The 209,081-nt window shown below is 38.0% G+C and overlaps 4 protein-coding genes across 53 annotated transcripts; 3 read left to right on the forward strand and 1 right to left on the reverse strand.

The window, feature by feature from the left end:
- Positions 1-8,716: 8,716 nt before the first annotated feature.
- On the reverse strand, positions 8,717-65,026 carry EAF2 (ELL associated factor 2). Of its 3 annotated transcripts, XM_086403829.1 has the most exons (6): positions 64,296-65,026; positions 51,228-51,322; positions 41,225-41,361; positions 39,040-39,185; positions 29,401-29,658; positions 8,717-9,144 (listed from the first exon to the last, which is right to left on the reverse strand). In XM_086403829.1, exons 1-6 carry the CDS (start codon positions 64,399-64,401, stop codon positions 9,098-9,100), a joined length of 789 nt encoding a protein of 262 aa, XP_086259955.1. In that variant the 5' UTR covers positions 64,402-65,026; the 3' UTR covers positions 8,717-9,097. The 3 variants fall into 3 exon arrangements, with proteins under 3 accessions (XP_086259955.1, XP_086259963.1, XP_086259970.1); XM_086403837.1 differs by lacking the exon at positions 51,228-51,322 and having other exon boundaries at positions 64,296-64,520; XM_086403844.1 differs by lacking the exons at positions 41,225-41,361; positions 51,228-51,322 and having other exon boundaries at positions 64,296-64,525.
- Positions 64,623-109,804, forward strand: IQCB1 (IQ motif containing B1). Of its 40 annotated transcripts, none has more exons than XR_015164814.1 (16): positions 64,623-64,714; positions 65,331-65,429; positions 69,923-70,034; positions 70,260-70,422; positions 72,796-72,925; positions 76,497-76,590; positions 81,144-81,243; positions 87,349-87,527; positions 90,245-90,354; positions 90,952-91,061; positions 94,699-94,902; positions 95,273-95,415; positions 97,027-97,175; positions 106,670-106,805; positions 108,228-108,384; positions 109,221-109,804. XR_015164814.1 is itself a non-coding variant. In XM_086403619.1 (15 exons), the coding sequence occupies exons 3-15, from the start codon at positions 69,935-69,937 to the stop codon at positions 109,448-109,450; spliced, it is 1,797 nt and encodes a 598-aa protein (XP_086259745.1). In that variant the 5' UTR covers positions 64,623-64,714; positions 65,196-65,429; positions 69,923-69,934; the 3' UTR covers positions 109,451-109,804. The 40 variants fall into 40 exon arrangements, 36 of the variants coding, with proteins under 36 accessions (XP_086259745.1, XP_086259779.1, XP_086259756.1 ...); XR_015164812.1 differs by having other exon boundaries at positions 106,670-106,801; XR_015164816.1 differs by lacking the exon at positions 65,331-65,429.
- PIR (pirin) lies at positions 99,324-102,558 on the forward strand (the record flags this gene model as incomplete). Its single annotated transcript, XM_086403858.1, is given in 2 exon segments — positions 99,324-99,759; positions 99,762-102,558. Coding segments are annotated over 2 exon segments (639 nt in total), but the record flags the coding sequence as incomplete, so codon positions are not given.
- Positions 109,805-128,162: 18,358 nt separating the features above from the next.
- Positions 128,163-204,449, forward strand: GOLGB1 (golgin B1). 9 transcript variants are annotated; one of them, XM_086403875.1, is made up of 23 exons: positions 128,163-128,274; positions 128,547-128,890; positions 139,746-139,840; positions 141,245-141,397; positions 141,596-141,748; positions 143,734-143,862; positions 146,604-146,729; positions 149,410-149,532; positions 150,639-150,752; positions 151,802-152,204; positions 153,254-153,369; positions 164,185-164,299; positions 166,876-166,949; positions 169,949-175,146; positions 175,998-177,909; positions 185,091-185,269; positions 195,165-195,330; positions 195,518-195,655; positions 198,125-198,280; positions 199,175-199,272; positions 199,718-199,852; positions 202,682-202,787; positions 203,047-204,449. In XM_086403875.1, the coding sequence occupies exons 3-23, from the start codon at positions 139,748-139,750 to the stop codon at positions 203,179-203,181; spliced, it is 9,822 nt and encodes a 3,273-aa protein (XP_086260001.1). In that variant the 5' UTR covers positions 128,163-128,274; positions 128,547-128,890; positions 139,746-139,747; the 3' UTR covers positions 203,182-204,449. The 9 variants fall into 9 exon arrangements, with proteins under 9 accessions (XP_086260001.1, XP_086260019.1, XP_086260032.1 ...); XM_086403893.1 differs by having other exon boundaries at positions 149,428-149,532; XM_086403906.1 differs by lacking the exon at positions 149,410-149,532.
- The last annotated feature ends 4,632 nt before the right edge of the window (positions 204,450-209,081 follow it).

Here is a 209,081-nt window from a genome sequence, read left to right on the forward strand (position 1 = left end):
CTTTTGATTTCTCCTTCATACTTGAATGAAATCCTTGCTGGGTACAATAATCTGGGCTGTAGGTTATTTTCTTTCATCATTTTAAGTATGTCTTGCCATTCCCTCCTGGCTTGAAGAGTTTCTGTTGAAAGATCAGCTGTTATCCTTATGGGAATTCCCTTGTGTGTTATTTGTTGTTTTTCCCTTGCTGCTTTTAATATTTGTTCTTTGTGTTTGATCTTTGTTAATTTGATTAATATGTGTCTTGGGGTGTTTCTCCTTGGGTTTATCCTGTTTGGGACTCTCTGGGTTTCTTGTACTTGGGTGATTATTTCCTTCCCCATTTTAGGGAAGTTTTCCACTATTATCTCTTCAAGTATTTTCTCATGGTCTTTCTTTTTGTCTTCTTCTTCTGGAACCCCTATGATTCAAATGTTGTAGCATTTAATATTGTCCTGGAGGTCTCTGAGATTGTCCTCATTTCTTTTAATTCGTTTTTCTTTTATCCTCTCTGATTCATTTATTTCTACCATTCTATCTTCTAATTCACTAATCCTGTCTTCTGCCTCTGTTATTCTACTATTTGTTGCCTCCAGAGTGTTTTTAATTTCACTTATTGCATTATTCATTATATATTGACTCTTTTTTATTTCTTCTAGGTCCTTGTTAAACCTTTCTTGCATCTTCTCAATCCTTGTCTCCAGGCTATTTATCTGTGATTCCATTTTAGTTTCAAGATTTTGGATCAATTTCACTATCATTATTCGGAATTCTTTATCAGGTAGATTTCCTATCTCTTCCTCTTTTGTTTGGTTTGGTGGGCATTTATCCTATTCCTTTATCTGCTGAGTATTCCTCTGTCTCTTCATCTTGTTTAAATTGCTGAGTTTGGGGTGTCCTTTCTGTATTCTGTCAGTTTGTGGAGTTCTCTTTATTGTGGCGTTTCCTCACTTTGTGTGGGTTTGCACAGGTGGCTTGTCAAGGTTTCCTGGTTAGGGAAGCTTGTGTCGGTGTTCTGGTGGGTGGAGCTGTATTTCTTCTCTCTGGAGTGCAATGAAATGTCCAGTAATGAGTTATGAGATGTCTATAGTTTTGGGGTGACTTTGGGCAGCCTGTATCTTGAAGCTCAGGGCTGTGTTCCTTTGTTGCTGGAGAATTTGCTTGGTATGTCTTGCCCTGGAACTTATTGGCCCTTGTGTGGTGCTTGGTTTCAGTGTCGGTATGGAGGCATTTGATGAGCTCCTGTCAATTAATGTTCCTTGGAGTCAGGAGTTCCCTGGAGTCAGGGTTTGGACTTAAGTCTCCTGCTTCCGGTTATCGGTCTTATTTTTACAGTAGTTTCAAAACTTCTCCTTCTATACAGCACCATTGATAAAACATCTACATTAAAGATGAAAAGTTTCTCTACAGTGAGGGTCACTCAGAGAGGTTCACAGGGTTACATGGAGAAGAGAAGAGGGAGGAGGGAGTTAGAGGTGACTCAAATGAGATGAGGTGAATCAATAGTGGAGAGAGTGGGCTAGCCAGTAGTCACTTCCTTATGTGCACTCCACAACTGGACCACTCAGAGATTTTCACAGGGTTATACAGAGAAGAGAAGAAGGAGGAAGGTAACAGAGGTGGCCAGAAGGATAAAAGGGGGGAATGAAAAGGAGGGAGACAGATCCAGCCAGTAATCAGTTCCCTAAGTGTTCTCTACCGTCCGGAACATACAGAAATTCACAGAGTTGGGTAGAGTAGAGAGGGGTTATGGAGGAGACACAGGCGACCTGGTGGAGAAAAAGGAGAGTCCAAAGGGAGAGAGAGCAGTCAAGCCAGTAATCTCACTCCCTAGTGAAAAATGGGTCCTGAAGATTGGGTCCTTAAAGGTACAAAATTGGTAACAAATACATAAAAGCAAAAATTAAAAATCTAGAGTAGAGTTTGGAATTTCAAAAATACGATGTTAAGGAAAAGAAGAAGGAAAAGAAAGAGAGAAAAAACGAACAAAAACAAACAAGGTCGCGAAAATTATAAAGAAAGTACAGGTACAAAATTGATAACTAATACCATAAAGCAAAAATTAAAAATCTAGAGTAGAGTTTGGAATTTCAAAAATACGATGTTAAAGAAAAGAAGAAGGAAAAGAAAGAGAGAAAAAAATGAACAAACAAAAACAAACAAGGTCGTGAAAATTATAAAGAAAGTACAGGTACAAAATTGATAACTAATACCAGAAAGCATAAATTAAAAATCTAGAGTAGAGTTTGGAATTTCAAAAATACAATGTTAAAAAAAAAAAAAAGAAGAAGAAGAAAAATAAAGAGAGAAAACAAACAAACAAATACGGACAATGTCACAAAAATTATACAGAAAATACAGGTACAAAATTGATATCAAATACCAAAAAGCATAAATTAAAAATCTAGAGTAAAGTTTGGAATTTCAGATATACAATGTTATATAAAAGAAGAAGAGAAAGAAACAGAGAAGAAGAAAAAAAAAAAAGTCACAGAAATTATATAAAAAAAAACTATAGGTACAAAATTGATAACATATACCAAAAAGCGAAAATTAAAAATCTAGAGTAGAGTTTGAAATTTCAAAAATACAATGTTAAAGAAAAGAAGAAAAAAACAAAACAACAACAAAAAAAAAGGTCAAAAAATTATAAAATATATATATATGAAGTTTGCTGAAGAAGAAAAAAATAGGGTCTTTTTTTTTTGTAAAGTAATAGGTTATAAAAGTGAAAATTAAAGGAACAATAGAGGACTTAAAAAAATTTTTTTTAATTAAAAAAAAATAAAGAATGATCGTAAAAATTATAAAAATATATCTAGGACTTTTTTGTTTTTTTTTTTTGTGGGTGTTGTGGGTTCAGTTCATTTTTGGCTAGTTCCTTGGTCAGATTTATATTTCTCAAGATCTATAGGCCCCTTCCTATGTAGTCCGTAGTAACCACAGGGTTTTGATCTATTGCCTGTAGCTTCCAAGGCGTTTCCCTCTGTTATATCTTCTTCTGTTTGCTAGTCTCTTCAGTATCTGGTTTCCGCCCTGACACAAAGGGCACGGCGGAGGACACTTTTTTTTTTTTTTTTAAGGCTTACTTGTTCAGTCGCACTGTGGGGAGGGAGGGAGGGATGTTGCAAACAAATAACACTGGCGTGGGCTCGCAGTGCCTCAGCCACCCTGGGTCTGCCCCCGCTCACGGCGCGTGTAGCCTCCCTGTCCACACTGCTCGGACTCTAGGTTGTTCCGCCGGGAACAATCCGAGGCTCGCCCTGGGCTGCATGCACCTCCCAGGTCCAAGCCGCTCAGCTTCAGGCACTCGGGTAGTCCTCAGAGGCGCAGACTCAGTTGGGCCTGCGTTTTGTGCTCTTCCCAGGTCCGAGCAGCTCAGGTGATGAGGTGTTTGGCGAGCGCCAATGCTGCGACTTATCGCCTCCCCACCACTCGGTTATCTGGGTGTAAAACCGGCGCACCTTCTCAGGCAGATGTTGACCGTCCAGACCCCCAAGAAGTTTTAGTTAGCAAAGAAGCCTGCTTACAGTTTTATAGATAATGTCTCTCTGGGGCTGCGATTGCCCCCTTCCGGCTCTGGCTGCCTGTCACCGGAGGGGGAAGATCTGCAGCCGGCTATCTCTGTTCAGTCCTTTGTTCCGTGCGCGGGCCTGGCGGTCTTAGGTTAGGGCTGGCTTTTCGCGTGGTAGATATCCCACAGTCTGGTTTGCTAGCCCAAATTATTTCGCTCAGATAGCGCTCAGGGTATTCAGGCCAGATTCTCTCAGCGATGCAGCCCACGCCGCGCCTCCCTGCCCAGCCCCGGCTTGCTAATGGCGGATGCAGGCGTCTGCGCTGCTTCTCCGCTGGGGGAGTTACCGTAGGGCTCGCAATCTGCGAGTTTTAATTGTTTATTTATTTTTTCTCCCTGTTATGTTGCCCTCTGTGCTTCCAAAGCTCGGCACAGATTTGGCAGTGAGAAGGTTTCCTGGTGTTTGGAACCTTCTCTCTTTTTAAGATTCCCTTCCCGGGACGGAACTCCGTCCCTCCCTCTTTTGTCTCTTTTTTTTTTGTTTTTAATATTTTTTCCTACCTCCTTTCGAAGAGTTGGGTTGCTTTTCTGGGTGCCTGATGTCCTCTGCCGGCATTCAGAAGTTGTTTTGTGGAATTTACTAGATGTTTAAATGCTCTTTTGATGAATTTGTGGGGGAGAAAGTGTTCTCCCCGTCCTACTCATCCGCCATCTTGGCTCCTCCCTCTAAGATTCTTTTAAATAAGACATATAGCAACCATAAGCGATTAATATATGGTATAGCATTAAAATTGATAACTTTTGTTCACCAAAAGATACCATTAAGAGTAAAAAGACAACTCACAAAGTAGTAGAAAACAGTCATACTACATATATTGGCAAAGGATTTGTATCCAAACTACATAAATCACTTCAAAAATCAATGACAAAAAGACTCATATTCAGATTGTAAGTCTTTTGCAATATAAATAATATGGCAGTAATAACCTTGCAAATTAGTCAAATGTATCTGTAGAATGAATTTCTGGAAGTAATATTTCTGTGACAAAAAGTGTTTCATAATTTTTAGAACTGCCGATTCATTTCCCTGTTTTCTATTGAGTTGTTTGTCCTCTTCTTATAAGCTTATAAGATCTACTTTTATATCATTTATATTAATTCTCTTCTGCCCTCTACGTTGCTAATAGTTTTTTACTGATTTTGTTTGTGGACTTTTAAAATGTAACTTAAAAGGCACAAATCTTAAGTTTAAGACTGTAGTATTTTCTACATATGTATAACTCACACAACCACCACCCAGATAAGATTATATATATATTTTTAATAAATATTTACTTACTTATATATAATACATTACATACATTATATATTATACTACGACTATGAATTGATGATAAGGTGATGGAATTCTAGTTGAGCTATTTCAAATCCTAAAAGATAATGCTGTGAAAGTGCTGCACTCAACATGCCAGCAAATTTGGGAAACTCAGCAGTGGCCACAGGACTGGAAAAGGTCAGTTTTCATTCCAATCCCAAAGAAAGGGAATGCCAAAGAATGCTCAAACTACCACACAACTGCACTCATCTCACACGCTAGTAAAGTAATGCTCAAAATTCTCCAAGCCAGGCTTCAGCAAGACGTGAACTGTGAACTTCCAGATGTTCATTCTGGTTTTAGAAAAGGCAGCGGAACCAGAGATCAAATTGTCAACATCCACTGGATCATGGAAAAAGCAAGAGAGTTCCAGAAAAACATCTATTTCTGCTTTATTGATTATGCCAAAGCCTTTGACTGTGTGGATCACAATAAACTGTGGAAAATTCTGAAGGAGATGGGAATACCAGACCACCTGACCTGCCTCTTGAGAAACCTGTAAGCAGGTCAGGAAGCAACAGTTAGACGTGGAACAACACGTTGGTTCCAAATAGGAAAAGGAGTACATCAAGGCTGTATATTGTCACCATGCTTATTTAACTTCTATGCAGAGTACATCATGAGAAATGCCAGGCTGGAAGAAGCACAAGCTGGAATCAAGATTGCCGGGAGAAATATCAATAACCTCAGATATGCAGATGACACCACCCTTATGGCAGAAAGTGAAGAAGAACTAAAGAGCCTCTTGATTAAAGTGAAATTGGAGAGTGAACAAGTTGGCTTAAAGCTCAACATTCAGAAAACGAAGATCATGGCATCCGGTCCCATCACTTCATGGCAAATAGATGGAGAAACAGTAGAAACAGTGTCAGACTTTATTTTTGGGGGCTCCAAAATCACTACAGATGGTGATTGCAGCCATGAAATTAAAAGACGCTTACTCCTTGGAAGGAAAGTTATGACCAACCTAGACAGCATATTAAAAAGCAGAGACATTACTTTGTCAACAAAGGTCCATCTAGTCAAGGCTATGGTTTTTCCAGTAGTCATGTATGGATATGAGAGTTGGACTGTGAAGAAAGCTGAGTGCCATGAATTGATGCTTTTGAACTGTGGTGTTGGAGAAGACTCTTGAGAGTCCCTTGGACTGCAAGGAGATCCAACCAGTCCATCCTAAAGGAGATCAGTCCTGGGTGTTCTTTGGAAGGACTGATGTTGAAGCTGACACTCCAATACTTTGGCCACCTGATGTGAAGAGCTGACTCACTGGAAAAGACCCTGATGCTGGGAAAGATTGAGGGCAGGAGGAGAAGGGGATGACAGAGGATAAGATGGTTGGATGGCATCACCGATTCAATGGACATGAGTTTGGGTGGACTCCGGGAGTTGGTGATGGACAGGAGGCCTGGTGTGCTGCGGTTCATGGGGTTGCAAAAAGTCGGACATGACTGAGTGACTCAACTGAACTATGAATTTTGCCAGTCCCTTTGAAGAAGCTGCCAACCTTTTTAGAATATATTTTTATAATATTTTTTTCCATTCTTGAGTTGCTAATTTTGATTCATCTTAACACATTGAAAATTATTAATCTAAATTTTACATCAATGGTATGTAAATAATATAATTACTGAATTCTGACATGTCTAAGAATGCCGTCTTACCAAACCGTGGATGATAATACTTGATGAATATGTAATTCATAGGTCACACTCATACCCTTGTACAGATGCAATTTTACTAACTTTAGAGTTTCAGTGTAGTGTTCTGGAATCCTTCAAAGCCACTGATTTTTGTTCCTTTGTAGCCAATTTACTTTCACTACTTTGATACTTTTATTATCAGTTTCATCAAACCACTCAGAAAGGTCAAACTAAAAGAATAATGAGATTATGTTAACTAACTTTAATAATCATTTCATATAAACACATATCAAATCATCACACTATACAGCTTAAAATTATACAATGTTATATGTCAATTATTTCTCTATAAAGCTGGGAGAAAAAAGGTATGTGCTTAGAATCATGTGAAGATTGTTCTGGCAGAGAATGTCATATCTGAGAACTTGTCTCATCCACAGCTCCCTATATTTTAATGTCTGAAAATGAATCAAATAAGGAGATAACTGAAGCAAAGAAGATATTATCTCATTCCTCTCTAAGCTACTCATATTTAAATGAGTGGGGTATAGAGAATGATATACTATGTATTCAATCCATCAAAATGATCTTTAAGAACATGTTTAATTTATGTGGGAAATAATAAAAGGGGGAAGAGATGAGTTATGGAATTCAGAATGGCAGTGGCTAAAAGACAAGGAAGGGAAAAGCCTGTGAAAATAGAACAAAGGAAGGTCTGAGGACCAGAGTGAGGGCCTCAGGTAGAAAAAATAGCACTCCTGGCTAGCCCAATTTACATAGGGCAGGCCCGGGGGGAGGAAAAAACATAAAAATAGGAGCCAAAGGGCCGGAGGCCTCCCTTTCACCTCTCCCACACACGTGCTCATTCTCTCTCTCTCTCTCTCGTCCCTCTCTCTTCTCTTCATGTCTTTGGGTCAGCATGCCCTCATCCCTCGAGGATGTATTTTCCTGCTATTTTCTAAATAAAATTGAGCTGTAACACAAAGCTGTAACACTGATCTGTCTAAGAGCTATAACACGGTCTGTCCAAGACCCGAGATCTATAACATGGTCTGTCTGAGAGCTGTGATGCCCTGAGGGCTTTAACATCCGTTGATTCAAATTTTTGTTGAGAGGAGACAGAACTGAGGAGAATACACTCGCCTGACATCTATCAGTTCAGTTCGTGTGTATATATATATACACACACACATACATGTATGTATATTTATACATACATATACTTATATACATATATATATAGCTAGAAAACTTCCTATGATAAGAGGTAATGTTTAATAAAATTTTTTTTCATAATTTCCAAAACTTGGAAGTAACCAAGATTCCTTCAGTAAGTTAGTGGATACATAACATTACATCTACATAATATAATATTATTTGCACTAAAAAGAAATGAATAAGACATGGAGGAAACTTAGGTGCATACCAAGCCATGAACAAGACATCAAGGAAACTTTAAGTACGTAGGTGAAAGAACCAATCTGAAAAGGCTGCATAATGTCTGATTCCAATTATAAGATATTCTGGTAAAGGCAAAACTGAGACAGTCAAAAGATCAGTGATTGACAGGGGTTGGGATGTGGAGGAATGAACTGGCAGAGCATAGGATTTTTAGGGCAGTGAAACCACCCTGTATGATACTACAATGGTGGACAAAGGTGCAATCATACATTTGGTAACACCCATAGAATATACAACACAAAGAGTGAACTCTAATGTAAAATACGGACTTTAGATGATGATGTGTGAATGTAGGTTCATCAATTATTTAAAAAGGGACCAATCTGGTGCAGGATGTTCATAGTAGGGGAGATTATGCATGTATGGGAAGAGGAAGTATATGAGAAGTCTCTGTACTTTCTGCTCAATTTTGCTGTGAAACTAAAACTGTTCTTCAAAATAAAGTTTATTAATTAAATAAAAAACTTGCTGTTCATTAGTGACTCTCCATCTGGTGTTTATATTTCCCTCAAATTCAAAAATGTTACAGGTATAAAGATTAAGTATTTATCTCATTAACATAACTGCTTATTTTTATCTTAAAAGCAAAATAAAAGGATTAAACAATATCAAAGAGATGAGAAAATGATAAAATATGTGAGCAATAACAATTTCATTAAAACAACTACTTAGCTTCATCTTAACCCTCAATTTTAGCTTAATTTTCAACCAAAATTTAAGGAATATCAGAAAGGCTCAGAGACATAATTAAAACCAGGACGTTTATTACAAATCAAGTTTTGACATTTCACAATTGAAGACAGGAGTGTGGTAAAACAGAACAGTGAACTTGAACTTTAGAACACCTGATCTGCCACTGGTTAACTAACAATACATGGGCAAGTAACTTAAACTCTGAGTTTGTTTTCTCATCTGTAAAACTTCATGAGAGTTTTGTTAAGATTAAATAAAAACACATGAAAATGCTGGTACCCATAAAAGGTAAAAAATGTAACATCAACTGAAAATTCTGAATCAGATTAAATTTATTATCAAAGTTAGGATACATTTTCCTCAGTCTTAGAAATTTTTATTCCTAAGATAAATTATCACATCTTGCAAATTTTACACTTATAGCTGAATATTTTTTCAGTCATCACTGTCACTTCCTGATTCACTCAGCTGCAAATCATTTCCTAAAATAAAAAAAAGCAAAACTCTAGTAATCAAATATTTAATATTTTAATGTTTTTTGATAACACAGATATTTTGCAATATATAACCCCAAGGTGATCCTGTTTAGTCAGCATTATATTCTTAAATTATAGAATAAGCAATCTGATTATTAGTCACATCAGTAGTAACTAATTAATAATGCCTGTAAAGAAAAGACAAACCATTAATCTTCAGCACAGTTTTAGTATCACTTGGTGTCTATTTTAGTCTTCTTTCACACACCAACATCACCCTTCTTTTATACCACTGACTTAATTACATAAGAAATGAGAAAATGTAGTTTAGTATAGGGGTTGCCAATGGCCAGGGCCAAGAACAGGTTTTGGTCTGTGGCCCGTTAAGAGCTGGCCACACAGCAGGAGGTGAGTGGCGAGTGAGGGAGTGAGCGAAGCTTTATTTCTGCAGCCACTCCCCACCTTCACATTCCCTCCTGAGTTCTGCCTCTTGTCAGATCAGCGGTGGCAAAATAACTCTAATGTGTTGTGCTTGAATCATCCCAAACCATTCCCCCCACCCCTGACACTGACTGTGGAAAAACTGTCTTCCACAAAACTTGTCCCTAGTGCCAAAAAGGTTGGGGACCATTGGTTTAGAAGATCAGACTATTTCGAAGAGTGAAAGAGAGTTGTGTAATTATTTCAAATTCAGTCAGTCATTAAATAGTATATGTTAAGAGTAACTCATCATTGAATCTTTCGTAATTTATCCACGTGCTTACAGCATGGAACTTATATTCCAGTGGAGGAGACAAACAATAAACACGTATATTATGTAATATTTATCCTAAGTAGAGATAAATATTATGCAATTTAGATGGGTATGGAAAGAGGGTGGGAGGTAATATTTTAGATAGGGGAGTTAGGAAAGCCTCCTCAGGGTGGGACATTAGAGATCCAAATGTAGGGAGAGACGCATGAAAATACATGAGTATGGAGGAAACTGTCCAGGATCAGGAAAAAGCAAATATAAATGCCCCAAGGCGGAAGCATGCTTTTTGTATTCTCAGACAGCAAGAATACCACTCTGGCTAGACTAGAAAGAATGAGGAAAAGAATGTTAGGAAATAGGTCATAAAGATATCCAGAAGACCACAGGAGAAGGACTGGTAACTCACCAGCATTCTTGCTGGGAAATCCCATGGACAGAAGGGTCTGGTGGACTACAGTTCATGGGGTCGCAAAAGAGTTGGACACGACTTAGTGACTTAACAACAAATAGTGTGTAGGTCATGGTAGAACCTTTGAATTTTGTTTGAAATATAATGGGGACTCAATTCATTGTAGCTCAAGCTGGTAAAGAATCCTCCTGCAATGCAGGAGATCCTGGTTCAATTCCTGGGTCGGGAAGATCTGCTGGAGAAGGGATAAGCTACCCCCTTCAGTATTATTGGGTTTCCCTGGTGGCTCAGCTGGTAAAGAATCTGCCTGTGAAGAGGGAGACCTGGGTTCGAGCCCTGATTTGGGAAGATCCCCTGGAGAAGGAAAAGGCTACCCACTCCAGTATTTTGGCCTGGAGAATTCCATGGGCTGTATATAGTCCATGGGGTCTCAAAGAGTCAGACACGACTAAGCGACTTTCACTTTCAATTCATTAGAAAATTTAAAAAAGGCAACTGACTTAAACACTGTATATCAGTGAACAGACTATAATGGTGTGGAAGAAATATGGAATCAGGGAGGACATTTAGTTATGAGTCTATACAGTTTCTCATGTAAGATATAATATTGTCTTTGAGAAAGACAAATACTGTATGATTTCATTTATATGTAGAATCTAAAGAACAAAACAAATGAACAAATATACAGAGAAACAGAGTGACAAATACTGAAACAGGTGCCAAAGTGGAGGTGGGTAGAGTGAGGAGAGAAAAAGGTGAAGGAGAGCAAGTTGTATAAACTCTCAGTTATAAAACATATGTTACAAGTTTGAAATTTACAGTAGGAAGAATATAGTCAACAACTATGTTACATCTTTCTATGGTGATAGATGACAACTAGACTTTTCAATGTGATCACATTTAAATATATAGATGTAACATATATATTTAATAAATATATTGAAACTCATAGAAAAAATCAGGTTTGTGGCTACTGAAAGTAGGGGGTGGAGGATGAGGGAATTAGCTAAAAGGCAATCAAAAGGTACAAACTTCCAGCTATAAGATAAATACTAGGGATGTAATGCATAACATGATAAAAATAATTAACACTATTGTGTGTTATAAAAGAAAACTGTTAAGAGAGTAAATCCTAAGAGTTCTCATCACAAAGAAAAAAAGTTTTTTTTCCTATTTCTTTGATGTTTTATCTATATGTGATGATGGATATTCACTAAAACTATTGTGGTAATCATTTCGGGATGTATGTAGTCAAACAGTTGTATACTTTAAAATTATACAGTGCTGTATGTCAATTACATCTCAATAAAACTGGGAAAGAAGAAATAATATTGGTTTTAGACTCAGGTGATTCAGGTGAAGGTGGTGATCAGTGGTCAGATTTATAATTTGCTCTGAAGATAGAGCTTACAGGCCTATCAACAGTATTAGACTTAGTGCATAAGAGAAAGAGAAAAGTGAAGAATGACCCTCAAGTCTTCTGGTCTTACCAACTGGATAAATTGTGGTATCATTTACTGAGATGAGAAGCAGCAGATTACAAGACTATGTAAGAAAAATCACAAGTTCAATTTTTAAAATGTACATTTTCAATACCTAGTAAATATTCAAGTATATATGGTATATACAATTGTATATATAAATCTGAAGCTCAAGGTAAGGCTAGACCTGAAAACTATCTGGGAGTCATTGATTATAGGGGGTTTATTTGGAGCTATAGGATTGGATAAATCTTTTGGGTAGTAAATTTAAATGGTTAAAATTTTTTTCTATTTTTAAACTACTCCACAATCAACAAAAGCTGATATATTCTAAAATTAATATCCAAATTAATAGGAATAGTTTTTAGGCTCTATATAACTTGTAAGACAACTTAGCCCATTGCATGTACTCCAGAACTAATTATGTGATTTGATAAAGAAACCTGCTAAAGGTCTCACAGGACCATTTTGTCATTTTCAAGGCTCAAGTTTCTACTTATTATGCAATTATTGTATGGCATAAGAATGTTCAACTTTATGTGATATCGGTACAATGAGATTCTCAAGTGACAGAAACCCAAATGTCCTGAGTTCCACTTTTCTTAATAGACTTCATTCTACGGAGGTTATAAGCACAGTATTACAAATGCTGTTGGTTGAAATGTTCAGTTATGTAGATATGAGATTAGCCTTTGAATATGAGATGCTTAGTAAAGAAAATAGGTTTTCAATTAAAATGGTAATTACAACTTGGGAAAAAGAGTTTACCCATAGCAAATGCATTCTGATACCTAAACCAATGTTTCTCAATGAGAGCAATACTGCTCCTTTAGTAGATGTTACAGAAATGTATGTGAGAGATTGCTTGTCCCAGTGACTTGCAGACTGCTTCATAGATTGCTAGTGGCACACTGTGGAAGGGGAATTTTGGAAGCTTAAATATCTACCAAAGCAAGAACTGCCATGCACAATAAAGAACTCTTCTATATTCTGCAAAACTTTTGAAAGTCCAGTTGGATGTTCATGTACTTGTAAGATCTGGTTGTAATTTTAAGGCCAGGACTAATTGCATTCTTAGACACTAAAAGTATTCTTTTGTATAGATTTAAAATTCTCTAAAATTTACAAGGGCTTCTCTGGTGGCTCAGACTGTAAAGAATCTGCCTGCAATACAGACCAGGGTTCAGTCCCTGGGTCAGGAAGATCCCCTGGAGAAGGCAATGGCAACTCACTCCAGTATTCTGGCCTACAGAATTCCTAGACAGAGAGCCCTGGTGAGCTATATAGTCCATGGGGTCACAAAGAGTTGGACATGACTGAGTGACTAACACAGACACACAAAATTTATAAGGCTGTAACTATCATCCTTGATAGATAAACTGAAAGAAAACTTTATTTTTTTTCAGAATCTTACAAAGATTTTTTAAAACTGTTTTTGAAAACACAGCAATTATCTATGCTGCTCAATGTCTGTGGGTCAGCAATACTGCCCTTCAAAATGTGTCTGTGTATGCAATTCTATGAATATAATGTATATACTTTCCCACTCCTTATTTTAACAAGTTAAATAAGAAATATTACGAACATATGAGTTGAATATTGTCTTGCTTCTCTTAATCCCACATATAATCATTAAAAGTAAGGGCAAACATATAGCACTTTGTTGCATCTTCTGGCCATGCCTGAACAAAATAGAATATATATTACCTTACTATAAATGTTTGTCTTAATATTATATTAATCATTTTCAAAGATGTATATCTTTTAGATGATATCAAACTATTAAATTCATTTCATGTTAGTAAAAGGGATTTAAATTATGTTATGAAAAAGGGTGTTGAGTCTGCTAAGGTTGAAATTGGATGACTATAGTAACAGTAAAAAAGGGTTTATTTCCTCTTATTAGGAAACCTACAGTTTGGATAAATTATATCAAGAAAAGAAATTCACTATTTTTTTAAATTCCAATTTGTTATTACTGGTATAACAAAATAGCTGCTGATCTCTCCATAACATTTTTATATCCAAAATATTTCTAAATTCTTTTATTATTTCTATAGCTTGTTGATTCCTTTGGATTTCCTATGTAGACAATTATATTGTCTACAAATAAGGATTATTTTATTTCTTGTTTCCAATTCTTACTTTCATTTCCTTTACTTGTTTTATTGTATTTTTCCAGAACCTTCAGTACAACATTGAATAGACACGGGGTGGTCCTAAGATGGTGGAGGAATAGGATGGGGAGACCACTTTCTCCCCCAAATATTCATCGGAAGAACATTTGAACGCTGAGCAAATTCCACAAAACAACTTCTGAATGCTGGCAGAGGACATCAGGCACCCAGAAAGGCAGCCCATTGTCTTCGAAAGGAGGTAGGACAAAATATAGAAGATAAAAAGAGAGACAAAAGAGGTAGGGATGGAGATTCGTCTCGGGCACAGCACTGTTTATAATAGCCAGGACATGGAAGCAACCTAGATGTCCATCAGCAGATGAATGGATAAGAAAGCTATGGTACATATACACAATGGAGTATTAACTCAGCCATTAAAAAGAATACATTTGAATCAGTTCTAATGAGGTGGATGAAACTGGAGCCTATTATACAGAGTGAAGTAAGCCAGAAGGAAAAACACCAATACAGTATACTAACGCATATATATGGAATTTAGAAAGATGGTAACAATAACCCTGTGTATGAGACAGCAAAAGAGACACTGATGTATAGAACAGTCTTATGGACTCTGTGGGAGAGGGAGAGGGTGGGAAGATTTGGGAGAATGGCATTGAAACATGTAAAATATCATGTATGAAATGAGATGCCAGTCCAGGTTCGATGCACGATACTGGATGTTTGGGGCTAGTGCACTGGGACGACCCAGAAGGATGGTATGGGGAGGGTTCAGGATGGGGAATACATGTATACCTGTGGCGGATTCATTTTGATATTTGGCAAAACTAATACAATTATGTAAAGTTTAAAAATAAAATAAAATAAAAAGAGAGAAGTTTCCAAACACCAGGAAACCCTCTCACAGGCGGGTCTGTGGGGAGTTTTGGAATCTCAGAGGGCAACATAACTGGGAGGAAGAATAAATAAATAAATAATTAAAGCCCACAGATTACGTGCCTAACAGCAGCTCCCAGTGGAGAAGCAGCCCAGACACTAGCATCCGCCACTAGTAAGTGGGGGCTGGACAGGGAGGCGGGGGCTGCATTGCTTAGGGTAAGGATCAGGCCTGAATGCCCCGAGGGCAATCTGAGGGAACTAACTTGAGATAGGAACCCAGACTGTGGGATAGCCAGAGAGAGAGAGAGAAGAAAAAAAAAGGAGAGAGAGAGAGAGAGGAAAAAAAAAAAAAAAAACTATCCCGGGAAAAGCCCTAACCTAAGACACCGCCAGGCCCGCTCACAGAACAAAGGACTGAACAGAGCTAGACAGCGGCGGACTGGCCCATCCCCTGCCGGAGACAGGCAGGCAGGCGAGGGCAGCCAGAGCTGGAAGGGGGCAATCGCAGCCCCAGACAGGCATCCTCTACCAAACTGTAAGCAGGTTTCATTGCTGACCAAGAATTCTTGGGATTTTGGACGGTTGACATCCGCCAGGATGGTCACAGCCAGAGATTAGCTCCCCAGAAGAGACACATGGCACACCTGAGAAGGCGTGCCCATCGTACACCCAGAAAACTGAGCGGCTGGGACAGGGGAGGTGATAAGATGCACCCCCGCACCTGGGGGTGACTGTTCTCGCCAAGCACCTGGCCACCTCAGCTGCTCGGACCTGGGAAGGGCACAAAACGCAGGCCCAACCAAGTCTGCACCTTTGTGGAGTACCTGAGAACCTGAACCTGAGTGGCTTAGACCTGGGAAGTGTATGCAACCCAGGGTCCGCCTCAGACAGTTCCCAGCAGAGCAACCTATAGCCTGAAAACTGTAGACCATGAAAGCACACACACCGTGAGCAAACCCAGTGTGGCTAAAACACTGCAAGCACTCCCCACACACGCCACTGATATTTGTTTGCAGTGTTCCTCCCTCCCCAAAGCACGACTGAACAAGTGAGCCTAAAAAAGTGACCACCATCGCCCCCTTGTGTCAGGGTAGAAATTAGACACCGAAGAGACCAGCAAACAGAAGCTAAAATAAACAGAGGGAACCGCTTTGGAAGTGACACGTGCAACAGATTAAAACCCTGTAGTTAGCACCGACTAACTACACCGACTAACATAGGAAGGGGCCTATAGATCTTGAGAAGTATAAGCCAGAGAGCCAAACTATCTGAAAATGAACTGACCCCACACTGTCTGCAACAGCTCCAGAGAAAGTCCTAGATATATTTTTACTATTATCATTTTTTGAATTAAAAAAATTTTTTTTTACTTTTTAAGTCCTCTATTAATCCTTTAATTTTTGTTTTTATAATCTATTGATGGTGTCATAACTCACGTAGAGCCAGACATCCCGGAATGTGAAGTCAAGTGGGCCTTAGCATCACTATGAACAAAGCTAGTAGAGGTGATGGAATTCCAGTTGAGTTATTTCAAATCCTGAAAGATGATGCTGTGAAAGTGATGGACTCAATATGCCAGCAAATTTGGAAAACTCAGCAGTGGCCACAGGACTGGAAAAGGTCACTTTTCATTTCAATCCCAAAGAAAGGCAATGCCAAAGAATACTCAAACTACCGCACAATTGCACTCATCTCACACGCTAGTAAAGTAATGCTCAAAATTCTCCAAGCCAGGCTTCAGCAATACATGAACTGTGAACTTCCAGATGTTCAACCTGGTTTTAGAAAAGGCAGAGGAACCACACATCAAATTGCCAACATCTGCAGGATCATAGAAAAGGAAGAGAGTTCCAGAAAAACATCTATTTCTGCTTTGACTATGCCAAAGCCTCTGACTGCATGGATCACAATAAACTGTGGAAAATTCTGAAAGACATGAGAATACCAGACCACCTGACCTGCCTTTTGAGAAACCTGTAAGCAGGTCAGGAAGCAACAGTTAGAACTGGACATGGAACAACAGACTGGCTCAAAATAGGAAAAGGAGTAAGTCAAGGCTGTATATTGTCACCCTGCTTATTTTACTTATATGCAAAGTACATCGTGAGAAACGCTGGGCTGGAAGAAGCACAAGCTGGAATCAAGATTTCCAGGAGAGATATCAATAACCTCAGATTTGCGGATGACAGCACCCTTATGGCAGAAAGTGAAGAGGAACTAAAAAGCCTCTTGATGAAAGTGAAAGAGGAAAGTGAAAAAGTTGGCTTAAAGCTCAACATTCAGAAAATGAAGATCATGGCGTCTGGTCCCATCACTTCATGGTTAAATAGATGGGGAAACAGTGTCAGACTTTATTTTTGGGGGCTCCAAAATCATTGCAGATGGTGACTGCAGCCATGAAATTAAAAGACACTTACTCCTTGGAAGGAAAGTTACAACCAAGCTAGATAGCATATTCAAAAGCAGAGACATTACTTTGCCTACAAAGGTCCATCTAGTCAAGGCTATGGTTTTTCCAGTGGTTCATGTATGGATGTGAGAGTTGGGCTGTGAAGAAAGCTGAGCGCTGAAGAATTGATGCTTTTGAGCTGTGGTGTTGGAAAAGACTTTTGAGAGTCCCTTGGACTGCAAGGAGATCCAACCAGTCCATTCTAAAGGGGATCAGTCCTGGGTGTTCTTTGGAAGGAATGATGCTGAAGCTGAAACTCCAATACTTTGGTCACTTCATGCGAAGAGTTGACTCACTGGGAAAGACTCTGATGCTGGGAGGGATTGGGGGCAGGAGGAGAAGGGGACGACAGAGGATGAGATGGCTGGATGGCATCACTGACTCGATGGACATGAGTTTGAGTGAACTCCAGGAGTTAGTGATGGACAGGGAGGCCTGGCGTGCTGCGATTCACTGAACTGAACTGAACTGATTACCTTGCAAAAAAAAAAAAAAAGACCCTATTTTTAAAGCAAACTTCCTATATAAATTTATAATTTTTGTGACTTTTTTTTTTTAATATTGTATTTCTGAAAATCTAACCTCTACTCTAGATTTTTAATCTCTGCTTTTTGGTATTTGTTATCAATTTTGTACCTTTAAGAACCCAATCTTCAGTACCCATTTTTGTTTGGGAGTGAGATTACTGGCTTGATTGCTCTCTCCCCCTTTGGACTCTCCTTTTTCTCCACCAGGTTGCCTCCATCACCTCCCTCCCCCTACTCTTCCCTACCCAACTCTGTGAATTTGTGTGTGTGTTCTGGGCTGTGGAGAACACTTAGGGAACTGATTACTGCCTGGATCTGTCTTGCTCCTTTTGATTCCCCCTTTTCTCCTCCTGGCCATCTCTGTCTCCTTCCTCCCTCTTCTCTTCTCTGTGTAACTCTGTGAATATCTCTGAGGGGTCCAGACTCTGGACAGCACATAGGGAAGTGATTACTGGCTAGCTTGCTCTCTCCCCTTTTGATTCCCCCTCTTCTCCTCCTGGTCACTTCTATCTCCCTCCTTCCTCTTGTCTTCTCCATGTAATTCTGAGTGAACCTCTCAGGGTGTCCCTCACTGTGGAGAAACTTTTCATCATTAACCTAGATGTTTCATCATTGGTGCTGTATAGATGGAAAAGTCTTGAGGCTACTGTAAGAATAAGACTGAAAACCAGAGGCAGGAGGCTTAAGTCCAAAACCTGAGAATACCAGAGAACTTCTGACTCCAGGGAACATTAATTGATAAGAGCTCATCAAAAGCCTCCATACCTACATTGAAACCAAACACCATCCAAGAGCCAACAAGTCCCAGAGCAAGACATACCACACAAATTCTCCAGCAACACAGGAACATAGCTCTGAGCTTCAATATATAGGCTGCCCAAAGTCACACCAAACCCACTGACATCTCAAAACTCACTACTGGACACTTCATTGCAGAAGCGCCAGCTCCACCCACCAGAACACCTGACACAAGCTTCCCTAACCAGGAAACCTTGACAAGCCACCTGTCCAACCCTACCCACAGCAAGGAACCTCCACAATAAAGAAGAACCTCAAACTGCCAGAATGTGGAAAGGCCACCCCAAACACAGCAATATAAACAAGATGAAAAGGCAGAGACCTACCCAGCAGGTAAAGGAACAGGATAAATGCCCACCAAACCAAACAAAAGAGGAAGAGATAGAGAATCTACTGATAAAGAATTCCAAATAATGATAGTGAAAATGATCCAAAATCTTGAAAACAAAATGGAGTTACAGATAAATAGCCTGAAGACAAGGATTGAGAAGATGCAAGAAATGTTTAACAAGGACCTAGAAGAAATAAAAAAGAGTCAATATATAATGAATAATGCAATAAATGAGATCAAAAACACTCTGGAGGGAACCAACAGTAGAATAATGGAGGTAGAAGATAGGATAAGTGAGGTAGAAGATAGAATGGTAGAAATAAATGAAGCAGAGAGGAAAAAAGAAAAAAAGAATTAAATGAGGACAACTTCAGAGACCTCTGGAACAATGTTAAACATCCCAACATTTGAATCATAGGAGTCCCAGAGGAAGAAGACAAAAAGAAAGACCATGAGAAAATACTTGAAGAGATAATAGTTGAAAACTTCCCTAAAATGGGGAAGGAAATAGTCACACAAGTCCAAGAAACCCAGAGAGTCCCAAACAGCATAAACCCAAGGCAAAACAGCCCAAGACACATATTAATCAAATTGATAAAGATCGAACACAAAGAACAAATATTAAAAGCAGCAAGGAAAAAACAACAAATTAGACACAAGGGGATTCCCATAAGGATAACAGCTGATCTTTCAATAGAAACCCTTCAGGCCAGAAGGGAATGGTAGGACATACTTAAAGTTATGAAAGAGAGAAACCTACAACCCAAATTACTGTACCCAGCAAGGATCTCATTCAAATATGAAGGAGAAATCAAAATCTTTACAGACAAGCAAAAGCTGAGAGAATTCAGCACCACCAAACCAGCTCTCCAACAAACGATAAAGGATCTTCTCTAGACAGGAAACACAGAAAGGGTATATAAACTTGAACCCAAAACAACAAAGTAAATGGCAATGGGATCATACTTATCAATAATTACCTTAAATGTAAATGGGCTGAATGCCCCAACCAAAAGACAAAAGACTGGCTGAATGGATACAAAAACAGACCCCTATATATGCTGTCCACAAGAGACCCACCTCAAAACAAGGGACACATACAGACTGAAAGTGAAGGGCTGGAAAAAGATATTCCATGCAAATAGAGACCAAAAGAAAGCAGGAGTAGCAATACTCAATTCAGATAAAATAGACTTTAAAATAAAGGCTGTGAAAAGAGACAAAGAAGGACACTATATAATGATCAAAGGGTCAATCCAAGAAGAAGATATAACAATTATAAATATATATGCACCCAACATAGGAGCACTGTGATATGTAAGGCAAATGCTAACAAGTATGAAAGGGGAAATTAACAATAACACAATAATAGTAGGAGACTTTAATACCCCACTCACACCTATGGATAGATCAACTAAACAGAAAATTAACAAGGAAACACAAACTTTAAATGATACAATAGACCTGCTGTTAAGTCGCTTCAGTCGTGTCTGACTCTGTGCGACCCCAGAGACGGCAGCGCACCAGGCTCCCCCGTCCCTGGGATTCTCCAGGCAAGAACACTGGAGTGGGTTGCCATTGCCTGCTCCAATGCATGAAAGTGAAAAGTGAAAGGGAAGTCGCTCAGTCATGTCCAACTCTTAGTGACCCCATGGACTGCAACCTACCAGGCTCCTCTGTCCATGGGATTTTCCAGGCGAGAGTACTGGAGTGGGGTGCCATTGCCTTCTCCAGATACTATAGACCAGGTAGACCTAATTGATATCTACAGGACATTTCACCCCAAAACAATGAATTTCACCTTTTCCTCAAGTGCACATGGAACCTTCTCCAGGATAGATCACAGCCTGGGCCACAAATCTAGCCTTGGTAAATTCAAAAAAACTGTAATCATGCCGATCATCTTTTCTGACCACAATGCAGTAAGATTACATGTCAGTTATGAATTGCACTCATCTCACATGCTAGTCACTAAGAGTCGGACTCGACTGAGCGACTTCACTTTCACTTTCATGCACTGGAGAAGGAAATGGCAACCCACTCCAGTATTCTTGCCTGGAGAATCCCAGGAATGGGGGAGCCTGGTGGGCTGCCTTCTATGGGGTTGCAGAGTCAGACTGAAGCGAGTTAGCAGCAGCAGCAGCACATGCTAGTAAGGTACTGCTCAAAATTCTCCAAGCCAGGCTTCAGCAATACGTGAACACTGAACTTCCAGATGTTAAAGCTTGTTTTAGAAAAAGGCAGAGGAACCACAGATCAAATTGCCAACATCCACTGGATCATGGAAAAAGCAAGAGAGCTCCAGAAAAACATCTATTTCTGCTTTATTGACTATGCCAAAGCCCTTGACTGTGTGGACCACAATAAACTATAAAAAATTACCTTCAAGAGATGGGAATACCAGACAACCTGACCTGCCTCTTGAGAAACCTATATACAGGTCAGGAAGCAACAGTTAGAACTAGACATAGAACATTAGACTGGTTCCAAATAGGAAAAGGAGTACGTCAAGGCTGTATATTGTCACCCTGCTTATTTAACTTATATGCAGAGTACATCATGAGAAATGCTGGGCTGGAAGAAGCACAAGCTGGAATCAAGATTGCCAGGAGAAATATCAATAACCTCAGATATGTAGATGACACCACCCTTATGGCAGAAAGTGAAGAGGAACTAAAAAGCCTCTTGATGAAAGTAAAAGAGGAGAATTAAAAAGTTGGCTTAATGTTCAACATTCAGAAAACAAAGATCATGGCATCTGGTCCCATCACTTCATGAGAAATAGATGGGGAAACAGTGGAAACAGTGTCAGACTTTATTTTTTTGGGCTCCAGAATCACTGCAGATGGTGACTGCAGCCATGAAATTAAAAGACACATTCCTTGGAAGAAAAGTTATGACCAACCTAGATAGCATATTCAAAAGCAGAGACATTACTTTGCCAACAAAGGTCCATCTAGTCAATGCTATGGTTTTTCCAGTGGTCACGGATGGATGTGAGAGTTGGACTGTGAAGAAAGCTGAGCGCCACAGAATTGATGCTTTTGAACTGTGGAAAAGACTCTCGAGAGTCCCTTGGACTACAAGGAGATCCAACCAGTCCATTATAAAGGTGATCAGCCCTGGGTGTTCTTTGGAAAGAATGATGCTAAAGCTGAAACTCCAGTACTTTGGCCATCTCATGCGAAGAGTTGACTCATTGGAAAAGACTCTGATGCTGGGAGGGATTGGGGGCAGGAGGAATTGGGGACGACAGAGGATGAGATGGCTAGATGGCATCACTGACTCGATGGACGTGAGTTTGAGTGAACTCCGGAAGTTGGTGATGGACAGGGAGGCCTGGCGTGCTGCAATTCATGGGGTTGCAAAGAGTTGGACACGACTGAGCGACTGAACTGAACTGAACAAGAGAAAAACTATTAAAAATTCCAACATATGGAGGCTGAACAACATGCTGCTGAATAACCAACAAATTACAGAAGAAATAAAAAAACAAATCAAAATATGCATATAAATGAATGAAAATGAAAATACAACAACCCAAAACCTATGGGACACTGTAAGCAGTGCTAAGGGGAAGGTTCATAGCAATACAGGTTTACCTCAAGAAACAAGAAAAAAAGTCAAATAAATAACCTAACTCTACACCTAAAGCAACTAGAAAAGGAAGAAATGAAGAAACCCAGGGTTAGTAAAAGGAAAGAAATCTTTAACATTAGGGCAGAAATAAATGCAAAAGAAACAAAAGAGACCATAGCAAAAATCAACAAAGCTAAAAGCTGGTTCTTTGAGAAGATAAATAAAATTGACAAACCATTAGCCAGACTCATCAAGAAACAAAGGGAGAAGAATCAAGTCAACAAAATTAGAAATGAAAATGGAGAAATCACAACAGATAACACAAAAATACAAAGGATCATAAGAGACTACTATCAGCAACTATATGCCAATAAAATGGACAACTTGGAAGAAATGGACAAATTCTTAGAAAAGTACAACTTTCCAAAACTGAACCAGGAAGAAATAGAAAATCTTAACAGACCCTTCACAAGCACAGAAATTGAAAGTGTAATCAAAAATCTTCCAGCAAACAAAAGCCCAGGACCAGATGGCTTCACAGCTAAATTCTACCAAAAATTTAGAGAAGGGCTAACACCTAACCTACTCAAACTCTTCCCTGAAAATTGCAGAGGAAGGTAAACTTCCAAATTCATTCTATAAGGCCACCATCACCCTAATACCAAAACCAGAGAGAGATGCCACAAAAAAAGAAAACTACAGGCCAATATCACTGAAGAACACAGATGCAAAAATTCTTAACAAAATTCTAGCAAACAGAATCCAACAACATATTAAAAAGATCATACATCATGACCAAGTGGGCTTTATCCCAGGGATGCAAGGATTCTTCCATATCCACAAATCAATCAACGTAATACACCACATTAACAAATTGAAAGATAAAAACCATATGATTATCTCAATAGATGCAGAGAAAGCCTTTGACAAAATTCAACACCCATTTATAATAAAAACCCTCCAGAAAGCAGGCATAGAGGAACCATACCTCAACATAATAAAAGTCATAAATGACAAACCGACAGCAAACATTATCCTCAATGGTGAAAAATTGAAAGCATTTCCCCTAAAGTCAGGAACAAGACAAGGGTGCCCACTCTTGCCACTACTATTCAACATAGTTTTGGAAGTTTTGGCCACAGCAATCAGAGCAGAAAAAGAAATAAAAGGAATCCAGATTGGAAAAGAAGAAGTAAAACTCTCAGTGTTTGCAGATGACATGATCCTCTACATAGAAAACCCTGAAGACTCCACCAGAAAATTACTAGAACTAATCAATGAATGTCGTAAAGTTGCAGGATATAAAATTAACACACAGAAATCCCTTGCATTCCTATACACTAATAATGAGAAAACAAAAGGAGAAATTAAGTAAACAATTCCATTCACCACTGCAACAAAAAGAATAAAATACTTAGGAATATATCTACCTAAAGAAACAGAAGACTTATATATAGAAAACTATTAAACACTGATGAAAGAAATCAAAGAGGAAGCAAACAGATGGAGAAATATACCATGTTCATGGACTGGAAGACTCAGTATAGTGAAAATCAGTATACTACCCAAAGCAATCTATAGATTCAATCCAATCCCTATCAAGCTACCAACAGTATTTTTCACAGAACTAGAACAAATACTTTCACAATTTGTACGGAAATACAAAAAAAACTCAAATAGCCAAAACAATCTTGAGAACTGGAGGAATCAACCTGCCTGACTTCAGGCTCTACTACAAAGCTACAGTCATAAAGACAGCATGGTACTGGCACAAGGACAGAAATATAGATCAATGGAACAAAATAGAAAGCCCAGAGATAAATCCACGCACTTATGGACACCTTATCTTTGACAAAGGAGGCAAGAATATACAATGGAGAAAACACAATCTCTTTAACAAGTGGTGCTGGGAAAACTGGTCAACCACTTGTAAAAGAATGAAACTAGAACACTTTCTAACACCATACGCAAAAATAAACTCAAAATGGATTAAAGACCTAAATGTAAGACCAGAAACTATAAAACTCCTAGAGGAAAACATAGGCAAAACACTCTCCGAGATAAATCACAGCAGGATCCTCTATGACCCACCTCCCAGAGTAATGGAAATAAAAGCAAAAATAAACAAATGGGACCTAATTAAACTTAAAAGCTTTTGCACAATGAAGGAAACGAAAATACAGCCTTCAGAATGGGAGAAAATAATAGCAAACGAAGCAACTGACAAAGAATTAATCTTAAAAATATACAAGTAACTCCTTCAGCTCAATTCCAGAAAAATAAACGACCCAATCAAAATATGGGCCAAACAACTAAACAGACATTTCTCCAAAGAAGACATACAGATGGTTAACAAACACATGAAAAGATGCTCAACATCACTCATTATCAGAGAAATGCAAATCAAAACCACTATGAGGTACCATTTCATGCCAGTCAGAATGGCTGCTATCCAAAAGTCTACAAGCAACAAATGCTGGCGAGGGTGTGGAGAAAAGGGAACTCTCTTACACTGTTGGTGGAAATGCAAACTAATACAGCCACTATGGAAAACAGTGTGGAGATTCCTTAAAGAGATTCCTCTTACACTGTTGGTGGGAATGCAGACTAGTACAGTGTGGAGAACAGTGTGGAGATTCCTTAAAAAACTGGAAATAGAACTGCCATATGACCCAGCAATCCCACTGCTGGGCATACACACCGAGTAAACCAGAATTGAAAGAGACACATGTACCCCAATGTTCATCGCAGCACTGTTTATAATAGCCAAGACATGGAAGCAACCTAGATGTCCATCGGCAGACAAGTAGATTAGAACACTGTGGTACATATACACAATGCAATATTACTCAGCCATTAAAAAGAATACATTTGAATCAGTTCTAATGAGGTGGATGAAACTGGAGCCTATTATACAGAGTGAAGTAAGCCAGAAAGAAAAAAAACACCAATATAGTATATTAACACATATATATGGAATTTAGAAAGATGGTAATGATGACCCTATAGTGAGACAGCAAAAGAGACACAGATGTATAGAAGGGTCTTTTGGACTCTGTGGGAGAGGCTAAGGGTGAGATGATTTGGGAGAATGGCATTGAAACATGTATATTATCCTATTTGAAATGGATCAGCAGTCCAGGTTCGATGCATGAGACAGGGTGCTTGGGGCTGGTGCACTGGGATGACCCAGAGGGATGGGGAGGGAGGTGGGAGGGGGGTTCAGGATGGGGAACACATGTACACCCACAGTGGATTCATGTCAATGGATGGCAAAATCACTATAATATTGTAAAGTAATTTAGCCTCCAATTAAAATAAATAAATTTATATTTAAAAAAAACATTGAATAGACATAATGATATTAGTCCTCTTTACCTTCTTCCTGATTTTAATGGAAATGTTTCTGGAGTCTGTATAATATTGGCAGTAGTTTTGCTTTTTGTAATGAACTTTTATAATATTAAGGAAATTTCCTTACAATCTTAAGTAAAAGTTTTAAAATTAATAAATATTGGCTTTTGTCAAAATCAAATTTGTTGAAATGATCATATGGCTTTATTCCTATAATCTAGTAATATGGTAAACTATTATTGATATTATTTCAGATATTGAACATATATTACATTTCTGTGATGAGCTTTATTGGTTTGTGATTTTAGCATGCTTGTTTTAATATCTTAGTAATTTTAGATTCATGTTAAGTGAAATTGGTCTATAATGCTTTTTGTCTTGTTTCTGTTCAGTTTTGGTATTGAGATTATCCTAAAATTATAAAAGAATTGAATTGCTTCTCCCAGTATTCTACTCTCTGAAATAGTTTGTAGAAGAATTGTTTGCTCTTTGAAGATTTGTTAAAATTCATCTGTAAAATTATCTTCAGTTTTCTAGCATCTTGGGGATATGGAAATAGGGTTAAGGAGAAAGAGTCATTAATTGTTAATGGTTTCCTCAGATTTTCCACTCCTTTTTGAGTCATATTGGCTAAATTTTATTTTTCTTCCTAGAAAATCATCCATATGTGTGTTAGTTACTCAGTCATGTTCTACTCTTTGCAACCGCATGGACTGAAGCCCGCCAGGCTCCTCTGTCTATGGAATTCTCCATGCAAGAATACTGAAGTGGGTTGCCATTTCCTCCTCCAGGGGATCTTCCTGACCCAGGGATTGAACCAGGGTCTCGTGCACTGCAGGCAGATTCTTAACCATCAGAGTCACCAGAGAAGCCAAAATCATTTGTGTTTATGCCAAATTTACTGAGATAAATTTTTTGTAAAGTTCGGAAAAGGCAATGGCACCCCACTCCAGTACTCTTGCCTGGAAAATCCCATGGATGGAGCCTGGTAGGCTGCAGTCCATGGGGTCACTAAGAGTCAGACATGACTGAGAGACTTCCCTTTCACTTTTCACTTTCATGCATTGGAGCAGGCAATGGCAACCCACTCCAGTGTTCTTGCCTGGAGAATCCCAGGGACGGGGGAGCCTGGTGGGCTTCCATCTATGGGGTCGCACAGAGTCAGACACGACTGGAGCGACTTAGCAGCAGCAGCATAATTTTAAAAATAAAATATATAATTTTAACCACTTTTTCATTCCTAATATTGTGTTTTTTTCTTTTTCTTTCTTCATCCACCTTAGAAGTTGGTCTTTTTTTAGTTTTCAAAGAAGTAACTTCTAGCCTTGTTGATCTTCTAATGTTTCTTTGTTATCTATTACACTAATTTCAATTCTAATATACAATATTTTCTTTCCCTGCTTTAAGATACTATTGTTTTTCTAGTTCCTCAAGGTGAAACTCTCACTCATTTATTTTTAATTTTTTAAAAAAAGAACATTTTGAAACTATAAAGTTCCCTATAAGTACCTTTTAGGTGGTACCCCAAAACTGCTGAGATATTCTTGACATTACTTAATTACAAATATTTTTTAATTTCATTGTAATTTCCTTTTAACACATAAATCACTAGATATGTGCTCCAAAGTTTCTAAGCATGTATTTTGAACTATTTTTTGTTATTTATTTATATTCTCATTGTCTATAGTCATATGATGATTAATAAAATATGATTTCTTTTAAATGTGTTCATTTGTCCTAGTAGAAATTAATTTCATAAATGTTTTACATTCATATTCTTGAAAGTATACCTGCTTTTTATTTTTATATTGTAAGATTCTACATATTTACTATTAGAACAGGCATATTCAGTCTTTCAAGGCAATAGAAATAAAACAAAAATAAACAAATGGGATGTAATCAAACTTTAAAGTTTTTGCACAGCAAAGGAAACCATAAACCAAATGAAAAGACAACCTATAGAATGGGAGAAAATATTCACAAATGATGCAACTGACAGGGCTTAATTTCCAATATATTAGTATTCTTAATGTTCCAAACCAAAGAACCCAATTGAAAAATGGGCAGACGATCTAGAGACATTTCTCCAAAGAAGAAATACAAATAGCCAATAGATACATTAAAAGATGCTAAACAAAGCTAATTATTAGAAAAATGCAAATCACCTCACATTAAACAGCCATCATTAAATGGTCTACAAATAAGAAATGCTGGAGAGGGTGTGGAGAAAAAGGGACCCTTCTACACTGCTTGTAAGAATGTAAGTTGGTGCAACCACTGTGGAAACCTGTATGGAGGTTTTTTCAGAAAACTAAAGACAGAATTACAATATGATCCAGCAACCCCACTCCTGGGCATATATCCAGAGGAAAACCATAATTCAAAAAGATATATGCACCCCTATGTTCACAGAAAGCATTATTCAAAATTGCCAAGTCATGGAAACAATCTAAATGTCCATCAAGAGATCAATGGATAAAGAAGATATGGTACATATTTACAATGGAATACTACTCAGTCATGAAAAAGAACAAAATAATGCCATTTGCAACAACACAGATGCAACTAGAGATTATCATACTAATTGAAATAAGTCAGAATAAAAGAGACAAATACCATACAATATCACTTACATGTGGAATCTAAAAGATGACACGAATCGACCTATCTAAGAAACAGAAACAGGTACTTTGTCAGTGCTAGTATTATGTGATAAGCAAAATAAACAAGATCACAGCCCTCTTGGAGCTTATAAGATAATAAATCAAACAACATATAAATTTGTAAATGACAACTGATATAAAGAAGATACTGCTCTGAAGGTCTATAACAAGGGGGATTTGATCTTGTCAGAAGAGTCAAGAAAGACTTTCTTGACCAAGTAAATCCTGGAATATAATCTAGAGAATAAATTATCTACATGAAAAGAAAGATATATTTCTAGCTGAATAGAGAGTTAGTGTAAGTCCCTGAGGTAGGCAGGTAGGTAGGACTTCTGTGTCTAGAGCTGAGAGGTGTGGGTGAGAGATGCAAATTTACAAGTTATATGTATACAAGTATTGATTGCAAGAGAAATATAGAACTTATCTGAGGAAAGATTATAGAATAAAAAGAAAAAATGACCTAGAATTAAGCTTTGAGAAACTTCAGCTGTAATAACTGAGTAGAAGATTATAAGCCAGCAAAGAAAAGACAGAAAAGTGTCTTGAAAGAAAGGAGAAAAGCCAGTAAGGCATTATGTCACAGAATCAAAAGAAAATGAATAACTTAATAAGAAGGTGATTTCTGTTAAATTATGGTGATTTGTGTTAAATAACGGTGTTATTTAACACAAATAAATTTTTATATTTTGTTATTTAACACAAATAAATTTTTAAATTTTTATTTATTATAAATAAATAATGGTGTTATTTAACACAAATAATTTGTGTTAAATAATTTATGTTAAATAATGGTGATTTCTGTTAATAAAAAAGAAACAATTCTATTTAAATTTTAGGTCGTAATCAGTGTGGTTCCATTGTGAATTCTTACTTTTCCAATTACTCATGCTTATGTATACTTACTTAAAGTATTCATCAGAAGACCATTGTTGTCATGATGTTTATTCTGACCAGCCACTATCTCAGGAATCCTGCACTGTGGCATGATAGACATGGTAGGATGTTCTGAGATATAGTTCCCTGGATCAGGAGAGGATTTGCACTCTTCATCTTCTGAATCACTGGAACTGTCCTCACTGCTTGAAGATGATGAGCTTTTGGAATCTGATGAACTATCACAACTACTCATCTGGTCCATTAGACTAGCTTCTGCTTTCAGTTCTGAAAATTAAACAGAATTTAACAGTTAGGTCAAAATAATGTTAACTATATATTTAAATATATAGTTAATAAATAATGTTAACTATAAATATTAAATAAACATAATAAAATTTGAACGTGTCAGTTTCTAATAAACTTGATGAGGAATAAATAATGTATACATTCACAGCATTTTATGATTTTATTTAAAAAGCTCCTCTACTAGTACAAAATGAAAAGTAAAACCCCACTTCCTACCCCATCCTCAAGTTCTTTTAATCCTACTCTCCAGGAATAATCACTCCTAACAGTTTCTTGTCACCATATATGTTTTAAAATTCTGCTTGGAAAATGGCATTTTAGATTTTGACACCCAATTCACCTGTCGTTAGAGCTTGAGTGTGGTCTTTGTTATCACCCAACCAAGAGTTTTCTGAAGGGGTAGGTTATAAGATATCCTGACTATGCTATTCCTCCTCTCGTCCTTTCTGAGGTCTCTAACCAGATTACCTTCCTCTTTTCATCTTTCAGAGTTCTCCTTTGGTTGTCTTTTGCATTGTTTCCTGGGTGTATAGTTTTACTTTGTGGGAAGAAGCAGAAACAGATAAGTCTATGTCATCTTGTCCCACAATACATTTTAAAAGACTGAATTTATACAGAGTGTGTTTTCTACCAAAACAAAATAAAATTTAAAAGTTATAAATGGAACCTAGATAATCTTAAAATATTTGAGAAGTAAATGCTCTTCTGAAAAACCCATGGATCAAGGAAGAAATAAAAAAGATTTTAGAAAATACTTCTAATTAAAAGAAAATGAAACTACAATTTATCAAAATCTGTGGAATAAAAATTAAGTACATTTTGGAAAAAAATTTAAAACATTAAATGATTATGTTGGGGGAAAAAGACGTTTCAATTAAGTGAACGAAGCTGTACGTAAGAAGCTAGAGAAAGAAGAGCAAAATTAAACAAGCAGAAGGAAAAAAAATTAAGAGCAAAAAACAAGAAAGAACCAAAAGAGTGAAAACATATGAAACGAAAATTGATTGCTTTTAGATAAATAATGTTGATAAAACTCAGCTGGGTTTATCAAGAAAAAAGACACTAAACATGAATTAGAGAAGGAAATGGCAACCTACTCCAGTATTCTCGGTTGAAGAATCTCATGGACAGAGGAGCCTGGCAGGCAACAGTCCATAGCGTCGCAAGAGTCAGACATGGCTTAGTGACTAAACCACCATCACCAAACATGAATTACTAATATAAGGAGTCAAAGAGGTGACAGCACTACAGATCTTACAGCATTAAAAGAATAGGAAGGAAGATTGTGAACTACTTTATGCCCATAAACATAGTAAATTAGATGAAATGGATCAATTCCTTGAAAGGCACAAACTACTAAGGTTCACTCAAGAAGAAACAGCCTAAATATCCCTAAAAATTAGGTTGTAGTTATAACCTTCCCCACACCCTGCACACAAATCTCCAGTGACAGAAGACTTCACTAGTGAATTATACTGGTTATTTAAGGGAGAAATAATACGAGCTTGATGCAAATTCTTCTGTATAATTAAGAAGGAAGGAATACTTTCCATTTCATTCCATAGGGCCAGAATTACTGATACAGAAATTCAATAGAGACATTACCAAACCAAACCAAACCAAACACCCAATGTCCTTTATGAACCTGGTCACAAAACTTTTAAGCAAAATTTTAGTAAATCAAATTTAATAATATATACCAGTGGTTTTCAACCAGCTACAATTTTCTCACCTAGGAAGACATCTGGGAATGTTTGAAAACATTTTTGGTTGCCACAATGGGGGGCAAGTGGTGATACCAGCATCTACTGGGTAGAAGCTAGAGAGGCTGCTAAGTACTTTACAATACATAAGTCAACGCCTGACCAAGCACCATCCAATTCCAAATGCCAATATTGCTGAGGCTGAGAAGTGCTAATATTTAAAAGGACAATATATAATGACTAAGTGGGATTTTCCAAGGAATACAAACTTTTAAAAATCAATCCATATAGTTCACTTTGTTAAAACCTGAAAAATAAAAGCCATCTCAAAACAGCAGAAATTTCAACAGTAGTTCTTGACAAAAAAAAAAAAGGAAAAAAACTTTCAGCATCATAGAAATAGAAGTTAACCTGATGAAGGACATCTAGAAAGAACTTATTGCTGAAATCATACATAATTGTAAAGAACTGAAATCATATGTAACTCTAAAGGACTGAATATATTCTATCGTCAGAAATGAGGTTTTCCACTTTGACCACCTCTAGTCAATGCTGAATTGAAGGTTCTACTTGGTACAATAAGTTGTGAAAAAGAAATAAGTATCAATAGATTGGAAAGGGAGAGGTAAAATTGTCATTATTTACAGATAACATGACTATAAATGTAGAAAATCTTAAGTTACCTTCAAAAAAAGTTCAAGAATAATGAGTTTAGCAAGGTTAAATATAACAAGGACAATATACAAAAATCAGTTTCATTCCAATCCCAAAGAAAGGCATGCCAAAGAATGTTTAAACTACCACAGAATTGCCCTCATTTCACATGCTAGCAAAGTAATGCTCAAAATTCTCCAAGCTAGGCTTCAACAGTACATGAACCAAGAACTTCCAGATATTCAAGCTGGATTTAGAAAAGGCAGAGGAACCAGAGACCAAACTTCCAACATTTGTTGGATCATAGAAAAAGCAACAGAATTCCAGAAAAATATCTACTTCTGTTTCACTGACTACGCTAAAGCCTTTGAATGTGTGGAACATGACAAACTGATGAAAATTCTTCAAGAGATGAGAATACCAGGCCACTTTACCTGCCACCTAAGGAACCTGTTTGCAGGTCAAGAAGCAACAGTTAGAACTGGAAATAGAACAACAGACTGGTTCCAAATTGGGAAAGGAGTATGTCAAGGCAGTATATTGTCACCTTGCTTATTTAACTTATATGCAGAGTACATCATGCAAAATGCTGGGCTGGATGAAGAAGCTGGCCTCAAGACTGCAGGGAGAAATATAAATAACCTCAAATATGCAGATGACACTACCCATGGCAGAAAGCAAAGAGGCACTAAAGAGCCTCTTGATGAAATTGAAACAGGAGAGTGAAAAAGCTGGCTTAAAGCTCAACATTCAGAAAACTAAGATCATGGCATCTGGTCCCATCATTTCATGGCAAATAGATGGGGAAACAATGTAAACAGTGAGAGACTTTATTTTGGGGGGCTCCAAAATCACTGCAGATGGTGACTGCAGCCATGAAATTAAAAGACAGTTGCTCCTTGGAAGAAAAGCTATGAAAAACCTAGACAGCATATTAAAAAGCAGAGACATTACTTTGCCAACAAAGGTCCATCTAGTCAAAGGTATGATTTTTCCAGTAGTCATGTATGGATGTGAGTGTTGGACCATAAATAAGGCTGAGTGTTGACGAATTGATGCTTTTGAACCATCAAAAGGAGAAGACTGTTAAGAAGACTTCTTGGAAGTCTTCTTCTTAGAAGACTATTGGAGAAGACTCTTGAGAGTCTCTTGGACTGCAAGGAGATCAAACCAGCCCATCCTAAAGGAAATCAATCCTGAATATTCATTGGGAAGACTGGTGCTGAAGCTGAAACTCCAATACTTTGGCCACCTAGTGTGAAAAGCCAACTCATTAGAAAAGACCCTGATGCTGGGAAAGATTAAAGGCAGGAGAAGGGGACAACAGAGGACGAGATGGTTGGATGGCATTGTCAACTCAATGGACATGAGTTTGTGCAAGCTCCAGGAGATGGTGAAAGACAGGAAAGCCTGGAGTGCTGTCGCATGGGGTCGCAGTCAGACATGACTGAGTGACTGCACAACAACATAGATAATTTTGACAAAATATTTGAAGGACCTGTATGCTGAAAACCATAAAGCATTTCTAAAAGAAATTAAATATTTAAATAAATGGAGAGAGATACTGTGAGGAAAAAAAAAAACTGTCCATATATACGTGGGTCTATTTCTGAACTTTTATCTAACACATAGATCTATTTGTTTATATTTATGCCAACACCATATTGTCTTGTTAGCTTTATAATAATTTTGAAATCAGGAAGTTTTACATCTTACATCTTTGTTCTTTTCTTACAAAGTTCTTTTGGGTATTCTAGGACTCTTCCATTTTCACAAGAATTTTAGAATTAGCGTCTCAATTTCTTACAAAGCTTGTTGAAATTTTTATTGGGATTGCACTGAATTGTTTGCCATTTCCTTCTCCAGGGAGTCTTCCCAATCCAGGGATCAAACCCACGTCTCTACATTGACCGGTGGACTTTTACCACTGAGCCACTAGGCTCAATAATATATCTATATATTATATGTATACATCATGCATATTATCTAAATATATATATTATATATACATGTACACACATACATTATATATTATATAGATAATGATATGTATATATCTATATGTATATTATACATCTATATATAGATAGATATGTATATATATAATGGAATACTGCTCATCTATAAAAAAAGAATGAAATAATGCCATTTGCAGCAATATGGATGGACCTAGTGAATTAAGTTAGAAAGAAAAAGACAAATACCAAGAAATTTGTATGCAGGTCAGGAAGCAACAGTTAGAACTGGACGTGGAACAACAGACTGGTTCCAAATAGGAAAAGGAGTTCGTCAAGGCTGTATATTGTCACCCTGTTTATTTAACTTATATGCAGAGTACATCATGAGAAATGCTGGACTGGAAGAAACACAAGCTGGAATCAAGATTGCCAGGAGAAATATCAATAACCTCAGATATGCAGATGACACCACCCTTATGGCAGAAAGTGAAGAGGAACTCAAAAGCCTCTTGATGAAAGTGAAAGTGGAGAGTGAAAAAGTTGGCTTAAAGCTCAACATTCAGAAAACAAAGATCATGGCATCCGGTCCCACCACTTCATGGGAAATAGATGGAGAAACAGTGGAAACAGTGTCAGACTTTATTCTTCTGGTCTCCAAAATCACCACAGATGGTGACTGCAGCCATGAAATTAAAAGACGCTTACTCCTTGGAAGGAAAGTTATGACCCACCTAGATAGCATATTCAAAAGCAGGGACATTACTTTGCCAACAAAGGTCCATCTAGTCAAGGCTATGGTTTTTCCTGTGGTCATGTATGGATGTGAGAGTTGGACTGTGAAGAAGGCTGAGCGCTGAAGAATTGATGCTTTTGAACTGTGGTGTTGGAGAAGACTCTTGAGAGTCCCTTGAACTGCAAGGAGATCCAACCAGTCCATTCTGAAGGAGATCAGCCCTGGGATTTCTTTGGAAGGAATGATGCTAAAGCTGAAACTCCAGTACTTTGGCCACCTCATGTGAAGAGTTGATTCATTGGAAAAGACTCTGATGCTGGGAGGGATTGGGGGCAGGAGGAGAAGGGGACGACAGAGGATGAGATGGCTGGATGGCATCACTGACTCGATGGATGTGAGTCTGAGTGAACTCCGGGAGTTGGTGATGGACAAGGAGGCCTCGCGTGCTGCGACTCATGGGGTCGCAAAGAGTCAGACATGACTGAGTGACTGATCTGATCTGATATTATATCATTACACATGGAATATAAAATATGAATACAAATGAGCTTACCTATAAAACAGATACAGATTCATAGAGAACAGACTTGTTGTTGCCAAGGTGGAGTGTGGGAGAGGGATGGATTGGGAGTTTGGGATTACCAAATGCAAACTATTATATATTATATATATATGTGTAACTGAATTGCTTTGCTGTATACCAGAAACTAACACAACACTGTAAATCAATTATATTTCAATCAAATAAATTTTTTAAAAAGACCCAATGAGATACCACTACGCATCTTATTAAAATGAATCCAAGCTTTGATATACATTAGAAAAATGTAAAATCATACAACCACTTTGGAAAACAATTTGGCAGTTGCTTAAAGAGTTAAATATACACCTACCATATGATCCAGCTATTTCACTTGTTGTTGTTGTTGTTGTTCAGTCGCCCAGTCGTGTCCGACTCTTTGCAACCCCATGAACTGCAACATGCCAGACCTCACTGTTCCTCACCATTTCCTGAAGTTTGCCTAAGTTCACGTCCATTGCATTGGTGACACTTACCAGCGACGTCATTCTTTGAAGCCCTCTTCTCCTTCCCCTCAATTTTTCCCAGTATCAGGGACTTCTCCAATGAATCAGCTGTTCATATCAGATGACCAAAATACTGGAGTTTCCGCTTCAGCATCAGTCCTTCCAATGAGTATTCAGGGCTGATTTCCCTCAAGATTGACTGCTTTGATATCCTTGCAATCCAAGGGACTCTCAGGAGTCTTCTCTAGCACCATAGTTTGAAGGCATCAATTCTTTGGCATTCTGCCTTCTTTACAGTCCAAATCTCACAACTGTACATACCACTGAGAAGATCATAGCCTTAACTATACAGACCTTCGGTGGCAGAGTAATGTCTCTGCTTTTCAACACACTATCTAGGTTTGTCATAGTCTTCTAGCCAAGAAGAAACTGTCCTCTGATTTAATGGCTGCAGTCACCATCCACAGTGATTTTAAAGCCCAAGAGGAGGAAATCCGTCGTGCTATATCCACCTTTTCCACTTCCATTTGCCATGAAGTAATGGGGTCAGATGCCATGATCTTACTTTTTTTTAATACTTAGTTTTAAGCCGGCTCTGTCACTCTCCTCCTTCACCCTCATCAACAGGCTCTTTAGTTCCTCTTTGCTTTCTGCCATTAGAGTGGTATCATCTGCGTATCTGAAGTTGTTGATGTTTCTCCCACCTATCTTGATTCCAGCTTGTAACTCATCCAGCCTAGATGTTGTGCTCAGTGTAGAGGTTAAACGAACAGGTGACAGCAGACAGCCCTGTTGTACTCCTTTCTCAATCTTGAATCAATCATTTGTTCCATACAGGGTTCTAACTGTTGCTTCTTGACCCACATATAGGTTTCTTAGGAGACAGGTAAGATGGTCTGGTATTCCCATCTCTTTAAGAGCTTTCCATAGCTTTTAATGATCCACACAGTCAAAGGATTTAGCATAGTCCATGAAACAGAGATAGATGTCTTTCTGGAATCCCCTTGCTTTCTCTATGACCCAGCAAATGTTGGCAATTTGATCTCTGGTTCCTCTGCCTTTTCTAAACCCAGCTTGGACATCTGGAAGTTCTTGGTTCATGTAATTCTGAAGCATAGCATGCAAGACTTTAAGCATGACCTTACCAGCATGGGAGATGAGTGCAACTATCCACTGGTTAGCACATTCTTTAGTACTACCCTTCTTGGGAATTGGAATGAGGACTGACCTTTTCCAGTCCTGTGGCCACTGTGGGGTCTTCCAGATTTACTGACATATTGGATGCAACACCCTGATGGCATCATCCTTTAGGGTTTTAAATAGCTCTACTGGAATTCCATCGCACCCACTAGCTTTATTAACAGTAGTGCTTCCTAAGGTTCTGACTTTGCACTCTAGAATGTCTGGCTCTGGGTGACTGACCACACAATCGTAGTAATCGGTTCTTTAAGATATTTTTTGTACAGTTCTTCATGTATTCTATCTCTTCTTGATCTCTTCAGTGTCAACTAGCTTTCTACCATCTGTCCTTACTATGCCCATAAGGCCTTCTTATCTCTCCATGCTATTCTTCGGAACTCTGTATTTAGTTGGATGTACCTCTTCCTTTTCCCTTTGCTTTTTGCTTCTCTTATTTCTTCAGCTATTTGTAAAGATATCCTCAGATAACCACTTTGCCTTCTTGCTTTTCTTTTTCTTTAGAATAGTTTTGTTTGCTGCCTCCTGTACAATATTACAGACCTCTGTCCATAGTTCTTCAGGCGTAGTTAACTAAATTGAATCCCTTGAATCTATTCATTACTTCCAGTGCATATTTCACTTCTACATATTTACTCAAGATAAAATATTTGTCTTTTCAAAAATTTATATGTGATGTTCATAACAGTTTTATTTGTAAAAACCAAAAACTGGAAGCAACTCAAATGTCCATCTTCAAGTTGAGCAGATAAGCAAATTGTTGTCTATCCATAAAGAAGACCACTACTCAGCAGTAAAAAAGGATTGAACTATTGATAAATGCTTCAATAATGGATGATTATCAAAATAATTATGCTTAGTGCAAAAATCTAGACATAAAAAAAGAGGACATACTATATGATTCCACTGATATAAATGTCTAAAATAAACAAACCAATGATAGTGACATAAAGCAGATCAGTACTTACCTAGGAATGGATGGGGTGGGGAGGACTGGCATAGCGGTATTACAAATGACCAGGCAGAAACTTTTTAGAGTGATAAATAAGTTCACTGTCTTGGTTGTGGTTGTAACTTCGGGATGTACAAATATCAAAACCTAACAGACTGTAGTTTAAATACCTGAAGATTTTGTGTCAGATATACCTCAATAAAGCTGTTAAAACATGTACAAACACATGCACAAGTGATACTACATGGCTTCTGAGCCTGTGTAATTAAAAAAATAAAGATTTCACCTCCACACTTCCTTTCTCCTTTCACTCTCTCTCAACACTTATTCTTGGAACCTAGCCACTAGGTTGTGAGGAAACCTAGGCCACCTGGAAGGGCTATGTGTACTCTAACCATTATAGCAACAAGAGTTCTGAGATTTTATTTTCCTTATTGTTTGTAAAGTGAACACTAAAATATTAGGGATCTAATACTATACTGGGCTTAGGAGGGGGCAAGAGGAAACAGTGATATATAAGTTATGAAGGCTAAGTGTAGAAGCAAATAAACTTTGGTGATCAGGATCTTGCTCCTACCACATTTAATTACAATAACACAAACACCCAAACTGCAGCTAGAAAAGAAATAGATATATAAGTTTCCTTACTTTCAAAGGGACTGTACTTCCCTAGAAACACCTTCCTGCTGAGAAGTGAGCATCAATTCAGAAGAACTTGCCTGCTGCTTTGGCTTCCTACATTTCCTCACTTCACTATTGGTTTGGCGACATCTTAGACATCTATAGTCTGGCTATACATAAAAAAACTTCAACAGGAAGATGCTGTGAAGACCTGAATTTGAATCATCATAACTGTCAAAGAGAAGAAAACTCCAATTACATGTATTTGAACTTGTTCCTCTGAATAATAAATAATAAATACTTGTTCCTCTGAATAATAAAAAATGTAAATTCTGTTATACGTAGGCTCATGTACATAAAATCATTAAACTATGTTCTTCCCCTAGAAAAATCCATAATTAAAAACATGTTTTTAGAATTCTATGGTTAGTTTGCTTGTCAATTAAAATGAAAGATTTCACTTAACATTTATTAATAATTTCTTATAAAGGGACATTGCATACACATATATTTTACCTCTTTCAATATCATCCATCGGAGATGCTGGGGACATCTTGTCTTCGGATGGAGAATGTTTTATAAGATTAGGAGTCCTAGCTGAATTTCGCATTTGTTGCTGCTGCTGTTCTATTCGATACTGAATTTTACTGCTTCCTTCAAACCTGCCATTAAGAATAGCAAAAGGTCAAAACCAGTATGATGATTGCAATATAACAACAATTTCAACTTACAAAGCTGCTAAAACTGACAGCTTGTTCTTTATTCTGCTGCTGCTGCTAAGTCACTTCAGTCGTGTCCGACTCTGTGAGACCCCATAGATGGCAGCCCACCAGGCTCCCTCGTCCCTGGGATTCTCCAGGCAAGAACACTGGAGTGGGTTGCCATTTCCTTCTCCAATGCATGAAAGTGAAAAGTGAAAGTGAAGTCGCTCAGTCGTGTCCAACTCTTCGCGACCCCATGGAGTGCAGCCTACCAGGCTCCTCCGTCCATGGGATTTTCCAGGCAAGAGTACTGGAGTGGGGTGCCATCGCCTTCTCCGTGTTCTTTATTCTAGAGATCTTTAAAATGACATTCAAAGATTAAAGTATTAATTTAATTCATTATATAACAAATGTTTATTGAGCCCGGCTATATACATGGCATACACACAGGTTCATTGAAGGATACAAATGTGAATAAAAACAAAACCACTGCTCCAAATCGAAGAGATAAGACATACACAAATGACTGAAATAAAATGAAATTATACATAAGTATACAAGAGGTACAATATATTCCATAAATTTTGAAACTTTCATCCTGTTAAAATTAAATCACTCCCACATTTTTCATTTTCATTTAAAACATTAAGACATGTTACTAAAGAAGATTTGTATACTCTCCTTTCAAAACTTTTAAGAAAAGAGTATGTATAAATAATACAGTTATGCTTTGACTTTGTTGCTCCCATTTCCAGTCACCAAATCCTGCTAGTTCTTCCTTCACGAAGTATTTAGAACTTCACTTTTCTCTTCATTCCTACTCTCAAGAATCATGGTTTATGCATTTTTCTGTTTCCCACATGGTTTCATTTAAATCGATTTGCTTGGGATATTTACATTGCAAAACAAGAATGTAAGCATGTCGATCCCTGCTTAAAAGAACTTTAATACAGTATATAACCACCGCCAATAAGACACTGTACTAATTTCATAGTTAATATTGAAAGCATTAGCTCACCTAACTCTAGCTTCTTCCAGCCTCATTCCCCATTTCTAATATTGGTACACAAGCAAAGAAACAAATTTCTGCTCTATTCAAGTAAGTCTTATTCATAGGTTCCAAATAATTCAGATAAATTCCTACCTTGATTATGTCCTCATGTTCTCTCTGATAATTAAATCAGTATCTTCTAAACTTTTCTACCAATAAAAATCATCTGAGAGGAGAGGATAATTAAAAAAAAAAAAAAAAAGCTTCCTAGGCCTCTTCCCTGATCAGTTGAGTTTGGGAACTCATATGTTTAACAAACACACAAAGGTAATTCTTATCACCAAATATGTTTGGGGAAAACAGTCCTAAATTTTATCCTCCTCTTAAGGTACATCAATAAGAGCTCCCTTAATGCTCTGGTGAACCATAACTTCTCCCTTCTTTTAATTCCTAGAACAAGTTTTGTCTATACTATTAATATTTTTATGGCTTTTAGAGCATAGCCCTTTATGCTACATGTTAATTAATCTACTGCCTATCCCCACCCCACCCTCCAAAATCTGAGTTTTTTTAATGCAATTATATGTTAACCCAATTAAAATGTAGACGTTTTGAGGTTACTATTTGTATTGGAAATTCTCCCTTTTCTTGCTTCACGTTTTCTAGGTGCTTGATAAAATTTTACTAACAATAATGATATTATTTGGAGAGTGCATAATGACTCCTTTCAGTCCAGTTCTACAAACATATCTACAATAGAATAAAGATATAACTAAATATAAGAAAACATTTAGAAACAAAAGAAGCTTTTATATATCATAGGGAGAAATGGTAAAAACTTCTGGCTAAAGGATCTTCATCAAATTTAAACTTGCAAAAAAATCAAAACACCTTGCACCACATAGAAAAATCCTTATATAATAATGTGACTTAATCCAATAACTTTTTTCATTGACATTTTCTTAGCAATTTATGTGTTGATAAAATATTTCTTTCATTAACCACATACCTTGTTTTTTTTACAGTGATGTTGCTGCTGAGTTTTTCTAGACGACATTCCCCAGTATCATGGTTAATAATCAAAATGCATTCTTTTAAGTAAGGTTTCTTTGAACCTTTGAAAACAGTTACTGGTGCAGTTGAACCCTGTTTAAAAAGTTTATTATTATTGAAATTTTTCATAGAAATTCAGTTAAAAGAGACTGAGATCTTCACTTCCCTGGTACCTCAGCTGGCAAAGAATCCGCCTACAATGTGGAAGACCTGGGTTTGATTCCTGGGTTGGGAAGATCCCCTGGAAAAGGGAACAGCCCCACTCCAGTATTCTGGCCTGGAGAATTCCATGGACTGTATAGTCCATGGGGTTGCAGAGTCAGACACGACTGAGCGACTTTCACTTGAGACCTTCTGTCTTTTTCAATCTATATTGTACTTCAAGTCACCTAAGTTAATTACCTTAATTTACTACTCTAGCAATAAGGATTATAGTAAAAAACACAGATGAAGAGAGACTGAGATCTCAAAATCGCTGTCTTGAGGAAAGAGACTAGAGGAAGTAGTTGCACTAAGCCAGTAAAGATTTGTTTCATAAATCTTTGTAGATTTGGTCTACAACAGGCAATTGGGATTCAATTCTAATACAGCCAATATACTTTACAATAAGGGGACAAAAGTTCTGAATTATATTCCCTACCCCTCTTCTTCCTTCTTTAATTTGTCAAATCTGAAATCTTATTAAAGGGGTGCTCCCCTATGCAGATTAAGTAAAATCAATGTATCAAGAAACATGTTGCATTAAACCAACTGATTAATTTTAGCACCCTTAAAAGTGGGCCAAGTAGACATTATATGCCTCATGATGTAATACAAAAGAAAGTACAAGGCACCATCTACAAAGCATTCTTGCCTGAGAAAAAAAAAACAACAACTTACAAAGAATCTAATTCTCATCAAGCCTTTAAAAATAATTACCAGCTTATAGGAAACATGAGGAGAGAGAAACAAGTTACATAATACCAGACAGAAGTTATTTGAAATCCAGAATGTGGGTATATCCTCTAGAACAACTAATCTGGCTTCTCCAGCAAACTGATGTCATAATAGAGGTCAGGGAATTTTACAGAATAAAAGAGATAAGAAACATAATATCAGAATGCAATATAGGAATATAAAATAGGTAAACATGAAATTGGATTAATTAGTCTTAATAAGGAGCCATATCCATTAAAGTCCTGATTTCAGTTTCTTGCAAATGGAGACATTTAAAACCTTAAGTGAGATCTTGGTCATATTTTATCTTCAAGATTATGAAAATTACTGATAAAACATGTGCAGAAGTCCACATGGTTTAAAATATGAAAATCTTATTTATTTATAAAGAGATATCAGTACTAGCCACAATAAAAAGAAAGAGAGAGAGACTCTAGTACAAAAAGCAGCAGCTGAAAACTGGCAGTTGATAAGAGGTCTTAATCATGGGATTTCTCAGGGTTTGTATCTAGTTTAAAGATATCATCCTTCCTCTATAATTTTCATTAAAACAAATGTGCATAGAAGTCTTACACATAAAATTTACCTTAGGAAACCAGAAAACTAAGAACAACAAATCATGGTCATTTTGTTTTGTATAGAAGATGTTAACTTTCTTGTAATACTTTATGTAAAAATTCATTGGAATACTTTTTAATACCTGTCAGAAGTGCATTACCTCCTAGGAGTAAAATAAAAATGCATTTATAATCGAATGGAACAAAGTCCTATAACAGGACTTTTACTGCAGCAACTTACTACTGTGCATTAATTTGCACTAAATTTCAATCCAGATAAGAAAACATGTAAAAACCTATGCATGGCCCATTGTCTCCCAGAGGTGAACACAGGTCTTTATTTTGTGTAACAGTATGAAATATTTGAAACTCAAAAACCTGTGTTTTATTTCAACTTTAGTGAAATAAGGTATAGTATTTACAAGTGTAAACTCAGTAATCTGTTTTAACATTGTACTTTGATAAAGCAGCTCTTCTCTAACTTCATTTTAAAATACGCAGATGCTCTTCCATCTTCCATCCCAGTGTATCTATCAAGCCAGATAAATCACTATTAGCTACTGTCTGTAGGCAATACACTAAGAGAGCATAGGACATCCTGCAGGCTCACCATGTGCTGTGGTTTGTGTTGGACACTTGCTATTCCATTCTCATAGCAATCTTAGGTGGTGGGTATAATTATTGCAGTTTTACAGATAAGAAAACAAACTCAGGACTGTTAAATAATGAACTCAGGATAGCATGGCTGGTGAGCGAAAGGAATGCTTTTTGTGTGTGGTTCTGAAAGTTCTTATGAATTTTAAAAAATTACTGAGTATTTTACTATAGTTTATTTTTGTTATCTATTTAGGAGAAATACTGCTGCTTCTTTGCTTTACTGTTTTTATCCCATATGACTCACTCTACCTATATTCGCATTAATCTCTTCTACTTGCCTACAGCATATTTTATGTAGACTGTGCACACTGACGGCAGAGTGTACTTAATAAAGGACTTTCCTATGTGCCCCTATATCAGTCTATAACCACTGTCTCCAGGGCAGATACAATGCTTTAGACAAATCTCTTTTGAAGCAAAGACTACAATTTTTAAGATGCCTACTAAATAAAAATAAAATTTAATTATGTCACCAGATAAAGCATTAGGCCAAGATTTCTGTATTTAGCATTTACTGTAGTTTAAATGTGCCTGAACTAGAGTTTTACTCTCAAAATAAAATATTTTATGATTCTCACAAAAAAAAATAAAATAAAATAGGTAAACAATAAGGATCTACTCTACAGCAAAGGGAAATATGCTCAATATCTTATAATAACTTATAATGGAAAATAATCTGAAAATATAGATGGATATGTATAATTGAATCACTTTGATATATACTTGAACTAACACAACCTTGTAAATTAACGATACCTCAATACAAAATAAATGAATACATAAATATGCTATATAAGGATTTTATATGGATTTCTAGGGAGAAAAGTTGAAAAAAGACATTTTTGAAAGCATCATGAAAACATAAATATGGACCAGGTCTTATAATTAATTTCATGGTAAGTGATGGTTAGCATGGTCCTTAAGTGAAAGTAAAAATATCCTTATCAGTTAAGGATATATACATAAGCATTTGTGAATATCTGGGATTGCTTTTAAAATATGACAGGAAAAAGAAGTGGTAGGAGACTATATTAAAAACAGCAAAATGGTGATAATTCTTGAAACTCAGTAAGTACATAGGAGTTCATTATACTATTCTATTTTCCATAATAAAAGGTTAAAGAACCCTGGCTCACTCCTAATAACCCACATTTACTGACATGCTCCTCTTCTATCCTTTGTTCCTACTTTCCTCAACCCTGAAGGAATTTTATGTTTCTCATTCTCTTATTTTATCCCACATATGCATATCCCTAAACAATATATTGTTATAATTGCTTGGTTTTGAACTTTATAGAAGTGCATTTAATTTTTACAGCACTAATTATAATAATTTTGTCAAACACAATAGTAATGTTAAATCAAGTTAGAACAAGGTGACTTCTAAAAATCTGCAGCCCCATGGACTGTAGCCCACCAGGCTCCTCTGTCTATGGAATTTTCCAGGCAAGAATACTGGAGCAGGTTGCCATTTTCTACTCCAGGGGATCTTCTCCACCCAGGGATTGAACTCCTGCATTGTAGGCAGATTCTTTACCACTAGTTGCATTGTAGGTGGATTCTTTACCACCAGAGCCACCTGGAAGACCCCCATAAAAGACTAAAGTGAAGTGCTGCTCAGTCCTGTCAGACTCTTAGGGACCCCACGGACTGTAGCCCGCCATCTCCTCTGGAGAATGGGATTCTCCAGGCAAGAATACTGGAGCCATTCCCTTCTCCAAGGGACCTTTCTGACCTAGGGATCAAACTCAGGTCTGCTGCATGCAGGCAGACTCCTTACCATCTGAGCCACCAGAAAGGTTAAAAGGGCATATCATATTTTAAAAGTTAACAATTATTAGAGAAGGCAATGGCACCCCACTCCAGTACTCTTGCCTGGAAAATCCCATGGACGGAGGAGCCTGGTAGGCTGCACTCCATGGGGTCGAGAAGAGTCGGACACGACTGAGTGACTTCACTTTCACTTTTCACTTTCATGCATTGGAGAAGGAAATGGAAACCCACTCCAGTGTTCTTGCTTGCCTGGAGAATCCCAGGGACGGTGGAGCCTGGTGGGCTGCCGTCTATGGGGTTGCACAGAGTCGGATACGACTGAAGCGACTTAGCAGCAGCAGCAGCAGAGATTGTACACATGACCACAAGGAGGAGTATGAGATAAATTTTGTAATTGAGGCTGCCATACAAAAGGGATAGATTAGAGACTTCTGAGAGGTTGTGAGAAAACATGATGAAGCCAAAAGAAAGAAACAAAATTTTCTAAGACAAAACTATAGGAAGTTAAGCAGGCACAGCACATAGAAGAGGACACATCTGGAGTGGCCTACAAGAAAGAGTGAGATGTGGATCACTCAGGAGAAGCCCTGGTAAGGTACAGAGCCAGAAGCATGATCTTAACAAATATACCTACTTGGCTGGTAAATATATTTTTTAGATGTCTTCACTGAAAACAAGTGAGTAAGATATCCCCAAATAGCAACCCAAGGGCTCCATGTAACATTTAAGAGATTCACATAATATATTCTCCTTAAAAATATCTGTATTCTTAGAATAGAAAACATTTTAAAATGCAATACTTTATTGTTACTCTGAGTTTCTGAAGAAGGAAGACTGAATAGAATTTTTTTGTTATTGCTCCAAGCATTTACTCTACAGTACCAAGATCTGCACAGATACTCAATGAATGTTCATATGAGTAATATGAACATTTTTTATTATAAATAAAAGTTAAACAGGTTGTTCACAATCCCTATGCCTGCCTTCTATACTCTGAACAATTTTTAAAAAATATTTATTTATTTGGCTGTGTTGGGCCTTAGTCATGGCATGCAGGTTCAGTTACCCAGTAACATCTAGGATCCTAGATCCCCAACCACAGATCAAACCCATGTCCCCTGCATTGCAAGGCAGATTCTCAACCATCAGATCACCAGGAAGATTGCAAATAAAGTTTTTTAATTAAACTTTTTTGCTCATTAAATTGAGCACCACTCTTATTTTCAACTTCAATTTCTGACCTTACTTCAGGTCTGAAGAAAGGGGTATTAAACTACTAAGGTGCCAGGAAACTCCTAAGCATATGAACTCTCTTTGCTTCTGAATAACTGCTGAACACTTCAGAACGCAATTATCAGCTCACCTAGATTATTGCTACCCTCCTTCCTTCTTTCCTTCTAGTTTTGTTTTCCATCTCCTGACAGGCAAATCTGAGCACTTTGGATGGTGAATAACAGGAAAGGAAAGGAATCAGTAATAGAGTGGAAGAGCACAATAGTACTCCCAAAGTAACATGAGGGAAAACAAAGAGAAAAAGAAAAAAGAAGAGATGCTTCATAAACATCTTATTGAGATCTTATTCTCTTATTAACAAAAAGAGAAAACAAATTAAAACTTGGCTTAAAGCTCAACATTCAGAAAACTAAGATCATGGCACCCAGTCCCATCACTTCGTGGGAAATAAATGGGGAAACAATGGAAACAGTGTCAGACTTTATTTTTGGGGGCTCCAAAATCACTGCAGATGGTGACTGCAGCCATGAAATTAAAAGATGTTTACTCCTTGGAAGGAAAGTTATGACCAACCTAGATAGCATATTCAAAAGCAGAGACATTACTTTGCCTACAAAGGTCTGTCTAGTCAAGGCTATGGTTTTTCCAGTGGTCATGTGTGGATGTGAGAGCTGGACTGTGAAGAAAGCTGAGTGCCGAAGAACTGATGCTTTTGAACTGTGGTGTTAGAGAAGACTCTTGAGAGTCCCTTGGACTGCAAGGAGATACAACCAGTCCATTCTAAAGGAGATCAGTCCTGGGTGTTCTTTGGAAGGACTGATGCTGAAGCTGAAACTCCAATACTTCGGCTACCTCATGCGAAGAGTTGACTCACTGGAAAAGACCTTGATGCTGGGAGGATTGGGGGCAGGAGGAGAAGGGGACGACAAGAGGATGAGATGGCTGGATGGCATCACAGACTCAATGGACCTGAGTCTGAGTGAACTCCAGGAGTTCACTCAGATAGGGAACCTGGCGTGCTGCGATTCATGGGGTCTCAAAGAGTTGGACACGACTGAGTGACTGAACTGAACTGAACTGAATATATATACATATATATATATATACTATAACATAACAGAAATAAAAATCAAGTATATCAACTTTGAACTAAATGTGGATAGAATTCTCCTAATAAAAATAGAAAGTGCAAATTAGGTATAAAACTGAAACACAGAATATTCCATTAATAAAAGGTATACTTAAAAATGTAAGTAAATAAAAGTAAAAGACACTAAGATTCCATGAACATGCAAATAAAAAGAATGCAAAGGTGGCAAAATTAATATTAAACAAGGTGATATTTAAGCTTAAAATCACAAAAACAAGGTAAAAAAGGTTTATTATACAATGATAAAAGATATACTTCATTTAAAAGTATAATTGTAATAGGACATTAAAATAGGGCTCTAGTCCTAAAATAAGCTAAAGTTCCAAGAATGTGGTGGGCTACTTTCCCAAGTGAGCTATGTAAACTTAAAGCAAAGAATCAGACTATATTCATCTTGGAAGGGACTTTGACCAACAGAGTCAAAGGCATGTAGCCATCAGACATAATGAACTCTCACATGTCCAGGGTGTGAGAGCTAGAGTTGTTGAGCAACCACTAGACATACATTCATTGCATAATATGACGTGTACCTGGAAGTTTCCTGTGGGCTATTTCACTGAAGCCCACAAAAGTACCTCACAAGATAACACTAAACATATCCCAGACTTGGACAGCACCAGTGACAAATCATTAGTAGTCAAGTATCTTTTTTCCTTTCAAAATTCAACATTTTGAAATTTTATAGCAGTCAAACATAGAGAGTTTTTTGTAAAAATGAGAGACTTGTAAATGCCCAATGCTGACTCCCTTAAGAGTGTTAATTTTTATTCAAACTATCAAAGAAAACCTAGAGAAATGAAAATGAGAAAATTTACCCTATCAAAGAACCACCAGAATCTTAAGGTATTCTTAAAAGAATAATAAAAGTTCTATTTTATGGAATGCCTCCAAGCTTCTAGGCATTTTCACCAAGATGATGAAAATAAGTTGATAAAGAAAACAGGAGAATCTAAATGCCTCAAATTAATAATCAATACATTTCTACAAACACCCACAAAATTAAGAAAAGTGAAGGAATGTAAAGCTCCTACCTAAAGTTCTTTAATGAAGGAGGAAAGTGAAAGGAATCTGTGTCCAACTCTTTGTGACCCCATAGACTATACAGTCCATGGAATTCTCCAGGCCAGAATACTGGAATAGGTAGCCTTTCCCTTCTCCAGGGGATCTTCCCAAACGAGGAATTGAACTGGGGTCTCCTGCATTGCAGGCAGATTCTTTACCAACTGAGCTATCAGGGAAGCCAAATGAAGGAGGAAAACGCCACAAAATTTGAGAATATAGTTTCCAGTCTTATTCACAATTGTTTACAGACTGTATGCCCTGGAGAAAAAAAAAAAAAAAACTGCTCTTAGCAAACAGTAATTTTAACAATTCTTTTCCATTTCAGCTATGTGAGAGTCACAGTACAGGATAAAATTCAAATTCTTTTGCATTACACAATAGGCCCTTCTTTATCTGATTCCTAAATATCTTTCCATCTCCCACTATGTCCTTATAGGCACCCTTTCTTACCTAGCCATAGTGGCCTATATGTAGTTCTTCAAATGTAACAGACTTTTTTGTTGCTTTGTTGTAGCCCATATCTTTCTTTTCTCTGCCTAAGAAGTCCTTCTCTCTTTCTTTCACCTGGGTAATTTCAACTCATCCTCCAAGACAGCATTCCCAATGTCTCCTTTCCCTCTCCAGGCTGAATGACCCCTTCTTTGTAATCCCATAATATTCTGTGTATACCTTTATGATAGTTCCTTACATTATGAAACTTTAATCAATTATCTCCTATCTTTCTCATTAAACGGTAATATTTTTTAGGACACCTACCACATCTAGTCTACCTCTGTTTTTTGTTTTTGTTTTGTTTTGTTTTTGCTGTGCTGTATATTATGTGGGAAAAACCACCTGATGTTTTTCAATACATTTTAAATTTAGGTTTTTCTTTAATAAACCTCACAAAGCAAAAAAAGCCTTAGATTACTGGGTACTTAATTTCCTAACTATTTTAGAGACACCAGAATCTGAACACTTTTTAATAACAGAGTAATGCAAAGGCTTACTTATCTACACTGTTTCACACTGAAATCTATTTTTAATTTCCTTCAGTTTCTAAGGGAGCATATGAGAAACATACAATAAAATGCCCCTATGAATTTAATTAACATTAGGGAAAACTTCACAGGCACCAACTGATACAGTCTGACATAAAAGTGAGGTCTCAATACATAGTGTTGGCTGCTAAAAAGAAAAAGATGGAAGGCTAGATAGAGGATAGAGAGCTTACTGGCTATATCTCTAACCATGACAAGCCATCTCATAAATGTATATAAGAGAATGTGGATGAACTAGCACAAAACCATTCCTATTACAAAAATTAAACAAGACAAAGGAAAAAAAATCTCAGAAAGTCTGGTGTTTTCTATGTTAAACTATCAATTTACAATCTTGGTTTTCTTTGAGAATAGATCAAATGAGTATAAAAGAAACAAGATGCATGCTGAGAAATTTCTAACTCAAGGATTGAGAAAACTAGAGCATACAATGTAAACAATATTTGATAACATCTGAAGATTTTTGAAATGGGCAAAACTTTTGGTTAAGGCCCCCTGACCTAGTCTCTCTCTTTACCAACCCATTCCCTAAGTAAGTTATTGCTACATTCACTCCTAAAGCACAAATCTAACCATGTTATTTCTCTGCTTAAAAACCTCTGAAAGTGAAGTGTTAGTCGCTCAGTCATGACTAACTCATGCTCAATCTCTTTGCAACCCATGCTCTGTCCATGGAATTTCCCAGGCAAGAATACTGGAGAGGGTTGCCATTCCCTTCTCCAAGGGATCTTCCTGATCCAGGAACTGAACCCTTGTCTCCTGTGACTTCTGATTTGCAGGCATATTCTTTACCCACTGAGCCATCAGGGGAACTCTAAAAACCTCTAATGGTTCTCTAATAGCTATGGGATAAACTTCAAATTCTATATTACAAATAAAAGATTCTTTATAATCTGATCCCAATTATACCTTTCCAGTCTCATATCAATCATTTCTCATCATTCTGTAATTTACTACATGCATTCATTTAGTCACAAAATTCTAGTCCTTTCTCCATAGAAACCTTTCACATATTGTTCCTTTTGCCTAGAATATTCTATTCCTCTTATAACTGGTGAAATTCCACCTGTCCTTTAAGTCTTGGCCCAAATAGCATCTGCTTTGTGAAGCCTTTCAAGATTCCACCAGGCAGAGCATTTAATTATGTTCACATGCTTAAACAGAATTTTATCAGCGCTCTAATCTATAGCACTAGATGTTCATGTGCCTGTCTGCTATAACAAATTAGGACTAGGTGGCAGAGGATATGTTATTATTCCTAATTTGTAGTACAAAATCTGGTTCATAATACTGATTTAATAAATATGTTTAGATCTCTAATTGTTTCACATCATTTAATAAGATAGTTCTTGAAAATTACAAAGTAAAGTTTAAGGTTTCAAGCATTTTAATATTGTTTTATTTAAGATAGATTAAGATTTTTTGCTTTGCTGTATTTATTAATTACTTTAACTGATCATCACTATATTAACTGTGCAATTATTTTCATTTAAATTTAGTAAAAATTCTATTAAAAATCTCTTCAGTTTAAATATTAATATATATACTCACTTCTATATTTGGTAAAGTAATTGTCACCTGTTCACCTTTGCCAACTTCAAGCTCTCCTTCACAAGAAGTGTCAATAGAGGCAGGTTTGAAGTCATCTAAAAATACATACAGATACAGTTTTTTATAAGATGGAATAATACCTGAAATATGTGGATATCAAAAAATGAGCATGTTTCAGAGTGATAAATCTTTTTCCGGCAGCCAGTAATTAAAATGGATTAGAAGAGTCTTATTATTAAAAATAAACAAATAGAATACAATCCAGTTTTTCTGTATATATAATTCTGAGAAAAAAAAAGAAATAACTACACTCTAAAACAGTATTCCTCAACATCATGATCCCTTAGAATCTGTTTATATCAAGATCATCCAAACTAAGATGTTCCACTGCTAAAAATCAAATAATGTCAGTGTCTTCACAATTTGCTAAAATCAATTGTCAGTAGAACATTTTCAACTTTCAGGTTTTTGTGGTTGTTCAGTTGCACAGTCGTGTCTGACTCTTTGTAACGCCATGGACTGCAACATGCCAGCTTTCCCTGTCCCTCACCATATCCCAAAGTTTGCCCAAGTTCATGTCCATTGCACTGGTGATGCTTACCAGCCACGTCATCCTCTGAAGCCCTCTTCTTCCCCTCAATTTTTCCCAGTATCAGGGACTTCTCCAGTGAGTCGGCTGTTCATATCAGATGACCAAAATACTGGAGTTTCTGCTTCAGCATCAGTCCTTCCAATGAGTATTCAGGACTGATTTCCCTCAAGATTGACTGCTTTGATATCCTTGCAATCCAAGGGGCTCTCAGGAGTCTTCTCTAGCACCACAGTGTGAAGGCATCAATTCTTTGACATTCTGCCTTCTTTACGGTACAAATCTCACAACTGTACATGACCACTGGGAAGACCACAGCTTTGACTATACGGACCTTCATTGGCAGAGTAATGTCTCTGCTTTTCAACACACTATCTAGGTTTGTCATAGCCTTCCAGCCAAGAAGAAACTGTCTTCTGATTTAATGGCCGCAGTCACCATCCACAGTGATTTTAGAGCCCAAGAGGAGGAAATCTGTCACGATACATCCACCTATTCCACTTCTATTTGCCATGAAGTAATGGGGCCAGATGCCACGATCTTACTTTTTTTAATATTTAATTTTAAGCCAGCTCTTTCACTCTCCTCCTTCACCCTCATCAAGAGGCTCTTTAGTTCCTCTTTGCTTTCTGCCATTAGAGTGGTATTATCCACATATCTGGGTTATTGATGTTTCTCCCACCTATCTTGATTCCAGCTTGTAATTCATCCAGCCTGGCCTTTTTCATGATGTGCTCAGTGTATAGGTTAAACAAACAGACTGACAGCAGACAGCCCTTTTGTACTCCTTTCTCAATCTGGAACTAGTCAGTTGTTCCATGCAGGGTTCTAACTGTTGCTTCTTGACCTGCATACAGGTTTCTCAGGAGACAAGTCAGATGGTCTGGTATTTCCATCTCTGAACAAAGCTAGGAGGTGATGGAATTACAGTTGAGCTATTTCAAATCCTGAAAGATGATGCTGTGAAAGTGCTGCACTCAATATGCAAGCAAATTTGGAAAACTCAGCAGTGGCCACAGGATTGGAAAAGATTAGTTTTCATTCCAATCCAAAGAAAGGCAATGCCAAAGAATGCTCAAACTACCACACAACTGCACTCATCTCACACGCTAGTAAAGTAATGCTCAAAATTCTCCAAGTCAGGCTTCAGCAATACGTGAACCGTGAACTTCCAGATGTTCATGCTGGTTTTAGAAAAGGCAGAGGAACCACAGATCAAATTGCCAACATCCACTGGATCATCGAAAAAGCAAGAGAGTTCCAGAAAAACATCAATTTCTCCTTTATTGACTATTCCAAAGCCTTTGACTGTGTGGATCACAATAAACTGCGGAAAATTCTGAAAGAGATGGGAATACCAGACCACCTGACCTGCCTCTTGAGAAACCTATACGCAGGTCACGAAGCAACAGTTAGAACCAAACATGGAAAACAGACTGGTTCCAAATAGGAAAAGGAATATGTCAAGGCTGTATATTGTCACCCTGCTTATTTAACTTATGTGCAGAGTACATCATGAGAAACGTTGGGCTGGAAGAAGCACAAGCTGGAATCAAGATTGCTGGGAGAAATATCAATAACTTCAGATATGCAGATGACACCACCCTTATGGCAGAAAGCGAAGAGGAACTAAAAAGCCTCTTGTGAAAGTATAAGTGGAGAGTGAAAAAGTTGGCTTAAAGCTCAACATTCAGAAAACGATCATGGCATCTGGTCCCATCACGTCATGGGAAATCAGATGGGGAAACAGTGGAAACAGTGTCAGACTTTATTTTTCTGGGCTCCAAAATCACTGCAGATGGTGACTGCAGCCATGAAATTAAGATGCTTACTCCTTGGAAGGAAAGTTATGACTAACCTAGATAGCATATTCAAAAGCAGAGACATTGTCAACAAAGGTCCATCTAGTCAAGGCTATTGTTTTTCCAATGGTCATGTATGGATGTGAAAGTTGGACTGTGAAGAAAGCTGAGTGCTGAAGAATTGATGCTTTTGAACTGTGGTGTTGGAGAAGACTCTTGAGAGTCCCTTGGACTGCAAGGAGATCCAACCATTCCATTCTAAAGGAGATCAGGTCTTTGGAAGGAATGATGCTAAAGCTGAAGCTCCAGTACTTTAGCCACCTCATGCGAAGAGTTGACTCATTGGAAAAGACTCTGATGCTGGGAGGGATTTGGGGCAGGAGGAAAAGGGGACGACAGAGGATGAGATGGCTGGATGGCATCACCGACTCGATGGACATGGGTTTGGGTGAACTCTGGGAGTTGGTGATAGACAGGGAGGTCTGGCGTGCTGCAATTCATGGAATCACAAAGAGTTGGACACGACTGAGTGACTGAACTGAACTGAAGAGCTTTCCACAGTTTGTTATGTTCAGGTTGTTGTTTTCCCCTAAATTCTTCTTAAACCACCTTGATCTCCTACTACCACTTGTCTGCTGTCCTGTGGAAAAGTGAGAGAGTTAGTCGCTCAGTCGTGTCCGACTCTTTGCGATCCATGGACTGTAGCCCACCAGGCTCCTGTGTCCATAGAATTCTCTAGGCAAGAATACTGGAGTGGGTAGCCATCTCCTTCTCCAGGGGATCTTCCTAACCCAGGGAACGAACCCTGGTCTCCAGCATTGCAGGTAGATTCTTTACCTTCTGAGCCAACAGGGAACCAAGCAATTCTGCTATGCTAGCAGAATATGAAATGAATGAAAATACAGCAAACACATATTCATGGGGAAACTTTAAAGAAAGCTTATTTATTTTAACAGCTTGAGTTTCTCATGGATATATAAACCACTAAAAGATGTGTAAATTTAACCAAATCTGCCACTTCATAAGAAATTAAAATAAGCTTTCATTTTGGATTAAAGTATGTCATTAAAATATATCACCTACATGAACTTAGGATGCTGAGATATAAGTATTTCACATACTAAACAAGCTTAGAAACCTCAAAGAACACAAAGAGAAACTCCAACTAGATTAAAGATCTAAACATTAAGACGAAAAACTATAAAACTCTTAGAGGAAAATATAGGCAGAGAACACTTTGACATAAATCACAGCAGATCCTCTATGACCCACCTTCTAGAGTATTGGAAATAAAAACTAGAATAAACAAGTGTGACCTAATTAAACTGAAAAGCTTTTGCACAGCAAAGGAAATGATAAAAAAAGGTGAAAAGACAGTCCTCAGAATGAGAGAAAATAATAGCAAATGAAACAACTGACAAAGGATATTCAAAATACACAAGCAGCTCATGTAGCTCAAGAACAGAAAAACAAACCACCCAATCAAAAAGTTGAAACAGACATTTCTCCAAAGAAGACATACAGATGGCTAATACACACATGAAAACATGCTTAATATTGCTTATCAGTAGAGAAATGCACATCAAAACTACAATGAGGTTATCACTTCACGCCAGACAGAATGGCCATCATCAAAAAATCTAAAACTAATAAATATTGGATAGAGTGTGGAGAAAAGGGAACCCTCCTGAATTATTTGTGGGAGTGTAAATTGATGTAGCCACTATGAAGAACACTATGGAGATTCCTTAAAAAACTAGGAATAGAAATACCACATGACCCAGCAATCCCACTCCTGCACATACACTCTGAGAAAACCATAATTGAAAAAGATATACGTACCCCAATGTTCATTGCGGAGAAGGCAATGGCACCCCACTCCAGTACTCTTGCCTGGAAAATCCCATGGATGGAGGAGCCTGGTAGGCTGCAGTCCATGGGGTCGCTAAGAGTCAGACACAACTGAGCGACTTCACTTTCACTTTTCACTTTCATGCATTGGAGAAGGAAATGGAAACCCACTCCAGTGTTCTTGCCTTGAGAATCCCAGGGACAGGGGAGCCTGGTGGGCTGCCGTCTATAGGATCACATAGAGTCGGACACGACTGAAGCGACTAGCAGCAGCAGCAATGTTCACTGCAGCGCTATTTACAATAGCTAGGACATGGAAGGAACCTAGATGTCCATGGACAGATGAATGGACTGTGATATATATATATATATATATATATATATATATACACATACACACACACACATACACACAAGGGAATTTACTTAGCCATAAAAAGGAATGCATTTGAGATTTGAGTCAGTTCTAATGAGGTAGATGAACCTAGAGCCTGTTATACAGAGTGAAATAAGTCAAAAAGAGAAAAACAAATATTGTATACTAACACATATACATGGAATCTAGAAAAGTGATGCTGATGAACCTATTTGCACAGTGGCAACAGAGACACAGACATGGAGAACAGACTTGTGGACAAAGTGGGGGAAGGAGAGGGCTGGACAAATTGGGAGAGGAGCATGGAAACATATATATTACCATATGTAAAACAGAGAGCCAGTGGGAATTTGCTGTATGAGGCAGAGAACTCAAACCCGGTGCTTTGTGACAACCTAGAGGGTTGAGATGGGATGGGAGGTAGGAGAGAGGTTGAAGAGGGAGGAGACATATGTATACCTATGGCTGGTTCATGTTGATGTATGGCAGAAACCAACACAACATTGTAAAGCAGTTATCCTTCAATTAAAAATAAATAAGTTTAAAAAACTAAGATATGAAAATCACTTAAAACTAATTCACATCAGTATACATCAATGTTTGATAATAATTCTGATATAGAATTCCTTCACTGTTGTCATCTTCTGATTTTTTCAAAAGAGAAGCTGGTGTTAGGTACGAAGTTGGGCACGAGCAATGAGGGGTGGCCTATCCAAAAAGGATGCAAGCTGACCTCTAAAACAAAAATGTGGAACAATGGACTAAAGGGTTTAAAACAACAGACAAGTTACAGCTCAGTTCCACTCAAACAGACAGATTTTCTATTAGACAGACACTCCCAAGACATGGGAGCAGGCTGATCCCAAAGCGGCTGTCTTCCTCATCCCTGTTGGCTTCCTCTTTTTATACTTCCTGTCTCCTCCTTTTGGTTGTGCCCAGTGCAAAATAGGGCTTGTACCTACCACCAGTCAAGGAAAGGAAATACAAATGGGCATACACTCAAGGCCAACTGGCAACTGCAAGTTATATAACAACAGACTCTGTTGTGTATGTCTTCTCACAATTTCATCTGTTATGATCAGATATATGTATGTGTAGAATATTTACGAACCCTTAAAGGGCTCCTAGCTGCCTAAGGTTACTTGGAGATGTGCCTGTGGTTAGTTTGTATCCACTATGTGCCAAGGGTGCTGTGTGCAGGAGTTGGAATAGTCTCTGTGGTTATTTTTGTAGCATATCTGTGAGCTCTCCTGGGTGTGTCTGGAATGGGGTTTAGTCCCTTGTTTCCAATTTTTGTTGTGATGAGATAAAAACCAAGGAAGAGAAATAAACCAACTTGGCATTCGTAATCCATATTTTTGTATAAAGGATCTTGATTTTTAGGATTTACAACTAATTCATGTTAAAACAACATCTGTGGGGGTCAAACAAAACATCTGTAAAGTCAAAATCTGCCAGTAGGCTATAAATCTATAATCTCTATTTTAGTGTTTAAAAACTGATTCTTTTTCTTTATATCATTACTTTCGATCTTCACAACAACATTTTGATTTTAATATTCTCACCCAAATTTTACTGATGGTGAACTCCTCTAAGTAATGAAGCCAGTAAAAGATAACTCAGGATCTTAAGCCACTATTCTTGTTCAGTCGCTAAGTTGTGTTCAACTTTTTGTGACCCCTGCAGCACGCAGCACGCCAGGCCCTTCTGTCCCCTGCTGTCTCCTAGAACTTGCTCAGATTCATAACCACTGAGTTGGTGATGCTATGTAATTATCTGTCCTCTGTCTCCCCCTTCTCCTTTTGCATTCCATCTTTCTCAGCATCAGGTGGCTGTTTGAATCAAGTTTAAGTATTGGACTTTCACCTTCAGCATCAGTTTTCCAGTGAACATTCAGGGTTGATTTCTTTTAGGATTGACTGGTTTGATCTTCTTGGCAATCCAAAAGAGTCTCAAGAGTCTTCTCTGGCACCACAATTCAAAAGCATCCATTTTTCAGTGCTCAGCCTTCCTTATTATCCAACACTCACATGCATACATGACTACTGGAAAAACCATAGCTTTGACAATATGGACTTTTGGGGCAAAGTTATGTCTCTTCTTTTTAATACTCTATCTAGGTTTGGCAGTTTTCCTTCCACAGAGCAAGTGTCTTTTAATTTCATGGCTGCAGTTACCATCTGTAGTGATTTGGGAGCCCAAGAAAATAAAATCTGTCACTGTTTTCACTTTTTCCTCTTCTATTTGCCATGAAGTGATAAAACCAGATGCCATGATCTTAATTTTTTTTTAAATGTTGAGTCTCAAGCCAGCTTTTACACTTTCCTCTTTTACCCTCAACAGACTCTTCAGTTTCTCTTCAGTTTCTGCCATTAGTCTGGCATTTATTCATAGGCTTTTAAGGGCTATGAATCTGGCCCAGTCTGTCATTTTGCATGATGTACTCTGTATATAAGTTAAATAAGCAGGGTGACAATATACAGCCTTGATGTATTCCTTTCTCAATTTAGAACCAATTAGTTATTCCATGTCTAGTTCTAACTGTTGCTTCTTGACCTGCATACAGGTTTCTCAAGAGAGAGATAAGGTGGTTTGGTATTCTGATCTCTTTAAGAATTTTCCACAGTTTGCTGTGATCCACACAGTCAAAGGCTTTAGCATAATCAAAGCAGCAGATGTTTTTCTGAAATTCCCTTGTTTTCTCTATGATCCAACAAATGTTAGCTCTTCTTCCTTTTCTAAATCTAGCTTGTACATCTGGAAGTTCTCAGTTCATGTACTGCTGAAGACTAGATTGAAGGATTTTGAGCATATTCTTACTAGTATGTGAAATAAGTGCAATTGTATGGTAGTTTGAACATTCTTTGGCATTGCCCTTCTTTGGGACTGGAATGAAAACTGACCTTTTCCAGTCCTGTGGCCACTGCTGAGTTTTCCAAATTTCCTGGCATATTGAGTGCAGCACTTTAATAACATCATCATTTAGGATTTGAAATAGCTCAGCTGGAATTCCATCACCTCCACTAACTTTGTTTGTAGTAATGCTTTCTAAGTCCACTTGACTTCACACTCCAGGATGTCTAGCTCTAGGTGAGTGACCACACCGTTCTATATTATACTCTACCCTTCTATCTTCTTTGCTTTAGATCCACAGCTCTGAACTTTTGTATATATGTGTGTGTCTCGGGGTTGGTGATAGGAGATGAGCAATAGTCGTAAGTCCCTTTGGGAATCTGATGAAAATTATAGACCAGCTATAGATCCTGTTTGCATAAAAATGCATTTATGAAAAAAACATATCAAATACTATATAATTTCAGGGGATTCACAAGCCCTTAAAAGTCTATGAATAAATGCCTATAGTATATGAGATACACATAACATACATAAATGTACTCAACACACCTGTAGCTTTGCTTAATGATAAGCTGGAATTTATAATCAATAAGTCTATCAACACTATTCTGAACTATTCTGAATCTACATTTCTAATGATTACTGTTGGAATTAATAAATTCCACTTTTTACTTGTTTATATTAAATAGTATTATCTTTTATTTACCTCACACAATAAATTTCTTTTAAAGTATGCAACTTTTGTGTTTCAAGGGGTTAAATAGAGCTCTAAAATTACAGAATTTATTGAATAATCTCATGTCATACTTTGCATATGCTTTCTAATGTTTAAGTTGCTATGATTCCAGACTAAGAAGTTTATTTCTTTCAGTTTTTCTTGGTTTGGAAACCCCACTACTAATTTTATCATTTGTTTATTTTCTCTGGATTTCCTTCACCTGTATTATTTTCTTCAAGTTTACAACACAATTACTTATACCACATTAAGAGTAGAAAACCATTTCCTGTTTTGTTTTCAATACTTTTCTGTTACTTTTTGACTGTTTTGGCTGTAGCATCACACAATGTCAGTATCTTCACAAAGGAGCCCACAATTAGTATCATAAATTTATTTCCTGAGAGTTGAACTAATTCAACTAACTCCAAAATACATACCCTTTCCGTTATACTACACTAATCAGAAGAACATTACTGTGAATATAATTTCAATCGTATGTTCATTACTGTACTCTCTAATATTTTCTCACACCAAAGCTTAACAACCACTTTTTTAGGAATGGCTCCACTTGGTGCCTCACAGTCTTCCTGCAGTCACTGTCCATGAGCTCATCATTTTACGACAGCAAAAAATGGTGTCATTTACAAACTTAGGAATTTCAATCTTTATTCACTTATCTGGATATAAATTGCAAAACTAGTGCTAGCCCAAATTCAGCACTTGTTCTAGGGAGTCCTATTACTTAAACGCTTCTACCCAGTGAGGCATCTGCAGTTAAGCATTTGGTTTATCATTTATAGAGCACCCCACATCTTCCCTACCACATGCCAGCTATCTTTTGATAGGTTTTACTGCCAAGCCCTGATAAATGCTTTCTGAAAGTCTAAATAAATTACATTTACTGGCACTCCTCATACACATTTGAATATAACCTTCGAGAATAACGGTGACTACTATTTATACTCTACCATGTACCAAACACCATGCTAGGTTGTTTATACTATCTTATTTAATTCTGAAATTCTGAAATGTAAATGCTATTACTATCATTTTACATCTAAAAAACTGAGACTGAAAACTCAGAGAATGTTCCAAAGTTATATTACATACATAGGTGGTGAAGGTCAGAATTCACATCCAGGTTTTTCCAAAACCTAAGTGTATTGAATAGGCATAATTACCCAATTACCTAAAAACAGATACTTTGCCAACAAAAGTCTGTTTAATCAAGGTTATGGTTTTTCCAGTGGTTGTGTATGCATGTGAGAGTTGGACTGTGAAGAAAGCCAAGCGCTGAAGAATTGATGCTTTTGAACTGTGGTGTTGGAGAAGACTCTTGAGAGTACCTTGGACTGCAAGGAGATCCAACCATCCTAAAGGACATCAGTCCTGGGTGTTCATTGGAAGGACTGATGCTGAAGCTGAAACTCCAATACTTTGGCCACCTCATGTGAAGAGTTGACTCATTGGAAAAGACCCTGATGCTGGGAGGGATTGTGGGCCGGAGAAGAAGGGGACGACAGAGGATGAGATGGCTGGATGGCATCACCGATTTGATGGACATGAGTTTGGGTAAACTCCGGGAGTTGGTGATGGACAGGGAGGCCTGGTGTGCTGAGATTCATGGGATCACAAAGAGTCGGACATGACTGAGTGACTGAACTGAGTGAACTGACTGACTGTCTTCCAAGTCACACTGATTTGAGTGTTTGTTATAAATTAGGCCCACCCAGAAGGGGATTAAGAGGTACAAACCTCCAGTTACATAATAAACAAGTATTGAGGATATAACAAGTATTGAGGATATAATACACAGCATAAGGAACATGGTCAATAATATTATTATAACTTTGTATGGGGACAAATGGTTACTAGATTTATGGTGGTGATCATTTCATAATGTATGCAAATATAAAGTCATTATATAGGACACCTGAAACTAACATATATCAGCTTTGTTTCAATAAAAACCTTTTAAATAAATAAAAACTTTTATTTTTTAAAAAATGCTAATATATATTCTTAAAAATTATGATACTTTTAATATGTATTTCACAACCTTACCTGTTAAAATCCTTAGAAGATTATAAAGATATTTACATTTAGGGGATAAATGAAAGCTTTGAGCATTATGTAAAACTGATACTGAAAATATTTTTCAGTATTTTTCACATATCTATCAATTTAAGAATATTTCATAATTATAATAAAAAAATTAGAGAATGCTGAATTTATTGCTTCATTCTATAGATAAGATAAGCTCAGCAATTTAAAGTGAATTTTCTAAATTACATAGTTAATAGAAAAGTTGAAATTAATATATTATGTGTGTATTTCTGTTCTACTTCATTACTGAGCCTAAACATGAATATATTTTTTTAAAAATAGAAACAGTTCTCCATCAATCTCCTTCAGAAAAAAATATCTTTATGCATAGTAGTGATAATTAAAAATAATAAACATTTTTGTTTTCCAGAAAGAAAATGCATACTCTTTTAAAATAAACAAATGATGTCCACTTGCCTGTAAGAAAGTCTATAGTTTTCATCACTTACTCTGAATCTTTAATGGGGTAAGAATCACATGGGAAATGAACCAGTCCTCAAGGATAATGACTAGTTTTATTTTAATAAATCTAGAAAGGTTCTGTCTGCTTCAACAAGAAAAAAACTAAGGGATGAACACCTTTCTAATGTCTTCCACAGGATTAAAAGTATATTCAAACACCTCGGTTTATTGTGGTTACTACCATTGCTGTTCTGTTTATTTTCATTCTTGTAACTGGATCATCCAATACCTGATTCTGAAGACACAATTCCAGCATCCTGAGAACTTTTATAAACAAAAGACTTTAAGGCATATGCAAAGCACTTTTCGAAGTCTATTTCTTTTTCACTTAATTTGGGTTTTATGCCCTTAAAAAGATATACCCAAGTGTCATGAAAATCAAGTCTTCAGCAAATTTGTATAATCTTAAAACATAATTTTAAAAATTAATACTATGATGACTGGAAACCTGAGAAAGAAGAGGAAAGGAGAAGGAAGATATTATTTGAGAGAAAGGCGTGGAGAAACCAGATAAAACTCTACCAGACTTTTGGAAAATGGAACTGAAGGAGAGAAACTGCACAGCCAGCACTAGCTCTCTCTAGACAAAATGTGGTAAAGAAGGGTCAGTGTTGAAGATCTGTTTGCAAATATTCCCCCATTTATTCTATCAACTGGATATTAATTTTGCTTAATAAAACCCTTTCATAAAATGTAAAAATATATCCTTGGAGAGTTAAACCTGTAGGCTCTTGATATCTTCACTGTGAGTTACGATAATCAGATTGTGTACAACTAAGCAAACCTAAGGAGAATGTGAGTTTTAACAAAGCATGAAACACTTCAGAGCAAAAACTATAAAGATCTCTAAAACAGTCTTACGACAGAATGACTGAGAAGGGTGGAATGATGAGACACTAAGGAAGGATACTGTAGTAAGAGGAAGTGAAAAAAATACCTACTTTACGATTTTGCCACAGAAAAATAAGAGGTTATGACTCAATGATCTCAAAGTTTCCTTCCCACTCTATAATTCCATGAGGGTTATTATGCAAAGAATGAATGTTTTACATACCAAATCATAATATATTATAATTTCCTTCCTGGAATCTACACCATCCAACTGTTAAAGCAAAAGAGTTTTATTTCCTATCTCAACAACATAAAAGAGGAAAATGTATCAAAAGTAGTTCCAGAGGACAAAAGAGCTTTCTAATAAATTAATAGTGCACCCTTCAATACTGTGATCATCAGTATTTGATAAATGACTCAATGAAATCAGGGGTCCAAAACAGATACAGATATTAGAATGATCCAAAAACCTTTCCCCAGAAATATACTAAATAAGAACCCCCATCAGTCAGAGACACCAAAACTGAAGACAGGAAAGAATATTTCCCTACCAACCTAAAGGCATTCTCCTTGCCATTTCCCTTTGCCCCCCATCCACTTGTTACCTTACTACAGTTGTTCCTTGAGTAACACGCACGGGGCTGAGATTCACAGGTCCACTTACATGCTGAATTTTTCCCGACTAAATAGAGTACCTGTATTTTCATCTTACAGATCTTTAAATTAATGAAGAATGGGAGAAGTATGTGTTCCATTAGAGGTCACACACATGGAATCAAAACACTAGAGTCTGAGTCTGATTCTACCCAACGGTTTCCGCTTCTGGACCTCGGGTGAGTCGTGTATCGACTCCCTCGTTTCTGAGGCACAGACAGCAATAAGTGGATTTTCCACTGCGCGAGATCGACACCCCTAACCCCTACGTGGTTCAAGGGTCAACTGTACCTTCCTTTCCACCTCTGAATCGGCCACCAGTCAGCTCTGACTCCATCCATAGTCGCCTCTGCAGACCTATCCCACATAGCGTCCCTTTCTATCTGCTGTCGTGCGTAGTCGCTCAGTCGTGTCCAACTCTGCGACTCCATGGACTGTAGTCTGCCAGGCTTCTCTGTCCATAGGGATTTTCCAGGCAAGAATACTGGAGTGGGTTGCCATTTCCTCCTCCAGGGATCTTCCCAACCTAGGGATGGAACCCAGGTCTCCCGCTTTGCAGGCCGATTCCTTACCGTCTCAGCCACCAGGGAAGCCCTGCTAGTCTCCCTTAAATCACTCCACTCAGAATTATCCACACCTGCGGCTTCCATCTGCCTGCTTCCACCAACTCCCTAGCACTTTCCGGCTAAAGCAGCGGGTCGCGCAGGGCACCCCATTCTCCCACAGAATAAGAGGATCTGTTCGAACACGACTTGGAGAGGGTTGTGCTTCTGCACCCCCAAAACCAGAACTCCTCCCTTTCCCCTCGGGCGTCCTCACTCACAGCGCACAGTGTGGAAGGCGCAGCGAGGCTGCTTCTCAAAACTGCCCCCTAACTTGAGAACTCGCTCGCGGCTGTCAATATGCGAAGGTCCAGCTGCTCCATTCATCCTTCTCCTGCGGCTCTGACTTTGCCTCTGCCGCTAGCGCCGACTACCAGTTGCCACCTCAGCCTGTTCGAACCAGCTGCGCTTGCTGCTGCTAGAGCAGCCACCACAGACTCCGCCCCGCGCCAGCCTAGCGCCGTCCCACTGGGCGCTGATTGGCTTCCTGGAGAAGGGCGCCCCGCCCCTTGGCCGCGAGGCTCCTGGTCCCTGCGCCAACTTCACGCGTTGCGACGCACGCAGCGCCCGGGAGGCCGCGCTTCTGAGGTACACCCTGGGAGTCGAGTTTTCTGGTGGAGCGACGCGAGGCGGGAATGAGGTAGCCGACTTGAAGTGGCGCCTGGGGAAGGAGGCGGCCCCGGGATACCCAGAGGGCAGGATCACAGGCTTCTGGACCAAGTGACCGGGCTTTTAGGAGCTATTAGCGGGAGAACCGGCCTTTTTGAGGAGATGTGGTGTGGAAACAGGAGGGGGAGGGCCGGAGCGTGGGCGCGAGGCCTGATGTCTTGTCTGAGGCCTGGTAGCGCCAAAGCCGGGTCTAGAATCCGGAGTAAAGGAGCCCGTGGCCTTAGAGCGCAGTCCGTGGACCTGACTGGGGGCAACGCTGTTACCTCAGCAGTTATTTCGCCTTATGTTCCTAAGGAAGTTCCAGGTGGTATTAGTGCCGGGATGGGGGAGGGGTTGAGGGGAGGGTGTTAAGAAGCGGGGATAAAGATTCAGAGTTAGGAACTGCAGGTATTTAGGATCAGTTGCAGCTAGGTTGCATTGGGTTGCTGTCTTCATTTGTTTTCTTCACAAAGATCCTTGGCGTTAAGGGCACGGCCTGGAAAAAGAGATTCCCAGAAGATCAAGGCCAGAGAGCTTTTGCTCTGGCAACTGGGTAATAGCATTAATTATTGAAAAATAATGTCTTTTGTTTTTTTCCGTCTAAAAAGTTGATGACTCTAAGAGTAAAGATGACAGATGTGCTGTATTAGAGAAGCACCCAAGAGAAAGTTCATGAATGGTTGCCGTAGCAGCGGTGGCTTTTCAAGGTGATTGAAAGCTCCTTTTCTTAACTGCTACCTTCTCCAAATTGTCATGTATTCTTCCAGGCAAGAACGTGAACGTGGCAGCCTTAGCCTATCTGCTTGTCTAAATTCTGCTCTTTTAAAGTGTACTGAGACTGTTTCCTGTGGTAGTTAAGCACTCAGGTTCTGGAGCCAGAATCTTTGGGTTTGAACCCCAGTTTCATACTCCACAGAGTGACTTGTGTGAACCAAAGTTAGGTATGCTCATCAGTAAAATTTTGGGAAAAAAAATAATGGTCCTTATAACTTACACTTTTTCAGAGGATTAAATGAGGTAGTACAAGAAAGCATTTAAAACAATGTCATAAAGTAAAAGCTCTCTGAATGGTTATTATTTCTCAGATTTGACTGTTATGTAACATTTTAGGGCCATCTTTGGTGGCTGCCTTCTTTTCCAAATTTTAAATTATTCTAAGAGGTAGGAATTATTATTTTGTTTACAGGTTAGAAAGCTTGTTCATGGAAGCCCAGTCTTCGGACTCTATATGTTTTTCATCCTTATCTATATTATGTATTTGGCATTTAAATATTTTATAGAATATTTTATTTTACATATGTATATGTATGAGTATGTGGACACTTTTCTTTCCTAATCTGAATGTGAGCCGGGAATCTGTCCTATATAAAATCTTGGTGACCCTTACCTTTGTCATAGAGCCGTGTGCTTGTTTGGTGATGACGGTAATGTTTCAGTAATGTTTTACTATGTTAACCAGAGATCAAGAACAGTGTTATAAGCCTGTCTTACTTTTAAAAAGGCTTTACAGCAGAAATCAAAAGTTTCCATCATATAACAAGGGTAAAAGTAGAATCTCAAGAAACTGAAGTTTTGGAATACCCAAGATTTGTGTGTTTATTCATTCTTTCAATCTACATAAATATTAAGATATTAAGTACCTACCACCCACCAAGTACCAGTCTATCCTCTGGGAATATACCAGTGAATCAAAGAGATAAGAAGGCAGCCACCAAGAATGGTATGAGTTTTGCCCTTGTGAAGCTTACCTTCTAATGTGAATTTTCTCTAAACATATATTTAAATAAACTATATTGTACTAGCTAGCCCAGGAAGAAATAGATTAATGAACTAAATAGAATCCAAAAATATATTGAGGTGACATTTCAGGTTGCTTCTCTTGTATCCATTCATGATAAATTACCTCAGGAGTTTATGAAAGCTAGGTGCATTTGTTCTTTTTTCACCAATCTGTAACTTCATCTAACTTTATAGCTTCCTATCATATACCATTCAGAAAACTAACTTACATATGTTTTGAAGGTTAAGTTGTAAGTAAATGAAGATACAAATAAAACAAAATCATAAAAAATGTAGAAAAATTTAGAAGATTATATTTTAGCTATTAGGATAGGAAGGACCTTTGTAAGCATGACACCAAAGGTAGAAGTCATAGAGGGAAAGATTGTTATACTTGACTACATGAAAATTGTAAATCTCTGGTAAAACGTAATTAAACTTTAAAAGATAAATGGCCAACAAGGATAAAGTGTTTATGAAAGTGAAAGTGTTAGTCCCTCAGTCCTGTCCAACTCTGCGACCCCATGGACTGTAACCTGCCAGACTCTGTCCATGGAATTCTCCAGGCAAGAATACTGGAGTGAGTTGCCATGCCCTTCTCCAGGAGATCTTCCCAACCCAGAGATCACACCCATGTTTCCTGCATTACAGGCAGATTCTTTACCTTTTGAGCTACCCAGGAAGCCAAAATGTGTTTACAGCCAATGTAAAAGATAAAGGGTGTCTAATCCATGTATAAAAAGCTTAAAGCTTCTACAAAGGAATAAGACAAGCTAATAGAAAAATTAAGGGGTATAAATAGAAAATATGTAAAAAAAAGAAATGACCAGTAAACGTGAAACATGTTGAACCTCCCTAATAATCAAAGAAACAGAAATTAAAATAAGATGATACCATTTTTCACCTAGCAAATTGACAAAAATGCAAAATATAACATTATTTACTATTAACGGCTTAGTAAAATGAGCACCTTCAAACATTGTTGCTGGAAATGTAAATTGGAACATCCACTTTGGAGGAAAGTTTATTGTCTAATGAAAAAATTTAAAAATATGTATCTTGCCATCCAGCCGTATGACTTGAAGGGGAAAATTCATCCCACAAAGAACTATCATGAGTACATAAGACATGTACTTTGATATTCATTGCAGCATTCCTTATAATGGCATACACTCTGAATGACTTCCAATAGAGGAGATGCTTAAATATATTTTGATGCACTATTATGAAGGAAGCATAGCGTAATACAGCCATTGGAAAGAATGAGATTAACTCTGTCTACTTTCTTGGAAAGTTGTATGCCTTCTGTGTGCCAAGAGTTGTGCTGGGCTTTTTAAAAAAATATTTCCAGAAAACTTGTTTTTTTTTAATAATTTTATATTTTACCTAATAAAGAATGCTTTCTGGATGCCTGTATTATGACCAAAAATGTGAACTGTGGTGCCATTTATGAAGATCAATAGCATAAAAAGTGTTAGAAATAGGTTTTTGGAAATATGTTTCGTGTTTTTTACTCTTTTATGTGGGAAGGGATATAATGAACATTGAAATGGAAATTTGAGTCATATTGATACTTACTCTACCACATAGAGGAGGGATGGTGGAACGATGAAGGTTTCTTCTTCAAACTTTACTTTTTTTTAATCTGTAAAGTGGAGATGATTAAAGGCTCTGCCTCATAGTCCTGTTGTAAGGATTAAGTGAGATAATGCTTATGAAAGCACTTCACACGGCGCTTAATTCAAAGTAAACAATGTTATGTTGCTGCTGCTGCTGCTAAGTCACTTCAGTCGTGTCCGACTCTGTGCGACCCCATAGACGGCAGCCCACCAGGCTCTGTTGCTGCTGCTAAGTTGCTTCAGTCGTGTCTGACTCTGTGCGACCCCATAGACAGCAGCCCACCAGGCCCCGCCGTCCCTGGGATTCTCCAGACAAGAACACTGGAGTGGGTTGCCATTTCCTTCTCCAATGCATGAAAGTGAAAAGTGAAAGTGAAGTCGCTCAGTCGTGTCCGACTCTTAGCAACCCCATGGACTGCAACCTACCAGGCTCCTCCGTCCATGGGATTTTCCAAGCAAGAGTACTAGAGTGGGGTGCCATTGCTTTCTCCCCAGGCTCCGTTAGCCTTTATTAATTATAAATAAATAACATCTATACTTTTTATGGTTTCTTTGAGCTTTGAATGCCTTAAAACTTTTTTTAAAGAAAAGGTTTAGCAACAAATTAGGATATGGATTTTTTTAAGATAATTGATTTTGTTTACTATACTATTTATAAACAAGCTTTGGTTATTTTATAATAAAATTTATGAATTATGTGTTGGGAATCCCCAAGACTAACTTCAGGTTCAGTGATTTGCTAGGAGGGCTCATAGTTCTCAAGATATAATTATATTCATAGCTATGATTTATTATACTACGAGGACACAAAATAAAGTCAGCAAAGGGAGAAGGCACATGGGGTGAAGTTCAGAGGAAAACATGTACTCTCTACCAAGAGACCCCTATCCCAAAGGAGTCACATAGGATAGTGCTTAATTCTTCCTGCAATTAATTGTGATAATGTGTTGAAGTGTAGTCTACCAGGGAAGCTCACTAGCAACTCAGTGACCAGAGTCTTTATTGGAGGATGGTCATGTAGGTGTCCTCTGCTACCATATACCAGAATTCCAGACTTCAGGAAGGAAAGCAGGTGTTCAACATAAACCACATTGTTTTTACAAACAGTTTAGGCCCAGTGAACCACACTAATATTAAGAAATTGGTGGAAACCTCCTGAAATCCAAGTTCTTAGACACCAGCCAAGAGCCAACCTTATAAGGAGACCTTTAAAAATGATAGTAGTCTTAGGCCTGTATTGGGCTTCCCCGGTGACCCAATGCTAAAGAATCTGCCTGCCAGTACAGGAGATGCAAGAGATGTGGGTTCAAACCCTGAGTTGGGAAGATCCCCTGGAGCAGGAAATGGCAACCCAATAGCAACTCCAGAATTCTTGCCTGGAAAATTCCATGGACAGAGGAGTCTGGTAGGCTACACACAGATCTCAAAAAGTTGGACACGACTAAGCACACACGCACACACAGGCTTGGATTAGCTCTTTTCTGCACACTTTCTCTTTCATGATAAAAGAAAATGAACTCCTAACCTAGGATTGTTGTGCAGATTAGAGTGAGTGTGAAACACCAAGCACAGTTTCGGACTTAGTGCACAATAAGCAGTACCTACTGTAGCTGTTACACTAAGATATAAGAATCTCTAACTTTAGAAATCCATGTTTCTTCCTTTAAGGAAGAAATGAGATAAATCTATCTTTCACTTTTCAAACCAAGCCAAGCTATTGCCATTTATGTTTCATACGTTATTTAGGGGGTGACCTAACTAAGGACTGTTGACCTTTATCTTTCTGATTCTGTTAAATATAGGTGGTATGAGAAATGAAGCCAACAGGTACAGACCCGAGAATCTTATCTCTGGCTGCTGAAGTTGCAAAAAGTCCTGAGCAGAATGTCCCTGTTATACTGTTGAAGTTAAAAGGTAAGAAAATCTTTTTTGTGATTGGCTAATTTGTTTAAGTAACAAAACAAATTCCATCATATTAGCATTTGTTTTTAATTTGTTCAGTGAAATCTTAACATTGTGATAAAGCAGTGATTTCTTCCTTTTTAATGTGTTTTTAGTTTTTATTCAGCCTATAGAAATACAAATAGCTCTTGGATTTATTGAGCATAAATAAGTATATCTTATTTCCTTTTGCCTTAGAAATAATAAACAACACACCTTTAGGAAGCTCAGAGTTGAAGAAAATCAAACAAGATATATATTGTTATGATCTCATTCAGTATTGCCTCTTGGTCCTCAGTCAAGATTGTTCTCGTATCCAGGGTGGTTGGACTACAGTTTCCCAGCTAACACAGATATTAAGGTAAAATGAAGCAATAAGTCAGCTTTTTGTTGAGGGATATAGTAGTAGATTCTTATTTTCAAATTTGTTTTCTTTTCTTAAAATCTTGCTAACAAACATTGACAGCTGCTTCCATGGTATGTTATGGATGTATATTGTTCCTAACTGTACTTGTGAATATTTCACTGTCTAAAATTTCACTCCATAAGCTCTGAGAAGATGGTGATCTTGTTTCATTCTCACCACTGAATCCCAAGGACCTTATAAACTCTTTACTGACTAAAGAATATTGAAGAAACAAAGAGATTAAGACACTGGCTCTACACTGGAAAAACTTAATGGTAGAGATGGGATGATAGTCATGTGGATTTATCATACAAGGCAGAATGAAAGAGGTGCTGAAATGAAAGGCATTTCAGGAGAGATACAGAAACTATTCATTTCACAGTATATTGATTTAGCTATCTCAAATTTATATTTCATTAGTAACCCAAATCATGCCAATAAATTTAGAAGTGGCATTTACTTATCTACTGCCATGCTAGAAATTAAGAGAAAAAGAGATCAAAATCTTTTTTTATATAGGCAGCAGTAAAATAAGCCAGATGTTCTCAGTGTCTAAGCCGCTTCCTAATTAACTGAAAATGTGCAGTACTAATTGGATCTTAGTTTTTGAAACTGATTGCTCATAATTAAAGATAGATAAAGGCCAGATTCAAGGTATACCATTAGGTATACCTTAACAACTGTATGTAATATTTTTATACCTTAATTTTCAAGATTATTTCCTGAAGTAAATAAGGCCTTATGTCTTTGTTTTGTTAGATATGTTAGCTCATGGAAATATTGATTGAGCTAGACTCTTAGAAGTAGACTCCAAGTCTCAAGAAATCCACATTTGTGAATGTACAAAAATGTATTTCATTTATTAACATTTTCAGTAAAAATAGTACTTTTAATTAACTTTAGAAACAAAAGGGAAAAGAGAAACTGATGCATGTGGGTATAAGTCTCTTGACCTTCAGAACCAATATGCAAAAGAAAGGATGTATTAAGTTTTTAGTATACACATATGTAGTAACTGTTACACAAGCCTCAGGCATCAGTACTTACTCATTAGAGTACAAACATAGAGACTGTTCTTGGATTGGGGACTTTTTTTGGTATTAGTTTGCAGAAATACTTTTTATTATTGAACCTTTTAAATATACTCATTTCATACCTACGGAGTGACTTTATGTATGGTTTCAAGAGGACCCACCATTTCTCTAAATGACCTTTCATTGTATGCTGTGGAATGTGTCTACTAGAGTTTTTGCTGTTTGTCCTTTTGATGTAGGGAGTATGCAATCAGATATTTTGCAGGTTTTAGGAAAGGAGATCTCTTGGAAAGAATTGGTATAAAATTAGAGTGTTCCATTTCCTAATCTGTCCCTTGTAGACTAATACTATCCTAGCTATTTTTCAGCTGTCTGATGTCTAAAATGTATCAGTTAACACATATGTTGCTGCTGCTGCTGCTGCTGCTAAGTCACTTCAGTCGTGTCCGACTCTGTGCGACCCCATAGACGGCAGCCCACCAGGCTCCCCCATCCCTGGGATTCTCCAGGCAAGAACACTGGAGTGGGTTGCCATTTCCTTCTCCAACGCATGAAAGTGAAGAGTGAAAGTGAAGTCACTCAGTCGTGTCTGACTCTTAGCGACCCCTTGGACTGCAGCCTACCAGGCTCCTCTGTCCATGGGATTTTCCAGGCAAGAGTACTGAAGTGGTTCTCAAGGTATTCTATTGCTTTTAGAGTGTGTGTAGCCCATTCACCGAAAACTTGGCCTCTCTCTTTATTGTGAGTCAAGTGTATTTTGTTTCCTGAAGAACTGACAAGTAAGTTTTTAGAAAATAGATGTCCTAGCTCTAAATATTGGAGAAGGCAATGGCACCCGACTCCAGTACTCTTGCCTGGAAAATCCCATGGACGGAGGAGCCTGGTAGGCTGCAGTCCATGAGGTTGCTAAGAGTCGGACACGACTGAGCGACTTCACTTTCACTTTTCACTTTCATGCATTGGAGAAGGAAATGGCAACACACTCCAGTGTTCTTGCCCCGAGAATCCCAGGGACGGGGAAGCCTGATTGGGCTGCCATCTATGACCCGCACAGAGTCGGACACGACTGAAGCGACTTAGCAGCAGCAGCTCTAAATACAGGCAAAATTCATACCACTGTTTACTTATTAACAAAGTTGTTACACTAACTGTCCATTAAAAATTCTTTACTGGCTTGACAACAAAAGAAAGATACTAAAAATTCTCATTAAGACACAGTGTCTAGAAGCCTTAGCATTTGTCTAAAATTTGTAATTGGTGCAAACTGAGTCACAAACTTATGCTCTTATTTCAGCCATTGCTGTGTGGGCTTGGAACCAGGAGAAGATGCAGAAGAATTTTACAATGAATTACTTCCATCGGCTGCAGAAAATTTTCTGGTTTTGGGGAGGCGATTACAAACATGTTTTATCAACGCAGCTAAGGTATGTTTGTTTACTTAGGGATTTGTGTTTTGTAGCCAAAACTGTTTAATTCTTGAGATGATATTCCACATTGTTTTTCAGGTGTGCAATATTTGGCTGAAAGTACAATTAGAGTGGCTTCCAAGGTAGCTCAGTGATAAATGATCCACCTGCCAGGCAGGAGACGTGGGTTTAATCCCTGGGTCAGGAAGATCCCCTAGAGAAGGAAATGGCAACACATTCCATACTTCTTTCTTGAGAAATCCCATGGACATAGGAGCCTGGTGGGCTATAGTCCATGGAGTCACAAAAGAGTCTGACATGACTTAGTGATTAAACAACAACTAGAGTATTGGATTTAAACATTTTAGCTACAAAAAAAACCTTTACAGTTGAAAATTTTACAGTGCTGACTGAAGCATATTGTATGACACTATGCTTTTTGAAGTATCTGCTTTACTACTCAGTTTTGAGCAACACCCATAGATATTTATTTCCATAGCATAATTTCTACTGTAATTAATAGTAGAGGAAAGTATTGTTCTCTAAGCCCAAGGCTTTTCTTTGTTAACTCCAATGGTAAAGAAGAATAAAGGTGAACTTTCTGTTGCTCATTCAGATCCTCTCTGGTCAAAATATTTCAGCCAAAACATTTGGGTTCATATCAGTCCAACAAATATTTCTTAAGTGAATTATGCTGAATACTATATGTACTTTTTTTTTTGACCCATGGATTATTTTGAAGCATGTTGCTTAGTTTCCAGATAGTTGAGGATTTTCTTCATATTTTATTGTTATCAGTTTCTAATTTAATTCTGTCATAGTCAGATAACATACTGTGTCATTTCAGTCCTATGTCTCCTGCATTGGCAGGCAGATTCTTTACCACTGAGCCACCAGGAAAGCCCTGGATCTGATTTCTTTTTCTGGCTGTGCCAAAAACTAACTCTGGATTCTTACACAAATCACTTGGTTTCATTCTTCCTCCGTTTCCTCCTTTGTAAAATGAATTTCCATCTCATGAAGAGCTCAGACCATTATGAAAGCTTTATGTTTTCATCAAAGCACTTTTATTTAATATTCCCCATTTAAAAGCAGTAATAATTATATTATTTTCATTCATATTGTCCTTCAATACTTTCCATAATACTTTCCTATTTGTTACTATGGTGTTTGTATAGAGATAAAAATTTTTTTAGTATATCCATCAAAGGGAGTAAATCAGCTACAAAAAAAAAAAAAAGAGGGCCCCTTGACCACAGAAGAAATTAAAATTGGTGGATAAAAAACATGATGACAAGAGAAAGAGGATTCAGTGCACAGGCCCAGAAGGGCACAGAAGTAGTGTCCATAATCCAGGCAGGAAGCTACTGTCTGAGTCTATGACTCAGGTGCCAGTGGAGCAGGTGCTGGTGTGATGGACAGGCTGGTTGAGCAGGAGGATTGGCTCTCTTTGACTTCAAGGCCCAGCCTCTGCCTCTGAGCCCATCTAGGTCCTCCTGTAGCACTTGTTTGTTGATGGGTTATCATGGCATCAGCAGCACAGACTAAAACAAAACAGTTTGGACTTTGGTTTAAAATTAATTAAAATTCTGTTTCTGCTGTCAAAAAAGAATAAAAAGAAAACTGAGCTTATGTATTAATTCTGTCTACCTAGTTGTTTGTCAGTCATAGTTCAGTTCAGTTCAGTCCAGTTGGTCAGTCGTGTCCAACTCTTTGCGACCCCATGAATCGCAGCAAGCCAAGCCTCCCTGTCCATCACCAACTCCTGGAGTTCACTCAGACTCACGTCCATCAAGTCAGTGATAACCATCCAGCCATCTCATCCTCTGTCGTCCCTTCTTCTCCTGCCCCCAATCCCTCCCAGCATCAGAGTCTTTTCCAGTGAGTCAACTCTTCACATGAGGTGGCCGAAGCACTGGAGTTTCAGCTTTAGCATCATTCCTTCCAAAGAAATCCCAGGGCTGATCTTCAGAATGGACTGGTTGGATCTCCTTGCAGTCCAAGGTACTCTCAAGAGTCTTCTCCAACACCACAATTCAAAAGCATCAATTCTTCGGCGTTCAGCCTTCTTCACAGTCCAACTCTCACATCCATACATGACTACTGGAAAAACCATAGCCTTGACTAGACGGACCTTTGTTGGCAAAGTAGTACCTCTGCTTTTGAATGTGCTATCTAGGTTGGACATAACTTTCCTTCCAAGTCATATATATATATATTTTTAAATTAGTTGGTATGTTGGTAGTGGAGTACATAGTAGGACATACATAGGATTTTATGGCCTAAACTGAAAACTTGTTAAAATATACATACATACAGGCATACATACATATGTGTATACACACACACACATACATACTAACATATATTCTATGTTTAAGAATAGAAAAGCACCTATGCCAGAATTTTGAAGTGACTTAGGGATAAATTTTGTTAACCGGTCTCAGAGGCCATGAATTTAAGGTTGACATTATCTGATGGGCTTTTAAAAGAAAGTACTAATTTTAGGAACCCAGCAGTATTCTTTGAGATTGGTAGCAGTGAAGATTATGTGCCCTTTCTTTCAGTGAAACTCGCTAAGGCAGTTTATTGGACTAAAGGGATTCTTGATCTAATGTGGCACTTCTTTCTTTTTTGATTATTGTTATATTTGTTAGTACATGTCTGTTTAAGCACCTATCTAACCCTGAACTAGAATAATAGAAAGAAAATGCTTTCATTATTATAAAGAGTAACCATAGCAATCGTATTTTTGCTGTTATTACTTTTATGCCATAGTACATTCAGAACGTGGATGAGATTAATGGCCTTGATATTAACTTTGCAGTAAAATTACATGGCCAGGGAAAGACAGAACTGTGAATGTATTGTTTCTTATTTCCTACTTTGACACATACTCTAATCTAGAATAATTCCTCACTCTGCTTTCCAGAAGGAAAGAAGCAGAAAAAAATTGTCATTTATTTATTGGATAAATATTGATTTAACTGTGTGTTTGAACTGTTTTAGACACTGGGTGTATAGTATGTAATGGGTGTATAGTGGAGAGCTAAATAACATGGTCTCATGCTCTCATGGAGTCATAGAGTAGAAGCTGCAGCTGAAATACACTGAATGCTTTATATATTGACATCTATATGTGCATATTGCAGTGATGTTCAACCCTGGCCGCATACCCAAGTCACCCACTTAATTGTGTAAAAAGTAGATGTCTAGACTTTTAACTTTGGAGATTCACATTTCAGTATGTTTGGACTAAAACCTGTACATAGGTATATTTTTAAAACTCCATAGATGATACTTATGAATGACTGGTATCAAAAAATCCCTAGTGTATCAACTTACAGTTCTTATGCTTCTTATATTGTCCCATTTGACCTCTGAATAGCAACCACTTCTGTTATATATTACTAGCCTTAACCGCAGTTTTATAAATTAAGAAAATAAAAGCTTCAAGATTGTATACCTCATAAATAACTAAGATCCAAAAACCTGGTCCTAAGACTCTCCGGAGAGAAGTCTATCTTTTTTATTAATTAAAACAATTACAGTGAAGTCAATTCTTGTGTGTGTGTGTGTGTGTGTTAAGGGTGAAGAAAAAGATGCATTACTACACTTTTTTGAAGTTGTGACTGATTCTCTCTTCTGGCTATTGGGAGGCCATGTTCAACTCATCCAAAATGGTAAGAGAAAAGATTTTTAATGTAACTGATAGTCATTGTAGAGTCACCTGCTATCAGTTTGATTTTTTTTTTCTAAAAACAAATACTTCATTAAATACAGATAAGTAAATACAGTTAAATAAAATTAAATACAGTTAAATAAAAGCACATTGAAATAACCCCATACACAAAAAGTAAAGGCAAATTTGGATGTTCCAGCTTTATTTTATTTTATTTTTTTTTGGATGTTCCAGCTTTAAACAGACAACATTAACAATAATATTACATTAAGGGGAATATTGCTAAAATAAAACTTTCTCCTTAGTTTTTTCTATGTAGCAAATTTAAGATAAGGCTTAATAATTTTAACAGTTTATTCTAGGGGAAAAGTTTTTTATGTTTGTTTCAAAGATTACAGTTGTGTTTTAGACTTAGTGTGACAGAAATCCTTATGTAAAGAGTATAGATATGATTTAACTCACAGCCTAACTATTGAGGTAAGATTAAGCTTTTATATGGTGACATTTTACTAAACTGGAAAGTTACTTTATAGGCTATTTCTATACTTACATTGAAAAATATAAATATATGTTAGTTTTATGTTTCCTTAAGACTAGAAAGTAATTTTTAATAATAAGCGTGACAATGTTCCTACCTTCTTGAAAGATTTACTCTAAGAAAAATGTAATGTATAGGAATAATATAAGAACATTGATATTTTTAGAAAATAAAAATTGAGCTGAATATTAATATTTTATTTTTTGCTTTCAGAATTATGCATGTACATAATTTACAGAGTCAGTTCCATAAGGATTATTTAAAACACAGTCCTTGGCCCTCATACCTCTCTCCATTTCCCATTTTCCAAAGGCAATTACTTTCATGCTCAAATACTTCCTTTAAAAAAAAAAAAGCATTATCTGTTCATTTCCCTTTATGAAAAAAATATTATAAACTTCCCTACTATAAGAACTATTTTACCAAAATGTAAAGAGCTTAGCTACAGTATGGTGTAATACTAAAACCTAGTTAAAAGAGAGACAGCAGGAGACAGAATATGTGAAAAAAGTTTTAAATATGCCATATTCCTTTTCAAAATAATAACTATAACAAAAGTGACAGTATTTCTCAGGTCAATCTGTCAGTTTAAAACACCAATAAAATAGGTATTAAATAGGATGTCCAGTAAGTTTTTCTCTCAAAAGAACCACTTCCTTGGAGAAATGGCTGACTGTATATAGGTATGAGATAGAAAATACGCAAGGTAAGCCAGAGGTATCTTGAATACTAGATAGGAAGGAACCAGTCAAAGTCTGGTTTTACAACCTTTAGTTTTACAACCTTTAGTGAATTAATTATCCATCACTGTCAACATCTCAAAAGGAGAGACAATCAGATATGAAGTGCCTCATTGTAATGTCTCATTATAACCTCACATATGACATGTATATAACAAAAATTCAAACATGAATCATTTTGAACCTGGAGCTCCAACTACCAATTTGTAGAAGGTCAGAGAAACATTAAATTATACCAGAGGAATGCAGTAAGCAAAAGTAAACTGTGGGAAGCTCAAAGGACAGTTGACATAATTTTGTAAACAAATGAACTTCAAAGGGAAAAAGGGTAGAGTAGAAACCCATAAGTTAAAAGAAATTTGAAAGATAACTAGTTACATTGTATGGCTCCTGTTTGGATCCCAGTTAAAGTAAACTTCTGAAAATTCACCAAAAAAATGGCAATGGGAGCAGTGACTGGATATTTGATAAAATCAGGTAATCATAATTATTTAGGTTAGATAATAGCTATATTTTATTTTTTAATAATTCATACATAATATTTTGGGAATATGTATAGAAATATTTCTGGGTAAAATTATTTGATGTCTTGGATTTGCTTTCAGATAAAATGGGAGGCAGGAAATAGATGGGGTAGGTGAAACAAGACTGGCCATGAGTTGATCATTGTTTAAGTTGAGTGACTAATAAATGCAGGGTCATATATACTACTCTTACACATGTTCTAAACTTTAATTTAAAAAAATTGGCAAATATCAGTTTTTGTTGGGAGACCAAATAGTTATCTATACTTGAAAACAATATACTGCTGCTGCTGCTAAGTCTCTTCAGTCATGTCCGATTCTGTGCAACCCCATAGACGGCAGCCCACCAGGCTCCGCCGTCCCTGGGATTCTTCAGGCAAGAACACTGGAGTGGGTTGCCATTTCCTTCTCCAGTGCATGAAAGTGAAAAGTGAAAGTGAAGTTGCTCAGTCATGTCCGACTCTTCGGGACCCCAAGGACTGCAGCCTACCAGGCTCCTCCGTCCATGGGATTTTCCAGGCAAGAGTACTGGAGTGGGTTGCCATTGCCTTCTCCAAAAATAAATCTTATAATAAAATAAGATAAATGTTATTAAAGTAGAATAACTTCAACAAATTATTTTATCATATTTTTTCCAAAATAGAGAAAAGATATATAAACATTGCATACTACATGATTTCAGTGAATTCAGAATTAAAGAGTTATTAATAAACATCTTTGCTGCTGCTAAGTCACTTTAGTCGTGTCCTACTCTGTGCGACCCCATAGACGGCAGCCCACCAGGCTCCTCCGTCCATGGGATTTTCCAGACAAGAGTAGTGGAGTGGGTTGCCATTGCCTTCTCCGATAAACATCATTAGGTAGACAAAAATAGAAATATACACTTATCCCAGCTACAGAGAATTTTTCTGCTATTGAAAAATAGAAAATAAAAAACCATAAAAATACTTAATAATATCAGAAGTTTTTTGAAGTTGTTAGATTTTTTAAAATGGTAACTAGTGAAATATTGGATTATGTAAACAGAAATGAAGAACAGTAGTAAGTATGTGAAAGAAATCAAATATGTCCCCTCAGGAGACTGAAAGAGGAAAAAATGTGTAGAAGCTAGGATAGTGTTCACAGAGCTGCCTTGCCAGCATAGCTGATCTCACTTTAATTAAAATTCTAGTCAGTTAATGAACAAAGGACTATTAACTGAAATTTAATGGGAACCTACGCTATTTCTAGACAAACCTAGATAGTGTGTTTTCATCCTGCTTATTTAACTTCTAAGCAGAGTACACCATGTAAAATTCTGGGCTGGATGAAGCACAAACTAGAAATCAAGACTGCTGGGAGAAATATCAATAACCTCATATATGCAGATGACACCACCCTTACGACAGAAAGTGAAGAGGAACTAACGAACCTCTGGATTAAGGTGAAAGAGGAAAACTGGCTTAAAACTCAACATTCAGAAAACTAAGATCATGGCACCTGGTCCCATCATTTCATGGCAAATAGATGGGGAAATAATGGAAACAGTGACAGACTTTATTTTCTTGGGCTCCAAAATCACTGCAGATGGTGACTGCAGCCATGAAATTAAAAGACGCTTGCTCCTTGGAAGAAAGGCTGTGACAAACCTAGACAGCATATTAAAAAGCAGAGACATCACTTGGCCGACAAAGGTCCGTTTAGGCAAAGCTATGGTTTTTCCAGTAGTCCTGTACAGATGTGAGAGTTAAACCATAAAAGAAGGCTGAGGGCCAAAGAATTGATGCTTTGAAACTGTGATGTTGGAGAAGACTCTTGGGAGTCCCTTAGACTGCAAGATCAAACCAGTCAGTCCTGAAAGAAATCAACCCTGAATATTCACCGAAAGGACTGATGCTGAAGCTGAAGCACCAGTACTTCGGCTACCTGATGTGAAGAGCCAATTCATTGAAAAAGATCCTGATGCTGGGAAAGATTGAGGGCAGGAGGAGAAGGGGATGACAGAGGACAAGATCGCTGGATACATCACTAAGTTAATGGACTTAAGTTTGAGCAAACTCTAGGAGATAGTGAAGGACAGGGAAGCCTGGCGTGCTTCAGTCCATAGCATCACAAGGAGTCTGACATGACTTAGCAATTGAACATAACAACAACCCTGTTCTAGGACATTTTACAGTAGTCTGTGAGAGAATTGTTAGTTTTCACTTTACAGGGGAAGAACATTTTCTGAGAGGTTAAGTGACTTACATAAGCATATAGTGCCAGGTCTTCATAACTGGCTATTCAGAGCCTAAAAATTACAAACCAAATATTCCTCTGGGTAGTTAGTGATTTTATTATTATTTAAGACAAGGTATTAGCAAATATGGTACATTATATAACAATTAAATTTTTAAGTACATGAGCTGCTGATTATAATCATCTGAACTATTGCTATTCCTTCATATTCTTTTTTTCACAGAAAATGTGATTGTCTTCAATGAAATCACTGTTAGAAAAGGAGACTCAGTTTTAGGATATGTTATATTTTATTTTTAATTTAAGGGAAGATAATGATACATTCTTAGCTTACTGTTTATTTGTAATTGTCCATAAAAATGGAATAACTGCCTTATTATGGTTATGGAAAAAACAAGTATAACTTTATTGCAAAGTATATCAAGGCAGGAAGTTTAGCAGAAATGATTATGCTTTGATCTGGTTTTGAAAAGACAAGTAAATCCCAGTTGTATCATCATAGAATCGTAATCTTTCTTTTTTTCTCTTTTTTTAGTACTGAAAAGTGATCATTTCTTGCGCTTACTGCAAACTGATAATGTTCAAATAGGATCTATGGTCATGACTCTGCTACAGAACATACTGCAGATCAATAGGTGACTTGGCTTTATAAAATATATAGAATTTTTTTGTTTTTGATGAGAAGCATTGCCAGTTTTACTAAAATCAGTTGTATATGACTTGTATATAACATTTAAGAAGCTTTGTTATTACCATTATATTTTTTTAATGAATATAAAAATATAAAATACTGTAAAAGAAAGTTTATTACTGAATTTATATCTTATTTCAGAACTTAAGATTTTAGCCCTATCTCAGTCTTAGAGAAGAAAAATTACTGTGATATCTGAAGGAGAATATTGGGATCACGATAATAAATAACTAATCAAATAGCATCACTGACTCAATGGACATGAATCTGAGCAAACTTCAGGAGATAGTGAAGGACAGGGAAGCCTGGCATGCTGCAGTTTATGGGGTTACAGAGAGTCAGACACGACTTAGTGACTGAACAATCATGTACTTATTTAGCAGACTGCAAGCTCAGTATTTGCCAAGTGCTATGCCCTTCTAGAGTATAAAAGAAGTTATAGACAAATTTTCCCAGGTTAAAATAGAAAGGCAGAGTAAACACTGTTGAAATCATTGATTTTTTTCAGCTCAATATGGATTTGTTAAGTATCTAGTATATGTGCCAAGTATTGTCTATCATTGGATTTATAAAATCGATTAAGATATGAACCTTATCTTCAAATAGCTTACAGTATAGTGGAAGAGACTAATACATAAATACAACTATATTACAGGGTAATAAGGTACAATGTTAATTAAGTATTAAGAGGCGCTCCTAAACCAAACTGAGGTGGGGGATACTTCCAGGAGAATGTAACACCTGAGATGAAACTGAGATAAATAGATGAGGAGAATGTAATACTGAGATGAAGGATGAGAAATTAACCAGTGAGGAGAAGAGAAAACAATATTCTAGGCAGAGGTAACAACCTAAGCAAATGCACAGAAATAAGAAACAACATACAGAACGTGAAAAGTAGGCTAGAGTTCATAAGACAAGATATCATGGAAGAGAGAGCTGCACAAAGAACCCCAGAGATCTGCAGAATCCCCTTCAAGTTTTCAGTAGAGTATTGATCAGCACATGCATTTGAGGAAACTGCTCGATGTCTTGGAAACAGTAATCCAGAAGGATTAAAAGGAGCAGTACCAGAAACTCAAACAGAGCTAGAATGCTGCCTGATCCAGCTGCACAACTGGAAAACTTCATGAAAAATGGAGCATTAGGTAGAGTACTCAGGATAGTTTCATCTTGGTAGTGGGGAATAATAGCACTAGACTGAGCACTACTGTAGATCATCTAAACAATAAAAGCAAGATCTGAAAGGATCAAATTATTCCCAGTCAGTTTCACTTCATGTGGTTATTGAAACTGCCTACATCTTAAAATAGTGTACAAAGGCAGGAAGTTTAGCAGAAATGGTCATACTTTGATTTGGCATTAATAAGATGAGAAAATCAAACTTGGGCCATCATAGAATCTCTGTTTTGATTTCTTTTCCCCCCCCTCTCTTCCTTTAGTAATAAAAAGTAATCATTTCTTGCAGGAATCATTTCTGCAAACTGATGATGTTCAGATAGGATCTATAGTCATAACTGTATAAAATTCTAGAAAAGGTAAACTAATTTATAGTGACAGAGGTGTAAATAAGGTGCCAGGGAGGGTAAGTGGAGAAGGAGTACAGTGAAACAAAAGGAAACTTTAAGGGGTGATGGATATATTCATTATCTTTATTGCGATGGGGGAATGTCAAAACTTACCAAATTATACATTTAAATATGTGCAGTTTGCTGTATATCAGTTATACTTTAATAAAGCTGGTCAAAATAAAAAAATCATCATGTCTTGATGAACATTTTGATATGGAATGAAATAAAAGATGAATTCAGGTATGATACCAAGTTTTCTGTATTGAATAGTAGACAGTGGTATCAGTTCAGTTGCTCAGTCGTGTCTGACCCTCTGCGACCCCATGGACTGCAGCACACAGGCTTCCCAGTCTATCACCAGATCCCAGAACTTACTCAAACTCATGTCCATCAAGTCAGTGATGCCATCCAACCATTTCACCCTCTGTTCTTCCTTTGTCCTCCCGCCTCCGTTCTTTCCCGGCATCAGGGTCTTTTCTGAGTCAGTTCTTTTCATCAGGTGGCCAAAGTACTGGAGTTTCAGCTTCAGCATCAGTCCTTCCAATGAATATTCAGGACAGATTTCCTTTGCAATTGACTGATTTGATCTCCTTGCAGTCCAAAGGACTCTGAAGAGTCTTCTCCAACACCACAGTTCCAAAGCATCAATTCTTGGGCACTCAGCGTTTTTTATAGTCCAACTCTCACAACCATACATGACTACTGGAAAAACCATAGCTTTGAGTTGGCAGACCTTCGTTGGCAAAGTAACGTCTCTGCTTTTTAATATGCCTTCTACGTTTGTCACAGCTTTTTTTCCCAAGGAGCAAGCATCTTTTAATTTCATGGCTGCAGTCATCTGCAGTGATTCTGGAGCCCCAAAAAATAGTCTGTCACTGTTTCCATTATTTCCCCATCTATTTGCCCTGAAATGATGGGACCAGGTGCCATGATCTTAGTTTTCTGAATGTTGAGTTTTAAGCCAACTTTTTCACTCTCCTCTTTGACTTTCTTCAAGAGGCTCTTTAGTTCCTCTTCGCTTTCTGCCATAAGGGTGGTGTCATCTGAATTTCTGAGGTTATTGATATTTCTCCCAGAAATCTTGATTTCAGCTTGTGCTTCATCCAGTCTGGCATTTTGCATGGTGTACTCTGCATAGACGTTAAATAAGCAGGGTGACAATATACAGCCTTGATGTACACCTTTTCCTATTTGGAACCAGTCTGTTGTTCCATGTCCAGTTCTAACTTGCTTCTTGACCTGCATACAGATTTCTCAGGAGGCAGGTCAGATGGTCTGGTATTCCCATCTCTTGAAGAATTTTCCACAGTTTGTTGTGATCCACACAGTCAAAGGCTTTGGTATAGTCAGTAAAGCAGAAGTAGATATTTTTCTGGAACTCTCTTGCTTTTTCTATGATCCAATGGATGTTGGCAATTTGATCTCTGGTTCCTCTTCACATACTGTTGAAGCCTGACTTGGAGAATTTTAACCATTACTTTGCTAGCATGTGAGATGAGTGCAATTGTGCAGTAGTTTGAGCATTCTTTGGCATTGCCTTTCTTTGGATTGGAATGAAAACTGACCTTTTCCAGTGCTGTGGCCACTGCTGAGTTTTCCAAATTTGCTGGCATATTGAGTGCATCACTTTCACATCTAAATCACATCAAATCCTAAAATCATCTTTTAGGATTTGAAATAGCTCAACTGGAATTCCATCACCTCCACTAGCATTCGTAGTGATGCTTCCTAAGGCCCACTTGACTTCTCATTCCAGGATGTCTGGCTCTAGGTGGGTGATCACACTATCATGATTATCTGGGTCATGAAGATCTTTTTTATATAGTTCTTCTGTGTATTCTTGCCACCTCTTCTTAGCCAAAACAGATTCAATATTGGTTTGTCCAACATAGACAGATATGTTCAGCAGGTAGAGAAACAAGAGTGCCTGCAAAGATTTGTGCACACAAATGTTTATAGCAGCTTTATCTGTAATAGTCAAAGACAAGACAACTCAAATGTCCACTGACAGTGAATAGGACTTGTGGAAGAGATCTGGACTAGAATTATGGACTTACGAATTATCAGGCTAAAAAGTATAGTTAAAAACATGAGAGAAGAGCTCAGTGAAAAATATGAATTGAGTAAGAAAAGAAATTGGCCCAAAATGGAATTCTAGGGAGTAACCTTTTAGGGGTGTACTGGAAAGCCTACAAAGAAAACAACAACAAAAAATAAGGTCAAAAATCTGTAAACAGAGGATGGAAGAAGACCAGAATAACCTTTTTCCACAAAAGCTGAATAGTGGAAAATATCAGTTATAAACATTCATGGTTATTTTTTCTAACTGGACAAAAGTTTATTTATATTTTTGAGTAAGAGTCTGTTTGCATTGCTCTCAGATAGGAATCCTTGCCATTATTTGCTTTCTACAAGCCAACATCTGGTTTTTTTTTTTTCTTTTTTAAATTGGTAGAAAATTGCTTTACAGTACAGTGTTGGTTTCTGTCATATAACAACATGAATCAGTCATAATTATATATATCCCCTCCCTCCTGAACCTTCCTCCTGTCCCCACAGGTCACTTCTCTAGGTCATCACAGAGTGCCAGGCTGGGGTCCCTTTGTTATATAGCAAATTCCCAGTGACTATCTGTTTTACACATGATAGTTGTAAATATGTCAATACTACTTTCTCAGTTCGTTCCACCCTCAACTTGCACCACTGTGTCCACAAGTCATTCACTGCTAAGTTCATCAGTACCATTTTTCTAGATTCCATATATATGCATTAATATATAATACTTGTTTTTCTCTTTCTGACTTGTTTCACTGTGTATAAGAGGCTTTAGGTTCATCCACTTCACTACAACTGACTCAAATTCATTCCTTTTTATGGCTGAGTAATATTCTATTGTTTATACATATTCTTTTTTATTACATCTTTTTTAATAATTAAATTTATTTCATTTTAATTGAAGGATAATTGCTCTACAATATTGTTTTGGTTTCTGCCAAACATCAGCATGAATTAGCCATAGGTATACCTATGTCCTCTCTCTTGAACCTCCCTCCCGCCTCTGTCCCTATCCCACCCTCTAGGTTGTTACAGAGCCCCAGTTTGAGTTCCCTGAGTCACACAGCAAATCCCATTGGCTATCTGTTTTACATATGGTAATATATATATATGTTTTGTGTTACTCTCTCCATACATCCCATCCTCTCCTTCCTCCCTACCCCACTGCCCTATGTCTATAAGTCTGTTCTCTTATGTCCTGTCTGCATTGCTACCCTGCAAATAGGTTCAACCGTACCATCTTTCTAGATTCCATATATATGCGTTGATATACAACATTTGTTTTTCTCTTTCTGACCTAGTTCACTTTGTATAATATGCTGTATGTTCATCCACCTCATTAGAACTGACTCAAGTGTGTTCCTTTTTATGGCTGAGTAATATTCCGTTGTATATATATTACCACAGCTTCCTTACCCATTCATCTGTCAGTGGACACCTAGGCTGCTTCCATGTCCTAGCTATTATAAATACTGCTGCAGTGAACATTGGGATACATGTGTCTTTTAGAATTGCAGTTTTCTCGGGGACTATGCCCAGGACTGGGATTGCTAGGTCATACTGTAGATTTATTCCTAGTTTTTTAAGGAATCTCCATACTGTTTTCCATAATGGTTGTGTCAGTTTACATTCCCACCAACAGTGCAGGAGGGTTCCCTTTTCTCCACATCCTCTCCAGCATTATTGTTTTGTAGATTTTTTGGTGATAGCCATTCTGACTGGTGTGCGGTGATACCTCATTGTAGTTTTGATTTGTATTTCTGTAATAATCAGCAGTGTTGAGCATCTTTTTATGCAATAGCTACTTTTACAGAATTGTAAAATATCCTAATCAGTAGTAAATGGATAATCAAAGGAACATACCCCTAGAAAATCATATACTGCTTGGTGGGGTGAGTAAAAGGACGCCTAGTAATTCCTTTTGACTGTTTATGAGTTTCAGATAATTTTTCATGACATCAGTAATGCAACATGAAGTTGTTGTGTAATGACGGAATACTAAAAGAAAAATTTCCTCCTGAGTATATGATAATTGATTTTCTATAACATGTTTGTCTTCATCCATCATTAAGCAATGAACCATGTACTTACTGTCCTGTGATTTTCCTTTTATTATTGCTTGAAACTTTTGAACCATCTGTTTACTATTTTGCACATTAATCTTTCTCCAATAATTGATTGCAGGTTTCTTTGACTACTTTGTATTCACTGTTTTACTTGGCATGGTGCCTTACATACAATAAGAATTCAATTAGTTGATATAATGTGATATATTCTTGAAACTAAGCTAGCCACTTAAAATATTGGTTAATTTCCTGGATCAGTCCATAGATATTAAGTTGCTGCACCTTTTTTGTTTAATTTGTTGTGATACTGATCCATCATTTAGTAATGGTACATTTTTTATTCTTTTATTCTATTAGTGGTGATTTACTCAGAATAGAAGGGAAAATCCTGCATTCAATTTTAGATGAAGTTGTTTTCAAACTTTTATCAACTCCTAGTCCAGTCATAAGAGGTACTGCTACAAAGCTACTACTGTTGATGGCTGAATCCCATCAGGAAATTTTGATTTTACTGAGACTAAGTGCCTGCTACAAAGGTAATACATATATTCTTTCTTTTCTTGAGATTTTTAAAAAGAACATTTTTATTGATGGTATATGGAAAACAAAATACCTGTGTTGTGAAAAAGTCATTAAAGCATACAGATAAAAACTCTGTCACAACAGGTAACAATTCAGGGGAAAAACTATATAATCCAGCCATCTTCATATCTCAACAGATGGCATATGATACTTTATCGATGAGGTTACAGTGAATAATTTGCTCCCTTCCTCACAAAAGATTGTGTGTTAAATATGCCATGTAGTGTAGTAACATAATGACCGAAAAGATCAGTGATCTTTCCTAACTTTATTGAGAAAATAGAGCTTTGCTTGAGAGCTTGACAGCCTTTTAATCTTTACATCATTTATTAATTACTCTTTACCTCCTATACTGCCTTTCCTCAAAGACAAAAAAAATCCCCATCACCCCCAAAATCATGTGAATAAAAATTCAGAAACTTGAGAAGGAAAGGGTTCAGTGTATTACCGTTACCTTATGATAGCTTTTCTTTAATTGAGCATTTACTATAAGTCAGATACTATTCTGCATACCTTATGTGTATTAGAATATTTAATATTCATAACAACCCTGTGAGATGTTTGCTATCCTCATTATATAGCAGTGGAAACAAAAGTGTGGAACATGTAGGTAATTTATCCAAAATCACTCAGTTGTTTTTTTTTTCCAACTGCTAAGCAAAGTTTAATGTGAGCTTTTATTTCTTTGTTAGGCAGAGTCATGAATTTATTACAATATATTTTCTTATTCAGTATGGTCAAGAAATAGGTTTCTAGTTCATTAAGTATCTTATTAATATAGAGTTATATATTAATAATAATAATTTATATTATATATTGGAGAAGGAAATGACAACCTACTCCAGTATTCTTGCCTGGAGAATCCCTTGCACAGAGGAGCCTAGCCAGGCTGTAGCCCATGGGGTCGCAAAGAGTCGGACAAGACTGAGCAACTAACTATATTGTATATAAAATTTCAAGAATTAGAATACAATGTGATATATTTAATGGACTTCCTAGGTAGTGGTGGTAAAGAATCCACCTGCCAATGCAGGAGACACAAGAGATGCAAGTTCAGTCCTTGGTTGGGAACATCCCCTGGAGGAGGGCATGGCAATCCACTCAAGTATTGTTCCCTGGAAAATGCTATGGACAGAGGAGTCTAGCAGGCTACAGTCATAGGGTTTCAAAGAGTCTGTCGGACATGACTGAAGGGACTTAATACACACAGATGTGAGTGACATACCTTACTTGAGTCATTACTGTGAACTTTGTGAGAGAGAAGTCCCAGTAATAAAACTCTAGATGATACTATGCTGCTGCTGCTGCTAAGTCGCTTCAGTCGTGTCCGACTCTGTGCAACCCCATAGATGGCAGCCCACCAGGCTCCCCCATCCCTGGGATTCTCCAGGCAAGAACACTGGAGTGGGTTGCCATTTCCTTTTGCAATGCATGAAAGTGAAAAGTGAAAGTGAAGTCGCTCAGTCGTGTCCTACTCTTAGCGACCTCATGGACTGCAGCCTACCAGCCTCCTCCATCCATGGGATTTTCCAGGCAAGAGTACTGGAGTGGGTTGCCATTGCCTTCTCCAGGTACTATGCTAGATACATATTCTTTCTGTAATTTTATTTCTTCTATAGAAATGTGAATGCCCAACAGAGTTCATTATAAAGGAATTCTATCTTAATCTGTCTCCCTTTCTTTCTCAACAGTAGAACTTATTCAGTTTCCTCAAGATATTTTACAGTTATTAATACTGTTGAGAACTTGAGTCTTAAAGTAGAAGACATGGAAAGACCCATATATTGCTATGGTGTGCTTAGATACTCAGTCGTGTCCAACTCTTTGCAACTCCCTGGACTGAGCCCTCCAGGCTCCTCTGTCCATGGGTATTCTCCAGGCAAGAATACTGGAGTAAGTTGCCATTTCCTCCTCCAGGGGATCTTCCCAATCTAGGGATCCCAGGTCTCCTGCATTGCAGGAGGATTCTTCAGCATCTGAGCCCCCAAGGGGAAGCCCAGTTGTACACTCCAAGCCCATTCTCTTGCTTATGTATATTGCACACATGCATTATAATAATCATTCCTCCATGCCTTAGAAATAGTACTTATTTTGTAACTTACATTACTACTCAGTTTTAATTTGGGATGGAAGTGCAGTATTTTAATGTTATAACACTTCTATAATAAATGCTCAGGAGCCTATTAATTAACCCCATATCACATACATTGTTGATATTTTTATTTAATAATAACTTCCTTTAATTAATAGTAACTAATAGCCAGCTTCAGTACTTCCACAGGATAGGCATTTACTCAGTATATATTCAATATCTTTTAAAAATGTTCTCGTGTAAGGTATTTATGTTGGAACAGGAAAAAATATATATATAACTTTACCCTTTGACTTAGCATAATGATTCCACTCTCCTCCCTGTTTTTTCTAATTAAAGAGATTGACTAAGCAGATTTTGCATCAGATCTCACAAGTAAATACCTCAGAACTGTTAGGACAGTAGAATATCTTAAAGACCTCTATCTAGAAGTTTTTGAGAAAAAGAAAAAGAAAAATCATGTGATTAATCTTGTTATTTTCATTTGTTTCTAAACTATACATTTTAACCTCAAATTCTGATTAGATAACAAAATCATATTTTATTATTAATAGCTATGCCTTTGTTATTCCATTTCAGGACTTAGAAGTCTACTAAATAAACAAGAACCTGGGACAGAGTTTAGTCAAGAACTTGGACAGCTCATTGGTCTTTTAAGCCCTAAGGCCTGTCAGGAAGTAAAAGACCAGGTATTGAATTATAAAAATAATTTGCATATTTACTAAAATTTCAGTAAACAATTTAGTTTGAAAATACTGGCTAGTAGTAGTCTCCTGAATCTTTTATTTGCTTTCTCTTCCCCTTCCTTTACTTATTCTCCTCTAAAATCCAGAGCAGCTATTGTTTGATGAGAGAAGTTGTTTTATGTTCTAAATTTTTAACCCTAGAGCCTTTTTTTTTAATCTATACAGAGTCCTTCATACCCTTGTATCTTTGAATAAGTGAAGCTAAGCATCAGAATGGAAGCAAAGATGTTAAAGCATTAAATAAGCAAAATTGTGAAATCCCTGTAATGAGAATGGAAGTGATATTAATTAGGGAGAATTTGAAGCTGACCAGACTGCATCTTGAATACCTTTTAGATATTGCCTAACTGAGCCTCCTTTGGGAGATGAGGTTTAATATTCTTAGGCTGTTCCTGTCCTGGGTTTATACAAATGTTGCCTTCTGCTCAACTTATTAAAGATGGAGATTAATACTTGCCCAGGCTGATATTTTAAGAAGTAAACTTCTAAAAACAACTTGCCTAGGGATATCTTTAAATTAATTCTGGCCTTTAATTTCAGAAACAACATAAAGCAGCTTGCTTGATTCAAGCTTATTGGAAGGGTTTCCAGACTAGAAAGAGATTGAAGAAGCTTCCATCTGCTGTGATTACTTTGCAGAGGAGTTTCAGGTAAAAAATTTGGGTGAGAGGATTGATGATCTGAGAGGGCTGCTGCTGCTGCTAAGTCGCTTCCGTCGTGTCCGACTCTGTGTGACCCCATAGACGGCAGCCCACCAGGCTCCCCCGTCCCTGGAATTCTCCAGGCAAGAACACTGGAGTGGGTTGCTATTTCTTTCTCCGGTGCATGAAAGTGAAAAGTGAAAGTGAAGTTGCTCAGTCATGTCTGACTCTTTAGCGACCCCATGGACTGCAGCCCACCAGGCTCCTCCGTCCATGGGATTTTCCAAGCAAGAGTACTGGAGTGGGGTGCTGTTGCCTTCTCCCTGAAAGGGCTAGATATATCTTATTAGAGTATAGCTGAGTGAAAACTTAGAGTTTTTTTTTTTTTCTTTTTCAATATTCTAGTGTATTTCTTTCATTCTTGCTTCATACATTTCTGAGTGCCAGCACTTCATTAACCTTATTATACTTTCAAAAACAGAGGACATAACATAAAACAGGAATCTAATGTAACAAATACCTAATCCTATTCACTTAAGACTTTTGTGAGCCAGGTCTACAGAGGGAGCCAATAATGGTCAATATCTCATTAAACCCTTAAAACCAAAAGTTGCCATAATTGTTCAAATGTAATTATGGTAAAAATGTGTATGAATATTAAAAAGCTTAAGTATATTAACCTGATTTTGCTCAGTAAATATGTCATGGATAGATTTGGCCATTGACGTATGACATAGTTTGACATTTATCTCTATTTCAAGTAGACTAAAAATGAAATAATGAAGTCATGGCCCAGTTTTTACATGACTACATCTAGATTCTTAGAGGCAATAAAAAGAACATACACACATGCCACACACATATGAGTTAGCTCCTAGGTCATTGTTGATAAATTGGAGCCATCTCAGAGATGTTTTCATGTAACCTAACTTAAAGCTAAATTTGGTTCACTGAAGTGTCACTTGCATATTCCAGAAGTCAGTGTTTTTTTTTTTTTAAGAAAACTGAAACTATTTTAATAACTGCAGCTGTGTTTCTCAGTTACAAACATGTTTTAAAATAGTGAACTAAAATAGGCTGCATGAAGAAACACCTGTGAGATGGCCCTGCTTTATCATTAATGACGTTAGGAGCTAAGTTGTTTGTATCTGTGTTTTCTTTCAGTTGCCTCTAAGAACCTGTGTGGATTAGTGGTAGGTATTGAAGCCACTCTGGCTGTGTCCCCTAATGGACATTCTTTTCATTGGTAAAAGTTCCTTCAGAGAAGACTTAAAAAGTTAACTGATATCATTGGGCATGAATTTCATTGGTAGCAAAAAAGCTACCAATGGAATTTTTAAACATGTAATTTTTTAAACATGTTTCAAGTGCCTAATATATTCCAGAGCCTATCCTAGGTATTGGGAGAATTAAACAGACTTGAGTTTGTATCCCTCCTCAGCAACTTATGGGCTGAATGATCTTGGACAAGTTTCCCTACCTCCCTTAGCCTCACATTTCCCATCTATAAGGTGGGATAATTGTGTAACTCACAAGATTAAAATAATAGAAAATTTTTTTAGCATGTTACTGGGCACTGAGAATGTGGTAGGGAGGAAAATGCACATTTTTTGCCCTTGAAGATTTACATATCTAATTAGGCAGACAGATCTATTAAATAAATAGTACACATGAGAGGCAAGTATAATCCATTCAGGCATTGCTCAAGGTTTATTGTATATCTTACCTGCTGTTTCTTTAAAAGTATTAATTATTTCTTTGGTGAAATAAATTTGGGAAATGATGGATATTTTGAGAGTCACAATATATTGTTTACAAGAATCTGAGATGTTCTTGGTATAGCTTTACCTTTGTAGTGAACTCAGGTAGAATAGTTACCACTCGTGAATTCTACCTACTATCATTTTCCGCTGTACATCCTCTTAAACAGTTAAAGGTGCCCCTGTGCCATGGATTCAGACCTTTAATGTTTAGTAGTTGCCAAATTTGCCAGTCTATTTTCCTTTGCAATATTAAAAAATCTATTTAAAAGTATCCTAGAATTACAGATTTTGTCCACTTAGAAATGTATCTATGGAATCTAATTAATAGTCCACTGTTTAAAATAGAAATTCCATTTCTTTATGTAGCAAGACCAGAGTGGTTATAAATATATCTCTTAAAAGGCATTTTCCATGAGGCCAAAATTGCTTAAATCTCACATTATAATGTTTTTAATTTTTTAAACTCCAGTTTGCTCCAGGCTTGAGCACCTTTCCTCTTCTATTAGTTGCAACAGTTTATGCAAATTTCTTTTGCTTCCTTTGTAGCTGGGCTTTCTGCAAAGGTTATTTCTGTCTCTTTGTGGTCAGGTCATTATCTCAGAGTAATTTCCCTCCCCCATGTTTTTTTGGGGGAGGGACTGCCCACCACTCATTATCATGGACCTAGATTCATCAGAGCTTTGGATTAAACAAGAGATATTCTGGTATAGTCACACTCTTTTTAAAGCACTTTCTTGGGGCTTTCTTTTTTATTTTATCATTTTTCATGGTCAGAAACTTCATTTTCTGTTAAAATTTCATTTTCTGCCCTTTTCCTCAGCAAGGTTTTCTGAAGCAGCTAACAGCCGTCTCAGTTACTCTCAGGAAAGCTCACAATTTGCCTACCTCTAACATGGTGCTGGTATTTAAGTTATCTTATTTGTTTTACTTGTAGGGGAAGAAAACAGTTTTTTTCCCTCTATCTATTTAGGTTCATTGGTTGGAGTCATGAAGACTATACTGACAGAAACAAAAACAGATTAACAAAAGAAAAACAATTTCTTAACATGTGAAGCACACATCACATGGAAGAAACCTGACATGATGCATAACTTAAGGGGTGGTTAGAACTGGGGTTTATATAGTTCTTGCTTTCTGAGATGGCCCACACTCTGTCAGTGGAATGTGTTTCTCCCAGGGTTGTTCTAGCCTTTTGAGACAGACCGCGTTCTGTCTACGTAATGTGTATCTCTCTAAATAAATCCACTTCTTACCTAAAAAAAAGAAAAGAACTTGGGCTTAATTTTATATATATAATATATATATTGTATGTATGTATATATATATAAAGAATAATTTATAGAGAAGTGACAGGTGAAAAGAAAAGGTTTTTAGGCTTCTAAGGACAGTGAACTGTGGGAAGGTAAGTATATTGGGGAAAGTAAATATGTTGGGGAACTAACTAATGAAAGATATGTGTTATTTGTGCAGGTTCGTCTTAGCATAACTTTCCATCTTCATGGCCAAACCTTGGGAGGAAAAGTTTGTGACAGTCCTCATTTCTCAGATGTTTCTGCTTTTAGTCAGTTAAAAGACACTCTGGGAAGACTTCTTTCTGTGCTTCGTCATTCTCTTTTGCCCCCAGCTCAAAACAGTCTTTATGCCAAAGTGGCATATTCCACTACCTTTCAACTTCCCCTTGAAATTGATCTCAAAGGCATAACTGTGTCTCTTTGTTTGCCTTAGGGACAGTGATTATAGGCAGCAGTCACTCAGATAAATGTTGATTGAGTTAAATGAACAAAATCCTTTAAATGCTTCTTTGAAATTTTTATTTTTTCATAGTTTATAGAATTCCATCCAGTGAATGAACCAGAATTTATTTATATAACTCACTGTTGTAGGATATGTGCTTCCCTCGTGTCTCAATGGTAAAGAATCCACCTGCCAGTGCAGGAGATGCAGGTTCAATCCCTGGGTCAGGAAGATCCCCTGGAGTAAGAAATGGCAACCCACTTCGGTGTTCTTGTTTGGGAAGTCCTATGGACAGAGGAGCCTGGTGGGCTATGACTTAACGACTAAACAGCAACAACATTGTAGGACATACGGTTTGTTTTCAACTTGTTACTATTGTAATGCTGTGGAGAAAATCCTTGAACATAAATATTGACATATGTATCAGATTTTTCCTTAAGGAGTATTAGAAATGGAATTAATTGGTTATGATTTTTAAGGTGTTTGATACATATTTTAAATATTTCTCCAGAAAAAAATTTGATGCATATATCCAAATATTTCTTCAGAAATGTTGTACACGCAGCACATGAAAACTTATTTCATCATATTCTAACTACACTTTAAAAATTTTTTTGCTCTCTGTACTTATATGATTACTATCAAGGTTAAGCCTTTTTTCATATACTTCTTGAGTAGATATATGATTATGAAAATTATGTGTACTTAATGTTTCTGTCATAGATCTAAACGAACAAAGATGTTAATGAAGCTAAGTAGACAGAAGGAAGAAGAGGACCACAGATTACAGCTGCAAATTCAAAGGCAGAGAGCCATGAGACTTTCCCGAGAAATACGGCTGAATATGCTTGAAATAGTTCATCCAGGTGTGTGGCATTATCAGTTTATAAGCATAAGATTGATAGGGTAGCTTTTGATAAACCAAATTTCCTAGCTACCTGATGAGTTAATTTTTAAATGTGGACCTTTACCCCTGTTTCAGCTTTTTCAGGTAAATCTTAATAAATCTCTTCAGTCAAAAAAAAAGTCTTATTTTTTTCTGATTAGACTTACTAGTTGATGATGAGCAATCTCTCCACTAATTTTTCTTAATTTTCAGATAAATCAGTGAAACAAAATTTTATGCTTAAGGATAGATGTCTTTGACATAAAGAAAGAACCCCTTGAACTTAAGTAAGGTGTTAGAATATTGCTACATTCTGCTCTCAGAACTTAACTCATGCCTCAGTATAAACCTGGTGACACCTTCTTGCCATCTTTGACACACAAAGCTGAAATTAATATTAAAGTGTAGCCTGGGAAATCTGAGTCATTTCAAGATTCCTTTTTTATTCTCCTTCCCCTTCCTACTACTTATTCCTAGTATCCCTCAATAGCCTCTTACTTGTCTTCCTTTGCCTTAAATACAGATCTTTCCCAGGGTTCCTTCTTTACCCCATTATTCTCATATTGCTCTTCCTGGGGTATCCCATCCATAACTGTAGTTTCAATTACCAAATGAGTGCTTAGCATTCTTAAGTCTTGTCTGCATCCTCACCCTTTTTCCTAAGATCTAGATCAGCCCTACCCAACAGAACTTTCTACAAAATGAAATGTTCTTTGTCTACACTGTTCAGTAAAGTGTCAGTGATAGAGATAGCTGTTGACTTGAAATGTGGCTAGTGCACTTGAGGGCCTTAAATTTTATTTTATTGTCTTTAAGTAGCCATTTGTGACTAGTGCTTACTACATTGGACAGCTCAGCTCTGTAGCCAGGTGCTTATTGATTAGCTTTACTTAGATAGCCACAAGCATCCCCAAAGCTAGTCATTATCTGTCCCCACAGATTTCCACTTCCTGTATTTCTAATCTCTCAGGTAATTGCACCAGCAGTCTACTCAATGTACCATCTGTGAGACATCCTGGAATTTTTTCCCCTCCTTCCACATGTAGTTCACTACTAAGTCCTATGAATTTTGGCACTATCTCAAATATATCCCTTTTAATTTTTAAAATTAAAATTTTTTTAAATTAAAATTTTTTAATTTAAAAATTAAATTAGCTACTGTGAACCCTAGGATATATGCTGACCAATTGCTAGAAACTAAAAAGAAAATTATCTGTAGAACCAAATGAGTGACTAAAGAGAAATTTAGAACCATACAGAGTAGGTAACGTATATGCACAATGTGCCCTTTCCTTTTGGTGGTACTGAATGACTTTCTATTTACTTATGATTCTTTTTTTCTAAATATTCTTGCTATTGGATTTTTAGTCCTTTCTCATTCCTGGGATTCAAAATAATTATGTGAGTCTTTTTTCTAAAGAAGATGCATAAACTGAGAAGGCTTTTGGAGCTCTTGTAAAGTAATAGAATTGGGAAAATCATATTGAAAATAATTAAAGGACTACAAGATTGTTACTTTGATTGTCCTGATTCTAGAATTTGAGAAAGCATAGAAGTGAGTATGTTGTAATAGTGTCTGTCATCTTTTTAGGTCAGGTGGAAAAACATAATCGGGAAATAGAAGAGAAATCAGCATTGATTATCCAGAAACATTGGAAAGGGTACAGGGAAAGGAAAAATTTTCGCCAACAGAGGCCATCTCTTACAGAATATAAAGCCGCTGTCATACTTCAGAGAGCAGTAAGTCTGATGTAGTAAAAAGAGTACTGGATTAGTAGGCAGAGACATGGGTTCAAACTTGACTTTTGCTGTTTACCTGCTGTAAAGTCTTGGTTAAGTCTTTTAACTTAGCTTTTTCTAAGCCTTTGTTTCTTCCTCTGTCAGAACCTCCTTAGGGCCAAAATGATTTAGATATTCAGTCCTTATTAATTTGATAGAACCTTGTGCATCATTTACCAAAATTCAGTGTTGTTATTTGTTAATTTTTTTTGTTTTTACTTGAACTATGAGTCTCTCAAGGATAAGTCACTAAGTCTTATTTATTGTCAACTTCTCCCATATGCTTGATACATGAATGAATGTCTACCCTGTGTTTTTCACTCAGTTGTTCTGTGGATCAGATGACCTAATATATGGGAAAGTATTTTGTCAATTGTAAAGTCCTGTTTAAGTGCAGCATATCATATTGGATGTTTTCAATGTATAGATAATATATTAGGTATAATAGGATCATTATAATTCTTGAATTATAGAATGGCATTCTTCAGTGATTTTCCTGGGGTTTATCTGGAGCATAGTAATATTTTATAGCACAACTCTATTTCACTTAATATCTAGTTTTCCTAATATGTAGTTATTTACTTACACATGGTTAATGTTCATATTAGGATTTCAGTCAAAGCATTTAGATTTATAACCCCTTATTGTAAAATTTTAGATCAGTTTCAGTTTTTCACAGTCATAGATTTTAAACAATCTCTTTGTTGATTTCTCTGGTTAAGCTTTTACAAAGTCTTTTTCAAACCATTCAAAAAACAGAGTCATACTCTACTCTAGGAGAAAGAGAAAGAGTCTGCTGCCTTCATCTTTCTCATTCAGGCCAAGTCTGCAACAGATGGTCCTGTTCTGTCACTGAATCACATCCATGCATGCTGTTTACCTTCTGCTAAGCAAGGCCGTCTAAGGATTAACCCATAGATACCAGTGTTAGCCCTGGAGGAGGGCATGGCAACCCACTCCAGTATTCCTGCTTGGAGAATCTCCATGGACAGAGGAACCTTGCAGGTTACAGTCCATGGGATCACAAAGAGTTGGACACAACTGAGTGACTAAGCATAGCACAGCACTAGTGTTAGAGACTGATGGTGAAAGGAGGAACCTCTGGATCCTTTCTAATACCTTCACCTCATGACTACCTCCTTTTTTTTTTCCCCCCCTGTGCTGCTTGTCATATGGGATCTTAGTTCCCTGACCAAGGATCAAACCCATGCCCACTGCAGTGGTGCAGCAGAAGTGCAGAGTCTTAACCACTGGACTACTAGGGAAGTCCCAATTTTTTTATTTTGATTACATGTTGAAATGTTAATATTTTACTTATATTGAGTTATGCTTATGTAACTCAGTACATGCAAAATACTAACTTCACCTCTTTTTACCTTTTACCCTGTGTAAACCAACTAATTTCAAATTACACATCCTTACTCATGTAGACAACTTAGGGTTTTCTGTAGTAGTATAGTATTGGAATTAAATTTGAAGAATTAGCTGCCTTTACCCTTTTAATGCTCCAGGATTTTCTTTTCTTGCTTTTACACCTCTTAAGAAACTCAAAGGGGGCCCCCAAGAGCATGGGAGTACCAGGCATCAATAGGACCAAGCAGGGTCTGTGCTGGTGGTCAGTTAGCAGAACACTGCCCTCCTTGGCTGGCTTTAGACTCCCAGGAGAGTCTCTGAGAGAGATGGCCAGAGATGCTTAACTGGTCCTCTGCAATTTGGTGCAAATGGCAGACAACTTTTCTTTTGCCGAGCACTGTGATCTGCTAAGCCTACAAATGCTCTCTTTTTATCCTTCAACATTGTGTCCTCTAAAGTTACCCTGTTAGTGCTCAGCCAGGAGCAGTCAGAGGGGTTGAAGCATGGGTCTGCAGGAGTATTGGCAGACCTGAGTTTTAAAATCTGGCTCCATTTTTACTGTTTGATGAATTTAAAGGTAGTAGACCAGGTGGAGAAGGCAATGGCAACCCACTCCAGTGTTCTTGCCTGGAGAACCCCAGGGACTGGGGAGCCTGGTGGGCTGCCGTCTATGGGGTCGCACAGAGTTGGACACGACTGAAGCGACTTAGCAGCAGCAGCAGCAGCAGGCCAGGCGGATTTCTTGATCACCCGCACTGAGGTTTTGAAACAATATCTTATCTCCTGGAAGGAGGGTGTAGCATAGCCCAGGAAGACTGCCATGGACATGTTGGTCAGTTGAACTCAGGAGGCCTGTACTGGATGATCTCAGGCTGGGGCATTGTGTATGAGGAGACGCCTTGCTCAGAGGAGCCAGTCCATGACCATCCACTCTGGGTTAATTTGAGGACCTCACAGAAGATATTAGAGCCTTGCTACCAGGAACTGAAAAGCAGTGAAATCCCTAAACCCAGTAAGGATAATGTGACCATTGCTGTCATTTCTGGAGAAGCCCTGGGAGTCAAGTCAAAGATTTACATCTGCACACCAACCTTATATTTGGACTTCAAATTGGACAAAGGAGCAAAGCATTCCCAGCCTATTCCTAAAGGATGGACAAGCTCCCTTTGTACCATATCTGGAAATGTGTATACTGTACAGATAATATGCAACAAAAAACAGAACCTCATCACACAGCTGTGTTATGGGAAGGTGACAGTGTCCAGGTGGAGAATAAAGATCCTGAGAGAAGCCACTCCATCCTAATTCTTGAGGAGCCATTAAGAGAACCAGCTGTTCAGCATGGAAAAGTATACTTACCCTTAGAGAATCCAAAATGTGATGCTTTCTTGACTTGAAATTTTTGTAATCTTCTATTTATTGTCAGTGAGGTGCTGCTAATTTTCAAACATAACTTAGACCTTCATGAAAGGACACAGCCTCATATACTGCAGAGATATCAAAACTATGATGAGATTTTTTTTTATCAAGTCAGTTCAGTTCTTGACATTAGCCAATGCTATTTAATTGACAACTACAGTAAATCTTTAAAGTTCTTACCACAAGAATTCTGTAACTGGTATGGCGACAGATGTTAACTATACCTACTGTGACAGCCATTTCTGAATATGCACAAATATCAACATTATGTTGGACACCTGAAATTAATATAATATTGTATGTCAATAATATTGTACCTCAATTTTAAAAAATAAAGAAGATAAAAAGAACTAAAACTTCAAAAATGGTTGTGAAAGAGCCAAGCCTAAGAATATTTTGAATAAAGAGATTGTCATTCCTGATGACAGCTTGCAATGGGTGAGGGAGATATAATTGCATTCGTTTATCTGAAATTTGGTCTTTATAAATCATTCACAATCCTAGTTTAAAAACTTGTTTTATACTCCTTGGGAATCAGATGCTGGGAAAATAACTGTTTGCTGTTTACATGTGCCTGAGTTTGTTTGAAACTAAGAACTACAGAACGCATACCATTTTAGTGGTAGAGATTTCTCAGACCATTCTTGATTTCAGAAATGTGGAAAATGACTTTGAAAGAGCCAAAACCTGAAAATCAAATATTGGAAACGAGTGACAAGCACAAGGGCAGGTCTGACTGCCTTCTAGAATTTTCCATTTGTGGGATCCACCTGTTCATATTCAGTGCATCCAGTTTCCAAAGCTGACTTTGCCAGTGCTTCTAAAGAATTCCACACTGATAAACATGGTTTTTACAGCAATGAATGTGAGATATTTCCTGGCACCAGCAAATAAACCTAATTATTGGTTCTTTTACAAAAAATAAGAAGCTCAGAAAGAAGGTGATGTTTGCTTGCATCTCCTCTCTAGAGCCAGAATGATAGCTAATTCTTGCTACCTGATTATAGAAGAAAAGTTCCATGTATACATATCCATTGAAGACCAACTGCAAAAGCACTTACTGAAACAAACCATTGGCAGTTGAAAAAAATAAACATTTGGAGATAGATATAATCTCAGAGAGTCCTAAAATAACAAAGAATGAAGAAGAGACAGAGAAAGAGATGTCAAGGTGAACTTTGTCTGATCTAAGGGCAAAAATTCCCCTGTTCTGGAAACTTTACTTTTGAGTTCCCAGCATAGCATCATAAACCTGACTTGGTACTAAAAACAAGAGGCAGAGGAAGGATAGGAAATACAAGGAAGAAAAATCAAGAAAAGGGAAGAACAGAAGAAAAGGAGAAAAATCTCTCAAGAGGAGAATGAAAACACAGCTGAAGACTTGAGTACTATAGTAAAAACATAAGGAAAGTTTATATACTGATGTGAAAACCTCCAGCCCCTTTTTACTTCTCAGCTCTCAGTGCTGTTACCCTGGCTTAAATCCTGTTGAAAACATTTTCTTGAGGAAATCTGAACAGTCCAAGAGAATAGTTAAACTCACTTTGAGGTGCTCCAATGAAACAGCCCAGTTCCGTAGCCCTAAAAAGAAGTACATAGTAGATTAACCCTACCCTCCTGCTCAGCATTTCTAAACAGCTGAAAGTATCACTGGACATCTGAGGAAAGCTAATGCCAAACAAACAGAATACTACTACTCGGTGGAAACAGCTATTGCAGGCATAAGAAAACATTTTAAATGTATTATTTTCTCAGAGAGCTAAAAGAAAATAATACATGAAACAAAATCAAGATGCTGTATAACAGGGAACAAATATAATAAAATTTGCCAGAAAAAATAATACAAGATATAATAAAAGGGATAGGAAAGAAGGATTGGGAAATCTAGAGAGCAGGGCAAAAAGAAAAGAGAACCAGTCTAAGAGGTCAAATATCCAAACATGTGAAACAGAGAAGAAAAAAAAAACTGGAGGAGAGAAAATAAAATAGTTTGATTTCCCAAAACCAAATACCATGTGGTTCAGTTCAAAAGGACTGAGCAACTGTCCAATACAATGACAGAAATACACTCACATTTATTTCACATTACTGTGAAATACACTGGGAACAAAAGTACTCTTCAACAACATAATTGGAAGCTAAAAGGTATTAGAGTTAGGCTGACACATGTTTGAGGGAAAATGACTTCCAATTAGAATTCTGCATCCAACCAAACCATCAGTTAAAAATAAAGATAGACTATAAAGATATATTTATGCATCATAAATCTCTGAAACAAAGGAATAACTCAAGAAAGGAATCCAGAAAACACAAAGGAAAAATGAGAAGAGTCACCAAGATGGGATATCAGGATGACAGCTATACACCAAGCATAGAGAATGATTGATCCAGATTGGAGCAGGTCAAAAAGCTCCAGAATATATATCCAAGAAAATTAATTTGGTAGATTGCCTGATATGTTTTACTGTATGGTCAATTAGGGCAGAAGTTGTTATATATAATCAGTGATAAATACATATAAAAATAATCAATAACAGAATTATTCATTCCTTATTTTTCTAATGTATTAAAATATGCAAGGAAGAAAAAAGTAATCACATACTATATGATCATAAAATAAATAGCCTTTATGTAGGCATAATGTCAGAGAAGGCAATGGCACCCCACTCCAGTACTCTTGCCTGAAAAATCCCATGGATGGAGGAGGCTGGTAGGCTGCAGTCCATGGGGTTACGAAGAGTTGGACACGACTGAGCGACTTCACTTTCACTTCTCACTTTCATGCATTGGAGAAGGAAATGGCAACCCACTCCAGTGTTCTTGCCTGGAGAATCCCAGGGACGGGGGAGCCTGGTGGGCTGCCGTCTATGGGGTCGCACAGAGTCGGACACGACTGAAGCGACTTAGCAGCAGGCATAATGTAAACACTGAACATTAACATAACTAAAATTATGATTTAATAATATTGAATATTTAGAGATATAGAAAGTATGTGTGAAAGAGAGCTAAGTCCTTACCTTTCATATAAGAAAGTCAATAGATAATACCGATTACTGAAAAAAATCACAAAAATATAGATAGAAATAAATATCAGAAGAAAAACCTGAAAGAACTAAAGTTGAAACATAGTTTTGGCCACAGCAGTCAGAGCAGAAAAAGAAATAAAAGGAATCCAAATTGGAAAAGAAGTAAAACTCTCACTGTTTGCAGATGACATGATCCTCTACATAGAAAACCCTAAAGGCTCCACCAGAAAATTATTAGAACTAACCAATGATTATAGTAAAGTTGCAGGATATAAAATCAACACACAGAAATCCCTTGTGTTCCTATACACTAATAATGAGAAAACAGAAAGAGAAATTAAGGAAACAATTCCATTCACCATTGCAACAAAAAGAATAAAATACTTAGGAATATATCTACCTACAGACACTAAAGACCTATATATGAAAAACTATAAAACACTGGTGAAAGAAATCAAAGAGGACACTAACAGATGGAGAAATATACCATGTTCATGGATTGGAAGAATCAGTATAGTGAAAATGAGTATACTACCCAAAACAATTTATAGATTCAATGCAATCCCTATCAAGCTACCAACGGTATTCTTCACAGAGCTAGAACAAATAATTTCACAATTTGTATGGAAATAGAAAAAACCTTGAATAGCCAAAGCTATCTTGAGAAAGAAGAATGGAACTGGAGGAATCACCCTGCCTGACTTCAGGCTCTACTACAAAGCCGCAGTCATCAAGACAGTATGGTACTGGCACAAAGACAGAAATATAGATCAATGGAACAAAATAGAAAGCCCAGAGATAAGTCAACACACATATGGACATCTTATCTTTGACAAAGAGTCAAGAATATACAATGGAGAAAAGACAATCTCTTTAACAAGTGGTGCTGGGAAAACTGGTCAACCACTTGTAAAAGAATGAAACTAGAACACTTTCTAACACCGTACACAAAAATAAACTCAAAATGGATTAAAGATCTAAATGTAAGACCAGAAACTATAAAACTCCTAGAGGAGAACATAGGCAAAACACTCTCTGACATACATCACAGCAGGATCCTCTATGACCCACCTCCCAGAATATTGGAAATAAAAGCAAAAATAAACAAATGGGACCTAATTAAACTTAAAAGCTTCTGCACAACAAAGGAAACTATAAGCAAGGTGAAAAGACAGCCTTCAGAATGAGAGAAAATAATAGCCAATGAAGCAACTGACAAACAACTAATCTCAGAAATATACAAGCATTGAAACATGTGAAATGTCATGTATGAAACGAGATGCCAGTCCAGGTTCAATGCACGATGCTGGATGCTTGGGGCTGGTGCACTGGGACGACCCAGAGGGATGGTGTGGGGAGGGAGGAGGGAGGAGGGTTCAGGATAAATTTTAAGAAAAATTATTAAAAGTAAAAAAATAAATAAATAAATAAAATAAAATAAAATAAATATATACAAGCAACTCCTACAGCTCAATTCCAGAAAAATAAATGACCCAATCAAAAAATGGGCCAAAGAACTAAATAGACATTTCTCCAAAGACATACAGATGGCTAACAAACACATGAAAAGATGCTCAACATCACTCATTATCAGAGAAATGCAAATCAAAACCACTATGAGGTACCATTTCACGCCAGTCAGAATGGCTGCAATCCAGAAGTCTACAAGTAATAAATGCTGGAGAGGATGTGGAGAAAAGGGAACCCTCTTACACTGTTGGTGGGAATGCAAACTAGTACAGCCACTATGGAGAACAGTGTGGAGATTCCTTAAAAAACTGGAAATAGAACTGCCTTATGACCCAGCAATCCCACTGCTGGGCATACACACCGAGGAACCAGAATTGAAAGAGATACGTGTACCCCAATGTTCATCGCAGCACTATTTATAATAGCCAGGACATGGAAGCAACCTAGATGTCCATCAGCAGACGAATGGATAAGAAAGCTGTGGTACATATACACAATGGAGTATTACTCAGCCATTAAAAAGAATACATTTGAATCAGTTCTAATGAGGTGGATGAAACTGGAGCCGATTATACAGAGTGAAGTAAGCCAGAAAGAAAAACACCAATACAGTATACTAACGCATATATGTGGAATTTAGAAAGATGGTAACGATAACCCTGTATATGAGACAGCAAAAGAGACACTGATGTATAGAACAGTCTTTTGGACTCTGTGGGAGAGGGAGAGGGTGGGATGATTTGGGAGAATGCCATTGAAATATGTATAATATATATGAAACGAGTCGCCAGTCCAGATTCGATGCACAATACTGGATGCTTGGGGCTGGGGCACTGGGACGACCCAGAGGGATGGTATGGGGAGGGAGGAGGGAGGAGGGTTCAGGATGGGGAACACATGTATGCCTGTGGCGGATTCATTTCGATACATGGCAGAACCAATACAATATTGTAAAGTTTAAAAAAAAACAAAAACTAAAGTTGATGTCTTTGAGCAGAGAGGACAGGATAACTGGGCAGAGAGCTGTAAATTTTTAACAGTTCTTCTAAAACTGATACTTTAAACAATAGAGTTACATCAACAAATTTTTGGAAAACATCAAATTGTAAAATATATTAGGTTGCAGGTCATGCAGTTTTCTTGCAGCTCTTCAACTCTATAGTTGAAGCACAAAAGAAATTGACAGGATGGAAACAAATGAGCATGATTGTGTTTCAGTAAACATTTGTAGACACTGAATTTTGAATTTCCCTTAATTTTCACATGTCATAAAATAATTCTTTTCCTTTTGAACTTCATAATCATATAAAATGTAAAAGGGCTTCTCTGGTGACTCAAACAGTAAAGAATCTGCCTGCAGTGCAGGTGACCTTGGTTCGATCCCTGGGTCAGAAAGATCCCCTGGAGAAGGGAATAGGTACCCATTCCAGTATTCTTGCCTGGAGAATTCCATGGACAGAGGAGCCTGGCAGGCTACAGTCTATGGGATCGCAAAGAATCGGACACAACTGAGCAACTAACACTTGCACTTCACTTTCAAAATGTAAAAAAATCATTCTTCTCCACCTACTCAAAAACAGATAGCAGCTGGATTTGATCTGTGGGCCATAATTTTCCAACTTTTGCCTTTAATAATGTGAACATAGAACAAAGGAGAAGAGTGAAAAAAATTGGACAAAATAATTTGTCTCCAAATCTTGCCTGTTACAAGATTTCTTATCTGGAGTTCATTCTGAAGAACAAAAGGAAGCACATTTGTTTACCAAACTTTTTCTAATACAGTGTCTCCTTGATCTTTACTATCTTTTGGCTAAGTAGAATTGGGGGTCCTTGTTTTCTGTAGACATAGAACCTGTCTTATGGAGATTGAGTGACTTGCCCAAAATCAAACAGGTTTATAAGGGACTAGAACTTAGACTAGAACTCAGAGCTGGTTCCCCGTTTATTTCTGTTTATTGCCTTCTGTAAAAATAATACATGAATATATCCTTATAAAATATTAAAACACTACAAAAGATTAAAAAGTTATTGTCCTCTGTCACATCTGTCATCTCTCCCTCTATACACACTATGAGTTAACAACTATTACAGTGTTGTCCCTACTATATATTGTTGTAGAAAGAAAATAGTTCTATCAGTCAGGGAAGAAAAATCACAAGTTTTTGTTTTTTTTTTCCGCCCCCCCAGACTCTTAAATTCCTAGCAAAATGCCGTAAGAAAAAGAAGCTATTGGCTCCTTGGCCTGGACTCAGAGAAGTCACTGATGCACGCAGAATTGAACTGAAACAACAAGTGGATGACTATATCAGAAGACATCCAGTGTGTAGGCTTTTGTGTTACATTTTTGCAGTGTGTGATACTCACCAACAAATAAGCGTCTCAGTTGTATGTGTACATTTATTATTGGCATAAGGTAATGTAATGGCTTTATTGTAGCCTTACCATGGCATTACCTTGACTTTACTATGGCTTTGGAGTCTTATAATTGCGTGGACCATAAAGGTAAAGTCAATAGTAAAGGACACTTCACTTCAACTTAGTGGTTTTCCATACTGCATCAGCAAGACTGTTGGTACATCCTTATCAACATTAATTATTTTCACATCCTAATGAACGTGAAGTGGTATTGTGATTTGGGTTTATTTACATTCTCTAATAATTAGTGATTTTTAACATCTCTTTTGTGTTTATTGCTTATTTGTATATCCTTTTTTAGAGAAATTTCCATTGAAGTCCTTTACCCATTTTTAATCAGGTTTTTTTTTTTTTTTTTAGTGTTGAGTTTTAGGAATTCTCTGTATATTCTGGATATTAATTCCTTATCAGATATATGATTTGCAGATATTTTCTTCCATTCTGTGGGCTGCCTTTTTACTCTATTGATAGTGTCCTTTGATGCACAAAACTTTTTCATTTTGATGAAGTACAATTTGTCTAATTTTTGTTGTTGTCTATACCTTCACAGTGTCATATTAAAGAAATCATTGCCAAATCTAATATCATAAAGCTTTTCCTCTATCTTGTCTTCTAAGAGTTTTGTAATTTTAGCCCTTATTGTTTAGGGCTTTAATCTCTATTTTTTATTAATGCACTGTGCATGATTCTGATGCATTCTTCTATTTAAAAAAGAACTACTGCTTTAGCCATGCTCTAGTACAGCTGTTACTCTGTGCCTGACAAGTAAGATGTTGGTTAGAACAAGGCAGCATCCATGATCCAGGAACTGGAATACCTGAGAAAACTGTAGTGTTAGAAACTTTATCAGTTTCAGTGTTGAGGCTATGTCATCCGTGTTCTAAATATTAATAATTAGGTCAGTTCCCTTTAAAGTAGCTAACTAGCCAGAAGAATATGATCCTTTGAATGATTCTGTCCCTTGTTCTGTGAAATTAGAAGCTATATTATGGCTTAGGTAAGTTTGAGAGAAGGAATAAGATAAGAAGTAAGGCAGTTTCTCAGGTGGGGTTCAGAACAAAGGGATTGGTCCTGTTACTCCTCCAGGCCAGTGTCTTTACCAAATTATTTGTAATTGTTACTGTGATTCCTCAATCTTACCTCTTCTCCCAGAATATTACACTATGTGAAGAAGTGAGGTGTAGGAGTATATAAAAAAGAATCTTGCCCACTTGCATGTTCAATGAAATCTGCTTTTAACTGAACCCACATGCAGCAACTACTGAAAGTGAAACATACTTTGATACATGTGTCCTTTGTGTGACAATTTTCTTCTGTCCTTTGTTCCCAGGGCTCTCAGATATCAGATGTGACCAGCAGGGAGCTCCATTCCCAAGCACAAGAACGACTGCAACGCTACTTCATGGGCAGGGCTCTAGAAGAGAGATCTCAACAGCACAGGGAGGCACTGATGGCTCAGATCAGCACCAACATTGAACAGTTGATGAGTATGTGCTCATTCCATTTTTGTTTCCTAAAAGGAACACCCTATGCAAGATTTTGGTGACAGCCATAATCTTCAGAAGGAAAGTAGCATTTAGTGGTCTATTAGCCCATTTCCTATATTTCTACTTCTGGATCATATCAGCACACAATGTTTTCAACTGATGCATATCCCGTAACCTTCCTGACTGCTTCCCCTCAGTCTTTATATCATTCATATGTACCAACTCAGACAAAGTTATTAATTTCAAAGATGCTGAGCCCTACTAGCCAGACTCTGTTATAGAGTAAGAAAAGCTTCTTAAGCCTACTTTAAAAGTAGATAATGACAGTATTTTATGGTGCCATTTTATATTTTTAATGAATTGTTTTCACAAAAATTAATTCACCTGCTTCTCACAACTGCTGGTGCATTAAATGAGAGATCCCATCCATGAAGCCAGTGTTTCAGACAAGTTCTGAAACACTTTTATTACTTGTGGAGCAGAAAGGGTCAGGATCCTCTGTTCAGTGCCATTTACTTGTAAATTCTGTATTTTTGAATGGATGGGTGTCCAGAACTGAGCCTCTCATCTGTAAGAATTCTGCTATTTGTTTTTAAGTTCCTACTCTTAAATAAACCATCTAAAAAAATCTACCTCTTTATTCTTTCCCTATAAACACAGAAGGATGGGCTACATCTTGTGAATAGTCACATGCCAACTACAGCTGGCAAGAATAGACTCAGAGTTAGAATCTAGTTTCTGCTGCTGTTGTAGAGTTCCAGCTCTGCAGTTTCTGAGTTTCCCTTTGTTTGGTGCAGAACTCTTCCACTCACCTGTTACATTTTTTGTTACTACAGAAGCACCAAGTCTGAAGGAGGCAGAAGGAAAAGATCCTGAACTCTTCCTGAGTAGATCCAGGCCCGTGGCAGCCAAAGCCAAGCAGGCCCACCTTACCACCCTGAAACATATACAAGCACCCTGGTGGAAGAAGCTTGGGGAAGAAGCAGGAGATGATATTGACATCCCAAAGGATGAACTTAGTGTAGAATTAGGAACTTTATTCATTGGTGGAACAAAACCACCTTAAAAGAGTTACCTGGAGGAATGATATATCTATATTTAAAGAGATTATATTGGTTCTACCTCTTACATGCTAGTAGACTAGTGTTATCCTCAACTCATGGCTTTCCAGAGGTTCTTCTCAAGCAGGACTTGAAGGAAATAGGCAAAGAGTTATTTTCTACCTCAATTTCAATTCTTTTTCCACACCTCCATCCTTGGTCACACATACAAATTGGTATGGCTTTTATTATGAAACTAAACTCAGCATTGTATTCTGTTATTAATATATATTTGAAATGTGATATTTCTTTTTTTGTTTCTGTTTTTTCCAACTAAAGGTGTTTTCTCAATAAATATTTTCAACAATTGTTCTGAAAAACTTGTCAGGTTTACTTCAACTTTTCACATTTATTGATTTTTCTATTAAATAGGCTTCCCAGATAGTGCAGTGGTAAAGAATCTGCCTGCAATATAGGAGACACTGGAGGCACAGGTTCAATCCCTGGGTCAGGAAGATCCCCTAGAGGAGGAAATGGCAACCCACTCCACTTTTCTTGCCTGGAAAATCCCATTAACAGAGGAGCTTAGAGGGCTGTAGTCCATGGGATCTCAAAGAAGCAGACATGACTTAGCAAATGTGCATGCACTCACAGGAAACGTACTCTTGGAATTTATTAAGCTGAGAGAAAGAAATGGTCAATAGAAAAACAATTAACTATTTTCTACCAGTGTTTGAATTCAGCTTCTTTCTTCTTATTTCTAAAAGTGTATGTGAAGTCTCTCAGTCGTGTCTGACTCTTTGTGACCCCATGGACTGTAGCACGCCAGGCTCCTCTGTCCATGGGATTCTCTAGGCAAGAATACTGGAGTGGGTTGCCATTTCCTTCTCCAGGGGATCTTCCCAACCCAGGGATCCAACCCGGGTCTCCTGCATTGCAGGCAGACGCTTTATCCTCTGAGCCACCAGGGAAGCCATTTCTAAAAGTAACTACATTTAAATGTAATTTCTAAAAGTAACTACATTTAAAAAGTCCACTTGGGATTCAATGCCAGAAAAATTTCTGCTAATAAAACTGCATTCTTTCTATTAAACTAAGAGAACAATATAACTTACTATTTCCACTTTGGTCTTGTCTCCTAGGAGTCTCAAAACTAAAATAGTGTTTAATTTCTGCTATGATTCTTAATGTCTACATGATTATTAGGTTCTAGCCTAATAATTTTAAATTTTGCTATTATCTCTGTGTTTTAATACCAAAAGCCACCTCTATTTGTGTTTTGATAATACAGAATTTACGTTAAAATCAATTAAATCATTGACTCCATATCATAAGGAACCTGGAGTGTGCTTTTTCTATAAATGAGTAGAAATACCAGTACTATAATGTAAATCCCTCTGAAGTTTAGTAAAATTCTAGTCAAAAATCTAATGTAACTTTTATTCATAATTTAGAAAATGAGTAAAATTCATTTGTAACAATAAGCAGATGAGAGTTCTGATTTCACTTAGAATATAAAAAGTTCCATGAGAACATTTCTTCCATCTTAACAACAAAAAATTGCAAAGTAATCTATGAAAATCATTTTTCTTGAGCCTATCAGATAGTTGAGGCCTCAAGATAAATCAATGGGACTCAGTATCTATGAAATAAACCATTTTATCTTTGAGAGCACAAGAGACAAAAGTGGCTGGACAAAACTAAAATTTTAACAGATTCTTAAAGGTGAAGTATGAGTTGCATGTCAGAATATCTAGGAACTTTAGAAGTTAGAGCTCTACCAAATACAAGAAAGTTTGGGAGCAGGGCAGGAGACCTGAAGAGATACCTTTGTGTCATAGGCAAACAGGAGATGACAGACTGCTACTGGGTGACATGCCCAAAGCCTCACCTGCTTTCCCAGACCCTTTTCTTAAAGGTCTTAGGCTGCTAAAGCAGGGGCAGCAAGCCCTCTTACATCTAAGGCTCAGACAAAATTCCATTGCATCTAAGGAAGAAACAGAAAACCTAGCTATCTGTGCTGGGGACGGGGTGATAGGAAATAGTCTACCATGATACAGGTGAGTCCAGTGTTACTAAGGGAAGTATGGAAATAAAAACCCTATCTTCTGGGAGGGAGGCAGAAAATGACATTGGGCCCAGAAATCCTACATCCACACAAAGCAGATGTCTGGTAAGCTAATGAAAAGGAGCAAACTCCTGCTAAAAATCAACCACAGATATGAAGCAGTTTGACTACCATGGCATAAGAAAGCCCTATCTCCAACCCCAGGAAGAAGAAACTTGGCCTAAAATTTAGGAAGACCACCCAAGTCTCAACAACTAGCCTAGCACCAAGCAATAAGCAGCAGTATTAACCACTGGGGTAGGGAAGCATGTAGAGACACCCCTTCCCCGCACTCCCCCACCCCACCCTGTGGCAAAGGCAAACAGGGATGCTTGAAGATGGAAGTAAAGCAGGAACATAGAAAAAACTTAGCTTTTCAGACCCTACTATAAGCATAAGGTAACAGCAGCTAAAAAATACAGGCACTTGAAGCCTATAGTACATTGGAAATGAAAAGCCAGACCTGACTAAACTCCTGAAGTTTAACTTAGCCTCCCTGCAACACTGCAGTATAATTCATTTTTTTCTTTTAATTTCTGACTTAAGGCTGTCTCACTTTCTGACTTAAAACGCTGCTATGTTTACTATAACAAAACTAGTTCAGTATTACTCAGATAAATGGAAAATAAGACATTTTAAAAAGTGATACTGTCAATTATTTGATCATCAACATTTGTCACAATTTAACTTTATTGGCTCCTTATTGTGAAATTCGGACTTAAATTGAAGAAAGTAAGGAAAACCACTAGGGCATTCAGGTATGACCTAAATCAAATCCCTTATTATTATACAGTGGACTTAACAAATAAATTCAAGGGATTAGATCTGATAGAATGCCTGAAGAACTATGGACAGAGGTTCGTAACATTGTACAGGAAGTGGTGGCCAAAACCATCCCCAAGAAAATGCAAGAAGGCAAAATGGTTGTCTGAGGAGGCCTTAAAATAGCTGAGAAAAGAAGAAAAGTGAAAGGCAAAGGAAAAAGGGAAAGATATACCCAACTGAATAAAGAGTTCCAAAGAATAGCAAGGAGAGAGAAGAAATTAAGTGAACAGTGCAAAGAAATAGAGGAAAACAATAGAATGGGAAAGACTAGAGATCTCTTAAAGAAAATTAAGAGCTACCAAGGGAACATTTCATGCAAAGATGGGCACAATAAAGGACAGAAATGCTAAGGACCTAATAGAAGCAGAAGAGAGTGAAAGAGGTGGCAAGAATACACAGAAGAACTGTACAAAAATGGTCTTTAAAAAAAAAAAAAAGGTCTTAAACACCCGGAAAACCATGGTTGTGTGGTCACTTGCCTAGAGTCAGATATCCTGGAATGTGAAGTCAAGTGGGCCTTAGAAAGCATTACTACAAACAAAACTAGTGGAGGTGATGGAATTCCAGCTGAGCTATTTCAAATCCTAAAAGATGATGTTAAAGTGTTGCACTCAGTATGCCAGCCAAATTGGAAAACTCAGCAATGGCCACAGGGCTAGAAAAGGTCTGTTTTCATTCCAATCACAAAGAAGGGCAGTGCCAAAGAGTGTTCAGACTACCATACAGTTGTGCTAATTTCACAAACTAGCAAGGTAATGCTCAAAATCCTTCAACGTAGTCTTCAACAGTATGTGAACCAAGAACTTCCAGATGTACCAGCTGGATTTAGAAAAGGCAGAGGAACCAGAGATCAAATTGCCAACATCTGTTCAGTTCAGTTGAGTTCATTTCAGTTGTTCAGTCATGTCCGACTCCTTGTGACCCTATGGACTGCAGCATGCCAGGCTTGCCTGTCCATCACCAAATCCCAGAGCTTACTCAAACACATGTCCATCAAGTCGGTGATGCCATCCAACCATTTCATCCTCTGTTGTCCCCTTCTCCTCCCGCCTTCAATCTTTCCCAGCATCAGGGTCTTTTCCGATGAGTCAGTTCTTTGCATCAGGTGGCCAAAGTATTGGAGTCTCAGCTTCAGCATCAGTTCTTCCAATGAATATTGAGGACTGATTTCCTTTAGGATGGACTGGTTGGATCATAGAAAAGCAAGAGAAAAAAAAAAAAATCTTCCTTGACCTACTCTAAAGCCTTTGACTGTGTGTGTGGATTACAACAAACTGTGGAAAATTCTTAGAGACGGGACTATCAGACCACCTTAACTGCCTCCTGAGGAATCTGTATGCAGGTTCAGAAGCAACAATTTAAACCAGACATGGAACAATAGACTGGGTTCAAAATTGGGAAAGAAGTATGTCAAGGCTATATAATGTCACCCTACTTATTTAACTTCTATGCAGAATACATCATGAGAAATGCCGAGCTAGATGAATCAGAAGCTGGAATCAAGATTGAGGGGAGAAATATCAATAGCCTCAGATATGCAGATGATACCACCCAAATGGCAGAAAGCAAAGAGGAACTAAAGAGCCTCTTGATGAAGGTAAAAGAACAGAGTGAAAAAGTTAGCTTAAAACTCAACATTCAAAAACCTAAGATCATGGCATCCAGTCCCATCACTTCATGGCAAATAGATGGGGGGAAAATGGAAACAGTGAGTGGCAGACTTTCTTTTCTTGAGCTCCAAAATCACTGTGGATGGTGACTGCAACTGTGAAATAAAACATGTATGCTCCTTGGAAGAAAACCTATGAGAAACCTAAACAGTGTACTAAAAAACAGAGACATTACTTTGCTGACAAAGTATATATGCTGACTTTCCATATTCAAAGGTATGGTTTTTCCAGTAGTCATATATGGAGTGAGAATTGGACAATAAAAAAAGCTGAGCACCAAAGAATCGATGCCTTTGAACTGTGTTGCTGGAGAAGACTTGAGAGTCCCTTGGAGAGCAAGATCAAACCAGTCAATCCTTAAGGAAATCAACCCTGAATATTCACTGGAAAGACTGATGCTGAAGCTGAAGCTCTAATACTTTGGTCACCTGATACAAAGAGCCTACTCATTAGAAAAGACCCTGATGCTGGGAAAGACTGAGGGCAGGAGAAGAAGGGGTGACAGAGGATGAGATGGTTGAATGGCATCACTGACTCGATGGACATGAGTTTAAGCAAACTCAGGGAAGCCTGGTGTGCTGCAGTCCACGGGGTCACAAGGAGTTGGACATGACGGAGCAACTGAACAGCAACAACTTTATTGGATGTCTTGCTCACATCATAGCTCATTTTCTATACAGAATAGAGTACTAGAGTGGGTATAATACAAATAGAGACCCAAAACATAACATTTATTTTTATAAACATAGAGTGAGTGTCTAGAAATAGAAATTTCTGCTAGTTAATAGAAATTCCATAGAAAAGCTATTCTGCATCCTGTTTTTCATTTTCGGAATATTCATATCTGTTTAAGTCATTTTCAAATTATGACAAAATAGAATCCAAAGGCATGATTGCTATTATAATGATTAAATTTTAAAGATTTTATTCACCTTATAACTGAAAGTTTGTTTGCGTTGACCAGCATCTCACTATTTCTCTCACCTTCTAGGCCTTGGTAACCACCATTCTACCTTCTGAGTGTGACTTTTTTTTTTTTTTTAGATTCCACATACAAGTAAAATCACACAGTTTTTCTCTCTCTGGCTTATTTCACTTAGCACAGTATCCTCCAGGTTCATCTTTGTTGTCACAAATGCAGGATTTCCTCCCTTCTTGTGACCAAATAATATCATATTTATATTTTCTCACATCTTCTTTATCCATTCATCCATTAACACCTAGGTTTTTTTACAACCTGTTGATGATTATGAATAAGGCTGCAATGATGTCTCTGAGATACTGATTTCATTTTCTTCAGATATATACCCAAAATGGGAATTTCTGAGTTACATGGTAGTTCTATTTGGGGAATGGGAGCGCTGAGGAATCTCTATACTATTTTCCATAATGGTTAAATGAATTCACATTCCAACTATGTACAAAGGTTTCCTTTTCTCCATATTTTCTCAACACTTGTTACCTCATTGTCTTTTTTCTTTAATACAAAAGCCATCTTAACAGGTATGAGGTGTTATCTCATTGTACTTTTGATTTGCATTTCCCTGATGGTTATTGATATTGAGCACATTTTCATGTATTTTTTGGCCATTTGTGCCAAGAAGTTATTTAGGCACATAATGCTATCCACTGGAATTAATTCAAACTCCACAAGTTGAGGTCATCTCCAACAAAACTTCCCTCACTTCAGATGCCATAAATTCAGGTGTACCCAGGCTGCCCACACTTCTGATCAACTGACCACAAATTTGGGAGTTGATGCAAACCTATCAGGTTTCATAATTCACTAGAACAAACCAGAGAACTCAGGAAATTTTATACTTTTGAATAGTTTTGCTGTAATGATACAAATAAGATTCAGCCAAGTAAAGAATTTGTTGGGCAAGAGTTTGGAGGATCTCAAACATAGAGCTTCCATGCCCTCTCCCCATGGAATCAGGATGCATTACCCTCTCTCCATAGCACACTGAAGTGCTCACCAATCAGGATGTTCAACTGAGCCTTAATGTTCAGAGTTCTCACTGGAGTTTCATTACATAAGCATGATTAATTGTACTATTTGCCATGTGATTTAAATCAATCTTCAGCCCTGCCACCTCTCCAATGGTCAGGAAGTCAAGCTGATATATGGCTCAAAGCCTTAACACCTTAGTCCCTTTACACCCACCACAAATAATAAACACACTCCTGTCTTTTGGGAAATTTCAAGGGTTTAGAAGCCCCATCTCAGGAACTCAAGGCAAAGAACATATCCTTTTCTATGAAACACCCACATATTAACTGTCTGATATAAAGAGAGATGTACCCATATCTGGGCATAAGCTGTATCTACCTTATTCTTTTCTGTTCTATACTGTATGCTGCTGCTGCTGCTGCTGCTGTTAAGTTGCTTCAGTTGTGACCGACTCTGTGTGACCCCATACATGGCAACCCAACAGGCTCCCCCGTCCCTGGGATTCTCCAGGCAAGAACACTGGAGTGGGTTGCCATTTCCTTCTCCAATGCATGAAAGTGAAAAGTGAAAGTGAAGTTGCTCAGTTGTGTCCGACTCTTCGCGACCCCATGGACTGCAGCCTACCAGGCTCCCCCGTCCCTGGGATTCTCCAGGCAAGAGTACTGGAGTGGGATGCCATCGCCTTCTCCTATGATGTTTAGTCTGAGACACACAAAAAAGCTAGGGAAAGAAACCAACTTTCATCAAGAGATAAAACCATATTCAGAGATGACTCAGATATTGGAACACACACACAAAAAGATGTTAATAACTGTGATTAATAAAATAAAAATGTAAAAGTTGACAACATGCATAAAGAAATGGGGACTTTCAGAGATATAAGTTTAAAAATAGATTAGTAGAAATGCTAGGAAAAGTACAATATCAGAAGTTAAGTTCATTAGCAGTGCTTTGACAAGTTCATTAGCAGACTAGAATTGAATTAAAAAAATATATGAATTTGTCAACACATTAGTAGAAATGTTCCAAACAGAAACACCAAAAGAAAAAAAAAAAGATGAGGGGTGGAGAAGTAGGGAGAATAGAGCCTCCAAGAGCTATGAAACATACTAGCAGTATAACATGCAAGTAACTGGAGTTCCAAAAGTAGAAGAAAGAGAAATGAGGTAGAAGAAGGTAAAGGAAAATGGCCAACGACTTTTGAAAATTAATGAAATGTAGATCCAGTAATCCCAGAGAATCTCAGCAGTATAAATTACATTTATGTTAAAAATGTAAAAGCACACCTAAATACATGATAGTTACATTGTTTCAAATCAAATATAAACAGAAAATCATGAGAGCAGAGGAAAAAGAAAAATCATATACCAAGGAACAAATAGAGTTTTGCTAGATTTCTCATCAGAAACTATACAAGCCTGAAGACAATGGAAATGACATCTTTAGAATGCTAAACAAAAATTATCAACTCAGAATTCCATATACAGCAATAATATCTACCAGAAAATGAAAGTAAAGATTTTTCCAGAAAAACAAAGCTGATCATAAAGGAATAACTTCAAAAAATGAAGATCGTGGCATCCAGTCCCATCACTTCATGATAAATAGATGGGGAAACAATAGAAATTGTGACAGACTTTATTTTCTTGGGCTCCAAAATCACTGTGGACGGTGATTGCAGTCATGAAATTAAAGATGCTTGCTCCTTAGAAGAAAGGTAATGACAAACCTAAAAGCAGAGACATTACTTTGCCAACAAAGGTCCATCTAGTCAAAGCTATATCCGTATGGTATACGGATGTGAGAGCTGGACAATAAAAAAGGCTGGGTGCCAAGGAATTGATGCCTTCAAACTGTGTTGCTGGAGAAGACTTGAGAGTCCCTTGGCAAGCAAGATCAAACCAGTCAATCTTAAAGGAAATCAACCCTAAATATTCATTGGAAGGACTGATACTGAAGTTGAAGCTCCAATACTTTCACCACCTGATGAGAAGAGCCGACCCATTGGAAAAGACCCTGATGCTGGGAAAGATTCAAGGCAGGAGAAGAAGGGGATGACAGAGGATGAGATGGTTGGATGGCATCACTGACTCAACGGACATGAGTTTGAGCAAACTCCAGGAGATGGTCAAGGACAGGGAAGCCTGACGTGCTGCTGTCCATGGTATCGCAAAGAGCTGGACACAACTGAGTGACTGAACAACAACAAAGATTTTTTAGACAGAAGAAACAAGATAGAGATGAGATCTACACAAAGAAAAAAGTGAGGGAAATTGTAAAAATTAAATATAAAAGAATTTTTCTTATTTTTAATCAATTTAAAAGTTAATTTACTGTCAAAAGTAGAGAATCTTAAAAGCAGCAAAAGAGAAGTGACTTTTCATGTACAAAAGATCCTCAAAAAAATATCAGCAGAATTTTCATCAGAAATTTTACAGGCCAAAAAGCAGTGGGCCAATATATTTAAAGTGCTAAAAGAAAATACCTGTCAATGGAGAATCCTTTATCTGACAAAACTGTAATTCAGGAGTGTGAGAGAAATTAAGACATTCACAGATAAACAAAGCTGAGGAAGTTGATTATCACTAGACCTGCCCTGCAAGAAATGTTTAAGAGAGTCCTGGAGGGTGAAATGAAAGGACATTAGATAGTCAAAGCTGGTATAAAGAAACAAATATCTCTATGAAGGAATCTGGGTGATGGCAGGCATCTGATTGAAGACAACAGCATCTAAGAAAATAGAAACCCTACCATTTGGATGATTCGGTGTACATACCATGGATTCATGGCTGTGGTTTTTCCATAGACTCTTAGTCATTTCCTATTTAGGACTGTTGCAAAATAATTCATATATGTAAGCAATATGTAAAGTCTCAAAGGATGCCAGAGAGGTTATACATTTAAAATATGATCTACGGGAGAAAAAAGCATTTATAGGAATCACTCTCACGGGTCACATTTAATTTTAAAATAAAAGCAACGATGTGGAAACATTAGGCCTGTGCATGTGTGCTCAATCACTTTGTTGTATCCGATTCTTTTGTGACCCCATGGACTGTAGGCCACCAGGCCCCTTTATCCATGGGATTTCCCAGGCATGAATATTGGACTGAGAGGCCATTTCCTCCTCCTGGGGATCTTCTCCATCCAGGGATCGAGCCCATGTTTGTTGCATCTCTTGCATCTGCTGCATTGGAAGGCAGATTCTTTACAACTGCACAACCTAGGAATCCCAATATTGGTCCAGTTTGTTTTAAAATGTCTATTTCTGACTTATAAATGTATTTTCTTGAGTTTGAAAATGTTTCAAATAAATGAGGGAAACATGATGTTCTCATAGACCTTACTTATTCTTTGCCAAAGTGTCAAGGGCATTCATGGCAACATAGCTGTATTTCCATAGCTACTCACTCATGAATTAAAGGGCTTAAAAATTATACTTCAAAACATTGTTTGCTATTTCTTAATAAAATTTTTAACATTCTACTTCAATTTTTAAATGAGTTTTTTGAAGAGAGGTTCTATAGTTTCTTTGTCAGCCAAAGAGAGGAACTGACTGAAGAGTTGTGTTCTGTAGGCAAAAGTTAACTGACACATACCTCATGTCTGTAAGACTAAAAATTGTTTGGAGAGTTGTAAATCTGTATGAAGTAGTTGGATTAACGAGTTTCAAATTATATAACTCAGGCAACATAACTTTTCTTTAAAATTAACATCAATCTTTTCCCTTTGGGCTTCCCTGGTGGCTCAAGATGGTAAAGAATCTGCCTGCAGTGTAGGAGACCTGGGTTCAATACCTGGGTCGGGAAGATCCCCTGGAGACAGGAATGGCAACCCGCTCCAGTATTCTTGCCCGGAGAATCCCATGGACCGAGGAATCTGGCAGGCTACAGTCCATGGGTTGCAAAGAGTCAGACATGATTGGGCGAATAACACTTTTCCCTTCAGGAGTCTACAGTATAAAACAACAATTTTCAATGTGTTTGTTGCCCATGGACCCCTGTAAGAGGTGGTCCTGAGACCCCTTCAGTCACCAAAGGGTCAAAACTATTTTCATAATAATACTAAGATGTTATTTGCCTTTTATACTGTGTTGATATTTACACTGATAGTACAGAAGCAATGGTGGTGAGACTGCTGGCACAAATCAAGGCAGAGGAACCTGACTGCTGCAATAACCATTGCATTCTTCATAGCGATGCATTCATAGTATTGGAAACAAAATATGAGACCTTCACTTAAGAATGTTCTTAATAAAGGAGTAAAAATTAATTTTATTTAACTTCAACTTTAATATATTAATATGAATTCACATTTGAATACATATCAATGTTAATTAAAAATAAAATTACATAAACTGACAATTCAGTAAATCATATTTGAAAATATTATATCTATTGTATCTGTATGTAGGAAATACTATTTTTGTGTGTGCTTTTCATCATTTCTGCACATTTGGTGATGATGTATTAGTAGATTGAACTCAGTCATGGTGGGTTTGCCTACACCACAGAAATCAGTAAATGGTACCCCTGAAGAAATATTTTCCCCAGATGTTAAACATTTACAAGCACATCACTGGATATAACTGACTCACTGGAAAAGACCCTGATGCTGGGAAAGATTGAAGGCAGGAGGAGAAGGGGATGACAGAGGATGAGATAGTTGGATGGCATCACCGACTCAATGGACATGAGTTTGAGCAAGCTCTGGGAGTTGGTGATGGACAGGGAAGCCTGGCGTGCTGCAGTCCATGAGGTCACAAAGAGTCATACACGACTGAGCAACTGAACTAAACTGAACTGAAACAAAAGTTCAGTGGCATATGTGATTTTATGTGTCAACTTGATTGGGCTAAAGGATACCCAGACAGCTGGTAAAACAATATTTCTGGGTGTGTGTGAGAGCATTTCTGAAAGAGATTAGCATTTGAATCAATAGACTGAATAAAGAAAATCTGCCCTCACCAATGTGGCAGGCATCATCCATCTGCTGAGGGCCCAAACAGAAGAAAAAAGGTGAAAGAAGGGCAAATTCTTATTGTCTCTTTCTGAGCTAGGATGGAAGGCATAGTAGCTTCTGGTTCTCAGGCATTTCAGACTCTGGGACTTAACGCCAGCAGTCTCCAAGTTCTCAAGCCCTTGGCATCGTACTGGGAGTTATACCATTGACTCCCATAGTATTCAGGCCTTTGGACTGGGACTAAATTATACCTCTGACTTTCCTGGTTCTCTAGTTTGCAGAAGCCAGCTTGTGGGAATTCTCATCCTTTATAACCAATAATTGAGCCAATTTCTATACTCAGTCTCAGTTCAGTCACTCAGTCGTGTCTGACTCTTTGCGACCCCATGAACCGCAGCACACCAGGCCTCCCTGTCCATCACCATCTCCCGGAGTCCACCCAAACCCACGTCCATTGAGTCGGTGATGCCATCCAGCCATCTCATCCTCTGTCGTCCCCTTCTCCTCCTGCCCTCAATCTTTCCCAGCATCAGGGGCTTTTCCAATGAGTCAGCTCTTCGTATCAGGTGGCCAAAGTATTGCAGTTTCAGCTTCAACATCAGTCCTTCCAATGAATACCCAGGACTGATCTCCTTTAGGATGGACTGGTTGGATCTCCTTGCAGTCCAAGGGACTCTCAAAAGTCTTCTCCAACACCACAGTTCAAAAGCATCAATTCTTCGGTGCTCAGCTTTCTTTATAGTCCAACTCTCACATCCATACATGACCACTGCAGAAACCATAGCCTTAACTAGATGGACCTTTGTTGACAAAGTAATGTCTCTGCTTTTTAATAAGCTATCTAGGTTGGTCATAACTTTCCTTCCAAGGAGTAAGCATCTTTTAATTTCATGGCTGCAATAACCATCTGCAGTGACTTTGAAGCCCAGAAAAATAAAGTCAGCCACTGTTTTCACTGTTTCCCCATCTATTTGCCATGAAGTGATGGGACCAGATGCCATGATCTTTGTTTTCTGAATGTTGAGCTTTAAGCCAACTTTTTCACTCTCCTCTTTCACTTTCATCAAGAGTCTCTTTAGTTCTTCACTTTCTGCCATAAGGGTGGTGTCATCTGCATATCTGAGGTTATTGATATTTCTCCCGGCAATCTTGATTCCAGCCTGTGCTTCTTCCATCCCAGCGTTTCTTATGATGTACTCTGCATATAAGTTAAATAAGCAGGGTGACAATATACAGCCTTGACATACTCCTTTTCCTATTTGGAACCAGTCTGTTGTTCCATGTCCAGTTCTAACTGTTGCTTCCTGACCTGCATACAGATTTCACAACAGGCAGGTCTGTGGTCTGGTATTCCCATCTCTTTCAGAATTTTCCACAGTTTATTGTGATCCACACAGTCAAAAGGCGTTGGCATAGACAATAAAACAGAAATAGGTGTTTTTCTGGAACTGTCTTGCTTTTTCGATGATCCAGCAGATGTTGGCAATTTGATCTCTGGTTCCTCTGCCTTTTCTAAAATCAGCTTGAACATCTGGAAGTTCACGGTTCACATATTGATGAAGCCTGGCTTGGAGAATTTTAAGCATCATTTTACTAGCATGTGAGATGAGTGCATATATAACTATTTATCTATTAGAAAAGACATAAGTTTCTCTTTTTCTGGAGAACCCTAATTCTGAGTCCTAACTAATATTTAAGTATATTAGGCAGTCCTGAAACCTAAAGGTTTTTTTTTTTTTTGAAACCTAAAGGTTTAAGAACTCTTGATCTAACATAATCATTGCAGCATTAGTCTTTAGCAGTTGGTCCCTTCCCTAGTCTATTTGAGAATGTAAGGATACGCTATTCATGGACCCGTCATCAAATCATCCTGCCTTGCCTCTTTTCAGGAACCCAATTATACTACTACTGCTGCTGCTAAATAGTAAACGTTTATTGTGTGATATATGCCTGACTCTGGTAAGTATTTTATAATCATCTCATTTATTCCTTACAACAAGCCTACAAGATAGGAACATTTATAATTTTCATTTTATAGATGTGAAAACTGAAGCTGTGAGACATTGACTAATTTGCCCAAGTTTAAAGCCAGGTCTAAACAATTCTAAAATGAACCCCTTATTCATTTCAGTTAATCATTTCCTCACTCACTCACTCTTTGGTACTTGAGATTTTTGTAGATATTTAATTAGTTGTGTGAAAATGTCCCATTTGTTTTACAGAACACTTCTTAAGAGTCGGGATGGTGTGCTATAATTTTTTTAGTCCCTTCAGTGTTACTGCAATGTGCTTAGTTGCTTAGTAGTGTTTGACTCTTTGCAACCCCCTGGACTGCAGCCCACCAGGCTTCTCTGTCCGTGGGATTCTCCTGGCAGGAACACTGGATTGGGTAGCCGTTCCCTTCTCCAGGGGATCTTCCCGACCCAGTAATTCAACTGGGGTCTCCTGTATTGCAGGAGGATTCTTTACCAGCTGAGGTACCAAAGAAGCCCATTTTATATATATTATTGCAATACTTATGCACTTTGAGGTGTTCAGTTAATCATTAAAGACTGAGTTCTCAGTACTTGACAAAGTGTCTATTATATCAGAGATTTTAAACTAGCATACTATTCATTTAGTGAATACCTAATAAGCATTTATGATGTAAAAAATCCTGTGCTAGATGCAGAAGGCAGATACAGTTTCTGCTAATGGAGCTTATGTTCCAAAAGAAGAGATAAACATTTAACAAAGAAATTGTTTAATGTGTGATGACTATTATTTTGCAGGAAATAATGTGTACCTAAGAGTCACTTAATCTGGGAGATGGTGAGAAGAAGCCACTCAAAGAAGTGAAACAAAAAATGAACTGATCAGCTCAAGGAGTAAAAGAAGAGTGTTTCATGGAGAGAGAATGAAAAAATACTATATTTATTCAACCAATGTATTATGAAGAAGGTACTTGGTAGTTATTTGTTGAGTGTGGATTTGGCTAGCACACATGAAAAAGTGGTCTTGCCCTTCATTAAGAGACCAAGCAATTTTAAGTGCTTTGACTTATCATGTAATACACTTAAAAAAAAAAAAGCAGAATAGAAAGATTAAGTAAATCAAGTTAAAATAATAAATATGAAAGGAATAAACTGGCTTCATAGAATGCCCATATGACATGCAGAAGACAAGAGAGTGGAGGCGAGGTCCTAGATGGCTATCTCTAGAATATGCAACCCTCCACAATACACAAGTGTAAAGAAGTCACATAGCTTGATGAGAAAGAGTCTCCCAGGGAGAGGAGACTCAACACATGTCCCTTCAGGAGTCCTATAAGGTGTCTTATTCCTGGATCTATAAATTATGCAGCCAAATCTTTCATTCATATTAACCAGTCTTTCCTATGTCTGTCAACTCAATTAAAATGTGTGTAAGGAAAGGAAATGAGCTTGGTTATCTTGAAGGCTGAGACGAATAAAGCAGGAGAGAAAGGCTAGGGCTGCACTTACTTCAGGAATCAGAAGACAGGTTGTTAACTGCTGGTTATATAAAACCTATTAATAACTTAGTTTTGACTCTTGGTTGAATATACTTTCCTAAACAGCATGCTTAGAACTATAAAGTAGTAAACGCAGAAAATATCTTAATTGTTAAAAAAAGCTTCTAATAAAGATTAAGCAGAGTTCATTGAGCAGGACACACCTGGGACAATTTAAAGATGTATAGGAGGTCTATAGACTTTCCCACAATATCTTCTCTAAGTGCAAATTATCCAATTTATTATATCAGTGATGGTGAAGTGACTTTTTTCATCTTGGTGATGTTCTTAACTAGGAATATTGATGAGGGTAGGCTTTAGTGATACAGTCCTTGAAAGTACCTATGAAGCATATCAGAGATGTCTTTTTGATGTGTAACTTGAGTTCTAGTGGCCTCTTTGTGCCAGTGTATTCTCATTAAATACAGTTGTCTCCTGAAGGACTTTTAGAGTACTCTCCAAAAGAGGGGCCTGCCACATTCCCTAAGATACATGATAAGAACATTCTTAAAATGAAGGGCTAGAAAAGTCTCCATCACAAAGCTTGCTTAAAGGCCTGAGATTTATTCTTAGATTCCAGGTGAAAAAATAAACCACATCAGTGCCTGACACATGGTTGGTGCTTAGTATTTGTTGAATCAGTGAAGAATGAGAGGAATTTTCTGAATGATTAGGAATTTTCTCTTTGATTTCAGATTCCTCATGCTCTTGGCTGTAAGTGCCTCAGGATAAGAAAGTCACCATTGCTCCTCATATGACTTCTTCATATATTGGAAATGCTCAGTAACAATTCATACAGAAACAGTAGCTGAGTTCCTATGGCATGAATGTTTTTTCTCCTCTACAAAATGCCACAGAGCAGCTCCTAGAAAGACCATGCCTGGGAGACAACTCTTGTCACCTCCCAGGCAAGGAAGCCTGGCCTCTTCAGCTCTCCTCTTCTCCCATGTGCTAGGGCTACTGCTTGGCCCTGCCCCGCTTTGGGCAAAATTACTGCTTGAGGATGCTCAGAAAGAACTGAAAACTAGTATCAAGACAGGAGCATAAGTTGGCAAGTATCTGTATCCCTCAGGCATCTCTGATGCCTCTGAGAAGCCTGTACCAGAACATCCACTCTGCACTTAAAACCCTCTCAAGAAACAATCTGCCATCCCTGTTCCCCATCCCAAATTTCATCCAGCAGGAGGTAAGGAGACACCTGCAGCTTCACAGATAGAAGAGGCCTTCAGATCCCAACCTCTTCCATCCTCAAAGATAGAACTATCCATAGGGATCCAGGGAGAGCAAAAACTGGAGCTGAGTTGGGAAATACACATCAAGTGCTGCTGTACCTTCCAAGTTTCAAGGAGACAAGAAGCTGAAACAAAAGTCATCAGGCCTGGTCTCAGTTTTCCTAAAGTCAGATCGGTCTCTCCATGGGTCTAGTGCTAATCAGGAGTGCTAACATTCCCATGAGGAAAAGTTCAAGAAAGCTCAAAAAAAGACAAAAGTTCCAGTTCCTGTAGACAGCCTCCTCTGACATCAGATCTAGGAGTTAATTAACATGAAGGATGACTACTAATACCAACATGGAGACAAATGGCCTGAAATCTAGCTGATGTCATATTGGCCTCCTTGGGACACCAGAGCAAGGCCCAAGTAGTTCACAGAGCAGCGGTCCCTCTGGTTTCATCACAGGTGGGACACCAGTTCCCATCTGCTGTGGCTGCATTCTGCAAGCAGCCCCTAGTCAAGAGATGGGCACCGAAGTATGCAGAGGTATCTCTGCACTTCCAGAGGAACACCCCTGACTCATTATTTCTGAGAACCAGGGGTTTCAGAAGAAAAATATTTTCTTAAACTTTGAGTATTGGATATTTGGTACATTCTGGATCCTTCTGGGATTTTTGCTGATGTAGAGGAATATAGCCGATAAAGACCCAGACCTCTGTAGGCAAGTATACACAGATATTTTCATACAAAGTCCAGATCTCATAATTTAGGCTTCTTCATCCCCTCTGGAATCCTAATTCCTAAGGATTTTATTTGATGCCTGTATTTAAATATAACTCACAGAGACCAGATACTTGAGAGGCCTGCAAATTATCAGGGGGAAATTTCAGCTGTCGATACAGTCAGCTGGGTGCCTTAACCCTGAACAGCTGCAGTTGATAATCAGCAACATTCCCCTGTTCACTGACCTCAAATAAAATCTTTGGGAGAGCCTGCAGAATAAGCCCTGGCTCACCTTGGCCCTGGAAGGGCTGCCCTCTATGTTCCAAGTTTCAAGAAGTACAAGAGAAACAAAAGCCAGCATGCCTTGTCTCGGTTTTTCTAAAGCTGCAATCCCTTGAACCCACTATACCCCTTCTCTGCTTATTTTTCCCTAGACATTTTGCCATCTACCATATTAAGGTTGATCCTTGAACAGTGTGGGAATTATGGGGAGGGACCCTCTGCAATCCTAAACCCCAGAATAAATCACAGTTGGTTCTCCCTATACCTGTTTCTTCCTTACAGGTGGTTCTGTATTCACAGGTTGAACCAACCACAGGCCAAACAGTGTAATATTTATTATTTTTTTAAAAAAAATTAGTGTACAAGTGTATATAGTGTATAAGTGCAACACACACCTGTGTTGTTGAAGGGCCAACTGTTTTTCTCTCTCTTTGCTTTGTTATTTTCAAAAGGTCAGTAACTTTTCTTTCTTGACTGCAGCTATATGTACAGGTCCAAGAAAAGTACACAGTAATTAAAGGCGATTACAATTCTAAATGGGTAGTGAACAGAGGCCTTACTGAACCTCAAAGGGTTATGTAAGGATTAGGGTGAGGATGCATATAGTGGGCTCAGTGCCTGGTGCACAGTAAGACTCAACAATTCAAATAATACTCATCGTCAAGACAGTGCCTGAAATCACAGGAACTGGCTACTTCCCCTCTTTCCTTGGGGGCTTAAGGAGAGAATGACGTTTCCTGGGCTGTTACCGGAGGGCGTCACTGACTCCTGTTCCAGGAACCGAACCCTCAGCCTCTGCGTAAGAGCCAATTTAAGCTCCACTTCTTAAAAGGAATTTCCTAGTATTCACGGTTCTCTCTCTCAGTCATGTCCTTAGAAACACCTCTGACATACAGACGCCAGGTTCTAGCCCGAGTTTCATTAATAAGTCACTGTCTTTGGGCGAGTCACTTTAACCTGATTCTCATTTTTCATCAGTAAAGGGAAAAGGTCATATTAGACAACCTACTTTCCGGCTGTAATATTTTATGACTCCACGAGCAAAACTCATATCCCCACTCCCTTCTTACGTCTCATTCAACAATCCTAATGGCAGCTGATTTCTGCTGTGCAGTGTCTCTGCTAAAACCCAAGCCGTAATCTAAGTCAGGCACGGTCAACCTAGCGGAGGAATTAGAAGAAATCGCCCGACCCACCTCACTTTGGAAACACCTGACCCTAAACAGAACGCCCGCCCTCCCAGCATTTCCGGCTCTTCCACAGATTTTCTTCCGGAACACTTGCTCGCGTTTGACTCCGCCCTTGCCCCGCTTTTCAGAGTTCATTGGCTATTTCTTTGAGGAAGCGGAGCATTTGCCGACATCCATTGGTCTCTTGCATTGTTGATGGGTTAGTTACAAACAAGGCGTGCCTGGTCTCCCTGGTAACGTCCTGCCACCGTCTTGATTGGTCCATATCCTAATCCTATCTTCCGTCCCAACTGCGAGTGGCTGAGTCCCTTGGCGGGGCGCGGCGGTGGTAGGTGTCGCGTACGGGATTCCTGAGCTGACGTGGCTTAAATTTGGGAGGGGGCAGCTGGAGCCTCCGGCGACAGCCTCTTCCAGGTGAGTGGGGGACATTCCCCAACTCTTCGCCTTTTTGAGTCTTGTAACGGTCACCCCCGCCACAGGGCCCGCGGGGCTGCCGAAGCAGCTACACTCAGTCCTCTCCCCGTCCCGCCTCTCCTGATTCAGCCCAGGATCTGGCCCTTCTATCCGCCTCCCTTCACCTACCAGGCCTAGTTGTAATCGTCCACACGCCTGCTGGCCCCGCCGATGGCTTCGGGGTCGCCCTATGCGGCCTCTAGACACATATCCACTGTCTGTCCCCTTCCCAGGAAGTTTCTCCTCCGGGAGCGATGGAGAAAGGCGTTCCGGACAGTCCTCTCCTCACGGCCTTGTTCCCTGAGCGGCCTTCTCAGGCTGACCTGCGTACGCAGCAGCCGGCGTCGGAGAGAACCTGCCCCGGCCCTGCGCTTCGGCCCTAAACAAACTTAGTTTCGGGAAGGAGAGGCGGGACCCAAACAAATCGAAAGTCTTGAGAGCAGAGATCGCAGAAACGTTGGGGATAATAATGCCAAAGAGGGCCTATAGAACGATCCCGCTAATGAGTTGCTGGAGAGATTCAGAGAAGGGGACTAATCGTGCGATCCCATCAACACTAAAATCCCAGGAATCAGAGGTGGGCAGGCTGTAAGAGGAAAGGGAATCCTGAAGAGAGTTGGGGGTGTGTGTGTCGGGGCGGGGTGGGGGGGGGGGTGGGGGCTTGATCTGGATTTGCTGGTGTGGATTGTGTTTATTCTGCATAACAGGAGTGACGTGTAGGAGTGTGAAAGGCAGGATGAGCCGATGGACAACTGAGGAATTTTTGTCTGACTTAAAGAGTTCCAGTTGGTCTGTAGGGAGAAGACAATTTAAGAGGGCCAGAGATATTTAAAAATCACTGGATAAGTACTTTCACTTTTGGAAATAGTTGGAAGTTTTCTGAGCTTTTAAAGATCTCAATATATACACACTGCTATTTTTAAAATGGATACCCACCAAGGATCTACTGTATTATAGCACAGGGAACTCTGTTTAATGTTATGTTGCAGCTTGGATGGAAGGGGAGTTTGGGGGAGAATGGATACATGTATATGTATAGGTAAGTCCCTCTCCCTGCACTTGAAACTGTCACATTATTAATCAGGTATATTCCAATAGAAAATGAAGTTTTTAAAAAAAGAATCTCACAGTTCTGAACAAGCTGGCAGTGAAGAACTCCATACAGATAGTCTGGAGGCCTTTTCAAAAGAATGAAGGAATTAAATTGGGATGGTCAGAATGATTATGAATGGTCAGAATAAGGAAATGTTCTTTGGGGAAGTGGCAGGATATGGTCATGGATTGATACCGGAAAAAACTGAAGAGAATTCAAAAACTTCAGACATTGTACACTGTTACACAGCTTTTAATTTTTATCCTTTGACCATGAAAGGATCATTTATGCTTTCCTCTTAACCATGTTAAATTTGTTGGACTATATCAGTAGTTTCCAAACATTTTTGACTGTTTTCTCTATTAGTAAAACATATTTGAGCAACCATCCTCTAAATACTGTATGCTGCTGCTGCTGCTGCTGCTGCTAAGTTGCTTCAGTCGTGTCTGACTCTGTGTGACCCCATAGACGGCAGCCCACCAGGCTCCCCCCTCCCTGGGATTCTCCAGCCAAGAACACTGGAGTGGGTTGCCATTGCCCTCTCCAATGCAGGAAAGTGAAAAGTGAAAGTGAAGTCTCTGAGTCTTGTCTGACTCTTAGCGACCCCATGGACTGCGGCCCACCAGGCTCCTCCATCCACGGGATTTTCCAGGCAAGAGTACTGGAGTGGGGTGCCACTGCCTTCTCCAAATACTGTATACTTAATTATAAATAGTATATTAATAGCACTGTAAATATATTATTTATAAACTATACAAAAACATAATAAAAAGGAAGAAAAATTCCTTCTCATTTTCTGGGACACTCCCAACCCAATCTAGAGATTACATAAAGGTGTTTCCTTACTTTTTGCAAAGTGTTTGCATCCCTAAGGACTTCCAGATGGGGAGAATCCTTTTTTATTTTTTGAGGACCTCCATTCCTCTGAGATGCAGCCTTTCTTAAAATTAATCATCTTTAGGATGCAATTCTTTTTTTTTTTTCCTTCTGTTTGAATCTTAAAAGTGTCTTTCTTTCCTCTTTGTATTATTGGATTAAATAGAGATGCTGATTTTATTCTTGTTGATAAAAAATAAATAATTCATAAACTTCTCTAGCTTAACAACTATTAGAAATTAATTATTTGGGACACATCTCCCCACTGATCATTACATACCGGCCTATTGTTAGGAACCACTATTTGAAAAGATATTAGGATCTGTAATACTCCATTTTTAATTCAGCTAATAAAAAATCAGCAATACGTGCTTTTGGTAAAAGTAAACTCACTACAAAAGGATATCAAACACACATCTCTTTCTGTGCTATATACTGATCCTTTTCCCCATTCTCTACTTCCCAGAAGTACGCACTGTAAATAATTTCTTTATTGTTAAGAAATTTTCTAATCATATTCAAGCACGTTTGTATTAAACATCTCTCTCCTTTTCTCTCTCACACAAGTTGAATAATAATGTAACTGTTACTTTACACTTTTTTTGTCTCTTTTAATACTAAAAGGTGGTTTTTCCTTATCCATAAGTATAAAAGTACTCTGTTTTCTTAAAAGGCTGTTCAGCTTTGCCTTGTAGAAATATCAAGATGTATTTAGCCTGTCCCCTACTGATGGACATGGAGACTTTTCAGTCATTAGCCATCCCAAATACCGCTGTAGTGAATAGCATGTACATATATCCTTTGTGCCGTTGCATGAACCCATCTATGGTATAAGTAATAAGGAATTTTCTGGGGCCCTACCACTCTGAGTCATTTCACTTTACTACTGTTGGGAAAAAAAAAAACAAGTGGTTATGTAACTGTAAGTATATATAAGCATATGGGTGCCCTCATGCCTGCCAAGCCCTATTTTCAGCCCTAATAATGTTGGGTGATGAGTTTGCTTAGAAAATAGGTTATCATCTGTGTCTCTACCAGTCAAGAAGCTTTGTTGAGCTATGTGACTGGGAAAATAGCCTGCCTATGCTGTAGTTTATTCACATTAATACTGGGAATATCCAAAGAACCTCCTTGGAGTTGTTTTAATAATAAAATAAGTAAAATGATGAGGATAAATAATTATAAGTAAAGTGATTGGAGTAATACTTAGTGTATAGTACTGTGTATATAGATTATATTACTACCATTTATTTCTAAATTTCTTGAATGAAAACAGTATTTTTTTCATATCATGAAAAATAGTTTTTCATTTTCTAATTCTAAAATTATATCATAATATTGCATATGATTTTCCCAGCTATATATCACCATTCCTATTAGTTTCTCAAACTGGTTGAGGATCACCTAGAATTAAGGAAAACAACTGAGGGGCAATTAAACATGCATTGAATAAGTTTGAGGAGTGACCTGAAACTATAACCATTTTCTGTGTTGTTGTTTCAGTGGGAAATGTGATTAAATTCCAGAGCAAATGGTGTGTATGCATGTAGTCACAGACATACACCCACTGTCTTCAGTTAGTTTATTTTCCCATGCATTTTGTACTGGTTTCTCTCTGGTTAGGGACATGCCATATATTTCTTTTTATATTTTTGTGATTCGTAGCATAATACTCCACACAGAGTGGATATTTTAAAAATTATTATTAGCAGCGAAGACTGAAAAAAGAAGACTCATTGAATTCTAAATGCCACCTCAACACAAAAGTGTTGAGATCCTGTGGCAGAGTTTGTAGAAGGTGTGGCCAGCACTGACGTTGGCAGATTGTTTTATTTGCCTGAATGTTTTATTGAACTCCAGCCTTGGCATAAAGTTTTTTATTTTATTCTTTTCCCAGGTTGCTATTTGTGATTTTGGTGCTTTATATAATAACAGCAAGAGCGCCGATTGTCCCGTAGTCACAGATATTCCTTAAATGAATTTATTACTAAATATTTCCCCCTTTACTAATTTTTATATGTGCATTTACCCATTTCTGTCCCACAGTGAGCCTATCAGAGGCAGAGATCCATCTTTCTTCATTTAACTTAAGCATGGCTACTTGAGGCTCTCTTGCCCTCATGGCCCCAGCCTCTGAGCTGCCTAAAGCACTTAACTGTAGGTGCCCAGGATGGCCTTCATTTTATACTGCTATGAATTCCTTTAATGTCACCAGCTATAGAAATCACTCTTGCGTCATGGAGTCATAATACTGGGCATTAGGATGCTCCTTGTTAATCTTATTCATTTTAAGATGTGGAAACTGGCAAGTGACTTACTAGTATAATACAACGTTATGCTGGAGGCAGGACTGAAAGCTCAGTGCCTGGCTCCCAGTTTTTTGCTCTTCCTACTGTGCCATCTACTCAGGACCTCTCAGGATTGTTGAATCAGTCTTTGAGAAATTCCTTTTACTTTGGCCTGAAGTAATTCTTCCCTGGTACTGATCTTTCCCTTCAAATATAAAAATTTTTAAACAGTTGTGAGAGAACACATTTTCCACTGAATGAGCATTTATCTTATTCAATAATGCTTATTTAGCTGAGGGATCTTAAAAAGTTTTAGTTTCTCTGAGTGTCAGCTTTTTCATCTATAAAAGATGAGGATGATGATAATACCTATTTTGCAGATTTAATGATTAGGAAAAAATTGTTTATAGAGTGTTTGATACAGATGTTCAGTAATTGTTACCATTAATATTATCATTATCCTATGTTCATCTGGATGTGTTGTTCATGTGCGATAATTCATAGGATGCTGACCCTTCTAGACGTCAAAATCTCATGTGTTGTAATGGTGGATTGGGGGCAGTGTTCACTTTGAGAAATATTGAGGATTTTAATTTTATATTTGGAAAATGAAAAAAATTCATATTTTCACAGTAGAAATTACATGTCAATCACATTCTGCGTGGCTAATGATGATATGTAAAAAATTTGATCTAGGCATACCATCCTGGGTGTTTTTCAGTTTCTGTTGAAGAACCGAGGCCTTTTCCCCACGGTGTGGGAATTGCACTTTCATGGAGCAGTTCAGCGTATTCCTCTGTCCTCTGCATTTCCTGGAATGCAGATCCTGGCAGCTGGATCCAGAGACTTTACCAGACTGAGATTCAATCCCTTTGGGAAGTCTATAGGTGGTGGTGTGTTGTTTCATCAAATGGCACATGATGTCTGGTTTTGCTCTTCTTTGAGGGTAGCAGCTCTTGATGTTCAAAGTCTAGATCCATGAATTCATTAGAGTTGCAAAATATTAGACTAGATATTCCAGTTCTACCATTGTTTTCATTGTTACCTGGAATAACTTTATAAGTAGAGATGTGTCCCTTCATCTACTATTTGCTTCCTTAAGTGGTAAAGTCCAAATAGAAAAGACAAGAGAATCCTTGTACTTAACCTAGTTTTCACAATTCTTAGTTCAGATGATGACCAGTTTATTATTATGAACTTGTGGATTTTAATATTTTGGTGGATTTAAGTATCTTTTGCAATTTAATTCATATTCTTATTAGAAACTCAGTTGTTCCTTTGTCCTGTGGGAACCTCTTCAGTTTGTTTCTTGGGCCCCTTTAACAGGACTCTACATTAGTCTTTGATAGTTTCCTTGCTGTTTTGTGTGATAAGATGTTTCAGGCTCATTTTGTGCCATTTCCTGCTTCAGAACTGAAATCAGTCATTTTCTCTATGAAGCCCTCCTATTTTATTTTTAAAGTTACTTCTGTCTTTCTATTTTTTTAAATGGGAAATAGTGTTTTAAGACTCCAGTCTAGGCACTAGAGATACTTATTGCTTTTCAGTTTGTCATTGTTTTTTCGATGGACAGAGCTAGGAAAATATATTTACTAAGGTAAAACACCCAGTAGGTTCATAGTAACACTTTTGCTTGAAATTCAAGATTAGTTTTTACTTGGGGGTTCTTAATTTCTTTTGTATTATATGTTTGTCTCCTTTTTCCCTAATGAGTATATAATAGAATTACTATGCCCATAATTACTTTAAGTCCACAGGAAGCATGATAGTCAAGAAATAATAATACTGATCACCACCAATTTTGATTTTTTTTAATTTTATTGTTTCTTTTACATATGCTATTCATATTTTCCCCAGTTTTTAAAATTGGAGGCCTATGTGTTCTCAGAGCATAGAATCATTAAATACTATTCTCTCTCCATCCTGGCCTTAGTTCTATGAGTAACATATTTAGTGCTTATCACCAGTCCTTATGATGATGTTTCTTTAGTCATTTTGGTTTCTCAAGCTCTCTTTCTTAACAGATGCCTTAGGAAAGGCTCCTGGGAAAATTTATCATCAATTTTCTTGCAAGTTCATAACATTCTATCTGTGCTTCTTACATATGCAGGTCATTTTTGCTAAAAATAAAATCTTTAACTCGCCTTTTCTTTCCTTAAATATCTCAAATCTGTAACTCCATTTTTTTTTTTTTTCTGGCAAAAATATTACTGTTGAAAAGTCTGAGAGTCTTTTTGTTGTTGCTGTTGTTGGCTTATAAGTCACATGATATTTCAGCCTAAATCTCAAAGGATTTTAAAAAATTTTTACTAGAATGTCTTGCCGGTCGTTTTAGGTTGATATTCTCAGGTACCTAATGGCTTCTTTCAATATGTTACTTCAAATCTTTAAAAAATTTTTAGATAAGTGCTCTTGGACTTTGTTTTTTTGTGTGTGTGTTCGGTACCTTTGCTTTGGTTTTCTTTTTCAGGGAATCCTACTATCCTCATTGCCTACCTTCAGTATTTATCACTTCTCTTGATTCCTTCTTTACTATTTATTTCTTTGAATTTTTTAAAGAAACAAATTATTAGGAATAATTTTAAATTTATCATAGAAAGTATACAAAGATAATTCAGAGTTTACTGTCCCCCTCACGCAGTAGTCTCTAATGTTAACACGTTACATTAGTAAAAGGCATGTGTCAAAACTAGAAAACCAACACTGGTGCACTACTAAATTCCATTCTTTGGATTTCACTCCTTTCTCCATTGATGTCCTTTTTGCTGGTATAGGATCTTGCCTGGATGTTCATGGCTGCTGACTGATCAGAGTGGTAGTTGCTAAAAGTTAGAATGGTTGTGGCAATTTTTAAAAATAAGGCAGCAATGAACTTTGCTGTATCAATTAACTCTCCTTTCATGAACAAATTCTCCATAACATGCAGTGCTGTTTGATAGCATTTTACACACAGTAGAAATTCTTTGAAAATTGGAGCAGATCCTCTCACACCCTGCTACTACTTTATCAACTGAGTTTATGTAATATTCTAAATTGTTGTCATTTCAACAGCCTTTATAGTTTGTTCACCAGTAGTAGATTCCATCTCATGAAACCACTTCTTTGCTCATCTAGAAGCAGCAACTCCTTATCTGTAAAAGATTTATCTTGAGATTGCAGCGATTCGGTCACATTTTCAGCCTCTACTTTTAATTCTATTGATAGTTCTCTTACTGTTTCCATCACAGTTGCACTTAACTTCTTCCACAAAAATCTTGAGCCCCTTAAAGGTCATCAGTGAAGGTTGGACTTGACTTCTCCCAAACTCATGTTAATGTTTGTGAAAATGAGACAAGACAAGGAGGTCGTTAATCACAGACCAGTAGGGAGATAAGGGTTAATTTATAAGATTTGGCATTATAAATTCTTTTGGCCTCAGCTCCCTTCCCTGGAGATAACAGTATTATTTTCTTCATGGTATAGAGAGAACATCTTTCATGTGAGTGTTTTAGCTCTTCCTTTTAGGAAGAAAAGGGGAGATCAGCACACTCTACCTGTACCTGCTGTTTTCTAGCTGTCTTTAGCTCAAAAAATAATCCTTATGCCAAGTGGCATATTTTGGAATGAGTGGAACATTCTGCTACCCTTTGGTTCCCCCTTCTTCCTTGGATGACTATGAATCTTGTGGCTTGGATATTTTTTCTATATCCATGTTTACTCTGGAGTTTGTGGGAAACTGTGTCTCATTATTTGTTGCTTGTTTGTTTTGGTAAAGACTGTCTATGGGTTTTTAAAATTTTGTTATCTAGTTGTTTTATCTATTTTTATATGGGAATTTAGGAAGATCCAAAAGGTCTACTGTCTGCTACTGCCATCTTCTCAGAGTCCCATCAGTTGGTTGTATTTTTTTTTTTCCTGCTATTATTCTTAACAGAGTCTGAAAAATCTGAAGATAAAGTGATTATGTTTGGTAAGTTAGGTTCTATTGTGACTCTTCAGATCAGATCAGATCAGTTGCTCAGTCGTGTCCTACTCTTTGCTACCCCATAAATCGCAGCACACCAGGCCTCCCTGTCCATCACCAACTCCCAGAGTTCACTCAGACTCATGTCCATCGAGTCGGTGATGCCATCCAGCCATCTCATCCTCTGTTGTCCCCTTCTCCTCCTGCCCCCAATCCCTCCCAGCATCAGAGTCTTTTCCAGTGAGTGAGGTGGCCAAAGTACTGGAGTTTCAGCTTTAGCATCTTTCCTTCCAAAGAAATCCCAGGGCTGATCTCCTTCAGAATGGACTGGTTGGATCTCCTTGCAGTCCAAGGGACTCTCAAGAGTCTTCTCCAACACCACAGTTCAAAAGCATCAATTCTTCGGCCCTCAGCTTTTTATAGTCCAACTCTCACATCCATACATGACTGCTGGAAAAACCATAGCATTGACTAGACGGACCTTTGTTGACAGAGGAATATCTCTGCTTTTAATATGCTGTCTAGGTTGGTTATAGCTTTTCTTCCAGGGAGCAAGTATCTTTTAATTTCATGACTGCAGTCACCATCTGCAGTGATTTTGGAGCCCAAGAAAATAAAGTCTCTCACTGTTTGCATTGTTTCCCCATCTATTTGCCATGAAGTGATGGGACCATGATCTTCTTTTCTGAATGTTGTTTTAAGCCAGCATTTTCACTCTCCTGTTTCACTTTCATCAAGAGGCTCTTTAGTTCTTCTTTGCTTTCTGCCATAAGGGTGGTGTTATCTGCATATCTGACGTTATTGATATTTCTCCCAGCAATCTTGATTCCAGCTTGTGCTTTATCCAGCCCCACATTTTGCATGATGTACTCTGCATAGACGTTAAATAAGCAGGGTGACAATATACAGCCTTGACGTACTCCTTTCCTGACTTAGAACCAATCTGTTGTTCCATGTCCAGTTCTAACTGTTACTTCTTGACCTGCGTATAGATTTCTCAGGAGGCAGGTTAGGTGGTCTGGTATTCCCATCTCTAAGAATTTTCCAGTTTGTTGTGATCCACACAAAGGCTTTGGCATAGCCAATAAAGAAGAAGTAGATATTTTTCTGGAACTCTCTTGCTTTTTCGATGATCCAGCAGATGTTGGCAATTTGATCTCTGGTTCCTCTGCCTTTTCTAAATCCAGCTTGAACATCTGGAAGTTCACAGTTCACATACTGTTGAAGCCTAGCTTGGAGAATTTTGAGCATTACTTTGCTAGTGTGTGAGATGAGTGCAATTGTGCTATAGTTTGAGCATTCTTTGGCATTGCTTTTCTTTGAGATAGGAATGAAAACTGACCTTTTCCAGTCCTGTGGCCACTGCTGAGTTTTCCAAATTTGCTGGCATATTGAGTGTAACACTTTCACAGCATCATCTTTGAGGATTTGAAATAGTTCAACTGGAATTCCATCACCTCCACTAGCTTTGTTCGTAGTGATGCTTCCTAAGGCCCACTTGACTTCTCATTCCAGGATGTCTGCCTCTAGGTGAGTGATCACACCATCGTGGTTATCAGGGTCATGAAGATCTTTTTTGTATAGTTCTTCTGTGTATTCTTGCCACCTCTTCTTAATATCTTCTGCTTCTGTTAGGTCCATACCATTTCTGTCCTTTATTGTGCCCATCTTTGCATGAAATTATGTTCCTCAGCACTTGTATATGACTCTTACATTGCCATTTCAGTAGTTAGTTATATATGGTCCTATGTTGCCCTCCTAGGAGTGATTCTCTCCTCCTTTCCTGTTGTACGCATCTTTTCAAAATGCCATATACTGCTTATCTTAGTAACCTGTTACAGAAACAAAGAGCTTCCCTGGTAGCTCAGCTGGTGAAGAATTGGCCTTCTATGCAGGAGATCCTGGTTCTATTCCTGGGTTGTGAAGATCCCCTGGAGAAGGGACAGTCTACACTCTCCACTATAGTTTGGCTTCCCTGGTGGCTCAGACGGTAAAGAATCTGCCTGCAGTGTGGGAGACCTGAGTTTGGAAGATCTCAACCCACTCCAGTATTTCTGTCTGGAGAATCCCCATGGACAGAAGAGCTTGGCAGGCTACAGTCCATGGAGTCGCAAAAAGTTGGATATGACTGAGCGACTAAGCATAGCATAGAAACAAATGTCTTGTCATTTCTTAATTAGGGACCGTGGCTGCCCTAAACACTATTAATACTCTAAGTAAAAGAAAATGATAGCAGTCTAGCTTTATTCAAGTGCCTGTTTTGTGCTATAGCTTTTACATTTCTGTTTCTTCCTGCTGAGGATTTTAAAACCCAAATAATATTTTGTTAGCATAAAATTTACCATAATTGCATATGATAATGCTATGCACGGTCCAGCTTATTTTTATTTTTCCTATCAGAACATTAATATTCTCACTTTTAAGGGCATTATGGACTGGCAAGTGATACTGATCTAAATGAATTAATGATTAAATAAATAAGGAAGAAAAGAGAAAGAGTATGTGTGGGGGGCTGGTTTTCAGGTTCTGTTTCTTCTTAAGTGAGATTTGGTGGCTTGTTATCTTTCAAGGCCTACTTCATCTATGTTGATGAATTTATAGGCATAGAGTTATTTATAGTTTTCCTTAGGTCAGTAGTAATGTTTCTTTCCTCTCTCATATCTGATGTTAATAATTTGTGTCTTCTCCCTTTTTTTGTTGTCAGCCTAACTGAGCTTTGTGTATTTTATTTATTCATTTCTTCGAAGAATCAACTTTTGGTTTTATTCATTTTCTCTATTTTTCTATTTTCAGTTTTATTAATTTCTGCAGGTAAAAAGAAAAACATTTGTTGAATGATGGAGTGTATTTGACAAATTAGAAGTGGACAGTAGTCTGACAAGGGAAAGAACAGTTAGAGTTCCATGTTTGCCCATGAAATTGTGATTAAAGGAAACCTGTAAGCTTTAAAGATAACCTTAGGGATATTATTTTGCACTAACCATTATGTATTTGTATTTCATTTAAAAAATATTAGTGATGGCGCTTAAAAATCTCTGTGTAGATATCACTGAAAAGAACAGTGTGTTACTACACTGTACATACTCAGAAGCCTGTTTAAAGCCGTCATGCTGTGTAATCTATGTGTGTGTATCACCTGCAGTTTTCTTATTTCACTTATAGATGATACAGTTACCATCATAGGAGAAACGTGTGTCCATTTGACTGATTCTTATGTTTTATTTTCTTGCAGAAATGCTGAGTCGACTGTCAGGATTAGCAAATGTTGTTTTACATGAATTATCAGGAGATGACACTGATGAGAATATGAGGGCTTCCTTAGAACCTGTGAGTAGCTCTGTTCTGATTAAGCTGATGAGATGTATATTCCCTGTCCTTCTGATGACAAGAATTTAAGATGAAAGAGTGTGAGCAGCCTCCCTCATGCTAGGTGGAAGAGAAGATTAAGAAAAATATTGAGACTTTGTAAATGATCCTTTTCCTGTACGGTTGTAGCCTATAAGGCCCAGTAATGGACTTCCCTGGTGGCTCAGGTGGTAGAGCGTCTGTCTACAATGCGGGAGACCTGGGTTTGATCCCTGGGTCCGGAAGATTCCCTGGAGAAGGAAATGGCAACCCACTCCAGTACTCTTGCCTAGAAAATCCCATGGACGGAGGAGCCTGGTGCAGGCCACTGTCCATGGGGTCACAAAGAGTCGGACACAACTGAGCGACTTCACTTTTCAATGGAAATCAAGTCCTGGATAAGATTAGAAAGAGTGTCTTCATTTGTTCCCCTGGGGTTTGTTTAGCACTAGATTGTTTTAACTCAGGTATGTTCTCTTGTTTCACAGGAAACGTCTGAAACAAGAAATGGAGTAACTTTCTGGTTTCAGACTGTTTGCCATTATAAACTCATCTAGCCCTTCTCTTATAGTTTGTATTGTAGTTTTTGAAGGTCACATAGGAATCAAAGTCCTTTCACTTTCTGAAAAGACAAGCAGTGTTCCCTGATGGTTAAGAGAATTTTATTCAACTACTCTCTTAATTTTAAATTTTGGCCTCTTTCACTTAATGTTATGTGATCTTTGCTTGCCTTTATTTTTCTCTTTAGTAAAATTAGTATGATGAGACTGTAAATGAGATAATGATTGTAAATGGTTAACATTTGCAAAGTAACATGTATTGCAATGGTTCTGATAATAATTATTGGATAATAATAATATTGGGTAATTATTATTGAAAAGGTGTCTTTTTAAAATTAAACCATTTTTTAAATTTTTATTTCCCCTGCCAGGTAAGTATGAGTATGTCTCTGTCCACCCCCACACAGCATTAAGTGCCTTATAGTGTACATGCACACTCACTTCACTCCCCCTCCCTACCCACCCTCCTCCTCCTCCACCCTCAGCCATCCTCTACACCCCCTCCTTTTTTGCAACTCTGATCCATTCCAAACAGCTCTTCTAATAAAACCCAAGCACTATCTCTGGAGGGTTTTCCCCAGCCTAAGGAATTCAGTCCCAGAGAATTATACCACTAGACTGCAAGATTTACATAAGCCAAGCCCCATTCTTGACACCTAAGGCCCCTTCTTTCCTCCAGCCCATACTCTGCCCTTGAACCCCCATCTCCTTGGAAAGATTTCTTAAGTAAGGACAAGAGATAAGATGAAGTTGGAATGAAGAAACTCCTGTTGGGAAGTTTATACCTTTTCATTTGTAAATTTGCAACTTTTTGTCTAAATACCAGGAATTACCCCAAGAATCTGACATGGAATTTAATGATAGAACACAAGAGGATGTTCTGGAGCGCCTGGCTTATGTAGAACAGTTGGTGGTGGAACTAAAAGAAATCATTAGACAGAAGGATGCTGAATTGCAGCAGAAGGATGAAGTTCTACAGGTACCATTGTCCTTTCTTGCCAAGCATTTGATAAAAGACAGACATAAGAGTAACTTCAGTTTTTCTCTTCACTTAGATTATTAGAGAATCTGATTTCCCTAGTACCGTAAGATGATGCTTACTGAGAATAACTTTTGTTATATACTGGATAAGTGATGAATAAACATTTTTGTATTTACCATCATTGTTCTCTGACAGGAAGAAAGAAAAGCTGCTGATAACAAAATAAAAAAGCTAAAACTTCACGCTAAGGCCAAATTAACTTCTTTGAATAAACACATAGAAGAGATGAAGGCACAAGGAGGGACTGTTCTGTCCACCGAACCGCAGTCAGAGGAGCAACTCTCCAAGGTATAGTGACTGGGTATAATATACACTTCCTCAGGAGCAAAAGCCTCTCATTGTAGCAGATCTTCACTAATCACAAAAATTTATGAAGCTGAAGTAACACAGCACTAAATGCTATCCTTTTATTGAGCTCGCAGCCTAACTGGGCTATAGGCCAAGCACAGAATAAAAGGCCAACAAAAAACATGGAAGTTAAATATCAGTTGTAACCTACACTTGCAGAGAATTAAAAAGGCTAACAAGAAGAAGTAAATATTGAAGTGAGGCATTTAGCTTTTGAATCCTTGGTTAGAAGAGTAAACTAAGTGTTCTCTAAGGTTTCTCCCAGCTCTGAAATTCTTTAATTTAGTGACAGAATATGCTTTGTCTTCATGTGGCCACATAATAGTACTTTGAATAGTTTCATGCATTGTGGGCTTAATCAGCTGGATTATCTTGGGCTCCAGTAAGGGATGCCCTCTATCTAGGTTTATGACTGCCACCAACAAACAGTTTAAGGTAGAAGATAAGAGAAAGGAGTAAGCCAAGTGTTGGCTTTTGAGAAATTGAGCATTGTTCTAGTACTTGTTCTTACTGTCTTTCCCAAATATTCACATTCAGTCAGCTAGTTAGAGAACAAGAAACTTTTGACAAATTTGGTATAGAATAAAGAGAGACCAGCCCCATCAGATGTACAATTACAGTTGGCTTAGATGTCACTCTACATAAGAGATCTTTTAATTTGTTTTAGCTTACACCGTGTTTTATTTTTTGACTCGCTAGTATTCTTATCCACAATGATTTTAGTTCTTGGGAAATGAGACTTAAATCAATTCTTTAGGCATAACCCTGGGGTTGCTAGTACCCTGGTTAGTCTTTCCTTCCTGGGTCTAATGCTCAGAAGATATGACTTTTCCTGCATTGATAGATAGCCTTATTTAGCTTCTCAAAGCTGATTTTAGAAGCTTCTCTTATTCTTCTCAAATAATGCCTTCATCTGGATTCTTCTTTTCTTACTTACTGGTTTTTTCCTCTCATTATTCTTTCTTCCCCCTGGCTGTGGTAGCACCAACCTGTCTCTCCCCATGTGACTTTGTTTCTTCTAACTTTTCCCTCTGCTATGTTGTTATATTTTTAAGTTATCCATTTTATACCTGCCCCCTCTTTTTTAAAGCTCTGAGACCTTAAACAAATCAGCATCATGTAGCTTCATTTCCTTCCTCTGTTAAATAGAAGGGTTAGATTAAATGATTTCTAAGTTTCAGCAGCTAGTCACAGCAGCTCTTTAACTATTGTTTACCCATGACAGAGCTTGATAGTCTCTGGAAAGTGTAGTTGAAGAAATGATGGCAATCCTCAGATACTTGACAGACTGTTATGTGAAAGAAAGTGTAAAATTATTCTGTGTGGTTCCAATAAGCAGAATAGGTTCATTTTGGAGGGCAAGGAGTGGTGGTGAATTCAGTTGGGAGGCATCTGGTTCAGTCGAAAGAAGAGCTTTTGGGGGAAAAAAAAAAGACTGTTGAAATATGTTAATTCCTCCCCTCCTTCTGTCTCTTTTATGATTTTTTTGTCCTTCACTTAGCAGCTGTGTTTTCCTGAATTCTGCCCTCTAGTTCTTCAAGGCAGTGGGATTATGAGTTTTATGTTAAGTTTTAGTCCTGTATGGCACTGACTGATTTTGCCCTCAGACTAAAAACTATAAAAATAGGAAATTTGGTGTCATTTCTCCCAGGTATCAACTCCCTTCTGGTATCCTCCTGCTTCTGGTTGCTCTCCATCGTTTTCAGATAGCTATTTGTCTATCTTGTCCAGTTTATAGTGAGAAAGAATGGGTCTGACAGGAACTTCTTGGCTGTACTCAAACTCGAAAACTCTAAGATTGCTTCCTTGTTGTTAGGTCAAGTGTTATTTTTTGCTCCCATTTATTGGATAACACTATAATCAAGGAGCTGTATAGGGCAAATTAGAGTCTTTTAAATAAATAACTTTATTTCCTGCGTTTTCAGCATGACAAGAGTTCTACAGAGGAAGAGATAGAAGTAGAAAAGATAAAACATAAACTCCAGGAGAAAGAGGAACTAATTACCAGTTTGCAAGCCCAACTTACCCAGGCACAGGCAAACCAAGCTACACAGGTAGGGGTGTAAGTTACCTCATAATCATTAAGTTAACAAATCTCTATCAACTCCTTCCTTGCTTGGTCCCTTCCCTTTTCTTTCCTCTTGTCTTTCCTTCTCCACTAAGTCTAGTAATTCTACTAGACTGTGCATTGGTGTTTATCATGCATGGTTGATATTTGTAGATAGCCAGATATCTTTTTCAATACATGGTTTCACACATTTTATTTCAGAAGAGTTTTCTTGAATCATATAGCTTCTAGTATTTGGTCTGTTTTCTTCTTTAGGGACTTCTATTACCCATATGTTTCACCTTTGATTATCTTCCATATTTGTCACTTTCAGTTCCTTTTTATCTCTTCATTTTCAAAAGTTTCTTCTTTTTTTTTCTTCTTTAAGGCATTCTATTTCGTGTTTATTTACTTTTGTAAATTGTTTTGTGTTCAAAATAAATTGTTTTGTGTTTTGTGTTCTTGTTTGTGTTCTTTTCAGGACTCGTTTTGATTCAAAAGAATCAAATTTTTCCTGAATTTTGTCACCTCATTTCTGAATTTTTCTAATTCTGATTTTAAAACTGTTCTTTTGTGTCTTATATAATTTTCTTATTTTTTAAAAACACCTTTGAAATATATTGCAATTTTGACTTTGAGCTTGCCTATGGTATGCTTTTCTCACCTGCTTGGTTTTCTTCTTCTTTTTTTTTTTAATGATAACTTTGGATGGGATTTGACCTTGATCCTTTTTATGTTTCTTATTTTTGTGTGAAATTAATTTTCCTAAACTTATTGAAGGAGGCCTGATTCAGGAAAATGTTTTTTATTTAACAGACTTCTCTTTTTTGTTATTTTTGTGTTGTGTTCAAAGATAAGACAGGTGGATTTCTGAGGTTTCCTGGCCTTCCCCCTGCCCTTGTCTCTGATCTATACCAACATTGCTCAATAGTAATATAATGTGAGTCACATGCATAATTTTAAATTTTTTAGCAGCTATATTGCAAAAGATAAAGAAGAAACAGGTAAAATCAATTTTAACAATTATTTCATTTAGCCCAGTATATTAAAAATATACTTTTCAGATTAATATAAAAATTATTTTTATGTTAATTTACATTCTTTTTTCTGCACCAAGTCTTACATTTAGTATGTATTTTATATTTATATCTCAACTTGGATGCTAAATTTTCATTGGAAATACTTCATATGTGTTTAGATTTCATAAAATTTCCAGTTGAGAAAATAGACTCATGTACTTAAATTGTTCCATACTTATTTAGAAACTTCCCTGTCACTGAACTGAGGGCCAAACATCATTTTCCTTCAATATTTGCATCCATATTTAGAAACTGGCTAATTATTTAGGATAGTTAATTTGAAAAAAAATCAACTTTAAAGCAACATGTGTGAGAAATGAAAGCACATGTTCACAAAAGGACTTGTATATGCATGTGCATAGCAGCTTTACTTGTGAAACCAAAAGCTAGAAATAACTTATCTGTCAGCAGGAGAATATTTAAATACACAATGGGATGCTACTTAGAAATAAAAGGTATGATCTATGCATCAGTAGTGTATCTTTATTTTAAATTTAAAAGTATGTCTCTATTTTTGAACTAGAAAAATAATAAAAATAAATATATTTTAATTAATTAAGTATATTATGGTTTAATCATAATTATTTACATAGATGTCAACTATTATTCATACTCTCTTCATTAAGTATTCAGGTAAGCACATCACATAGGTGTATAGGAAAAAAATCATTTAAATTGCATCAATCCATTGACACTGGCTGGATAGCTGATGTGTTGATTGTAACACTAGGAGCAGCGTGCACACTTATTACTTGCACAGCGGTTCAACAGTATGTTGCATAATGCAGCAGGTAAAGTGTAATCATACAAAGTATAATCATACAAAAACATAATTGTATTTAGTGGAAAATAATTCTTAAATTAATTAAAATGAACTAATATTAATAATTTAATTTCTCACTTATATTGGGCATATTTCAAGCCCTTGATAGCCACATATGGCTAGTCGATGATGAATTGTATAGCACATGTGTAGCCCTTCTTGGTCTTCTATTTCTGTTATCCCTATTCTGCTTAATTTCTATTTCACACCTGGAAGTTTCTTCTTGGTGCAGTTTGTATTTTGGGTGGCCGTCCTAATGAGTTAGTTTTCAAACTTCAGGTGGACCAGATTGTTCTGGCCTTTTTGTCCTTTTTACTGTGGACCCCTTTACTTGGCCAGAATCAGAGAATGGAAAAGCTTTGCCAACTCAAGCTGTTGTCCTAAGATTGGCCAACTGTGCTTCCCAGTAAGAATTTATTGACCATTTGGGGGTTTTCCTGTTCTCAAGGCAATCAGATGTTGCTCTGATGCTGCCTTCTGCTACTGCATACCAGACTCTCTGATACCAGAGTCTTTTGGTAGTTTGTCCCTACCTACATGTATTTTAACGTTTGTAGTACTGCCTTCCTAATTTTACTGTAAATATTGTCCATGGGTTTTCTAGTTGTACTGTCTGTTTCTGTGTGAGGAGTCAGAGAAATTGAAAAACCAAACCCTTGTTTTGGTTTCCCTCTGACAAGTAATTTTGGTAATTTTTTAAAAAACCACAGTTCATTCAATTCCCTTCAGTGTTAAATGGAAATTAGAAGGATATTGGTAGGTATTTAGGGCAAATGAAAAGGGAGGTCAGAGAATTAAGAGTGCCAGTTCTTTTGCTTAAATATTTGTTTCCTTCTATGTCTTCAGTCTGCTAAGAGTTCAACAGAGATGGAAGAATTTTTAATGATGAAGAAGCAGCTCCAAGAGAAGGAGGAACTCATTAGCACTTTGCAAACCCAGCTCAGCCAGACACAGGCAGAGCAAGCTGCTCAGGTAGGGTGGGAGGTACCTCAGATTCATTAGAGTAAAGAATCATGAAAGTTTAAAATTAGGGTGGGAGAGGGAGGGGGAATATTTATACTTGTATTGTTGTACAGCAGAAACAGAACATTGTAAAGCAATTTTCCTCCAATAAAAAATAAAAAAAAGAAAAAATAATGTAGCTCATGAAATATATGACTAAATGGAAAAAAAAAGCTCAAGATTATTACATAACAAATCAATTCAGTCTATTTTTAAAACTTTAGTAGTACAAGTATAGTAGCTAGAATGTTACAGTAGAAAGTAGAAGGGTGTGGTAGAAGAAGAAATTAGAAGTGTTATTACCTTGATGAATACACCATAGCCTAATTTATGGCTGTTTAGTTCTGTAGGCCCAGAAACTTGGTTTTAATAGTATACAAAGATTCAGTCTTTTAGAAAGGAATGAGCTTATGCTGAGTTCCAAAGAGACTGTTAGATAAACCAAAAGAAATACAAATGACTAAGTCCATTCTTCATAGTAAAATCTTAATGAGAATTTAAATTATAATCAAAGTATTATGTAATGAGAAGGTGGTATAAGTTATGTGGTTCAATGTTAAAAGGCGCCGGTACGTGACTTTCTTCTTTATAGTTGTTTCTGCTATAACCAGAAATTATTCTGCTACCAGGACCAGTAGTTATTTTCTGCTACTGTTTGAACTGCCATTCTCAATTCTTTCTATTTTTCTGAATTTCCCATTTGACCACTCACTCTTATATTTTTCCTTTGATAATGCTCGAATGACTCAAGAAACGTTTTTTTCCCCTCAAGTGCCCTTGCACAATAAGTGCGTTATCCACTGGGTGTTTGGTGTTTATTGATAACTTGTAGTATTAGTGGCACTGTCTATGGATGACCTGCTGCTGCTGCTAAGTCTCTTCAGTCGTGCCTGACTCTGTGCGACCCCATAGACGGCAGCCCACCAGGCTCCCCCGTCCCTGGGATTCTCCAGGCAAGAACACTGGAGTGGGTTGCCATTTCCTTCTCCATTGCATGAAAATGAAAAGTGAAAGTGAAGTCGCTCAGTCTCGTCTGACTCGTAGCGACCCCATGGACTACAGCCTACCAGGCTCCTCCATCCATGGGATTTTCCAGGCAAGAGTACTGGAGTGGGGTGCCATTGCCTTCTCTGATGGATGACCTACTACTGTGTATAAATTTAAAATTGGATATTCTAAGATCTTAAGTTTTGTGTATTAGCTTTTATCATGTCCTTTTTTGTATACATTATATGATGTATGATGGGGAAATACAGAATATTTTTACCGAGTGGCTTACTACATGGAAAGCCAAGGTGTATGGGTATACACACACACACACACACACAAATGTATTAACTGATCCATCATAATATAAGCCATTCAGAATGTTCAGAGCAAGCAGCAATACAAAGTATTTTGTGAGGTGAAAGAGGGTACTGTGCATATGACAACCAAGGAATCTTACATGGAAGACTCAGGATTTAAGTAAAACAATGATGGATAGATAATATAGTTTCAACAGGGTGGGGAAAGGGTATTCCAATTGTGGGGAATGGTGTGAGCAAAGTCTCAGGAAAAAGAACATGGTACATTTATAGGAAAGGCTGTGTAGATATGTTTGGCTAATGAAGGACTCCAGTGCCTATATATTTGAAACACAGGATTTCAAATTTATAGTGACATCAAAATTCAGATAATGGTGGAAACCAACAAAATTCTGTAAAGCAATTATCCTTCAATTAAAAAATAAATAAATAAAAGATACAGTAGAGGAAAAAAAACATATGAAGATTTTTTTTCTTCCTGCCTTAGAAGGAGAGCCAAGTTTCGTTCAAAGTGTCACAAATCGAACAGTCAACAGTAATTGAAGGACCAGTGCAAAATGGGCAAGTGAAGAGCTGGTTGACATGCTCAGCCACAGATCTTAAGGAAGTGAATAAGCGTGTGCGCACACACACAGACACAGACAAACACACACACAAAACCTAAGAATGAAACAAAAACACTGATACCGAGCAACTCACAACCAGTCAGTTTATTTCCATTTCATTCAGTCACAAATGAGGCTAATCTAAAATCCTGCAAGTAATGACAGTTGAAAATAGCTGTCTGGAGAGGCAGTGTGGATTGGATGGAAGTATACCAAGTTCTTTGGTAGAAGCAATTCTCTGAAAATAAGACCTGAAAGAAAAATTTGTATTTCCAGTTGTAGAGAATCTTGAGTAGAAGATAACATTATTTTGAGGTTTATAGGGCATGAGAATTTCATTGAAAGTTTTTGACCACAAGTGTGATATTCAATGAATTGTCTAGGGCTTAACAGGAATCTAACTTTGTATGTTTAATATTCTAACCTCCTTAGATCTTTTAGAAATGTACCTCTTGTATATTTAAACACTGTCTTAACCATGCAAATACAGTTTTTATTCAAAATTTATATTTAAGCTGACTTCTGAATTTAATGGCAGGCTTTCTCTCACATTTTGAAGTTACCGTCAGGCCTAGCTCTCTTCCAAAAATCTCATCCTTTGACATTCAAAATTTAATCTGAAATATCTATTGTCCTATCAGTTCTCAGTGTCTGTGTTTGGAGAATAGTCTGTGAGTTTTGTTTGTGTGATAATTCTGGGAGTGTAACTTGTATAGTTTCTCTGGTGTGTGTCTTCAGTTGAGTTCCATGCAGCAGGTGGTCCGAGAGAAAGATGCCCGCTTTGAGACTCAGGTTCGTCTTCATGAAGATGAGCTTCTTCAGTTAGTAACCCAGGCAGATGTGGAAACAGAGATGCAACAGGTGTGTTGCTAAAACCTAGTAGAATGTTGTTTTGGTTAACATTTAATTAAGTTATCACAGCCACTGTTCCATCCTTGCCCACTGCTCTTCACTTGGTGTGGGTTTGCTCATTAATTGCCTTCTTTTTGATATTCTTCTCTTCTGTTGCATATTAATTATTTATTTTCCTTTACCTTTTCTCTTACCCCTCTAATCAGATTGTCAGTACTCAAAAGCTGAGTTTAACTGGCAAATGTGTGTGGTAGTCAGAAATTGGTTTCTCTTCTGTTTGCTCATTGTAGCTACCTTTGTACATTAGAAACCTGATCCAAAGCTTCAAATCAATGAAGTCAGTTTTAAACTTTAGAAAATTTAAAGAAAAAAAAGGAGTGATTTTGAAACCATAAAGCCTTTTATTAAATTGTTCTTTTTTTAAAAAAAATCATTGAGTAATTTCTGAAAATTGGCTTCATTGTTTTTAAGTTTGTCATCTACTAACTCAAAAGTATTTGTTTCTGTTTAATGTGTAAGGCAGTGTAGTACTCAGAAGCACTCCAGTGGTATTCTTCATGGTCGATCCACTTAATTGATTTTGAGTGAAAACTTCTTCCGTGTTCTAGACAGTCCTTCAGAGTACATCACTAAATAAAGTTTCAGAATACAGCACTTTTTAAAGTTGATTATTAATATATACATGTATTATTGACTTATTCATTCAACAAATGTTTATCAAGTGCATGTCCCATGCATGAAACTAGAAGAGAAATGGTTCTTGCCTGTAGAAGATGTTCTCATAGGTGAGTAGGATATATGTGTACCTACATTATTTAGGTACAGGATCTTGATTATATAATTTAAAAGTGGATATGTGTAATAAATATCTAATTATTAAAAAGGCTCCCTAATTCGGGGACTTGCTTGTGTCAGTTTGGTTGTTGGTGCTCTGGAGAAGACATTTTGGAGATTCTTTGTTGCTGCTGGTTGGGGAGAATGGCAATGTCTGATTCTTTAACTTGTCATCCCTAACATCTAAAAATCTCAGGACACAAGTCTACCTGACATTTTGAAAGTAATCAGGTAATGATGCTCATGTGTTAGCACATTGTATCTGAATGTTTCCTTCTCAGAAATTAAGGGTGCTACAGAGGAAGCTTGAGGAGCATGAAGAAGCCTTGCTGGGCCGCACTCAGGTTGTGGACCTGCTGCAGCAGGAGCTGACCGCTGCTGAACAGAGAAACCAGGTACTGCCTTGTGATCTCTGTTGCCTGCCTCGGGAGCATTCATTTCCAATTTAGTTTGCCAGGGAGCAGGCATAAAATCCTATTAGAAGCCTTCAGAGAATTAATGCCATTTATTCATTCTATCAACAAATTCCCTGTGCGTAATTGGTGGTGATACTATGATGAGCAAAATACTCAGCAAAATACAGTTCTTTCCCTCATGAAACTTATATTTTAAATCTTTTATTGTTGCTCTTTTCCTTTGTGATTTTAGGTCTAGGATCCTAGTTCCTTTAGAATGTATTGTTTTCCTTTGAAAGTCCATATTCTGTGCGTGTTCATCTGGGTCCTGCATGCTGCTGGAGAAAGTCATCTCCTTTCTTCTTTTCAACTCTCTTTGAGAACGACTGTCTTTGTTGCATAGAAACATGTTCTCGTATCTCCAGTCCTAACAACCCCTGACCTTGAGTCCCCTCCCTGGCTATCATCACACAATCTGGTTCAAATCCCAGTTGTGCTACTTATTAGATAGGTACTGTAGAAATATTAACATATGTGTGACTTTATGGTAAATTTCCCTTGTCTGTTTCTTTTAATACCTTGTAAGTATCTCTTTTGGCCTCTAATATTTTGTATTATACTGATCTGTTTAAGTGTGATGCTCCCACTAAACGCTGAGTTCCTTGAGGGCATGGACTGGATCCATTTATTCATTCATTTATTCAGTATTTATTGAGTACCAGGTACTTAGTATGCCATATATTATGCTAGGTGCTGGAGAACAATGATAAAACAGGCAAAGTCCATTCACTTATTGAACTAATTTTGTATTGGGAGATATGCATGTGAAAAAATAATGACACTGTATATAGATACATACACACACACACACACACACACACACACACACACACTATTGTCAAAAGTATCAAGAAGCAACAGAGGACTTTTATGCAATTGGAAGTTTGGTCCTGAATGTCTAGGCCCAGGCTTCACCTAGAAAGGGCTCTTCACTATGCTTATTGAAATGCAAGAATGAATTTATGGTTCATGAGGCTTTTTTTCCTTAGATTCTCTGTCAGCAATTACAACAGATGGAAGCTGAGCTGAGCACTTTAAGGAACACTATAGAAACAGAAAGACAAGAGTCCAAGGTTCTGATGGAAAAGATGGAACTAGAAGTGGCAGAGAGAAAACTATCTTTCCATAACCTGCAGGAAGAAATGCATCATCTTCTGGAACAGCTTGAACAAGCAGGTCAAGCCCAGGCTGAACTGCAGTCCCGGCACAGTGCTTTGGAACAGAAGCATAATGCAGAAATGGAAGAGAAGACCTCTCACATTTTGAGCCTTCGAAAATCTGAGCAAGAGCTGCAGTCTGCCTGTGATGCCCTCAAGGATCAAAATTCAAAACTTCTGCAAGATAAAAATGAACAGGCAGCTCATTCAGCCCAGGTCATTCAGCAGCTGGAAGGTCAGTATCTGAGTGCTTTTGAAGCCCACTTGTGTAGCACCTCAGTAGCTCCTACTTTAAAATTTCAGATATCTCTTAATGACATCATTTGCTTGTTAAACCAAGGAATCTATAGAAGGATTAAGAAAGGTGTCTCTTCTGAACCCTTTGTTGCATTTCTCCCATCTCTAACTGAAGTTATAACCTGACCTAATATTATAATTATCATTATAGTACTAAAAACTATTGATAGTAATGTGTCAAATTTTAAAATATGCTATGTGATGCATAACTGTGGCCTAAAGGGTTCATTAACTGAAATGAGTAGGATTTGAATTAGTTTGTGAAAAACTCAAGCCAAATCTAGTTGCAAAGGTAGGGAGACTAAATTATATGGAGTCAGCCTTACTTCTAAAGATGGATCTGAATGCTTTTCTTATAGGTGAAAATTTCTTTTTAAAGAAAATTTTTATCCTTTAAGGAGATTTAAGGAAAACTTATTTTTTAAATATGTTATTATTAAAGTATTAATAATACATGATTCTGATTTAGTTTAATTCTAATAGATTGGCATACAGGAAAGATTTTAGAAAACATTAAATTGAAGATCTGTGTTGAAGAAAGCTGAACATTAACCAAAAAGCCTTGCAGGGCATTATGTGGGGACAGTGTGTTACCTGAGCATGCTGTTCTCTTAACTGAACCATGCTGATGTTCAAAACTGTGCGATAGAATCTCAGTAGGATTTTTAATGCTTATGTGGAGACTAAAAAAAATAAAAAACATGTAGGGCATTTTCAAGGGAGAAAGGAAAAATGACTTTTTAAAAATATACCTAGACCTGTTTTATTTTGCCTATGAAGGAGGCTTACTGAGCTGTCCTTTGGTCCTTGAGAGTAATTAAACAGTTTATAAAAATGTTGTCACGTGAAATATGCTGGCATTATATTTTAATTAAGATAATTGAACCAGAATAAACAGCATATGGTCTACCCTTGGAAGACAATAACTCATTAAGTTTTGGATGTAAGCCAAAGATCATTTCAACCTACTGATTTTCTTTTCTGTAGATCAACTCCAGCAAAAATCTGAAGAAATTAACCAATTTCTAAATAAGCCAACGTTGCTAAAACATGAAATAGCATCTCAGACTTGTTCGCCAGATGTTTCTCATGAGGGCACACAGGTAATTACATGTGTACTTTTTATGAATAAGATCTGTTTGTCTTTGCTGTATGTGTACTTGGGTGTTCTAATAGAATTTATTCCAGAAAGCAGTATAAGCCTTCTGTCTTTTCTGCCTGATAAAATCCTTTTTTTTTGGAGGTAATTCCATTTGAAAGGAATCCTGAAAAGTGTCCCAAAATGAATAATGAGGAAAAAATAGTGAACACCATGACCTCAGAAGATTTTCTAATTTTAAAGTCTTAATATGTTGTATTAGAGATAAGTCATTAATTTTAATCTTATAATCAGTTTTCCCAGTCAGGAGTACAATTTTGCTTTTGGTAGGCTGAGATTTGATCAGTTTTTCAGTATACAATTTAGTCCAACCAAACTTAAGTCTTTGGTAAAAATCATAATGCTCACATTAATCAGCCAATGGTAAAAAGTTTAATTGCCTATTTAAACTGCCTTCTTTAAAAATCTCTGGGAAGCTATGTTTTAATTGCCAGAAGCTGCTTATTAAGCTTGAATATCAGAGCAAGGAAAGTTAGTTTTATGACTTAGTTAGCTAGTGTCAAGCTGGGATAACTAGCTTAATTCATCTCCATTATAAGATTATACCCTTCCAAACTGACAGATACAATGGTCAGCAGAGTACCGCAGTCCCTGGGCAGTACTTTACACTGACAAAAATGTTTGTTTCCTGGTTTTTGCCATCTAGGCTTTCCAGTCTCTTCTATTCTCCCATTCTCAACTTTTTGCTCTTATGTTTTGTTAAGACATTTTTCAGCAACTCTAAAACATTCAAAGAATTTTATAGTGAACACTTGCATACCTACCACATAGATTTTATCAATATTTACTATATTTGCATTTATTCATCTGCCAATTCATCTGAATTTTTTATGTTTCACAGTAAGTTGTAGACATTAGTATATTTTTCTCTAAATATTTCAGCACTTTGAGTAGATTTTAATATTTATGTATAGTTCTTTTTCTTTGAAGCATGATTTATAAAACACAAAATGTACAAGTATTAAATGTGCCATTCATTGAGTTCTTTCAAATGCATTACTCAAATCCCTATCAAGACATATCACCTTAAACAGTACCCTTTTGCAATCAACCCCATTACTCTCCTCCAGAGATGAACCAGTGTTCTGTTTTTTCACCTTAGATTAATTTTCCATGTTTTATAGCCTATTAATATAATCATATATTTGTATTCTTTTGTATAAAGCTTCTTTCACTCAGCATATTTTGAGATTCATTTATGTTATTGCATATATCATAATTGATTCTTTGCTGAGAAGTATTTCATTTTATGAACGTAGCATTTTCTTTTTGCATGATTGTGCTATAATTTCCTTTTGATAGATACTTGGCTTTGGCTGTTATGAATTAAGCTGCTGTAGACATTCTTGTACAAGTATTTGTGTGGACATATGTTTTCATTCATCTTCGTCAAGTGGTAGTTGAGGAATCTCTGGGCCATAGAGTAGGAATGCATTTAGCTTTATAGGGAAATGCTGGATCTTTTGCCAAAGTGATTATAATATTTATGTGTGTGCTCAGTTGTGTCCAACTCTGCGATCCCATGGACTGTAGCCTGCTCAGCTAGGCTCTTCTGTCCATGGGGTTTTTCCCAGCAAAAATGCTGGTGTGGTTTGCTGTTTCTTCTTCGAGGGAATCTTCCCAACCCAGGAATCGAACCCGTGTCTCCTGCATTGGCAGGTGAATTCGTTACCACTGAGAACCTTCTTGCCTAATATATATGAGAGTTCCAATGGCTCTACATCTTCTCTAAGATTTTGTATTGTCAATTTAAAAATTTTAGTCATTCTAATGGGTATGTATTGGTAGGTCGTTGGAATTTCAATTTGCTTTTCTCTGATGACAAATGATGTTGAACATGTTCTTCTGAGATTCTTGGACATTTGTATTTCTTGTTTTGGTGAAGTATCTTTTCAAGTTATTTCCTCATTTTGAAAATTGAGATTTTTTTTTTTACCTATTTGTCAAGTTGTAGTAATTCTTTATGCACCCTAAATGCCAATTTATTATCAGGCATGTTTGGTGAATATTTTCTCCCATGCTGTGGCTTGCTTTTTACTTGTTTTCTTCATGATGCCCTTTAATTAGCAGTCATTTGCAATTTTGATAAAGTCTATTATTTATCAGTTTTTTTTCTTCTAGTTATAATTTTCTATGTCCTGTCTGTGAAATCTTTGCTTAACTGTAAGTTATGAACATACTTATTTATGTCTGAACATACTCTCTTATATTTTCTTCCACAAGCCATATAGTTCTAGCTTTCAGAGTTAAGTCTCTGAACCTCAAATTTTGTATGTGGTGTAAGATAAAGAATCGAGGTTGATTTTTTTTCCTATATGGATATCCAGTTGTTTCAGCACCATTTCTTAGAAATACTTTACTTTCCCCATTAGATTGCTTTGGTAACTTTGTTGAAAGCAAATTTATGAGCTTTCTGTTCTATTGATCTGTCATTTCTTATGCCTGTATCACATTGTTTTCATTACTGTAATTTTGAATCAAGTAGTATAAATCTTCTGACTTTGTTCTTCTTTTTAAGATTGCTTTGATTATTCCAGGTGCTTTACAGTTCCACAGAAATTGTACAGTCAACTTTCTCAAATTCTATTTGAAAAAAAACTGGATGGGATTTTGAATTAGCATTGTGTCAAATCTATAAATCAGTTTAGAGAGAACTGACATCTTAATACTACTGAACTTTTCAATCCAGGAGTATAGTATCTCTCTTCACTTACTAAGATCTTTTTTTTTTTTAATTTAAATTTTATTTTTAATTGTTGAATATTTACAATGTTGTGATTGTTTTTGCCATTTAGCAACATTAATCAGCCATAGGTATACATCTGTTCCCTCCCTTTTGTAGCCCTCTCCCACCTCTCTGCCCTTCCCACCCCTCTAGGTTTTCACAGAACACCGGCTTTGGGTTCCCTGCATCATACAGCAAACTCCCACTGGCTGCTTTACATATGGTGATGTGTATGTTTCAATGCCATTCTCTCAAATCATGCCGCCCTCTCCTTCCTCCACTGTGTCCAAAAGTCTGTTCTAGATGTGTGTGTCTCCTTTGCTGCCCTGCAAGTAGGCTTATCAGTACTGTCCTTCTAGATTCTATATATCTGCGTTAATATACAGTATTTGTCTTTTTCTTTGACTTACTACACTCTTTATAATAGGCTGTAGGTTCATCCACCTCATTAGAACTGACTCAAACGTGTTCCTTTTTATAGCAGACTAATAATATTCCATTGTGTATATGTACCACAACTTCCTTATCCATTCATCTGTCTATGGACATCTAGGTTGCTTTCATGTCCTAGCTATTGTAACTAGTACTGCTATGAACATAGGGGTATGTGTCTTTTTCAGTTATGGTTTCCTCAGAATATAATCTCAGTCATGGGACTGCTGGGTCATCTGGTAGTTTTACTCCTAGTTTTTTAAGGACTCTCCATACTGTTCTCCATAGTGGCTATATCAATTTGCATTCCCACAAACAGTGTAAGTGGGTTCCCTTCTCTCTGCACCCTCTCCAGCATTTATTGTTTGTAGACTTTGATGATTGCCATTCTGACCACTGTGAGATGATACCTCATTGTAGTTTTGATTTGCATTTCTCTAATAATGTATGCTATTGAGCATCTTTAATGTCTCTCAGCACTGGTTTGGAGGAGTTATGCATGTTTTAGAATTTATTCTGAAATAGTTCATATTTTTTAATGGTGTTGTAGATGAAATTTATTCTCTTTTCATTTTCCAATTGTTTGTTGCTTGTATGTAAGTATACAATTGAATTTTGCTTATGTGAACTTGGTATTTATTGTATTAGTTCTGGACTCTTTGTAGATTCCTTAGGATTTCCTGCATAAACAGTCATGTCATCTGCAAATTAAGACAAGTTTACCCCTTTCTAATCTTTATGCCTTTATTTCTTTTTCATTCAATGGCTAGGACATTCACAACATTGTTTAATAAAAGTGGTAATATTGGGCCTTCTGGCATTTTTCCTGATCTTAGGGGAAAGTATCCCATATCTTACCATCAGCTGTGGTGCTAGCCTTAAGTCTTCCATGAATGTTCTTTATCAGATTGAGGTTGTTCCCCTCAATTCCTAGTTTGGTAAAAATTGATATTAGATTTTGCCAAATGCCTTATCTGCATTTATTGAAATGACCACATGGGTTTTCTTCTTTATTCTGTTAATGTAGTATAGTACTTTAATTTTTGAATATTAAACCAACCTAGTATTGTTAGGATAAACCTGACTTGGTCATAAAATATTACACTTTTTATTTATTACTGAATTTGATTTAATACTATTTTGTGGAGCATTTTTCTATATGTACTTATAAAGGGTTTTAGTCATGAAGGTTTTCCTCTGTTTTGTAGTGCTTTGTCAGATTTTGGTATTAGAGTTAATATGGCATCAAAAACACAGGTTGGCAAATGTTCCCTTCTATTTTCTGGGAGTTTTTGTAAAATGGGTATTATTTCTCAAGAGTTTGAAAGAATTCACCATGGAAACCATCTGGGTCTGGAATTGACAATGAATTTCTTCTGCAGATATGAGACTAATAAGATTTTCTTTTTCATCTTGTACCAGTTGGATTTTTGTTTTGTTTTTATCTATTTCATTGAAAATGTCAAATTTTTGTTATAATGTTGGTTGCAGTATTCTCTTTTTATCTTTTTAATGCTTGTATACCCTCTGTAGTGATACCCACCTCTACCCCAATCCCTATTACTGTTTTTTTAGATTAAGATATAATTAACATATAACATTGTAGAAATTTAAGGTATCCAACTTGTTGATTTGATACATGTATATCTTTCAACAGAGATATATCTTTCACCATAGCATTAGTGAATACCTCCACCATGATACATAATTATCAGTTCTTTTCTGTGGTGAGAACATTTAAGATCTAGTCTCTTAGCAACTTTGAAATGTGTAACACATTATTGTTAATTATAATCAGAATGCTGGGCATTAGATCTTCGAAACTTGTTCATCTTCTAACTGCAAATTTCTACTGTTTGATTTGTGCTTCATTTTCTTGATCAGACTAAACTAGAAACTGACTTTTTAAAACAATATTGTCAAAGAACCAACTTTTTTTTTTTTCCAAAGAACCAACTTTTAACCTTGTTATGTTTCTTTGTTACTGGTCTGTTTTCACTTTTATTGTTTTTTGATCCTTGGTATTTCTTTCTGTTTATTTGGTTTTACTTTTCTTTTTCTACCTTCTTAAGGTATAACTTTATATCAAACACTTCAGATCTTTTCTCATTTAAACATTTAAAGGATACAGTTCCCTTTTAAGCACATGGTTTGATATGTTGTGTTTGTATCATTCAGTTTTTGAAGCATTTTCGAATTCTCCTTGTGATTTCATCTTTGATCATGGATTATTTAGAAGTGTGTTGTTTAATTATCCAGATATTTGGTTTTATTTATAGATATCTTATTGTTATTATTATTGCTTTCTAATTTAATTTCATTATGATCAGATAACATGTTCTATATTATTTCAGTTCTTTGAAATTTATAGAGACTTGTTTTCTGACACTGCATATGGTCTGTCTTGGTGAATATAGCTTGTGTGTGTTTGTATGTGTTCCAAGTCACTTCAGTCATGTCTGACTCTGCGATCCCATAGACTGCAGCCTGCCAGGCTCCTCTGTTCATGGGATTTTCCAGGCAAGAACACTGGAGTGGGTTGCCATTCCCTTCTGGGGATCTTCTCAACCCAAAGATTGATGCTGAGTCTCCTGCATTGCAGGCAGATTCTTTACCATCAGAGCTACCAGGGAAGCTATACAATATAATATTGTATAAACATCATTTAAATCATAGTATTATTTAGGTTATCTTTGTTTTGACTGATTTTTGTCTAGTTGTTAAAACTAGACTAATTTTTTTAACATTTGACAAAATTTAATATCTGTTCTGAATAAGTTCTTAACAAATTAAACATAGACAAATGTATCTCAATGTAATAAAGGCCATATATGACAAGTCCAGAGCTAACAATCAGGTTCAATGGTGAAAGGCTGAAAGATTTTCCTCTTAGATCAGAAACAAGACAAAGGTGCCTACTCTTACCACTACTCTTCGACATAGTAATTCAACATAGTAACGGAAGTCCTTGGAAGATCTGGAATGGCCAAGGATTCCAGAGAAAGAACAAAGAAGGAGGCATAAAATTCTGGAGTTCTTTTCAATTCTGTGTTTCAGAGATTTGGAGAGGGAATGAATGATGGAGATGGCTATTTTCTCTGCAAAGTCTGGAGCCTTCTATGGGGAAAACTACCTGGAGGCTTTTTCAACTCAATTCTGGAGCCAGGAGTAGGATGACTTGAGTTGGCTGACAAAGTCACATGCCCTTCTCTTGTGGCTTGGCTGGTATTTTGATTTCTATTTCTTGATTGAAATGATTGTATTTCTTCAGAAGAAATGGTTATTTCTTCTTGTATACAGAAGGTTATGAGATTCCTTAAGTTCAAGAGATCGGAAATCCAAAATCAGTTTCACTGGCCAGAAATCACAATGTCGGTTGGGCTGCAAAGGAGGCTTTAGGGAAGAATTAATGTACTTACTTTTTCCAGTGACTAGGGCTGTATTTCTTACATCCCATGGTTTCTGGTTGTTCTTCCATCTTTAACACCAGAAGTCTAGCATCTCATCTCAGTTATCAGGTTACCTTCCAACCCTCTCATCCTCAGCATATAATATATTGTTAAGTTTTGCTTTTTTGCTTCTTCCCATAAGCTTTGCTTTGTCATTGGAGTGTTGAGTTGATTCAGTATAATTACTGATATGAATGATTTGTCTTTCATTTATGCCATCTTGGGCTTTTTTTTCCTTCTGTTTTCTATTCCTGTCTTCTTCTATTTGATAAAGTTTTTTGAATTTTATTTTTACTTATATATTGACTTACTTTCCTTTTAAACAGCTGTATTATAGGTATAATTGACATATGATAATCTGCATACTTTTAAAGTGTAAAACTTAATAAGTGTTGATGTATGCATGAAGCCATCACACTATTAAGAAAATGAACATATTCATCACCCCCAAAGTTTCTCATGATCCCTTTTAATTTTTCTCTTACATCTCCCACCAATCAAGTAACCACTGATCTTCTTTCTGTCATTTTAGTTTGTATTTTTTAGAATTTTTAATACATTTTATGTGCTTTTTTTTTCTTGACTCCTCACTCAGCATACTTATTCTGGTATTTATCCTATTGTATGCACCAAGAGTTCATTCCTTTGTATTGTTGAGAATATTGTATATATCACAGTTTGGTTATCTGTTTACTTGTTGATGGGCAGATTTGGATTACTGAAAGTTTTGGACTGTTACAAATAAAGCTTCTATGGATATTCTTTTATAAATCTTTGTTTGGACCTGTGCTTTCTTTACTCTCAGTAAATACCTAGAAGTGAAGTGTCTGTATCATATGAGAGATTTTAAGACAGACATTGCCAGACAGTTTTCCAAAGTGGTTATTACCATTTTCTATCCCTATCAGCAGTGTTTGAGAGTTCTGGGTATAAATCTCACCTGGTAGTTATGTATTATCCTTATACTTTCTTGGATTCAGTTGCTAAAATTTTGCTTTAAAGTTTTACATCTGTGTTTATGATGAATATTTGTCTGTCTGTAATTTTCTGTAATATCTTTTCCTGGGTTTGCTCTATGTGTAAACCTGGCCTTTTAGAATAAATTGGGAAGTCTTCTTTCCTTTTCACTTCTTTGGAATGATTTTGTATAGACTTGGTGTTATTTTTTCCTTAAATGTTTTGTGAAAATTCATCAATGAAGCTGTCTAGTCTTGAAGTTTTCTTTGTGGAAGCATTTGTCTGTATAGATTCTGTTTGTTTCATAACTATTTGGCTATTTAGGTTATCTATTTGTTCTGGAGTGAGCTTTGGTATTTTAATATCTTTGAGGAGATTTGTCCATATTAAGTGTCAAATTTATAGGCAAAAAGTTATTCATAGTAGTCTCTAATTATTCTTTTAGCATATATAGAATCTGTAGTGACATTACCTCTTCCATTTCTGATATTAGTAATTTGTGTTTTCTTTCTTACACAGGTAAGACTGTCCAGAGGTTTATTAATTTTTAGTAATCTCAAAACCAGCTTTAACTTCATTGATTCTGTCTTGTTCTCTATTTTCTGTTTTATTGATTTCTCCTTTGATCTTCATTATTTCCTTTCTTCTGTTTACTTTAGACTTGATTTCTGCATTTCTTAGCTTCTTAAGGTGAAAGCCAAGGCCATTACTTTGAGACCTTTCTTATTTCTAATATAGGCATTTTGCATTAAAAATTCCCCCCTAAAATCTACTGTAGTAGCATCCCACAAATTTGGTTGTATTTTCATCTTCACTCAGTCAAAGATACTAATTTCCCTTTTAATTTCTTCTTTGCCCCCTGGGTTACTTAGTTTCTAAATATTTGGGAGTGATACATCTAGAGGTCTTTCTGTTATTGATTTTTATTTTAATTCTATTGTGGTCAGAGCACATACTTTATATGACTTGACTCTTAGAATTGATTGAGACTTGTTTTATGGCCCAGAATATTGTTTATTTTGGTTAATGTTGCATATGTACTTGAAAATAGTCTGCTGTTGTTGGCTTGAATGTTTTATAAATGTCGATCATGTGAAGTTAGTACTATATTTTTGCTGCTTTTCTGCCTGTTTGTTTTCCCAATTATTGAAAGGAGTATTGAAATCTCATAGTTGTGGATTTCTTTACAGTTCTATCAATGTTTGCATCATATATTTTCAAGCTGTGTTATTGGGGGCGTAAACATTTAGGATGTTTATGTCTTCTTGATTATCAAGTGACCCATCGATATTATGAAATGATCTTCTTTATCCTTGGTAACATTCTTTGCTGTGAAATGTACTTTTGTCTGATATTAATATAGTTATTCTACTTTTTTGAGGAATATTAGCATGGTGTATCTTTTTTCACTCTTTAACTTATTTTTGTCTTTATATTTAAAGCTTATATGAAGCGTAGAGTTTGAATCTACTTCTTATCCAATCTGTCAACCTCTGCCCTTTACTTGGAGTGTTCAGACCATTTTCTTTAATGTTGCCATTGATACCATTTTAAGTCTCTCACCTTGCTATCTGTTTTCCATTTTTCCAACTTTTTGCCTTTTACTTTTTTACTTTTCCTTCCTTTAAAAAAATTGATTGAATATTTTTTACGATTCTGTTTTTCTCACTTTTCAGCTTATTAGCTATAATTCTTTATTTTGTTATAATAGTGACTGCATTAGGGATTATGCTGCTATTGCTTAGTCGCTTCAGTCATGTCCAACTCTTTGTGACTCTACAGTCTGTAGCCCTCCAGGCTCCTCTGTCTATGGGATTCTCTAGGCAAGAGTACTAGAGTGGATTGCTATGACCTCCTCCAGGGGATCTTCCCAACCCAAGGATTGAACCCACATCTCTTATGTCTACCTGCATTGGCAGGCAGGTTCTTTATAACCTGGGAAGCCCATTAGGGATTATAGTTGCATTTTAATCACAGTTAACCTGCATATAATATTGTGCTGCTTCATGTATAGAATAAAAACCTTACAATTGTATACTTGTATTTCTTCATTTTGGGGACTTAGTTATTATTTTACTTATGCATATGTTATAAACAAAAAAACAAAAACAAAAAAATATAACATGTTATAAACAAAAATTTTTATTTTTGTTTAGTCAGTTATCTTTCAGGAGATTCAAATGATAAGAAAATAAATTTTAATTACCATTACAGTTACCATTTCTGGTGCTTTTCTTTAGGGTAGATCCAGAATTGGCAGTCTCTGTAAGGAGTCAAATGATAAATATTGTAGGCCTTTAGGCCATAACTTTATTTGCAGAAACAGGTAGAAGGCTCTAAACTTTGCCAAACTCTGGTGTAGTTTCTTATTTCCATCTTGTGTCATTTTCCTTCTGCCCAAAGGACTTCCTTTACTGTGTGTGTGTGCCCTCTTGAGCACACAAGTCTGCTGGTAAGGGCTTCTTATAGCTCTTGTGTATTTGAAGAAATCTTTATCACTCTGTTGTTTTTAATCTAAAAGCTAACTGTAGAATTTTATATTGATAGGTTTTTTTCTTTTGATACTTTAAGGCTATTACTGCACTCTTTTTTCTTGCATTTTGTTTCTTGGTAAGAAATCTACTGTCATTTTTGTCTCTTTTTTTTATTTCCAGATTGCTTTTAGGATTTTATCACTGTTTTTGAACACTTTGGTTATAATGTGCCTTCACATAGTTTTCTTCACGTTTCTTGTGCTTGGAATTTGCCTTTTAAATCTGTGTTTATAGTTTGCTTCAATCTGGAAATTTTTCTGCCATTAATTAGTCCAATATTTTTTCTGACCTCTCTCTTCCTTTGAAGACTCCATTTACACACATACTAGATTACTTGAAGTTTTTCCAGAACTCATAATGTGCTTTTAATTTTTTGAATTCTGAAAATTTTCTTTCGTGTGTAATAGACTTGGAAAATCCAGGCTTTGGTCTTAAATTCAGAAGCCAGTGAACTAGAAATTTGTGTGAAAGGTTTCATCTTTCTATCTTCAGATGAAAAGCATTGCTTTAAAGATTACCTAGGCAGATAAGTAGATGCTATTTTTAAAGTATTTTCAAGGCTGGAGAACTTTTAGAACACAAAAATGCCAGAGGCTGTCTGGACATTAGTATGAGAGTTTTGCACTGGAGAATCATTAATTTGTTGTCTTTCTACAATTTAGGCAGTCACTGAAGAGAGTATTGCCTTTTTGCAGAAGAGAGTGGTAGAACTAGAGAATGAAAAGGGAGCCTTGCTCCTTAATTCTGTAGAGCTGGAGGAGCTGAAAGCTGAGAATGGTACGTATAAATGAAAACCATAATTCTCTGACCTCTTAACCAACAACTTTTATCACTGTATATGTATAACATGTAGATTCAATGATATTAAAGATCTTAGCACAGCTGATAGTTATTGAAGTTAGGATGAATACACATTAAACAATTTGAACACAATACCAGTGTTTACATAAGTATAACATTTTGCAGTATGGGCTTTAAATGCTGCAGGAGATCTGTATTATATTCATTTTGGAGTGGCCAAGGAATCGTCTCAGATGTATGGCTCGAATAGGACCTTAATAAGACAATGACTTTTTAAATAGGTAAAATAGAGAAAGAACTTTTCCAGTAACAAATTTGTGGGATGAGGTAACAGAGATCAGTATAAGTAAAGATTTAGAGGTAGAAACCATTTTGTTTTTTGCTCATGCTATAGACTGCTTAGAACCTTATCCTTTTTCTCTAGCCTGGCTATTTCTTGAACTCATCTTTCAGGCCTCAATGAGGGCATTAACTTTTTGAGAAGTTGGTCCTAATCTCCCAAAGTTGGATTAATGCATTTTTGTGCTTCTAAAATTCATTTTCAAGGGCAGGGGTCATTTTTTTTTTTTCATCTTTTGCTTTACCCTTTACCAGAAACTAGAATAGTACCTAGCAAATGAGTGACTGCTGAATAAAGTTTTGTTGGATTGAACTAAATTTAGCGCTTTATTCTATTGAACTATGTGTGAACAGTTAGTAAGAATGAAGATATACTTCCTTCCTTTTGTCACCTGCTTCACAAGGACCTTATAGCTTTAGTAACTTGTAGTTAATAATGCTTCACTTATCTAATTTATCCTGGAGTAACTGACTACTGTGCTTTAAGAGTGAGAATGAATACCAAGTAAAGTTCGTACAATTTCCTAAAGTCTATACCAAAATTTCCAACTTAACCATTGTACAGTTCCACTTAGCTATAAACTAAGGTATATAGGGATCATATACCTTTATTAGACTAGTCCTACCATTGCTGATAAAGAATACCACAAATTCAACTCATTATTCAACCCACTTAACCCACTTCTCTGAGGCCTTATCCATGATGTTTATTTTGCAGTTTTGCAAGCAGTCTCTGTCACTTTCATGTGGCTCATTATGGTTTAGAGGTTACATGAGTTCTGTTCTCTTTGCTCTTTACTGCAGGGGTCGCTGGCCCTAAGGTTTTCTGTATTAGTTTTCATGTCTGGTTACCCTTGTTTTATGAGTCATGTTCTATTAATAGTAAACTCACCTTTTGTGCTTCCATTTCTACCACTGTGCTCCTTCCTCAAATACTTGTGAAATGTCTGAACATATTATATACAGTCTTGAATTCATTTGTTTCATGAATGTTCATTTATTCATTCAGCGAATATCTGTGGTGCCTTTCCTATGTACTGGGGACTACTCTAGTTGCTGAGGATACTGCTCCGAACATATTAGAAGACAAGACAGGCCATAAACATGTATATACATAAGAAAATTTCAGAGAGTGACAAATACTAGGATGAAAATAGAACAGGCTACTGCACATGTGTCTGGGGGAAGGAGAAAGTAGTGTCCGAGTGGTCAGGGTAGGCCTCTCTGATCACTGGTTCCTGAATGATGAAAAGGGGAGAGCCACACAAAAGAGACTGAACACATCTCATTCCAAGCAGGGAAGAGCAGTGTAAACACCCTGAGGTATGAATAAACTTGATATGTTTTCAGATAGAAGCAAGCCCAGTGTTCTTGGAAGTAGAATGAGCAAAAGGGGAGCAGTATAGAGTTTGTAGAATAAGTGGGGTCAAATCATGTGGGTCATATTAAAACACTTGGATGTAGTGTAAAAAATAAGCTTTTTTGTTTGTAATAAGCTTTTTTGTTTGTTTCGTATACTTGTCTTAGCTTCTCAGAAAGAGTATAAACTTCTTGGGGGCTTACTAACACTCAATATTTTTATCCTCCAAGGTACTACTACCCTTTTTAGATATCCACATTGTAATAAGACATGGGGGCAAACTCAGAAGACTGAATTCTGATCCTAGCTGTATGAACTAGCTGTAGGACATGTCATTTCTTTGTTTCCTCATATGGTCATTGAAGAGATTGGATAGCTCCTTTTTATGCTAAAATTTGATGTCCTTATGAACATATGTGAAAGAATGTAGAAGACATTTTAAGTGCTATATTAATGCATGATGTATAATATGAACACAGAAAAGTTATAGATAAGTTACATTTATTTCCCTAGAATTCCCAAATTATGCTGTAGAAATAGCTGCTTTTCATCATGTGCTCTGGCTTTTTTTTTTTCCCCCTTTAAAGCCTTCCACTATGTATTATACTTCACTCAGGTTAATCATTAACACCCACTACCCTTCTATCTTATATCTCATCTTTTCATCTTCTTTTGCCACTTCTTTATTTTAATAAAATAAGGGTTTTATCTCCCCCAAACTAGTCTGTTCTTTCCTCTTGGCTATTTCATGCATCTCAAATAGCCTCACACACAATCATACCTCTGTTTTGTTTTTTTTTTTCCAAACACTTCTACATTTACCTTCTAAGGCTATTTATTTTGTGACTTTCAGAAAAACTATCCTCTCAGATTACTCTCCTGGAGTCTCAGAAGAGAACTGGAGAGGTAGATAGAGAAGTCCATGAGGTAAGTGATGCATTCTTAAAATAATGAGAATATGAGCTCGATCAGGGAGGTGGTTTCAGGCCTAAGCTTTTGTACAGTTTTCTAATGTCAACAGAGAATTACATTACCTAGAAAGTGAGATTTAAGAGAGTTGTAATGGTTATTATTTCTCATTTACTCTCATTTGTTTATAAATATTTGGACATTTTATTTGTGTTGAACCAATGCAAGTACAGTAGCATTTATTTGGTATTTGATATTCTATTTTGCATGCTGGGTTATCATTTATCTCAACTTCTTTGCCCATCTCAGAAAGTTTCTCAGTAAAGAAATTAGGTGAAAATCTCCAGTCTCGCCCCACCACCCCCTTCTCATTTGGCACAGTTTCACTTAGGATTATATTCAAAAGGTATCCTTAAAGAATGGTGCTTTTTATAACCTGAAAATCATTATAAGAAATGTGTGATTGCTCAATATTCTGCTAATTTAAGATGATTGTTGGCTGTATTGTGTTTAATTGTCCTTCCATTTAGGAAGTCAGTGATGGGGAATTTCCTGGTGGTCCAGTGGTTAGGACTCCATGCTTTCACTGCCAAGGGCCTGGGTTTGATCCCTGATTAGGGAACTAAGATCACACAAGCCATGTGGCATGGCCAGAAAAAAAATGAAAAAGAAGAAGTGAGTGATAGACTCATAAATGGCCTTGAGGAATAATGTAACTTCTTTACAATAGTGTCTGCTTACTTATTGTATTAGAGTTCTCTAGAGAAACAGAATTAATAGGAAGTGCAATATATATAAACAGGCTTTATTTTAAGGAATTGGCTCATGTAATTGTGGAGGCTGACAAATTCAAAATTGCAGGGTAGGCTAGCACACTGGAGACCCAGAGAAGTTGCAGTTTGAATCTGAAGGTAGTCTGCAGGCAGAATTTCTTCTTTTTGGAGGAGGGCCATCTTTTTTTGGTTATGGCCTTTAACCAATTAGTGAAGCCCATCCACGTTATGGAGAGCAGCCAGCTTTACTCAGAGTCTGCTGGTTTAAATCTTCACTTTATCTAAAAATACCTCAACAGAAACATTTGGAGTAATGTTTGACCAATTATCTCAGTATTGTGGGCTAACCAAATTTGAGGCATAAAGTTAACCTCCACATTTACATTCAATTATGTTTTCATATGATGTTCTGTTCACAAAATTGTGAAAAGTGGACTAAATTTTGAAAATAATTTTAACATTATATGGTTACTGACAAATTATGAGAGTTTAGTAGTGAAAAATGAATCTTGTTTAGCCAAGGAGATGCTTAATGTTTTAAGATGCTTAGCAATTAATGTCTAGTGAAAACAAATGCAAGAGCAGATAAGAAATATGGGAATCTATTAAGAAAAACAAAATATCCAGAAGGGAGAACAAACAGGAAACAGTGGAAAAGTAAGGGGAAAAAAGCTCCACAGAAATTGTAAAAGCAAGGGTGACTAAGATAATTCCTTGGGATAAGAGAGAGTGAATAGAAAGGGTCCATAGAAAATGTAAGCACAGTCTAAAGGGGAAGACTAATACCAGAAGGAAAAGTGAGAGTGGCTAGAAAGAGCAAAGTTATCCACTTTCTGCTCTCTGATGTATAACATTGACTTTAAAAAAAAATCAAGCCAAAGTTAATTGAACTCTATAGATAGGATAGGGAGCAGCAGAGAATGAGACTAGGGAAGGAAGAGAGTGAGTGAAATGGCATGATAGATAGTTAGTAAAGAGGAAATAAGAATACTTAGGATATGAGACCAGGAAAAGGAGTTAGTTGTATTTCCATCTTCTGGCAAAAGTGATGCCTTGACTATATTAGATTTTTCATGTATGTAGGAATGGATAAATAGTAATGTGACATGAGGAAATTATAAAGGAAATTTTCCTCTGCTAAAAGTGTGTCCAGTTTTGGTTTCTAGAAATGTGAGTATAAGTAATACAGAGAGTGAAGAATTTTAAACAGTTAAAAGTGCTAATGAAAAATGATGAGATAATAACTTTCTGTAAAATAATATATAGTTCTGAAGTAATGATTTCTTTTCTTTTACTCAATGGCTGAAAATGATACCAAGATAATAGGTAATATTCATTGAGGGCTTACTGTGTGCCAGCTTCTGCTAGTGAATGGCAGAGATGTGAACTCTGGCAGCTGGACTGCAGAGCTTGTGTGCTTGGCCACCACATTGTTTGACAATCCCCTAGTTTGTTTGTTTTTTTTTCCTTCGTATCAAGTTGGAATTTTTTGGGGGGTGGGGAGAAAAGCTGCTGTTGACAAAGATGGATATTTTATTATGTATATGGTTCCCAAACTCATTTAATAAAATACTAAATTTACCATGAAATTCACTGGTTTTGTCCCAGGAAGACAATTATGGAAATAATTTATATGGATTGAGCAGTCTAATACAGTAAGCTTTGTAATAGTAACTTGGTTAATATTTTGTCACATGGGTCCGTAATTTCTTCCCAAGCTCCAGCAGAACTCTTCTTTGATTATTTTATCCTGGTACTTTATCTTAATCAACTTGTCTGATAATCTGTTTGTCTGTTAATAGCTATCTTATCTAATACTTCCTATTCCAATAAATAGTTTAGGAAAAGGAATCCTGTAACTTATTTCTTGGCATGAGATGAAACAAAAATTTATTTCTTGCTTTGCTTTTTATTTGTAAGTAGTTCTTAGGAGAAATAAGCAGTTTTAATCTGAAGAAAAAGTTTCCCAAGTGAGGAATATTTAGAAAATGAGTCCCAGGTTTCCTTAGGTCTTATGAATATGACTTGACTTCAGTGCGGGATTGACAGGATGCCCTCAGAGGTCCAAGTTGGGAAATAAAAACTGATTTTAAAAGTATTTAGCAGTTTTGCGGTAGGAAAGTTTGGATGGAAAGTTTTCGGTTTTGTAAAATGCACAAAATACCAGTTTTTAGTTAGGCTCTTTCCTATAAAACATTTGATTGAGGTGCTTTCTTTTTTTTTTTTTAAAAAAAAAAACAACAGGTGAGCATGGTTGATATTACCAGGCTCAACAAAAGCAGTTTTTCTGCTGAGGAAAGTGGACAAGATGCCCTGGAGAACACATTTACTCAGAAGCATAAAGAACTATCTGTTTTATTGCTGGAAATGAAAGAAGCTCAAGAGGAGATTGCATTTCTTAAGCTGCAGCTTCAAGGCAAAAGGGCAGAAGGAGACCCTGAGTTCCTTGATCAGAAAGAAATGAAACAGATAGAGAGTGAAGGAATACCTCCAGTTAAAATGACAGTGTTGCTTGAAGATACAGGGCAGCATTTTCCACCGACACCAGATAAAGAGAGCAGCCGCACAACAACTGAGAAAGGAGAGCAGATGAGCCCCGAACACCAGCATAGACCATCTGAGGAAATATCTTTAACTTACACCGGAGTGGAATTAAAATCAGCCGAGCAGGACAATGATGATAAACCCTCTTCTGCTGCCCCAGGTATTTGTCAGTGTCACCAGGATGAATTAGAAAGACTAAAAGGTCAAGTTTTGGAGCTTGAGGTAAACCTTCATAAAGCAGAAGAAATCTATGAGAAAAATTTAGATGAGAAAGCGAAGGAAATAAGCATGCTAACCCAGCTGATAGAAGAGTTTAAGAAAAATGCTGAAAACACCAACAATGCCTTTACTGCTTTGTCTGAAGAAAGAGACCAGCTTCTTGCTCAGGTGAAGGAACTTTGTGTGGTAACGGACCTGAGGGCTCAGGTACAGCAACTAGAAGTGAGCCTTGCAGAAGCAGAAAGGCAAAGAAGACTTGACTATGAAAGTCAGACTGCTCATCACGACTTGCTCACTGAACAGATCCACAGCCTCACCATAGAAGCCAAATCTAAAGATGTGAAGATTGAAGTTTTACAGAATGAACTAGATGGTGTGCAGGTTCAGTTTTCTGAGCAAAGTACTTTGATCAAAAGCCTGCAGAGCCAGCTGCAGAAGAAGGAGAGTGAAGTGCTTGAGGGGGCAGAACGTGAGAGGGAGGTCTCAAATAAGGTGGAAGAACTTTCACAGGCTCTTTCACAGAAGGAACTTGAAATAGCAAAAATGGATCAACTCTTACTAGAAAAAAAGAAAGATGTGGAAATACTCCAACAGACCATTGAGGAGAAGGATCAGCAAGTGACAGAACTCAGCTTTAGTATGACGGAGAAAATGGTTCAGCTTAATGAAGAGAAATTTTCTCTTGGGGTTGAAATAAAGACTCTTAAAGAACAGCTGAATTTATTATCCAGAGCTGAAGAGACCAAAAAAGAGCAGATGGAAGAAGATAAAGAAATTGTTTCCAGCATTAAACAGAATTATGATGAGTTGAGCCCAGCAGGACTAATAAGTAAAGAAGAACTTCAACGTGAATTAGACCTTGTAAAGAAAGAAAGTGAGCAGAGAAAGAGAAAGCTCCAGGCTGCTCTTATTAATAGAAAGGAACTTCTACAGAAAGTCAGTAGATTAGAAGAGGAATTGGCCAAAGTGAAAGATGAACCCAGCAAAGAGATCCTGCTCCATGAGAGTGAGAGGAGGGAAGTGGAGGAAGATAAAGAAAGCAAAGAAGACTTAGAAAAACGTGTGACTTCTAAGTGCCAAGAAATAGAAATGTCTTTAAAACAGATAATATCTGAGAAGGAAATGGAACTAGAGCACATTAGGAAGGATTTGGAAGAAAAGGCAGCAATAGAAGAACAGTTACAGGCTGTGGTCAAACAGATGAATCAGAATTTGCAGGAGAAGACAAACCAGATAGATCTGCTCCAAGCAGAAGTTGTTGAAAACCAAGCAATTATCCAAAAGTTAACCACAGGTAACAAGGATGCAGGTGATGGAGACTCAGCAGCACCTGTAAAAGAAGCAGTGGCCATCAGTCCACTTGGTGCCGGCAGTGGAGAACACTGGAAACCAGAACTGGAAGAAAAAATAGTCGACCTTGAAAAAGAAAAGGAGCAACTTCAAAAGAAGCTACAGGAAGTATTAACCTCTCGCAAGGTGATTCTAAAAAAGGCACAGGAGAAAGAAAGACATCTTAGGGAGGAGCTAAAGCAACAGAAGGATGACTATAATCGCTTGCAAGAACAGTTTGATGAGCAAAGCAAGGAAAATGAGAACATTGGGGACCAACTAAAACAACTGCAGATTCAAGTACAGGAATCTATGGACAGAAAACTCCCAGGCAGTGGCCAGCAGGAACCAGGCGCTCCCACTCAAGGTTTAGAAGAACCTTTATTCAAAACCACCAAACAGCAGCCTGTTCAATCTGTTTCAGAGTCTGACTTGCACCCAGACTGGCCTTCTCATCTTGGAGATACAGATGCTCTGCAGGGCAATGCTGCTATTGCCCAGATTAAGACCCAGCTGAAAGAAATAGAGGCTGAGAAAGAAGAGTTAGAGTTAAAGGTTAACTCTACAATAAATGAGCTGACTAAAAAATCAGAAGAAGTATTTCAGTTACAAGAGCAGATAAATAAACAGGATTTAGAAATCCAAAGTCTGAAGGCAGAGTCCTGTGAAGCTGAAGCCCACGCAGAAACCCTGAGGCAAAAACTGGAAAGCAGTCAACTAGAGATTGCTGGATTAGAGCAGTTAAGAGACTTGAAGCCTGAACTAGATGAACTGCAAAAACTCATAAGCAAAAAGGAAGAAGAAGTTAGATACCTTTCTGGACTGCTTAGTGAAAAGGAAACAGCCCTTACTAAAGTACAAACGGAGATAACAGAACAAGAGGATTTAGTAAAGGCACTGCGTACACAGCTGGAAATGCAAGCCAAAGAACATGATGAGAAGATAAAGCAGTTCCAGGTGGAGCTTTGCGAACTGAAGCAGAAACCAGAAGAGACTGGAGAAGAAAGTAAAGCAAAACAGCAAATACAGAGGAAGCTGCAAGCTGCCCTCATTTCCCGAAAGGAAGCACTAAAGGAAAACAAAGGTCTCCAGGAGGAGTTGTCTTTGGCCAGAGACACCATTGAGCATCTCACTAAGTCTCTGGCAGATGTGGAAAACCAAGTTTCTGCTCAAAATAGGGAAAAAGATGTATTCTTAGGAAAGTTAGCTCTTCTTCAGGAAGAAAGAGATAAACTCATTGCAGAAGTGGACAGATCTTTAATGGAAAATCAAAGTCTCAGTGGTTCTTGTGAAAGTCTGAAATTAGCACTGGAGGGTCTTACTGAAGACAAGGAAAACTTAATGAAGGAAATTGAATCTTTGAAATGTTCCAAGATTGCAGAAAGCACTGAGTGGCAAGAGAAACACCAAGAATTGCAAAAGGAATATGAAATTCTTCTGCAGTCCTATGAGAATGTTAGTAATGAGGCAGAAAGAATTCAGCATGTCGTAGAAACTGTGAGGCAGGAGAAGCAGGAACTTTATGGCAAGTTACGAAGCACAGAAGCAAACAAGAAAGAAACAGAAAAGCAGTTGCAGGAAGCTGAACAGGAAATGGAGGAGATGAAAGAAAAGATGAGAAAGTTTGCTAAATCTAAACAGCAGAAAATCCTAGAGTTGGAAGAAGAGAATGAGCGGCTTAGGGCAGAGGTACATCCTGCAGGAGATACATCTAAAGACAGTATGGAGGCACTTCTTTCTTCCAATTCCAACATGAAGGAGGAGCTGGAAAGGGTCAAAACAGAATATAAAACCCTTTCTGAGGAGTTTAAGGCCTTAAAGGCAGAGAAGGACTCTTTAAGTGAAGAGGTTCAACATTTAAAGCATCAGATAGAAGATAATGTGTCCAAACAAGCGAGCCTGGAGCCCACTGAGAAGCATGACAACCAGATGGCTGTCACTGAAGAGGCGACCCCGTCTGCTCCAGGTGAGGCTGATGAGCAAGATTCCCCAGGGATGAACACAAGGCCTGAAAATTTAGAATCCACTCTATCAGAGAACAATGCCAAGCCTGACATATGTGAGAATGTCAGCTTACATGATGAAATTAATAACTACCTTCAGCAGATTGATCAGCTCAAAGAAAGAATCACTGAATTAGAGGAAGGCAGGCAGAAAGACAAGGACTTTAGCCAGAATTTAGAAAACGAGAGAGATGCTTTATTGAGTCAAATAGCGGCAAAGGATGGTGAACTAAAAATGCTTCAGGAAGAAGTAACCAAAATAAACCTATTAAATCAGCAAACCCAAGAAGAACTTGCCAGAGTTACCAAGTTAAAGGAGACAGCAGAAGAAGAGAAAGATGATTTGGAAGAGAGGCTTATGAATCAGTTAGCAGAACTTAATGGAAGCATTGGGAATTATTATCAGGATGTTACAGATGCCCAGATCAAAAACGAGCTACTAGAATCCGAAATGCAGAACCTTAAAAAGTGTGTGAGTGAATTGGAAGAAGAAAAGCAACAGTTAGTCAAGGAGAAAACTAAGGTGGAATCAGAAATACGAAAGGAATATATGGAGAAAATACAAGGCGCTCAGAAAGGACCTGGCAATAAAAGCCATGCGAAGGAACTGCAGGAGCTGCTAAAAGAAAAACAGCAAGAAGTAAAGCAGCTGCAGACGGATTGTATTAGGTACCAAGAGAAAATCAGCGCTCTGGAGAGAACTGTTAAGGCTCTAGAATTTGTTCAGACTGAGTCCCAAAAAGATTTGGAAATAACCAAAGAAAATCTGGCTCAAGCCAATGAACACCGCAAGAAGGCAGAATTGGAATTAGCTAGCTTCAAAGTACTGCTAGATGATACTCAAAGTGAAGCAGCAAGGGTCCTAGCAGACAATCTCAAGTTGAAAAAGGAGCTTCAGTCAAATAAAGAATCCATTAAAAGCCAAATGAAACAAAAGGATGAAGATCTTGAGCGAAGACTGGAGCAAGTAGAGGAGAAACACCTGAAAGAGAAGAAGAATATGCAAGAGAAACTGGATGCTTTGCGTAGAGAAAAAGTCCACTTGGAAGAGACATTTGGAGAGGTTCAGGTCACCTTGAACAAGAAAGACAAGGAAGTTAAGCAACTTCAGGAAAACCTGGATAGTACTGTGGCCCAGCTGGCAGCTTTCACTAAGAGCATGTCTTCCCTCCAGGATGATCGGGACAGGGTGATAGATGAAGCCAAAAAGTGGGAGAGGAAGTTCAGTGATGCTATTCAGACCAAAGAAGAAGAAATTAGACTTAAAGAGGAGAATTGCAGCGTTCTAAAGGATCAGCTTAGGCAGATGTCCATCCATATGGAGGAACTGAAGATCCACATTTCCAGGTAAATGAATAATAACTCTTTTAGCTCTTCCAAACGAAATTGAAGGCAAAGGAAGTCATAAACTATTTCCATTCCCTTTAATATTATGGGACTAATTTTGGTGTAAATTTCCCCCCAGAAAATGTATTCCCTCTCCCTTCCATCTCACTGTCTGTCTGTTTTTTGCAAATGACTTTCTGCTACAACTTGTCTTGGCATGAAAAATTAATTTACTTCTCTACCCATTTTTCTGTTGAGAGATCTCTTAGACTTTTTCCTTTCTTTTTATTTTCATTTCTACTGTCCTTGCCCATCTCTGAATTTTTACCATAGTGTAAATTTCTATACTCTCAAATTACTGTCTTAGCCTTTGAAATTATCTCCTCTTTTCTCTTCCCCATATTCCACATCCATTTATATTGCATATGCCTGCTGGAGTTATTTTCCTCAAACTCCAGTTTTATATCACTTTAGTTCAGGAACTAACAGCGTCCCCACACTATACTCTTTCATTTTTAGTAGAATCCCTCTGCTCAGAGACAGGTTTCCTCATTTGCCTCTCATACCAAGGTTATTTCATTCAGGGGCCAGACAACAGCTTATCTAGAACCAAGTACAAATTGGGGGCACTCTTCAGAGTATCCAAACTCATGTCACTAAATTAACAACAGACTTTGGAGTTTATTTTTATATAAATTCTTAGATGCAATATACCTTTAATACAGAACATTCATAGAACTGATACCTCTTTATTAAAAACACCTTCAATTATGAATGTTTATTCATTTATAGATCTGAGTACCTGTTGTGTTTCTTAGGCATCAAGTACTTTTCCATTGAAATCTGTAATTAATGACCTTCTTTTTTTCTAGGCTTGAGCATGACAAACAGATGTGGGAGTCCAAAGCTCAGACAGAGGTCCAGATTCAGCAGAAGGTCTGTGATACTCTGCAAGGAGAAAACAAAGAACTTTTGTCCCAGCTCGAAGAGACTCAAAATCTATACCGTAGTTCTCAGGATGATTTAGCTAAGTTGGAATCAGAACTGAAGATTCTCAGAGACCAGTCAACTGATTTAAATAACTCTCTAGAAAAATTTAAGGAAAATAAAGAAAATTTGGAAGGGATCATAAAGCAGAAAGAAGCTGATATCCAGAATTGTAAGTTCAGTTATGAGCAGCTGGAGACTGATCTTCAGGCCTCCAGGCAACTGACCAGTAGGCTGCATGAAGAAATAAACATGAAGGAGCAGAAGATTATAAGCCTGCTTTCTGCCAAGGAACAGGCAGTCCAAGTGGCCGTGGCTGAACTGCATCGGCAGCATGATAAAGAAATTAAAGAACTGGAAAATCTGCTGTCCCAGGAGGAAGAGGAGAACACTGTCTTAGAAGAGGAGAACAAAAAAGTTGTTGACAGAACCAATCAGCTTATGGAAGCACTGAAAAACATAAAAAAGGAGAATATGCAGCAGAAGGCGCAGTTGAATTCCTTCGTTAAATCCATGTCTTCCCTCCAGGATGACCGAGACCGCATAGTCAGTGACTACCAACAGCTGGAAGAACGACATCTCTCCGTGATCTTGGAAAAAGACCAACTCATTCAAGATGCTGCCACTGAGAATAATAAGCTGAAGGAAGAAATCCGATGCTTGAGAAGTCATATGGATGACCTTAATTCTGAGAATGCCAAGCTCAATGCAGAGCTTATCCAGTATAGAGAAGACCTGAACCAAGTGTTATCAAAGAAAGACTGTCAGCAAAAGCAGCTCCTTGAAGCTCAGCTTCAGCAGGTCAAGGAGGTGAAAGGTGAATATGCTAAATTAGAAGCAAAGCTCAAGGAGTCTGAAGAAGCAAGGGAGGAGCTGCAGAGGTCCTCTCTTGCCCTCCAGGAGGAGAAACAAGATTTAGCTAAAGAGACTGAGAGCTTGAAAGTCTCTCTATCGCAATTAAAGAAACAGTTGACAGCCTTGCAAGAAGAAGGTACTCTAGGAATATTTCAGGCCCAATTAAAAGCCAAAGAAGAAGAGGTACAGAAGTTAAGTACTGTCTTTTCTTCCTCTCAGAAGAGAGTTATGGAACTGGAAGAGGAATTGGTTAATGTTCAGAAGGAAGCTGCCAAGAAGGTAGGTGAAATTGAAGACAAACTGAAGAAAGAATTAAAGCATCTTCATCACGATGCAGGGATAATGCGCAATGAAACTGAGACAGCAGAAGAGAGGGTGGCGGAGCTAGCAAGAGATCTGGTGGAGATGGAACAGAAGTTACTCATGGTCACCAAAGAAAATAAAGATCTCACAGCACAAATCCAGTCTTTTGGAAGGTCAATGAGTTCCCTACAAAACAGTAGAGATCAGGCGCATGAGGAACTTGAGGAACTGAAAAGGAAATATGAGGCCAGTCTGAAGGAGTTGGCACAGCTGAGAGAACAGGGCCTCATAAGCAGGGAGAGAGATGTTCTTGTTTCTAAAGCAGCATTTCCAGTGATTTCCACTGAGGATAACAGCTTGCCCCACCTTGAGAAACTTAACCAGCAGCTTCTGTCCAAAGATGAGCAACTGCTTCACTTGTCCTCACAACTGGAAGATTCTTACAACCAAGTGCAGTCCTTTTCCAAGGCTATGGCCAGCCTGCAGAATGAGAGAGATCGCCTATTGAGTGAACTGGAGAAATTACGCAAGTCAGAGGACGGGAGGCAGAGGTCCCCAGCCCCACCTGCAACCAGCCCTGCTGAAGTACAGAGTTTAAAAAAAGCTATGTCGTCACTCCAGAATGACCGCGACCGACTAGTGAGTGTTTAGTTTTTTCTTTCCGGTCTTCTTCTGAGAGTTTTTGAAACTTTCTTTAAATTGATTTTCATTTTTACAGAAAATGGTAAAAATTTTTATTCATTTTAACTTGGTATTCTGGGATGATCTCATATGCCCCACAGATTGTTTTTGGTCTTAGAGAAACATTATTTAAATTACTTTAAATCTTCCATTGCTGTTTTAAAAAAATTACAGATTTCCTTTGCAAGAACTCACCATGGATCACGAAAGGACTAAGAGATGGAGAGCTATTTTATATATTTTATACACACACACACGCACGCACACACACACGTGTTTCTGGAATTTGTCATAGTTTAATTGAATGAAAGTATTGGGATCACTTAAGTGCTTTTTCACACTGATAGTTTAGTAAAATCTGGTAGAATTAAGGGTAAAGAGGAGTCGGCTTATTTTTGTACTTATCTAAACACAACCCTACTTTGTCAAAAAAAAAAAAAGTTAAATGTAAAAGGGATTAATTTAAATAATTTTACATGACTATTTAGTAAAGCTTTATTTGCAGACTGAATCATTTTCCCACTTTGCTTTATATATCCAACTTTTTTTTTTTTAATCTTAGAGAAAGATAAGGAAGATCTCCAGTGTTAAATTTTTACTGCTTTTAAGAGGATCCCATAGTTTAATCCAGGTCTTTTTTTTTTTTTTTTCCCCTGAAAACTTGCATATTATCAAAATTTAGAGGCAAAACTAGAACTGTATGAGCCCAGCCAGGCTGTGAGGATTCTACTTTGTGACATTATTCTTTTCACTTTCATGACAGTTTCTTAACTCTGTCTAGGCCATATACTCAAATGGGCAATAAATTGAGCTTCAAAAGGCTAAATTTTCTATTTTTAAATCCAGAATATGAAAATTCTAGTTTTTAAGATTGAAAGTGAAAGTGAAGTCGCTCAGTCATGTCCGACTCTGTGACCCCATGGACTGTAGCCTACCAGGCTCCTCCGTCCATGGGATTTTCCAGGCAAGAGTACTGGAGTGGGGTGCCATTTCTTTCTCCAGGGGATCTTTCCAACCCTGGGATCGAACCCAGGTCTCCTGCATTGCAGGCAGACGCTTTACCGTCTTAAGCCACCATTATTAGCCCAGGGGAAAAAATTAATTTCTCCTAAACTGTAAAGTCTTATGCAGATTTTTTTTTTCTTGGTAGATAATATGTTCATTCATATTACATTTAATACTGAATATTTATAGACAATCTTTTTTCCCTTTTGTAATCTGAACAAAACCTCCCTTTTCAGCTACAATTTTGACATTAATACAACTTAGGCATATTTATTTTTATTTTTAAAATAGTTTCAGTTTAGCTGACTTTGTTCTAGGAGCTTAAGCTTTTGTCATTGTTTTCAGAATGCAAATGCAAAAAGTTTTCTTCAGGACCATATATACCTCACATATAGTTTATAGCAGAGGTCCCCAGCCTCCAGGCGCAGACTGGTATCTCCTTCAGATAGCAGTGGCGTGAGACTAGAAATAAAGTGCACAATGAATGAAACGTGCTTGAATCATCCCCAAACCATCCCCATTCCACCCGCCCCCGGTCGCGGAAAACTGTCTTCCGTGAAACTGGTCCCTGGTGCCAAAAAGGTTGGGGACTGCTGACTTATCCAGGTGTTGATTATCTTCTAGGTCAAAATCTTTTTCCTGAAAGCTGGTAGGATAGAGTCTGAATTAGCTATGTTTTATTCAATGAGTTGCTTTACTATTTTTAGCTATTGTAAATACTAGGGACTAAACTTTCCATCTCTTAACCCCTGTTCTATTAATACCTTTTTGTCTGCTGGATATTTACAAGCCAAAGCATTTTTTATTTATTTGATTTTTTTCTTAATATATATATTTATTGAAGTACAGTTGACTTACAATGTTTTAGGTACACAGCAAGGTGATTTAGTTATACATATACACATATATTATTTTTGAAATTATTTTCAAAATACTGACTATAGTTACCTATGCTATAAAGCCAGCCTTTTTTAATTTCCATATAACTCATAGAAATGTTCTTCTGTTTCCTAAGGCTCTAACTGTCTATGATTTTATTTCATTTAATCATCAAAGTCTGTCATTTCTTTTTTAAAATTTTTGTACAATTCTTAAAGGTTACTTTTGATTTACAGTTATTACAAAATATTGGCTGTATTCCTGCATTGAGCCTATCTAGGGTCTATCATTTCTTTATTCATAGTGTGCCTCAAATATTTCTTTTTTCCTTTCCATCATCAACACCTTAGGATAAATTTTTAACACTTTACCCTTAAATGGTTATAATGTTGGTGCTCCCAGTTGTTACCCCTCCATTGCTGAATACATTTTTCTGAAACTACTCTCTTATTACTGCATTGTTCAGTAACCTTTAAAAAGTATTCTATCTCTAAAATATGCTTAGGATTCAAACCTCTTGGTCTGGTTTTAAGACCCCATGGTTTGTATCTGCCTGTCTTTCCAGCGTCCCCTTCCCTACTCTTTCTCTTATTGTCAGCCATCTGATCTGCTCACCCACAAACTGGTCTACTTACCCACATTACCATCCTCTGAACAAAAATGTCCTCTCCATTTTCCTTTTTTGGGCAAATATTCCTACTCTTTAAAGGTTGTTCCAGAACTTAGATCCTCTGGTCACATTTCCAGATCACTTGATTGTCTATTACCTTCTGTCTGTACTTTCCTCGTGCTTCTCTTTTCCTTTGTCCCATGTTGTCTTGATATATATGGGTGTGTGTGTTTGTGTGTGTAAAATTTCTATACCTTTGTATTTTTTTATTGCACCATTTAAATTTCAAACTCCTGGTAAATGTCATATCTTATACGTGTTTGTATTTCACATGGTTTTTAGCAGAAAGGTAGTTAATCATATGGTAGATAATCAGCAATTGTGGTGGATATTCTCTATCAGTGTGGTTGTTACTGAAAACACTGTTTTCTCTATTTTGTGAAATTGGTGTGTAGGGAGATTATAGGAACTTTTGAGACTGAGGCTTTTACATCTGCCATGACTGAATCATAAAGCCTAATTGCTACTGCTACTGCTGCTAAGTCACTTCAGTCGTGTCCGACTCTGTGCGACCCCATAGACGGCAGCCTATCAGGCTCCCCCATCCCTGGGATTCTCCAGGCAAGGACACTGGAGTGGGTTGCCATTTCCTTCTCCAATGCATGAAAGTGAAAAGTGAAAGTGAAGTTGCTCAGTCGTGTCCGACTCTTCGCGACCCCACGGACTGCAGCCTACCAGGCTCCTCCATCCATGGGATTTTCCAGGCAAGAGTACTGGAGTGGGGTGCCTAAGCAGGGTTATAAATCACATGAAGGCCTGACAGTCTGACTCAGTGATATTGCATACAGGCCCTGCCAGTCTGCTGAGGCCCTTCTGCATACTTACTGAATGTATTATTAACTCCATCGACTCTTCTTTTCCATGCATCTTGTTCTCACTCTGTCTCATGAGCATTGAAATTTCTAGTCTCTCAGCCACTGGCTGCATGTATGATAACATTTCAATCACTGTCAGTTTAAATATTCAGCCCAGGCCAGCAAATTATCACCTCTGCCTAGACTAGGCTTCCTTTCTCTCAGGACCACCTAAGGGAGGAGCTCAGTTTGAAAGGAGCTCAGGTTACTTTGGTCCTCTTCTTTCCATAGTTAAAGGGAAGTTTCCCAAATAAAGTCTGAGGGTCTAAGTGGCAAGGAGTTAATAACCCAGGGGATTCTACTAGGGCGTAACTGACAACTCTGGAAACATTTTGGAGTTTTCATCACCCAAACTTCCTTAGGACTTTCCCATAATCAAAGGAAGCACTTGGACAGTTCCTGTCTAAAGGATGGGGTGCAAATCTCTAGAGGTGCCTTTTCGTTTGTATGTGCACTTCAGTCTGAAAGTGATTTGAGGTAGCGTTTAAAGATATGAGGGGCTTCCCATCTGGGTCAGTGGTAGAGAATCCACCTGCCAATTCAAGAGAAGCAGGAATCTGAGGGACTTCCCCAGTGGCTCAGTGGGTAAAGAATCTGCCTGCAATGCAGGAGACATGGTTTTGATCCCTGGGTTGGGAAGATCCTCTGGAGAAGAAAAAACCCACTCCAGTGTTCAGGTTGCAAAATGGAGTTGCAGAGAGTCTGACACAGTTGGGCGCAAGCACCTCCGGACCTATGTATTACTTTTATTTTCCTTGTCTCCTTTGTTTTTCCTGGAATGAGTAACTGTGTTTTTGTTGTTACTGAGTTTTCTTTGTACTTATCAATGTAATTTAACCCTAGATGTACTGTCATTTATCCACATTTTTCAAGATGTTTATTTTCCTATATGTTTTGTCTTCAGGAAGAAAATTCTCTTGAACTCTCTTTTTTGCTCTTATATGAATCAGTTGCCCTATATTATTCCTAGGACATAATTTTCTTTCTAGAATATCTCCCTCCTGTTCTTTCCTGTGTTAGATCTCCTGTTTCTTATATTCTCTGTTTTCCTCATCTTGGTTTTGTGCCATCATTTTGTTGGAATAAATCAGTAACTCTCCAAGAAAAGATACAGGGGAGGTAAATGTCTAATCATTTCCGGTGGTTTGGTGGAGCACAGAATTCTAGGCTGAAAACGATTTCTCTTCAAAACTGTGAAGACATTGTTCTATTCCCTTTTAGCTTACATTGTGGTTCAGGAGTCCAAAGATTCTGATCCTTCATCCTTTTTATGTGATCTAGTTCTCTCTCTGTTTATCTAGTTCTCTCTCTTATCTTTCTCTCCCTCCCTCATGTCCCTCTCTCTCTCTCTGGAAATACAGTTGGACCTTGAACAATATGGCTTTAAAATGCATGGATTCACTTATACATGGGTTTTCTACAGTAATAAATACTACAGTACTCTAGGATTAGCAGTTGATTGACTCTGTGGATGTGGAACAGCAGATATAGAAGAACCACATATACGAGGGGCTGACAATAAAGTACACATGGATTTTCAACTCACTCTTGTGTTGTTCAGTGGTCAACTGTATATAGAATCTTTCAGTCCAGTATGTTCTGATGTTTCACAATAATGTGTTTTGGCGTGAGTCTATTTTTATTCATCACTCTGTCTAGTCCTTTGAATCTAAGAATTCATGTTCATCAATTTTGAGAAATTCCTTTGAATTCTGTTTTACTACTTTCCCTTGGCCTTTTTTTCCCCTGTGAAAATCCTGTTATTTAGATGTAGGGCCTTCTGGCTTGGTTCTATAATTTTCTTACCTTTTCTATTCTTTTTGTTTTATTTTGGGAAGGTTTTTCTCACCTCTGTCTTATGAATCCTGTATTGAAGTTTTCATATTTGTTATCATGTTTCTGATTTCTAAGGATTTTTTTTTTTTTTTTGGTCTCATGGATAGATGTTCTTAATTTATCTCTCCAAGTAGATTAGGGGCAATTTTGTTCTTTGAAATTTTCTCTTGAGTTTTTCTTTATAGTTTTAAAATTTCTGCTGTAATGCTTCTGATTTCCAATATTCTCTTAAATCTTTGAGTACATGACATGCTTTCCTCTGTTAATGTCTTCTGAATTACTTTTCTTTCAGTTTCTTTTTATCCCTGCCTAATGTTAGCTGTTCTTCAGGGAAGGGTTAATCAGTGGTTTATTCTTCATGTTCAAAGGTGGAGTCTAAAAAATGCTTGTGGGTGGGACTTCCCAACTGTGAGTTTCAGCTCATGGTTATCTTGCTGAGCTTTTTGAGGGCAGTCCCCATGTTGATATCTTTAGTTCCTCTTGGGTTAGTCAGGTTTTCCAAAGAAGACCTCTCCATTTCCTGCATGGATGGTTAAGGCCTCTGTGTCAGAACTCTTCAAGCTGAGTATGGGAAAGTCTTCTAATATTCAGAAAGCATACATTCACTTGATCACTCTGGTGCTGGAGCAGTACCTTTACCTTCAACTGTTCCATAGTCCAGAGACACTCCTTCAACCTTCTCTAAAGGATAAAATTCTAGTTGTCTGTCAGAGTAACAAAAAGTGTGAAATTGGGAGTGTTTTTAGGGATGTTGTTGTTCTTAAGCATCTTTCATCTGATCCTGCTTATTTCAGCTATCACCTCCTCACTACTCCCATCACCATCTTTTCCAAAAAGTACCTAGTGCTCTTAATTCCTAAGCCTTTTGAAGAGTCTGCCAAGTAAGTTCTGTTGGTTCTTGACTTTCCCTACTGCCATCTTAAGACTTGCCATTCCCAGATCTGTTAAGTCAGTTACCATTTATACATCTACTTTTTAGCTTCCAAAATTATTTTCGTTGCTACTGACTCCTCTCTTGTTGTTCTTGTTCATGTGTTTTATGCTTATAAAATATCTTTATTGTAGCTTTAGTGATATTTCCAGATGGGTGAAAGAGATATGTGTTTAGGGCCCCCCTCTTTGCCCTGACATCCTCACATTATTTCTTACTGCCAAGCTTTTAATGAACATTGGGGGTAAAGAGTTAGAAGATATATCTGCAATGTAATAGATAGGCAGGTTTGTTAATTAAAGGCAAGTTCATCATCATCAACACCGCCACTGACTTTTATATGTTAATTTTCTTGTCAAATTCTCATAATCTTTATAAGAGGTACTGTAATTATCTTCATTTTATAGGTGAAGGAAATTAAGGCTTAAAGAGTATGTGAAACATGCCCACTATGTGGGCAGGATAGCTGACTCCAAATTCTAACTGTTCTTAAGCACTGGGCCTGGGCATCACTGCCTTCTTTATAATCAACATCATCTATGGTAGAATTAAGGTTGATATTCATGAACCAGTGTTTAGAAGCCTAGCCAGGGCACATGGTTAAATAGAAAGCCAGTCTATCTTTATACTTTTTATCTTAGGGAGTTACCACCCCCAAGCAGCTGTAAGTCCATTGTCTATCCCATCTCCAGAGTTTTAAATCTAGAATCAGCTTAGGACCTCAGGGCCAGGGGACTGGGAAGTTGCAGTAGTTGTTGGGCTTTGCTGCCTTCATGGCCACTCCATGGGGAGATTCCCACCAGCCTGGCTGCGTGCATTTCACTACATTAGGGATTCATGCTGCAATTATGTCAGTGGATTGTTAGGTATTAGTAGTCTATTGTGATGTTGACTGACTTAACAGGGAGCTAGCTATGTTCATGAAATGTGATAAATCACCCTTTCACTTTCCTTTTGGTTAAAGCTGAAGGAGTTGAAGAATCTGCAGCAGCAATATTTACAGATTAACCAAGAAATCACTGAGTTACGTCCACTGAAGGCTCAACTTCAGGAATATCAAGATAAGACAAAAACATTTCAGATTTTGCAAGAAGAGCTAAAACAGGAAAACCTCTCCTGGCAGCATGAGCTGCATCAGCTCAGGTATAGTAATCTCTGCTTTTTAACCCTTTCTGTTGTTGTTCATTGTTGTTCAGTTGGGAAGTCATATCTGACTCTTTGTGACCCCGTGGACTGTAGCATGCCAGGCTTCTCTGTCCACTATCTCCCAGACTTTGCTCAAACTCATGTCCATTGAGTTGGTAATGCCATCTAACTATCTCATCTTTCGCTGCCCTCTTCTCCTGCCCTTAGTCTTTCCCAGCCTTAGGATCTTTTCCAGTGAGTTGGCTCTTCACATCAGGTGGCCAAATTACTGGAGCTTCAGCTTCAGCATCAGGCCTTCCAATGAATACTCAGGACTGATTTCCTTTAGGATTGACTGGTTTGATCTCCTTGCCATCCAAGGGACTCTCAGGAGTCTTCTCCAGCACCACGATTTAAAAGCATCATTCTTTGGCACTCAGCTTTCTTTATGGTCCAGCTCTCACAGGACTACTGGAAAAGCCATAGCTTTGACGATATAGCCCTTTGTTGACAAAGTGATATCTCTGCTTTTGAATACACTTTCTAGGTTACCTGTCATAGCTTTCCTTCTAAGGAGCAAGTGTCTTTTAATTTCATTGCTACAGTCACCATCTACAGTGATTTTGGAGCCCAAGAAAAGAAAATCTGTCACTGTTTCCACTTCTCCCCCTTCTGTTTGCCATGAAGTGATGGGACCGATGCCATGATCTTAGCTTTTTGAATGTTGAGCTTTAAGCCAGCTTTTTTGCTCTCCTCTTTCATCCTTATCTAGAGACTCCTTAGTTCCTCTTCACTTTCTGCCAGTAGAGTGGTATCATCAGCATATCTGAGATTGCTGATATTTTCCCCAGCAATCTTGATTCCAGCTTGTGATTCATCCTACAGCCTAGCATTTTAAATGATGTACTCTGCATATAAGTTAAATAAACAGGGTGACAGTATATAGCCTTGTGATACTCCTTTCCCAATTTTGAACTAGTCTCTTGTTCCATGTCCAGTTCTGTTGCTTCTTGACCTGCATACAGGTTTTTTAAGAGAAAGGTAAGGTGGTCTACTATTCCCATCTTTTTAAGAATTTTCCACAGTTTGCTGTGATCCTTTTAGTTTTTTCTTTTATTATTATGAAATAATTATAGATTTGTAGAGAGTTACAAAAAAAATAGTACAAAGAGCTTTCATGTACTCTTCATCCAGTTTCCTCCAGTGGTAATATCTTATATCACTATAGTTCGATTTCAAAACCAGGAAATAGTCATTGGTACGATTCAAAGACCTTATGCAGATTTGACCAATTAGACTTTCACTCAAGTATGTGTATAGTTCTGTGCAGCTTTATGATATGTGTGGAGTCATGTAGCCGCCACTGCAACAAGATGCACAACTGGCCTGTCATCACGGATACGTCCCTTGTGCTACTAGTTTATGGTCACTCTTCCTCTCCCTCCATCTCCATGTCCGTAACTTCTGGCAACCACTCATCTGTTTCTCCATCTTTATAATTTTGTCTCATTCTGAGAATTTTTTAGTATGTAACCTTTTGAAATTAGCTTTACTTATGTATAATGCCCTTGACATCTGTAACATCTTTGCATGTATCGATACTTCATTCTTTTTATTGATGAACAGTATTTCATGGTATGAATGTACTGCTTCAACCATTCATCCATTGAAGGTCATGTGTTGTTTCTAATTTTTAGCTACTGTAAATAAAGCTGCTGTAAACACTTGTGTATAGACTTTCATGTGGACAGTAAGTTTTAATTTCTCTGAGATAACTGCCCAGGAGTGCAAATTCTAGGTCATATAATAAATATGTTTCATTTTTAAAGAAGCTACAAAACTATATTCCAGAATGACTGTATTATTTTACAACAATATATGAGTGATCCAGTTTCAATATCAAATGCTGCATCTTCATCAGGATTTGATATTGTAGCTGTATTTTAGTTTTTAATAGGTATGTAATGCTGTTCCATTGTGGTTTGAATTTGCATAAGGGCTACTAATGTTGAACATTTTTTATGTGCTTATCTGACATCTATATATCCTTTTTGATGAAATATTTGTGTTTTTTCTGTTTTCTAGTTGTGTCATTAATTTTTACTGTTGAGTTTTGAGAGCCTTTTTGTTTGTTTTTTACTCCAGATACAAGTGTTTTGTCAGATATGTGACTTGCAAATATTTTCTTCCAGTCTGCAGTTCATTTTTTTCTTCTTTCCATTGAGACGGTCTTTTTAATTTTGATGAAACCAGTTTGTTGCTTATCTTTCAGATGCAATAATTGTTATTGCAATTATTATTATTGCAATATTATTGTAATTGTTATTGTTAATATTATTGTTATTGTTCTATCTTCAGGTTCACTGATATTTTTTTCCTTCATCGCTTTTTGAGTCCATTGAGTTAGCTTTTTATTTTGGATATTTTGATATTTTTTCATTCTAAAATTTCCGTTTAGGTCTTCTTTATATCTTCTGTTTCTTTGTTGAGGCTTTCTCTGTTTTCATTTATTTCCAGTGTGTTAGTTATTACTTTTTGAAGCATTTATATGATGGCCACTTTAAAATCCTTCTTTAATTCTGTATATATGTTTCCAACATCTGTGTCATCTTGGGTCTTGTAATCTGTTAATTTTGTTTTCTCAATCAAATTGTGATTTCCCTGTTTTTTTAGTATGATGAGTGATTTTAAGTTGTTCCTGAACATTTTGGAGTCTTGTAAGTTTTAATGATCAATCTTCTTTAAATCTTTAGTAGGCTTCCACTAACACCATGCTGAGAGGGAAAGGGAGACACTACCAATTTACTGCTGGAGGAGTGGGAGAAATGTGGGCTTTCCCAGGTGGAGTGGTGGTAAACAATCCACCTGCTAATGTAGGAGATGCAAGAGACTCGGGTTTAATTTCCAGGTCAGGAAGTACCCTGGAGCAGGAAATGGCTACCCACTCTAGTATTCTTGCCTGGAAAATCCCAGGGAAAGAGGAACCTGGTGTGCTACAGTCCATGGGGTCAGAAAGAGTCAGACACGACTGAGCATACATGTACACAGTGGGAGGAATAAGGAAAAATGCATCTACTCCATCTTGTCTTGCCCTTTTCTTTTAAAGATGAATAACAATGCTATATGTTCTATTAGAGGAAAAAAAGATATGATAGGAACTGATATTTTTGATGGTTCATTTAATTCAGTGTCTCAGATTTGATCCAAAAAGTAAAGGTAAAGAGTAAGTGCTTAACAGTATATAGACAGGTCCTGTTCTTGCAGCCTCCTTGTTGGGACTTTGTTACTGTTCGGTAAGACGGTGCAATGCACCTTAGTAAAACCAAACCTTTCAAGATTTGGTACTGAAAGGAGAATCTGTATGTTGGAAAGTGCTGCTGACCAAGCACCACCTGCTTTGCCTTACCTGCTGCTACAGGGCCAGCACAGGCAAGAGAATACAGAGAATATGAGGTGGAGTGTAGAGTCTGATCCAGCTTACACAGGGGCTACCCTGATGACAGTATAATAAAAGTATCAGTATATCAGTATAATAAAAATAATTATTGTAACATCCCTAGGAGAGCTCTTTAGCATTTTTTAAATTAATTACTAATTAGGCTGCATCAGGTTCTTTGCCTTTTAGCATATGGGATCTTAGTTCCCCAGCCAGGGATCAAACCTGTTTCCCGTGCATCGCAAGGTGGATTCTTAACCACTGCACCATGAGGGATGTCCTCCTAAGAGAGCTCTTAATGTGTAAATATGAGAGATTTGTTCCTTCACAGATCCTAGATGCTTTACTAACATGATATGTCAAAATAAACCTTAAGCAAAGTTTATGGAACAAAACACTTTTTCGAATTGGGTCATTTAAGTTTTATGGAGTGACATTACATCCAAAAAATTTTCAATTCAACATATTTACAGACTTTCTCATAAGTGAAAAAACTGAATTTCTCCTGTTTCTTCATTCTGTAATTGAACCTCCAGAAGGAAGGTGAATTAATCCATTTCAACCTCATGCCTTTTTTCCGGCAGGGAATAGCTGCCCCAGCTTATTCCCTATAATCTCAGTTCATCATCAAGAAACCATCTTCCTTCAGATGCACATTAAGGCCGAGCACTGAATTTAGGGCCCTCTGAAGGTGATTGGGAGCACAAGGGAGCATCACCTTGATGTCACCCATATAGTATCCAAATTAAGCACAAGCTGGAATCAAGATTGCTGGGAGAAATATCAATAACCTCAGATATGCAGATGACACCACCCTTATGGCAGAAAGTGAAGAGGAACTAAAGAGCTTCTTAATGAAAGTGAAAGTGGAGAGTGAAAAAGTTGGCTTAAAGCTCAACATTCAGAAAACTAAGATCATGGCATCTGGTCCCATCACTTCATGGGAAATAGATGGGGAAACAGTGTCAGACTTTATTTTTTGGGGCTCCAAAATCCCTGCAGATGGTGATTGCAGCCATGAAATTAAAAGACGCTTACTCCTTAGAAGGAAAATTATGACCAACCTAGATAGCATATTAAAAAGCAGAGATATTACTTTGCCAACAAAGGTCCATCTAGTCAAGGCTATGGTTTTCCTGTGGTCATGTATGGATGTGAGAGTTGGACTGTGAAGAAAGCTGAGCACCAAAGAATTGATGCTTTTGAACTGTGGTGTTGGAGAAGACTCTTGCGAGTCCCTTGGACTGCAAGGAGGTCCAACCAGTCCATCCTGAAGGAGATCAGTCCTGGGTATTCATTGGAAGGAGTGATGTTAAAGCTGAAACTCCAGTACTTTGGCCACCTCATGTGACGAGTTGACTCCTTGGAAAAGACTCTGATGCTGGGAGGGATTGGGGGCAGGAGGAGAAGGGGATGACAGAGGATGAGATGGCTGGATGGCATCACCAACTCGATGAACATGAGTTTGAATGAACTCCGGGAGTTGGTGATGGACAGGGAGGCCTGGCGTGCTGCAATTCATGGGGTCACAAAGAGTTGGACACAACTGAGCAACTGAACTGAACTGAACTGAAAAGGAATCAGTGAACTAAAATGGACTGGAATGGGTGAATTTAACTCAGATGACCATTTTATCTATTACTGTGGGCAGGAATCCCTTAGAAGAAATGGAGTAGCCATCATAGTCGACAAAAGAGTCCAAAATGCAGTACTTGGATGCAATCTCAAAAACGACAGAATGTTCTCTGTTCGTTTCCAAGGCAAACCATTCAATATCACAGTAATCCAAGTCTATGCCCCAACCAGTAACACTGAAGAAGCTGAACGGTTCTACGAAGACCTACAAGACCTTTTAGCAGTAACACCCAAAAAAGATGCCCTTTTCATTATAGGGGACTGGAATGCAAAAATAGGAAGTCAAGAAACACCTGGAGTAACAGGCAAATTTGGCCTTGGAGTACAGAATGAAGCAGGGCAAAGGCTAATAGAGTTTTGCCAAGAGAACACACTGGTCATAGCAAACACGCTCTTCCAACAACACAAGAGAAGAAGACTCTACACATCGACATTACCAGATGGCCAACACCGAAATCAGATTGATTAATTCTTTGTAGCCAAAGATGGAGAGCTCTGTACAGTCAGCAAAAACAAGACCGGGAGGTGACTGTGGCTCAGATCATGAACTCATTGCCAAATTCAGGCTTAAATTGAAGAAAGTGGGGAAAACCACTAAACCATTCAGGTATGACCTAAATCAAATCCCTTATGATTATACAGTGGAAGTGAGAAATAGATTTAAGGGACTAGATCTGATAGAGTGCCTGATGAACTCTGGACAGAGGTTCGTGACATTGTACAGGAGATAGGGATCAAGACCATCCCCAGGAAAAAGAAATGCAAAAAAGTAAAATGGCTGTCTGAGGAGGCCTAACAAATAGTTGTGAAAAGAAGAAAAGCGGAAAGCAAAGGAGAAAAGGAAAGATAAACCCATTGGAATGCAGAGTTCCAAAGAATAGCAAGGAGAGATACGAAAGCCTTTCTCAGCAATCAGTGCAAAGAAATAGAGGAAAACAATAGTTGGGAAGGACTAGAGATCTCTTCAAGAAAATTAGAGATACCAAGGGAACATTTCATGCAAAGATGGGCTCAATAAAGGAGAGAAGTGGTATGGACCTGACAAAAGCAGAAGATATAAGAAGAGGTGGCAAGAAAACACAGAACTGTACAAAAAAGATCTTCACAACCCAGTTAATCATAATGGTGTAATCACTCAACTAGAGCCAGACATCCTGGAATGTGAAGTTAAGTGAGCCTTAGGAAGCATTACTACAAACAAAACTAGTGGAGGTAATGGAATTCCAGTTGAGCTCTTTCAAATCCTGAAAGATGATGCTGTGAAAGTGCTGCACTCAGTATGCCAGCAAATTTGGAAAACTCAGCAATGGCCACAGGACTGGAAAAGGTCAGTTTTCATTCCAATCCCAAAGAAAAGCAATGCCAAAGAATGCTCAAACTACTCCACAGTTGCACTCATCTCACACGCTAGTAAAGTAATGCTCAAAATTCTCCAAGCCAGGCTTCAGCAAGACGTGAACCATGAACTTCCAGATGTTCAAGCTGGTTTTAGAAAAGGCAGAGGAACCAGAGATCAAATTGCCAACATCTGCTGGATCATCGAAAAAGCAAGACAGTTCCAGAAAACATCTATTTCTGCTTTATTGACTATGCCAAAGCCTTTGACTGTGGATCACAATAAACTGTGGAAAATTCTGAAAGAGGTGGGAATACCAGACCACCTGACCTGCCTCTTGAGAAACCTATATGCATGCAGGTCAGGAAGCAACAGTTAGAACTGGACATGGAACAGACTGGTTCCAAATAGGAAAAGGAGTACATCAAGGCTGTATATTGTCACCCTGCTTATTTAACTTATATGCAGAGTACATCATGAGAAATGCTGGGCTGGAAGAAGCATAAGCTGGAATCAAGATTGCCAGGAGAAATATCAATAACCTCAGATATGCAGATGATACCACCGTTATGGCAGAAAGTGAAGAGGAGCTAAAGAGCCTCTTGATGAAAGTGAAAGAGGAGAGTGAAAAAGTTGGCTTAAAGCTCAACATTCGGAAAACTAAGATCATGGCATCTGGTCCCATCACTTCATGGGAAATAGATGGGGAAACAGTGGAAACAGTGACTTTTATTTTTGGGGGCTCCAAAATCACTACAGATGATGATTGCAGCCATGAAATTAGATGCTTACTCCTTGGAAGGAAAATTATGACCAACCTAGACAGCATATTAAAAAGCAGAGACATTACTTTGCTGACAAAGGTCCGTCTAGTCAAGGCTATTATTTTTTCCAGTAGTCATGTATGGATGTGAGAGTTGGACTATAATGAAAGCTGAGTGCTGAAGAATTGATGCTTTTGAACTGTGGTGTTGGAGAAGACTCTTGAGAGTCCCTTGGACTGCAAGGAGATCCAACCAGTCCATCCTAAAGAAGATCAGTCCTGGGTGTTCATTGGAACGTCTGATGTTGAAGCTGAAACTCCAGTACTTTGGCCACCTGATGGGAAGAGCTGACTCATTTGAAAAAACCCTGATGCTGGAAAAGATTGAGGGCAGGAGGAGAAGGGGATGACAGAGGATGAGGTGGTTGGATGGCATCACCAGCTCAATGGACATGAGTTTGGGTGGGCTCCTGGAGTTGGTGTTGGATAGGGAGGCCTGGCGTGCTGCTGCTCATGGGGTGCAAAGAGTTACACGACTGAGCGACTGAACTGAGCTGAACTAAAAGAATATTGTGTCAAGTTGCTATTATAAACGAAAGAAGAGGTGCACAGTTTTAAAGGCTTGTTTTTTGAAGCCGCTTGTTCCTCTCGAAACTTCATGACAGAGATTCTGAAAGAAGACTTTCCTGATAAAGTTGACCCTTAGGGAAGAGAAAAAGAGGGAGAAAAAAATGATTTCTTGTCTATTGATTTTTTGTTTTCCTTAATTTTCTCCTTTTTCACCATTCTTTTAGCCTTTCTCTCTTTACCTTCCACATTTAAGCAGTTTTGAAGGAAAGAAAAATTATATATCAAGTGGCTGTGAGTAAATTATAAGAAGGAAAGGAAGACATTTTACTTCACCTTTAGAAGGAAGAAGACATGAAGACACAGATTTGATTCACTGGCTTTAGGACCAGTTTCTTTGCTGAATATCTTTTTAAAATAGGATCCCTGTCTTGCTCTTGAAATACTTTCAAGAAATGAGCTTTCCAAATATGAAAAAGCTGGAACATCTCATTCAGGTTTCTATGGCACTGGGGTTGGCTCATCAGAAGAGTATGGATTTATGCAATAACCTTTCTCTTCTACTTCAACTACTGGTTTGCTTATTCTGCTCTGGTTCCTGTGCTCTCTTACTTAAGGGGTAATGAGGTATAGCCCTTTTATGGCTGTTCTCTTAAGTAATCAGGCTTGTTCCTTAGCTCCTATTCTCCATTGAGGGTCTCTCCAGATTGTAACTACTTGTCCATCTTTCAAAAAAAAAAAGGCTATTTGAAGCTTTGTAAAAGATCTGTGATCTTTTTTGTGCATTCTCACTCTTAAACTCCTCCTTTCTTATTCTCTCTCATTTTTCACAGACAAATATTGGAGAAAGTGTATTAGAGGATTTTCTGTGCCTTTTCCATATAGTGGCCTTGTAATAAAAATTTATTTTAGTTTCTAAGTTTTATTGTTCTGCCTTTTTGAAAAAAAAATCTGACTGTAATGCAGGTCACCTTTTGACACAGCAGGATTCTTTCATAATAGGTTTATGTCCTTTAGAAAAGAAAGGACCATTTTACCTTGCTTCTAGAGAAAAAGACAGAAAAGTCTGATGTAGTTCAAACACAGCCTTGTATTATTGGGAAAAATAGAGACTAGTCAAAGTAAAGAGATGCTGCAGAAATTTGATTACAGCCCCTTTTTTTTTCAGGCATAGTGTAGCGAGAAGTAGAACTAAAGAATTTGGCACAGAGGCAGTTTTGCTAGTTCTTCAGAAAATTAGCTGGAATCAAATAGAAGCTTCCCTCTTGGTCAAATGCAGGGCATAAATAAATAGCAGCAGTTTATATTTAAATCCTTCCCTCCAGAAACCCTGCCCCCCTCACAGGAAGTCATCAGATGGTTTGCCTAATAGAGGCAGATGGACATGTAGCTTCAGGAAGCTGATGCTTCCTGGGTAGTGGTTACCTCTGAGCAGCAATCAGCGTTGGAATTACTCACCTGTGTTTGGTACGTGACATATGGTATCTCATTAAATCATCACAATAATTCTAAGGAGTAGATCATTTATTCCCATTTCATCAATGAGGCTTAGAGAGATTAAGTAACTTTTACTCAGGGTCTCATGCCTAGTGTAGAACAGAGCCAGCATTTGAACTCAGCTCCTTCAGACTCTACAGTGGCACCCTCATAACCCTGATGTTGTTCTAAAGAATTACAGTGGTTTGCCATTCAGACACAACTGAAGTGACTTAGCATCAGCAGCCATTGCTTACAGAGTAAGTTTTATTCAGTATGGTGTTCAGTGCCCCACAGGATCTGACTTCTTTCCTCTTCACCTTCATTCCCTGCTCTATCCACTCACCACACTATGTGCTACAACAATTCCAAAAATCACTGTGTATATTCATTCATTCTTGTACTTTTGTTCTATTCTCCACCTGGAATGCTTTTCCCATTATGGAAACCTGACTCATTGTTCAGGGTTCAGATCAAATACCTGTTTTCTGTGAAATCTTCCCCAGTCCTGCCAGTTACAGTTCTCTTTTAAGTTCCTCTTCATCATCTTGCTGCACAATTCTATTTATAACATAAATTTCGCTCTGGTTATGTATTTTCAACTATATCTCTACATCCCATTACATGTTTCGAATACATAGTTATTCGTCTTTGTCTCACAAGTATATTTTTGCCTATGCCTATTTCATATTTTCTCTAGGATAGAGAAGAATTCCTGGGAAATGCAAGAGAGGAGAATGAAGGAGCAGTACTTTATGGCTATCGCAGATAAAGATCAGCAGCTCAGCCATCTGCAGAACCTTGTGAGGGAATTGAGATCTTCTTCCTCACAGACTGAGACCCACAAAGTGCAGTACCAAAGACAGGTGAGTAATTCCAATGCTGATTGCTGGTTGGAGGAAACGTTTAGTTTCCTGCAAGCCAAGTGCTCATCTGCCACTATTAGGCAAGCCATCTGATGACTTCCTGTGAGGTGGGCAGGGTTTCTGGAGGGAAGGATTTAAGTATGCACAATGTTAGGAGAGAGTTTTATCAGTGTTTATATCCTGGCAGGCATCCCCAGAGACATCAGTTTCCTTCAATGGATCACAAAACCTAGTTTATGAGACAGAGCATCTTAGGACTCAGCTCAATGACAGCTTAAAAGAAATTCACCAAAAGGAGTTAAGAATTCAGCAACTGAACAGCAAGGTATGTGTTCTCTGCTAGCCTGAAGTTCAATTTCTTGTTTCCATGACTAGAAGCAAAAAGGTAAGTAGAAGCTGTTTAAGCTTAGGCTCTAGCTCTATTAGAAAACAAAAGTTTTACCTTTCTCAGAGCTGGATCCCTCACCCTAAAGCACCAGACACAGGGCCATTTCTTTTTCCTCGCCTTTGCAGAGCCCTTGGGAGTGATTTGGAGAAGTCCATTCAATAAGAATGATAAAAGCAAACTCCTTTAGGAAGACATCCTACCCAACATCATCTTCCCATAACTTCTCACAAATCCTCCAGCAAGCTCCCCGGTATTTCTCACTAGTGTGTGGCAGGGAAGAGTCTCAGGAAGGAGGCTTGCATATGTGATTAGACAGAGCGATAGAGGTGAGGGGTCTGCTTTTCATTCTACTCCATTTGTAAGCTTCCTCACTGTGTATCTAATGTTGTGGAATTAAAGAAGCCAATTTGGTTTTTCCTGAACCCCAGGCTGGCCACTCTAGACACTCTAGGAAGCATGCTGGAGTAGATGGACCTCTTTCTATGGGAAGAGCTGCTTTGCCATCTGGTCCCTAGAGCAAAGGGCAAGGCAGGAAAAAAGAAAATTATTCTCAGTGCCTTCTCATATCTGTCTTGTCCCCTCATCCATTCTTTGGCTTCTCTTCCTTCATCACCTGCTTCCCTCCCCTCACCATGTTATGAATCTTTATACTCCTGTTGTGTCTGACTAGTCAGATTATTCTCTGGCAGCACCTCACCCAGTTCTGCCTTCTTCAGAGGAACCCAGCTAGGTAGTTTATGTTAGTGCCAGGAGGAATTTGAGTGATCATTTAGACTCTGGGATCCAAAAATTAGCTTTCAGGAGGGCTATCAATATAAATGTCCAAAAATTATATACAAAATGATGTGTTTGTGTGTGTAAGTTTCTCATCACAAAAACTCAGGCATTCACCAAGGGATCTGTGATCCAAAAATGGTAAAGATCAATAGGCTGTACACAGATGAGGAAATTAAGGCCCAGAGATATTAAGTACTTTGCCCCAAATGTTAGCAGCAGGTCAGTCTGGGATGAAGATGGTAATGTACATGGAAAACACAGTGCCTGGTTTGTGTAGAAAGAAAGAAGAAAGAAAGTGAAGTAGCTCAGTCGTGTCTGACTCTTTGCAACCCCATGGACTGTAGCCTACCACACTCCTCTGTCCATGGAATTTTCTAGGCAAGAATACTGGAGGGGGTTGCCATTTCCTTCTCCAGGGGATCTTCCTGACCCAGGGATCAAACCCGGGTCTCCCACATTGTAGGCAGATGCTTTACCGTCTGAGTCACCAGGGAAGCCCCTGGTTTGTGTAGAAGGCACTCATTAAATGTTGTTAAATTCAACTAACATTGAAGTATCAGAGACTGATAACACTGTTAACTTTGGCAGAGTTAAAAAAAATTTGCATTTAAAATTTGCGTTTTTTAAAGTAGGTTAGTTGGTTACAGTGAATTGGTAAAATTACAGACCCTTTGTTGGGGGTGTTTTCTGGGAGTTTTCAGGGGGTGCTATGGTGGGGAGACTCCATAGCAGATCCTACCCAGTTCCTCTTTCAGCCTACTCAGTTGTTTCCAAAAAGTTCTGCCCTTCATAGCTCTTAACACCTCCTCTTTCTACAAAGTAGATCCCATCTCAACCTTGTTATATTTGCTTTCCTGAAGATTAGACTGTGAGTTACTCTGGGCATTTGTCTTTCTAGGATGGTACTTGAAACTGCAGTGAATAGCCAGTGAAACATTTTTCATGTAAATATTTTAGTGGGGTAAAACACCAAAAAGGCACACAAATCACAAATACAGTCTGGTATATTTTCACGAAGTGAGGACACCTGTATAAGCAGCACCTAGATCAAGAATGAGAACATCTCCATCCCTAGGGTTGATCATTCACTTATTCATCATTCAGCAAACAAATAACTATTATCTACCTTCTGTGAGCCTAGCCATATGCTGGGTATTGAGGATACACAGTGATCCCTCATGGAGTTCATAGTTTGGGGATATTAAAGCTTCCACTAACTGGGTCCCAGCTAACTAGGAGCACTGCTTCTTGGGCTCTAGTATGGGTAGTAGCAGATGGGCTCTCAGCATAGAATGTCTCCTTTCCAAGCCGCCACCCTAATTCTTTCCATGGATGCTCAGACTTTGTTTATATCTCTACCTGATCGTGGGCCTTCCCAGGTGGTTCAGTGGTAAAGAGTCTTCCTGCCAGTGCAGGATGCAGGAAATGCAGATTCGATCCCTGGATCAGGAAGATCCCCTGGAGGAGGAAATGGCAACCTGCTCCAGTATTCTTGCCTGAAAAATCCCACGGACAGGGAGCCTGGTGGACTACAGAGTTGTAAAGAGTCAGACATGACTGAGCATGCACACTGCCTGCTCCTGGTGAAACAGTCCTGTGGGCTAGTGCTTATCGTCTCTCCTATTTCAGTTCTCTCAACTGCTGGAAGAGAAAAATACCCTTTCTATTCAGCTCTGTGACACCAGTCAGAGTCTCCGTGAGAACCAGCAGCACTACAGTGACCTTTTCAATCACTGTGCAGTCCTGGAGAAGCAGGTTCAAGAGCTGCAAGCTGTGAGTGAGAAGGTGAGGGGCTGGGGAAAGTGTTGGGAAATTGAGCACGGATGATAAAGCATAAAGCAAAGCATCGAAAAGGCTGATGTCTGCAGGCTGAAGATTAAATAGGTGTGATAGAAACAGTGAGGAGAGGAGTGAAGGAATAAGGTCCAAGAAAAGCTGAAGAGTGAACGGATTAGAAGGAAAAAGATCATCAGTGAGGTTCAGTTCAGTTCAGTCGCTCAGTTGTGTCCGACTCTTTGTGACCCCATGGACTGCAGCACACCAGGCTTCCCTGTTCCTCACCAACTCCTGGAGCTTACTCGAACTCATGTCCATTGAGTGAGGTGGTGGAAGAGAAATAAAAAAGTGAGTGGTAAACAGTGATGACTGAGGCTTTTGGAAGGCTTTTTGCTTCAGGTAATAGGAAAGCGGTAGGAAGATTTGGACCTGAGAAACAAAGTTGGCAGCGTTGTTGACACCAGTGGAGAGGAGAGGTTGTTGAAGTCGATGAAGACTGGGAATGAGTGGAGGGGAATAGGACATGGCAGGAAGAGGAGAGGGGAGGGGAGGAGTGGCTGAATCAGGCAGGGACCAGAGTGGCTTCTGGAAAGTAGATGAGTCTCCAGTAGAAGAAAGTGGGATTCAGTGACAAGCCTTGAAACTTTTGAGAGGAGAGATTCAAGAATGAGAATCTGGAGGAAAATCTAATGATGAGTTTTATGTAGGAGATTATTAGAGCAGAAGATTCTTACTTCTAAATCTGAACTTGAAGAGAGTGATAACACAGGTATTCCTCTCCAAGATTTCTTTTTTCTCCAGTGCCTAAGCAAGTTCTCATTCTGCCTTAAGCAAGTTCTCATTTTGCCTAAGCACAGTTTCTTGAGTGGTTTCATCACTGAATTACTAAACTTATTCTTCCAGGGGCCACTAAATATAGATGTTGCTCCAGGAGCTCCCCAGGAAAAGAATGGTGGTCACAGGAAAGGAGATGCTGAAGAACTGAGCGAGCCACAGCTAAGGTGGGGGAGCAGCTCTCAACCCTGGAGTGTGTGCTGTGTAGGCAGCACTTGGGTGGTCATCTAGTTAGAATGGGAGTCCATTGTATGGATTTAATGTGTCGTCTTTTCTTACTGGCCTCACAGGATTAATGTGAGGATTATAAAGTAACAATTATAATAACAAATTGTGTGTGAGTAGTGTGTGAAACAGACCCTTCCTACTCACACATATTTTACTAAGATTATGATATTCAGATGAGAGATATTCAGAAGTCCTTAAAATCTCTTACGGCATTTCCTGCAGCTTTATTTAATCCTTAGACAGGCGTTCTTTTAAAATACTCATTGTGTTTGTACAGCCTTCTATAAATGTCCATGCTTTATAACCTTGGGAAGACTTCGAATCCCTGTATCAACAACTCTGTCCTGCATCTAGTGATGCTGTTGTTTTCCTTTTGTCCTGAAGCTTTTCTGAGGCCCAGAAGCAGCTCTGCAACACTAAACAGGAGATGAACGAATTGAGAAAACTGTTGGAAGAAGAACGAGACCAAAGAGCGGCTGCTGAAGCTGCCCTCTCCATGGCCGAGGAGCAGATCAGGCGGTAAAGGACTGAAGGACACAGCCTTTCTTCATTTCTGACCCTTTCTGATTCTCTGTGTGTGTGTGCTTAGTCGCTCAGTCATGTCTGACTCTTTGTGACCCTGTGGACTGTAGCCCACCGGGCTTCTCTGTCCATGGGGATTCTCCAGGCAAGAATACTAGAGTGGATTGCCATGCCTTCCTCCAGGGGATCTTCCCAACCCAGGGATCAAACCCAGTTCTCCCACATATGCAGGTGGATTATTTACTGTCTGAACCACCAGGGAAGCCCAAGAATACTGGAGTGGGTAGCCTATCCCTTCTTTAGGGGATCTTCCCAACCCAAGGGTCGAACTAGGGTCTCCTGCATTGCAGGTGGATTCTTTCAGCTGAGCTACCAGAGAAGCCCTTTTTGATTGTACTTGTGTGCATTTCATGGCCAGACTTGGGAATAAAAAGGATCTAGTTCTCATCCTGAGATGGGTGCTATAGCAAGAGTGGGATCAAGGCAAGCCATGGTAATCCAAGCTCAGCCCATCCACAATTCCCTCTTTGGCCCTGATGCAGAATGGAAACCGAGGCAGCTAATCGAGCGCTGCCTCCCCAGACCTGGCACTGCTGTTGTCCTGTTAGCACCCGACACACTCCACAATGCCAATGGAGCTCAGTGGGCTTACCGTTTAAAAGCAGCTCACCAATGCTTACAAACCTCTCAGCCTTACTCAGCCTGGCCTACAGACCGTGACAGACTGACCTGCATGGTGCCAGACCATGCTGTCTGCATCAAGGCTGCCCCTAGAAAGCTTATCTTATGGAGGAACAGACACAGAAGGGGTCCTTTGCAGCCAATCGGGCTCTCATGAGGAGAACAGGCAGGGTGGAGCTAGGCTGGGCACATTAAGTTTCTCTTTCCAGGCTCACAAATCAGATTAAAGTGTTCCTTCACTCCTGAGAAAAGTGTGGGCCCTGTAAAGACAGTGCAGGAGTTTTAGGCTAATCAACATCCCTTCATGTGGAGGAAACATCAGGAGTAGAGTTCCAGCCTCCCCACACAATTAAGTGCATCCCTCTAGGCAAATGCTTGATCAAGTGTGTGCTGTGTTACTTGCAGCCCCTTGATACAATTCTCATGGGTTTTTGTTTGTTTTTGTGTTTTTTTGAAGGATAATTGCTTTACAGAATTTTGCTGTTTTCTGTCAAACCTCGACATGAATCAGCCATACGTATACATATATCCCCTCCCTTTGAAACTCCCTCCCATTTCCTCCCCATCACACCCCTCTAGGTTGATAGAGAGCCCCTATTTGAGTTTCCTGAGCCATACAGCAAATTCCAGTTGGCTATCTATTTTATATATGGCAATCTGAGTTTCCATGTCCCTCTTTCCACACATCTCACCCTCTCCTGCCCTCTCCCCATGTCCATAAGTCTATTCTCTATGTCTGTTTCTCCACTGTTGCCCTGTAAATAAATTCTTCAGTACCATTTTTCTAGACCCCATATATATATGTTAGAATATGGTATTTATCTTTCTCTTTCTGACTCACTTCACTCTGTATAATAGGTTCTGGGTATCTACCTCATAAGAACTAACTCAAATGCGTTCCTTTTTATGGCTGAGTCATATTCCATTGTGTATATGTACCACAACTTCTTTATCCATTCATCTGTCAATGGACATCTAGGTTGCTTCCATGTTCTAGCTATTGTAAATAGTGCTGCAGTGTACAATGGGATACATGTTTCTCTATTAATTTTGGTTTCCTTGGGGTATATGCCTAGGAGTGGGATTGCTGGGTCCTATGGTGATTTTATACCTAATTTTTTAAGGGATCTCCATACAGTCTTCCATAGTGGCTGTATCAATTTACATTCCCCACCAACAGTGCAGGAGCATTCCCTTTTCTCCACACCCTCTCCAGCATTTATTGGTTGTAGACTTTTTGATGAGGGCCATTCTGACCAGTGTGAGATGATATTTCATTGTAGTTTTGATTTGAATTTCTCTAATAATGAGTGATGTTGAGCATCTTTTCATGTGTTTATTTCCCATCTGTATGTCTTCTTTGGAGTCTGTTTATGTCTTTTCCCCACTTTTTGATTAGGTTGTTTGTTTTTCTGATATTGAGTTGTATGAGCTGCTTATATATTTTGGAAATTAATCCTTTGTCAGATGTTTCATTTGCTATTATTTTCTCCCATTCTGAGGGTCAATTCTTGTTTTTAAGAGAAACCATTGAGTGGATAAAAACAGCTTCTTCATTAAATGGAGAAGTTCCAGTATTAAATAAATAAGCAAGTTAAGCAAAAAATGAAACAGAAAGCAATAGAGGCTGTAGTTCAGTTTAATTGTAAAAACCCCACAAAAATCTTTCTTGAATTCTTTTGCCTATTAGATTTTAATAAACAGGGAAAAATATTAAAAGAGTTCCTCTGAGCCAGGTGTGGCGTAGCAGGAAAAAAAGAGCATGGGGTTTAGAGACACAGCTGGGTTTTGAATTCTGGCTTTACATCTTACTGGATGTACCATTGTGGACAAGTACTTTTTCCCTCTTTAAGTCTTACTTTGAAGATAATAACACCAACATTAAACCTGAGGATTAAATGTATGTAAAGCACCTGATCCAGCATCTGATACACAGTAGGCAGTCAGTTCTTGGTAATTATTACCATCTCTGCTGCTGCTACTGAAAGAAACCTGTCTACGCTTTCACTCCTTGCATGGGGACGGAGCCATGGGAGCTGCAAGTCCCTTACACTGCATCCCATGGCAAGATGTTCAGGGTGATTTCACCTGATCAGCCTCTCATGCCATGAACCAATGCCTCTTTTTTTTTTTCCCTCAATTCAGGTTGGAGCATGGTGAATGGGACTCTCCCCGGTCTCCTATCATTGGCTCCTGCGGCTCCCAGGAGCAGGCGCTGTTAATAGATCTTACGAGCAGCAGTTGTCGGAGGGTAAGAAGGGAGAAGGCTGAAGAGAGGGCACTGTGCTATCAGACGGGCTGGCTGTGTTGAGGGCAAGGGGTCAAGGAGAAGGAACATGGGCCTGATACTGGAAGGGTATGGAAGGCTGAAGGAAACTATTGGGATGTACCACACTGCTGGCCCCAAGGAGCTTTCCTTTCAGGATGCCTCTTCTCTGCAGTGGTTGGAGAAGGAAACAGGGCAGATCTCTCTAGGGTGAAACTCTCTGACGTCCACATTTTCTTTTCAGACCCGGAGTGGTGCTGGATGGAAGCGGGTCCTGCGTTCGCTCTGTCACTCCCGGACGAGGGTGCCCCTGCTGGCAGCTGTCTACTTTCTGATGGTTCATGTCCTACTCGTTCTATGTCTCACAGGCCATCTCTAAACCTAGTTCTCACCTTCTGGACCACTCCCCCCAGAACTTGGAATTCCCTCACCTCTAACATCAAAACCATCAATTCCAGTGGAACAGTCTTCCCACTTACAGGTCCTCTTCTCCAATTCTCCACAGAAAGTGCCTGTAAAAACAGAGGTGGATATGAGCACAGGTTAGAGCTGCAGGGGCCAGTGATTCTGCTTTCTCCTACTGCCCAGGGCCTGACACTTCTGCAATGGTTATTGAGCCCAATGTTTGTTCAGGTTTTGCAGGGCTCTGATATTTTATGGTCCTGTGAAAGATGCTGAGGAATGTCTTTCAGCCAGGAGGATGGTTCCAATAAACCTAATAATCGGAAGTCCAGTATCATTCTGATTGATACTTTCTTTCCCTCGTGTATCTTATATTTTCTCCCACTTCAGAGAGGATGTGGACCTGCCATAAACATGACAGGGGGAATGTTCCAGGGAATATTACCTCACAGGAGTATCTAATTAGGTCTCTGGCAAAATAGAGTCAGAGTGGAAGGACTCCCCAGGGGTGTTAGCTGTTGGATCACAGAGGAGGACAGCATCTCCTTCCCTGTCTGTTCAGACATACTTGGAGTGAGACTTATGGTCCTGGACTGTACGGTGAGGATCCCACTGCTTATCCCTTGATCATCACATGTGTACTGAGGTATGAAGTGGCCTGTGCCTTTCCTTTCACTGAAAGGCAAGAGGAGCTGGCTATGGATGGTGGAATTCAATACTTATCATTCCTGTGTTATCTGGATAAGCCTCCAATGTGGGCTCTACACTGGTAACCCCTAAGACAGTACACTAGGAACCAGCCCTAGGTGAGGCACTGAATCCTAGCCAGGGAGATCAGACTGGTGTGACAACCACCCCTAGCCTCCTGAAGTCCAAAGCTGCTTTGTAGTTGGTGACACTCAACTCCAGCTTCTCTGCATTTCATCTACCCTCTGTGGTAACAGGGAGCTGAATAAAATAGAGGGAGACTATAGAGAAGACAAAATATTTAAATCCAAGCCTGAGAATGACAGCCAGGTTTGAATTCCGTTTGTGCCTATTCCCCAGCCCCAATCCTTACCGATTGGTTATTTTCTCCTTTTGCACATGTCCCCTGCCTGCTCTCAATACCCAAAGAGGAGAGAGAACTGGTGGACACACTGATCTGCTCTAATCCTTTGTTCTGTGATGACCAAATCACGGTCACAGCAACCCAGGAACTTTCCTGAACAACTGTAAAATAATAAAATTATTTTCAGAATGAAATACTGTGGTGGTGTGTGAATGTATGTATACACAGGAGGTTACATATATGTGTTTGCTTGCTGAGGGGAGGAAGGGACATAGAGGAAGTAGGGATGGGGTAGCCAGGAGTTAATATAAAGGTAGAGAGCTGTGCATATCCAGGCTTCCTTCTCACTGGCCAGCATCTGGCTGCATGCATCTTTCTAGGCTTAACTATATCTCAGGTGGTAAAATGGAGTGAGGAGATGCCATCCTAATACTGAACCAAACAAAGCTGAGCCTTTGGGCATGAGATTCATGTAGGTTTTTGCCTGAGCCTGGAAGAACTATCTGGTGCATATTGAAAATACTTGATCCCTAGGGATCCCTCTGGGTAGGAGTAGAGTAGGGAAGGTAAGTCTCATAGGGGAAAAGCAGAATGGGCAGTATTATTTATATCAAGTCCAGAAGCTCCAATACTTTGACCACCTGATGCGAAGAGCTGACTCATTGGAAAAGACCCCGATGCTGGGAAAGATTGAGGGCAAAAGGAGAAGGGGGCGACAGAAGATGAGATGGTTGGATGAAATCACTGACTCAATGGACATGAGTTTGCGCAAACTCTGGGAGAGAGTGAAACCTGGCCCACTGCAGCCCACAGGGTCACAAAGAGCAAGTGAACAAAACATCAGGTCAGTGCTTGAGAAAAACTAACTCACTTTCTCGAGGTACAATAAGTAAGTTTTGAACCACGTCTGTCTGACTTTAAAGCCCATGCTTGCTGTGTTTTACTGCCTCATTAGGAGTGAACTTGGGACATTTGCTAAAGAGAGATGGACTTGCTTTTTTTTTTTTTTTTAATTGTATTGAAGTCTAGTTCATTTACAGTGTTGTGTAATTTCTGCTATACAGCAAAGTGATTCAGTTATACATATTTTTCATATTTTCCATTATTATCACGGGATATTAAATACAGTTCTCTGTGCTATACATTAGGAACTTATCATTTATTCATTCTTTACATAATAGTTTGCAGTTACTAACCTCAAACTCCCAACCCATCCCTCTCCCATCCACCCCTCCCCCTTGGCAACCGGTCTGTTCTCTGTGACTCTGAGTCTGTCTCTTTTTTGTAGGTAAGTTCATTTGTGCCGTATTGTAGATTCCACATATAAGTGATATCGTATGGTATTTGTCTTTCTCTTTCTGACTTAGTATAATAATCTCTAGATCTGTCTATGTTGCTGCAAATGGCATTACTTCATTTCTATGACCGGGTATTATTCCATTGTATATATGTACCATATCTTCTTTATCCAACATAGGCTTTCTTGTCGTCACTGATTAAATACTTTGATTTCTCTAAACAACTGTACCTGGAAGGTGTGTCACAATATCTGGTCTGTTTCTATTTTTGATGCAAATTTAGGATTCAAAATGGACTAGAAAATTTTCCCCCTTCTACAAATTTACTCTTCCTTATAATAACTTTGGTGCTGCCATAATAAATAGGTTATCAGGTAGGAAAAGTAGTTAATCTCCACATTAGGTATAGAATCCTTAGATTGCCCTCCTCTGTATTTTGGACAAACATCCAGGCCCTGTTTGAATCTACTGGGGAGCTCACGACTGAGCAAGTCAGGTCAGAACTCCATGTCAATCAAGATTAGGAGAGGCTTGGTCAGATACGGTGACAAATACTCCCAAATTCTCAGTAGCTAAAACAGCAGTTATTCTTTAGGATTCTCTTTTAGTCAGATTCCAAGTCCCTCACACAATGAGTGGGGCTCTACTTGTGTTGTCATTTTCAGTTGGGGACCGTCACCCAGGGCCCTAGGCTGCCAGAGGAGCGACTCCAGGGAGCTGCAGGTTGTCTTGTGTCAATTGGAGGGAAAAAAGCACAACCTAAAAGTTGAGAATTCTGTTTTATTTGGCAGACAAAACTGAGAACTTAAACCCAGGCTGCAGCCTTCCAGATAGTTCTCTGGAACTGCTACAAAAAGGTAACGGAGAAGCCAGGATATATAGGAGTAAAGACCGTGCAGATGATACCACCCTTATGGCAGAAAGTGAAAAGGAACTAAAAAGCCTCTTGATGAAAGTGAAAGAGGAGAGTGAAAAAGTTGGTTTAAAGCTCAACATTCAGAAAACAGATCATGGCATGTGGTCCCATCACTTCATGGGAACTAGATGGGGAAACAGTGGAAACAGTGTCAGACTTTATTTTTTTGGACTCCAAAATCACTGCAGATGGTGATTGCAGCCATGAAATTAAAGACGCTTACTCCTTGGAAGGAAAGTTATGACCCACCTAGATAACATATTCAAAAGCAGAGACATTACTTTGCCAACAAAGGTCTGTCTAGTCAAGGCAATGGTTTTTCCAGTGATCATGTATGGATGTGAGAGTTGGACTGTGAAGAAGGCTGAGTGCCGAAGAATTGATGCTTTTGAACTGCAGTGTTGGAGAAGACTCTTGAGAGTCACTTGGATGGCAAGGAGATCCAACCAGTCCATCCTAAAGGAGAGCAGTCCTGGTTGTTCTTTGGAAGGAATGATGCTAAAGCTGAAACTCCAGTACTTTGGCCACCTCATGCGAAGAGTTGACTCCTTGGAAAAGACTCTGATGCTGGGAGGGATTGGGGGCAGGAGGAAAAGGGGACGACGGAGGATGAGATGGCTAGATGGCATCACCGACTCTATGGACGTGAGTTTGAGTGAATTCCAGGAGTTGGTGATGGACAGGGAGGCCTGGCGTGCTGCGATTCATGGGGTCGCAAAGAGTCGGACACAACTGAGCGACTGAACTGAGCTGAAAGACCCTGCAGACAGTTGAAACTACAAAAGATTACTGTTAACTAAAGAAAACCAAATTACTGTTTATTAAAGAAAAGCTATGACAAACCTAGATGGTATTAAAAAGCAGAGAATTACTTGCCGACAAAGGTCCATCTAGTCAAAGCTATGGTTTTTCTAGTAGGCATGTATGGATGTGAGAGTTGGACCATAAAGAAGGCTGAACACCAAGGAACTGATGCTTTTGAGCTGTGGTGTTGGAGAAGACTCTTGAGAGTCCCTTGGACTGCAAGGAGATCAAACCAGTCAGTCCTAAAGGAAATCAGTCCTGAATATTCATTAGAAAGACTGATGCTGAAGCTGAAGCTCCAATACTTAGGCCACCTGATGCAAAAAACTGACTCACTGGAAAAGACCTTGATTCTGGGAAAGATTAAAGGTGGGAGGAGAAGGGGACAACAGAGGACGAGATGGTTGGATGGCATCACGGATTCGATGGACATGAGTTTGGGCAAGTTCTGGGAGATGGTGAAGGATAGGGAAGCCTCGTGTGCTGCAGTCCATGGGGTTGCAAAGAGTAGGACATGACTGAGCAACTGAACAACAACAAAGAAAACCAGATATCTCAAGTTAATGAATTTTCTCTGCACGAGAAGATTTAAGAGTCTGGGCTCATTGTTATGCATCTTAGCTATCTAGGGCTAGTGTCCTGCTCTTTCCCTTGCTGAGTCCCCTTAGGTGTGCCTTTGAGGTGGGTGCAGTGGCTAAGGACTTGGCAGGGGGCAGCTCATTTGTCTCCATCCTGAGTTCCCTTAGGGCTCACCTGTGGCTTGATGTCAAGGAGCATAGCAAAGTTCCTGCTGGTCTTGAAGTTTCCACTAGAAAGTGATGTGTTTTACTTCTTATATTTTGCTGGTCAGAACAGTCAGCCAAACCAAGACTGCCTTCAAGAGGGAAGGGAGGGACAGAAAATCTTGTGGATTAGTAATAGAATGCCACAGGGACCTTCCGTCATCTCGTACCACCTAGTTCTTTCAGATTTCTTCCTACTTCTGTGGTTGTTCAGACACTAAGTTGTGTCCAACTCTTTGTGACTCCATGAACTGCAGTATGCAGGGCTTCCCTGTCCTTCACTATATCCCAGAGTTGGCTCAAATTCATGTCCATTGAGTCTGTTATGCCATCTAACCACCTCATCCTCTTCCACCTCCTTCTTTTGCCTTCTGTCCTTCCCAGTAACAGGGTCTTTTTCAATAAGTTGGCTGTTTGCATCAGGTGGCCAGAGTATTGGAGCTACAGCTTCAGCATCAGTCCTTCCAATGAATATTCAGGGTTGATTTCCTTTAGGATTGACTGGTTTGATCTACTTGCAGTCCAAAAGTCTTCTCCAGGACCACAATTTGAAAGCATCAGTTCTTTGGTGCTCAGCCTTCTTCATGGTCCAAGTCTCACATCCGTGCATGACTGCTGGGAAAACCATAGCTTTGACTTATTGCTTGGGACTAAATCTTTCTGAATTAGCTCTGACTCCTCACCTCCCCCTAAAGAATATCTGAAAATTCCTCCCTCCATGTCTATGTCTTACCTTTCCCCTATGAGTTAACTCCCACATCTATTATATGTAACCCCCAGTTTTAAGTACTGTGGGTAATGTAGTGAGTTTCTTTTTAAATCCTCCTTTCAAAATCCACATAAAAATCAATTTTTTCCATTAATCCTTTCTTGATCCCTTCAGTCCATACCAAATTCTCCAAATTTCTTTATTATAAACAGATGCAACTGCCCATCTGTTTAGGGTACAAATGCTATTCTACAGCATTCTTCTATGTTTTCTAGTTAAATATTTTGCTTCCCTGACCAGACTATAAATTCTGAGAG

Source organism: Bos grunniens, chromosome 1 (assembly GCF_055505025.1).
Source record: "Bos grunniens cultivar Pamir isolate PY7600 chromosome 1, Bosgru_T2T1.0, whole genome shotgun sequence".
Lineage (NCBI taxonomy): Eukaryota > Metazoa > Chordata > Mammalia > Artiodactyla > Bovidae > Bos > Bos grunniens.

What these genes read in the sequence shown, in the direction of transcription:
- EAF2 (XM_086403829.1), bottom strand. Translation starts at nt 64,401, where the DNA reads ATGAATGGAGCAGCTGGACCTTCGCATATTGACAGCCGCGAGCGAGTT. An exon ending in CGCCTTCCACACTGTGCGCT is followed by an intron (nt 51,323 to 64,295) that starts GTGAGTGAGGAC and finishes ATGTATTTTTAG; the next exon opens with ATGACTTCAAACCTGCCTCT. An exon ending in ATCACTGTAAAAAAAACAAG is followed by an intron (nt 39,186 to 41,224) that starts GTATGTGGTTAA and finishes TCTTAATGGCAG; the next exon opens with GTTTGAAGGAAGCAGTAAAA.
- IQCB1 (XM_086403619.1), top strand. Translation starts at nt 69,935, where the DNA reads ATGAAGCCAACAGGTACAGACCCGAGAATCTTATCTCTGGCTGCTGAA. An exon ending in TGTTCAACTCATCCAAAATG is followed by an intron (nt 76,591 to 81,143) that starts GTAAGAGAAAAG and finishes CTCTTTTTTTAG; the next exon opens with TACTGAAAAGTGATCATTTC. An exon ending in ACTATATCAGAAGACATCCA is followed by an intron (nt 106,802 to 108,227) that starts GTGTGTAGGCTT and finishes CTTTGTTCCCAG; the next exon opens with GGCTCTCAGATATCAGATGT.
- GOLGB1 (XM_086403875.1), top strand. Translation starts at nt 139,748, where the DNA reads ATGCTGAGTCGACTGTCAGGATTAGCAAATGTTGTTTTACATGAATTA. An exon ending in AGAATGACCGCGACCGACTA is followed by an intron (nt 177,910 to 185,090) that starts GTGAGTGTTTAG and finishes TTTTGGTTAAAG; the next exon opens with CTGAAGGAGTTGAAGAATCT. An exon ending in CTGAGCGAGCCACAGCTAAG is followed by an intron (nt 199,273 to 199,717) that starts GTGGGGGAGCAG and finishes TTTGTCCTGAAG; the next exon opens with CTTTTCTGAGGCCCAGAAGC.